Raw genomic sequence first — 288358 nt, 5'->3', positions numbered from 1 at the left:
GAGTTAATGCCCCTCCGGCAAACCCTCAGGCACCCTCCCCCCAGGCTACCCGCCCAAAAAAGGCAAAAATTCCGCCCATCACTGGGTATAAAATTAATGTTCCTCAATTCTTGAGGACATTAAAAGAGAAAGGGTTAAAAGCAACCCTAAAAAATACGAGGGCCGATAGGACCCTCATTTTTGCTCAAAGTCTTGAGGATCATGCAGCGATCTTTAACCTTATTAAGGAAAAGGGACTGCTTGCCATGACCAGTACCCCTCCGGCTTTAAGGACTCAGTCCTTGGTCATCCGTGGTCTTCATAGAGAGACTGAGCCGGCTGACATAATGCGCGAACTCAACGAAGAGTACCCGCACCTAAAGTTGAAAAGTGTTTCAAATCTAGTCACACGAGCCGACAAACTGGCCCACAGCCTGAACCCGGCGCTTCCATTGAAGTCGCAATCGGGGCTGTTCATGGCTACTTTCGAGCCAGAACAAGATCTAAACGAAGCATTTAAGGTGAAATATATACTTCACCAGAAAATTTCGCTTGAGAAAGTCAAGCCGTTTCAAGAAGTGCAGTGCTACAACTGCCAAAACTTCGGGCATATCGCCATCAATTGCTCCATCGTACACCGGTGCGTGAGGTGCACGAAAACCCATGTGCGAGGGGAATGCTCAAATCCCACCGCAGACAAACCAACTTGCTGCAATTGCGGCCAGGCCGGACACCCCGCCAACTACCGCGGATGCCCGGCATACAAGGACATGGTTGCCAGAAGGGAAGCTGGCAGGGCGAAAAAAAATGCCGAGACCATGAAAGCCAAACAGGCGGTGACTCAGATGTCACAAAGCTTGGCCAAACCGGGCGTTTCTTACGCTCAAGCAGCTAGGAATACTCTCCCTAGAGCTGCAGCCCCCCAAACTCCTCTTACCCAAACAACTAGGAACACTATTCCTAGAGCTACAGCCCCTCAAGTCCCTCAAGGCAACAAATTGGCCTTCCAAAACTTGGTCGAAACTCTCGCTTCGGCTCAAACAAATGAACAGCGACAATTAGCCGCTATCCAACTTTTGATGAGTTTATGGAGTTAAAAGTCGTCACATTTAACTCCGCGTCCTTGGTCTCACACGCCCAACGTGCCACCGCACAAGAGTTGGTCGATTCCCTGAAAGCAAACTTCTTCTGTGTTTCAGAGACACATTTAAAAAGCAGGCACAACGTTAATTTTAGCGGATATAACATTATCCGGGACGACACCAACAGCGGTTCCGCCCTTTTAATCAGAAAAGACTATGCATTTGAGGAAGTCTCCATCAAAAACCTGCAGACCTGTTCCGCGGCAGCGGCCTTAGTTAAAACTAACGACAATAGACGCATCTTAATAGCTGCAGTCTACATAAAATGTAACTCTCCCTCTGAACAACTGGGCCAAGACTCACAAATCTTGAGCGATTTCCAGTCTAAATCTAAACACCTAATTTTTGGTGGGGACTTTTACTCACGGCACACTTCCTGGGGCGATTTGGCAAAAAACCGAAATGGGGTTGCCCTCGAAAAATGGATCGATAATCAAAGTCCATTAAACCAGCTTGAGATGATCTTGCCAGACACACCCACAAGGCCTGCAAGTCAGTCAATACTTGACTATTTTCTAATGTCCGCAGACGCCACTCTTACACTGCATGTGTTAACGTGCAAAACTTTACCAGGGATGTCCGATCACTTCGCAGTTGAACTTATACTTTCCCTAAACTCTCAACTTCAAAAGCGAGTACCCAGCGCAATAAGATCATTCGCCCATACTAACTGGGATAAATTCAGGGCAGAATTAGCACCACAGCTAAACCTGAAAAAAATCACTGTCTCGCAAAACCTAACGGACAAAGAAATCGATGAGGCCATCTTGGCTACTGATGCCATCAACTCTGCTACACGCAGAAACACAAAGCTCCTCAAAATCGATGAGATTCAGTTCAATAAACTGCCGCACGAGATAATGAAACACCTGAAAGTCAAAAAAATCTGGCGCAGAAATCTCAAACGAAAATGGCAACAGAACTAACACGGAATATAAAGTGTTAATTTCGCGGATTAACTGCCTTAGTACATTAATCCGTCAAATGGTGGAACAATTCCGTAGCAAGGAACTCACTCGCAAGCTAGCAGATGTGAAACCCGGATCTAATATGTTTGTACATATAAATAGGCTGACAGGCCGCAACAGATCCAAAAACTTCGTTCTTACCAAGAACAATGAAAACATCGGCAGTGACGCTAGGAAAGCTCAAATACTCGCGGAGTCTTTCCTAAATCAACTAAACTCTCCTTTACCTAGTAACAACCGAGCCGTCATTTCGATTGTAGACACGACAATCAAAGACTTTCTTCATGAGCATTCACTCAAACTAACTACCTTCTCCACTTTTAACCCATCCTGCAAACCAAATGACCCAAAAACCTTTTTGAGCTTATCACAGCTCGCAGCCTTCACTAAAAGCCTTAACGGCAAAAAATCAACTGGACCAGATGACATAGCTAATATTGTCATCAAAAACCTCCCTAGGACATCAATGAAGTTCCTTCTTGCAGTCTTCAACAACTGCATCAATAATGGTTACTTTCCCACTACTTGGAAAGTAGCAAAGATAATCGCCATTAAAAAAAAAGGCGGCTCCCACGAACCACAAAACTTCAGACCCGTCTCTCTCGTCTCCAACTTGGGCAAGCTCTTCGAAAAAGTATGGACAGTGGGATTAGTCCAACATTGCGATCGGAAAAACATTATTCCGAACCATCAATTCGGGTTCCGGACAAAGCACGGGATCCAACACGCACTAAGCTACCTTCACGATTCAGTGAGTAGCAGACTTAACGTCAATAACAAGCCCACAGTAGTGTGTGCATTAGACCTCGAAAAGGCATTTGATTTCGTGTGGGTCAACGGACAACGGACTTATCAAATTAATCAGCCTTGATTTCCCTATCCCGGTGATCAGACTTATAATAAGTTTCTTCGAAGATAGGCATTTTTACGTCAGCGTGAGAAATGATTATTCCGATCTCCTACCGGTCACTTCTGGAGTACCGCAGGGATCCATTTCAGGACCTACACTCTACAACATTTTCACGGCCGACGCTCCAATCCCAGAGACCGGCACAGAACTATTACAGTTCGCTGACGACACGCTTATCTTCTCGTCGAGCCTCCGACCCGGTAAGGCAGCTAATGCTATAGAGAAATACTTAACAAATCTCTGCAAGTACTACCAGACCTGGGGGATAAAAATCAACGAGGCTAAAACACAGGTTATTACTCTTCGGAGAAAATCCAGATACTTGGGATCTAGATCTATCCACAGAAAAGCTAAACGCTTAAAGCTACGCATCGGGAATACCGTAGTAAACAGTTCACAACAAATGAAATACCTGGGAATGCTATTTCATGAACACCTACGATTCGACCCCCACCTTAATCTTGCTCTCAGCAGAGCACGCGGTGCACTAAGTAAAATCTACTCTATTCTTCGTAAAAGAGTAGGACTTTGCACTAAATCTAAACTGACCCTATACAAAGTCCTCATAAGACCGATTCTTTGCTACGGAGCCCCTACATGGATCTCTTGCTCGACCAAAGCTATGAAGAAGTGCGAGTCCTTCGAGCGCAAAATTTTGAGACACTGCGTCGGCCTGTCGTACAATTGAAAAACCAAGAAGTGCGGCCGCAACGCCGAAGTGTACAGGCGAGCAAAAGTTAAACCTCTTGGAGAGTTCACTCTCAACCTGTTAGAAAGATTCTTCGAAAGAACGGAGAATCACCCCAATCCACTCATGAGGCAACTTTATCTGGAGGGTAACTCCACCCCATTGGCCACATTCTTAAGGTTTGCCAAATTGTGAGCTCTGCATTAAAACCCGCCATTGTCTCTCTCTTCGACACTCCTTGCCTGGTAGGGGTGCACAGAGGTTAGGCGCGAAATTGTGAGCGCAATAAAAACATTAGTTATAAGAATTAGATTTAAGTATTATTTATTAGATTAGATTAAGTTAGAATAAGTAAGTAAATAAGCCTTCTCGCGCTCTAGGTGCAGGCGCAGTTTTCTTCAAATATATGTCCAGTTTTTTAATCATGAATTGTCAAGATCTATGTGTAAAGTAAATACACCGAAAAAATTAATGTCAGAGAAGGTCGGGCAGGCCAAACAATGTAATAGCCACCCGTTTTTTTTTTTAATTATGACACATAAGCTACATTTAGGCTAGTAATAAGAAACAAACGCTATGTATTTAACGTAAGTCACTGGTTTTTAAATAAATGATTTAAAAAAAAAAAACGGTATACAGGTTTGGTTTACCAGTTGTTGAAAAGCCACGCCTGCCGCTGGGTCTGCGGTATTAACGAACACGGCTAGGGGTGCATCTGGCCGAGGAAATGCCAATAGCGTAGCAGGAACAAGCTGTTATTTGACAGTTTCAAACGCCTGGACGGCCTCAGTAGAGCACGCAACCTTGCGGGAGTCTTTCGTTTTGGGCCCAGACAAGTAAACATTGAGGATCGCTTGGTTATGACCGGCCAGCAAATGACGATATAAGTTTAACATGGGAGAGAACCATCGCAGATCCTTCGCCGTGGTTGGCAGGGGAAAGTTTTTGATGGCTTCAACTTTATTTGGGTCTGGTTGAATTACGTCAGGGGTGATTATGTGGCCGAGAAATTTAACCTGCTTCTGTACAAATTAGAATTTTTTAACGTTTAGAACGAGCCCAGACTCAAGGAGACGTTGAAAAATGTAGAGGTGATCAAAACATCATAGACATAGATGAGACAAAAGTTTAAGTTTCGTAGTTTCTGAAATATCTGCGCAGCGTTGCGCAAGTCAAACGTCATTTTGATGAACGCAAAGATTCCGAAAGTGTGCAGACAGCCCGTTTTCAGTATGTCTTGCGGAGTCACAGGGATTTGGTGATACGTCTTGGCCCGATCCAAGATCGTGAAAACTCTTTACAAACCATTTTCGCGGTTTAGCTGAAGAAAATAGGAGTTAACACGACAAATTCGGCGAACCACTTCGCAAATATCATATTATTGTTTTTCAATAACGAGTTACATATTTCTGTGCAAATGGCGACGTCCGAACTCGCTGGTGATCGGAACAAGAACGCCTCCAGATTTTTCGGAGGCAGTTCAGTGCGACGGCGGAGGTGTTCTTACCGCCGGCAATGCAGTCGATGATTCTTGCCTCCGATGTACTACCACATCATAAAAGATAAATGGAACCAAGTCTGTTTTGTTAGGTGTAAAATGTTCTTACGATTCCAAAAAAACTTCCAAGACTATGGCCAGTAGTCTAATAGACCCATTTTAATTTTCTCTTGGCAAAAAAATAGTTTTCCAATCTGGGTAGAATTAAAATAACTTTATTAGGCTGTTTGCAATATGTGTGAAAGCACATTAAAATCCACATATTTTGATTCATGTCCAACAAGGCACATATGGTTAAATTTATCTTTTCTAGGATACTGAAAATCTATTGATTATTTTTCCAAAAGGCTATAGTCCGGGCCTAATAGTAGGCTTTTCTGGGCCTAATAGTAAGTTGTGAAAACTGTGTGAAAAGAAGATTTGTTCAGGTTAGAAGAATGATTTCAGCTTTGCCTGTGAACGTGTTAAGATTTGTTACCCTTGTGTGAGTAAACACGTCATTTATTAATGAGCACAATTTAACACATTCTGAATTTTGATGATGCTAAAAATTCGCATTTGCTGCCAGCGTGAAACTTTGAGAAAAAATTCATTTTTCGTGTTCATTTGTGTTATACCAATGAACATTTCGAAAAAAATTCATTCACCTCAAGTTAATTTCTCTATAATTGCTTATTAGTACAACGCGAGGCGAAAGAGTATTAAAAGCCGTCATAAACAGCTACTGTCTATTAAGCATCGATTCATTTATAAAGGATGCAACTGTGAAAGACACCAAAGGATGACTCTCTGTTATTTTATTATGAAGCATCATGGAGCCACCAAATAGCAGGCAGCTTGCTCGTTTGCCTATAAAGTTTTCGCATTTTTTATCATACAGCACAAAATATTTCTGCATGTAGACGAAGAGTAAATAATTTCTGGCCGTATGCCAATTTTATGTTCCCTGTGAAAATTTCCCAACCACACTTTTCGCCTCTTCCTCATACTATGTACAGGGGACGTATATAGATAAATAGTACAAATACTCTGTCGACCTTTATTACACTTCTTCGTCTATATGCTGAACGATAAAATTAATTTAGAGAGTCCTCGTTCGCCCGTTCGGATCAGAGACTACATCTATGGATACTGCATATTTGGAATCTAGAATATGCACCAGTTAAAGTGTTAGCTTTTCCGGGATAGAGTTTGTTATTGGAATAGGATTTTTTCAGAAGTGTGCAATTTACCATCAAATTAATCTTTCCTTTCATTTGAATTGATACAGTTAATGATAATTGGGTTTCATTCAGAATTTAAAGAGTTCCAAAGAAGTGCCAATGTTATCATACAATTTATACGCAACGCTTAACAAATCCATTACCAGGAGATTCTCTTTTGAATCGCACATACATACACAACTCCTTAAAAAATATTCCAGATAAATTTCAGGGTTTATTATCTAATTTCAACCAAATATTTAGACTCCTGCTAGTACCTAAACAAATTTCAAAGAAAGGATTTATTTCCTCCTACAAATTAAAGCCATACATGTTAATGATGAGTGGGTACCGCTAGCTTCACATGCCAAATGGAATAGGATTTTACTTTGTTAAGGAATTATGAAGAAGCTGCTTATAAATGATCGCAAAGCCAAATATAAGAATGCGCCTTCTTATATATAATACTCTTATACATGTATTACTTTCGTTGAAAGAACAGGGATTTGATATAAATATGCATTCAATACGAAAATACCTTTTCAAATAACACGTTGGCTTAAATTGCCTATCGAAGTGGGGATAAGACCACTCCAGAATTATAAGTAACATGTGAAAGTTTAGAAATTGAGTAATCCCAGTTTCAAAATTGCATAGAATCACCATGTTTAAGGATTTGCATAAAACAAAACCTTATTAAAATTGATTCACTGTCTGCATGTCACATGCACTTTTCTCCAAAGCGACTAAACGGATCCGAACGAAATTTGGTGGACATATGGGATCTACGAAGTTCCACGCATACGGTGAGTGACATAAATTTAAGTGGAGTTGAAGGCAAAGGTGAATTTAAATTTTTTTTACCATCGGATACATTCATGTTGGATATCAAATGAAAAGTCGCTATTATTACTTTCTGAAACTGATATTAGTTTTGGCATGAATTGTAAAGTGCGCGAGTAAGGAGTCAAAATGTGCGCACTTAAAGTGGGACAGACATTTTTGGAAGCTTCCCAACCCAAAAATCCGAAATAAAAAATCGATTTGGTGCGCTTATAAGAAATCTATTCCGATATCTCCTCAAATAAACTTTCTAATAGTATATTAACAGCTTTTAGAAATTGGCTGAACCCTTATGTACATCCTAGGAGTACCAAATTTTGCACCAGTAGAGAGGACAATGTCTGTAAACTTATCAACTCCGAGCGAATTTACTGCAACTGAAGACATGCAAATAAGATGCTGACGTCATAGTTAGCATATTCAGTTCAGTTGAGTTGTAGCAGCGGCCGCGTGCAAACGTGGCTCTCCGGATCTGAGAATTGAATTATCACGGACTGAGCACCGAGGAACCAGAGCCGACTCCGGTCGGCAGGAAGCCGCAAGCAACATTTGGACTTCTACGGAGTCCATCATTATCGGCCGACGTTAGTCGGACAGGTAACTATTCGTTAATCATTTTTTATTTTTTTTTTTCCCCAGGATGTCGACCTGGGTGAAGGTAAAGCGGAAGAAGCGCGCTACCACGCCGCTCGAAGACGACGCCACGGAGGACATCGACACCGTGGAGAACGAGGAACAAGCAACAGCAACCACTACGGACCGGAATGACCCGGCAGCGAGGATACAGTTCCTGATGGCGCACATTCAGCGCCTGAATATTATGATCCTGGAACTACGAAAAAAGGTGAACGAGGCGGAGTGTGCACGGACTACTCCATCCACTTCTCAGCCCGTCTCCAACGAACCGTGCACTTCGAAGGCTATGTCAGCCAGCACCGCCGCCGCGAGTACCGCCGACAACAGCACCGCCACGTCGAAGCCAGCAGCAGCCAACAATAGGAAAGTGCGAATTCCGCCGATCATCCTATGCGAGGACGAGGCAGCACTGCCCACCATCATTTCGGAGCACCTCGAGTCGCTCCCAGGCAAGTACACTTTAAAAAAGAATGGCGATAAAACCAAAGTGCTCTTGAACTGACTGAGCGACCTCAACGAGACACGGGATTACCTTGCAAGGAAGGAGAAGAGCTTCTTCTCCTACACCCCGAAGAGTTTGAAACCGGTTAACATGTTTATCCGGGGCTTGCATCGGTTCCATCCGAGAACCGACGTTATGATCGCCGTCGCGCAGGCCGGCTTATCTGAGGCCACAGACGTCAGGGAGTATGCGACGAGGCGCTCTCTACGAGAGAATCGATCGCTCGACCTCTGGCTCATAACATTCTCACCAGGGTTAAACACGGCGAAGCCCGCCGGTGTGAAAACACTTCTTAACACGCTCGTTAAATTCGAGCCTGTTAGGAACAAGGAGGTAATGCAGTGTAAGAACTGCCAGCGGATCGGCCACGCGGCGGTCAATTGCAGCATGCCCTACAGGTGTGTGAAGTGTGTCACTTCACACGCGCCAGGCAAATGCCTTAAAACGCAGGAGGAGAAACCCGCCTGCATCAATTGTGGTTCGGCAGAACATCCGGCGAACTATAGAAAATATTCCGCCTTCTTGAATTTCAAGAAGGGCGCTGGTCACCATCAATCCGCTAAAATAAGCCCTGGCGTCTCCTACGCCCAGCCTATCCAAGGCATCCCGTTGAGGAAAAGCCAGCAGACACCTGCTCAGACACCAGCCTCTAATGCACATGAGTTCATTAGCAGCAAGGCGCAGGAGCTTTTTAAGTGCAGCCTGCCGGAACTCAGTCGTCAACTAAAGGCCTTTTTACCAGCCCTGTCCAATTCCAAGGACATCTGGGAACAAAGGCTCCAAATGATTGCTTTTGTGGCGTCAATCTGCAAAGATTGAAGCTCCATTAGCAGTCCACTGACGGCTCCTGAAATGGAATTTAATTGCCTGGCCTTACCTTGGTAAGTCCAGCAAGTAGTTTTTAAGTACTTTTAGTCGTAAGAGGTTTTTAATTATCTTTCCTCTTTTTTCTTTCCTTTTATGTTTTAGGTAATATGTTCTCTTAATTAGTTAGTCTAGTCTGTAAACTTTTCTTCTTTAGATTATGATTTAGATAAGAGTTAGCTCGTTAAGTCTTCTTTCATGTTTTATTTAATCACCCTCTGTGTCTGTAATTCTGTTAGGCTAAGTTTTATATAAATAAAAAATTGTGTTTCTGGAAAATTGTGGTCATAGTTAGCAAAAATAATTGAGATTTGAGTGAAATATTTTAAAATTCCATTCATGAAGAGTCCACTTCTCACCAGCCTTTTTTAAGATTTTGTGTAAAATAATCTCTGGAAATGTCATGTATTAAGGAATATTTTGAATTGGAGGTATATGCGAATGGGAAAACGTACATAGAAAATTTCTCACACAGGATGAACACAAAACCTTTATATCTGAAGCGTCCAACTCCCGTTATTTCGACTTTTTTTCCTATATTTTACAAATCAACTAAGAAAGCGTATCTAAGATGGCAGATCCACAAGGACTCAAATTTCGTCTTATTACTATTACTATGAAACCAGAAAATCTGATCTTTTCTTAGGCGTAGCGTCCATAATTTTGAAACATCATGGATTGATAGCATTACATGAAAATAGACGTGCTAAAATGGACAGGAAAATACAATTTTCTGTTTTTATGATAAATCTCCTTTCACTTCTAATTTGCGTTACCCATGAAAATTAGGGAAAGTTTATTCACTAATAAGTAGGTGGTTCTTAGGGAATCACTCCAGGCGATTCATAGAATCATTAACGTATTTCGTAAAAAATTGGTTTAACTTTATGAAATGAACAACAACCATTTTATATTCATTCCTCGGAAGACATAGCCAGGCTGAAGAAGTGTTTCTGCACACGTCGTCAATTCCAAACTAATGAAATCTAATCAAAAGGCTATAAATATAGTTCTCACTCAATATTTTGGGAGAAACTATTCAAGTTCGATAAATTTGTGCACCAATCGGAAGCATCACCTAGGAAGGGATACCTTACTGATTAGAATCTAAAAGCGATGTGTGTCCCCCCCACCCAACTCACCTAGATTTTACTCTATCTAAACAACAACTCTATCTAAACAACAAAAGGGTACCATTTATTGTCAAGTCGATAGCCCTCCGATAAACTTAAAATTAAATGCTCCATTTCATTGAATAGTACATGTATCGCTCGGCTAGCTATGACCTCACTTTAGATTCCCTAAAATTTTAGGAAACCTTGAAAAAGGTAAGCACAAAATTCAATACATAGAGGGATTGGATGTACGTTTATCCTTTCCAGACTCCAATTTTACCTCTTTTGAAAGACTTTGTTACTTGTAATGGCTACATTAATTCTACACGTAAGACGAGTTCTCTCATGAGTTTTAACTCAGTCGATTTGAAGAGAATTCTGCCCATTTATTTTAAGGGGACACTATAATCAGAGGGTCTGAAAAGTTCGGCAGTGTATGCCGAGTGAATGAGACTTGAAATGGATTTATATTTGTTGATTTGTATAGTAGGCAGTCAAGAATTACTTTAACTCCGTGTTTAATGTAATGCACATATGTGGTTAAAATTTAACTTCACCTGATCTATGTTCTATGCCATCCCAGTAGTTTAGATAATTAGAAGAAAATGAAACCGATTCCCATTCCTTTTCAGCATAACTTTATTCACACAACTAAGCTATAGCTTTAAGGAATGCAAACGTATCTATACGTACATAATATATAGACTTTAGCCTACTACATATCTGTCAAGGGTAATGGTAGGAGGCTCTTCTCTATTGGTTGGAAGTGTGGAAATTATACGATACTTAAATGACCCATGAAAAACTTTTAACGACTTACATCACGTCTATAAAAGCTTAAGGATAAAAGTCATACAAACCGTTTTCGAGATCTGACTTATTTATAAGGGTTAAAGGATTCCGATAGTTGATATTGAGTGTTGGAAGCAATAAGGCGGGATAAGGGCGATAAAATTTAAAGGATGACTGTAAACATTTTCAGAGTATGTCAGACATCTTTCACGATGAACATTTATGATGCGTACACATGAATAGTACGCATACTAATATGTTTCCGCATATACAATATGTACGCAAAAATAGAAATATGAGCTCGCCATCAAAGGATTGTACAATATACAATGACTCTATCCGACGGCAGTTCATTATTCTAACTTCCAGAAAGAATCCCAAAAATGCTTTTCCGTCATATAAGTGAATTCCATCAACTTTCATTCCTGCCTCTTCCCCAAACCAACCGTTAAAATAGCGAGTAATAAGTTCACCATGACTCTCTATGGTAAATTTGAAACAGGTCTTAATGAGGTCCTTAATGATTGTGATAATGACACTGATGACGACTATAATGATGAATCCGGTGTGAAAGATATTGTCAAAAGATGTAGCCTGGCGGTCACACATTCATGTGTAGATCTGTAAATGGGCTCGGAATTTTATCATTTTCGCCACTAGAAAGCACTATCCGTGGTGAAATTAAATGTGAAGTTGGGAGGAAAACTGGGAATGTATTCATGGGGTAATAAGAATTCTGAAAGACTGAGAAATGTAAAGGATGTCGACATTAACCTACGAGCCATAAATTTTCTTTGCCATCGTGTCCTGGGTTCAGGTTGACAAAAGTTATGAGATAAATGTTTCTTGGAAATTGGTATGGGAACTGCTATGAAGACCGTTAAACATTTGGAAGATAATAAAAGAATTGATAATGGGACTTCTGACGCTCTGCTTTATAAGCATGAGTAAAAGGGAGAGGCTTGCTTCATTATTTTTGTTCAGATAAAATTTTTCACTATTCCTCTCTCATCAAGCAATGAAAATTGCCCTGTAATTTCAATTACCTGCAATTTTTTTCCGCTAAATAAACGATAACAACAAATCATATTGTACGGATACTAGCAAAATAATGAAGTGAACTAACGTAAAAATCACGTTAATAAAACAAGCTGCACGCTAATTTATACGGTTAAGAGCTAGTTTTCCACTCGTATTCGCAAATATAATCAAATTTAGGATAAGATTGTGATATTTTTCTTCATACAGGGGACAATGGCAGCCGACCCCGCTTGTGAACGGGACAAAGGCTGAAGAAAAAGAAGAAAGATACAGGGGACAATGGGCTAATTTGAAACAATCTTTAAAATCCAGCCGCCTCACTTTATAAATAACGAGAAGATTTCAATGAATCATAGACGATATTCATTGGTAATACCCAACAAACTTGTTGTAGTTTTTAATGAAGTTTAAGAACAACAGAGCATCTAATCGAACTCTGTGTTATATTTGCTCTTGGTCTCCATGGGGAGCATCCCCGATTGAGAAAAAAAAACTAAATTTGCTTGTAACCCGAATAGATTTCTAAAATCGGCAATACCCATAACTTCGTACATCAAACTAATAAGTGTGAACACACAAAAAAGATGGTAAATTCTCCCAAACACTACGTTCAAGTGTTTATAGTTTATGCAAGTATTGAGATACTATTATAGCTTCTGAACAGCTCAATTATCAGAACTACAAAATTTACCTGGAATACTTTCATGGGTACATAGAACTTTCAAACAATAGATGAGTGTCTCGATTCGTATAAGATTGCTTACGGGGAGATAACGCGCTACATGTCATCATAGACTCAAAGTACAAGATCAGAGTCAAGTATATAAAGATGTGTACACTTTTAAGATGAGTTAGTACTCTTTATTTTCGTTTGAGAAATGTTTATACATCTTTACATTTTAGCAGTCTCATTCATCTGCTTTTCTGAAGGTCTATATAAAAACTTCCCAATTATTGAAAACAATAAAAAAAGCATCTAATAATTATTTACAGGTTATGGCGTTGGAGGGAGTAACGGATATCATCCTTCGACCGGCACTGGAACAGGTATTCTTATTTAACCTCAGCAACAAATATATATTTGCTCCTCTAATATTTCTGTAGTGAGTTTGGGCCCGGGGATCACATTGGCTCAATTGATTAATGGAAATCCTATTCACAAGCCTGAAGATTACGATGACTACCATGAAGAACCTCAAGGAACAGGATTTGGCTTTGATGACAATCTTGGAAAGCTTCTCGACAAAATAAGAGATGGGTTCCAATTCAAAAATCCGCCAGTCAAAGTACATGCAGCTGGGCCACTGCCAGGTGGCAATTCGCCGGTTTTATTTGGTGGTCATTTTGGACATCCGTTTGGTTTTCCTATACCGTTCCTGCCACATGGAGGTCCAGCTCCCCAACAACCTTCGCATTATCCCCAAGTAGCTAACATACCTACCACAGAAAATCCAAATCATAAGCCACTAAATGGAAATTTGAACGATCATTACTCCAAGCGACCAGAGTTACAAAATCCAAAGAATCCTGCACTCAATAAACCAAATAGTGGAAGACAACCACAGTATCCTGCAGATTCAGATTTTCCTGATTATGGGAGTGAACAATCTGAGCCGCCATCTGGGGCCACACCTCGACCGAATCAACTTAACACGAAAAAACCGTATCAAAGTCAACAAAAATGCGCCCAAGGATCAGAATGTACACCTGTTGAAATCCCTCATCAAGAAAATCCCGAAGAAGAGTTACCTCTAGATGAAGATCGGATGGATGGACCCAATAATTTCGGACCTAATAATCACAGAAATCCACAAGGCAATCAACCAAAGGGTTATGGTCCGCAGAGACAACCAAACCATGAACATCCACAAAAGGACGGCCAAAGTCAGCCTAATTATAAACCGCATTCACAACCAACGGAATGGCATACACCAGATTATCAAACTGAAATCGAAAACACTGAACCAAATGGTGCCCATAAGTCTAGACTGGGCAATCAAAACAGACCACAAAATTACCAACCAAAACACCAACAGACAGGTAAAAAAAGGCCGCAATCACAAGAAAATTCTAACCATCCTGATCAACATCATGAACCACACAAACCTAATATTCACGGTGGACCACAAGGGGAAGAACTGATACCGCAAAATCTTTCACCGGAACCTCAAAAGCCCAACGATCATCAAAAGCAGCCAGGCCCAAGCCATTTCGATTATCCAGATGATTACGAAGAAAATGAGCCTGAAATTTATGACCCAAAACCACCGAGAAATCGTCCAAGTTCCCGGAAACCTTATGATCAAAAGCCTGGCTCAAATAATAACCCGAATTATCCCAGTCAACACGAAGAGGAAACACCTTATGGACCTGAAACCCAGGAGCCGAAATCTCCCAATAAACCTCATATTTCGGAACCACAACATTTTGGACCGCGCCCTCAGAGACCTTCCAATCTCAGCTTACATCCACAACCAAATGATCCCGATTACCCCGACGAACAAGACGAACAAACTCCAAAAGGCCAGGAATCGTATAACAGAAATCGCCCACAAAGCAAGAGGCCCAGTCTGCAAAGACCATATAATCAAAAGCCACTACCACCTCAAACTGCTTACGGCGATTTTGAGGAACCAGAGGAGAAATCGTCTGGATCATTTAACCCGAATAACCCACGACAGAACAGTCAGAAGCCTCAGGAACCTTATCATCAACAATTTAGCCCCAATCAAAGACAACCCGATCCCCCCGAAGAACCAAAGCAAAATGATCGCTACACACCTCATACTTCTCAGACAGATAATTCAAGAATACCTCAGCATCCGTTTGATCAACAGAAGTCCGAAGATTCTGATGAACCAGGAGAAAACGACTCATCTAAACATCAGACACATAATCAACCGATTCACAATATTCCAAATTCTCAGCAAACACAGAAACCATTGACTCAAAGGTATCCACAGCTGAGTATTCCTAATAGAGTTCGCAGCCATCCACAATTGCGATATCCAAATTCAAATCAACCATCTATTTCGGGAAGCTGTGGCCCTGAATGCAACTCGAATTCGAATGGCTCACCGCAATCTCAAAATTTTCCTGATATTCCAGGCCGAGATCAATCAGAAACTGAACCACATATTCCACAAGGTCACCCAAAGCTACATTCAGGCTCACAATATAATAAACCACAAGAAAATTACATGGGGAATAAAAAACCGGAAAATAGTCCACCCGGATGCGGTTTAAAATGTCAGTCGAAGCCGGAGTCTTCCTCAGCCCAACATTCTAAACCAAACTCTAATGTCAGCCCAGACTATGATCTTGAAACTTTGCCAGAACCCCAATACCAAGATAATTCTGCAGATGAAGCGGAAAACAAACAAAAACAGAATGATCAAGGTTATGGAGACCACCAGCCTGTTCAAAATTTTCCAGAACCCCAGTACCAAGATTATCCTGAAGAAGCAGGAAGCAAACCCAAACAGAATAATCAACCTTATGCAGATCACCAGCCTCTGCCTCTAAACCATCAAGAGAGACCACATCAACAACACCGTCAAAAAGACAAAAGACCTGGTAATGGACTACCTGATTGTGGATTTCAATGTACTTCGAATTCAAATCATCAAAAGCATCCACATGTTAATAGCAATCTGGGCGTTAACCGCGACAATGCTCCCCTTAAACCGCAAGGGCATCAGCCAAATTATTCTGATGATCAAACAAATAATCACGACAAAAATGATCCAACAGAACCAAACGAAAGTGTTGACGATCTTGTTCCACAAGAACCCACCGAGAAGTCTTCACTTCCGAGTCCAGCAGAGTGTGGTTCACAATGCCCAGATAAGAATGGCTTACCTAAACCTGGAGATGAACCGCATAATCAACAACCAATTCAGTCAGAAGATGATAAACCTAAACAACATCGGAGACGTCCGTCAAAGCATCGGAAAAATAAACATCGTTGCCACAAGCACAGTAGAAGGGCTCAGCGAAGGTGTCTTGAACGACATTCGCACAGAGAATTTGAAATGTCCGATAACAAAAGAAATGACAAGACAAAAAGCAAACCAGAGTCCAATCACCCACAACAAAGTGGACAACAACCAGACGATCAATTCAATAACAATTCGAAATGTAGCTCCACACAACCATGTAGATCAGTGCCAAATAATCCGGAAAGTGCAGATCAAAAAGCAAGTGTCAACCCAAGTTTAAGCCAGGTCCCAATAGAGGAAATGAATGAGAATAATAATAAAAATACGAAAGACAGTAAGCCTCCCCATGAAGAGGTTGCTGATCAATCCGAAGATGACTCATCAGAGGAAGATGAGGACACGTCCAATGAAAGTAAAGACGGTCAAGGCAATGAAGATTACGACGATTACGGGGAAATGAAAGGTCAAGAAAAGTTAGAGGACAAAAGTGAGAATGGGAATCCCGAAGAAAAAAATACGATGCAAACTCCATCTCCAAAGGGGAGAGCGCCATCTAATAAAGGATCTTATGCAGATAGCAGACCCTCCACAAATTATGGGAATAACGAGCCTCAAGTGGGTCAGTACGTATCTGGAAAAAGCAATCGGCATAACAAAGCCAATTTAAACAGTAATCGCCGTGGTTACTAAAGAAGAATTCAAAAGTAATGTTTCAATTATAGGAATTATTTTGTAATAAATTACCATTGAACACTAGAGTCGTTTCTTTATAAATTAATTGAAGCTTTCGTCATAAGACCGACCAATCGACAGTGTATACTGGTGGACTTTATTTTTATTATCATTGCACTAATAATAATAATAAAGTTCACCAGTATACACTGTCGATTGGTATATAGTTTAAATCAGGTCGTTAGTCGACCCGAGGAATTTCCACCCTGCCCCACTGCTTGGATTATCTGGCTTATCCCCAAAAAAGACACTTTGTAGGACCCCGTAGACACAAGATCGATTACCTGTTTACCGACCCTCTACAAATTCATAACGTCCATTCTTAGTGGAAGGATCAATGCGTACCTCGAGATCAACAACGCATTATTGACTCGGTAGTTGTAGGACAGGCAGAAGTAAAAGAAATCTCTTTAGTTGCTATTGTTGCCTCAGGGCTCACCTGCATATATTGAGTCTACTTTGGATTTGTATGGCACTGAACCCCCTCCTTTCGTGACTACTGAATGACGCTAGAGAGCATGATTTTGCAGTCAAATATGGCTTCCATGTTAGGTGCAAACTGACACATTTGATGTACTTATAATAATAAAAACCGTTGGATTATCAATTGGATCAGGCTCTTGAAGGGTCTTAGAGAATTTCATTCAATACAATACGCTACAGTCCACTGTAAGAGGCAATATGGTCAGCATTACCCTCGCCATGATTTGCCTCAGGTACTCATTCACAGCTGAATCGACTGCTAACTGATATCCAGTCACGATACAAATTCTTCAGTAAGACTTGAACTACAACCTTCCGCTACGACCGCCTAGCGCTCCAACCAGTGAGTAATCCGGCCATAAGATGTCCTTATGTTCTTAGATGACAAGTAGAACGCTAGTACTTATGATCACTTGAGGAGTCACTTGCGGATAGGAGACATGTTTAGCCGTGATATTCGGATGGAATTTAGATTAAAAAAGTGTCGAATCCACACCATCCGCAAAGGCACGACGCACATAGCTTTGGAGATCTTCACATCCAAGCTATGATCACGACAGACTTCTACAAATACTGGGAAATTCTGCAAGGAACCCATGCTCAAGTTGGTGGTCTGAAAGATGCCATGCTGTCCGAATTCCTGCGACATGTGAAGTCCTTCGGAGAAGAATAAAATAAGCGCACTAGATGCGTTCGCTATTCCTTCACTGGCATTCGGAATATTGGCGTGCACGAAAACCGATCTGGAAAGCGTCCAGAGGCGAATACGGACTATGTCTAAATTCCGAATGCGTCACCTAAATTCTGCCGTGGAAGGGATCATCTTGCCTCATGACAACGGAGGGCTGGAGGGTGATTGACATTGTGACACAAAATCACCGCCTAGTCGTCGTTGAGTATCTACTGAAAAGCAACAGTTATTTGTTTTAAGTTTCACTAAAGGGTATCAGTAAGTTATATCTTCCTTACTTCGCTATTTGACTAGTTCGTTAACATGAGATAAAAATGTGTAGACAAGCAGTTTGTGAATGTGTCGCTTTTCAAATATAAACGCCAACAACCGGACTCCCTTCTGCTTCCCTTCATTTCAAGCCGATAACAAAAAAGAATTGAAATTAAGTTACGCCTCAGTTGATTCTAAATAGAATTTTCCATGTAACTTTCAGTATTCAGTTATAACGGATATAGCATTGCTCTGAGGAAAATGTCTCACCGCATTCAGTCCCAACACCCGTTCCATGAAGTTTCTGGGTTTGAAACCGTGAAAGATTGTGGATTTCATGCTATATAACTTTTAGTATGATACCACCTAGAACACCCTTACGGACAATCCTGAATCCTTTCCACTGCATGCCCCGCCAACGTTGTATCGTCCCTGATTCAGGACTACTCTTAATACTGTTGCCAAGATTAAGTCCTTGCACGGTTTCTTCTTCTGTAAGAAATACTCTCAGGAGTTTATTGATTTAAAAAGGGCAAAAAATCTGAAAAAGAAAAAAAGGCGAAAATGTGATAGCCGTCAGTGGGGAAAATAAGCTGAACACGAAAGGAAATTTTCACTCCAGTTACCCATGATCGAATGTTAGGCCTTAGTAGATTCTTATTGAGGATAAAAAGCCACGGATTTCCTCTCGGACTCGGGGACGTAAGTTCTAATATGTTAAGGGTTACCACTCCTACTCCGAGACCAAACGAATCTCGACGAGACTTGATGAAATCTCTATTGCATTTCACATTTCCAGATTTTTTCCATGTACGAATCTCCTTTTTCCATTCTCAACTGTACGACCAAGTCTTCCCTTCGTGTAGTAAATTTATTTGGAACGGAATAACTTGTAGGATGAATTAAGTTAGATGGAAAAATACTTTTGAATTGACTTCAAAAGATATTCTCGACGAAACAAAAAAGAACTCCGAATAAACTTTCAAATTCAAAACGAAGGGAGGAATACAGATGTATCTATTTATGATATTTCAAATGATATTTGGTAAATCATGGAAATTTTATAATTCATTCAAATTTTACTTTTACTTCGTTGTTTTCATCAGATCTGCTTAGTCATCTTAATTTCTTGGAAATCATTTTTTTCGTATTCGGTTGTAAAATAGAGAATTTTTCGAAATGCGAAACTGTTTCGAGAACATAATGCATTTCCTGCTGCATATGTGGCAGTTATCCAAAACCTCATTATATGCATTAGATCGGATAAACTTTCGCGATGCTAAGTGCGCAAAAAAACTCCGACGTTAATCATTACAGGAATTTTTGGATTTAATTATTCTACTTTGTTATTTATTGAATCAGAATTCGGCAAAATTTAACACAAATGAAAATATAGGAAAAACGCTAATAAATATATTATAAATTATTTTGTGGTGAACGTTGTAAGCTTCACGCTCATAAATCACGACCTAATGTTAGTGTAAGTTTCCTAGCCAAAGAAATTCTCAAGAAAAGATGTGATAAGAAAAAACTTTGGAAACTTGATTTCTTTAGTGCTTCGTCACTTACTATCAATCTTGGTGTTGCACGCTTAAATTGAAGATAGCAAAAAAACCGATTTTTTGCTAGTTAAAAATTATGATTTCACCTTATGGAAATTGCGTCTTTAGCACGTACAGGTTGGCGCAGTGCCATGAGATGAAAAACGAAAAAATCAAATCGAACGGATACACTACCAGAACCATTAGAATGGTGTTCCCTAAGCCCCTAATAATACACCAACGTACTTGCATATATATAAATATAAATAACATGGCTTTCAAGAATGGATTCAATTTTCCCTTTTCACGATGAATATTTGATTTACAAGTTCAAATAGTGGAATTGCTTATTTCTAAATTTGATATGAATATCCAAACAGTCTCCCATTATTAAACACTTGATTGTGGTATATAATCGTTTACTTGACAACCATGAAGCCATGTAGTGAAACAATGGTTAACGGACGTGTTTAATTAATTAGTCTACTTTCGGGTTTATCAAAGAACAGCCATAATGTTAAATATCAACAAATATAGCAGGACATGCTCCGTCTAAGGTAAGGCTTTCATAATCCAAATGACACATTTAACTTCAGCAGTCACTTGAAAAGTGGTGACAGGGAGAGTACAGATTTCCCAAAAAGTGGGCGTGAACATGGATTTTCTTTATGATAGCAGCGGGATGTAATTTAGTTAGGACAAAGTTATAATTCGAAATATAACGAAGGAAAAATAAACAATAAAAGAATATTTCTCAAAATGATAATCTCTAAACCTAGATTTTATCAATATTCTCGAACCAGCGAACTCCTTGCCTCCTCTATGCTGCTCGTCGTATAAGCAACATACGCTATTTGTCTTCTTTAGCCTTTGTCCCATTCAAATGCGAATCAGCTTGTCTTGATCGATTGCGCTATTTTGCTCTGTCAAAGGGCTGATCAGGATGCAGTCGCGAGGATCTCAAATCGCCATCTAGCGTATCAAACTGCCGTTGTTTCGGCCAGCTTTTCGGTCATTTACCATCGACCATGGTTAGTGAATTTTTCCTACCGCGAATTACATGACAAGACCATAGAAAACGCCTCTCTAGCAATTTTTCCACGATCGGTGCCGCCCCTATATCGATCGAGGATATCCTTATTTTGAATGAGATCATGGCGTGTTATGCCACACTGACTGATAGTAATAGTTCCTGATTGATGGGGATCGGTCGTTTGTTTTATTTAGATTCAATTTGAGACCGTGTTGCATGAGGCGATCAATTAATTTTTTTCGCTATGAGACACCAGGAAAATATCATCTGCATAAAACAGTATATAGGGCGCTGGACGTTGGATGTTCGTGTGACAGTCTCCATCACAAGAACAAGGAAGAGTGGTGAGAAAACGCTGCCTTGATGAATTCCGACAGAGATACCAAGGGGTTTTGATATGCCCAACACACTTCGAACTTAACTTTTCAGATTCACAGTAATTTGGACGATGTCGCGAATACGGTTGCCTTCATGATATTGGATCGGTGGCTTGATTCGGAAGGCAGCAATTAATGGCCGATATTAAGATGCGATTGTTCCATAGGGAATGATTTTATAGTCAGTGATGGTGGTAAAATGTTGGCGTCTTATGAGAATACATATATGCGTTTTACTGTCCCCTGTGGATATCAACCACCAGGGGTTGTGTATAAACCTAACAAAGAGGACCAAAGCCTTTTGATTAAAATTTACATAACAAAGTAGCAACACTCTTAAATAACACAGTTCACGGCACATTCAAATTAGATCATCAACGTCTTCGACGAGTTCGAAGGTGATGTTCTTCCAGTGGATACTTTTACTTTTGAATAAATATCCTTCCCCGCTATAAGATGGAAGGTATAGGTCAACCATTTAACTGATTTTATGATCATTTATTCATTTGCCTTATGTGATGAAACCTATAGTAGCTAAAACTCAATGGTGATTTCTCTTAATCATAATTCTCTCTTTATTTCCAATTAAAAGGAATTATAATTTGGCCGCAAGGTATAATGCGACACTTCCTTTTCATTTGCGGTTGATATTGTATTCTTCGAAACGAATTCCTTGAATATTATAGCTCAAAAGTTACTTTGGCGAATATAAATGCATAACGAAACCAATAAACAAAATGTCATAGTTAAAAATCACGTTTATTCTTACATCATTCCATATTAGATAACAGTTAAATTTCTATGAATTTTGACTATTTGCCATATTTTCCAGCGCCAGCGTTTGCTGAAGCGGAAGCAGAAGCATGAGCTGATGCTCCACCGCCACCGCCACCAAAACCTCCTTTGCCGCCACCTCCATGATGACCACCACCACCAATGCCACCTCCTCCAAATCCTCCGCCACCACCACCACCGCCTCCGCCCAAATGTCCTCCTCCAAGACCACCGCCTCCAAGGCCACCGCCAAGGCCACCACCAAGGCCACCACCAAGACCACCACCAAGGCCACCGCCAAGGCCACCTCCGCCTCCTTTACCAAATCCACCACCAAGTTCGCCTCCACCGTAATGTCCACCTCCAAGACCACCACCCCCATGACCACCGCCTCCAAGACCGCCGCCTCCAAGACCACCACCTCCAAGACCACCGCCAAGGCCACCGCCAAGACCACCTCCACCTCCTTTGCCAAATCCACCGCCGCCACCACCTCCGCCACCAAATCCACCACCAAGTCCGCCACCACCGCCAAGTCCACCACCTCCAAATCCACCACCGCCGAGTCCACCACCGCCGAGTCCACCACCACCGTGGCCGCCTAAACCGCCGCCTCCATATCCACCTTTTCCGCCAAATCCACCTGGTCCACCGCCAAATCCACCTCCAAACGAACCGGCACTTGCACTAGCTGATGCGCTAGCCTTCGAACTAGCAAATCCTCCACCACCTATCGAAAAACATTTTAAGTAGCATTGATTCCATAATATTGTTCAACTACCAAACGGATTCGCATCCTTACCAGCTTGTGAAAAAGCTACCAAAGTAGACAATGCCCCTAAAACCACAAATGCTTTCATAGCTAGTGAGTTTAGATAACTATACTGAATGGATTACCATTTCAGTAAGCCTTATATACTAAACCACGACTTCAAACGTATTTTCTTATTAGTTTAAAGCGACTTACAAGTGAACCTCTAGAAACCTTCAATATATTATTACTCATCATAACCCACACATAGGAATTTTATCTTTCAAGTCTTCACAGAATACTTCTCAGGATGGTTCGAAGTGATCGTGCAATAAGTCGCAATTTTGCAAGTCATTGCAACAGACAATAAAAAAAAACACAACAAGAACAAGCAAAATATAAAATAAAATAGAAGCTTAGCTTCTAATAGAGAAAGTAACAGCCAGACCAGTCTGCCAGAAGATGAATTCTTAATCCAAGCATCAGTTCATTGTCTAACGACCAGTTCTTGCTGATTGATGTTTTTTTAACAGTATCGCTAAGTCTAATAAAATCGCTAAATTATATTACAGTTTCAAGCAACACTTTATCGAAAGCCGTGCAGGTTTCAATCCTTAATGAGATGCCAAGTGTTGTTGACTGTTTCTAATCAAACGACTAAGAGTGTTAGGATAGATGGTAAAACACAGTAAGAACTAAGCGTGTAATTCGCCAGTGTATACGGGAAATAAAAAGTAAAAGATTTTGTTCAGAGCGGGTATACTAAGTAAACTGATTTTGAATTAAATTTTTTGTTAAGGAACTAACTCGTTTAAGATTCACAAAAATCACCTGTTTTTCCTCTCACATTATCGGGGGTTTTTCATCAGCGTGAAATCACAGAATTTCTTTGATGCTTATTAGTATGCAAATTTTAAACTAAACAATTCATACATATAGTACATACGCTTAAATAACTTGTGACGTCTTTAAAATGATTTTCTGCAAAAAGAGCATTCCGTAATTAGTCTCCAGCCCGTCAATATTACGGATAAAAGCCATTACAGTTCAGATCGTTTGTCAAGGTTCTGAGTAGTTTACAGATGCATATTTTTAACTTCCAGTGAAAAAAAGGTTGTTATAATATTATGCTAAAATATTCTCCAGAAATCAATTGAGATTTGGTTTTATAATATTAACATTACGGAACTAGATGGGGTTTTTGTTGGAGTCTTTATTATAAAAATTAATGGATTCATCATTCAATTCTCTTCGCAAATTAATTGGGATTTTCACTTCGGAAAAACTTCAAGTTTATACCAATTTGATGGAATTCCACAAACAGCTACAATTCACTTCCTATTTCAATTTAGCTATGCCAACCTTACCCACAAAACACGCATATTGTAATAATGGTACTATAAAAGTAAAATATTCAGGAACAGGAATCGATATCGAGTAAAAGAAACGTAACGATGATAATGGCTTCTTGAAACACTTCAGTCGCTGTAGTAACAGTTCAAAATAATATTGCTTCCAGCACGATAAGGGCAGTTTTTCTGGAAGATATTGTAGTAGCAATTCAATTAAATTCATAAAATGAGTCCTTTAAGTATTGTATGTAATAATTGTAATTATCATCTTGTATATCTTGAAGACGATGTCCAAAGGAGTTGAATAATTACAATTAGAAAGTGAAAACATTAACTTAAGATAATAGCAGATATAGGCCGTTCTAGACACTGCTCTGAAAAATGACGTCGTTTTATTTGAAAGGCCAACTTCGATTTTTAGTTGATAGATTCCAAGTTGAAAACTGAAGCTGGATTTGATGTTGCTTGCGCATTGAGCGACATCGAGGTCGGTGCGACCAAAAGCAAAAATTGCTAAGCTGTTACTCGTTCGGTAATGGGATCGGTTTGTTTTCAGTCTGTACCAAGTTCGCTGCCTATCCTGGTCGTAAGTTTAATCCGGATGAAATCAAATGGTTTTCTTTCAAGATTTCCGTTAGTGTGTTATTCTGTAGCCATCTTGAGTGAACTTGTGTAATTTTCCATTGACTTGGAGGATGTCCTTATTGTCCATCGATTTGACCAATTACGTCGCTGATATGAACACGAAGCCACTTATTCAATAGCATTTACATTTCCCTCATCTATTCTCTTAGTTGGATGGATATTTCGCACCCTTTCATATCATAGGTACTCCTCCTATGTCTAGCTCAGTTATCAACTCTTATCCTTTGCAATTTTTTGTTCATTTTCATATTCCAAAATCTCTTCTGCAAATATGTATATCTAAGTTGCATGTTATGTCATTTTCAGCTTACTTCTAGTTAAAGGCCAAGACTCTCTTCTAAATCATTTAATTTTCCTTTTTTATATGTATCATTCGTCTAAAATTATACAGATATATAAAAGCGCTTTTACATAGCAGCATTCTGCTTCTTTTTCTTATCTCCAACGAACTATAATACATCCTTCAGCCACGAAAACTCCCGAAAAGTTGTATATTTTTCCACTGAATATTGCAATTTAAATTGCACATTTGAAAGTCAAGCAGTGCAAAGAAATTGATAAATATTAAATCGAAAGTTCAAAAGAATTCAGTAGACGAAAAACCAGTACCAGATCATATTTGAACAAAGTAATAAAAACGTGTCAATACCCAATATCTGCTCCTTCCGCCAGGCGGAAACTTCTATGAAGCTTCTGAAAACGAAAGACCGACTTTATCTTCAACTACCCCCTTCCCTCCCTTTCCATTTCTATCCTGCAACAGGATATAATAAATACAACGATGTTATAACTACAGGAAGAAGCAAATTACAGGTGAGGTCTGTGATATTCAAAACAAATCTCTGCTCTATTTTCAGTTCTCTTATCTCCTTCACTGTTGACTATTCGATATCCTATTTCCACATAGCTGTTGTTACTCCTATGCATTTCTATTTCTTGTTACGTTGTACGAAGTATAATGATTATGAACAACAAAGAGGGGGATAAAGCAGGAAGAATTCGTATTCTTTCAAAACAGATTTGATGTCGGTACTTCCCGTTCCGAGTAATCCTCAACGGGAAATATCAAATTCCTTTCTTTCCTGCACGATTTCATTGTTTGCGTTGGTTTACTATCTCCCTTTTCTGCTTCTCCGCGCTTTCTTCCGCATTTCTGCCTGATACACAATACAGAAGACTTTGGGAATGTGAATGCAGAAATTCACTATAGAAAATCAGTATGCAAAAGAGTGAAAATTGATCCTGGCTTGAACGGATGCAAACGAAAGTATCGGAATCACTTCGCACATTAAGTTTTGCTATTATATCGAGAACAACCGTATTCGTGTTTTTTGTAATATTCCTATCAACGTACATTTGAATATATGTAGTCAATTGCATATCCATGGTGAATATTATCCTACTAGGACAGGAGCAGCAGGTACTGTTTGGTAGATATGTACATTTTCATTCTTGTTTAAATCTTGTGCAACCACTTTGCAATAGTACTAAGTACGTTCGAGTGAAAGCCGAACCAATTCCTCAGGAAGTTACTATTTTTAATTTTTGGGATCTCGAAAAATTGCTTTCTTTTGTTTACTTGATTAAATGCAGAGAACTATCGATTACTTGCATTTATATGCAGAAAGGGAGAGAGAGTAAAAGGTGGATTCCCCTAAACTCCACCAAACGTGCAAAGCTAGAATTAAGAAAGTTGATTACTAGCCTGTGCTAGATGCAGGGTTAACATTCGTACTAGTCGATGCGATCTTAAGTTTTTACTGTTATTGGATAACCGCCACCAGTGGCATAATTTCACCGCAATTTTGGGTATCAACCAAAGCCAGCATATAGCACTTGCGCAAGACCAATTTCGAAAAAACCTACTTTCAAAGGGCTATTATGCGTCATCTAAATACACTCCAATAATACTTCCAGTCGGCACCAAATGAATCCCCTGTTACATGGATCCTCCAAACAGCATACCAAAGCAGTGAAATAGATACAATAGTGAAATAGATACATACACTTAGCAGAAAAAGCCCGCGTTCACCCACTAAATTTTTCTTAAATTGTGCATAATTTACTCAATTTTTGCAGAAATTGATTCCTGCTTTCTCATTTATTTTAATAAGTCGCCCACCAATATTAGCGAATAAAGAAAAACGTGATATCATCAGCCAGGTAAAAGTAAATCCAAGAGTAACAGCCTCCAAAATACCTGAAGATATTGCCGACAAATTTAAAAAAACAATATGTCCTGACACCGTACGAAAAAAAAAATTTGAAGAAAAGCAAATATCACAGCCGGATTGCTAGAGAGAAGCCATTCATATCTAGAGTAGATAGACTAAAAAGATTTAGCTTTGCAAGAGAGCATGTAAATAAACCTAGAACTTTAGAAAAGAGTTATTTCCTGCGAAGAAAGTTAATTCTGTGTATTTGGAATCAAGGGTAGAAAACTTGTTTGGACAAGAGCCTGTACCGCCTATGAAAAATAACACGTACAACCCCTTCTATGCTACGCGACGTGACCCGATGCTATTCATTCAGCTAAGCGACGCGAGACGACCAAGTTGCCGAACAGAGAATATTTTGCAACGTTATTATTATTATGCTGTTAACGGAAAATCGCACCGCGTCTTTAAAGAACTATTGTGCCTCTTTTACTGGTTATAGTGTACCTATTGATCATAGTATCTCAAGCAGGCCTATAACCGTCAGGAACCTTAGTATGTTCCCTACTTCCTGATCTTTCAGCTTTGCATCAGGTATTAAGTGTTCTCCCAGATGCCTCGACCTACTTTGCACAAGTGCCGGACACTGTCCCAGGACGTGTATAGAGGTTTCGTCATACCGTTTTCGAAGATATCCCTAGGTCTGATCTATCGACAATGACCAGGGAGAATTCCCACTATGATTCGGAGGTTCTTTTTGGTGAGGTTTGAGCAATCCTTTATGCGTATGGGTTCGTATCCCCCAATAAGCACCCTGGACTGCTCCGTTTCTGGTAAGCCCGCCCAGTATAATTCCCTCAACCATTCCTCTTCATTTCTTAGATTCATAGCCATGAAACCATTTCCGATTCCACAGAAGTGTTCTGGCTCGTGTAAAGGCGTCCCTGCTCCCTTCTTGGCTAGAACGTCCGTTGCCTCGTTGCCTTCCAACTCAGCATGGCCTGGAACCCAAAGTATCCAGACCTTGTTGGAAGAGCCAAGTGTATTTAGTCTCTCAAGGCATTTTCACACGAGTTTAGATTTCACCTGGTTGAAGCGCCTTGATCGCTGCTTGGCTGTCGGTGAGAATAGCTATGTTCTGCCCCCTGTAGTTCCTTTGCAGATTAAAGTAGGCACATTTGTCTATGTCGTATATTTCCGCCTGGAATATGCTAGTGTACCTGCCCATTGGCTCAAAGTACATTTTCCTTGGACCAATGACACCGGCACCCGCTTCCTCTGCTGTGAGGGATCCGTCAGTGTACCAAGTAATCAGTTGCTGGTTAAAGCCGTATGTCGCAGCCACGCTCTCTCAGTTTGCCTTGTTACTCCAACGTGTTTCAAACTTCTTATCGAAGTGAAACCTCGTTGTCATGTTATCCCTTGGTATCAGTAATTCGGGATACCGCCTAGAAAGAATATCAATTTTCCTTCGATTTAGGCAGCTCCCCGCCTCACTCATACTACCGGCCATCCTGAATATTGCCCTCCTTGCCTGCATCTGTATGTGCAGATGGAGACGATTTGCAGCGCTGCGTGTCATTTCCATATAGTGGATTTAGTTGACAGATACCACTTTTCAGTTTTGATTTGTATTCACCTATCGTTTGCAGTTGGACACCGTGATAGTGAAATATAGACATGGCGAATCGCAAGCCTGTACCGCCTTTGAAAAACAAAACTATAGATACGACCCCATCAACGCGACGCGACGCTACAAACTGCATTGTCTGTCCAAATACTTTTATAGGTGTTGCAGGCAACAACTCCATACAATGGACTCAATTTACTGCTACGATGGTTTTGGTTTAGTTTGTATCCACCTGTTTGTCATGTCAGAATATACAATTGCTTGTAGTTGGCTGCCGCGCTAGTGCAATATAGACATGTCGCGTCGCGGCAGTTGTGCTGAACATAGTGTCATGTCGCGTATATCCAGTCGTACTGTTAACACCCACCGTGAAACATGGTGGTAGAGATGTGACCGTTTGAAGGCGCATGGGTAGGGTCGGAAAACTTGAATTTATACAAGATACAATGGATAAATATGGGGACCTAAATATTCTAAAAGCAAATTTGAAAAAAAGTGATAGAATGTTAGAGCCTGTGGCTACCTTTTTGTTTCAGCAGAACCACGAACGCGGCCAAGAGTTCGCAAATTTTCTTGCTAAGAACCCAAGTTTCCGAGGAATACATGAGGACTGGCAAGATCATAGTCTTGTACAGTAAGAGCTTTGACCCTATGGTGAGACGTTTCGAGCGGAACAGTTCTATACGTCTATAGTATCATTTGAAAGAAATAATCATCAGCACACGATTTCTAGTAAAGAGATGTTGAAAAACGTTTTAAAGGAAGAGTAGGTTAAAATAAATGCACAGGATATTGCAACATTAGTTAAGTCCACGCAAAGAAGGCTCAAAGAGGTTATTAAACGCAGAAGTTATCCTACGAGCTATTAAATAATAGACTTTAATAAATTTAAATTAATTTAATTGAAAAACCAATTAGTTGTGTGCAATTTAAAAAAAATTTAGTGAGTGAACGCAGACTTTTTCTGCTAAATGAATTAAATAAGTTCATTTAAACCATTTACAGGTTCGACTCTAATAAGGCCTATTAAGTTTTACTTTACTCTGACATTATTATTTGGCAATTTTGCAATTGATAAGCAGTAAACGTGTTAAATACAAATAAGAACATCTCAAAATTTGAGAGATAAGGAGCAGTCTGAATTACTCCTGCATTGATCACATCAGTACCTCCCAATTATCCGGTATTTTTACATTTCATTATTCTGTGTTGCATATGTTCTGTGACGGCATTAACAAAGAAAGTCATATCTACAATATATGTATGTAAGTAATTCCAATTCTAAACTGTGATCTGTGCACTATTAAACTCTGTTTTGTCTAACCGGTAATACGAAGTTCATCTTTCCAGTAAGATAGGAAAATGATTCAGTCGCTTGCCATGCTACAAAACGAAAGCCACTTTACTTTTGTAGCGATACGGAGGAATTTAAATTTCTCGGGATTACCTCCCTAGATGGGTCTTTAATGATCTACATTTCACCTAGGTGCTCCAGCAGTCAGACATACATACATAAGTTCTCTAAAAAACAAATCGTCCCTCACAAATATATAATGCATATCAAAGTGCTTTGACAGGTTTTAGATGCTCAGCAATTTCAAAGTTAGGACCACCATCTTATTTATTACTTCTATATATATTCAAAACCTAATATAATTTTCCAATTTAACTAAAGACAAAACAATTCCCATCAAAATAAAGTTACCGTTTGTAAAATCGGAAGAAAAATTCGGCTGACACGTTTATTAGCTTTCCAGTCGCAATCTTATTATACTTTACTCTAGAGAAGCAATAAACATTCTTCTGTTACAGGTGCGCTATGGCTCTATTTCCTTTTCTGTAAATCAGAGTATATATCCCTTAAAATGACGTTTATCTAATTGAATAAAGCTCTCACTTTCCATTCCAGAACTACCTTCTTCTGTTATTCCCTACACGGAAGAAACACATAAACCTTTTAGTTCACATCTCAGCTCCCACCGACTGTGCCCCAAATGAAAAATTTCGCAGCTGCTTTCAAAATTGGTTCGTAACTTATCAGCCAATAACAAGGTCCAATCGAAGTTCGAGTGGTGCAATAACAAAGAATCACTGCAGCATTATATTACAACGTTCCTTATCGCACTTATCATCAACGTACCATTGGAACTGCTTTTACCAATTTGACACTAACAAATCGAAAGAAATCTGCATATAAATTTTCGAATTTCTCTCGCCAAAGTCTCAATGCCTACAAAAGGAGTCTTTTGTGAGACATAAACGCCCTTTTCCATTCTTCCTCGAAATAAAAAATATTCGTCTGGAAATAATCGAAAATTCCTATGAAATTTACTTTAAACGGTAGCGTCAAGACCTTACCACCAAAGCTAACCCCACCAAGCCCCGTCAAGCGCCCCACCAACAACGACTTTCTTTCGTTATTTATTTTCAGGGTCTTTCGCCTACTCGGTTTCGTTGTAGTCATCTCTGGGAAAATTCTTATTTCCTCGAAAATTTCATAGGAACCAAAATGACTCCTCCGTATTTGTTATCCCGTTGTCGAAGTACGAAACAAGTGGGGATGATGTCAAGAATAAACGTGAACGATGTTTCAGACTGAAAAAATGCCACCGACTCTTGTTTCTCACTCTCACGCCATCATGGTGAAAGTGGAAAAAATATCACCAGGGAGATGTTATAAATTGAGCGAACGTGTAAAAAATGTTAAGAAAAACAAACAAACAATAGCAATAATAGGTGTGTAGTAGTTAAAGCCGTAAGGCGGCAAATATTTTTTTCAGAAATTTCATAGCTTAGCGTACAACGAAGCTCCATTTTTCCTTACAGAACCTGAAGATGAAGCATGAGAATGATGCGTGTCCTTTTGTGCAAATATTTGCTACTATATTATCGATGAGTTGCTTCCCCCGTTCACATTGAAAGGGGTGACAATGCTCAACAGATCGAATCACGTTGAAATTTAATGCTTTTGCTGTGCACTCGTACTTGTACATACAGACGTTTCAACAAATTAGAGTGATGTATGTTATATGTAGTAGAGTGAGAATTCATATTGGGAAGTAATTGATATGGTTTCAATGTAATTGGATTTTGAAAGTTTTTTTTTGAAAATATTAAAAATGGTCTGTAGTTGCGATCTTATAAAATAATTTCTTTGAAAAAGCTACAACTATGCGCTTCCTGTACAGAGAAGGAGCTGCCAAGGAGCTAGCCGATTCCCTATCCCAATATAGGGCTGATGTAACAGCGTTGTAGGAAATGCTTTGTGCAATATGTTATAGTGGCCATCCGGTAAATCATGTACTCGGAGTAGGTTCCTTAGTCAGCCAAACAATGAAACCTGCTGTTATCAGCTTTGAAAGCATAAGCGAGCGGCTATGCACTATGCGCTTGCGAGTAAAATTTAGAAATATAAGCCTCATTAACGTTCACCCCCCTACAGAGGAGAGTCGGGGAAGGATACCTTCTAAAAGGTTACAACCTCGAAGCGTCGAAGCCGGAGCCCGTATTCAGGCGATGCCAACTGTAACGGACTGCGGATTATTCAATTGGCAGCCTCACACGCAGTGGTTGTTGGAGGTACCTGGTTTGCGCGGAAAGCGGCCCACAAACATATGTAAGGCTCTCCAGACGGGATCACTTTCAATCAAATTGACCACGTATTGATCGAACGCCGTCATCTCTCAGCATTAGTGAATGTTAGAACATATAGGGGAGCCAATATAGACTCGAATCACTATCTCGTTGGAATGGTCCTTCGGGCTAGAATAACAACACCACCTAGAACCCCCTCTGACAATCAGGTGAGAGTTAACACTGAAGCCATCCAAAGTACAGCCCTCCATAAAACCTATATAACAACATCTAATCGCATTGGTCAAACCAGAAAAATAAATATAGGAGACTATCACTTTGAGACGGTTGATAGTTTCTCCTATCTAGGGTCGAAAATAACAACCGATAACAGCCACGAAGATGAAATCCGCGCACGGTTGTTGACGGCCAACTGAACCCACTTCAGCTTGCAAAAACTGTTCGGCTCGAACCATTTCACCATAGGGTCAAAGCTCTTACTATACAAGACAATGATCTTGCTAGCCATTATGTATTCCTTGGAGACTTGGGTTCTTTGCAAGAAAAATTGCAAACCCTTGGCCGCGTTCGAGAGAAGAATCCTCCGAAGAATTTTTGGCCCCCTACATGAGAATGGACGATTCCGTAGATTATATAACGACAAAATCTATGAGCGCTAATATGACCGTCTGGTTGTGAATAAAATCCGGCTCAATAGGTGGCACAGTGCGGGACACCTAATCCGTATGGATGAGGATGATCCAGCCCGGAAAGTCTATAAGGGCAATATCTATGGTAGAAAAAGAAGACGAGGCAGACCCTGCCTGAGATGGAGCGATGGCGTAGGTCAGGACGCCAGACAGCTTTTAGGAATATCGAATTGGTGGACCTCGGCACAAACCCGGGATGTCTGGAGTTCCTTATTAAGGCAGGCCTAGACCGGATACCGGTTGTTGCGCCGTTGATGATGATACGCTTTACATAACAATTAAAAATGTATACCTCATCGATTCCAAAATTCCGAAATAAATTCATAAAACCATACAGGTTTTAGGGATTATTATATTTCTACTTATGATCTTTTAAACAAATTTTCCAAGTGTAATATAAAATTGACCAAATGCTATAGTTCACAGTTCAGATTTTGCGAATAAAGCATAATACAATGAAACTTCGAGCGGACCAAAATATGGTGGCGGTTCGAGCAAACCAGTGAATCACAATTCAATTTGTGTTCAAATTTCGCGTTAAAAATCCCCGTGTTAAAAAAAAAAACCCATTTCATCTGCAGTAGATACTTTCACGCCTAGACCAGATACCGGTTGTTACGCTGTTGATGAGGATGTAATTTTGGTATTGAATGTAGATGTGGGAGCTGTGGTAAATCACAAGAGACTCCAGAAACAGAAAATTAGCGAAGGTTATCTGTTAGCCATTTCGCTTTAGGGACTCTGAGATAGCTTTGCCTCCGCGATTTGCCAAAGACAATCCAGATGGTAATTTTGACCATCCCTAACATTTTTTCCAAATCCGGCGTTACACCGCCACGCGTTAATTCAAGCACCTAAGTAAGCAACTCATGATCCTCCGAAGGATCAATGAATAACTCAAATTTGATTAGTAATAATTTTGAGGTTTTAATTTTATGTAGGAAGCTCTAAGATCTAGAACGATTTATTGAGCAGGACATCTTTTTCTTAAAATTTGATGATATTGAACTCGATATATAGCATAAATGAAATTTAAAGCAGTGATTTCGCCATTAATGATAAAATGTATGGATAATGCTGTTCACCAGGATTCTGCATTTCATCTTCTATGTCAATGTCATCTTATTCTTGTGTATTGAAAGTAAAGCGTGTAAATTTGTAAAAAGGCAGATTGAATTTCAAGGAGTCTCAAATTTCACTCACGGGTAATAGGTGATATAATACACCGAGTACTAGATAAGATATATATATGTAAAAAACTTTTTCTTGTAATTTAATCATATATTTGAAAGTTATCTTCATTTCTTTGGTTAACGATCATAAAAGGAAAGAAAAGGGCGCACCCGATTATAGAGTTAAGAAAATGTCCTTTAAAACTATCAATTTACATTCAACAAATTTTATAGGGTACGATTTGAAAATGGAAAAACAGTATAAAATACAAGACATTCTGCATCTTTTCACCAATAAAGTTAAAACATATTCACTATTGCAAGTAGTTTTACCATAGCTTTTAGTCGCTCTAGTTTATCTCTTCTATTTTTTATTATCCTGCTATAAAAAGGGATCCTAAGCAGAAACCAAAGGATGTAATAAAAAATACTGCCAAGCTTATTACTCGTGAGACCAAGACCATGACTATGAGATGACGACAACGTCAAACAGTCATCTTCTTTCGAGATTTTGGCTTTTGCGAAGTACATTTGAGTGTGAACATACCGCAGTGCAAACAAGAGAAGACTTTTAAGATATAGTTGTGGTGTAAAAGCAAGTAAAAGAAAGTATTGGGTAAAGTGAGTCATACTATACGAATTGTTTTATATAAATTTATATGTCATGTTCTTATGTTTCATTTAATTTTTATTCCTTATTCATGGGTCTTCCGTCAACAGAGCGAAACTATAAATACATTTATATATTGTATATGTCACGTAGATTTACAAACAACAGACTTTTTGGTTCATTCCCTGAAATGAATTTTAAAAAATCTGAAGCCAACTATCAAAGTCTTTGCTTAACTTTATTTTCAGAAGAAATTTTTGTACTGAAAGGACATATCCTATGGTATAACATATGGGTTCACCTACATGTATATATACATACTTGTATTGTGATAATTTGTAGATTTCTTACTTTGAATTTCCCAGATTTCTATTAGACTTTCATCTGACTTCATTTATTGCACCAGAAGTCTTCCTTTCGTACTCTTCTCATGTTCCGTAGGCAAGAAGTTTTATCAGCAAAGGAAATATTCCAAGTACAAACTTTCCATTTTCTGCACTACGAGTTAACTTTTCATTTCTCACTTGCTATTACCCTTGCAGCACTTTCAAAATGGAATGCCATATGTTGAAAGTACGTATAAAATTCAAATTTTATCCTAAGTAACTAGAAGGTAAAGGGTAGCTCGTATATTCTTTGAGAGTAGTTTGGAAAATAAGTTTCCAAGAAGCTGTTAAGGCATTAAAAAAAATCAGTTCACGAATAATTCCTGTCGTTATTTATATATAAGAGATGTCATTTTCAAATATATAAATGAACATATATTCATCACGTAAACTGAAACAATGGTGGAGGCCCAAATAAGTTTATGACAAACTTCATGCAATGCTTTTTGCCGAGTGCTAACTCAAAAAAGTTAAAAATTTGCCATATATTTTCATTTTAGCTGAAAAAAAGGAAAAACCTTCAGGCAACTGAACAATAATACAGCAATTTTTGTGAACGTTTAAATTAAATAACCTGAGCAATATCGATTAATATCAATAACACAATTAACTGCACTGCATACATTTAATAAACTCTTATCTAAATAAAACTATTGATTTTAATGTACATACGAAAAATAATTCTAAATTCATAAATAATCATTAATCGTTATTAAATCCATCAATTCAATTGTGTACATTCTAATTTAATGTGTCGAATATTCCCCCGACATAAACGCAAGATGAGGCATTTCGATATCGATTGCTATAAGCTTACTTAAATTATCTGTTGTCAAATGTACTTCCTTAGAAGAAACGGATACCCTCGATGGTAGTTGACGTCTTCGATCTGTGATAGCGTAGGTAACAGCGCACACGATGAAAATACACGTACAGAAACTAGTGTAATAATGGATGTCATATTTGCTAATATGTATACAATAAGTCCTTGCTTAGTTGTGGCAAACGGTTTGTGGTGTAGTAAATCTGGTCAGTAGTAATAAGGCGATTGACGGTCAAATTGAAATATCACACGATAACGTCATTCTTCTGTATCATTGTTTGAAAAACTTTTGTCTGGTTCTGACACGTAGAAATGAAAATTTGGATGGTTGATGATAAATCCCTGAACAGCCGAAATACCCTTTTCCACAAAAGCGTTATGTACAAACTCTGTTCCCGGACCCTAACTTACAGGGAATTTCCTCACTCGTTGTGAATAGCCATCTTTCTCGTAGTGAATGCAATGGTCTGTTGCAACGAGTCCTTAGTTTAAGTGATTGTGACTGATCGCATCAAACCTTCTGAACCCGGCCCTTCGAAACAGGCAATCCAAAACCAATTTTGTCCATTTTGGGCGCTTCTGGAACCATCTACGAAACTTGCTTTGTCAAAAGCTACAACACCATTATAAGAAATATCACACTCTCTACATTGCTTTTCTTAATTTAGAAAGACGTTTGAGCGAGTGCCACATAAACCCATCCACTGCATTGAAAAGTCATACCGCAATCAAATGAGAAGAATCCGACCTTCAGCGCCCCCGAGGTTTTTTATGCAGAGGTTGTTTTCTACCATCTCACAAGATACATAGCTGATGCTAAGTTATTTGTCAAATATTAGAGTTATCGCCCCATCTGGCAAGACCTTTGATTCAATTTGTGTCCGGTTTCTCTGGATATTGGTACACCTGTGATGCATCAAGGCCCCAAAAAACTTCCCCTTTTTTTCGTACTGCCTTCCGGTTCTGTTGGCCGGTAAATTTCAAAGGTTCACGGTGTCAGTCCACCCGGATCCATTTCAGTTGCCTTTCTTCCGTTTTTCCTAGTAGGGGCAGAAGAGAAGGTCTTGACAGGTAAGATTGAGCCCGAGGTTAGATTTAATTCCCTTTTCGTAAATCGTATTACTCTACTTTTAGTATCAAAATATTTAAAATGCCTCTAGGTTTCCTGCAAAAGGGCTTGATTGCTACCCTGCAGTTTTCATCTGAACGATAGGTATAGCATCATTGTCAGTGACCAAAGTTCTACTTTCCACATACATGCATTTCACAGCATTGAAATTCCCCTTCTATAGGAATATGTCATACAATAAAATTATTACAAAAAATGTCATAATTCCAACACAACACCATTTATATATTTGTTTATCTATGTATATACATGTAGCCTTTTTGTACTATATAATAAATACCAATTCTACCATATTCAAAAAGATTCAGGCTTTAAATTGAATATTCCAACTAGAAGTGCCACAACTGAATCTTTGCTTTTGCGGACCAGGAAATTACTGAAAGTTTTTAAATTCCAACATCTCAGAGAAAACTTCAAGACCCTTAACTCTGAATGTACTTCATCTTATATATGTGGTTATATTATGAGAAAATTGAAATCCTCTTCTATTAAGGTGTACATCTGGAATACTAGAATTCTACTTAGAAGGGGTTGTGCGCCATGCAAGAATCGTCACGTCATATGAGTACGTACACTGAATAGTGTTCACTCTACAAAATCTTCTAAGGATAAGAATTAAATTCAAATAAAAATTGAGAAGACGATTTCTCTGGTTGCTAGCGTGATTCCATGTCGTCATGTCGCCAATCGGCAGTGATACGAGAGAAAATATTCCTAAAGTGACTGAGAGCTCGAGAGAATGGGCAATACAGTAGGATGGCATAAGTGGATATCTCTGCGTATGTAGAAAGAAGGATGAATCTCAATGTGAGTAATTTGTATCCTCGGAATGCTGATGTGATGATGAAGTTCCGCTTTCAGCATAACAAATTTGACGACGTGAAGTCTTTTATCATGGGAATGTTGTAATACATACTCTGCGTATATACATTCTCACCAGTAGACATATTACCTATAGCTTGCGCTTACTACCTCGCTTGTATCCTACTTTGATTGCGTGTATTTTATCATATTTTTTCGGGGATATGTAGTATCCTTTTATTTCGTACGTTCCACGAACGATAATACCATTACACTCGAGTATGTTATTGCTGGAATATAATCGTAACTGTAGACGACTGTACCAAGCAACAGTAAAAATCTCGATATTTCCTTTGATTCGCACAATCCCTAAACCTCGGAGGTTGACTAGCAAGAGTCCTCAACTAAGTATGATGGCGACCTTCTTCATTTCGCCCCTTTCCAAGGGAGATCTGCACGGATGAATGTTCGAGGTGAATGCCATAAATTTTATTTACATGAAACAGACAGTCAAACATACATTTTATCACATCTTCTTTGATTTGATTGATGAACTTGGATTCGTCGACTGAATCTGCTACTTGCTAGTTTTTTTTATTATTATTGTAATGCTTTATGCGGTCGCTTTCTGAATAATATTCTAAAATTATAATCGACATGGGGGGACATATCACAGACAGCATTTTCGTTATTCAGGCACGTACAAAGAAAAAGTGTCGGCTGTTAACCATGCTTTCATATGAAAATTGAATAATAATTTTATACATGGATAATCTTGTAATATTGGAGAACTAACAATAACCTAACAATTACGCCATAGCCGATCCTAAGCCCGGTTCTGAAAGGAGGAACCGCAGATTCTCAGGGAGTAAGTAAGGAAAGTCCAGGAGTTGTGTAGTCTTGCAGATTACTCACTGAGGAAGCTATCACCACACCTGTCAGTTAGAGATAAAATGTAAATCCATTAGATGGATACAAAGAAATCTAAGGTCCAGGGCGGATAGCCGGTGGGAGTTGTCTGACTTGACGATTGTGCTGGGCTCCGGTAATTGACAGCATGGCGAAGAAACCGCTCGACGTCTAAGCGCATTGCTTTTTCGACACAATTTGTGGCGAGCACAGGCAGCGGATTGAAGAAATGCACCTCTTTATCATCCGCTCCTACTAGGAAATAACGGCAGGGACAGGTACAACATCCTACCGCCCCTTGTTGCACAATAGATTCGTCGAGCGTTTCCCGTGAATGTGCAGCGAGTCGCGGACCAGTACCGCTTTATTACTTGCAGCGACACAATCCCGGCCATCATCAGTCGATACGGACAGAGGCGACGGTATCAACAACATCACGACGCACTGCAGGCAACAGTTTTAGTACTCGCCGAAGCACTCTTCATCACCGTCCAGCCGAAGTCTCCGTTGAGGTTCGGGATGTATTCCGAAGAGCATGTATAGAATCCTTGGAAATGGATCCTTTGCATGCGCCAGGTATTCCCACCCTCTATGCATCTCCAGCAACTCCGAGAATTCTACCTCAAATCAATGATCAGGTTGCATCTTGGCTGTGTACTGATATGTCGATGCTTTAACTCCAATCACTTGTGTACTGTGGTGCCGTTACGGCTGTCAGATTGCACTATCAGAAGATTCGCTTTCGCGTCATTAGTTTGAGTGACTGAAGATGCATTATAGAAAATTCGTGTGGAACATCGGCAGGACTCATTAAGGCAGGACAGCAGGCAGGCTAGGTTGATTCAAATCAGCTCTGTTAATGCTAGCAGACAGATGAAAAATAAAGTGCAGAGGTGAAATAATAAAGACTTGTTAGCACTGATGAAGGGAACAAATGGCTTCCGAAATAGCGGTATTTGCAAGAATAAATATCTACACCAACGAGAAAGAAACAACAATTTTTTTTATTATTTCAAATTATTAATCGTTGGAAACACCGCAAAATTACACTACAATTACACTCAGATAAAGTGCAGAGGGTTTAGTGCCACCCCCAGTAAAACACTCGTAGCTGAAATTCTAGACACACTAAAGCAGAAACTTTCTGTCACATGCAATCGTACGGCGAAAGTCACTACACAATGACGAAATCTATGAGCGAATGCATGACCGTCCGGTTGTGGATAAAATCCGGCTCAATAGGTTACGGTGGGCGAGTCACTTAATCCGTATGGATGAGGATGATCCCACCCGGAAAGTCTATAAGGGCAATATCTATGGTAGAAAAAAAAGACGAGGCAGACCCTGCCTAAGATGGAGCGATAGCGTAGGCCAGGACGCCAGACAGCTTGGATATCGAATTAGTGGACCTCGGCGCAAAACCGGGATGTCTGGAGTTCCTTATTAAGGCAGGCCTAGACCAGATACCGGTTCTTGCGCCGTTGATGATGATGATGATGATTCTTCCATTAAACTACCGTCGACCATCACCAACAGAACCCCTTTTACTTTTAAGTAGGTAAGATCGTCCGAGCCTAAATGCTTGGCACTTAGTGCTAGTATTAGGTAAAATCCGGGATCTGCCGAAATTGTGACAACTCGAAAAATAAAAATAATAACCTGCAATGTATGAAAATACTCAACGTAACCTATTTATTACAACAGTCAGTCGCCAATGACGACTTCAAACAATTTTTAGGAAAATTTACGAAACACGTAACTCCATAATATTGATTTTTATTTACATTCTACGGTCATACATATAATAACGACATTATGCGAAATGAACTTCTGGTTGTTAGTACTCTACCGCTACTAACCGACACCAACACTGATTTATGTCGGTCATTTTGTGCTTGCAAAAATTCCACAAATTTCACAAACAATAAATGTTGCCAAGCATACAATGAAAGGAATAATCATATAGACGACATCCTTACATTTTTATGATATCATTCGTCTCAATGTCTCCGGTCTTGATCCCAGCTCCCTGACTTGTTCAAAATAAATTTCGTAAACTTGTTGAATAATTCCCAGCTATAAAAATGTTGGCTTCGTACGTGCCTCCTCTTCACTAGAAAAGACACATCCAACTTCAACCCCCGTATCCTCTTTATTGAGCTTATATCTAAAATAAAACATAGGCCGGTTATCGTTTGCCCGTTCATGCTTCGCTTTTGGCACTGGTGGTTAAAGATATCTTCTTTACTCTACCATCTATTTTCAGTTTGTGGTTATTTTTCTACGCTTCTAGGACACTTCATTTTCCTGAGATAATGTCCACAGATAAGAAGAAACAAATGTCGGTTCATGAAACCTTTTTCATTCGGTAATAAATAGAAAGAAAAAGTTTCCACTGAATGCTAGAAGTCCCTTGGAGAGCCCGACTGTTTATGAAAGGGTGGACCATGTTAGCAGCGACATCTGAGACAATTTTTCTGACTTTATTTGTTCATCGAAAAAACTTCAAAGGGAAGACATTTCACGGATTTACAATTAATTCATTATTTGCTGAATTATTTATTAATTCCTGTATCTCACATTTTGACACCCAGAAGTGTGAAAGTAGATATGAAAGCTTCCAGTTCTTGCCCGGATATGTTAGATATTTTTATGTGATTGAAAGATTTGCTGATACCATTTTCATATATGCTTCAATGCATACATTGTAAGCTGAAACTTTCATCTGCACCAGTTTCGCAGCTCGTTCAGTTAGAAAGGCCTGTTCCCATTGGCATACTACGTATGTATTCCCGTTTTTAATGGGTATTTAAATATGGGCATTTTTAAGTGAAAGTTTTGGGGTTGAGTGAAGGCCAAGTAATCGCTTCTAGATGCCATGGTACATAACTACTTTAAAGCAATTTACGGTTGAGAGAAACAACGCAGAGTCCTTTTGAGCAGACACTTTCATCTGCATTGCTTTACTAAATTATGATACTTTTCAACCCAACCGAGCAGGCAGCCATATCGTCTGCAATCATAACTCATATATTGTTAATTTTCTGCCAAGTTTATAATGTATTAGGAGAACTCATTTGGAGTAGGTAGAGTGTAAATGAAATCATATCAGGGTCAGTGTCCCCCAAGAGAGAGTTTGCAATGTGTTTGAAATTCCGACTCTGTGTCCTCGGCATGCACAGAAATTATTTAAAAAATTTATGCACAGAAAGTTCTCCTTCTGGATTTAACTTCATTGGCCATCCAGTTGGAAGATTTTGGGAGAATAAATGCAATGAAGCAAATATTTAATCAGTATGCGTGTGTGTACAACTTTCAAAACTATTTCTGTATGAATAAGTTTGTTTGCCCAGAGTAGGTATTGCACGACCGATAGTCACTATATCAGTATGGAACTTGAGCAAATTTTATCTGATAGGTGCAAACATGAAACAGAAATGAAAGATGCTCACGACGTGCCTGTCTCGACATATTACCCTTCGACCTACAACGCCTAAAGAATGGAATAACACAATGTTTAGCACTATATTTTTAGTTTTCGGGATATTATAGGATAGCTTGTTAAGATTGCGACCACATCTTTTTCGAATTAGGTCCGGTTTTATTTTTTGCTAAACCAACTTTAAACAACCGTCCAAGCTGTTCAGTTCGTCGTTTCACTGAGTCATCAGTTTAGACCAAGTCACAACTGGTGGCAGCTTAACTGTCAGTTAAAATGGCTGTATTTCGCTTAGTAGTAATATCACACTTTATCCGCCGACAAGCCTCCCATATCGCCAGTATCTTCATTGGACTATGATTCAGATATATTTTGTGTATATGAGAAAATTCCGGCTCCAACACCGCAGCTCATTTTCGATCCATCGGTGAAAAACACGATATCATAACTTTACAATACATCGCCGGTCTTCTAGTCCCTCTGGTTTGGAATTCCATGGACCAGCAGTCGTGTAGCGCACTTTGTTGGATATACAGGCTCACTATGTCACTGTGATGTAGAGAAAAATGAAATCTCGGATGGTTGCAAAGTATATCCTGTCGAAAAGCAGGAAGACTTGCAGAACTATGGAGGACATGGTGACTGGTTATAATTGACTCTCTTGCGATATATAAACAAATCTTGGATATTCCATTAGATTGGAGAGTCATGTACAATAGACCAGTACGAGCTGGGTGCTTAGAGGCTACGCCTCTTCTCCACATCATACACACTTCCTAAATTCCGGGAGCCTGAAAAGGCGGTATAATGTATTTGATATGATGGTCAAGTAGAAGTATGTGCAGGAGTATGTGAAGAGCGTATATTAAGGAAGATCGCATCTCCCAAGCAATGTCCACATACGCGGCTATTTGCATCCTGTTAAGCTTGGGCCTATTGCCCTGTTCAACGCAGGCCGCTATACAACAGAATCATAGATAACGATCAGAAAAATTACATTGAACCTATTTGGACGAAGCCCACATCTTTCCATGCTTCAGCGAATAGCATCAATTTTCGATTTTTACCCATCACCATGTCGTCAGCGTTCGCGGAATTTGTTGGTTAAGTGGCTGCCCCACATATCTGATTTGATTATTCTTATTCTTAGCGTAGATACTATCAATTGCGTAAATCTGGATGCCTTTGGTGCTGACATTGTTGAATGCTCCTCCTATATCCAGAAAACAGCTAAGGTGTATTACTTTTGCATAATATCCACTCAATCATACGATTTACTTCCTGAACAGGAGTCTCCGTAAATTTTCCTTAAGATGTTGAGAATTGGAAAGAAGCTATCGTTCCACAATCATTCGCAAACGAAACAAGAAAAAAGTTAAACTTGGCTGCAAATCGGGAGTGGGGATACAGGACTCATTCTCAAAAATTACCCAATCGAAAAATTTGAAAAAAAAAATCCGTCAAGGTACCTCAATCTGAAATCTAAGCCTCAAAATATTTCTTATGCCGATCTCTGCTTTTCAATAAAATATATTACAGTAGAATCCCGATAAATTGTGTGGTCAAAGAATAGAAGATTTAGTACAAATTATCGAGATTACCAATAATCGGGTTAAGTTAACTCTGGGGATCACTGTATTGCCATTAGAGTAGTAGTACACCTTTACCTTATTTTCGAATTTTACTGGAAAACCCCCATTAAAATCATCTCAAAATTGCAAAAACATATGATACATACTTTCGGAAAATTTGAAGGAATAATATTATTGTTAACCAAAACAGCATAGAGTGCTACTCATCATCATCATCAACGGCGCAACAACCCGTATCCGGTCTAGGCCTGTCTTAATAAAGAACTCCAGACATCCCGGTTTTGCGCCGAGGTCCACCAATTCGATTCCAAGCTGTCTGGCGTCATGACCTACGCCATCGCTCCATCTTAGGCAGGGTCTGCATCGTCTTCTTTTTCTACCATAGATATTGCCCTTATAGACTTTCCGGGCTGGGTCACCTCATCCATACGGATTAAGTGACCAGCCCACCGTAACCTATTGAGTCGGATTTTATCCACAACCGTGTCATTGTGTAGGCTACGGAATCGTCCATCCTCATGTAAGGGGCCAAAAATTCTCCGGAGGATTCTTCTCTCGAACGTGGCCAAGAGTTCGCAATTTTTCTTGCTAAGAACCCAAGTTTCCGAGGAATACATGAGGACTGGCAAGATCATTGTCTTGTACAGTAAGAGCTTTGACCCTATGGTGAGACGTTTCGAACGAAACAATTTTTCTAAGCTGAAATAGGCTCTGTTGGCTGACAACAGCGGTGCGCGGATTTCATCATCGTAGCTGTTATCGGTTGTGATTTTCGACCCTTGATAGGAGAAATTATCAACGATCTCAAAGTTGTATTCTCCTATCTTTATTCTTCCCGTTTGACCAGTGCTGTTTGATGTTGGTATTATATTAAAGGTTAGGTGAATGCATTTACGCACAAAGTGTTGAACTCCGGGTTTGGAACGTCGTCACCTCCCAATCGTCAGAGAGCTAACCTGGAACCATTTGTCACATTACTTCGGGCTAGTCCCCGAACTCTCCCGCCTTGCGGAAGGGAAGAGGAGGAAGGTAACTTCCAGTTCAAGGAACTCCCTGCCATACGGCTCCTCCACCGGTCGAGCTCTACCTTCTTAACAACGAAAAAAACCCGAACGTTATGGGCAACACGACTCCACCTGTCAGCACTCCTCAGTATCGACAATGTTGTCTGTTGTCAAATAGAGCTGCTGGCGAATCCCATCGCACTTTCCACAAGAAATCTGTCTCTAGTTTCATTTTGCCAAGAGAGCTGCCACTCGTCTAGAGTGCGTTGCCATCTTCACGAGCAACCACCTCCTTTGCACTTGTATATGGCTTGAACCACATCAGCAAGAAGGGCAACGGGGAGCACTCCCGCGATCACCATCACGGCCGGTTCAGAGACAGTGTGGTACGCAAACGTCACCCGCAAAGCTCCCCATCTCAGTACTTGCGCGAGACGCTAATGATATACCTCCTTGCCAAGAGTGTCAGATCAGCGCCGCAGAGCAGGACAAACTGCGTTGAACTCATCAGGAGAGGTCGTCTGCTAGACCTAGGAACCCCAACATTTGCCATTAGCCTACTTAACGCCAAAACTACAACTGCAGCTTTGTTTGCTGCTGCTTTAATTTACTCAAAAAAGTTCATATTTAAGTCAAGAGTCAGCCCGAGGTACTTTACGGCTGGTTTTGACTCGATTATCGACTTGCCGAACGATATGGGACGGAGGGTGGGAGTTCTCTTTTTAGTCAGTATGACTACTTCGGGTTTTTTCCAGTGCAAGGTAGGTTGAACCCATGAGTAATCATCTATCCGCTTACCCGTCGCATCAATATGCCCAGTCTGTTTTGCGCTTGTTCGCAGTATGTCCAGCAGCTGGCGCCGTGACATCATCTGCATAACCGGCGCGACTCTTCTGGCATGTCGAGTTTAAGTAGACTATCATCGGTAGCATTCCAGAGGTCCGGCCCTAGGATGGATCCCTGTGCTACCCCCAATGTGACCTCCATACTCCTCTTTCCATCTTACGGAATTAAAGGCGTTTCTGACATTAAGCGTAACGAGGGGCACCACCCGTCGAGTTCGGCGGCTATGTGCCTCCGCTCGTCGAATGGCATCCACGACTTGCTTGACAGCATCGACTGCGGATCTGCCTGCTCTAAAAACAAACTGCCAGGGAGATAAATCTCCGACAGCGCGTATCGTCTCAGCGAGTCTACTTTTGATGAGCTTTTCGAGCGCTTTTCCACCAGTGTGAACCATACATAGTGGGCGGTATGAAGATGGCAACGATGGGTCGCCTTTCCCTTTGTTGTTCAGCGCAAGCCTCACCACCTTCCAACGAGCAAGGAAAATGCCCTCTTTCAGGCAAGCGTTGAATGCGCCGAGCAGTAGGTCTGGCTGGTGTTGGAATACCAGTTTGTATAACTCTTTTCATAGATGTTCCAACTCTTTTATAGAAAAAAGTGGACAGTCCTCCGCGCTCTCCGCACCGACGTCATCATCCCATACGGGGTGCGCAGGGAATAGTGCCCATACAACGTGGTCCATCTGCTCAGCCTTAAGTGGACAGGGATTCCGCAGAGCTCCGATTTTTCGGGTTATCAGTTTGTTACCGAGTCCCCCGGCTCCCCATTTACCTCGTGGACCAGATCCTGCCTGTGACACTCTTTCCGGAGCTCTGTGATTGCCACCGTCTACCAATGCATAGAAGGTTTCCCACGTTTCAATGCCCTCCTGGGCATGTAGGCTCCGCAGGCCATCATTATCAGATTCATAACTGAACTTACGACACGGTCAGCGCGGCCCCACCGGTTCCAAGAGTTTCGACAAACCTCCCAGTGTTCACTTCGCAACCTTCCTAACACAAAAAGAGTGCCGGGGGGTGGCGTACACCGAAAGTTGGTGTCCACCACTTCGAGGCGATGTATTAATGGTCGCTTACCGAGAAATCTTCCAGAACTTGCTACCCGTCACCAGCGATTTTGACGCGAAGCTTACGTCTGGAATGCTTCCCTCTCAACCCGGGCACCGGAACGTTGGGGTGGATCCGGTGTTTAGAACTACCAGTCCTGTTCTCGACGCCATTTCCAGAATTCGTTTCCCTCTGGAGTCTGTGGGGGCATGCCCCATTCAAGTGCCCTGGCATTGAAGTCATCCCCGACCAGGATCCGCCCATCTGTGTCTAAGATAACGTCCTCCGGAGCATCAAGCCTGCGTCGAAAGTCCGGCATCGTCTCATTCGGCGTAAGATAGACACTAAAAAACGTTATCCCTGAACACAGAATCCAAACAAAGCCTGTCCCTCGGCCTCGGGTAAGGAAAGTGAGCGGTTGCACTTTAGTGCACATTGATTTGTAGGATACGAATCTTGTTGACCGAGCCCTAGCTCTTTCCAATTCTGCTCTGAAGACCGGACACCGCCCCAAGCCTGCAGTGTGCACAACGTTCTCACCAGTCGCACCACGGTCCCTGCATAGGACGCAGCTTTCCTTTTCATTGCAGGTGTTCGCTTTATGGCCTGCCTGACCGCATTTGAATTGTTTAAACGCTTCGAAAGTGACGATTCGACATTAAGGACAAACAGTGCTCTGGTCAAGAGAAATCATTTGAAGACGAAGAATTGGAGACCCTCCTTACTGAAGACTCGTGCGGAATGCAAAACGAGCCCCAGAACTAGGTGTGACACAGGCAAACATTTCCAGGCGTTTGAAAACGCTGTGATTCATCCACAAGCTAGGAAATTGGGTTTTACACGAACTAACGCCAAGAGATGTGGAAAGATGAACGCTACAAAAGAAAGTCGCAGTTGCATCGAATCATTACAGGCGACGAAAAGTGAATACAATATGATAACCCGATGTGAAGCCCGGCCAAATAAGAACATCGATGGAAAAGCCGAATATACAAGGCTCTAAGGTAATGCTCTGTATTTGGAGGAATCAGAAGGGACCAATCCAGTACAGGTCGCTGAAATCAGGATAAACCATTACGGGGCAGCTATACCGACAACAGAAAATGGCTGAAATGTGCGACCAAACACGAGTCTGTCTGTCGACCACACGATGATATACCGGACAAAAATTATCGAATAGCGGTTAGGAAGTTTTACCTCTCCCGCCGTATTCACCAGACTATCATTTGTTTCGTTCGATGCAAAACGCACCTATTGGAACACGCTTTAGTTCTGCGCAACGTATTAAGAATTGGCTTGATTCTTTCTTAGTTTCAAAGGACGAATCTTTTTTCCAACGCGGAATTAATTTGCTACCAGAAGGGTGGGGAAAAGCGATCGCAAGCGATGGACAATATTTTTGATAAAATGTAAATTGATTGATCAATTAAAAACATTTATTTCATCCAAAAAGTTCGGTTTGCAATGCATACACTCGATACGTTAACCTTATTATGATACACATACAATAAAATATTAACAATCAAAACACCCATACTAATTTGTAGTAACAATTTTCCAATACGATTACGATTATCTCCCACTCCAGGGCTGTTTCATTAATGAAGATTTATATGTTAATAATTTCAATATACTTTTCTGCTCTATAGTCCGAACAATTTTTTACAATTGCACCTCTTTATAACGAAAGCGGACTAAAGCAAGCGAAAAAAATGCTTGTCACTCTCGGAATATGTTAGCGAGAAATAAGAAAATTCTTGGAAAATATGTATATGTGTAACTTTAGATATTTGGACCATTTATGCTAGACGATAGTGGAAAACCTTCCACAGCATGCAAGCTGAACGTTGAATAAAAATTCCTTCACATGCAAGTCATTTGTCAAGTTGTCAAGTCCTGTGCAAACTCATTTTTAATGGATGTTCAACGTTTTATTGTTGTTAGTTTTGTGTGGCTTCTTTACATTTGGATGCTTCGGCTTCCCTTTTTCTCCCGTTTTCATTTTTTAGAAAAGAACAGTTGTTCTTGCCAGAACGGAAGACTAGAATTTTTTTCTTTGCTTACGAAAGAACTTTATTATGATCCTTTTTCGTTTTTGCATGTTCTGTGAGTTCTGCGAGAGGCAAGGAGAAACGAGTCTAAGTCACAAGCGCAAAAAAGCGCAAATGCATTTTACACATAGAGGAACTCATCAACACGTCTCGAATATGCCGGGCTTCCTTATCTGTTGTACAATAAACATATTGTATAGATACGAAGGGAATGTAAAACGCCTGTTGAACATCGCTACAGTACCAAAGCTATCCTCCTTCTAGTTCCTTCGAGAATGTAACCCAGATGAAAACTGTGGGTTTCGTTATAGTTTTACAAAATACAAGGAGCGACATCTAGTCCAATAAGCACAGAACGAAAACGCGAAACGAATATTACGACGAAAAGTTATTATTTTCTCTCTAGGCGGTCTTTGTACTCTCGGTCCCAATTCGTCTACTTTCAGTTGCATGCAACAGGGACTTCCATAAGAGATAGACTTCATTACATCTTTTCTCATTACATATTTGCACCAAGTTGCTGCTTTTGACGTGGTTTCGGGCACAGGCGAATGTTGTGAACATTTCTCATTTTTACAATAGCAAGTAGTGGAATATAGTATATAAGCACCTCCCCATGCCTCGTTCATCGACATTATTAGGAAGTTTTTCTGATTTTGTAGAATGTTCCCATAGTTGAATTCCCTCTAAAGTTTTTTCTCCATGAATATGAAATCGAGTCTTCATTATCACAGCATGAAGGGAATTCCACGCCATATGGAATTTATGCAAAAACAATTAACTTGGCTCTCTAGCTGCCGTTTATTTTTTTATAATCGAAAATGTGCGCCTATTGAGAATGTGTTCACATTTTTAAATATGCAAAACCAGGGGCACAGGGGTGAGAAGACTTCAACACTCCAAGCTTTAGTTGTGCCAAAGTTTATAGAAGGTTCATTGCATTGGATTTTAATGCTTGCAGTATGAATGAGTTTCCACCAAATAGCTTGTAACATTGTCCAAAATTAGTACTCCAGGGAAATGATATATTATAAACTAAAACGCCTTTCTGTAAAAAACCAAAGACAACTTTCTTAGTCTAGATTGCTCCAGGCGTCAACAAAATCCTTAATAAAACTCGATATTAAGTTTGCACAGAAACGAAAGCAGAAACGTTACTCGTATTTTGGCACAATATCAATTTTTGCAACCATTCTGTGTCATTTCCATCAGTAAATGCCTCAACCTTTTTTATTCCGTGCATTTGTGTTCTTGGTCTACCAACTTCCTGGCCATAGTTAACCGTGAAAGAATCACCATTTCAAACGACATAAAAGGAAAGAGTCGGGAATGACAACGTTTCGAAAACTAAAGGCCAGGTCATGCCAAGACGGAAGAAAAGAAAACAAGCTTTCTTCTCCCACAAAAACAAAACGTCAAACAAAAACTTCAATTTGTTTGTTTACTCCTACTCAGGTCTCGTGTGGACTTAACTCATGTTGCTCTTACCAAGCGCACAGAAGTTGCATATCAACAGCTAGCTCATATAGATAGAAAAGATGAGCAACAAACCGAATGCAATGGTAAGAAACTTGCAGCCAAATGCAATTTCTTCAGCTTCGGGCTTTATTCAGGGTTCTGAATGTATATGCGACGGATGCTATCAAAATTCTACAGCGTAGGATGCTCTTGCTTTTGAGCATGAGGAGGCTTGTGCGGTTTTCTTGCCAAAAACATGAAATAAGAGAAACCTTATAAAGAAAATTATAAATTTGAGTAGAAATTGAAATTGGGTACGGCAACCATACTACATTATAATTTCGAATAAGGGCTCTCCTTTTGATTTCCCATTTGTTTGTTTCGGCAAGACTTTATAGAAGAGAAAATTTATTTCTGACTGTAATTTTTCCTTTCTTGCTCCATTGCGTGGGTATAAAAGTTGTACTGAAGAGTGTTTCCGATACACTTTGCAACGACTTTTTATGATATAAAGCCACATCATGTTTGCTTTCAAAAGGAAAGAAAGCTTTTAATTGATAATCAAATAGCTCTTTGCAGCTACAATATTATCAACTGGGGCGCTCTAATGCCACACATTTCATCAGGTTGGCTCATTTGCTCACAAGAAAGGCAAATTTGTTATTAGAATTTCATAATATTTGTATTATAGTTTAGAGAGTATATAGGCTCGGATCAATATCTTGCTGGCATGTTGCTCCGAGCTGGGATAACAATACCATCTCAAATTCCCTCTGACAATCAGGCGGAAGTGAATACTAAAGCCACCCATAACAGAATCCTCCGTGACATCTATAAAGGGGAAACGGTTGCCACGATAACCATAAAAAGGGCCTGGAAATGAAGCATTAACAAATGATCTTCGCAACCAGATGAAGGACGGTATTCTTGGCAAGATCACAAACATACTTGGCTCCAATCGCAAGAAAAGTTGGAACGACTGGTTCAATGATGAATGTAACCAAGCAAAGGAACCAAAGAATCTTGCATACTGGGCAGTGTGCACTCTCGATTAACATAGGTATGCGCGACTTCACAGACAGAAAAGGAAGCCTGGGAGAACCAACAAATCCCTCAATTCGAAGAATACAGGAGGGAGCCGCACCAGACGGAGGTTTTACCAACAAGTCAGCAGGACACATACAGGGAAATCTGATTTCCGACTGTACGGGCGTATTGGAGCGATGGGCTGCGGTGACCGGGTCACTAAATCCAGCCCGAAAAGTTTACAAGGGCAACATCTATGGTAGAAAAAAAACCGTGACAGACCCTCCCTCAGATGGAGACATGGCCTAGGCCAGGACGATGGATAGCTTTTAGGGATATCGAATTGGTGGACCTCTGGGGCAAAACCGAAATGTCTGGAGTTCTTTACTAAGTTGTTGTTGCAGCGTTGATGATAATGAAATCTGTTCAGTTTTTACCAAGTCCATAAAGATATGTGTGGTGCATTTGAACTTATTGGGTAAGGAATTGATTATTGGTAGTAAGATCAGAGTGATTCATTTGGCCAGGCTGGAGTAGCTCATAGTTGATTTGATTGTATGCGCAAATATGGCTGGGTATATTATAACACTTAACTCATGTCTTAGCCGATTATTGAACTTCTATCTCTAGACTACTTGCATAAGCATCAACTGTTTGCAGAAGCAATCTCAATAAAATATGGAAAAAGATAAAAATCACCATTTTCGATTGAAATTTTTGCAATCGTGCTTTGAACCAAAATTCAATTCCGCGCATTTAAGCGCCTAGAGCAACACCAAATCAAAAACCGCAAGTTCGGTCTTCTAAATATGAAAGACCAGCTTTGGAAAGTACTAATCTAAGCCTTTCATTTGATACACGAAACGAAAGTTGTTCAATTATCGATGAAAAAAGCTAATAATATGCAAATGGCTCTAGTAAACTTATTGCACTCTAAGACGTTATCATCATATAAAGTGAAATAAAGTAACGGCAGGGTACATGGGGACATTTAAGTTTTCCGTTTTTGACTTTTTTTAGTTGTTTGTATGCCAGTGTCAATTAATCGAGGTTGACATATGTATATATATGTATGTGCGAATCAAACTTGCCGGTATTAACCAATCCCATAGACATGTGTGTACGTTGATACCAACGGTTTTTAATGTAATGAAAGAAGATGCGTTAGATCAATTCAGAGACCTGGTTGCTACTGGAGCAATGAGTACTACGCCGCCTGCCCCACTTGAAGCTATCCTAAATTTACCTCCCATTCACTTGGAGGTGAAACGGAAAGCGGCCAACGACGCATATAGGCTCGATACCATTGGGGCGTGGAAAGACGGCCAATCAAACGGTCATGCGTCTAGCTGGAAATTCCTTGAAAAACATCCGGTAGCCCTGATGCCGACCGATCATATGGTTTCCAGATTCGTCTTTGAAAAGACACGCACTGTCGTAATTACCGAAAGAGAAGAATGGTCGACAAGTGGCCATGAGTCTTTTCAGATTACAGACCTAATAATCTTCACCGACGGGTCAGTTATGGAGGATGGATCGGGCGCAGGGGTGTTCTCGGAGAATGTCTGCGACAGAAATGGAGGGGTCGCACCATTCGAATCTGTTCCGACAGTCGGGCGGCATTATCAGCACTAAATGGCAACAACATATCAAGCCAGTTGGTATGGAGTTGTCATCAGATGCTGCTGAAACTTGGCCGACTGAACGAAACATTCCTGATGTGGGTGCTGGGACACTCTAACATCGCCGGTAATGAGGATGGCTGACAGACTGGCTCGCCGAGGGTCTGGATCCACAATGGTGTGGCCACAACCAGCTCTCTACTCTGAAGGGTGAAATTGCAAGGATTCACGCAACCGAGTGGAGAAATTTAGACTCTTGCCGGCAAGCAAAAATCCTTGTGAATAAGCCACTAGAGCGGCATTTTTGTTGTCCCCGATGGGCCTAACAATGGCCTGAGTGCTCGGAGCTGCGGCTCCCCCCGGTTAACTAAACTAACTAACTAACTAGATCAATTCAGATGCATACATATATATCTATGCATCGGCATGCGGTAACAGGCAATACTTGTTTATTTAGGATGAGCACAATATTTATGATAGGTATGTACATATGTGTATCTTGGAGTTTGGCAAAATATGAAGGCATATTTTGTATCAAATATGTACGAATGGAAAATCGTGCATAGAGTTTCTCACATAAGATGAACACAAAACCTTTATACCCGGATCGCCCAGCTTCTGGTGTCCCGAATTATTTTTATAAATGATGAACAAATTGTGCATCGTATTGCTTCATTGTGTTTAACCAATTGATTGTAAATTTTGTACTAGCATCATGAAGCGCTAGTTGTTATTTCAGTAAGGCAAATTGCAGACCCTTAAATCTCTCGAGCGAGATTTCATCACAAAACACAAAACCTTATTAAAATCGGTTTACTGTCTGTCTGTCTGTCTGTCCGTCACACGCATTTTTCTCGGAGACGGTTATAGCGATTGACACCAAATTTGGTAGAAAGGTGGGAACTGTGAACGCTCACGCATACAGTGAATTACATCCTTTTACGTCGAATTTAAGGGGAGGTCCCCATACATGCAAAAGGGGAGTGTAAAATTTTTTTTCACCAAATATAGTCATGTAGGGTACAAATTAAAGGTCTCAATTAGTACTTTTCAAAGCCGATCTTAGTTTTGACATTCGTTGAAAGGGTGGGGAGCGCGGGGGGTTGAAAGTGATCACTTCTTTAAGGGGGCCATTCTCAGAAACTACCCAACCCAAAAATCTGAAAAAAATCAGGAGGCTGCCACTATATGGTGCCTGGGCTCCGAAATACCTTCCATGCCGATATCTATTTAAATAAAGTTAATAATAGTATATTACTACATTTTTTTGTAATTGGTTAGAAACCCCCCTTAAGTTCATCCTAGTACCATGAAACTTTGTAGTGATATAGGCTATAATATAGAGCATGATCTTACCAAGCTTACCAAGTATTACTAACAAAGTTATAATACCTCCAATTTGTTGCTTCTTTGAAAATTGAAGACTATGCATGTCAATATTACCTGAAAGTGGATACTCTCACATAATATATGGATATACTACGTGCTACGTACTAAGAAATACACAAAACCTTTCGTACCTGAAGCGTCCAGCTTCCGGTTTCCCGACTTGTTTTTAATTAAAAGAATAATCAACTATTTTACATTTAAACTCCACATCTCTCCCAACCCTTATACGTTAATCATCTAACAAAAAGTTTATATGTTGAATACCGAATATTTTCCTCAATATTTTGCTAGGATAAAGAGTTGAAATCCCATTACTCAGGTAACGACCCAACAGTATAAAAATTTATAATGAAACGAAAATTAGTTTTATTTTCAGTGATATTATCAACGAACGGGGCAGCCAAAAGTGCTAGCTGTACATAGAGGAATGCATGTACTCGGGCTATATTTTTAATTTATATCGCTAAGCTAACCATATACATACATTCATAATGTATTGTAAAAAATAAAAGCAGCAATTATAAAAGTTCTTTGGTTCTACTCATTAATGTTCAACGCAAGCCGATCAAGTCTCACTAAATTTATTTATAAATAATGGAAAAGTTAATTTTCCTTCTCTGTAACAAACACTTCCAATTTGCGGTTTATTGAATATGACGTCTGGTACAATGGATCCCATTCAATAACACACCTGTATCAATAGCAAAAGAACGTAAAAAAATGTTTTATGTTGCACATGGTCGCGAGTGGGGTAGTACGCAATCAGATAGTAAAGTTACATACCACGTGTGCACCATCTGTATGGTGGGCATTTTGCTCTTGGAGGGTATCCTATAGTGGTTTTCAATTTATTGGATATGGGATAATTATTATAAAAAGCTGTGCCACCATCAGGAGTTGGTTTTTCATATTAAGAGCATATTACATTTATTAAATTGTCTTCATTTAACGAAATTAATTTATGACGGTGATCGTTTGGAAGGGATAAATGTTTGGGTTGGGTTTAGTTTATTTTCTTAGCATTGAGGATGGAGGAGTTGATACAACTGCACGTAAGTAAATTTATCCGTAGATTTAGGAGTTGCTTGTTGTATGTGCGTAACAAGAGGGGGACATCGGCCTCGAAAGGGATCACATTCGCTTGCGTGTTGCGTCCCCCACTTTTCGTACTAAATAATTAACTAACTAGATTCAACATCGACCGGATCTATGACCAACTGTCGCTCGACAGTGGGAGAGTTATCTTGCTGATCGAACGGCAAATAAATTAAATATAATAACTCGCCAGAGAATATCGATGGGCCGCATCAAAAGTATTCTTTTTTTCCCATGTGCTACACAAGTCTTCGACCACGTCCGGAAGGGTTCTACTCTCTAAGATCTGGCTGACTGCGGAATTGTGGAAGTAGGTCGATGAACGGAAGGGATGGAAAACTCTACTGATCGGTGCGAACGATGGCGGACGTGACAAAAGAGAATTTGCTATTGCGTTGGTCAGAGAAGCGGAAAATGCCGCTGATCGGAATGATTTCAGGAATATCGCATTGCAAAAGAGGTTGCATGTGGTCGCAAATCTTTCGGTGGGCCTGTGAAGGACGTCAATGGTCGACTTCTCATCCACGATGATGAACAACTGAAGAGGTGGCAAAGCATACTTCACCATGGTTTTTAGCCGTATCACATCCGGTGAAATTCCTCCTCTTGTGAATGAAATGACTAGTCACCGTAACATGCGGATACGGATTGTTCTTTCAAGCAAGAGAGAAATCATTTCGGCCATCAATGCACCCAAACGGAGTAAAGCCGCTGGGCTTGACGGTCTCCCCGCAGAGTTATTTATCGCCGCACCAGCAGTTACTGCTGTTCTGCTGCTTCCACTCATACAGAAATCTTGGAAATCCGAGAACTTTTCCAGAAAATGGAACAAGGGGGCGGGGCGTTTAGATCTCAAAGGAAGGAACTCGTTTTGAGTGTGGCAATTAGAGGGATATCTGCGTGCTCCCTGATGCTGCAAAGATAATAGCTAAACTAATTCTGGAACGCATCAAAGAGCACTTCGCAATATTACCCCTGATAGATGGAAAGAAGTTCAATTTCATTTTTTAAATCCCTGAAGTAAAATATTTTCAGTGCAGAACTCAGCCAAGTAGAAACAGCAGTTTTTTCAACTATTGCAGAAAAATTTGTGGCTCTCGTATGATAGTTCATGTGCACATATATATGTAATCCCCATGGGCAAGACTGTTCAAATATCACATTTGAGAACTTAAATACCAAATCATTTTAGGTATACCAACTCATTCGATATCCAAAACTTTCATAAAACTTTCTTCACCAAAGGACTATCTTCATCATCGGCATCACTTCTTTTCAATTCTCTACTTATTCGGATTTCCCGCAAGCGCTTCATGCCAGCCATTATTTATTATATACATATAGAAACGAAGAGGCAGCCGGAGAATTTTCCTACAAAACTTCTCGAAAAGTGAATTATGTAATAAATTTCTAGTAATTAATATTCTACAGCTTTTAGGAAAGCAGTTTAGAAGCTCCACTGACTGTCCTGGCATTTGGAAATGCATCAGAAATCACCATAATTCTATAATAGTTAAACTGCAGATATGGTATCTGCCTGATTTTAAATTCCATTTGTAGAGATTATTTCATCTTGGAATAATTTAAGTACGAAATTGAATAATGTCATTATATTGATATGCATATGCCCGTTCTATATGTCAAAATAGCTTAAATAGAAAGATATGTGGTTCGGTTAAAAAAAACCGAATTGGAAGTTCTTGCTGCAAACATTTAAAGTAGAGCTTTCGCCTTCTTTTCTGTTAAGAATTTTCGGAATGAAAAGTTTATAAATATTTGAGGGTACGATGTGCATTAAGTATGTCCGACTATTCACTCCAATATATCACTGAAGTTTTGTCTTAGGAGGCAGTCATTTCACGCGAAAGAAATTCAACCTATTTTATCTTTGTCAATAACAATAGGATGTCCACCAAACTTTCCAGTATGGTGCTTCGTAGTACTACTAGCTATATTACAATGTCTCTAGGATGAACTTTAAGGGTAAATTTATAAAACATATTAATATATTGTTATTAACTAGTAAATCCCCGATGGAGGATATTTTTAAGTGTGTGTGCCGCAAAGAAACAGGCAATAGATTGATTCTCATAAAGTTTGGTTTTCCACAAAACCTTAATAAAAATTATCAATACTTGCATTTGCCACATACTTTGGACACAAATCTTTGAGGAAATTACCAAGAAAATTCAGAAACAATTCCCCAGTACCATTGAGTGTATATGTATATATCGAACAGTTTTCCACCTTTCTCATCTTCTGAACAAAAAGGAGTATTTTACCCTCGAACCTGTTCCAACACAATTTAAATGATAACGCAAAATCTAGGGCGAAATCTTAAAGTGCCAATTATCTGATAAAATTCCTAAGAAAAAAGCTATACAATAAGTCGAGAATATACGACACTAATCCAAAATCTAAAGTCGAGTAGATCTCATATGAATACAGAAAGAAAATCCCTGTAAGATTTACCTTTAATGCTGTTAAGGATGTTCCTCTACAGTCAGCATTTATACGTGTTATCATCAGTATTGTCGAACCCACATTTTCCACCTGAAAGAGAAGATAGTAAGAGTCGCTGTACTTCCTCCGCTGGTTTATGCGAGCTTTTTCCAAAGTATTGTTGAATGTAAGGTGAACAGTGAAAAAAAAGTTTTGTGGGAAAATTTTAAGCTCAAAGCGCCTAGAGTTCATCTAAGAAATAAAGATTAAATGCAAGCAGCTCTCACGAATAAAAAGTTTAAGGAAAACAAAAATAAAGAAAGAAAAAGCAATTTCTGCAGCATCTTAAAATCAATAAATATATTTACAAAGTATATAATTATACCTGGCTTTAAAATGAATGAAATCATGGATAATAGAAATTTGACACTGCAAATCCAAGAACTAAATATATTCAAGACAGAGAGAGCATTCAGTGAATACCAAATATAATTTAACCTGTTGTTTCACGAATTTGTGTAAATTTTAAGCTCAGAACTACCATTCATCAGTAAATTGAAATTACTGCACTATCTAAAAGAACATTTTTTCCGAAGTCAGTTTGAAACGTATTCAGTCGTTCCGAACTCCTAACTGCATCTTTACGATTCAAATTTTATTTTGCCTGAATTAACCTTTTTTTTCTTCTTCTTTATATGTAATATTTCTTCAGTTACTCTTATTTGTTCTAAAATTTAGAACAGAATTATATATATATTTTACGCCTTGCTATTTCCATGATATTTGTATGAAAAAACGCCACGCTACATATGTGTGCATGCGTGTATATATTTGTATATATTTATGAATTGTGCCATACGAGAAGGAAAAACAGGAATACCTACAAATTGAATTTTATATGGCCTGAATATTTTTAGAGGGCTGGTGGTGAATATGTCATTTCATGCCAGAATAGAAATGAAATGTTTGCGATATTATTGAATGCGCGCGTTTCCATACGCTACGTATGGAAATTTCGTCCCTAATATGTCATGCTACATATGCATGAATGTTCGTAACTACCGACCTAAAGAGAATAAAAAATATTTCATATAAGAATTTGAAGGAATATGATGATTTTTTAGGAAACTGTTATTACCAAATCAACACCATTTGATTGTCAAAAACATGTTTAGGATTAAGTCTCTTCATAAAATTTACGTCCAGTGGACATCCTGCATCTCTTGGTCAAAAGAAATTCAACTTAAGAAGAAAAGCAATGTTAAGTTACTGAGGGTTTTAGGTACAAACAGTAGAGAAAAGTTATTATGAATTTTTTAACCAAAAATCTCCAGTGAAGTTTCCAAAATTTCAGGCTAATGAATAACTACATATATTACTCGAATAAATTTAAGAACGATTGCTTAGTTGGTTTTTAGAAAATATTATTAGGGTCATCTTAACAAACATAAGAAGAAGAATAAGATTCGATTATAAAGCCACATTGGATAGACGGGTTATTGTGTTTGTTATCGGAAATTTGTTGAACGTTAGAACGATGGCAAAAACCAGGGAAGCAGAGCATTCTAATATTAACTTCATCAAAGTTAAACTTAGTAACTATCTTTTGAGATTTAAATACAAAATAGATTTGTAGTCAGACATTTGAAAATTGCCAACTATTCACTGCTCTTCTACCACAAAACTAAAGAGGCAAGTTTTCTCCAAAAAGTGTCTACAAGCCTTGGGGGCCAATAAACAATTTACCGGACAAAAGACTAGTCCGAAAAGTTTCTCGTCCTGTGTACGTGATCTAAACGTAACGCAAGCATTAAACTTTTCCTTTTTTCCTTTGAAACAAAGTTAACAAGGGATTTGAGATGACATTACACTAAATGTGTTCCGCAATACATTTCAGTTTCCTCCCTTCGTTCTTGTCCTTGCAAATTTACTAAGTAATATATGTTTTGCCACCACGAATATATCCATATACCATAGGTAAGCAGCCACTTATCTAGGCTAGAAGTTTTTAGAGGCCCCTGGTCACCAATCTAGAGTATATCGTTTCACATGTTTGAAGTAACTAACTTAGTTAAACTGACAATTGTTATTTGCTGGACGTTAGCAATATATGTTACAAAATAAAAAATCCTTGTAACAAGTGTGCGTATGTTTACATACAAACTTCAATGCATTTTTGTATAAAAATCCAATAATTCCCAACGCAACTGTTAACAAAAAACAACAATTATAACATAATTTCTAAAATAAATGTCAATATAGATACATATTTTGTTGTTGTTGTTTCAAAGAAATTCAGTCGGAATGATTTTATTTGGTAATAAGAGTATGAAATCTAGTGTATTTATTTTTTCGAATGAATAACTTTGGGGAACATATTCAATATATTCTAGAATATGCGGCAAATAAACAATACAGACTTTGGATTTGGAAAAGCAAGCTATGGTGCTCAACTTGCAACAAATCATTATGATATCGAATCTTTTTAGAAGTGATAAAAAATTATCAAAAAAGAGTAAATGCACAAAAATATCAAAAAATATATATAATTCAGAAAGGAAATTGATTTAGGATTTCCAAGAAAAAATTGACTCGGAAAATAATAATGTTCCCAATGCGTGCAAACAGACATCAGGTAGACTGTGTCAAACAAATATCTGCCGTGGACAAATGTCTGCTCCAGACAAACCATTGTTTCAGAAAAACCTCTGTGCTTATGCCATACAAATGTCTGTCTGTTTCAAACACCAGACAAACAACTGCCTGTTTGAATTAGATGTTTGCTTCAGACAAAGTCGATAGCTTTATAAGACAAATGAATCTGTCTGCCAAAAGGCAGACATATGTCTGTACATAGTACGTACCTTTAAAAAATTCTGAATTGTGTATATGCCTACAAATTGAAAGCAATCGACCACATATCCAATTTCGGATCATCTATATGTGTACCATGGCTGACAGACTTTTGTCCGTCTGATGATGGAAAGAAACACCCATTTGTCTGACAGAAGAACAGATGTTTATTTGAGATAATTTAATAATAGTGTTTTCAATATGTATATCCTGCAAACACAGCAGCTAATATTCTGTCGTGTCGTCCCCAGTGGACGTTAGCAAATCTATGTGCCCAGGCAAAGTACCATCTATTTTAGGCAATGCAATTAAAAATGCGTTTCTAGCTAGTGCCATACTAGGTAAATTATCGAGCCAAGATTTCCAGGCGATATTTCTCGTTACATTTAATACCATGAGAAATAAATTAAATTAGACCATATTGCATTATTATTTGTACATATGTATATTACACAATCAAATTCTCGTTGGCAAAAACATTCCTTTAAGCCATTTTCTTTTCCCAAATTCGAAAGAAAAATCTACTTCTCGAAACTTTTTATTGTGAACTCATAACATTTTAATCTAAAATCATTTTCCGAAAATATTGCGTCACATACTCACGCGACAGTAAAACGCGGACTCGTATATGGACTTTGTGCAGTAAAAAGCTTGGCAAAGACATCATGCTTCTGATTTTGCCTTCTTCATAGGGATATCTTCTATAAGAATTTAAGTATACCCTTCTTGTATGTATCCACGAAAACCAGCAAATCGCTTATATCCCATCACATTGCGAATTATGACTTCCCAATTAACTTAAGGCGAATTTTATGGGAACTGTCATAAAAAAGTGAGGAGGCGGCAACGTTCCAGACACTCTCGTGTCAGACTTCAAAGAAAAGTTCCAAGAAGCTTTAAAAGCCGAAAAACGTTTTACCATAGGCACTCAATTTGTTTTTATGCATTTCCTTATAATGTTTTTTTATTTCGTTCGACTCGCATCCATACAATATTTGCTTGATCCATTCGTTTCCTTGGTCTATTCACTTTTACATATGTACATACTATATACATATGCGTGGACATACTCCCTCCATCAACATCGAGGAATTCAGTAAGTAACATTCATACAGGAACCGTTTATAGGCTGCCTTCGGCTTGGAACCTCCTCTGCTTGAGGATATCATACAATTTATGACCAGTTGAAGAACGATAACGAAAGCGAATGAAAATATTTTTATAGTTAACATACGATAATAAGAGCGTTTTGTTGATGCTTCAGACGTCGTTGGGACAAATGGATGATTTGTCCCCATACATACAGGAAGGACCATTAGCCCGCTCATTGAATCATTTTTCTGCAAAGACGCCATAAACTAGTTTAGAAAGTCTTTGCAGTGTCCTAAGCATGCATATATCGTATTTATCCAACCTTAGTAAGGACCTATGAAGATGCACACTTGTCTTGTTTAGTTCCGTCAATCAGGCAAAACCATAGAAATACATAACATTAAATTGATCCACTTTAAAATGATAGAAAATTCCTTATGTATTCCTCTAATATATGTATATGATCAGTAATTTTTTCCATGTTTTATACAGCGAATAACAGTATGGTAAAAAACACGCACAAATTGACTATGCCTTAAAAAAGCGAACACGTACCCTGTAGCATCAATTTTCGATACTCTCCTAGAGATATATTGGCGTGATGACGCACGCAGTTAACATTTGTTTCTCATTTATCTTTTTTACTGTCCTTAACGATGGAACATTAAAATAACGATAAGTTTCTATGGTATCTCTAACCGAAGATGATATCGGATAAGACGACCGCAGGGTTATTCCGACGTCTTTCATAAATTAACTTGTCGATTTTAACGCACTAACCCCAAGGGGAAAGACACACCCCATAGACATAAGTTATTATGAGATTTTAACATCTTTGAAAGAAAATCCTTCAGAATGAGATTCTCACAAATAAAGCATATTGAGCACAATACTAATAATGTCAATGGGTCGCAGTTCAGTTTCACGCGACCCAGAGAGTGTTTATAGTATGATGAGTACAATATTTGCTCCATCTAAAATTCTGTTACGAAATTATGAATGCGACAATTTATTTAATTTGTCAATGACGTTTGGTAGTTTTTAAAATTCAAAGTGAGTTCATTATATATAGCAAACGTACAGCCTTAAATGTCGAAATAATTATTCTTGGCTGCGAACTATCGCAATATAAGATTCAAGTGACTCGCTCTACTCCGTCCACATTCCAAGTTTAAATCAAAAATTGCTAATTAAAAAAGTTTTAGTGATTATTATTAAATATTATGAGCGAAGCCAAACAAAATAATTATCTTTTGAATGTTTCAGTACTTGTGTGTTTCTGAATGCATCCTCTGTTTCGTTTAATTCCGGTTAATGCTGCCACGAATAATAAGGCACAGTATTCATATTAAATTAATTTTCAGGAAAAACTTTTTCTCCCCCAAACCACATTCCAACTTTGCAATTTGCCATTAGGTTTCCATAAACTGCATAATTGTGTGGGATATGTGTGTCATTATGTTTCTAAACTTTTTAAAACTTAAAATCTGCTAATTGCAAACAATAAATTTTTATCTGATAATTTGTCGTTGCAATAGAAAAAGCTTCAAGTTGATTGAAATTTCTTCTTGCAATCATCGTAAATTCAAAATTAACGTTATAGGCAGTGATATACAGATATACATTTAATCCGTGAACGATTTTTCAGGAAATAAATTGCATGCCAACTAACACTGAAAATATTTACGCTTTTCTAATTGAATCTGACCTTAAACGTCATAAAGGAAAAGGATTTGGAGCGCGCAATAGGGTGGCGAGCATATATAATAGTTGATCTTACGGACACTTAACGCCTTGTACTTCTGAATACATGGTTAACCAGATGATTTTCCTACATTTTATTGTCAGAAAAGTAAATCGATTATCTTCTTATAAAACGCCCACATTTTACCACCGTTACGGACTGCAAAGCCCTTTTCTATGAGACCATCGCACCACAATATTGGCCGTTGATTGCTGTCTTGTGAATCAAGCCATCGTTAAAATAGCGTGAGGGATGCATTAGCCCTCCGCGTATTAAATAGTGGCGATTTTATGAGAAAAAGAGAAAAAACCATTACGAATCCCGAAGAATCGTTGAACCAAGTGCAAAACACGATTCACAAAGCGTCCTATGTAACCTTCCGGATCACGAAGCCAAACAAGCAGTTCGCCAACAGGGATACTTGGCTCTGGAATCACGATGTTCAAATCAAGGTCCGTGTAAAAAAACGCCTCTAGCATAAGTTTTTCGACGATAATACCCATGCCAATTGGCAAATTTACAAAAAATGACAATCAGAAAGCAAAGAAAGCGATCGCTGTTACCCCAGCTATCCATTACAAAAACCTTTACGATAAACTGGACACTCGGAATGGCGAGAGAGATCTGTATCAATCATGTCAAAAGCCGACACTCACAAATACAGGATATCGAACACTTTTGTTGCATTAATGACAAGGACGATATTTTGCTTACCAACCGGTGAGCCGCGATGATGACGAGAATATTTCGAGCAAATTTCAACGAAAGAATTTGTTCATCCTCCACTTACACATCACTCCGACATTTGGAGTCATCCCACCCATCAGCCCAACTGAAGTTGAGGAAGCAATAAAACGAATGAAATCGGGAAAACAATAGGACCTGACGACATCGCATTTGAGATCTGGGACCCAACGCTCTGCCTCAGTGAGTTCTTCAATCGAGTTATTGAGAAAGATAGAACACCATCTGACTAATAAGAAGGCACCACCGTTCCAATATGGAAAAAGGAAAGTAGTTCAGCAGAATGTTCGAATTATCGTCCGATCTGGTTACTTTCCCATACTTTGAAGAATTTTGAACGCATTCTTGACAACCGTATTCGCGAAATCGTTGAAATAGCTCATCAAGAATTGCGGAACTGCTGACGCAATGCACGCTGCATGCGAAAACATTTAACCGTGTGCTAGACGAATTCATCTGTATCGTAGAGCATACCAGATGAATTCGTGACCTTATGCCAGAAGAACTCGTTCACTGAGTTCAATTGCCCTACCATGACCCGAATATTAAAGTTTGAAGTGTGGCGGATCTCTGTCGGAATTTATCAAGGAACCGCCCTCTCACCACTCTTCCTTGTTCTTATTCTACACATTGTCACACGGGAGATCCAATCTCCAGCGCCCTAATTTTTGTCGACCGATCACCATAAGTCAGATACTCTCACTATCAGTGACCTAACTAGAACTGAACGACTTAAATATGTGTATCTCGGATCAATACTATCAGCCAATGGAGATAGTATTAATCCAGGTTGCTTCACGTATTAGCGCAACCTGGATGAAGCGGCCACGTATCAACGAACGTCTGAATATCGAAGTCGATGTGAAACGGACAAAAAGCCGGCCGAGACAATGGTGACCTGATACCCTGGATGGTAACTTGAAAACCTCGCAATTGCCTCCAGATCAGGCAAATGGCAGAACAAAATGGCGCAACTGATGACGACGAGCCGATCCACCTGTGAACGGGACAAAGGCTAAAGATGAATTTAGGCGCGCCTTAATAATGAAAGTTGTTTCTAAACCCAAATGTGATATAATTTGACCAGGAGTTAGAATTAAAAATCATTGGTAAACAGGTCGAAATATCAGAAGCTGGGCGCTTCGGGTTTAAAGACTTTCCGCTCATCGTATGTGAGGAACTTTTTATGCACGTTTTTCAATTGATACATAAGTAAGAATACAAAATATTCATATAATACCAAACTATTATTAGAAACATACATGTGTAAGTATTGTTCTCATCCTAAATGAACGCACATTGCCTGTTGCCGCATACTGATACATACATGCATCTTAATTGATCGAGAACATCTGAATATTTCCACTTTGCTCCATGTACAAAAGCATATTGTACATATATATGTACGTAAATTGAATTCCGCTGGCAGTAATTTTTTAATTGGGCACTACCCGAAAATCCATTAACATATCTAGTACACACGGACCCGAAAACGGAAGCGGTCTTAATAGCGAAACGCAGGAAAAATAATACTGTAAAAGTGGAGGTCGGTGGACATACGGTCGTATCAAAGCCGGCTATCAAATATCTGGGGGTAATAATTGATACAAAATTGAGTTTTAGGGAACACCTAGAGTATGCATGCCAAAAGGCAGCCAGTGCCACCACGGCGCTTGCAAAAATGTTGCCAAATAATGGTGGACCGAAACACTGCCGGAGGTTGGTGCTAGCCGGAGTGGTGCGTTCCATCCTGCTCTACTCGTCGCCTGTGTGGGCGGAGGCGCTTGCAAACTCTCAGAGACGGAAGCAGGTGAACTCGGTTTACCGGCGGATGGCTTTGAGGGTTTGCAGTGCTTTTAGAACCACATCAAATGAGGCAGTATCGGTGGTGGCAGGCATAATCCTGGTTGACATTCTGGCCAAAGAAATGAGTGTCCTATACAATGCAAGACATATGGAGGGACATGCACAGCGTAGAAATGCGGCAAGGTCAGAGTCGCTTGATCTCTGGCAACGCAGATGGGACGAGTCTACGAAAGGTCGGTGGACGCACAGGTTCATTCCCAACATTAGGGTGTGGCTTGAGCGAAAACATGGGGAGACCAACTACCACATTACCCAGTTCCTCACGGGGCACGGTGGTTGCTACAGGCAGTATCTGCACCGCTTTGGGTTGGATGATTCTCCGAACTGTCCCAGATGCGATGGCATACCGGAGGATCCAGAGCACGTGATGTTTCACTGCCAACGATTTGCGATGGAGAGAAGGAGCTTAAACCAGGTGCTGGGCAGGAGCGGGACCCCGGAGAGCTTGGTTACTGAGATGCTGGAGCCCGAGGAGAAGTGGCTTGCGGTTGGCTCCGCAATCATCCAAATGCATATGCATATATATATACTATCTGTCTCGAGTAATTGATGCTGACATATAAACAACTAATGTTTCCATGCGCCATTCATATGAGTTCATGATCGCAACTTCATACATGTCATATCATTTTGTTATTAATAGTTGGATCTCCTTAAAATTTGCCAGAATTATACTCTATATTATCTTTTATGCTCGCGCCGATGCACCACTTATTGTTTGCATATTTTTCGGTTGGATTGGTCCTAAGAACGAGATCTGTTTCACTTTCTTGGGCTAGCATTTTGAGCCCACATGCCCCTATGTTTCATCCTACAGGGCATTTCATTTCATACCCCATATGGCCATATTCTGGCTAGGGAAATATTTATATCTGAGCACGAAAAATATCTTCAAATAAGTAACAGTTGTTCGAAGCTTCCTAAAAGGCATTCATCATTAACAGGTGCAGCAAGCCGAAATGGAAAGTAACAGAGCATATAGAGCATCAAATCATTTGCTTCAGAGTGAGTAATGGGTAATTCGGCAGGTCCTCATTTAGTGTTAAAATCAAAAGCCATTCAAGTGCACATCACACAGCCATCCTCTTATCTTATAACACAGCAAAAACTCCAACTCCAAACTCCCACTATAATCGTGGTTTATATAAATTTCATGCCTTCACAAATCTCCAATTAAAACAATTTGTTTTGAGGTACAAAATAATAGCCAAATGGATTATCGCTCCAAGTGCTCAATCCTACAACCTGGTCTATATAATACTTTACCCTTAAAGTATATACATACATATGGCCTATTCACAATTTGAATAATTAACTTGTATTTCAAGTATTTATCCAACATTTTGTGTCGTTATTGAAATTTTCTGAACAATGTTGGATGTTCTGTGCCCTTTACCATCTCGGTCTTTTATCGTCCTTTCCTACACAGCTACTAGCTACATAATTTTTGACTTGTAAATTTTTCGTTTCAACGAGTTTTGGTTAACAATTCTAATGAAGATGATGATGTTTGAAAATGTTGAGACTCGACGACAAAGTTTAATTTATGCGGTTTCACCAATTCACATTTCCTCCGTCTCAACACTCCCCCATGAAAATTGATCTATCAGCATCGAAACTTTTCTTTCCGTAGACACTTTTACTCTAAACTACGACCGCAATCAGAAAAACACTTATCCTTAACAACTCCCTAGTTTTGTTCTGTTGTATTCTAGCAAACATTGAATTTGAGTTTGTTCTAATATCAATTATCAACAGACTTTGTTCGGGTGCTGATAGAGACTTCAAGTTTTTCCCTCTTGTCGTTAATTGAGTTTCTACATGTTCCTGGCCTCGTTAGCTGGTTCGCTGGCACGGAAAACAGTTATATAGTAGGCAAAGCGAAATTCGACAAGAAAGATACAAAGAACCAAGCTATCGAGTCTAATGAGCCTTGAAAATTTTACTATGTGGTAAGACTTTTCGGAAATGTTAATTGGCGACATTAATTTGCTTAATGTAAAACAGTATACAATTTTCATGAAATTATTCACTTGAAGAAGCACTACGAAGGGAGAGCACAAAATTTCCATTACCAAACTGATTGGGAGGAAATTATCGAGGAACCAACAACAACATCCAGAGCTGGAAAAGGTCAGAGTTAACTTACGCTGCCAGACAATTAGCAGGAAATCGTTTTTGTAAACGGCATTCATAATGCTAGCAACGATCGATACTACCAAAATGGTTGCCCGCAGGTTAGGCTAATTTACTTTGAATATTCGCAAATTAAAATATAAGACGAATTCGTTTATGATAATTGAATGCATTGATTTTTATACCAAAATAAAGTAAATATAGAATTAGCGAAGAAGAAGTCGTATTTAGACTATGCCGCAGGAATTTGAATTCATGGATCGGTAATTGACCTTGCAAATATCTGAAATTGATTTTCAGTCTTCTCGAAAGCAGTGCCTTTTTTTCACAGAATGCCCGACCAAAATGAAAGTAAACAACACTAGAAAACATCATAAACATCAAATTAGATTGACTCACCCTCAGTATCAAAACTAAGGGTTATTCGTTTTTTGGATGTGCATAACACAATTCTCGACGATGGACTTCTTCTTCAGAATACCTTCTTACAAGAAAGTAAATATTATATCTACCCAAAATTCAACAGGAAAGATTCCAGCGGACCAGTTGCAATTAAGAAAGAACTCTGGTTAACCGTCTGAATATGTCGATATCCTCAGAAGAGTAGAGATAGATCCAGAACTCGCCAATTTGTGCAAAAGTGCTAGCTGGATTGGACTGTCATAGAAATAAACTTTATGTTAGAGCTTAAGAAAGCCAAGGATGTAACTGCGGACGAGTTTTTGAACAATTGAAATTCGTTAGGGCGAGACGCAAACATAACGGCTAGCAGGCAAGAAATCACTATAGCTTGTAAGCACATAAAGAAGATCCTCACCAAGAAGAAGGTTCCTTAAAGAAAAAGTCAGAAAAAACGCGGTGAAGAGGCTACGAAAAGCCTATGGTAAGACGTAGAGCACTATCATCAGTCTAGCAAACTGTTAGGAGCAGGGAGAGTAAAAATGGGCTGGATTATGTGTCGACTTAGGAACCACTAAAGCATTTTAATGGTAGCCATAAAAAAATCAACCAGATTTCTCAACTGAAACATGCGATGCTACCATACTGGTGGAACTATGAATTCGCGATATCGCCAATGCATGTTTTCGGGCAAGGAAATTTTACCAAAGGCTTAGAGGAAAAAATTGGTGCTAATCTGTTTCCTCACTACCAAAACAGAACAAAACAAGCAACAAGGATGAGGATTCTTTGGTACAGGACAGACAGCGAGCCCAAAGACAGCAGCGGGGTACTGCAAGATTCAATACTGGGTCATCTGTTGCAGAATGTGATGTATGTTGAGTACTTCTGCTTTTCATCCCAGAAGGGTCTATAATTTTCGAATTTGCGGATGATATGGGTGTGGCTATTAATTATATGGCAAAGCACCTTGAGGATATGGAGGTTTACACAACGAAAACACTGGGAGTATTGACGTCCTGACTGGAAAAAGTTGAGCTGACGATGGCTGATGAAAATCATCGAAATCGGTAAGGACGAAGGTCGTCTTTAAAGAGGCTATCAAATGCGATCGATTCTGCTATACGCAACGCCCTTTCCAGCAGAGGTGCTTGCAGACGCTCAGGAACAAAAGCAAGTACGTTCCGTTCACCGTTTCAGGGCTCTGAGGGCAATGAAATGAGTGTCCTGTCTCATGCAAGATGAAAGCATGGTTGCGAAAAATGAAGGAATGCGCCAAGTGTGGAATCGCATGATTGGTAGTAGCACAATGGAACGAGGCCTCGGTTATTAGTTACATGGCAAAGCACCGAGAGGATATGGAGATCTACACGACGAAAACACTGGGAGTATTGACGTCCTGACTGAAAATAGTCGAGCTGACGCTGGCTGATGGAAATCATCGGAATCGGTAGGGACGAAGTTTGTCTTTAAAGAGGCTATCAAATGCGGTTGATTCTGCTATACGCAACGCCCTTTCCGGCAGAGGTGCTTGCAGGCGTTTAGGAACAAAGGCAAGTATCTTCCGTTCAGGGCTCTGAGGGCAATGGAATGAGGCAATGTCAAATGAGTGTCCTGTATCACGCAAGATGAAAGCATGGCTGCGAAAAATGAAGGAATGTGGCAAGTATAGAATCGCATGATTGCTAGTAGCGCAATGGGACAAACCCTCGAATGATCGGAAGGCCCATAAGCTCATTTGTAACAATTAAGGATATAGTTTCCATTCACCCTTGCCTACGTGCCATCATTCAAGACTCGCCGATATGCGTTTCAACTCCTCCTTAATGTATGACCACTTCACTTCCGCCTTCTGATCAATTCTTCCACGGGTAACTGGCCTGTTCGATTAAAAAATTCTTTGTTCGAAATAGTATCGGGCCTACCTACCCCAACTAAGTCTTGGAGTTTATGAGTAACAGTGGTGATTACTTTCCATATCCATATCCAGTTCCTCACGGGTTATAACGGTTGCTACGGATAGTAGCAACACCGCTTTGGACTGGATGATTCCCCGATTTTCCAAGATGTGGTAGTATGCAAGAAGATCTAAAGCATGTGTATTTCACTGCCCAAGATTTGGGAGCGAAAGAAGGAACTTGAACACAATCCTGAAAACTGATAATTGAGTCAAAGAAGAACGAACCGGTTTACAGTTGCCTTCGCGATTATAAAAATACGAGAAGAACTGCTGAAGGGGACAAAAAAGAGGAAAATCGAAAAAGGTAAAAGAGTTTGCAGATAAACCTACTCCATGAAGTAATACCCAAATGTGATCCTGCAGAATCTGGACTGGAGAGATCGGGATGGTTTTTAGTGCGTGCAAAGTCCTACGCGACCAGGCAGAAGTGGATGTGCCTTTTTAAGTTTAAAAACAATAAATAAGCCGCGAAATACTTACAACCCCATGCATCACGAAGCTTTTCTCAGCGAAGAAAATGGAAATTATTCCCAATTCAGAGAGTTATTGGAGGCTTGCTGTAAATAATCGGATTTACAGCGAGCAACACATCGCTTGAATACCAAAAGACACATTATTTCTATAATGCTTATCATTCACATCACATCACAACAAATTCTCATCAATTAACATACTAATCTCAATGAAATAATAAGTCAATATTTAGTATATTGATTAACACCAATTACTACGCGCCAATATATATTGTGTCCACAGCTACACACATATACATAGGCAACCAGGTTTGCCTAACAAATTTTCCCATTCAACAATCCTCTGACATGTTACCTTCATACAACACCCAGTCGGCTAATCTCCTTTCCTCAACGGTATTTTCAACAATAAGTACAGAAACCTAAATACATTACGTACATACACTATGCAGTCCATACCCTTTGTCACCATCTGGGATAAATCCACTCGAAGTACAAATTTTACCCCGAACAAAGAGGATATCGAAGTAACTCAGGTGTAACGATCTGATTCACAGGGACAATAATTAATTCTCCGAGACGACGATGACTATATTCCTGTGGTGCCTATTTTGAACAATGATGAAACATGAAAAGGAGACGGATAGACAATGCTAATAAACAAGTTTGTCGCTAGGGAAATTTCATGCTTCCATGCATTTTCCAATGGACTCAGATTACTCAGCACTCATGAAAATGGACAGAATTTCCGTCCTTGGTCAGCCAAGAGATACAAATGTAAATACAATTCGAAAATTGTCCTGCATAAATTCTCAATGTAAAAGTGATAATGGTTCTTCAGTAAATTGTCAACACAAAGGAAAATGAAACCCTGAAACTTTTTATAATGGGAGGCGATAAATGGGGACAAACTCCATACAAGTTTATCAATTACACCAACCTGTCGGGTTTTTGGGGTAAATAGAAGATTTAAGCTATAGCTTAGATATATTAGAGTAAAAATTACACAAATTGCGTGCTTCGGGCAGTTGGTAGTAATTTCGACATTAACCGCTGATTTCGCACTCTTTCTGTTACACAGATATTTCATAAAATTTTGTTTATTATGATGCCATTAATTGGAGGTTGAAACTATGAGATTTGGACTTTATGAAGCAATGTAAAATCCAAGAACAAATTTCTTTGTAATACTGATCATTTCCATTATATGCATGTTATATATATAGATTTGTTCGCTGCGGATGCAGAAGCAAAAACGATGCAACCAGTTTGACAATACCCTCATTTCCACCATTTTAAATTGCAAACAAATAACAAGACAAGTCGAAAACCGAAAATTCGGCGCTTGAGGTGTGAATTTGAATTTTGCATTAAAGAGGACCCTCCTCCCTTCAACTCAACGTAGAATGATGTTGTTCATTGTACACGTGGGCTTCATGCTTCCAATCTTCCCAGCAAATTGCGTATCAATAGGTATAACCGCTTCAAAAAAAAAAGTGCTTGTGACAACCAGAGAGACAAACAGACAGCCATCATCAGCCAGACATCTCCCAAGTATATTAACAAATTAACAAAAAGGACTGACGAAAAAACAACATTACAATAATTTTTTTTAAAAACAACAAAATGTTTTTCAAAACCCGGGTTCGAATTCCGGTTTCAGTTATGGATTTCGTCCTTGTCTCACAGATATAAGCATATACTTTACACAAAGATAAGTGGTGCATAGACTCATGGAAAATGACAACATAATAACAATATAGGAAATACTACGTCGATTCAATATGCTTTGCAAAGGTGCAATTAAAAACATATTCAGAATCCAAGAATTTATGATGGAACCTTACTGCTTTTACGGATAATGCAAATTGAAGTGCAAATTCATAATGCACATGCAAAACGGGATGAACGATGGGAGAAAAAATCAATGACTTTGCGTATACATATCAATAGCATAAAAATGCTCCGCTACTAATTCCTACTACATGCTACTAGTTCATTAGAAACATATGTTATACTGTAACATACAACAGCGATTAAAATCTCTTTAAAACAATAATTTAATATGAACAAAAGAGAGACTGTAAAATCATTAGTCTTGGTAGTTATGGTTTCTGACAGGATAATAGAAACTCTGAAGCTTAATTCTAGAACCATATAGAAAGGCCTTTCCATCATACTCACTTATTATAAGATTATGAGCCACCTTTGGTATTGTTTTCACTGTATAATGCGAACGATTAAAGACACGAATAATTACGAGCCCCGGACTTAAACAAAGATTACGGGACTGTGGTTTGGAATTATCCTGGAAAAATTATTCAGTAGAATGGTCTAGAAATTTGCATAAGATTACAGTGATATTTACATTTTATAGTTTGCCCGCCACTTTTATAGCATTCTTCTCTTTAGAAATGTAGAAAATCACAGAATGACAAAGTCTCAATGTACCCTTGATTAAAATTTTTAACGAAATCGTTTAAAGATTCAAATAATCATAGTGTCTCACGAAATGGGCAAGTGCTTATGCAAATTCAAGTAATGAATTATCCTGTTGTTACGGGATATTTAGCCTCCGGCGTCTATCTTGATAGCAATTAGTGTATGTTTCGTTGCTGAGGGGCACGAAGAGAACAAATCATCTCCCTCAAGTTATATAGTATGACTTAAGTGTAGCCAGTATACACAGCAAAAAAATAATTGGTTTTATTATTGAAAAGGTCAAAAAAGTTCACTAATTCCATGATTTTCTATTTAAATTGCAGTGGTCAGTTTTCACTGCAGAATAGCTCACGATGAACTATTGAATACACATTTTAAGTGATTAGATTTCTATATATTATATTTAGATTGCGGGTGGCCTTTCAGAGCGGCAATATGGGTTTCGGCGAGCCCGTTCTACGATCGATGCAGTAGCAAAGGTCGTGGAATTGGCTCGAAATGCAATGGCCATGGGCAAATGCTGTGCTCTGGTGACGCTGGACGTCAAAAATGCTCGGCAAGCTCAGCAGCAAAAAAACTCAGCCAACTGGGGCTGGATTAAGGGCGCTTTGGCCAAACTGGGTGTTCCTAGCTACTTGGCTCGGCTCATCGAGAGTTACTTTTCGGACAGACTTCTCTGGTACGAGACGGACGACGGGCCGAAGAAGTACATTGTGACAGCAGGTGTGCCTCAAGGTTCTGTATTGGGACCGCTGCTGTGGAACATAATGTACAACGGAGTGCTTGGCCTTCGCGTGCCAGAGGAGACAACGCTGATTGGTTTTGCGGACTACTTGGCGGTAGTTGCAATTGCAAAGCATCCCGAGGACGTGGAGCTTTATGCAAATAAAGCCATTCATACCATCAAGTTATGGTTACGAATAGCCAAGCTGGACCTGGCGGACGAAAAGACGGAGGCGGTCCTCATTACCAACCGTAGGAAGAACAACACGGTTACCATCCAGGTTGGTAATCGTGAGGTCGTCTCAAAATCGGTTGTCAAATACCTGGGGGTGATGATCGATGCCAAGCTGAGTTTCAAGGGACACTTGGATTATGCGCGAGAAAAGGCAGCAAATGCCAGCTCATCCCTTGCAAGGATGATGCCTAACGTGGGAGAGCCGAAGTATAGTCGCAGGCTACTCATCGCGGGAGTGGTGAGGTCGATCTTGCTATACGCGGCCCCTGTCTGGGCGGGAGCGTTGAACCACGCTGTCAACCGGAGCGGAGAGTATGTTCGGCATACCGGCCAATTGCGCTAAGGGTGTGCAGCGCATTTAGGACGGCGTCGACGGAGGCAGTGTGTGTTATCGCAGGAATGATCCCTATAGATCTTCTAGCGAGCGAGGCACACTGGCTCTACGAAAAACGGAGGGCAAATCCAGCCGAGGTGAATGCGGATTTCCGAAAAGCCATCAGGAGAGAGTTGTGTGGCAAGTGGCAACAACGATGGGATAACTCCGACAAGGGCAGGTGGACCCATACATTGATCCCGTGCATCGAGAAATGGGTCAACCGAAAGCACGGAGAATTGAATTACCACCTGACACAGTTCCTTACGGGACAGGGTGGCTATAGGAAGTGCTTGCATCGCTTCGAGTTGGACGAGTCTCCCAACTGTCCTGAATTCGGTGCTACACTCGAGGACCCGGAGCACGTTATGTTCCATTGTCCCAGATTCCTGCAGCAGAAAAGGAGGTTGAACAGCATCTTAGGGGCGGACATCGAGCCCTCCAACCTGGTGGAAGAGATGTTGAAGTCGGAGGAAAACTGGATGGCGGTAAATGAGGCAGTAGCCGTGGTGCAGACAAAACTCCTGGAGTTGGATCGAGCTCGGAAGGCGGCGCGACGGAGACGTGACATGGACGAGCTGGTATAGCGAACCAGAGCCTCCCCCGCGAAGTAATATTTCACGGTAGTCCCGCGGGGAGGGGCGGAAGAGTGGGGGTGGTTTTAGTGGGTGTGAATCCCACACACTGCTGCAACCTGGCGCAGTAGCGTCTTTCTAAGATTTCCACCTCCATCCATAAAAAAAAAAAAAAAATATATATATATATATTTAGATTGTGGTTTTGTTTTCCTTCAAGCGTTGATGTATTCAATTGTAGGGGGAAGCAGTTAAAGGGGTTAAACACATGTTGTATGTATGTATCCCACACTGAAAGTAACAGTGAACCAGTTTTGCAGTCAAAACACCATGTCATTCATTAATTAACGCAAGCCATTGAAAGAAAAGCCTCCAAAGTCAATCGGGACAAATTTATCAAATGAAAAAAAACAAAATGCAGAAAATCAAAACGAAAAGAAGTACAAATGGCGTGTACTGTCAACAAACTGTCATCACAGCGTGATTGCGAGCAAGTCAGGAGGTGAACGGTATTTTACATTGGGCCATGCAATCCTATAGTATGAAATTATAGTTTAGAGAAGCCGCCCGAATACTTGCTCGTTTCAATTGTGCTCCAGTGGCTGGACGACTTTTCGAACGTTAACTCTGTTAACTCATGTTTGTTGTCCATCCAGGCTCTCTGGGTGATTAACGTCGTACATGCCCTTGCCTGTCAGTGTTCGTATTGCACTTTTACCCCGATATAGAAACTATAGGTAGATTTCTCAAATCTTCAATTTTCTTCAATTGTTAATGTTTTGAATTCCGACTGATATCGTTAAAAAAAGTGATTTTTGTAACAAAACAATATATTGATTTGTGGAAAAACGGCGGAGTTATGGCACATAATTTCGGTAGGAGTTTTAAATGGGCGTACACTCTCCTACCTCGTGACCTTTGATCTGGACAAAATAAACTATGATAATTTATTTTAGAACACATATAGCTTATATATGACGTGGCGAATAAGGAAAAAAATGGCGGGAAATTTAACAAAAAGGTTGCAATTTTACGTCAAATTCTCATAATTTTTTATTTTTCGAAAGAGACAATTACCGTCATATAAAAGACATAAAAAAACACATTAATTAGGTGTGTACAAAGTTTCAAGTCTATCGGTTGAATAATTTTCACGCTATCGTGTACGCCGATTTTGAAAACGTTGTTTTGAGATCAACGCAATTTAAAGTTTGGGCTGACTATGGGAGGCAGGAACATCCTCCTGTACTGGGACCACGGCGAATACATAAATGGAGGAAACGTCACGTTAACATTTCACAGTGCGATGACCTTGATTGGATTATAGCAAAGAAGTAGTATGGTGAAAACTTGAAAATTGGGACTCGTAATTAGAACGCTATTCTCATATCTCTATATACAAATAATTATAATTCTGATGGGCAACAATATTCCCAGGCATATCCATTTCTTACTGAGAAACGTCATCAACACAGGTCCATTCTTCAAAGACATCCCATGGCTTACAAACTTTTAATTGTGTTTTTAAGAATCAATTTTCATACTGTTGTAGCGATTTTTCAATTCTTCGACTAACATAGCTTCAAGTGAAAACACATTTCGATTAATTATACAAAACTTTCTGATGGTGACCTAAAAAGTGGACTTTCATGCGCGTCACATTCGTAATTTTTGCACAAACTTTGCCCGAAATGAATAATTTAAAAGTTGCAACCAACTACGAACTGAGTTGAATTGAGTTGCTCGTCTCACAGACGATTCATAGACATTGGCCATCAAAGGGTATATTAGCATGTTCTATACTTCTAGCCTGAAATTGTGTAAGTTAATTAAATTTCATCAAACAGGACAAATCTTTGGAGGGAATGATGGTAAACCGCAAGAACGAAAATACATAAAAACGAGATGAGATTATCCTCGGGAAAAATATAGCTAAATGAGAGACGACTTGAAAGTTGCCGCGTCTAAATGATTAACCTTAGAGGGCAAGTGGTGAAAGTAGACATCCACGAAATTCTGTCATAATTTGTATTTGTTATATTTTTCAAAAAAATACTAGACAATATCGAACAAAAGGAATAATTTATACAAAGCCATTATTTTCAAAAAAAAAACAATAAATGTATTCAATTAGTTGCGATAAAGAAAGTTCTAAGCATAAAACTTCTTCCAGGATTTCGCCCATTCCTAGACAGAAATAACATCTCGACTGTGAGTAACAAATTCATAACGTACTCCAAGTCGTTGTGGCGGTCACGGTTCGCTTCATATCGTTAGGGACTTTTAAAAAGCCGAACACTCCCTCATTGAATGTCGGGGTTGACGGCAAGAGAAACAGTAGAATCCAATCTAGGGAGGAATTTGAGAAATACGATGAATTTTTTGAAATAAACTTTTCTTGGAATAAATTACTCAAGGAAAACGGATATCACCACAAAAGAACATGATGCCGACCATCCATGTTATTCTATCGCCCATATTCGTATAATACTGAAAAACTTAAGTTTTATCACAACTTTTCTATTTCTTTCTGAAGCAATAAATTTGCAATGCCTTGTTCGAATATAATAAGAATCGCTATGACAAAAGTCGTCCTGTCTGTTTTATTCCATTTTTATTCAAGAAGTAATCATTTATCAAAATCAAAATGGGCGAAAAAGCGATGACCGATGTTCTTGGGAAACTTTTATTCTCCTTTTTGTGCGAGGGGAACAATAAAAAAAAAACGTAATGCATGTTTCGAATGCTGGTGTTCACCAAGAGACGATATCCATGGTAGGATATTTTTCATAATTTCCATTTGATTCGATTTAACTATGAATGGCAAAGATGAAAAGTTTACAGAATTTTATATGTCCAAAATGAGGAACAATTCAAAGAACTAATGAACAACTTGAAACCTTCGTATACCAGCAAAAGGAGTGTCTCAGTATTTGATTGGTTAAACTTTACATCAGAAGAAGTTGAATCCTTAATGTTGATGAGTTGATTCTCCAAAGAGTTTTCCAAACCCTTGCCAATTTTCCTTAATTAATAATTTCTAATAATAAATACATTGGGGAATAATGGACCCGAATATTTGTTGTATCGATTTTTCAACGTTTCTTCTGAAAATGAGTAAACATTGAACAAAGTCAGCTAGTCCTAAATAAGTTTCCCTTTTGTAAGAACAGTTCGGTTTTGACCAGGATCCATCCTTGACCGTTATCCGAACTGTTCATTATCTACCTAATAATGTAAATAACGTCAATGATTTGATTACATAAGCCATTTTTCCTTTATTTGGGCTCTCACTTTTCCTTTGGGTCTTATAAATCATAAATCCCTTCATAAATAATGTACTCTTCGCAACACGGGAGGAATAAACCTTCGTTACGTTAATGTTACTTCTCTGCTTTACCGGTCATCTTTCCAAGATTTTCTTTAGTTGAAATGGGGGAAATATATTCAATAAGCCAAATTTCTTGCTCCTTTATCACAGATTCCCCACAATCTTCAGATATGTACAGATGGGGTACAATGTATCAAAGAAATAATCACTTCCACGGATTGCACTTAGGACGCGATTTGCGGAAAGAATTCCAAGGGTATAATTTACGTTACTGGATTTGCTGAGGGCCCATGGGTTGCCAGGGATAAAATACAGTTACATATATGAGAAAATTATGAACGACGTTAGCTGCGCGTTTATTTTTACCAGATCCGACCTTTTAATTTTGCTACATACACATATATATCTGTCTAAAGCTTCTCGTAAAGTATAATAGAGATGTACGGCACGAATTCACAGTCAACATAAAATGCCGTAACTCCCATAATTATAATTCCTGGCAGCATATTTGTAACAGTTAGTATACCCAAAATGTTTGTATGTTACTCATGATATTTCTTCGTTGATTAGCTTTCACCGCGCTTATTCGTTTCGTGGACACTAAAGGTAAAAGTAATGTTAATTAAACGAAAAAATAAGTAGCGATCCCTTCACTAATTAACTTGTTTACTGAAAATGGGTGCCTTGTGCTTTCAGCGTCATCATCATCTGCACGATATGATACTTATAGGACCAGGTCCCTCCATTACAAGCCTGAACGATTATTCCTCTTGATTGATCCATAAATTCGGAAAATGTCTGCGTGCTCGCGGTACAGCAGCACAAATATGTTATATACATATTTATCCACCCGTTTATATACACATTCAAGTAAATATGTAAATATCATAAGGAAAGTTACACTGGAAACAGTGGGGTAAAGCGAAATATATCCTTGAAATGATAAAATGAAAGAAAATGAGCACAATGAATAATCAAACTTGAAGTATCATTTTAAAGGAGTAATAAATGCACAAGTAGTTTTGTATAAATATATGATACATGTTGGCAAAAACAGTAAATTTGGCATTCGTAAGGTGCAATACAGTAGTATTTGATAAAAATATTGATATATATATGTTACTTTTGCCCTTATATGTAGGAGCAATGTTTAGTTTATAGGGTAGTTATTGGAAGCATCAAAAGCTTTTAATGTGTCAGCATAAATGCGAAATCAGTTATGGTTATTAATTTACTTTTATAATATACTTATGTGCATATGTAGGAAATTGACAAGCAGGACTTCGATGAGGCAGATACATGGTATTCTTGACATTAGTTGAAGGCCCTCAGAGAGTTGAAAAACTCTTAGAATCTCTTCCAGTCAGTCCTCTACAAAAAATGCACTTCAAGAGAAAGCCTTTCAATGTGAAGATTGTAATCAAAGCGTTATAGAAACGACGGCCTACTATTCTTTTTTAATAAACCGACTTCAGTGAGATGTATTCGGGACAGGCGGGGGGCATTGCTTATTGTAGTATAGAATTTCTCTATATAACAACTGGTTCTTTCCTCATGTTTCACACAGTTACGAAGGCATATTTGAATTTAGACGCACCTGCAATTATATCAAAGAAATATCTAACAATTTAACTGGAGATAAAGTTCGCAATGGAACTATCACCATTTCGGAACTGCATACATATATATAGTTCAAAAAGCCCATGGACCCTCTTCCGCTCAACCGAACCAAGGGGCAACCAACCTAAGGATGGGCTGAAGGCAACATCCAAAGGTCCGCATCACAGCGATAATGCGTTTCAATGCAAAATGTGTGCAACCATGCGACAATATATTGCTACACCCCGATTGTTGCAAACACTTCAAGCAATGACGCGGTGATTTGAAACTGCGGAGATATATAGATTTTAAATCGAAAATAGTGCGAATCAAGATTGGACGCCACTAGGCCAGACTGTCACCGGACAGGACTCTATAGAACAGGTTGAAAGGATGACCGCCTTTTGCATCTCCATGTATAGTTCAGCCCTAAAATCAAACGATTTCAGCGCTTTATGCATAATTTTGCGGGACTAATCCTGTCGCTGAAATCACGACTGAGACTACTTCGATCTTTTATAGTCTCCGTTTGCTTTATATCGTCCGCCAAGTGACCGTAGTTTCGGATTTTTTCGTGTTGTTTTTCAACAGTGTTCTGGTCTATGACCGTGCTGGTCGTTCTTCCTTGAGAAGCAGAACTAGATCGGGTCTGTTGTGATTATACACTGTGGTCGGTGGCAATAGTGTGATCCCACAGTAGTTTGAACCGATCATTTTCCAAGATTCTCTGCGGAGTATGCTTATAATAAAGATGGTAGGTTGCCACTAAGTTATACTTCAACGCAAAGTTTCGATGGCGAATCTTGCAGACGGAGTTATGACGATTGGTGTACTCGGCACTGCTCAACATCCTGCGCGCGGATGTTATGTGCTGGATGGTCTCCTCTTTGCAGTTGCATAACCTACAACTGAAGTTGATGATTGAGAAGTCGTGAAGGATATACCGTTTGTAATTTTTTGTTGGGAGCGGAGCATCCTGAATTAAAGTTAAGAATGCTTCGGTCTCATAAAAAAGTACACCATTTGTTGGAGGCTTCAATGTCAATGCCTGGCAACAACAAATTTTTAATATGACCTCCGTGAGTGGATTTTTCTTTCCACATGTCGATTTTCTGTTGGATTGAAGGAACATTCGACATGGGATCCCATTCTCTCCTTTTCAAGTTCAAAGGAGACAATTTATTATCTGCCATGACGGTAGGCTGATGTAATCGGCTAGAGGATTGCTTCTCGAAGAAAAACTCATGAAGAGAATGCACTGGATTATAGTGCAATGTTTTTAAATCAAATACCCCCCTTCCTCCCTGATGAGGTGGGATGGAGATCCTCATTTTAATTGAAGTAATAAAAACTTGTTGTTTCTTTTTCGTTGGTGTGGGTATTTATTCTTGCAAATACCGATATTTCAGGAACCACTTGTTCCCTTCATCAGTGCTAACAAGAACTTTATTTATATATTATTTATCAGAGTGAAATTATGCGGTGCTTCCAACGATTAATTAATTGAAGTAATAAAAACTTGTTGTTTCTTTTTCGTGTGTGTGGTTATTTATTCTTGCAAATACCGATATTTCGGGAACCACTTGTTCCCTTCATCAGTGCTAACAAGAACTTTATTTATATATTTAGAACTTATTAGCACTGATGAAGGGAACAAGTGGTTCCCGAAATATCGGTATTTGCAAGAATAAATACCCACACCAACGAAAAAGAAAGAAAAGAAAGTTTTTATTACTTCAATTAATTAATCGTTGGAAACACCGCATAATTTCACTCTGATCCTCATTTTTTCAGCAGCCCTATTGTGCATGTTGTTGTTTGCAAGAACTACTCTTACCCGTCTATTGACAGATTCTAAATCCGTATTACCCCACTGTATCACACCGAAAGTGTATAGAAAGTCGGGAATAACGAAGGTGTTGATCGCTATGATTTTATTTTTCCACAGCTCAGTTTTCGGGACAAGATTCAGACTCCGTTCAAATTTCCCATCAACTTAGACTTAATTATTGTCATAGCAGGTGCTGTTGCTTGCAATATGCCGAGGTATTTGTACACGTCGTCCGAATCCATACTCTCAATTCGGATGTTATTTTGGCTGTATCTTTCGTTGTCGATGTATTTTCTCCGAACAATTGTTTTGATGCGACATTTCTCCAATCCCAACTGCATGCCGACATCCCTGCTGAACTGGATGGTAATGTCCAGCAAGGAACGAAATTTATTCTCGTTTTTGACATACAATTTGATGTCGTCAATATACATTGAATGATTTAATGTACTTTTCGACAATATGCTATGCTTGACTTGGAACCCGTAGATACTTTCATGCAGAAGATGGGATAACGAATTCAAAGCCAGCAAATCCATAGTGGGCTTAGAGGGTCGCCTTGGAAGATGCCACGACTGATTGGTATCTCTCCTGATGTTTGTGAGGATACAGATCTTCGCTTCGTGCTCAAATTCTACATCAATGTGCTTAGGAGAAGACTGACATTCGGGTTGATTTCGTACAAGCGTAACACTTGTAGCAACCACGAATGTGATATAGAATCAAAGGCTGATTTATAATCGATATAGGCTGTCAAGATATGTCATTTTTGGTAGACAGCCTGCTTTACGGCCACCGTATCGATTGAAAGCTGTTCTTTACAGCCTCGGTAGCTTTTTGCACATCCTTTTTCCTCCTCAGCTATCAATCTATGAACATGAAGATGTTTTGAAATGTTCGCGCATAGAACTGAAGCGAAGATCTTGTAGATGGTAGGAAGACAGGTAATTGGTCGGTATTTTGAAAGGCAAGAGGCATCCTGTTCTTTGGGGATGAGAAAAGTTATCCCCTTAGTGAAAAATTGTAGAACTAATTTCGGATCGACAATCAAGGGCTGCTTCTACATCAGCTTCACTTATGTCAGGCATGGTCATTTCAAGGAGGGCCTCGAATGAACGCATAAGGTGTGGGAGCCACGCTGCTTCTAAATTGCAACGTCTAGGTTCGCTCCAAAAACTTCTCCAGAAGCCTTCTGCCTGATCCAGATCGAGGTTACTTTTCCGACTTCAGTTGGTGAGATTTGGTTGATTCTGGAAGAACAAGGTCTATCTTTCGCTGAAAGCTCTTTTGATACCTACGGATGCGATTGGAGCATACCGCAAGTTTCTGCTTCAGTACATGGAGGATTTCTTCGATTGGCACATCATTGGAAAGATGGTAGTTTCCAATGATGTTTGCAACGCATCTGTGCACTCTTGGTGATGGATTTTCAAGAAATGCTTGCGTGACACGGCCAATCTCCATTCTCAACTTTTCGACTTTTTTGTTAAGTCGAAATACCCAGAACGGTAAAGTCCTCTTACGCATACGGCATAGACTGAGCTCAAGCGAAACCTGTTGGAAGATTTGTTGCTTAGTTGGTATGGCAACTCGGTTATTATTAACTATCACCCGGTACTGGTTGACGACGTTCTGTTCCGGAACATGACTAATTCCGGAAAACGGGCTATGAACGTGCCATGTAGTCGGTGTCTGCACCCTGATGGATTCCGCTTCAAATCCGTGACACGGTAACAGGCGCGGACGATGAATTCATTGAGTTTATTCCTCCAAACCATACGACGCTTAGGCCTTCCGTCTCTGGTGGTTGACGGCATAAACGCCAAAACATCCAAGAGCGAAGAGCCGCTCAGATGTTGTTGAGCCACTCTCAACCGCTAAAAACCGCCTACAGCAGAGCTAAATTATTATAAATTATTCAGGAGAATGTGGACAAAAATCCAAAAATACCAAACAGGGGGATTCCCATTTAATAGAAATTCGGCCAGGTGACCGAAAACAATACCATACTGCAGTCATAAAAAAAAGACATTGGAATGGGTAGCTACAGAAATATGTGAAATATCTGCATATAAGCGTACTATACATACTTTGTTCACTTCTAAAGGGGATTTACTTCTTTTTACTCTTCATCAACGCGAGGTATAATGACTTTTCTTCGTCTGAACAATAGTAAATCACGCAGACGTTCCGAGGGCCAAGTGAAACGCGCCTCCTAAAATCAACTTAATCACTACACCTGGATTCAAATTTCACCCAAGATTTACACTTATTCAAAGCTAGTAACTTCCTAAGTATATGCAAATTGTAATAGTTTTTACCTATATTGCAAATTTAAACTTTCTTTATTTGTAAAAATATTCAAAGAGTCTGAAAAGTCTTGATTGCTGAAAAGATAGCGCCGGTTTAAAAGATAAGCAATTTGTTCGTGATTAAACATTCATGTCATATATGCATATTTCACAAAGAAAACGAAGAGAATTTCAACGAGAGAAAAATTTGGAAAATCAGAAGCTAAACGCTCCAGGTATGAAAAGTTTTGCAGTTTCATCACGATGGACGACCATTCTATTTACACTTAGTTAAAAATTCAAGTTTAGTATTTTTTAAAGCTCTAAGCTCGTATTATAAACGATTCGTAATGGAGTATAATGTATCCATGATAATCTACTTATGTCAATATTTTTAAGTATATTTTAAGAAGCATGAGAGAAAATCACAACTAGAAAATTATGGACCTTGTTCCTATTTGTGCATCTTTATATACATAGCAGTGTAATACAGATTTACAATTAAAAAAACATAACTGAAAAAGGAATTCATTGAATAATCATCATGTATCATTATTTATTTTGTATATCAGCCTATTTGATACTGATATCCTCGAAAAGGTACGAAAGATTTTATGGATATTGGTTACCAAGTGTTTCGTTTATATATATGTACATCAGAGTGTATATGTACTCAGTATGACAGACTATTCATTTTAATATGATACTGACATTCTATGTGCATACATGATCTCTTAGGGTACAGTGAATTTAAGGGAAATAGATAATTTTGACCTACAATAATTTTGATAATAATAGTGGGATTTATAATACTAATACTACGGAGTTTATAATACTAAAATGTGTATTCCTAAGGCGAGGTTACAGAACGTTTCAAACTGACCAGACAAACTGTATACCGGACGATTTCTCATGCAATTCTAGATAAACAATATGAAGATTTTTTTATTTATTAAAATGTTAAATATAACATGCGAAATCTCGGAAAACGTGATAAAAACGATTTTATTATTAAGCTAGTTAGGAAAGCAGGATCTGCCACAAATAGCTATGATTTCAGAATCGTATACCGCATCAACAAAAAAATGGCAGATAGTAGCAAATCTTTTGATGATCCGGTGGAGGCGTCAACGATAGGAAGATCTAAACTTCACTTCACTTGCTCTTCATTGACTTCAAGAAATCTCTTGACAACGTGAACAGTGTGTATAACATATTCTATGCTAAAGGGGTATTCTAGGGAAACTTAGCTATTATTAGAACAACATATGATGGCGCAAAATGTCATGCGTGGCATCGAGATAAAACTTCTGAGAAATCTGAAGTCTAAATCTTGTTGCTGATATTTTTTTCTTGTTCTCGACGCCTTTCTTTATGCCCTCTTGTCCGAAGGACGTGAAAGGCTACCATGGGCATGACATGACATGACATAACATTTTTCCTGAAACACCGCGACTAAGTTAATGATATCTGTTTGCTCCCTCACCGAGCCATGGACCCTTGTCAAATGGCTTAAGATGTTGGGAAACTCGAAGCCTTGTCAATACGGCACAGTGTCATCGGGTTACTTTAGTCCGATACAATTTTGAACGAAGAATTTCGTCAGGGCACCACCCAGATACCCATAAATTCCATTTGCGGATAACTGACAACCATTGTAATAACGCAAAAACTGATGCATTAAAATAAACGCCGAAACGTAAATAATCATCAACGGTGGCTCGGTACACTGGATGGAGATTTAAAAGCCTCGTAATTGCATTAAGATCAGGCTTTTGATAAAACAAAATGGTGAAACCGATCACGACGAGCCGACCCCGCTTATGAACGGAACAAAGGCTACATTTATACCTATAGTTGCTAAGAAGGCAAAGAGTTTTTCACTTAAATTCACAGTTTTTTCAAAGAATTTTTTACTTTTCCCAAACAAATCCCCTTCTCAAAATGCTTTAAGTATAATTTCTTTTTGAATTCAATCAACGATCTATTATGATATTAACATTGACAAAACCGTATAGCGACAATAAATTAATATTGCTAGAAGCAAATTTTGGTACTGTGTCCTTCATTCAAAAGTTCACGTAATTGCTTCGGAAGAGTACAAGTTTACCACCAACTAACCAGTTTTCTTACACCTTGTATAAATATACATAAGTTTAAATGGTTCAACAGAAAAACACACAGTGAAGTGAAGAAAAATATCTGAACGCTCTTCAAAATTAATGAAAAGACGAAAAAATGTCACCAAGCACCTTAAGGTGTCACTAATGAATCTCAATTTGAATAGACAACTTCACATTTGTTCCGGTTTCTCCCTCATATCTTGTGCAAAGTATTGAAATTCGATTCTTCCTGTAGATAACGGGTAATGTCAAACAATGATTATGACTCCATAATGTGTGATGTTTCTCCCCAATTCACCTAAAATAGCGTTTGTTCGCATTTCTACCCCCCAAAATGTTCCATAATAAAAAGTTTGTGCACGTTCTATTCACAACTGAGAAAGGACCAAAAACTGGTTCACGTCACCCTTCTTTTTCGAGCACTCCGACATTTGAATCGACACAATGCTCGCAATTCGCTACATTTTTGTAAACTCCCCCCACCCGAAAAAAGGATGAATCTAAATCTAAGGACATTAGGAAGTCTTCATTGTTACGGTTACGACTATGTGGACGAGCTTGGAGCATAATGTCGGGTGTGGAACGCCGAATGCCACAATCATCAGTTTTTACGAGACAGAACGAAGATTCAAGTAGATTTTTCCTTAGAATTTCCCTCTAGCTTCTAGGAGCCTAGCCCACAGATGATGCTTGTGAGAACAAGCCAGAACGTGTGTGACTTGGAATTGTAGAATTCCATTTCGGAACGAAGGATTCTCTACGAAAGATTATCGTCGTGTCGGAAAATAAAATTTTAAGAGCTTAAGAAAACACGAAGAATACGGCGACGATGGGAAAGTCCAATCATTAAAGGCAAATGTGTAAGAATTCGATTTTAGAGTGAAGCTAAGAATATTTTCGAGTGCGGAGAATGTATCTAATGATCGGGAAGGATGGGCAAATTGAAATATTCGCATGTGGCGGATGAGTACTTTCACGCAATTTCGACTGAAGCAATACGCGCTTCAATTCATAATTTAAGCTTTTAATAAAAAGTTGCTGATTCCTTTCCTTTGCGCCCTCACCTGAAAACCCTCTTCCACTATCATGAATTGCACACTTCGCCTCTATCTTCACCTCACATCAAATTCTGACAGTCTTTCTGTGGAGTCATGATTGGCTTGACCAGACACATCAGGTTAAACCGAGAAAAGACCATGCATTACGTACGCAAATTCTCGTTACATGTGGCTACGAACGAGCTACGAACAGTCCCTAAAACTGGCATTTTTTTCTTGCACGCAAATTTTGGACTTTTACCTTTACGCTAAATGAGGGAAACCAGCTACACACTAACTTTTTGCGCTACGGTCAAAAATCCATTGGTGAGCCATTTATTTTATGATGCAATTCTCTAAACGAACGTTCCACTTACTTCAGTATAATGCAAAATATAATAAAACCGCAAACAATAGTACATACACGGTTTAATTAAAATAAATAACAGAGGACGAGGAGGACATTACCTATATGGCCATTTGGATATGAAACGACAAGCCAGCAGTGGACACGTTGCTTTTGTTTTTGTTCACGAAATGGAGGGTCCAAATTGGTTGACCAGTGCAAGGGAACCGCAGTTCTTGTTCATAGGGCTACGGTGCAAAGGGAAAGGCATCTGAACGAGAAATTGCAGACCCTGTAGTAAAACGCTACAGATTCGACTACTGCAGTTGTATTAAGGCATTTACAATGCATGCAATACCTGGGCTTATTAAAGTTCATACGCGTGCTAATTACGCTGTAGTGTTATTTTGCACTCTGCACATGAGATGTTGATGGTGATGGGTGCTACTTAAAATGCAATGAGTGCGCTAATAATGTCCTTGTTTTTCTACATGATACCGTTTTTCACATTGACAATATGGGTCGTGGCAAGATACTGATTTCGTTTCAGAGCTTCAGAAGTGGAAAGGCTAGTACAATGCACATATGAAGGCAAACTGAACATAGGCTTTCAGTAGCGAGATGTATGCAATCATTTCAACAACGGAAAGGAACAACAGAATAATCTATGTATCTTCTATATATAAACTCATATCAATGTACCTTTAGACGTTTCATACACAAAGAAGCTCTAAATTGAGCGGTGAAAAGGCGAAAAAATAAAAACTGAATTGTTAGCATCATAAATATTGATCCAAGCTTGCATTCCATGATTACGGAAACCGCGTCGATTGAGAGAATCCTTCGTAATTTCCTTCTTTTAATTCAATCTACAAAGACGATCAGGCTAATTGAAAGTTGAAAACTAGACATATCAGGAAATAGGTGGGATGAAAACTAAAATATTATCAATAGTCGGTACTGCAAGTTCCAATACCACAGCCAACCTACCGAGATAATAACTAAAAGTCCACTAGGCTCCAAAGAATCATAATTTGGCGAATCACCAGTCAGATAAGGGTTCGACCATCCATTACATACAGTAAAATCGACTACATTGCGATTGGCACAGGTTTGGAAGAAATACGAACAAGGCTAAGATTCTCAATTTGATCAGTTGACCTTGTTTGCTAGTGGAGTCTAAAGAACATTCCGCCGAATCTTGGTCTCCTCACAATGTCATAGTCGAGGCGGCTATACCAGCCAAGATTTTTCTACCTATATCGGTGAACAGCCCATGAAAGTTCCCAATAATTTGTCTATATAGAATGCATAAGCAGTGGTAAAATCGCTGAACACTTGATAAAGACCTACTGAGTCACATGTCATGCAAGTTGATTAGATGATGTAAATTACGTTAGTCGAGAAGAAAGATGCTATGTTAGGAAAAGCAGTAGCAATGGGGCGTAAGGTTCACATACTCTTGTTTTTTAAAAAAAAATTACGGGTTCCTAAGTCCGCATCTACTTGACGTCGGACTGGACCAAATGGGGAGCAACTTACTCTCTCTTTTATTGGTCCACCCCTCATTTAGGGCTTAGCATCCAAATTTTCAAAATGTTAGGCGATGACGGCTTTACGGTTTTTTACCAGGACAGAGGCAAATCGTCAAACGCTGCCTCACCTCTGCCCTGGAAGCAGCGGGATCGAAGCGCCTCGCAGATGTTAAGTGCTCCTTTATATAATTAGCAGAACACAACATGGCTACGAATTATCATCATCAATGGCGCAACAACCGGTATCCGGTCTAGGCCTGCCTTAATAAGGAACTCCAGACACCCCGGTTTTGCACCGAGATCCACCAATTCGATATCCGTAAAAGCGGCCTAGCGTCCTGACCTACGCCATCGCCCCATCTCAGGCAGGGTCTGCCTGGTCTTCTTTTTCTACCATAGATATTGCCCTTATAGACTTTCCGGGCTGGATCATCCTCATCCATACGGATTAATAGACCCGCCCACCGCAACCTGTTGAGCCGGATTTTACCCACGATCAGACGGTCGTGATATCGCTCATAGATTTCGTCGTTATGTAGGGTACGGAATGGTTCATCCTCATGTAGGGGGCCAAAAATTCTTCGTAGGATTCTTCTCTCGAACGCGGCCAAGAGTTCGCACTCTTTTTTTGCTAATAACCCAAGTCTCCGAGGAATACATAAGTACAGTAAGAGCTCTGACCCTATGGTAAGACGTTTCGAGCGAAACAGTTTTTCTAAGCTGAAATAGGCTCTGTTGGCAGCCAACAACCATGCGCAGATTTCGTCGTCATAGCTGTTATCGGTTGTAATTTTCGACCCTAGATAGGGGATACAAATTACTATATATTGAGCGTAAATCAGCCCATACTTTGAACCAAAGCTTGGCCAGAGCTGAACATATTTTATATAAAGGAGCACTTAACATCTGTGAGCCGCTTCGGTCACGCTGCTCCCAGGGCAGAGGTGAAGCAGCGTCTGACGATTTGCCTTTGCCCTAGGAAGAAACCGTAAAGCCATCACCGCCTAAAATTTTCACATACTCTGCTTACCAAGGAGCTCACTTGCATTGTTGGAACTTTTATAAAACACTAGATATATTAGATGGCATTGTGCTAACCTTACCCAATAAATGGAGAAATTTTGTTTGCTGTGTACAATTTCTACCGTTACCATATTCGATTATGTTTTGTTCTATAACCCCCAACCATTTTAGTAATTGAGCCTGGCCAATATTGGCAAGCATTCATGTTTTCTTCTCAATTAATTCACTATTCAATTTCGTTGGAATGTACGTAAGCCTATTCACGCTCGATTGAGTAATATGCCACTGCTTTATGTTTCCCAGCTGTGAAAACAATAATTTAAACAGCCGCTAGTGGCGACAGCAAGTATATATATATATATTATATACACCAACTAGTCCAACGTTTTTTTAAATAAATACCTACCATTTATCGTGCGGAAGTGAATCTAGAGGTGTTGATTTCGAATTGCATTTCCAAGGCATTTCTTTACGAGGTTTTCAGGTTGAAAAAAATTGACATGTCGCTAGTTCAATTTGTCTGAACCGCCTTTTCGACTTACAGCACCACAGGCGACCACAAATTTTCATTGCTAGATTTTACCAGCGCGTCGTTACTATTTGGAAGACGTATTTTTATTAAGGGGATATTTGCAAAATTTTTGAATTAAAGTATTGAACTGAATGGTCCTATTTTTTATACACGTGGGAGGTGTGTATTTGTTTTCAAATGTAACGATTTTTCCATTTCATAGAAAAAGTGAAGATAACATTAGACGCACTTCAAATAGGAGAAACAGGATACGCTAAATAACAAGAGAATAAACTTTCAGAGAGAAAACCATTTAAAACCACCAAGCATCCAAATAGTCCGTGCATTTAATCGGCTTGGAAGCGAATTGGATAAAGCGGTTCATCAACTGATGCACAAGGTGTGAGACAGCGAATCAATGTCTGATGCCTGTTAAAGAGGCACTACCTGTTCCATAAAAAAGGAGGATTTCACGCAGTCTAACAATTGTAGAGGTATTGCGTTGCTGAGCTGAATAGCTCCGTACGCAAAGAGCATCTTCGGCCCATACCAAAGAGACTTGACTCTGCGGCAAGCGATGGGAAAACTGTTAGAATATGGCCATCAATTGCAAAATATTTTCATCTACTTCAAGGTCGCCTATGATAGACTGACTGACTAGCCTGACCCTAACAAATATGCGAGGCCAAATAAAAGCAGCAGGATCACTTTCGAGATCAATCAACATCACCAACGATCTAAGACATGTCGGATTGTGCATCCTTTTTAACCTGGCCATCGAAAAAGTGATCCGTGATGCTGAGGGTAAATGCGAGAGGCAATATCCTCTCTAAGTCCACATAACTACTGGCCTATGCCGATATCGGCGTCATAGGAAGAACAACCAGAGATACACAAATGGCCTTCATCCAGATCGGGCAGGCGGCAAATTAATGAAGACGAGACGAAGTACATGGTGGCAACCTCAGCGCCAAAAACCAAAAAAAAAAACTAACAGCATCAAATATCACTGGTCAAATAAGAACAATGAGGATAGTAGACTACAACTTTGAGACTGTTAACAATTTCTCTTATCCACGGTTAAAATCACAACCGATGACAACTACGACAATGAAATCCGCGCACGGTTGTTGGCTGCCAACAGAACCTACTTCAGCTTACAAAAACTGTTCCGGTCGAAACGTCTCACCGATATACCTAAAAGCTGTCTAGTGTCCTGACCTACGCCATCGCTCCATCTCAGACAGGATCTGCCGCATCTTCTTTTTATAAACTTTCCGGACCAGCGTTTATAGACTTTCCGGGCTGGATTGTCCTCATCCATACGGATTAAGTGACCCGCCCATCGTAACCGAATGAGCCCGATTCAACCCCAATCAGACGATGATATGATATCGCTCATAGATTTTGCCGTTATATATGATACGGAATCATCCACCCTCTTGAAGGGACCAAACATTTTTCGGAAGATTCTTCGCCCGAACGCGGCCAAGAGTTCGCATTTTTTTCTCTTTTTGCTAAGAACCCAGGTCTCCGAAGAATATATGAGGACTAGCAAGTAGCAAGATCATTGTCTTGTGCAGTAAGAACTTTGCCCCTATAGCGAGATGTTTCGAGGGGAAATTGGCAATTACACTACCACCATTAATTCGTTATCAAAGTGACACTATGAGAAACTGCCGAAAGCTAACTCACTGATTATTTGCTCCCATCGAATACAGATAATTAGCAATTTTGTATAGGTCTCTACAATATATTTCCAGTTGGCACAATCAAAATAAAACTATTTGTCTGTCAACTTGCCCTCCATTAAAATTGTCCGGACTACAGCGATGAGTTCGTTGAATTATGAACGGAAGTGTTATTCAAATTCGAAATTTCCTGGCAGAAAAATGGAAGCGTCCCTTTAAAGATATGATATGCTCTCTCACAACTATAGATCTGCTAGTGGAGATGACTGCTTGGAATTGACATCATTATCATCGCGAATTGGGCTGAATAGAGAGAAGCTCTCGATTAGAAATGATATATACGTAGGGAATTAGTCCAAATGGTACCATTCGTATATTTTTCTAACACCCGCTATTCATCGTTATATATTTTCTATGCGATTTAAGGATGAGTGCCAATTTTCCCTTTGAGCGGATTCCACTAGAATAGTAAAATCAGTTATAGAGTAGTGGCATGACCATTTATATAGGAGGGCGTACAAGGTGATTTGTGATTTTTATTGCACTGGAACTGAATTCGTTTAAAATGCTTATCCATTTAAGCCATGACAGAAAGGATTCCCAATAAGATATGGCTATGCCTTACAAAAGCTATCGCCTGAATGATTGTTTTTCGCGATTCGATTTCCTTACTTTAAACTGGAAAGGATCCAAAATAATTGGGAACGATAGAAGGAGCAATGTTACTCAACATTCTCGGCGACTAGCAGGAATGAGTCTTTCATGCCACGAAGAAGTTCCTTTTAAAGTGTTGAAGTAAGTAGTTAAATTGGGAGGAGCACTCTTATTATAATTACAATTATCGATTTTAGAGGTATAAATATTTTTAGCCAATTTGCCTGTATATTCAACTTATTGCATGCTATACGGTTCTACGACTTAATTTTGAATGTAATTCATCTTTCTCAAGGATGTACTATATAAATTCCCTTCTTCCCGTATCACAAATGCCGAATCTTCAAGTAATACCCTATCTGAAAATTCACAATTTTTACATACTCTTAAAACACTCACTTTGCTTAACTGGGCGCAAACAGTCAACTAGTTCAGTAATCCATTCCGAATTGCGGCCAACAGGGATTGCTACGATCAATTATGTAATCTGAAAACGTTGTGAAATCTCTTTTCCATAATTTTCAATCACAACTACAAGCAATTCTCTCGCGTTCTGTCTGACTCCTTTTTCTCTTCGTCCTCCAGGAATATTTTAACCCATACACTGTCACATGGCCTCCTAAAACGCTCCACGTTGTCACATCATGGCTTGCAGGGAGAATTAAGAGCTACCTACGTCTTTAATATTTCTTCCGGAAAGCGACTGCATGCTTGACTGTTTAGTATTCATCCCTAATAATGGCACCTTGGAATATGCCTTTGAGGATATGTACTATCTATTTAACCACGGCATAACCAGGATCTTGTAGTAGGTAGCGGCGGAAGATGGAATCGGGGATTAGGATATCGTAACTGAAATGCAGGGGGCACAGTGAAGAATTTAACGAGTCTTAACTCCCTGAATCATAATATGCTTAGTATAGAAATCGTAGTGTCCCACCTTCTCCCTTAAACCATTGCCTTCGTCACCAAGGAAGCCAAATCACGTACAACTACCCTAATTGGAATCTCACGAAAATTGAGTTAATTGTGTCGAAACAATCAGAAGATAGAATAGGATACTGTGTTAAAGCGTGCATTCTATGTTTAGAAAATGAAAAAGATTCTTGGAGAACTGGATTATTTCAACACCTCCTCCCTGGAGGGTACAGTAAATACATGTTGATTCAAAGTTTGTAAGGCATAAAATAGAGCGTTGATTGGTGTGTTTTTTGGTGGAACGGTGGTTAGAGGTTATTTTGTATCGAGTTTTGCCGAACGTGTAAAACTTGTGATATGATATATATTGCAAATATATTACAGTAAATGTTGTATAACAATTTAATAGCAATAAGTCATGGAGTTTTGTTGACATTCGGGCAGATGTGATCCAGCACTTACCAAGACCTAAGGTATCAAGTGCCAAAGCAATTCAACTACACTTTCCTTTCAATATTTTCTTTTGTTTCCTTAGACCATATTAACAACCATATATAAAATCATGTTAAGCAAGTTCAAAATCATCTTGAATGCAAATAGAAATACAGCACTCTCCTTAATAGTGTTTTCCTTCATAGAATAATAAACTTTGTGGAGAGGTGAAAGTATGAAATATAAGTAAACGTCCTTGCTCTCAGTCTGATTGTTGCCGTCGCCGTCTTGCCTTCTCTTAAGTGTCAGTAAACATTTGAATATCCTTTGAAAGTCCAAAGCCAAAGTACAAACACTTCAGAATTCTTCTTATTTGAATTTTAAGTTCCGACCTTACACGGTATACTGTCGGCGCGGAATCAAGTCGAAAATACTTTACGACAGACAAATTTATTCAGAGGTTTCCAGTTACATTGAATCAGAATTTTCAGTTCGCTCTCTTCCTTTTCACACTCGCTTGCACCGTGTAGTTACAACGAAGAATACCTCTGCACTCAACTCTCCCGCGCCTTTAACTTTTCAAGTTCCGTCTAATAAAATGTTGGACAAAGGCAGAGCTCTCGCGCTCTCGTGGACGATGAAACGAACAAGTTAAACATCATGAGGCGATGCAAAGGAGGCAGCAACCAGTGAAAAAATGAATTGTTGATAATATTATGTGACCTCAATGGTGCGCGAAATATGTAAGCAGATGTGAGGTATAAACTCTGATGAATGCTGTATTGTCTCTGAGATTCTTAGGGAAAACTTTACTTTCTACTGATGTTGTGCAATTTAACAAAATACAAGTTGCAATCGTAAAATTTTCCCGGAGTAAGGCAAAGGACACCTCCACAGGAGCAGTTTTCGTACTGCTGAAGTAAGTCCCCATTGTTCTAAACACCGTGTTTCACAGGTATGTATCTGGTGGGAAATAAAGGACTCTAGTTGAAGTTCTTCACGGAGTTGTTGAATTTCTTCGCCACCTACAACTACGAGTATAGAGACACTTTATTTGATGTAGAAAGTCTTCAGAATGAAGCCTTCGCCGCGCAAAGGTAAAACTATGGGAAAAAGAAATTTCGTAGAAATTTGCATTTAAATAGAAAAATTCATGCAAAATACGATACAGCAACATTAACTAGATGAAAGACAAAACCGGATAGTACAGGTCCAAAAAACATATCCATATGTTACCTTGATGATTATAAACATGTTAGAAAAGATTTAATCGAAATTTATGTGCTGCGAAATTTATTTGGAGAAAAACCAATAAAAAATCTCCTAAAAGAATTGAAAGAGCAGTAAAACAGCAGAACTTCTGTATGATTCTTATTCCTGACCAGACAGTTTGTAAGAAGGAAACAAATTTAGTCTTTACCAACTCCAACATTCGGTAGCTGTAAGTTCTAGGGATTTGCCCAGTGAGCCGATTAAAAGCACACTATCTCAGCCTGCTTTCTGTTGACAATTTGTAGTTTACAAACCCGGGTTCGCGGATATGTCTTATATATTTTTACAACTTAAACTTAGCCTTCGATTTGACTCGGTTGACATAGAACCTATACTTTAGTGTTAACAATTTCAAATTAAGGTCGCCTTTTTTTCCCTTATTGCCAAAAACAATGTCTAACAATAAAATAAAATCGAGCCAACATCAAGATGTCGAACTGTCTTTCTCTCTGTGTTTTCCCTAAATGATTCTAAATTCAGCGAACGGGAAACATTCCGATAAATGATCCAATACTTCGACAAAAAACTACTGAACTCAGTAAGCTTCTTAATGAGCCACATTTCCAATGATCTGCCTCTTGGATGGACCCTTTTCGTAAATGGCACCTCAGCCCTAATGTTTCAAAAAAACTCGCTGTAGCACGTTCGGAATAAAATCATGCAGATTGTGATATATTCAATGTTGATGAAAATGGATCGTTTTTTCGTTTAAAAAGGGAGTAACGTTTTGAAGGGGGACTTACCTACGATGAAAGTTTTTCAATGAAGCTTTCGCACTATGACGGATTCTGAAAAAAAAATCAGGTTATTGGAATGTATAAAATTCCGAGATAATTAAAAAATGTGAATCATTTGCCAGTTGCTACAAAAATAATAAAATATCCTGGATAACCCAGATGTTGTTCACAATGGCTGATATTGATTTCGCAAAAACGGAAATAGGTGGTATACCCATCGATAGTTGCTATGCGGTACCAAGTCTTAAGATGTGGGAATTCAAATCAATGGCTTATTACAGGCTAACGATGAATACAAATGAACATAACCCTACAACAATAGTTAGCGATTTCAGCGCATGAGGCAACCGAGAAACGAACCCAGGAGGATTTATATTACTTGAAGCTCTTTCTCGTTCGAATCGTATATTTACAAACACTGGATGTGTCAAAACTTTCCGAAGGAAGGAAATGGGGTCGGTGATAGATGTAATATTTGTTAGTGGCACTTTAGCTGAGGATCTCCAGTGACACATCAGACCATAATTTCAAAATCAGCCAATATACCAGAATTGACCAAGGAAAGCAGCTGTAAGACGCAATTAAAAAGTTCGACAAGGAGATTGCTTTCAACTGCGACGCTGGAAGGAAACAGATTGGACGGAAAGCATGTGACGCGTCCATGACGACTTGCATTGGTTCCCAGAAACGAGTACTGAATTTTTGGCGGAGCTCTAAAATCGAGAAATCCGCAAAGCGAGAAGATATAGTTACCGAAATAGAAAGAGCACGCTCTCCCCCAATTACTTGTCTTAATCCACTACACGAAATAATGGCGAACACTTTTCAACAAAATGTAGGTACCGCTAACCTTTACTGTCCAGATAGACTCCATCCAAGCTCAAAGGCAAGTGAAGAAGAAATCCTTGAAACTGCGAAGCAAAAACAATAAATGCTGAGCAATGATAACACTCAATATGAAGAATGCCAACAACACCACGAAATGGAACAAAATACTAAATGCCCTAATCAGATTAGGCGGGACGAAGTATCTGATGGATATCGTTGCCGACTTCTTAATCGATAAGCTTCTGTGCTGTGATTCAGATGAAGGACTGAAATCATATCAAGCAATATCCGGTGTTCCCCAAGGGAGCGTCCTAGACCCACTTTTGTCGATAATTATGTATAGTATAGCAGATTACTGACGACAAAAATCCCTCCTGGCGTAACCACCATTGGTTTTGCGAACGATATTGAGATGTCGGTTGATACACGACTCCTCGAAAAGATCGAAATTACGTGAAACATTGAACTCTGGCTGAAGAACGTTAGCCTATCACTCACAGAACATAAGACGGAGATAGTGCTTACCACTTAACGGAGAATATACACGTCTATGGAGATTGAAGTTGGAGCTCAAACCAGAGGCTAACTTTCAAATAATATATGGACTGCTGAAATTTTTGCCGTTTCTCAGGCCAGCAATGTAGCCTTCAGAATGGATGCACAGAAAGTTGCTATCATTACAGACTCTCTACATACCTGTAAATTACTTAAACAAACTTCGCTATCGCATCACCTAGTGCACTTGTTTCTAATACCCTTATTAAGTTACTGAAAATTCTACGGGGCCCAACTCGTTCGGGGTACCCACTAAACGAACTCACCCATGTTGAAGCTCGTAAGACTTTGGGGTCTGGTCCTGCCAGATTGGTCGAACAATCCCCTGGCAGAAAAATTACTGAATCGTCTTCAGGCCAATCACGCATACAATAAAGTTTTTTCTAAAGAGGTTTGGCAACATAGATTAGGATAAATGTAACACTTACAACGTTTGGGAAACCAACGAATACATAATTTTTTTATTTAAGGATTATGCCGGGTTTCGGTGGCCTGAAGTCGGCGCGGGGGGGTTTTCTCGAATACACACAGTGTAAGAGGTTAGATACTGTCTTCTATTTGTAGTTAAGCCTAAAATTGATAGACCAGTAGCTTACTCCAAACTACAATTGTTATTTTACAATGTATATATATTTCGGGAGCAACTTACCCCCTTCGTCAGTATAAAGCTACTGGTCTATCAATTTCACACAGTGTATCCAAATCGTATGGTCTCCCAGGTTTCGCCAAAATATTCCAAGCGGAAGTACTGGCGATATTGGAAATCTGTCGATGGATGGAGCGAGATTCGAGCCCCAAGCGTAACATAGCCATTCTGGCCGACAGCCAAGCGACCATCAAGTCCTTGTACTTAGCGACGACATCTTTTCGGCTGGTGGGGCAGTGCAGAGACGGCAGAGTCTGGGCGCTCAAGGTCACCTTCCTTTGGGTTCCCGGGCATAGGAACATAGAGAGAAATGAGCGGGCTGACGGATTGGCCAGGCGAGGCTCTGCTCTTGGCACCCCTTCTGTGTTTCGCTGGCGGCTGTCAGAGGCGGAGTGTACTCGTACTACCGAGCAGCTGGGGGCCTTAGATGGCGAAGGCTTGCGAGCAGTACCAAGTCAAGGAAAATTTGGCCCGCTTATAACATAGCCCGATCACGAGAGTTCTTGTGCCAGATGCGTGTAAATGCATTCAAGATTACGGCGGTCTGCACGGTTCACTCGTCCATAGGGGACCATGGCGCCAGGCTCGGCATACCCTACAATTCGCATTACCGACGCTGCGGGGAAGGAAGGGAAACCCTCATACACTTTCCCTGCAATTGCCCAGCTCTAGCTAGAGTCTACGGCTACGGACACTGGGTTGTTGTTTGGAGACCTCAGAGAGATTTCCAGCTGCAAGGTCGGAGAGTTGCTTTCCTTCGTGAATGCTAAGGGGTGGCTCTGAAGATCCGAGCCGGGTAGATTCTGCCTCCCTGCTCTCATAACAGCAGTGACCGCCTTAAGAGTTTATGGCATCAAAACGGCGCACCACAGCGCTAATTGGGCTCCTCGGAACGGCCACTGATACCTACCTACCTACCCATGCCCGGGTTAAATGTAAATGGTATAAAAAGTGTTTTAACCTTAAACAAAACTGCATCATGCATGATTGATTACCTTTTACATTTCTTTAAAGAGCCTAGGGTCAGATTAGATATGGGTTCTTTTACGTTTTAGCGGCACAGCATTACCTAGCCTCCCTAAACCCAACGCTTTGTTTACCGAAACCATGTCAGTGAATTTTTGACTTCCGAACAGCCTGTACGTGGCCGTGCGTCAAGTTTCTGCCGACTTCCTGTTTTGGACTGGAACCCGTTTCAATAGAAGTTGCTGCAAACCGGTTCTCAACACTTCGTATACTGAAACCTAAACACACCATGTTCATCATTATCAAACCACGATAATGACTTAACAAGTTCCCTGTCCCCGTACTAATCTGTAGGGTGTCCCTCCGCGCTCAAAATTTTTTCCATGAAAATAAATTTAGAATACGATGCTATAACAAATGTAATATACACAATTTAGAAAATTGTATTCTAAATTTGAAAATTTAAAATTTGAAATTTGAAAATTTAAAATATGAAATTTTATCTTATTGGACGCACTGGCATTGCATTTTATGGTGAAATGCAGTGTTGTTAAATGTAGATAGCGTTTATACCGTTATTCTTTTGTTTGAACACGATTACACATAACATTTGTGCATGCAAATGCAAAGGAACGTCAGTACAGAGATAAAAAGGCGAAAGTACGGGTATTTTAAAGAAAAAGTTGGTTGTGAGAGCTTCAAAATGAGTTCAGGAAAAAAGAAATTGACAGATAAAGAAGTTCGAGAAATGATAGAAGATAGTGATGATGAGGACTTCAGTGACGGAAGTGATGAAGAATTCGTACCGAGTGGAAAAGAGCTGGAAGACTCGGAAATGGAAGATGTCATCGAAGACATCGAATATGATAGAAACTATGTTTGCGAAAGCCAACCAAATGAAAACGATAGGAATCGAGCATCGTCTAGTCCTTCCGAATCAACCGACGAGGAAAGCGATCCTGTAAGAGGAAGCCCACGGTTAAGTGATGTATTAGCCTTAGGAAGAGAAAACTTTTCTGGCAATCCGGGGGTTCGAAATATTGAAGAAATATTAGACGAAGATCGAAAAGTCAATATTATAAAAATATTTGAATTCTTTTTGGATGATAGTCTGATTGAAGAAATGGTTACGCACACAAATAATTACGCCCAGACTTACCAAAATGTTCGAAGCGGACTACACAGCAGAATGAAACGATGGAAACCTGTGGACAAAGGCGATTTGAAAAATTTTTTCGGTATAATTATGTTCATGGGTGTAAAAATATTACCGTCAATAGAACATTATTGGAAGTTAGATATTTTGTACTATTGTCCACTTATGCATTCCATTCAGATGTCATACAACAGGTTCGTGACGATTCTTCGATGTTGGCATTTTGCGGATATGCAGGTAGACAACAGCAACATAACTCATAAAATTGATTCTCTCGTACAAAAACTTGTGGGAAAATTCCGAAGTTTATATGTTCCACCGGAAGTTATCGTTGTAGACGAGTCGATGATTAAATTTTACGGAAGATTACGAATAAAAACGTACAATCCTTCTAAAGCCAGCTCTTATGGTATAAAAGTATATAAGCTCTGTACAGTAAACAGCTATATATGGTCTTACGAAATTTATGCGGGTGCCTCTATTCAGTATGAGGGGCTAGATAAACCTGGAACTGTCGTTGCAAAATTATGCGAGCCACTTCTAGATCAAGGACGAGTACTTATTGCTGACAACTACTATACCAGTGTTCCTTTGGCAAAATACTTAAAAGATCGTAAAACTGACTTATGCGGAACCTTACGAAAAAATCGAGTGGGATTGCCATTGAACGTTACCAAATCGAAACTGAAAAAAGGACAATGTGTCGCTAGACAAAAAGATAACTATATTACCGTGTTGAAGTGGCATGATAAACGTGATGTTCTCATGATATCCACTTGTCATGGGGACGAGATGACCAGCGTGCGTACGAGATTGGGTGAAACATTGAAGCCAAATGCCGTCATCGATTACAACGATGCAAAGAAGGGCATAGATGTAGCAGACCAGCTTTCCTCATATCATTCTCCGTTGCACAAAAGTCTGACTTGGGTCAAAAAAGTTGCTGTTGACTTGCTTTTTAGAGTAGCGGTGGTTAATGCGAGATGCATATACAACGAGTATTCCACCGGGGCTCCACTTACCATGCTAGAAGTCCAGGAGCAAATTATTCGACATCTTCTTGGACCTTCTACAAACGTAACCACACCAGCTAGGCCTCCCTCCCAAGGGCTGTCGACACATAAGCTAACAGAAATTCCTCGACGAAACAACATGCTTATGCGAAAACGTTGTACAAGTTGCTACACAAAATTACGCAAGGAAGGAATGCCGGGTGCCTCGAAAGCCAAGCAAGTGCATACGGAATGTATTCAGTGCCAGAAAGCTTTTTGTTTAGACTGCTTCAATAACGTTCATTGTTGAATATTTCCTTTATACTTTCCTAATAGAAGTTATTTTTACATTTTTTTTTCTTTCTTTTTCCAAAGGAGTTTGTTATTTACTTTAAAAATAATCCTTAAGAATTTGACTATGCTCTACTTTTATTTCGTATTCGTTTTATTTCTTGTTTATGATGTATAACATTTTTTTAAAAAGTCATTGAATAAAAGTTACATACAAATTACCAAATGTTTTTACATTTTTTAAGACACTACGGCTTCATTAATGTAGCCAAGGTAAAACTTCTATTCTACTTTCTCAAATTCGAATTCTATAAAGTTTCAAACTTAAGGTATATTGTGAATCATATTTGATTCATGAGCGTGCCGCGACAGAGGACCATGAATCATATATGCTTCATTGGACAGTGAACCTGTTAAAGCGCTAACCTATATCAACCCTTTAATTAAATAGAAAAACGATGGTCAGTATCAGAATACCACCGACTAATGAGTTCCGCCAACTGAAGGCCACTAACAAATGCTGCATCAAGCATGGATGAAAGAGTCCCTGCAAGTTTCATTACAGGCGAATTGGTAAAACATGGAGACGACCAAATACATCACCTCATACTCAAGATCTGGGGCACAGTTAGATACTAGCCAGCTACCTCACTCCCCCTTCCACGAATCGGCAAGCCGCAAGATCATCGGTTTAACTTTGGACTTGGAAGAACTTGAGACGAGAATTTGAGATATTTTTGTGTGTGAGCATTTATCAAAAATGTTCATTAGTGGTAAAAATCCCCAGAAAATAATCGCTCACCCCCTAAAAAAAATATTAAATCCTCGCTCACAGCCTAAACAAACATATCTGGCCGGTTGACCGAATCATTTTTCATTCGATCAACGGCCGCCAGAACAGTCGAAACTGACAGGCAATTGCATTTCATCAACGTTACGGCCGCTGATCAAATGCGGACTATTCAGACGTAACTGACAGGCAATACTGTACGTGGATGGCGGACTTTAGTTGTACCATTTTTCATGAATTTTGAATCCAACAGCATAGCAAGGGGGTCATTTCCTAGTCTGTTCATCATTTCTAACGGTGAAGTTTGTACTTGCACTTATCAGGAGCGCTATCCCCTTCAGATTCACACAAATGCTGGCCTGAGTGCCGATATCGACAAAATAAATAAGCCATCTTCAGTCGGGCCGACCAAATGGCACTGGATAATTCGATAATTCTGGGATCTGGTTCGAAGCAAAATTATCCTTTTTGCAACGCAATTTCGCCACCCATTAACGGTACTCAATTGATGTTGGGTGGTTGTTTGTTAACTGGCATTAAGACAATTGACATGGGAAACATTTTGTTCTCAATGAGGAAATCGGGTTTTTTCGCTAGCTTACCCGTAATTTTGTATTAAACATTCATAAAAGAAGAAACAGGTAGTTGACAACCTCTTTCTGGAGGAGGGCAGGAGTAGGATTTTCCGTTATTCTATTCAAAATCCTTACAATTCTGACGAAAACAAGCTACAGGTTGAATTTTATGAGAAAGTGGGAAAAACATCAGTGGGCCCAGTTCAGAGAACAGGTGTATGTAGGTTTGTGTTCTGTATGGTAAATGTTACAGAGAAAAATTATGCAAAGTTGTAGTGGTGCCACTAAGCATTTAAGCTAAAAAGAATCCATTTTAGATGATTCTCGCCATTTTTAGTTTGCAATAAAATTACATTGGATAATCAATATTTGCATCCATATATACTTATGTACATACCTAGAATTGGAAAGGCTGTACTCGAACGTGAATTACTTGTGGTAATAAATTTCGAGGGCATTCACTAAAAACCGCACTGACTTGCACTTCGATTTACAGAAATCCGGCGGGAACGCGGCACACAACAAAACACCTTGCAACCTTACTTTAATGGTTCTCAAACTGTCTGTCCATCTCCGGTCCGAAAGTGTTATACGCGTGTAAAGGGACCATCTTGCAACATTCCCCACGCATGTTAAAATTTCCCCGAGTCGTTTGGGTAGCAGTTCGTGAACACAAAGCGGCACTCGCACTTGTGTCGTCTTGGAGAAGCCGTCGTGCGGGCGGGCGTCTCGTGACAATTCGTTTGGTATTTACCTTTAACTATACAAGTTTCGGCCAAACAGGTAAATCAATTAAAGCGACGATCGAAAAGTGATATCAATCGCAAGTTGACGCAGTCCACGGCAAAACGTCGAATCGACATCACCGGACGCCAGTCCAGAGTACATACTTCCTGTCGCGGCGGCATTCCGAGAGAAAGTTGATTGTGATTTGTTGCAAAAGAGGACTTGGGACGGTGAAAAGTAGTTTTGCTCCGGTTACGAGCGTGTTTCGATATTTTCGTCGGGCGTGTAGCAAAGTGGAAGTGCAATTTCAGTTGCGAACTTGTCGGTGAATCAGAGTCGTGTGTCGTGTCGCAGTGTGTGCAGTTGAAAAGTCAATCTACGCGTGTGTGAATCTCTCTCCATTCCAGTAAATGAAATCGAAAGTGGTTTGTGGAGCCCTGGGCTTGGCGTAGTACATTTCGCATTTTAGTTAATTTGGCGGGCCATTTGCGACTTCGCAGTCCACGGAGGATTTTAATTTTTTCCAAACACCAGGTGAGTTTGACAGTCAACTTGACAGATGAGCAATACTCGAAAATCGGGGGAAATTTCTGCGTTTCATGCTGGCTTGGGGATGAGTCTCGTATTACTCACACATTCTCATGTCGTCACCACGTGCTACCCACACTTATTGCAAATACACGGGCCCTTATTCCATTGTGTTTTTGTTTATTTTCGGAATCGTCACACGTTCATCAGCTGCTGTAACGAGCTCTCCCACGCGCCCTTTATGCCGAACTTTCCCGTCGGGATGTGTGAGTTGGCCTGCGCGGAGCTGCCATCAGTTCATGCAATGCCCAAAAGTTCCTCAATCAGCTGACAAGCGATGTGGGTGATATTCCCCAAGCAGGATCAGTGGGTAAATCCACTGCGCAAGGCCACACGACTTCAAGCAGCGAGTCACCGCTTGGGTTCAAATTTAATCTCAATACAACCAAGCAAACGTAAACAAAACAATGATTAATGAAAACGCTCGATCTTATCACGGCAATAATCCATGAATAGAATCTTGCTTTCATCTATTCATAATCGCAAATAAAAGTAATCTGCTTGGCGCATCAAAGCACTTTTCTTGCTGATAATGACGACTTAATAGTAAAGCCGACAATACAGTCCCAGTTCAATGCCACTCCTTATCAAAAGAATAAAACATCTGCATAAAAGGTTGGCCAGATAAAATTCGCGACATTTTTTTCATTCTCCTTTTTGGCGTCTGAATTTTTGCTGCAGCATATAAAAATACATGTGAACCATATGAACTTCTTATGAGTCACTTGCTTTGATAATTTCAAACTACCTCAAGCACATGCATTTTGACTTCGACAAGTTCATCATAGTTACTCCTATCAGCATCATCCAAGCACTAGAGAAGGTTATCATTATCTACAATTGACGGTACTTAACTGAGTTGTCGGCTTGTTTATCTACGGCTCCACAAAAGTGTTTTGTGTTCCTTCCTTAATTGTTTTGTTGAAAGTGTCTACTGCAGATGAAATGGGTTTTTTTTACCACGGGGATTTTTAACGCGAAATTTGAACGCAAATTGAATTGTGATTCACTGGTTTGCTCGAACCGCCATCATATTTTGGTCCGATCGAAGTTTCATTGTATCATGCTTTATTCGCAAAATCTGAACTATGAACTATAGCATTTGGTCAATTTTATATTACACTTGGAAAATTTGTTTAAAAGATCGTAAGTAAGAATATCCCTAAAATTTGTATGGTTTTATGAATTTATTTTGGAATTGTGTACATTTTAAATTGTTATGTACAGACCCTGTTCATTAAATTAGGACCGCACTACTTTTTTCCGAAATTTGGTTTTCTTTCTTCCAAAGCTTATTACAGAAAATAGAGATAAAATAGAAAATGCTAGTTTTAGATTCCCTATCTTATATATAATTCATTTAATCAAAAGGAATCTGACTTAAACATTAATACTTTGTGAAACTACCTCTAGTGTCAATAACTGCCCTTATTCTGTCAGGCATACTTTCATAGCATCGATCTATCATTTGCTTGATTTCATCGTCATTTTCCCAGAAATCGGCAATTTTTAATTTTAAAACATCTAAACTTGAATTAGGAGAGGCGTAAACCTTAGCTTTTAATAGGCTCCAAACGTTCTCGATGGGGTTGAGGTCCGGGGAATTACCAGGCCACGCTAGAATCGGAATGTCACATCTTTTCAACATATTAATTGTAGATTTAGCACGATGACAAGGTGCACCATCTTGCATAAAGGTTGTTGAATGTCGGCAGCATCGCAGGTAATTAAAATGAGGGCACAAAATGTCGTCAATCAAAAACTGGTATTGGCAGGCATCCATTGTTCCCTCTACAAAATATAGCGGTCCTGGTCCATCGGCTGAGATAAGGGACCATATCATCGCTGCTGGAGGGTGTTTGATAGTTCTTACGACGCAGTCTTCCTGATATCGCTCCGATGGTCTTCTGCGAACATACTGCAGCCTTTCTGTAACAGCTTCCAGCCTGCATTCGTCGCTAAAAGCTACCTAAGTGGGGAGAAAAATATGTTTTGTTTTTTAAAAATATGCTTTTGGGGGATTAGGCGATTATATATATTAAAATTATATCTTATTCACTTTTTTCCAGTCATCAACGGAATAGTGCCGAGAACGCTTTGCAAACTCTAGCCCGGCTTTCTTCATTCCAGCGGTCAGCTTAGGCTTCTTTGCAGGCCTTCTCGACCGAAGATTGGCTTCGTAATGTCTTCTCCTTAAAGTCATTTGCGAAACATGTATCCCTTCCTCTTGGAGATCCTGATGTAAGCTCCTCAAGGAAGAAAAACGCTTTTCGCAAGCTTGATTAACAATTCTGCGGTCCGTTCGAGGCGTTGTTTTCCTTTTACGACCGCAATTTTGTCGTTTGTTTTCGACTTGTCCTTTGTTAGCCAAATTCGCCTGATTGATTCTGCTAACAGTTTGGTGAGAAACTTTCTCCCTTCTAGCGATATCTCGAAAGCTAAACATTTTCATCTCCAATAATGAAGTTATTGAACTTATTTTTTCAGAATTAATGTCTTTACGTTTACCCATTTTCGAATTTATATATATAATCCAAAGCACTTCTAAATGTTTATTCTTATCCGACTAAAACCACTTTCTTTTCTTTTAATTCACTTAACTTACTCTTTTTCACTTTTAACACACTCTTCTGTGGTTGACTGGTAATAAACTTTTAAATATCTGCCAAATAATGGGGAATTTACGTCGTATAAATAAGTTTAAATATATTTGTGAACATTTTGGATGACAAGCGAAAAGGAAGTTGGATGAAAAAAAGAGTCTTCGAAAAAAGGAAAATCGATATTAGAGACACTTGATAATTTTCTACTGCTTACAATCGTCACCCAAATAAGATAAAATTACCATTATTAGAAAATCCCGTAATATTATAATGTCAGCGACAAAAATTTCGAAGAAATGTGAAAAAGTCGCTGTGGTCCTAATTTAATGAACAGGGGCTGTAAAGCGTATCATCATCAACGGCGCAACAACCGGTATCCGGTCTAGGCTGCCTTAATAAGGAACTCCAGACATCCCGGTTTTACGTCGAGGTCCACCAATTCGATATCCCTAAAAGCTGTTTGGCGTCCTGGCCTACGTCATCGCTCCATCTTAGGCAGGGTCTGCCTCGTCTTCTTTTTCCACCGTAGATATTGCCCTTATAGACTTTCCGGGTGGGATCATCCTCATCCATACGGATTAAGTGACCCGACCACCGCAACCTGTTGAGCCGGATTTTATCCACGATCAGAAGTTCATAGATTTCGTCATTATGTAGGGTACGAAATGGTTCATCCTCATGTAGGGGGCCAAAAATTCTTCGGAGGATTCTTCTCTCGAACGCGGCCAAGTGTTCGCACTTTTTTTTGCTAATAACCCAAGTCTCCGAGGAATACATAAGTACAGTAAGAGCTCTGACCCTATGGTAAGACGTTTCGAGCGAAACAGTTTTTCTAAGCTGAAATAGGCTCTATTAGCAGCCAACAACCCTGCGCGGATTTCATCGTCATAGCTGCTATCGGTTGTGATTTTCGACCCTAGATAGGGGATACGAATTACTATATATTGAGCGTAAATCGGCCCATACTTTGAACCAAAGCTTGGCCAGAGCTGAACATATTTTATATAAAGGAGCACTTAACATCTGCGAGCCGCTTCGGTCACTCTGCTCCCAGTGCAGAGGTGAAGTAGCATCTGACGATTTGTCTTTGCCCTAGTAAGAAACCGTAAAGCCAGCACTGCCTAAAATTTTCACATACTCTGCTTACCAAGGAACTCACTTGCATTGTTGGAACTTTTATAAAACACTAGATATATTAGATGGCATTGAACGAACGCGGCCAAGAGTTCGCAAATTCTTCTTGCTAGGAACCCAAGTCTCCGAGGAATACATGAGGACTTGCCAGATCATGGTCTTGTACAGTAAGAGCTTTGACCCTATGGTGAGACGTTTCGAGCGAAACAGTTTTTGTAAGCTGAGCATTTTTGTAAGTATAAGCGTATACTTTATCTAAAACGGTTATATCGTTTGAAATAAAATTTTATAGGCTTATGGGAACTATAAAATCCCAGGCATACAGTGAGTGACAGGAACTTGTGTGGAGTCTAAAGGACGTTTCCCTATACAATCTGTTACATAAGAGCGTGGTCACTGTTAAATAATAACAACAATTGATTTTTCGAAAATTCGCAAATTTATTGATAATTTGGTCGTCAATACTCAATGCAAATACCTCAGTAGCAAGTCCAATCTCCTGCATTGTCAATTATGGCCTGGCACCGTCGGGGCATACTTTTCACTAGTTTTTCTGCATATTCTACCGGAAAAGACCTCCAAATTTTCCGAATTTGTCGAGAAAGTTGATCTAAATTACATGGCTTGCGTCTGCGAAGCTGCATTTTCATCAGAGCCCACACATTTTCTATGGGATTTGCATCCGGTGACTGAGATGGCCAATCTAAAGTGACAATTCCATTTTGCGCCTTCCACTCGCTACACGCTCAACTCCGATGTTTCGGATCGTTGTCCTCTTGAAGGATCCAGCTTTCATTTTTCTTTATATACTATTGCTTAGCAGATGGTAACAAAGCCTTTTGATATATTTTATTCATTTTTTCGGCATTTAAATTCTCGGTAAATGAGAACAAAGTACCGAAACCTTTGTTTGAGAAGCACCTCCAAACATGGACCTTGACGGGGTGTTTAAAAGTCCGTTGAAGCATCCTACTGGTGGAGGTTGCCCAGGCGTGTTTGATGTTCGAAAATGCCCAGAAGGAGGATTCATCAGAAAAAATTACGTTGCTCCAATCGCGGTCCAAGTTTTCCTTCGCCCATTCCACTCGTTTTTCAACGTGTTTTGTACTCAACATTGGTTTTTCCAAAGTACTGCTATATTTCAGTTTATTGGCAAGCAAGTGCCTGCGAATCGTTCCGTAAGATATGTCAACACCTTTTCCTTTCAATTTCACAGCAGCTCCACGTAAAGTCAAAGTTGGATCTTTCGAGAACAAAGCGAGAATTTTTTTTCGTCTTTTTTTTTGAGACTTTGCTTGCACTTCCGCGATCAGGAAAATCATCAACGTTACCGACCTTTTTATAGCGATTTATCCACTTGCTAACGAACTGTTTCGACTTTCCCATATATTTTGCAGCAACAGTTTGCGTTAATTTGGGTCCTTTTTCATGCAAACATAGAAAAATTGCCTCAAAGCGAGAGGCGTAAACAGCACTCATTTCGAAAAACCACTCAATTGAAGACTAAATTTGACAGAGAGCTGACTTTTTACAAAAAGCATGAAGGACTGAGGTGCCCTCTATGTCATAGAAAAAGAAACAGGACGCTCAGATTTTTTATCTACGTGTAACAGTGACCACACACTTATGTAACAAACTGTATATACAAAAACGGGGTGTAAACTTTTTTCCTATATAGTTGAACCTTAATATTTCGAACTTATTTGAAAACTTAGACAATTCGAAGCTTTCTTTTGGTCCCTGGAATTTCACAAAGTGCTGTTGTTAAAAAAATCTTTTGGATAATTTCAAAAGTAAGGTTGCCTTGAAGGAATCTCTACTCCTGTTCGAGGAATTGATCACGACACACGAAAACTCATCCGGATGGAGGAAAAAGGCTAAACTATATAAGAAAGTGGCCTCCACATGCATGAATGTATCCTATTTCACACTCAGGAATAAATAATATAAATGTAAAACAACCTCCGGGGCAGCAATGAGCAACCCCCTCTCACAGCTGCTATGCTAGGTATTTATTGAGAACCTGGAGAACGAACTCGAGGAAGCTGAGGCACTCCCGAGATTCTGGATCAGATACATGGATGATGTATTAGCAATTATCAGAAGAAGGAACAATCCTCGAGAAACTCAACCGGGCACACATCAACATCGATGGAGATATATTAGCAATTATCAGAAGAAGGAACAATCCTCGAGAAACTCAACCGGGCACACATGAACATCGATTTCACCATGGAGATCGGAAAGGAAGGGGTGATACCGTTCCTAGACTTAAAAATAATCCGGGAAAGAGGAGATTTTGAATTTGACATCTACAGGAAACCGACCCAGACACAACCAACCATAATCTACACCATAAGATTGTAGCATACAATTACATGATTCACAGTATGGTCACAATACCGCTCAATGAGGAGAGAATAAATAAAGAAATGAACTACATCCTGGAAACAGCCAAGAAAAACGAATATAACAGGAACCTCATCGAAAATTGGATCAAAAAGAAACTACGCCAGGCCTCAAGACAGCAACTTTCAACACTCTTACAGGAGGTGAACACAAGACCTAACCAATGGATAACATTAACCATTTTTGTTGTATACATTTAACTTTCCGAACCATTCGTAAGTCATGCTTCGACAAATAACACAATGGCAACTGCATCAAACTCAATCCAGCCCAACTGACAGATTTTATTTAAAAATTTTAATATTCATCAATCCATCAGTTATTGCCATAAACTATCAGTTTTCCACAATTTCGTCATTTCGTCTCCCCAAGCATGTGAAAGGGGTATGTGAAATATGCTCAAATGAAATTCATATAACTACATAACTATATCTTAGAAATTAATCAAAAAACCCCTAAATTCATCCTAGGAACATTATCGTTGATTTCTCGGGATGCAAACGCTATTTTCTTGATTGATTCCCTCCAAATCGGTGAAACGATAAACTCAAATTATAATTGTATTTGTTTGTTTGGACCAGCTGGATGTAAAAATTCATGAGTACATATCTGGTATATGCAGAAAAAATAATCAAGAAAACCCAATTCATACAGCTGAGTCATGCGGGGTATAAAATTAAAGGTCCCGATTAGTACATTCTAAAGCTGGCCTCACTTTTGACATTTGATTCAACAAGGGAATCCAGGGATTGAAAAGTTATAATTTATTTCTCAGACACGTTTTCAGAAACTACTTAACTGACCCTCAATCTGAAAATATGGAACTATACGGTGTGTAGGCCCCAAAATATTCTCAATATCGATATCTGTTTAAATGAAGTTAATAATAGAATGTTATACATTTTTTAGAAATTTACTGATACCCCCCTACAAGTTCATCCTAAAATCATGAAATGCAATAGTGTAAGAAATAATACCCGCTGACCTTACACGATCCGTATTTCATTAGTCTGCCATAAGTCAATCCATCAAAAATGGATTGATTGAAAACTGATGGACTGACGTACTTGGTAAAAACAGGACGACAAAAAAACCATTTTTGTTACTTGTATTTAAAGATCCGAACTATTCGGAAGTCATGTTTCGATTAACAACGCAATGATAACCGCAATACACTCAGCTTGTCATCGGTCCAGCCAGACTTTTTTTTTTTATAGAACATTAAAACGCCCGATTGCTGTTATCGAGATTGTTCAGCTTTAATGTTCTCTCTGAATGGAAAATATAACGGCTAGTGACAACCCATTCTTTAGCGAAAACAAACGTGTTATTATTGCATATACCTTTCTGGATACAATATTGAAGACAAACGATTATTTTGGATAATTCGTTTATCTATCTGTCACGCCCAGAGAGCTATCGTCGTAAAATTTAGCTGCAAGGTTCTTTACAAGCAAAAATAGCACGATTTTACTTCTAAGAAGGGGCTCCCTATACATGCAAAAGTGGGGTGGAATCTTTCGTCTCGAGGTACGGTTATGCATTAAATTAAAAGGTTCAGTTAGTATTTATTTAGTTGAAAAATGGAAAAGTGAATTAAAATGTAAACCCCAAAGTAAAGCAGACGTACAAAAGGCTCATATAATACGAAAGTATTTTGACGGACTGTAAATTATTGAATGGTACTTAGTGCGCCGTGCTTCGTATATTTCGCAGTATCAATCATTATTTCCACTTCCACTGTTAGTTAATTTTTTATTACTATGAATAGATTCATAATTACTTGAAGGATTTGTGGAAATTCTACTACTATTAACAGAGTTACATCAGACCAAAATTGCTTTTTAGTCAAAATTTACTGCATCCCAAGCAATTATGGAATCTTAATATCACATTAAAGTGATTAATCCGATATACTGAAGGGTCACACCAGCTGTAAATTACTAGACAAGTGGTGTTATTTAATATATTTGGATTTTTTTCTTCACTTTATTGGCTTAAAATACCCTGAAACATTCCTAGATTCCTAATCAAGGACGATCTTGTATAAAGATATTTTCGAAATATTTTTAAAATTAGTTTCTCTGAAATAACTGCTAAGAAGAAAATCGGATTTAAGCCACAAAACACTCACTTTTCAATATGGCAAAGAGACTGGGTGCAACATTACAACACCCCGAAAAAAGCTGTAAGAGCAAAATATGGTTGTAAAATGACAATTGTATGATGTTGGCAAAGCAAAATAAAGTTAAACAAACAATTTATGAACCATATTATTATGATTTCGAAAAGTTATAGTGTTTCAAAATTTCAAACGTGTTTTTCTTGAGATCACGTTTCCGAAAACGGCGAGCAATAGAACACGAAATATTTTCATCCAATCAACGTGAAAATTTAATTGTAACTTCTCCATTTGATAATCTAGTGAAGTACACACGACTACAGCAATTGATGAAGAGAACTTTTTAAGGTTTTGTTTGAAAGTTAATAGAATTCTTGCGACCACCATCTAAGAACGAATTAGTAAAATTGATGACCATAGACCAGAATAATATATAATAATAATATCCCCCTTTCCGAAATTTGGGAGGATTTTAGTTGAGCACAGATTAACACAGTACTTACAAATACTGTCTTCAATCAAGTCATTCCAAAATATCCTTGACCTTTGTGCAAATAAATCAGTAAATGCAAAACTAACCATTAAAATAGTTTATATTTCGAAATAACATGATATGGACTTTAAAAATTCAACAATACCAGTAATAAAATGCGGTACAAACACATCTGGATTCAGTTCAGCGTAACTCCCCAGCTAACATGAAGTTCATTTTTCGGTTTGTGATTCATTACTTTCTGCTTATCGCGTCTTATCACTTGATTGCAGCCGTAGTAAAAGCCAAAGTAACATATTTTAACAACGGTGAAACCCCGATCCTTTATCATGTTTACTTGCGTTTATTTAACTAAAATAAACAGAGGTAAATCCCACATTCCGAAAAAAGAAATAAAAACGTATAATTACAAGTTATTCATTTCCAAAGAAAAAGCCTGACATATTTTTCACGCTATTTTGCATTGTCAAAGGCTTGATCTAGATGCAGTCACGATGCTTTCAAATCAATATGCAACGTACCATGCTACCGTTGCTTCGGCCGACTTTTTGGTCTTTTCCTATCGATTTCAATGTTCAGACCAATCTTGGCAAGAGAATTGTTGTTAGCACAAATTACATAGCAATACCATTTAGGACGCCTGTGACAATTTTCCCACGATGCAACCCCATATCGATCGCCGATAAAAGATAATTAAATTTGACTTGCTTCGAATTGATGTCAGTAAGCCTTTTAAAAATGTTAACAAAGAATACATCATATCTGTGCAAGGAAAGTTTTCAGATCACCAATCAGTGACAAATAGCATGATGCATTGAAGTAAAATGTCAGAAGAATCTCGAATCTAAGGCGAAATATTTCAATGATGTTACCATTTATCTTGGGGTGATTATAACGACAACGGCTAGTGAGGGACTATGGCATGCCGAAGTGATATATGAACTGTCATGCTGATATAAACCTTAAGCCAAGAACACGCATCTGTTGATGTATTTTTTGTCGTGCTCCTATAGTGCTCCTATTTGTGCGAATCCATGTAACAAGGCAACGGCATTGCCATATTATCCGAAACGCCGCCATTTACGATTGATTTTGGCATCAAACTGGAAGATTTCTATTCGAAATGTAGTCTCGTGCACTAACCCCATCGCACAAATAAGAACCAAAACCGATGAAGATGCGCAGAACACAAGTGTGATCTTGACTGCCCACCGGATGTCATCTTTTTTGCCCCGTAAAAATTCAAAGTTTGCCTAGGGAGTCTTACCTCCTGTGTATAGTCTTCTTGCCTTGAATGCTAACAAAATCTCACAGGTAGGGAATGACAACGCCATGTTGTCATAGCCCTCGTCGTAAATAAATTGATTACTACTTAGGGGCTCGCCAAACCGAAAGCGGACTTGCCGCGAGGAGTAAATAGCAACCGGTTTGCCGCGGCGGACCAGTCTTGTCCGCGAAGGACTGCGGACACGTTGTGGTAAATTACAGAGTTCGCGAAGGACAGGAAAAATGGATACCGAAAAAAAGTAGAAGTTCTTCTTCATCGGACATCATCTTGGGGAAAAAAATCGCGGCGGTATACATTCAAACTAGTCCGCTGTAAACAGTCTGCTTGGCATCACCTGTCCGCGACGCACTGCGCCACTGACAGTCCGCTTTCTGTTTGGCGAGTCCTCTAATCATTTGTTAGAATAGCGTTAGGAAGTCTTACAGAGCTGTGTCAAAGCGGAATATCCTATTCGAACAAAATTTTTCCTTTAATCTTTTTGCCAGCGAAAAATAACGGAATTTGGTAGTAGGTCGAAAACCATATGGATGGCCTATAATTTCATTCAGATCTCAATTGATCATTATAACTGGAATCGTGTTAATATGTTACGATAATTTAAACCTCGGATTCTGGCACACAGTGAAGGAAGAAGCATTGAAAAGCGTTTGTTATTTAGATGAAATTATGTCACCTTTCTATTGATTTGTGGCATCAACAAATAGAAGAACACATAGATTTCGGAAAAAGTGAAATATTCATGATTTTCAAGAAGAATTGCAAAATTCTTGAGATCACCGGTAAACCTTCATCGAAAAGGAAAAGTCCAGTTTCTATACCACTAATCAACTTCGAATCATACGAGTATATATGTTTTTGAATTATACTTTTGACCAACATTTCTGAATAGTTTGAACTCTTTTCAATATATTTCTATGTATGTACACATAAACTGTTGGATATCTCCTAAGCTTCCATGCATTTGTGTAGGTGCCAACGTGAGGATATTTGGAGACACATACTAAATAAAATCGACAGAAGTTAAATATTATGTCGGCAACAAAGGAAATGCTTCAACAGGACTTTCCAGGAAAGGAAGCCGACTGGACTGAGCGCTTGCGCACTTCTGATACCGGAATTTGCCCCTTAATTTAGGAGAAAGGCAAGCTCTGTGTTACACAATACTCCGAAAGCCCACTTAGCCTTGCCGGAAAAAGGCGACACTCTCTTCGTTTCTTTGTTTGATAAAGTGTTGCGCCGACTCGACACATGATAGAGAACTTTTCTGGCATCTTTGATGTTTTTGGTAAAATTATCCCTAGGAGAAACTGAATCATGCTTCCCCTGTACTCTGGAAATAGAATCTCTTAACAAATTTTGAAGTGTCTAAGTCTTCAAAATGGGTTTTGCGAATGTAGCTACAACCGTATCCCAGTACTATTTCCAGCTGGAAATAAGTAAGTTTGAACTTGATGTTCTGTTCTGTTATACCAACTTTTCGGGTGTGGGAAAACATTTCTCCAATATAGGAAACTTGTAGATTTCATATAATCCACATTCTTGGACTACTATCTGTATTCCTGAACAGAAGCCTAGTTAGGGTAAATTGTAGATTTTTACGGGTATATTCTGTCTAACATGGTGCGCTGGATTTTACCATGTGGCGGCGTTGATATGCTTTTTGGATGCAATGTCTGCTATGGAAATATGGAGTTGATTCTTCCATGAAGCGATGGAATCGAACACTTTAGACTTTTTAGAGCATATAGTATGGAGTAGAGCAGAGTGAAGCCGCAACGGCGTAAAGCCCGATTATGCTGACGGGCTTTTGGGCTCCTACTTACTCCGTGACGACTGGCTACACAAAGTCGATGTTCGCCATCAACTCAGTTACACTCGGTACGTGTTGAAGTTCAGTCCGTGTGCTGACGTATTTCCGAGATAGTTTCAAATTTAGATTTAAACATAAAGTCGAAAAAATAAGAGAAACGACGGAAATCGCAATTGGTTTCCTTAGAAATTACGGGAAAACGAAAAATGCCGCGCTGCTTATCAGGGAACCTTGGCGAAGTGAACAGAGCATAGTATATTCCAACCACGAGTACGTAAATGTGTTCCACTGTTTTGGGTGGATGGGCTAATTTTCTTAACGTAGATCCTTTGTTTGACAAGAACGTGAAAATAAATATAAAAGATCCTCAAATAGCTCGGATATCTCTTAGGTTGAATGATTGCTTCCAATATCAATTTCGTGATTATTTGATGACTTCAAAGTGTAAATTTGTAATTCATACATGACGTTAACTCCAATGAATTCAGGTTTCTGCAAGACTATCGAAAAAATCGCGAATGTGAAACTATTAAAGCGACTCGCGAAATGCTTACAAAAACGTGAAGAACAAAAAAATCGCTCGACATTTAAATGTTACATATATTTGCAAAAAGTGAAGGGAGCTTGGTAACGAAAATCAGATCGCACTATCAGAGATTGCGAATTGTGCTAGGTAAATGCTGAGCCGCGGTTTGACTGCATACTTGTTCAGTAGGCATTTCGAAGCCAAGAGTTCGGTAGACACTCGACGGAACTAGTCTACTAAAGAGTCACTGACTGCGACCACATTACTCACTAAGTGGGAAAACTGCAGTGAAGGCAAACTGCATTGTGATAGTGACAAAATCCTGTTTGAATTCCGTAATAAGTTGATTGAGAGGAGCATTCGAAGTTAGACACTTGCTTCTGTGCAAAGTTTAAACCCCAAAGTTATGTGGGAGTATTGAAGGAAGATACATTTCTTTCTGTAATTGTTCAATCGTTTCCTGGTTTCATTACCGCGGAATAGTTTCGCGTGTGTTCATAGTTTTTCCTATTCCGCTCGTATTTTTGAGCAGAAGTCAAACGAAGCAGTGTGTGGCTTCTTAAGTGATTGTGAAAGTTTTACTATTCGTTGCGTTTAATACTCGTCGATTCGTTTGTTTTGCCTCGACAACGTCTTACTGTAGTTGTTGCACCAATTTAACTGGTCGTTTTATTACGATTTTTCAAGAGATTTCCTCACTTGTTACGGGAGCTCTAACACTGCCACCGACAATTGGCCACGATAGCTTGAGAAACGAGAGCAATAGAAACGAACATCTCCGTTTTGACTTTTTCTGCATCGGCGACCAGCAATGGAATGAGAGGTAGCAGCAGCAGACGCTGATGTTGTGCAACACTTCATGCTCGGTTCACATTTGTACGTAACTTAATTACCAGACTAGCTGCATGTAAATTTTGAACGACCTTGTTTGTGCTTCTTCGTCTATTACCTATGCTAACATGCCATTCTTCACATAATCTTAACCCGTGATCTCCCAATGTACCCCATATTAGATTGGACCTGCCGCAAAGTGCGAAGTGCATACTAAATAAACATTTAGGTGAATGCATTGATAAAACTATTTTGTTGAAGAGATTTCGGGTTATGAAGATTTACTTCGTAACAAGTGCATCAACAGCAATAAATTATTTCATAATACTATCTGCTGCCGGTAGTATATCAACACAATGACCCTTCAAAAATTTGTATTATCATTTCACTAAAACATTGATGATCATATGGTCCTCGGGTTTTAACCATATTAAACACAGCTCTAATGACATACTTATCCATACTACCCCTTTCAAGAAGGGAAATGGTATTTTGTTGCCTACTTGAGTCAGCAAGAAGTTTTCAAAATTAGCAGTCTTCACTGTCGTCAGCAACTTAAGCTGAATATTTTCCTTTAAATTATCAGCTTCGGTAACAAGTGACTACTTGTTTAAATTCGTATTTAGCGAAAAATGCTGCTGGTATTGATCCAATGTTAAATGGCTGTTTAAGCAAATCGACAGTGGTCATTAGCCTCTACAAAAGTATATGTTAAATAAAACACGGACGGGTCAATACAGTCAACGAATTCAACGGTTTCCAATTCATGCGAAAATGCAAACCTTGAGGAATCAGGCTTAGACAGTATTCGAAGTTGATTGTTTGGCATACGTAGCAAAATTACTTATTAGCTTATAAAGGGTACCTAGAAAAATATTCTATTTAGATATTCACAAAATTTCACTTACTTTTTTTGCTTTTTCATGATTTCACAAAAAAATCGCACCACTAGTGCAACTTCATATGCATTTACGGAATTTCTTTTGAATAAGACTTACGTCCAAACTTAATTGGTACCATATTTCCTCACGTCTTCTTGGATAAATATCACTGAGTTTTCTTACATAAACTCGTTGAATTCTTTTTACTTCGTGCCCGCAATTCTTTTCAAGCAAACCAAGTGATAAAGAAATCAGAAAAAGCGGTCAAGGCGGTCACGAAGTTTCAGAAACCAAAATAACTGTAGCACTCTTTCAAGGCACTCTCGATTTCATATGTATTAAGCAAATATGGTTTGTAAGTTTTCATTGTTTCTAGACAACATCACCTTTCCATTCTCTAGTTTAGGAAACGTCTTTTAGCACGTTATATATATCTTGCGAATGAATAGCTGATCGAAGTTAGTGGTCTGAGTTGAAAGTAATTATTAACTTCTTGTCATCCCAGTTTCAAGCAAAATTGTTTTTATCATTTTTGCTACTTTCCAGCCAGTTTAAATATAATATTTAAAAATTTAAGAAATTTGGTCATCTGAATTTCATTTGTATCATTGTTGTACCCTTTTTAGTGATCTTTCAGTTATTTCATGTACGAATGAGTAGGCCATTTCTGTCATAATTGATTTGATCAATTAATATGTAATTTTGACGCCGACGGCAAAATTGAAATATAGGAACCTTTTCTGTAAGCCACTGCCAGAACTGGAAATTTAAAAATGAACTTTGGTGGGTTTTAACTGTTACAATTGGTTATCAATTGTTTATTCATGGTATAGGTTACTCGTGTGCGTCCTTCGCATTGCGGGAAATTCAATTGATTATAGAGTTAATAGAATGATTAATATTTGCCTCATTATCACTTTTTTGTTTGAGTTTTAAAGCAATTGGATTTACAATGGCAGTGACTGGATGTATGCTTACCATTAAAGCCAAAATTTATACTATCAATCCAGAAATACTTCTGGCAATGATGCAAGCATGAAAACTAGATTGACTGAATTTGCTGAAATAAAATTACTTTCGATAAATAATCGGAAGAAATGCTCTTCAATAAACCAAGTAGTTGTGGAGCATATTGAAAAGATTTTTTTATAATCTAAAATTTAGTTCTTGACCCATTTTCCGAATGTTGTCTTGTGGAAAAGTCACTGAGACAATATTAATCAGCCAAATTGAAAGTTGGGGATATCGAAAAAATAGCCCCCATATCACCAGGAAAATTGAAAAATAAATATTTGCGGCGGTTCAACATCCAGTGTCTTTTTTGTTGGGTTGATTCTAAATATAATTAAAATTGAGTACTGTATTCTCTGATCGATAAAATGTGGGATCATCATAATTCATATGAACTCATATATTGATCTTTCTAGTCATGCTACTCCTAGTAACTTCGTCGAATAATGTCTATCAAACAACGACAATCTTGTTTGCAAACACAGTGTCCTTTTGATATAACCATATGCCGTCCATTTCCACATAATTGATGAGGAATACAGTGTGATACACTGAATCATTAAAAATAGTACATATAAGTTAATCGCTTGATTTGATAAAAGTAAATGAATAGCAGTGAATATTACCGTATTCGACAATATATTGGAATGTAATTTATTGATCCATGTTTCTATTCAATGAAATTAAAACAAATATAGCTTTCATAACCCACAACTGCCCTCCATAAAGTCGAAATCTGCTTAATAATATGCTAATCCCCATAATTATCTCCGGTTTTCCATCTTACTAGGTCAATATAGCTTATTCCCAACATTTTTGTTATCCCGACTTGTCCACACTTTTCAGTCGGCCGACTTCGTTTAACGAATTTCATATCATATTTATATCAATTTTAATCCAATACTGTAAACGTTCATTTTTTCCTAATTTATTGTGTTTTTACTATATTTTAGAACTATTTCTGGAACTGAGCGGACTTCTGGATTCATCCTTCGTATTTCCAAATAAAGGTATTTCTTATTTTTTCACAATCTAGCTATCAATTTCAACTGTTTAATGCTTATACATAAACACAAAACAATTTACTGATGCCGAAAAAAAATTATGCTTTCACAGAGCAGAGGATTCTCACATCTCTTGAAATTCATAAACAAAGTATATTATTGACAATTTGAAACTACTTCAGAACTTCAAATTTGAAATTCACAATTCTACATGAAACCTAATTTGCCATATAATAGGTAAAGCTCTAGTCCCTTGAGCAACCGCAATATTCCACAAAACCGCAAATATATTCACTATGGAATTACAATAAATGAACACACTAAGCTCGACAAATATAGCAATAAAAACAATATGAATTTATATTAAATGGATTTTATCCACTGAAGTTTTAATCTCGCAAATTCCATAAGTACATTTATCTATTTAATGTTCTCCTTTGCCTCCGTATGTATGCAAGGTGGCATGATGTTAAAAAAAGATTAATGTAAACCGGATTTCACACGGAAAAGTTGCTTGTATTTCATCTGCAAATAGATATATAATGCCATAAACCTTGGGGTCGCCTAAAAGTTTTTCATTAGCTCTTGAGACGACTTGTCATTGGGAAAATGCCTAAATAGACTTGAAAAACGAAAAGTGAAAAGTGATCAAAATTATAATCCTCCAGATTAAAAGTTATGATTGTTGCCTCTTAATGATTCTCTGTAACTGGCTGATAATAATTGAAGTGCAAGGAGCACCATAGTGGCTTTAATCCACTTTCAATGGAATACAATTAACCTTATACACCTTTTTCTTAATTGAAATCTCCAAAATTTATGCATTTTGGGGATGCATTTCACGCCATCAGATATATTGTTGACCCCCTCTGGGACGGTTTATATTGTGCATGGCTACATGAAACAGATGAAAAAATGCACAACTTAATTTCTCTATGCATGACTGCATGCAATGGTGATTGCAGAATGGTATAGAATTTTGTTGTATAAAGTAAGTGGTTTTTATGTACTCCAATTACATTTGCATTGCGCTAATTCTTTTCGCTTTTCAGCTTGTAGAATTGTACTATTAGGTTTACCTTTATACTTACTCAGCAAAAGTCGTAAGGATTAGGTAGAGTAGGTTGACGTTCTTTGGAATAAACACACATTCGCAAAAATGCTGGCCACTCACAAACCGATTTCTCTCGCCCTAAAGAGACGAGCATGCAACAACAATACTTTTAATGTGTTGGTTTAAGGTTTTGAAGTACCCATTTGTTCTCAAAAACCCATTAACTTTATCCTACAAATCGGTAAAACTATTCTTCAATTTCGACTTTCCATAATTAATCTTCTTTGATATTTTATGAAACATATATATATATACATATATGGTTGCCACAACCCTCTGTGTAGTCACGCGTGGTGCCTATGCGTCATCGTTGTTGGACACTAGCCCAACAAATGTACGAAGAATGTGCTTCAACTCATTCCATGAAGCATGGGTACGCTTCTTTGAAATTTTCTTTCATTCGCGGAGAAGGATCTCAGAATTCCATAATTTATGGATGGAACTTTAGGGGTTAACGGGAAAATTCTGCGGGAAGGTTGTCAAGACCGTCCGCTTTACTCCACTTGAGCGCGTTGATGACAAAGATAATTTCGTTTCTATTTGGTGGAATACACCATATGATCCACAGAAGGAAGAACTTCATCGAATGTATTACGATCAAAATCAAGGTGAAAGGGTCCTTCCATCCCTTCAGTTGCTCATCACGGTGGAAACCTATGCTTCACCTCCCTCCTTCAAGAGCACCAACGATAGTCAGTTCTTTCGTGATGAGGTTGAAAAGCGAAATTGTAACTATTTATGGTAGCTTTTGTTTCTCCCACCAAAGCAATGATCGAATTTCTTTTGCTATGACTCACACTGCGTTGAATTTCTCCTAACTTCTACGGTATCAGGATTCTAGATCATTTTGCTCATCTGCCACTCGCAGCGATCAACAAAACTCTCAGTTCCTTAAGTTCATCCAACCTACAGGTTTCCGTAACCCCTCCTAACAAAAATGAAACTATTTTGGCCATAACACGCTCAAGCGGGCCTTTCCCGAGAAATGGAAAAAGGAGATGATCCCGAATAAGGTCAAAAGTCTTGAGTGTAATTATTGAAAAGGTTCGTGTTGCTTGCTGCCGCAAAAGTACTAGCTGAAATAACCCTAAAACGCATGAAAGAACATCTTAATACCTTGTTGACAAAGAGCTGACTGGTTTCCGCTTTGGATGCTTATGTACTGATCACATCAACGCCTTGTGGATCATTATCGAACAATGTGAAGAAATACCTGCTATACATGCTCTTTATTGATTTCCAGAAGAATTGCGTCAGTGTCAGCGGGTAGTGTATCTGGAAGGCTATATGCCGGAGAGGCAGTGAACTGCTTTCATTACGAAAAAAAATAATTTAAACAACGCTTTTTAACTTTAGTAATAAAATCTTGGTTATGTGATAAACTGAAGCACAGTTTCATTGAAAATGAAGTAAGGGTAAAAGATGTTAATAAGAAGGAAGAGACTGTACGAATTGCCTATATTCACAAAGGACTCTCCTGTTACATACTGTTTCGATCAAAAAATTCTAGGAATTACCACGGCTAGGTTCGGTTTTTGTTGCTGATATGTTGCCACTTATGTTATTGACATTTCCTCCAAATCGTAACTCGACAGTTGTGAAGTTGACACTATGTTAAACAATTCTGTCTTCATGCGTATTTTCAATTTTTTACCATTTGAAAAATTGAATTGAATTTTAAACAGCGAGTTTTCGCAGCAGACATAATTTCTACGGTTGAAAAAATGACGCACTCCAAATGAGTCATTACAGGAGTAGGTCAATATTTACAACACGTAATCTTGATATCAGGCGAACAAATGGCGTGCTACGAGACAAGTCGGAAACCGGCACTTCATTTGTATGTAAGAATATTTAGTTGTTCGATGGTTACATTTGGGTTTCTGTAGTATATATGTTCTAAGTATGTCGGGACTATTCACTTTAATGTGTTATTGACATTCTATATACATATGGTGTCTTATGGTGTAGTAAATTTACAGGCATTATTATTATTTTTTTCCGAATTGTCAGAATCTCGGCAGATGTCAAGAATTCAGGCTCGGACGATCCTACCTACTTAAAATATAAACGGGCGCTGGTGGTAGTGGCAGGTGGTAGGTTAATGGGAGAATCCGTCAAGAATTCCACGCAACATCGAGTGTGTATGCAGAATGGCATATTTCTGCATGACTGTGAGAGCAGGACATGAAGAGAGACCGTGTAAGGAATTTGGTACGATACCTGTAGCAATATTTTGGGAACTTTTACAGCCACTTACTCGAGACGGCATATTTCTCATAGTTCACCTTTTTTTCCATGTATTTTCGTTCAATGTTGCTATCATGGGGGATAGCAACGGAGCGACCCGTTTTCTCAACTAACAGCACGTCAGGCTTGTTGTGTGGTATATAGCGATCAGTTAGAACTTGCCAGTCCCTTTACATGTCGTAAATAGAACTATCAAGTACTACCTGCAACTCATATCGATAAACCGGACATATTCCCGTGATCAGCCCACGCTTGTATACAAGATTGTGATAAATCAGCTTACAACATTATGCCTGTTTGTTTATTGCACCGGTGTCATAACAGTGCGACCAAAAATAAAAAAAAAATCTACACTGGTCGTTCTCCACCCGCTCTTTCATTATGAGCTTTTATAAGCTCGTCTGGCGGCCAAGAACTCCTCAATGGCACACTTAAATCACTCCGTCACAGCAAAAAGCCATCTGTTCGACAAATGGCTGCCAAAGAAAATCTATTCGACAAATGGCTGCCAAAGAAAATTCACCTCTTTACCGTACATTGCCTTCGACTTCCATTCATCGATCCGCTCTTGATCTAACTTCACCACAATCAGAGGATTGAATTGATCCTTTAAGTTAAATGGAGTCAGTCTGTCTTAAAAACAGGTGCATGCAAGGGACTCGCCTGCTTTTTGCAGTAAAAATAAGCCCGTACAGAGTCGACTTGTCGATGATGCTGTGCCGTAATATCAACCATGCCTCTGCCTCCGATGTAACGAGGAAAGTTCATCCGCTACACGGCAGAGTTTGGATGGTGCATTCAAAATTTGGACATAGTAGCCCGTATCCGCCGCTGGACATTTCCCAGAGCGGCCTTCGTCCACGGCAATATTCCGAATGCATACCCCAGTGGAGGGATAGCGAATATGTTCAGGGCGCTTATTTTATTCTTCTCCGAGAGATGCGTTTTCAGTACTAGCTATACACGTCGAGCACGGGTTCTTTGCAGAATTTTCAGATATTTGTAGAAGTTTGCCTTGGTAACAGCTTGGATGTGAGAGTCTCTAATGCTATGTCCGGCATGCGACTCATGATGACCTTTGGGTCCAGATATCACGGCTAAACGTATCTACAATTCGCAAGGTGGTCATAAGTACCAAAATACAGCTTCATATCATTTAAGTACATCAAGTGTGTCAGCTCACACTTGCACGTAGGCCATATTTGATTGCGGAACCATACCCTCTGGCATCATTCACTAGCCATGAAAGGGAGTTCAGTACCATGCAAAACCAAAGGAGATTCAACGACTCCCCCAAGAAGATGCCCCTCCGTATACGGATGGGCTCTGAGGTATTGGCACCCTCAGATGAACGCACTGATAAGGTGGTATGTCACCCTTTACATGACTAAATATGTTATAGTACCATATCCTTAACTCATTTGATGTTATATATGGGAATATATATTTAAAATCTCGCTAATTTTTAATCGATTCCCTTTTATTCAATATAAAAAGGTAATGGGCTGTTGTTGACTCTAAACTCTACAAAACCTTTTTGGGGGGCGGTATAAAAGCCAAAATACGTAGGTTCATAATTCGTGGGTCAAATATTCGAATTTTATGAAAGTTCTAAAACTACTCCTCTTTTCGACTTTATTTTCGATAATTTGTTCTAAATTCCCAATACTAATGGGTAGCAAAAAATCCAAAATCAGTGGTGGCAGATACCATTGAATACCAGTTTTATTTCTTGTTGAAAGTTGTTCTTGATGAAGCAATAAAATTTACATTTTCCCGAGAATGAAAATGATAACATTTTTCCCTTTAAAATTATGTCATGTTCCTACTGAAATGTTAAAGCTAAGTTATCCTCATATCCGCCCTATAGCAACACGTTTCACTGTTAAATCTCTATCACGAAAATATACCGTTAAAAACTCCACCGGTAAACTTCGGCGTGGCATTATAGGAAACACATACAACTTCATCTAGAGTTCACATCTCTCATCAGATGTAATCTGATTAGAAGTTTTCCCAGAAGAGGATGCTTCATGAACTCAGTCATAATAAATGCCCAAACTCGTTTCATTCTTTCGGTGTCTGTATGGTCCTGGGTTAATCTGAGATGAGCTTTCATCCGCTTTCCAGAATCTAGCATTTTTGGGAGCAAACTTTTTTATTACCATAATCATATATTAACCACCATACATAAAATATGACACTCCTTACGCGCGTCAACTTCATAAAAATAACGTTGTTCCAGTAATGTGAATAATACACATGTCCAATTTAAAAGTCGTCATGGCGTGTACGAAGGAGGCGAATATAAACATACATAAATGGGAACTTTTCTGGCCAGGAGAAGGCTATAGAGGATGTACAAAGGAGAATATTATATATCATCCAAACTACGGCGTCATATGTTCCAACAAGCATACTTCATATTTCAATATATATTTAAACTGCTTACTCGAGTTCGTATGATATTTGAGAAAAGTCGCGGGAGACTGGTTGGGGTAGGAAACACGAAAAAGCTGGAAAAATGGGTTATACAAAATACCTTCCATTGGTCGAGGACATAATAGGTCCTGTTACATATCATTATGGAAACCCCATAATTATTGAGATGGGGACTAAGCGAGGAAAATTGGCTGTTAACTTGACTAATTAATACAATGTGGTTTTGTCTTCTCTGAAGTCACTTGATGACTTATATTCAATCTAAATTGTCATATACGACTATGCCGTGGTGTATAATTTTCCAAGGAACTAATTGGCTTATAACCATGGCAGACTCCCTTGAGAAATGCCAATTATCAACAAAGTGAGGCTGTGAGTATAAAATTAGGGGAAAAGGCGACGAAATCGCTTGTGAATAGTAGTAGAAGAATAAATTTAAAATGTTCTAGGCAGAATGCTGTGCTACTTTGTTTTATAATCAAAACGTAACGTGAGCGTGAGTGGAAAGTTGGAAGCTAGGAATCCTATCGTGTATTTCAAATTTATTTGGGAGTCGAAACCTGAAAGGATGGTTCTTATTCAAAGAACGAAACGTTCAACTCGATCTAGTTTCTAATGTTAGATGTTTGGTTCGTTAGATTGACGATTGCCAAAGAAAGCCGTTTTGACAACACATATGTAGATAACCAAGAGTTTAATGTCGGAATCAATAAGGAGGAAAGTAGCGAAAATATCTTTCTTACAACGTTATATATGTAGTCAGAATCAGTGTACGTGGCATGGTGGCGATACCACAAAAGCGTAGTCGTACTGTCTCCATAAAATCCATAAATTTTCTTTTATGTAATTATGTTGCAAACTTGCTTTAACTGCGGGCGTATATTTTTTCCTAACTTGGACTACAAATCCCCAGCCCCAACAATTTTTACGCGTTGCTTAAGTGATAGTGGCGTGGAAAATGCGGCGAAAATAACTTCTTGTTACTGCCGAGAGCTAACATCACTGTCTTTTCCATCTCTGAACCAAGTAGAAAATCTTTTGGTAAAACTGGTAAGGCGAAAGTAGCTTATAGTCATAGAATGCTATACACGTAGCAATTCCCCCTTTCCAGTTTCGCTTCTTTCCTTTGTGTTGCTGAACGTATAGATACAAATATGTGTACTTATTGACTTTCTGCCGGCCAAGGACAATCTTCCACGACTTTTAAACTTTCTTATTTACAACTCGTTCAGTTGTACTTCTGTGTTAGCTCTTGGCCGCCATTCCATCCAATTTCAGTCCTTATGAGCTTGAAAGCGTTTGCAAAACTTAAACCAGTCATCCTTATTATTATATGCATTTCGCCATAGAAGATTTAATGGAATTATAGTAAGGGCAATTGGTTCGTTGTCTGTTCCATCAATTGCCACTGTTCAGTTCGGTAGAGGAGTTTGTCCGGAAAGAAAGGCTGGAAAACTAGATTGATTAGGCAATTTAAGGGATGCTTCATTTCATGATTTCCACTCCGAGCCCGATTTTTCTATCCTAAAACCCTACCCTTGGTATCTCCGCATAGGTCGCTAAAAGTATTATTTTTCATGATAGAAGCAAATGAGAATGGTATGCCCTGTGACAATCGCATTCCTATTTGAACATTATACAATAGAGACTCACAAAAGTTAAATATACGAAAAAATAAGCTTCCGCCACCAGTAAACTCTAAAAGGTTTAGTTTTTCGTTAACTTTTCAAAGTTCTTTATTCAATTTGATTTTGTGTCGATTGTAACTGGATGTTCACAAGAAACAATAAAACAGTAATGCAATCGGCATTAACCGTTATGGAATATATGCATACATGCTTGTAAAAACATTCACATTATTTTAGTATGTCGAAAATTGCTTCAAATTAAAAAAACTAAAACAAGGCTTTCGGCAATTTAGTTAAAAATAACAAAAAAAAACTCTCAAAATACGTCATATCCTTTCACATCTTTTTTTGAAAACTTGGTCGTCGACAGTAAGCAGCAAAGTAAGCACCAAAATTTTAAAATTTTTAAAGTCGGATACAAAGGTTTGTGGGGCGTAAGTATATTAGGGGACCACAACTTCTGTATTTTAGAAGAGTCCGATCAAGAAAATCATAAAAAAAGAGTAAAATCAATACAGAATTTTTTATATTCTTTTTCATGCTTTTGTACTATTTAAAATATGTTTTTAAAATTAGACCTGGTGGGTTTTTCCTAATATTTTTCCCGTATTCAGTGGATTAGAATCTATTAAAAAAAACACATTTTGGCGGAAGTATATAAACCGTATAAACCAGTGTCACTTTCCATAGTTACTAATATCACCTTGTTCGATGGAGAACGATTCTCAAAAAATAATTTTGTTTTAAATTTTCCCATCAGATTAAAAATATTCTACACTTTTCAAATCTAGTTGGGTTGCTATGTGAAATAAATTAAGATCAAAATAGGAGGAGGAACTTGTTTTTTGGTTCTTTCCTTTCATTTCAACTGTAGCTGAGAATGGTAGACTTTTTTTTGAATATAATTAATTTATTATTGATTTGAATTAAACAATTTCTTGGGTAAGCTTATCAAATACTTTGGTTTTATTGATTAATGAGGTACTGTCTTAAAACTTGTCTCTCAAAAGTTTCCTAGTAGTAGTAGGGCTTTACAATAGCCCTCTGCCCTCTCAAAAGAAACTTGTTTTCTGAAATCTTTAACATAAAACCTGAATTTGGAACGTCTGTTGCTACGGTTTATTATTTTTTTCTGTAATGAATATGAGTTTTTTTGAATTCTGATACATATTATTAATAATATTGCAGAGTTGCTGAACTAAATTTATTTGCACGCCAGTAAGTGGAGCACGCAGGGAAATAGGCTTAATTTGCTCGTTTTTAAGGTTTTGTATAAAACCCATATATTTAACCACGTATTTATGATTAGGGTAATATTTAAGTTAGACTACACTGTTTTAAAGCGTTTAGTTTGTCCTCTACCTTTTAAATGAAATGGTCTACCCCGTATCACGTAACAATATTTACTAACTCCCTAGCATGTCTAACGTTGCCGATGTTCCAACAAACACCATTTAAATATATTTAGATTTGTATTTACTATTTCATCTTTTTGCTTTGTTTTTCCCCTAACCCTATTCATTAGAAATATGAATGCTAAAATAAGCCGTTGCGGCTCGAAGCTCATCTAACTTGTAGACATGTTCTGTCCTCGGAATACTTGGAAAAATCCAAACATGTCTCATTTCTGGATGTAGTCATGCTCTCAGGAAAACAAGTTATCATGGAATGATGTGGTAATCAATGCAAATGAAATGCAGAGTTTGCTGTGAATCATTGTTCGATATTTATAGTGCTGTGCAAAATATATATGTAAATAATTAGCGTAAGCATCAGATGACAACGAGCGATTATGTAATTCTCGGTAAACACATTGATTGCAAAATCAGCCAACTTCACGTGGCACAGGTGACTGGTTTTTATCATAATTGACCACTTGAATCTTTTTTCTCTCAATCCTAAGCACATCGTTTGTCTGTATAACAAAACAACAATAATTGTTTTAATACGCACGGAAGCTGCAGCAATCGCGACAATGTGAAATACAAGTTTTCTGACTGTTGGGAAAAAACTTTGTTAACAAAAGTCATTACGACGACAATACATTGCACTCTCATGTCTGACCCTGAGCTATTTTGAATTGTATTCTGACCATCAAAGATAATTTTCTTAGTTTGGATTTTATAAAGTAGCGCGATCTGCTCGCCGTCAGTAAAAAAAAGAAGGTTTCACTAAACACAAAGACCTATCCAAAATTTTAAGCATATTATTCTAGTTAAGTGATATCGACATTGAACTTCAAGTTCAGGTAAATGAATCAATTAATTTCAAACGAAGCACTCCTCCAATCTATGTTCAGGATATAATTCCATAAAATAACTGGACTTGTTAAAAGGCCTAGAAGTATAAGTACAAAAAGTCACTACTCCTTTTTCTGGAGTGGGATTATCAGATTTGATATGCGCAAAGTTGATCAACTTGTTAAGTCGATTTTTCGGTTTCTCGTGCGACAAATTTTCTTCCATAAAGACGACACTCTGATAGGAGGGGGCCGCGTGTAATTTCTATTTTGGTAATTGACTTCACCTTGTCTCAATATGAACGCTCGAGCATTGAATAAATGATAATTTAAACAACCTCGGTTTATAAGATGTCTACAAATAAACACCCGGTAGTCGAGGTTGGAGGTTGATATATTTGATAAAAGCACATTAAATGCATTAAATTGGAACGGTGCAGTAAAGGGTGAATTGATTTAATCTTATGGTTTTTGATGTATTGTCCTCTGCGCATGCCAATTCCAGTTATGAGAAACGTTTGCTTAATCTAAACCGCAGAGTTATTATCTTCGTAATCTAGTTATCGCCGATGCGGCAAGCGACTGACACATTTCTTCATCTCTAAGTAAGCGACTTAACAAGGAGATCTTTCGTTTGGCCAATACTTTCAAAATGTCGCTTTTTTATTATGTCTATTAAGCAAATTGCGAAAGTAAATATTTCGTGAAAATGCATAAATTATTTCAGAGAAGGAAGGCTAACGAATCTCGCGCGAACATAAGAAAACTTAACCATTACGAAATAAAACATTGTTAAAACAACATTCATAGAGCTTACCTAGCAAAAACAAGGAAGCCGTGACATTGAAACTTTCCGCGATTTGCGATTAAGCAGAAGAGGTTGCTCGTCGAGCAACTTTTACTCGTAGTAGAGTTAGCAAAAAGCATATTATCAAGGTTGACTTAAAAGCGTCAGGCATTTGCATATGCCATCTAAAGCCAAGTTTTTTATATTTAGATCAGCAATTGATGGTAATTTCCTCTATGCACATAGTAGTACTTTGAAATTGAAATTGTCTCCATATATATTGATAGCTGGGAAATTTATGTGCGAATGAGGCTATCATTGGTCTTTATACTAAGTATTATGCAGGCCGATCACGTACTTGAAAGAATATATAAAACACTCAACCTATCAATTCGTCGCAATCTGACGAGGGGAATGATCGAGGACGGCCAAACAGTTTTTCAATGTTACCGATGGAGATTTAAAAATCACTCAATGTTGACTTCAAATAAAACGCATAATATATGATAATCAAAAATATATTTCAAAGTCACAATATTGCTTTCCAAGAACACGACTACTACGAAAAAGCACCATTCTGCATAACATCTCAATTTTAAACTTAAAGTCACAGCCATATTTATATGTGCTGATTTTATGAGTGCAGTCATTTTTTCGGTAATGATTACGATAGCACTCTTTCCATGATTGTGTCTGTGATAAAGTAAAAGCAACATTAAAAATTAAAATACATATCAGCACAGGAAATACAATTCCGACATTCTGTTTTCCCTCAGCAGAATTTAATGTTTTATTTGCAATTTATTAATATTTTTCTGTTCCCTTTTTTACAACCCGTTCCGAAAGATTGTTCCGGTGTGCAGAAATTTATTTTTCGAATATTCGCAACTTTTACAGTATGCGCCTCTACAACATCACGAAAAAAATACCATTTGCATAAATGCTGGATTATTGAAGCAAAGCAGGTGTGTCCAAAGCGTGGTGAAATTAATATTAAAGTTTTCATTTGGAAGATGTCAAACATAGTGCTGAAATTCAGTCTAACGAATTTGTATTGGTTGAGTAGCCAGATAAGTGTAGAAAAAGTATTTCGATTATGCTTAGAAATGGCTTACTTACACACATCACAAGCATGACGGATTGCAAATCGTTTTGCACACCTTTCTAAAGCATAAGTTCCCACCTCATCCGTCCATATCGAAAAATTAGACAATGATAAATTCTGCCTTCATATCCATAACAATAAACGAATGTTTATTTAGCATCCGTACTATCCTCTCCATTCCAAATAAAACAGGGCAAAGGCATCGAGCTGAGCAAATAAAGGACACAGTCCACAAGTGGGGATGGAACACAATCATCTAAGCTAACACTATTTTCTTCACATCTCCTAAGAGGCTTAATTTATGAAATGGATCTTTGTTTAATATTGAATCTATTTTTCATCACAATGGAGAGAAGAGCGAAGGACCCCTATTTAGAATGGGTGATTGCTGTTGGTTGAATAACATATCACGTCCCTTCTTCTTGGCTCCTTTATCGATAGTAGATAATCTACCACGTATGCGGGACGAGAATGTTTCGACTTACGTAAACTCAATTAGTAAAGTCATTATTTGTTTTTCTCGCTACATTAACGAAGAGGGCAAGTCTCGTTTTTTGGTAAGTCGAAAATCTGTAGATTAACGAATTATTCACTTTATGAAATAGCAGAAGACAAATGGAAATGTCAAAATCGTCTAGAGACGAAAAAATTGAATATCTTGTAAAGAAATTCAATTGAAAAATATGTCTCTCCTTCTAGGCTCTTACGCGAAGGAAATAGGAAGACGTTGGAGTCGCAAATAAAATGCCATCATCTCGATATCCACCTTACTTTGGTAGAGTGCCATTTGAAAATGAGCAGGCCAGATTCCTTTCTGCTTTTCACACAACTGGAGTTCTTCTTTTTGTCATTTTTTAAAGTGTCTTGTGACTATCCTATTTGGAAAATTTATCATTCCAAAGTGTTCTAAACGAAACCATTTTATATATTGAGATTAAGGAATGTGTACTTAAATGAAAACAATCTGTTTAATAGATTTCTGGGTCAACAACGGGATCAGGAATGACACCTTGGGAGGGGTTTTACAATCTGTCTCGTCTAAATTTGTAGTTAATGTACACAACTATGGTTTTGTTCGTAAAAAGATACGACCATATAATGGTGGGTATATTGTCAAAGATCCCTTCTTTTGATGATTGAATACAGAACTGAGTGTGTATTGTAAAGATACTGATGAAAACTTGCATAACTAGTTTGCGGTTTATCTTAATATTTAGCGGCCTTTCTCTACTCTCCACTAATAACAACTTAACCTCCCTGAAGCGGCCCACTGAATAGCAGCATTTTTGCTAATAAAACATGTTGCAAGTCTGTGAGCAAGTTAGAGTTTACAGTTTAAGTTACATGAACGGTTATAAAAAAAATCCAAAAAGTAGATATTTTGGACTAGTAGCCTAATGGCAAGAATCATATTACAGTGCCTGCAGTGTGGCTTGAATGCTACAACGGGTTGTGCAGTTAACACGAGGAAATTTATATCTGTGGAACTGCAAAAAATCGACCACATCTAATCTGAAAAATATATGTTATTTAGTAAAAACAAAAATTACATGAAATATAAAATGAAAAAAAAATCTGTTCTTATAATTTTCTTGAGTTATCGTCTCAAAAACACTTTTCCCCTATCTTCAAAAATTTTAAGGTCTTGATGGGAACACTCAATCTGCTTGCCACTGGTGGAATATCTAGAATAATTTTATGTAAATATTTTAAAGCAGCATGGCTCTGAAGAAATTTTTTATCAGACCCAATTTAATTTTATTTCGGACAGGCCAATCTTCTTACATGTAACAATGCTCTTTACCTCTACTGTTCCCTGTTTTAGAGGTTTTTTTGTTGTTTAAGGGAGGCTTCTCATATATGCAATAGGAGGGTGTAACAATTTGCTATCACAGAATAAAGGCATGTAACAAATGTAGCTCAATTAGTACTTTTCGCAAATGTTTTCTCACATTGAAACGAGGGCTCAAACTATGTGTCTCAAAAATTACACTCAGTGAAATTTGAACCGGGAGCTTCCATTGGAACTGCCTAATGCTCTGACTGCTAAGACATATGGACACGGTTTATTTAGCTACTTAATAATGTTGCTAGTTAAACTGTATGGTCTGTGATGGACGAAATAATGCTGGAAATCTAAGCTCCGTTTTCCATCAACAATGAAAGTTGGCCATTACTGCCGTTTTCTTTTAGTCATTACAACGGTTTAATTGTGATATCGGTTGATTGGTAATTGACTTGCGAAAACTCGGGCTGAGAACTTAATTGGAAATTTTGATGGTACGGATATATTGGGAATACTACTTTTTGATACAGATGTGATCTTAGTTAGTATTGATATATCAGATTGATACTTTTATGTAATTTTATGATTTCCATAAACAAAGACTTCATAAGTAGCGGGAGGATTTGAACCAAATTTTCCAGTATAATTGTTTAACTATCGTTACTCTGGTAAAATATTATACAACTGAATTTCACATATAGATTGCTAAAGTCCATGGTTTTTGCTCTGGTAAATTATTACTATTTTAGATAAATTTTGTACAGAGGCATCTGTACCTGTTTCTCTCCCAAATAATGAACGGCTACCGAACGAATTAAATGAAGATATGTTAAATTTTTATCACTATTATTAGTGTGTCTATATCTGGTCCTTCTTGTATCATTTCTATAAGCAAGAGAGACATTCAATTTGAACTACTTAAAAGAGTCATCTAAGCACCTGCTCAAGAAAAATAGGATACATCAAGGCCAGGAAATATGGAGATATTTAATTGTCTTTTCGAGTTTGAATTCAATATCCGTACGTGTTTATGAAATTGATCGATTAGCAGCAGTCACACTCCAGGTTCTACGTCAATTTTTCCAAATAATCCATGAGAAAAGTGGATGGGATATATTTGTTGTTTCAAACTTCCCCCTATAAACGATACACCCTTCTTTGTGTATTACACGCAAAACATTTCGGTTTTTGGTAACGGGGCGGTTAATTCCCACTTGCTGAAAACGTACTACAATGACTTTTACCATTCACCTACAAACAAATTATAACTGTCTAAAATTTATGACGCACTAACAATGAAATAGCATGATTTCCGCTTGCGTTTAAACCCTCTAGTAAAACTGGGAGCTAGTTACTATCAAATTCACGAAATGTCTTATTTCGCTATGTAATAACATAAAAATTTTCATAGGGCATAATTTGCAATATTCTAGCAGAAAAAGTAAGTCAGAATGAGGGGGCGAACTAGGCTCAGTTCACAGCATAACACCAGGAAAAATTAGATGCGACCTTATTTCCTTGTTAAGGAAATATGTCTCCAAGGGATTTATTGTATTAGCCTGTACATGCTTCTCCACTAGTGGGGAAAACACTACACACAATTATTATAGCTTTCACAGCTAGGAAGCTAGAATCATCCTATTATCTGGAACAAAACGGAATCAGTGTAACAACAGTAACGAAACTTCAATCAAAGTGACTGATGGAAAACGTTTAGCCCGAGGGAAGAAGATTAAATGAAATTACATTTCATTTCAGGGAAATGTTGGTGTTTGTGTGTATATATATGTATTGGATCAACGGTTACCAATTGAAATTAGTATGATGTTATTCGGCCTTATATTTGGCATTCTGGGATTGCTAACCTGCAGAAATGCCTGCATTGCATAGTGAATATGAACCTTGCCGCTGGCTGGTCACACGCAATGACAAATAAATTAGCTCCCGAAGGGTTACTCATTTGTAATAAACATTTATACATACATATGTATATATAAATACATACATCAGAGGTAGAGAATGAAGCATTGCGACCCGTGAGCTTCCATTGTGGTAAGCATTTTTTTGTTTATATACAATGTTCTTTTCTGAATTCATCTGAACCTTCCCACTTCAATGAAAGAATTTATGAAACGTAAAACTGAGAAATATTGGAAATTTTTTGTCGGATGCGCTCATGTTACGCCTGATTTCGCATCAGATATACCTTGGAGAAAGTAGGAAAAACACCTAGGCTTGAAAATAAATATGTACTAAGTTCTTGCTCCGTGCTGCGAAAGAATGTTATTTTTCATGAATTTTTGGTTCAGTGAATTCTCTCTATGCACCATTGAATTCGGATATATTCTAAATGTTATGAACTTAATACGTATCTTCTTTTTGTTTTTACTACACTTAGCAAGGATGCTCATGATTTGTAAAAACGGTCGTGTGTTGTGTGGAGGAAAACGCCGCGTTTATGCTAATTCGAGGAAAGCATTACATCACATTTGTAGGATGCACTCCGAAGGGACAAATGTTCATTTTCTCTTTCTTGCTTATGTTATGTAATGGTATAGTATTAAATCCACTTAAACTGTTGAACGAAATTTCAAATAAATTTCAAATTTTTCCAATTTTCAATTTATCGTTTCTGATTTACATGTTACCCTACATAGTGCTCCTATTACCATATATCCTATCTACGGGAATGAGGACTATTGTATTTCGCACTAAATCTCGCCAAATGTGTAGGATAAGATGACTGTGGATGCTTCGAATGTGGCTCGGTTGAATGTGTTGCTCAAATTCATTACTGCTCGTCACCGACCCTGTATCCCGATCCCGTTGCGCGATCCGGCATAGTGCTTTATCTATTTATAGGGCATAGAATAATACAAGACGATTCGTCGTGTGGAAGCAAAATTTATTTGAAAAGGAATTCCGCAAAATCACGTATCTGGCGGCGGTGGACGTCAGGGATGAATAATATTTAAGAGTTGTTGGTCTTTACATATTCAACTACAAATCACACTGGGAATTCGTGTGTAGAAGATATCGTTTTCCATATTCACAAAGCGAAGGAGATAGTATGGAGAATGTTGCTAGGATTTAAGACCAGTATGTACAGTTATTACTGCCTAATTTCAAATTCCGTTCTCGTTGTCTACAACTCGCCGTTACCATTAACCGAAAATTTTGAAGCTAATAATTTATTTAGGGTTATAATAGAGGCCAGCAGAGCGAACGTATTTTGTACGAGTATGATGTAAGTGGGAAACTGTTCTGATATCGCGAATAGGGATAATACGAAAAACATATTTTCCATGTTAGCTCATATATACATGTTCAGCCGAAAACAGCAGGCAGATCAGTTCAGTTTCGAATTATTGCATTCTAATTCCGATGGACGGTGCTCTTTGTATTGCCCAAAGGAGATAATACCTTGGTAAATGGAAACACGATGCCATAGAAAGCTAAGAGTACAGAAAACGGACAATCGAATCGATGGCTTTCTAATATTCTATATATAATATTCACTTATGTGTTGCTCGTATTTGCATAGTAGGCGTTTTATTGCTTGGGAAAATTAGCAATTCGGATACGCTAATTGGGCATTAAGTACCCGACAGAAGGTATTTGTGGATTGAACAAAACCGTGTAAATGCCACCGTTTTATTTCACTGTTGGATACGTGGCTTTGTTTAGCAATGAAAAAATTAATGAATTTCAATAGTATATTCACACCATGCACTCGGTGAAATAAACACGCAAATTATGGAATCAAATGTGATTTTAGCTTACATATAGTTACTGTTGGATTTAGTCGAATCAATTCATTTTATCGCAATTTAATCTAATTATTATAGGAATCGTACGAATGCTATGTGCATACGCATTTGTTCGTATTAATTGCTGAAAAGGAAACTTCAATTCAAATTGTTAAACTTGTCGACTGAAAGAAAATTTCAATTTAAGAGTATCGCGAAGAATGGGGAAGATACTATGTATCCTCTCACAATAAGATGTACCAAAATGTATTTAGGAAGTGTATGCTATGTCTAACCTCTTCTATACCAAAAGTTGTTCACCAGTTATGTCGATGAGTTCATGTCCAATATTCTGAATTTTCAAAAGTACTTTCTACTCCCAATAATATTCTTACAAACATACAATGATGTAGGAACAAAACGACATAATATTTTAAAATTGCAATAAAAGTTATTATTGTCAATATACTAATGTGCCTCCTTTAATCTGCAAAGAAACTACAGCGGGCAGAACATAGCTATTCTCACCGATAGTCAAGCAACGATCAAGGTACTTAGGTCCAACCAGGTGAACTATAACTAAGAAGTATAAAAAAAATTGGAACTTTACTGGAAGTGATCGCTTTTAGACTTGATACAAGCTTCGAGACGAGCAGACCAGTCATCTACCATGATACGCACTCCTCGTTCTAATGCTTTCTTGAGTGAATCGATATTTGGATGTCTTTTTGAGCACAACATGCCCTCTAACACTAACCATAATTTGTAGGCCAATGGATTAAGATCCGGATTACCAGAAGGCCAATTGTCTGAAGAAATTAAAACTGCTGACGTTATTTTGGAACCAGATTTGTGTTGAGCCAGTCTTGTGCGCTGGCACAGGATGCTATTGAATCGCCCAATGATAATTGTTGAAATGGGGTCGACTGTGAAGTTTTGCAATGGCTTTCAAAATATCTGCTGATGACACCATCGTTGCTAACATCCTACCAAACCATTATTGAGGCAAGGTATTGATTTGTTTGAATCCTTGAAACTTGTTTTGAAACTCTTTTTGATCATCGCACTTAAACTCTGTCATTCTGTTTATTAAATGACTGCTCTATGGTGAATTTTGTTTCGTCCGAAAAGAGGATCATTCTTTTGCCTTTTTAAGGTTTTGTTTGCCAAACAAAACCTTATTCAAACTGTTAGTCTTATTTCTCCATTGGTTATGCCAGAATTTTTGGATGTTCCCAATTCACGAGACATGATTTTTTGTTTACGGTTCGGGTTTCGTTGGATACAATCATTGATCGCTTTTATGGCCTGCCGTGTCCTTACAGTATATGGTCTGCTCGATGTTTGACGGTCTTTTACGTTACCAGATAGGCAAACATACGGCTTATATCAAGTAACTTTAGTGTTTTGAATATTTGTCCTTTTCCATTCCGCACTTATTTATGTACCGCTATTACTGTGATTCTATTTGCTCGATTGGTCCACAAACAAAAAGAAATTGGAAAAGCAATGCACTAGTACAAATATTACTAGATTTTTTAAGATTGCACTATTGTGATTTTCTTCAAAATTTTAGGGTGAATATGTCCTGAGAATGAGATCAATTTCACTTTGTAGGGAACAAATTTTGAGCCTTCATTTCCCTATATTTCACTTGATATTATAAATAAGATCAGTTTCGGAAATTATTAATTGAACCCTTTTATTTGATATTCGACATGGCCAAATTTTCAGAAGAAAAAAAATTACATACCCCTTGTATATAAATGAAGTTTCCCCATTAACTCAACCTAAAACGATGCCACTCGCTGCATGTAAAGCGTTTCAAAAACTACACGTTCTCATCAAATTTCGTGACAATAGTAAACCGAACGTGAGACAGGCAAGTTTTGCTTCAAACAAAAGAAAACGTCCTACCATTATTTCTTTGGCAATTGGATCTACTGTCGTCTGAATTCGGTTTAGGGGATCAGGGGGGAGGGGGACTTCTTAAATAAGTAACTCAAATAGAGGAGATTTTGATGCTGGGTAGGTTTGGATATCAGCTGTCCGCGGAGAAAGGCTTGATATTGCTATTAACAATTTCAATATACAAAACATACGATTAGAAATGACATTGCAAGAGACACACTCATAGCTAAATTTTTATTGCAACTGTATCAATACACACATATATCTCCAGTGAAAGATTAAATTCAAAAGAGATTGTATTTACCATATATTAAATCTTCTTCATACGAACTCAATTAGAAGTCCCTATCCTATCTTTCCCAATATTTCAGATGTAACGAAAGTTTCCCTGTCTTACTTTACTTTGATTATAGTAGTCGAAATTATATTTATAATGAAGCTTGGACATTTTAGGAACAAACATTTCCATTTTCGACGAAAGTAAGTTTTATGTCTTGAGGGTATCCTCTTAGTCGCACAGTTGCCTATACTTCTTGCTTCCGGATTAACCATCCGACAATTTTTGAGTGTTCACGCTACGCTATGAAATTATTTCTGAACAAATTTACAAGCTATAGGGAGTTGAGGTAATAACGCATTTGAAATTTGAATTAAAGGAGCATGAAAAAAAGTGGTTATAATTTCTTAAAAGAAAGCTTGCAATAATCCAACTCAACCTTCTTAGCAGAACCTTAACATGCTATCGATATAGTGTAAATATCACATTTCAATGAAGGCATACTTCTCATCAATTCCACCACTCCCGCATTACCCTACATGGGCCATAAGATTTGCTATAAAATGTCTGAAGAACACAGAAATCATTCCTAAAATTAAAAAAGTTTTATTGAATTTCATTCGGAGCAAGCCTGTTGTTGAATATTTGGCATGGACGCTTATCCTCAGCTATTTCGTTTTTTCATTCCCTTTCTCTTGAATTTAAGTCCGGCATTTCCTTTCGCACGAATTATCAGGGAGCTTTTTCAGTCTTATGAAATATATCTCAGTCAAATTTTCAGTATTTTCAATTCTACTCGAGTCACCCTATTTGCCCTCGCCTATCTGTCTCGTATTGTTTTTTTTTGTCCTGATCGAAATAAATCTACGTGAGTGAATTTATCTTCATTTCTACTTGTATCTATCAACTATAAATGTAGAAAGGATCGACTAACTCTCACAGGCCATCATTATTCTTGATTTGTCCAGGCTGACCTTTTGTCGTTTTATCTACAGATTCCTACGTTAGATTTTAGCTACAAAATTCTCGTAGATTCAATGTGAACTTTTTTAAGGATTAAACTTTGGATACTTCTTGATATTATGCAAAGGATTCCATAGAAAGAAACAAAGATTTGTTTGCAGAAAAGACTTGATCTACTCCAGGCTCATTCGTACGACAGAACATTGATTTTCGCTATCCTTCTTCACATACTTTTTTGCTTTTGCTCCCATAAAGGTAACGAAAATAAATTGTAGGAGCTTTAGAAAAATTTCAAGCAATTTCCGCAAAGTATCAAATCTATGTTCAGGTCAGATTAGCATTAATGTTTTCAGCCATTGGTTGCCGATGTTGAAATTGAGAATAAGTTATTTGAAGTGCCCCTGAATTAATTTGTTTTTCTTGGTGTAACGGCAAACTGGAATTCTGAATTTTATTTTTATGGGAAACGATAATTGATCTTTAGAATCTTTCAAATTATAATATTTGAATAAATCAAATTAAAAAAATATACTCATACATATGTACATAGGTAAGCTTAAATTTCTACAAAAAAGAATCTGCGGGCATTAAAATATTCAAGGATAGTAGCGAATTATGGGATATCTGAATTTTATGTGCTTTTATACGACCTATTTTGCAAGCAAAATGCACTAGTAATTTCCATAGAAACCTCCGTATGTACCGCATATGTTAATAAATAATACGCCTAAAATTTTATCATTGAGCAATGAAGATGACTTTGATGCTTTTTTTTTGTTATGTTCATATTTACTGCAAAATATTGCAGCGAATAACGTAACATTCCGAAATGCACTAAATGAAAATACAAATTCCAGGCACCATCAGTGACCAAAGCTTCTCCTCAGATTGACAACAAATGGAGGTGAAAGGTAATCCATCAAAAGTACTCTTACCTGACAGCCGAGTTCAACTTGGTAAGGCGTCATTTATCATTGAATGGAAAGAACACCACGTCTGCGAACGTTCAAGCTGCTTCGACGAAATGTACAATACGTTTCAACTCGGAAATAAAATGAGAAAAAGATATATCAATTCAGGGTTTTGTATTAAATTTAGTAAAGTGGCAAAGCAACTAAAGCAAAAAATTTCATAAATAAACTGAACATTCATACTATTTTCCAAAAAAATATTGCTCTATTTTGAAGTATTATCGGCAAATATGTTCCACTAGAACAATCATAAAAGATACCGTATTTGTATCGGGTTGACTATTCAAAATTTATACCCCTTCATTTACATAAGGTATTTTAACGTTGGAAACAGCCCTACTAACATTCTACGTATCAACAATTACAAAGTTTCTTGTGTGTTGAGTTATAAGTTTAATGCAAAACCCTGAAGAGGCAGCACGGAGTGTTACATTCTTTGGCTTGTTGGGATTGTCCTTGCCGCTATCGTGACTGAATGGTAGGTGACCAGCATAAGGTCGATTTATCGCAATTTACCTTACAGGTTTTCTTGCTCTACTTGGTCATTTTGGGAATTTTCTTTCTTGCCTTGTTAGCTTTTCATTTATTTTCTCGTTATTTTTGCTTTTGGGAAATCAAATAAATTTATTTAGGTGAACAGGAGTGACTAGGGAACATATGCTGTTGCTGTCAGAATAAAAATTACCAAAGAAAATATGTTCATTTCGCATTGAATTCTAATGTAAATAGAAGCAATAAATTATAGAGCAAAAAAGGACATATTTCAATTAACATTTGGCTTAGGCATTTGAGTATGTCTCGCACAACGATTATTTGAACATTAGGGAGCCATGTTTATCCAAATAGCTTTTGTACATCCAATGAATGAAAGTTGTTGGGACTAAATAGTCCTACGTTGAATAGATATTAACGTTGGTATGAACACATGTGAACGGATCTACCGAATGGTGTCGTAGCTTTCAACAGTTAACCTCTTAATACATTCCATTCTTTCACATCGATAGAGAAAATGAAAAGGAAAGTAACGAAGCATTGCATAAATCTTAGCAAGCAGTTCTCCACTTAATAGTGTACAATAATATGTTCATAATTGGTTTCGTTTTTTATTCTGTTTCATTCAACTAGAATATTTGAAAATTGTGTCTTATCCAGTATGGAACGAAGCTTCAAAGGCTTCCTTGTTTCCCACTCCAATTTATGCATTTCATCTTCTTTCTGTTTGTTGTTATTATGTATGCTTATAGTAGATTTAATACTTTTAAGTTAAAGTAGAGTAATACAAAAATTGCAGCACGTATACTTTTTTACGGGGTGGTTTTTCTTTTAACAAAGTAAATTTTTCCTTAGAAATTATAATTGAACACAATTACTGTCACAATAAGTACGAAACAGGTCGGGAAACCGAGAGCTGGACGCTTCAGACATGGAGAGTTTTGCATTTCTTTATGTGAGGATCCTTGTGCATAGTTGAAAATACAAATAACACACAAATAATTTGCTCTAGAAAGTACACTTGGTCGATAATAATCAACATTATTAGCAAGTGTGCAGATACAAAAAATAACTGGGGAGAGTGACTTCTGCCTATATGGGACCTTAGAATTTCACTCATATGTCAATTATTTTTGTTAATTATCATGTCAGCATTTTATTTAAAACTGATAATTTTCAATTGCTATAACTTTGACTTTCAGAGTATATAATTGTATTTCATTGTGTACCATATCGATTGCGGAGTTTACCTTTGTTAGTCAATTTATCGTGAGGTTTGTTTAAGAAAACTGCCAAATTGAGTGTGTATTTCCTGTAGATGCACTTCAAAAATTTAAAAGAAATAATTTTTGCTTTTAATATTTTTTTATTTCTAACAATTTATTACTGCACCATTATTCTGAATCACATTAAAAATTCGCTCTGACATTGACGAAACACTATTGCGGGACTCTTCAATCTCTGTTACCATTCACTTTGCGAAGATTTCCTGTTTGAGCTCGGACACTGCGGCAGACTGTCGGTATGATAAACAATGAAATATAGTTTTGAGAAGATACTGTGAAAGTGGAATTAAGATCTGTTTAGGATTCTAGGAATTAGGGCGTTTTAAAGTAAAATTAGGGGCATTGCACCTGAGTCTAATATTGCTCTTCATTACTTCATCGGCTTTCATCTGCTTCTAGGATTTTGTTGATTCTGTATAGATAGAACAATTATCTCCATGCAGATACATATTTACGGTATTTCAAAATAACCTGTCGTAAGATTATTTTTGTTAAGGAAAAATAAAGGTCACACTTTGGCCAATTTATTGGAAGTGAGTAACGCGTCTGTCGCCATCAAACATTACTACATCACCCTACCTGAGTGTGAAATTCCCTTCGTATTACAAATTATAGTCATAAATTTCCTGCAGTCATATCAGAAATATGTACCGTCCTGCATAGCATACCTTGCGGTAACCTGTCGGTACAACACCAAACCTGGAAAGCTTTTGGAGCACTGCCTAAGAGCCGAAGCGCCATTATCGGCAACCGTAACATGGAGAATGAAATTAAAGTGCCCGAGATGAAATATGATTTTAAATATGCATATGAATTACAGTTTGCTGGGAGAATACCATGATAATATAAAGGACCCGAAAAAGAAAACAGTCAATAGGCTAGAAGGCATGAGAAACTCGATTCGTTAGGGTAAAAAAGTGAAAAAAAAATTTAAGGACTTCAGTGAGAATAATTGCTCTGAATGCAAGTTAACTAAATAATGTTCTATTTGAATGCGTTGGGCAAATTCTCCAAATGTCTCAAGTTAAGATAATACTTAACAAAAATAGACTTCCTTTAATCAAGTGACGATATTATGAAAAAAAACAATTTTTTTGTTTGACACACAATTTCCCACTCCTTCAATCCTTTAATCCCAGATTTGATACCATTATCGGAAACTACATAAACTTTCTTATAAATGGATATTTTTTTCAATTCAACTTTCTAGAAATTTCAAATCAATTTTTTATCTAAATTTCAATATGCATTGTTATAACGGTACTTTAAACTTACAAATATGCCAGAACAAGCCAGATACGCTGTCGAAAGTCTTCTAGATATCAATGAAAATGAATAGATCGATATCGGTGAAGGGAGGTGATGAGCAGATGATATGGTCAATGCAGGAGGATCCGGAGTGGAAAATAACCTACTGTCTGTCAATCAAATTTTCCAGGTGTTCCTTGATGCATTATTGGATTATTTTAGGTATTATCTTCACGTCGGCAGACAGGGGAGAGGATTGTCACACTCAGGGTGAGTGTCCTCCTTTGGATTCTAATGATCATCCTCTTTTTCTATTCTCTGGGAAAAGTTTCGGTTTCCCACAATTTCCATACGAGTAGAAGTAGTGGATGTGCAGAAACTGCAGGTGCAGGGATGAATAACTTTGCGGGGAGGCCGCTATGATTTCTTTTCTGTTTGGAGAGGCGATCTGTACCCGTAGGTTGCGGCGACTAGCCATTTCATCCACTAGAGACTGAACTTTATAGGATGTGATACAATTAAGAACCGTGGTAAAATGTTTCTTCCATCTGTTCAGCTTCTCGTCATCGCTGATGAAGGGTGGAACTTTAACATCCCTCTTAGTTCTTCGTGATGGGGTGTACAGTTTTTAAATCATTGCGATTCGCTGTTTCCGTTTCCCTGATCAGCGCAATAACAAATTTCGTTTTGTTATCGAACACACTACGCTGAACTTTATGGAATCTCGTACGGTATCGGAGTACGAGGGCGTGACGCTCGCCATCGCTCGCAACGCATACATTAGGTACTAGCACTGAGGAAGGAGGCACGTGGTCTCCGAAACGATTGTATGCGGGAAAAAATAAAAATCTTTACAGGATAAGGAAAAAAACCTATCTTTATATTTGGCATCCCTTCATGGTGCGACATGACTCATACCAAAGATAAAAACACTTTTGTATTGATCAATATTTTCTTGCGTACGGTTCAATATATGTTCTCCAAAGGGTCCTCCTTTCATATGAATGAAAGAAACCACAATTTGTGAAAAATGGAAATTTTACGTTTATTATAATTACTCGTTGTTTTGATTGACTCTTGTTCGGCGTAATCTACGTAACTACACCCTACAATCTGAACATGCATGTAATATATTGTTTTCATTCAATTTCCATTAGATTATGATTTGAATTACATCAGAAATGGGCGAAAGTTTACGACGTCTGTTTCGACGTAATATGTGTAAGACACTGGGGTTTCCTTTTGCCCCATTTAGACACTTATTCTGAGATTTTGTTACCTTACATCCTTAAAAATAAACTTGAGGAAAAGGGTTTAACACATCACGACTGGTGGATATAAAATGAACCCTTTTCAACAACCGCACTCTATTGGGAGTTTATTATATTTAGTTGTGGGAAAAGAAAACTTTACAAGGACCACCGCAAATTATTCCCAAAATATACATATGTTCGCGGCCACTTGTTACTACATAACTTGGAAGTTTTTGTATCAAGAATTCGCTTTAGTTACTGATATATTTCGCAAATTGAATTGTTCGTAGCTAGCGATTAATTCAAAGTTGTATATCATCAACACTAGTAACATTCTTATGCACATCATCGTGGTAAAAGGTTGTTATTTAAGGTAGATGATATTTCATAACATTAGCACATCCTGCTATCATAGTCCTGTTTTGAAAGAGAGTGAAAAGGAATTGTGCGGAGTGTGGGAATCACGTTTACCAAGCAACTAGGAAGCAAATGCCAGATTCTACAGAAATCTAATACTTTGGATAACAACTCAGAGAACATCTAAGTGACGCCACGCTTCCAACACTGAGCCTTTTGCAAAGTAAATGAAAGAGGGACATGAAAACACCATTGAACATAAAACGACCCTACGAGCGTTCTCCTATATCGACGACAAAATCATTAACAGGCATGCTAGCGGTAATGATAGATAACTTTGTACCAACCTGATACCATAGTCGCCTCCTTAAAGCGGGCATATACTGTGAAGTGCGTCAATTTTCAAAGTAATACAAAACCGAATAATGTTAACGAAGGAAATTAGATGGTATCTGAGAAAGTTGGTTGTACCATACATTGAAGCTATTCGGATGCTATTTTGCATCAGGAACATTTTGTACTGAATATGCTTTGATCAAATTAACATTGAAAAATAAATCTCTATGTGCGTCAAAGTTCTAATGAAAACTACATTCCGAATTTTCACTTTCCTTATTTACTTTATACATGTCTTATTTGGAAATAAAGAACATCTCCCTAGCTATTTGGTGTATTTGCTTCATTTTTTCTATAAACATTTCATTTGAGACTTTGTATCTATAGAAATGATGACCAGCTATGGGATATGCTCGAATTCATCATTTAAAGTTTTATTATTGACTCAATTTTTGGGACATGCCCAGGCTTCTAACGGACAAAATATGTAGTCAAGCGCTTTAGGCTATTTTTCTCATACGACACATTATTTGTGAACTCCAGCACTTATGAAAGCAATTGCCAAATCTTCGTAGGACAAACGCTGACATCGCCTACAGCCTTATGAATGGTTCCTGTCGATAGCCTAACATATTGTACAGACGATACGCAGAATTATTGTTGAGAATTTTAGAACATTCCATTTTACTTTCCCATGCCTAAAAATACCAGAAATTCTAAAAAAAATACTCGTTGAAAGATAATAAATATATATACGTTATGATTCTAATATCTCTGGAGGAAGGTAGAAAATAAAAATCAATCAAAAGAACAAATTGGAGTAGTAAGTTATTATAATCTCCGCATATATAAGGCTAGAACTTTATAGATTAGATTGGTTAAAATACTAAAGTAGTGAGAAAAGAGTAGTGAAACAAGTGAATTTTTTTTTGTTTTTTACATATTATCAATCATATATCAAGAAAGAATCCTACGTAGTGCCGAAAAAGTCATATTAGTCGGTCAAATATCAGTCAAAATATGTTGTTTTCGGAAAAAGTGTTTTAAGTTCTAAGTAGCGAAAAACTTCGGATAAGTTCGTCTTAGCCAGAAATTGTGCATCTTACCAACTCCCTGCGCCTTCGAAAGGTTACTTCAATATAATTTTCAGAAATATCCGGCGTGATAATTTCGGGGAAGGCCTCGCATGAACCCCTGGGTGTATGTGAGTCACGCTGCTTCCAAATTGCAGTGGTTGGTTTAACTGCAAACGCTTCACTAAAAGTCTGCTGGCTGATCAAGATTGAGGCTGCTATTCTGTTTGAAATTATATTAGAAAATTTTCTTTGGTTTTCTGAAGTCTTTCACTGAAAACTTTTTTGATAGCTGCCGATGCGACTAGAACATACCATAAATCTCATCTTTATCACCTCGACAATTTAAGCGATGGCGGATCATTGATGACCCCAAGTTATCTATGCTCCCTTGGTGATGGATTTCCAAAATGTGCTTGTGTTATGCGACCAATCTCTGGTCTCAGCTTTTCTACCCTTTTGTTAAGTCGAAACACCCAACATAAAAAGACGCAATTTTCCTGCGTGGAATTTGATAGTTTCAACATCTTTATCAAATTTCATGCCAGTAGGTACCACTTTGCCGGATAAATTACGTATAACAGACAGACAGTAATCCAACTTTTATTTTATACGGTTCTATTTTGGATAAAACGCTAGAAGCCATTGCATTCAACTTACTGGACTTACTGAGCATTCTAAGTATTGAGTTTTCATTAATTAATATTTAATTCATCTAAATCCTAGCTAAGTATTTATTCAGATTATTTTAGAGGTTGTCCGAATAAAGAGTGGACATTAAAGCATTTCAATGAAATATTCACCAATTTCACCAATATTCAAAACGATAAACATTTCCTGTATTGATTCGATGAACTACAATAGAATGAATAATCCATCAATGAAGTTTCCAGCATTTAATACAACACACTGTGCATATACATACTCGTATATAGTGTTACTTTTACCATAATATCTCTACATTTTATACCATGGTTTTCTATCGACAAAAACGCCTCAACTTAACAATCATCCCAACCTTCTTTGTGCAAAATAGATGAGAAGATAATGGGCAAAGTAAAAACATACAGAAGTGGGGAATTTAGGGAGACAACATGAAACTCTTGGCTAAACGACGGATCGTACGCCGTACAGCTGCGTTTAAGCTTCACTGGATTTTATAGCATGCCCGCTTTTCAAACTTCTCGCAACGTTCGCGGTCCTATTGACAAAGGACTGTACTTTAGGAGGGAAATGACGTAACTACCACACTTAAACGAAAGCGAGTCTAAATTTCGATAAGAAAAGCGGGAATGACGATGACCACCACCATAGGCTACCTCCTTATATGAAAAATCTCCCTCCTAATCTCTCACTGAACCCATCGCTCGTTGCACAGTACACCTCCTGGATATTTTGACAATTTCAAAAGATTGGCTTGTAACTCGTCGGTCGGGACGCGAAAGCAAAAATTGGTTAGACAAGAGGATAAAGTTGAGAAAATGAGGAGGTCGGGATTGGAAAAGCTTTGATCGAACTATAGGCTCTGTAATTTTCATTATATTGAAGAAATCATTCTGTTAATAGTTTTCATGGAAATGAAGTTGACAGTACATGGATTTGTGAGCGATAATAGGTATTCAATTCCATTTTCACAACCTTTTATAAAAATATTTGATATCTGACCAACGTTGTTAATTTTTCAAGAAGTTTGGTACGCAATGAGGTCGCATTCAATGCCCTGGAGATGCTCGTATCCATCGTTTGAAATGAAATATATGAATAGGTGATTATTTTTCATTTCGTAATCCATATAAGCTAAGACTCAGGCCATTTTCAATTGCGTAAATTGTATTCATATAAATTCATATACAGATACATACATATTTCACATTGATTTTATCATCCTCACTCCCAAAGCCTTAATTTTCATCAAACTTCTACTTCTGCTGCGCGAAAAAAGTACTCGCAAGATTGCGATTAAGAGTTCCTAAATGTTGTCCAGCCCAAAATGTGATAGTTTAGTTGAATAGTTTTGCTAAGCACGAATTTAAACAAGTTTTTGTAGTATCAATACTACGAAATAACCTTCATCATTCATTTACATCACATTTTGCGCATAAAATTTAAATGAATGAACTTTCCAAGAATCTATCGATTACTACAGAATCTTACATTCTTTTATATTTTAATTTCATATGTAATCAAGAAACATATAGATACATGTATCTTTTTTGTCCAATATCCAAATTCAACGTTTTTCCAATAAATTCTCAACTTTTTTTAAAATGTAAATTTATCAGTGGTTTCTGGTTATGGACAGCTCCGCATAAAGCTTGCTTGAGTCCAAAATAAGTAATAAGTGCTGTTAAGCGAAACGTTATACAAGTAATAATAATGGCCATTTGGTCGGTGATATTATGCTTAAAGCTAAAAGACACTTAATGTTCTGGGAAGAACAGGCGGGTGTAGGCTGAAAAGTGTATAATAACTTCCTTTTACATAATTTATTCGAAACGAGTAGCACTCTGCTAAAACGATGTTAGACAATAGTCTATCGCACACATTGTAACATAATGTACCCAAGGTAAAACCCATGGAATGTTTAAAATATAAGACAAGACAACGCGACAATGTTGGAAATTTAAAATAAACGGTATGGAGCAGCTGATATTGCTATAACGAAAATTTTGCTAAAATAACGTCTTTTTAAGGTTATGAAGGTTATTAAAATTGATTCAATATCGGTCTGTATGTCTGTCACACCCGATTTACTCCGAAAAACTGAACTTACTGTCTCGAAATTTGATGAGAACGTGTGTTCTGTGAACCCTTTACAAGAGGTGCCATTTTCCGTTCAGTCTAGACGGGGCTCCCCATACATGGAAAACACGGATACACATTGTTTTTTCACAGAATATGGTCATGTGTGGCATCGAATGAATGAATGGAACGAAAACCCCCTCAAGTTCATTCTGGAATTACTAAATATGGCACTACTATACGTGGATAATATAGGGCATAATTCTGGGAAGTTTCAAAAAATCTACCATATTATTAACAAAGTTATAAAAGGTAAAAGTTTTGTATTTCATTTGAATTTATTGCACACTGAGGTTTATATGACATCATCACAATATAAAGTGTATGGACGGCGGGACGCATGGAAACATTTAGTTTTGTTGAAAACAAAACCTTATTTAAATCGGTTTGCTGTCTTCTGCCACGCCCACTTTTCTGATAAATGGTTACACTTTTTGACATGAAATTTGCTGGAAAGGTGGCAACGGTGAACGCCCGCGTGTGCCATGAAATAGATTATTTAATAATGAATTTTAGGGGTTTTTTTTTTCACCGAATATACTCATGTATTATGTGGTATCAGATGAAGGGTCTCGGTTAGTACTTTCCGGATCAGGTATTAGTTTTGAAGCCGGTTGCGAAACGGGGGAGTGAGTGGGTATTGAAGGGGTCACTTGAATTACGAGCCATTTTTAGAAAGTACCCACCAGAAAAAATCTGAAAAAAACATGATGCTGCCCCTAAATGAGTGTTTTTTAAATCGCTTTTCTGAAACTTGCTATTTTTGAAGTCCGTATACGCCATAACACATATACTACTGTACCAATCGTTTTAAAATTGAGCACAATGCTTCTTCACTTAATTCTCCAAGTATCCCTGGGAGTATTTTCTTTTGTTTTGTTTAATATTTACTAAGTTTAAATTTGTTTAAAATGTTGGCTTCCAAGTGATACAAAAATTTGAAATGTGTTTCAGATGATTCTGTCGCCAGATATCGTGTACACAGCAAAACAAACTTTTTCCCAAGTGCTTCCGGAAATTCACCAACACTCGTTAAATTTTAAATTTTTTGTAATAGAAATTTCGGGAAATATTGTTTGATTGTTTGATTATTATATAAAAATTTACCAAATAAGCTGGCACTTTCTGAATCCGCAAAAAAAATCTTAAAAACATGCTATTTTTCCACCGAATTAGAAAGTTTCTCAAGTAAGATGAACACAAAAACTTTATACCCAAAGCACGCCTCTTCCAGTATTCTGATTTGTTTATTTCTCGTCCCCTTACCCCTTACTCTTAATTTTTTTATTTCTTATTGAAGTATAACTTCGTCGATTGCAAGATCAAGAGGAAATCTGAACACAAGGTGGAATAATTGACGCTTGTTGATATACAAATATTTTCCAAATTTTTTCTGTTATGCATAAAAAAATTTTCATAAAGTCCTCGGAGATAAGGCATATATGTATCATAAGTGTCTCAGTATGTAGAAATATTTCGCACTCTTGCAAGTGCCGCTGTGGCCTATTTGTTTACCAATTATAATTCCCCGATCATTTGTTATTTTGTTTTTATTATATTTTTCTCCTTTACATCTATGTTCGTCATGTCTTTTATTTAAAATGTCAGGTTTGTCTAAAGTAGTTTTGAATATTTGGTCACTACCTGCAAGTACTCCATTTTGTCGGGTCTAACTGCAGGCAATATTTTTGCTGAGTTTAGGTTGCCTTTTTCGCGGAATTTCCTTTCTGCACGCATATCATAATGGCAATGGCGTCGATATAAATTGTAGGAAATTGAATAAACGCGATGGTATACTGCTTATACAAGAAATAGTTAACACTCTTACAGTCAACGGTGCACACAAATGAGAGCAAAGTTTAGCTAAAAAAACAAGTTTGCAGGTTCGATATATATTGGCACCTTCACAATGATGAAACGGCGTATGCAATAAAGAGTAAAATACATCACACCCGTTTTTATATGCTCTATGAGTATGTGAATGTGCCTTTTTTCAAATAATTTTTCGATGTGCTTTCCACCCCAACTTCTATTTTATCTTAAAACAGCACTTTACGAAACTGCCTGTAACTAAAAACCTTAAAAACGATTATGATATACTCCTCCCTAAACCCCAATGACGGCAAAACGGAAATTGTAGGACGTTGGGATGAAATGTTTATGGGGGAGAAAGGAATTAAAATTTCACTAGAGCATTTCATGACAATTACGCTGATTACAAAGAAGGCTCGAGGCGTATTAAGTAAATTTAACAGTTGAGCAGCTTCTAGAGACCTTTAGTAAAGCAATACAGACACCAAGTAAAAAGCGAAATGCAGTGTAGCATTTAAAGCTTACAATTCACCAACAACACACAACATATAAAAGGACATTTCATGTAGCACCGTAGCCTGTAGTAGAGAAATTACCCTTCCACTTGACTATTATGAAAGTCGTCGCATACATATTTCTACTGCGCTTTGCTCAGCACTCATACACTGCTACTAAATATCGGGAAAGAAAGAATATTTCGAGAAAGTTTTGTTGCTGGTTATGCTGCTAGCACTGTAAATTGCATTCCCCAAAATCTACTGGTAAGGCTAGATGCACATGCACCACACGTACTTACGAGATATTGTGTGTGGGATATAGACGTGGGGAGTGAAGAAGCTTTTCTTTCACGTCCTCATTTTACTGTAAAGCTAACGCTCAAGTATATATAGGTCACGATGTGCGGGATTTTTTCTATTCTGTTCAGTTACTGGGGCCTAGGGAAAATGAAAACTATGAAGAATGTTTTTAGCACTAGTAGTATAGTTCCATTTTATCCGCTCCCTTTTGTAAATATAAAATGCAGTGCACTTTTTTCATCTAGTAGAAAGTAGCAAGCATATGTGGAAAATGTCGTCGTTTTTCAACATATATCTACAAGCTAAGTTGCTACTCCTACACGCTAAGTTATCTGTTTCGGAAAAATGTCTACAGGAAAATTACTTTTGCATATTATAGTGTCGGATTGTTTCCAGCGTACATTAGAAGGATATTCTCTTGAAATAAATATGACGATTATTGCAAACGAAATTCTCAAATGTAAAGTTATCATTTTATGCTTTATTTTAGCTATTTTAGAAATTTGAATTTGAAATTACATTTTTAAATACTCCTGCGATCTTTCTATACACATATTCGTATGTAGATATAAGCAAAGTACAAGTACAGTAACAAATTGAATAGTAAAATTCTAATATAACTCCTCGTTCAAATCGATAACAAGTCGAGAAAGCAGAAGCTGAACGCTTCGATTATAAAAGGTATCTTTTATGTCAAGAACTTTGAACTGATTGAGGGCTTTTAATAGATATCCGATATGACCATATTCTGATAAAAATACTGCAACCCCTTTCACATGTAAGAGAAGGCCCTCTTAAACTTAACGTAAACTCGTGCTACTGATTGCATGTAAAGGTATTCGCAGCCCACGTGTTCATGACTAAACCTACCCTGCTTCTATCACGAATTATCGCACCCCTTCGTATTGGAAATGAGACTGGAGCATTTTTTGGCCAATAGTGAATCATGTACTCTAGTCCTTAATAACCCGTTGAAAGAATTTGCTGGGTTATTTTTTTGGAACTAAGCAAACATATGCGTGTAATACAAGAAGAATTATTTCTAATTGCCAAGAAAGGTGGATTTTGTTTGCATGTCTGCTCATTTATATAACAATTTATATTCCCAGTAATGTCTTAGTCACAGCCACGGCTGAAACAGATGTTGGAAAATGTTCACATCCAATGTGTTAGAAAATTGCAGATACTTAACGAATGTGCAAAATGAATTAATTTAATCCCAAAGCCAACCTATTGTCTAACACCCATACAACTACAAAGAAAAAGTTTGTGCTGCAGCTGAGTCGATTCATTATTATTTGCGATATGTTACCGCATCACAATCCAATAGCACGCGGATATATACGAATAAAAAACAAAATAATATGGTAAATATGTTCGTATCAAATGTCTAGCTTGAATGCCGATTAAGTAACGATGAAAACCGGATCGTTAGTGTTTCCAAGCTTTCTTTTACGATTCCGACCAGTCTTAAAACGGCTTGATAAGCAACAAGATGTGAAACAGAAGCTTCATATCTATGTATGTATGTATATCGTTAATACGATAAGTTTAAGATATTGTATTCCAGAGTGATCATACTAGTTTTTCTTTCCATGCGGTAGTTCCGAAAATAAAATAACGTTTTTCGTATTTTCTCGTTCATTTCAGGTTGAAATTGTTTTCAGTCAGTGCGTTGCTCGATTTCGAGGCGACGATAAAAGTGACCGTTGCGTGGCGTGCAGGCTCCCGGTTAAGTTCCCACTAAAGCAATGCCGATCAAATCCTTTTAAGAAACGCGTTATAAGGAACAAATGCAACAAATTGACGGGTGTATTCCTACTTGACGTAACTTAAAAATAATACGTATGTTTGTTAGGGGGAAGTCCGTTTCAAAAAAAATCCTAACGTCATTGGCTGTAATTTCGAAGTACATCCCGACTTAGTGAATTCTACCTGCCGGAGTCGACTTATCAGATTCATTTAAATTATTAACCCCCAAGGCTTGATAATGAATTTACGGAACTGTACGAAACGACATGACTTTGGATGTAATAACAAATCAGCAAGAAAAGCAGTACGAGAACAATTATCGCTATCATCAGCATCTGCAGGCACATCAGCAAAAAAAATGTCGACCACGTGTCAAGATAAAATCTTCATTAATAACTTCCGGACTAAACCACGAGGCGAGAAAAGATGGTTCCTAGGGGATTTTAATAAATTGTATAGTATTTTTTTATTCGTAATATTATTTGTCAGTTACCAATATGTGGAAGTTGTGCAGTGCGCTGGAAATAATTCCAACAATATTGACGTTGCTGAGAATGTGGTAACACTGCACAGTGTTATGCCCGAAAGTGAAAACATAAGTAACAGCAACAAAGATAACAACGAATTTTTAAACAAACCACACGTTCTTGATGTGAATAATTTTCATGACGTGACATTCAGTGATGTGAACTTAAATGACGAAAATTATAATATCGAAAGTAATAGTGTTAAGCGCTACTCTAATAGTACAGTAAAAATCAACACGAATAGTATACGTAAGCCTGCAATTTATTTAAATGAATTTGCTGTCTATATACCGGCTGGCCAAGATGTAGCTGATAGCATCGCATCGAAACATGGATTTGTAAATATGGGACAGGTAAGTGATGGCAAATTATTTTCCTTGAAGTTATTATGTACATAGATATGAATCTGACATTATCCAGTTTTATTCTTGAATTAAAAAAAGATAGAATCATTCTAAACGCTTCATATCATCCAGCAACCAGTTTGCCTCTAGGTAATTCAAATGTGTTGCATTGTTTGTTTAAATTTAATCTGAACCTTTGTTGAAGGAGTGCTCACATAAATGATGGGAGACGGGCAGTCTGATTGCCAACCAAGTTGCAAGTTGCACGTCTGTCAAAAAATGTTGTACCTTGTGAGCGGAGCCTGAAATTGGCTACCAAGTTGCACTGTTTGCAATGTAGTTTACATCTTGATTTTCAACTGCAGTATAGTAAAGCAGCAACAACAGCGTTTCATCGCCCAATCTCTATTCTTGAAAATCTTAGAACCTAATTAAGTTGCTTGGCTTCCAAATAAATCCCAACTTGGTTGGTCGCCTATTAAAAGTCTCGGGATATTAGGATGTTCAAAAGTTGTTCACGAAGATTTCCATCTAAATTCTTCTAGAGGTTTCTACCTTTCTGCAGATAGTATCCTTTTTAATTTTTATTTATGGTATCTCTTTTTCGTCATGAAAGGAGAAAAGGTTAGATAAGTAATCAGCTTTTACTAAAGTTTTATACCTGGAATTCTTGGTCGTTACTCACACTCTGTCAAGTAAAGAAAATTTTTTTTTCAATTTCCTTCTGCTTTGCTATATTTCCGCAACTGTTTTTACATGCATTTCTCTAATGATACAAGGAAATTAAACTCTCACTGTACATTGATTAGGCAAATTCAAGTAAGAAAAATATTAGAGGACAAATGAAACAATTTCTCGAATCATCAAGTACAGCCGTGGGAAGGAAAACTAACGCTTTGGAAGGCGAAGGTCTTGCAATTGAACTGCCATAAAAGAAGACAATCATATCTGTTATTGTCCATAAGCTTTTTTGCTGAATGCTGATGCATTTCAATCCAACTTATATATTAATGAAACTATAACATACACCCACTTATTTATATGTGGAGTCAATGCTGTGCTAAAATGAACCGCGTAATCTTTATTACTTCCGAGTAACCTTAAATTTTTTGGTTAGTATAAAATGTTCATTTTACAAGAAATCTTGAAAATTGCACCAATTTGCTTTGGCAACATATCCGTTCAATAAATCGATGCTTCATTTTTAAAACAGTTTTCCAAATTCTTCGCATATCCGAAGCGGAAAAGTGCACTATCTAAAACGGAAAGACTAGGGATAATAAATCAAATTCCATTTGAGTTCAAACTCCTATAATGCCTCCAGCTACTCCTGAGTATCCCCGTCTATCCTATCGTTTTGGCAGCATTTTAAAGGATAGCCCAATTTAACAAATTTGACATCTTGCTGAATTTCTAAGTATTGGATAAGGGGTGGAAACAGGGCAGCAACGAATCATTAATCTAAAACAGGCCTTTATTTCATTAGTTGGTTTAAGATTAGTGCGGAATTTTCCTTTACTCGAAAAAAATTCTTTCCCTCTTAACGCTCTACTTCCGATACTGTAATCTTTTCGTCTTAGGGGCTATATTATATATATATGTATCCCGCGGTACTTAGTTTGAGAATAAATTTTCAGGGTGGCTGATTTTTCGTTTTTATTATGACAATTTTTCACGTTTAATTAAAAACAAATTTTCTTTGGATACAAATAATGGTTAAATTGTCCTAATACCCTCTATGGATGAAAATTGTCCGATGGAAAAGTGGGACTTGTGGCAGCAAGTGAGAAAACGTTTAAGAATGTATTTATTTTCGTAATGTAATAATTATCGAACGCCCTCTTAATAATTTGCAGAACCAAAGCAAATGGTATTACGCTGACTTTACAGAAAATGAAATTCAAGCAGTCCTCGATCAACCATAAAATGATAGAAGCTTTGTTCAAATTAATCCACATAAAAGTGAATAGGGAGTGAAAAAACTAACATTTTAAATACATAGATAAATTATATCTTGACTTGCATAAAGATGTGCTTAACTCGGTAATGAACTGGAACAGATATGAAAAACCCAATATTTCACGTATCCTATTATCTCCTATCTTAACAATATCCTTGTATTAAATAGTTTTGAAATGAATGAGTTAGAGGTTTTACAAGTAACATTTTTTGCCATCGCGGTTGAGGTAAAAAACCGGATCAATATGGTGGAACATATCTCACTTACCTTGAAATATTTTTTTGTTGGGTTACAGTTTGAGTCGTTTAAAAGAATCGATGATGATGTCTTGCAAATTGTCTATAATTAAATGCCTTTCAAATGATTTATGTTTAAGAGCAAATGAAAACTAAAAGTGAGAGCACTTCAAAATAAAACAATGTTTAAATTCATAAGGTCAAAGTTATTAAAAGATAATTAGATTTAATCTTAGTTCTTGTGAATATGACCAGAAAATCAGAATTATGTTCTTTGACCTTGAGGCAGAAATAATTCAGTGTTTAATTTCCGAATTTATTTATGGTATAGCAATTTTTCAAATGTTTTTTTCTTCTGCTAACCAAACAGTGACCTTCGAAATTTCGTCAAAATACTCGTTTGTTTTTGCACCTGTTTCTGCACACTCTAAGCAATGTAGAGGCAATGAACGGTCTTTACATCTAGTCGCAATTATTCAAAACGAGAAATGAAAGAATATTATCATAAATATTTCGCTTAGTACGATTCCATAATACAAAAAAAAACAGACTTTATATATTTATTGATGTCAAAGCATAATTTTTCGATCAGAAGTGGCTTTGCGGGCTGTGAAGTTATGATTTTAAATTATTTAAATTCCTTAATAAAATCTCTTCGAGATATCACACAAAATCAAAGAATATTGAAGAATTAGAGACATTCAACAGTTTTACGGGAGACACTGTCACAGATGGTCCACAATCCACTGAATCCATCAATCTGTTAATCTAAAGGAATGAATGATACTGACGAATTACATTGCTTTACAAAACAAACAATGAAACATTCGCTTCTGGGATATTCAGAGTAAATCATATCTAATAAATATTCCAAAATCAGAAACAGGGTCGAAATCGGCTGATGAATGTGTTTAATAGAAGCATTAAATACAGATCAAAATAAGACAATAGGAAACGAAAAGATATTGTATTGTCCTCATTAAAAAGCCGTAAAATTCATCTAATTTTTTTTTGTCTTATTACCCCTCACTTTTTGTGAATCTTATCAAGAGCTTATTCCTTCTTTCCTTCTATCAACGTTACACAAATGCTCCGGCACATCCAGCCTCCCACATATTGTATAATTAGGAGACAACCCCATTAAATAATTGCCTTCTCCATTGCCACCGTGATATTATATCATACTCAATCTACGCTACTTGACACGACCGGAGCAGCATTGGTCACAAACCATACAAGAGAATCGAAACGTACGAGTATCGTTTACTCAGTGTTACCGGCAATTATCCCTGAATTAACAGCAACTGTTTAGGAAGAAGTTTCAGCATTGACTAACTGGCTTGATTTCAAATTATTATTATATTGATATGATATCATACATAAGAATTGGTTGAATTTCCATCGTGATGATAACATAAAAATAGGATGGAGAGCGGAAATGAGATGCCTATGACAGATATTGGGGAAAATATTAATAAACAACAAAATTGTGTATATTTATCTTAATCTATACCAAACTAAAACTTGAATATTTGTGATTAATCTTTAATTCTATGCAACACAAACTATGTTTACATGTAAAAATAATTTAACATATTGATATTAGTGCTCTGATTTAAAGTTGCCCCCATAGGAAATAGCTCTAACTCTATAGTTGTTGGCATAACAACAGAATGATTTAAATAGGAATTGTCAACAAGGCCCCAAGTAGAGCAACACTGTTCTGTCAAAACATTCATGGAGTACAATTTTGTACGCAAATTATCGGTGAGAGTTTGATGTCAACTAATTAGCATTATCATGAGAAATTAACATGTTAGCAGCACTACGTTACAATCACAGTCCTGTTAATATTTCAAAAATAAATTGCTGACAAAAAGTGAAAACTCTTCGCAATTTACTGATGTTTAGAAATAATTCTCAACTAAACTGTTAAATGCTTGGTAGTATCAAACAATTGCCGAATCTAATTGCACTAGCATATTAATAACACAGACCGTCCCCTAACTGCCCTCGATTACTACTTCATTTTTAACTTCACTGAATAGTAAGGAAGCAAATGCCACAAAATTGTACGCTGTTTTCCAACTGTCAATATTCACCTCCCATAAAACCTTATTTGGTAGCAAAAAATGGATTTGACAAACAAACCTTCTTCCCTCGTTGCGGCCGACCTACGGCTTACAATTTAACTATTTCCCTATTCCCATCTGATTGTCTCCTTCAGACATTATATTGTACGTAATTATTGAAGTCATGCGAAAACAGGTGTTGTATCATATTATCTCTGTTCGCTTCATGCTCCACTTTCTTGTTAACAATTATGTAGTACCCATGCCTGCTTCCCTCATATCATCTTTGTTGGATATGGATAAATAGTCAATACTATTTGAACATAAAAGCGATACGGTGTACATAGACACAAGAAGCAATAGAAATTTTACTCTCCCATTGTCTATTCGTTCATCTGTAATAAATCCAGAAATTTAAATCTTCTCCAACTCGGTTCATTTATGGCACCCACTACACGCAATAAGCATGTTTCACATCTTAGATCCTAAATTCCATAGGTGATATATGTTAGAGATTGTAAGGCGAGCAAGCGAGCCCAATAAACTTGTTAACAATACTATTCAGATGTAATTTTTACTAATATTCAATATATATAATTTGCTATCCGCCAAATAAGCATAGTGGAGTAAAATAGAGAATTTTCCGATGGACCAAACCGTTCATATTTGATCAGCAATAAAAGGGATTTGAGTAAAGAAGGGGAAAATTTTTCGCATGAGAAAACTTCTCAGGGAGTTTGTTGACGTTGTCCTTCTGAGGATGTAATTAAGTGTAACTCAAAACTTATTTTTGTTCTGTCTTCAATATATCCAAGTAAATTTTTCCTATCCTGTTGCTTGGGGAAAGCAATGTCTTATAATTAGAGCCAAAGCACAAATACTTAAGCCATCAGTAAGATTAGTGAATCAGTAAGAGTGTAACTTTTTAGATTACACCATGAATAACCTATGCCTAATGTTCCGTTTGATAAACTTTTGATGCGTAAATATCAGAATTATATTCTGCTATGTAATACGTGGCTGTGGGCGAGAAAGTTCATCTGTGTTGATAAAGAAGTTGATTCGAAGGCCAAATTGCTACTCAGCTGGATATCGATAATTGCAAAGCTTCTGAAGTAAGGTAGAGTAAATAAAGAAGTAATCCATTAATGGCCATAGCTTTTCACTGAGGCAGTAAAGATAACGCTACGCAAATTAACTTACAAATACAAGAAGAAAACATGGGTTTATCTATATATTTATACGAAGGAGTAGATTTCTGAAGTATCGTATTTTGTTATATAATACTTCTGTTCCTGGTGGAAAGAATACTTTCGAAAACAGAGCCAGTTTTGGAAAAATATGGTGCATTTGTTGTATTTTATTAAATTGGTTTGATAAATAGAACAAATCGAGAAACTGAAGCTTACAGTCACGAAAACCTACTTCTTTAATTTTCTTATGCAAACTACTTTTAGTGAACGACTGTTTCACTTTAATATAATACTGCCAATCTATGATGTCTTTCCTGATAGAAATTCGTCCTAGTCAAGTAGACTGTATAAAGGAGATTCAACTCTCAGCGTATTGTTCGAAATTTTACAGCAGAGAAAAATCACTGCGCATTTTCGACCGCGCACAATTTTTATGGCTTGTCACATGGGGGAAGTCATTGACAAGAAAACCATCTAAGTGTCATCGACACATCAACACGCCAATGAATTAACCACATTTGTCGCGGACCAGTTAGCTGTCTCGACCCGATCATATGGTTTCCAGATTCGTCTTTGAAAGGACATACACTGTCGTAATCACCGAAAGAGAAGAATGGTCGACAAATGGCCATGAGTCTTTTCAGATTACTGACTTAATAATTTTCACCGACGGGTCAGTCATGGATGGCGGATCGGGCGCAGGGGTGTTCTCGGGGAATCCGATTATAGAACTGGCCTGACCCCTCGGGAAAATGACGACCATATTCCAGGCGGAGATATATGCCATTTCATTGGCAGCAGAAGAATGTTTGCGACAAAAATGGAGGGGTCGCACGATTCGAATCTGTTTCAACAGTCGAGCGGCATTATCAGCACTAAATAGCAACGACATATCAAGCTAGTTGGTGTGTAGTTGACATCAGCTGCTGATGAAACTTGGCCTATTGAACGAAACATTCCTAATGTGGGTGCCGGAGCAGTCTAACATCGCTGGTAATGAGGAGGCTGACAGACTGGCTCGCCGAGGATCTAGATCCACAATGGTGGGGCCAGAACCAACTCTTGGAATCCGACCATCTACTGTCAAGTCTACTCTGAAGGGTGAAATTGCAAGGATTCACGCAACCGAGTGAAGAAATTTGGACTCTTGCCGACAGCGAAAATCCTTGTCAAAAGACCCTAGGGCCACTAGAGCGGCATTTTTGTTGTCCCTTAAGAAGTGGGACATCAAAACGGGGCTTTTGACGGAATACTGCTCCTTAAACTACCATATGGAAAAGATTGGGCTAGTGGTTTCGGCTATATGCGGCCAATGTTAGGAGGAGGAGGAGACGACCCTGCACTTTTTATGCAGCTGCCCGGCCTCCTCAGACCTCAGACATCTTGGCAAAGTTTTCTTCAATGGAGAATCTGCACACTCTCTGCCTCTGGAGAATGTCATCAGTTTCGCTAAAGCCTGCGAACTCCGTAGTTCCCAAAATGTACTTCCCCGAAACTTCAAGGAGTTCTGTTTATATAAGAACTGGTATATTTCATCTATAAATGTTAAGTAGCTTTATTTCCTCTTTTTCTTCAACCTTTGTCCCATTAACAAGCGGCGTCGTGATCGCTTTCGCCATTTGATTCTATCAAATGCCTGATCTGGATGCAATCTCAAGGCTTTTAAATTCCGATCCAGCGTATCAAGTCACCTTTGTCTCAGCCTGTCTTTTGGTCGTTTACCATCGACTTCGATGTTCAGACCAATCTTGGCAAGTGAATTCTCGTTAACGTGAATCGCGTGACCATACCATTGAAGACGCCTGTCTCGCAATTTTTCCACGATCGGTGCAACCCCATAACGATCGCGGATATCCTCATTTCGGATGTGATCAAAGTCTGTCACGCCACTAGACCAACGCAACATCTTCGTCTCCATTACCGCAAGACTTCGTTTATTGTCTTTTATAGTCGGCCAACACTCAGAACTATAGAGGGCGACAGGACAGACGATATTTAAATTTTAGGTAGGTAAATTTTAGATTTGAGACGTTCGTTGGTCCGTCGATCACAAAGAACACCAGCTGTGGAACGCCACTTCATCCAGGTTGCGTTAATGCGTGAAGCAATTTCATAATGCAATTCTCCATTGGCGGATAGCGTTGACCCGAGGTATTTAAATTGCTGGGAAAAAATGAGAAGGAAAAATGTAGGTGAGGTCCTTCGCACTTGTTTTGCATTCAAATTATATCATATAACATCTGCAATCGACCCCCTGCGAACGACAATATATTTACATAAAATATTTATGAGATATTGCAGCTACTATAAATTAAAATTTTATATAGAAAAATACAATACAATATGTTAAAGCTGAATTGTATTGTGGTTTAAACATTCCGATTGAAAATAAGTTAGCGTATCAAGGGCATAATGCATGTTGGACTGCTAAACAAAAATGGAAACATATTGTCACTTCCCATTGCGGCAGGCGCACTTCCACCCAACGGTTTAAATCGAAATAGATAGGGCAAGTTCGTGAAAATAGCAGTGTGAAATAAAACATTAATTAGATTTCCATTAGTGAAATTACATTTCGGTGGCATTCCATTCAAATATAGCGTTCAGTGTAAAATTACATAAATACTCTCAACTGCTCTATGTGAAAATGAATTTCAGTTCTGAATTCTGAGGCCCCTTGAAAATAATTTGTTATGAAATTAAAGTAGAACGGAGGTGCTTAAAATGGTCAACTTTAATGTAATTAATTCAATTGAAGACTTATAAAACAATAAGGAAAAAGTCATATGTTCATATCTAATAATGTTAAAAGTTCTCTTAATTTGAAATCTAAATTTTTATTCATCTTTTAATTACAGATCGGAAGTTTGAAAGGCTACTACCTTCTCCACCACAATCATGTATCAAAGCGTTCGTTGAGCAGAAGTGATACTCACCACAACGCCTTAAATTCCGAACCTGAGGTAAGTTTTCTTGCATTTTTCCACTAGATTTCTCTAAAAACGTTTTCTTGAAACTTTTTTCTGTTTAATTGGATTGTAGTCGCCTTCGTTATTCTATTCTTTATCCGTCTCTTCGATTAATATACTTATATACTCTGCGGATTAAGGGAAGAAAATATTTAAAATTCCTGCGAAAGTTTGCAGGAAAATCCAATTACTTATTCAGACATGTTAGGCTTAACTTTCATCCCTTCCAATAAAAATGTAAAAGTTTTATTGATGTTTTTCTTCTATGCTGATTGCGATATCTCCCAAAATAATTCCTAGTCGCAAATTGGAAGTTTGAGTTTCTGCGTTACCATAATTTGCCACCCAATTGAGGATCATGCTAAAAATTTATATCTATAATTAAGTTGCAAAAACTTCTATAAAGTGTCTCAACATTTTTTAGAACTTAATTTGCTAACCATACATTAAGTGTCCGGAGGGCTCAATGGTTAGAGCGGTAAGCTGTCGTAGCGGAAGGGCGCGATTAAAATCTCACTGTTGGGAGACGGGTTTGTATCCTGACTCCAGTCCAGTCGACTTAGCTGTGAATTAGTACCTGAATCGAAATAGGGTTATAATTACGGGCGAGTGCAATGTTGCTCACAATGCCTCCTACAGAGTACCATCATCAACAGGCATGTATCAAACAAAAAATAAAAGATGCAATATGGAGAACTAAGGACGTAGGAGCTGAAATAGCTACTGGTGAGAGATCAATCTGCTAGAATCCAGATACTACAGTAAAGCAAGAAATATGTATATGCACTTATAAAGCAAGCAAAGAATGTTGAAATGATTTTTTAGTATTTCATCTCAATTCGGATCATTTCAGACTAGATTATTTTGCTGAGGTATCGTTAGCAAGAATTGGAAACTTACGTACTTTTCAACATACTGCCTTTTAAGGTTTTGTGTGCAACGAAGCCTTAATAAAATCAGTTTACTGTGTGCATTTTCTCAGAAACGATTACTCCTATTGACATGAAATTTAGTGGGAACTATGAAGTCCCATGCATGCCGTAACGTCTTTCTACGTGTAGTTTAAAGGGGGAATATAGTTATGTAGAATATCAAATGAAAGGCCTGGGTTAGTACTTTCTGGCATTTGATGCAAAGGGCGGGAGTGCGGGGGCTAAAAATGGTCATTTTCCTCATAGAACCATTCTCCGAAAGATATGGAAAAAATCACAAAGATGCCACTTTATGGTGTCTAGTTTCCGAAATACCCTACATACTTATATCTGGCCAAAGAAAATTCTACTAATTGACTGTAAAGCCCTTACGTTCGTCCCAAAATTATATATAATATAAAGTATGATTCGATCAAGTTTTGGTGGAAATCGCATTATTCCTAACAAATTACTGTTCTGTGCAACTTTGCTGCAATTTAAGGCTTTTAATATCAAAATCACGCTAAAATGAATAGTCTGATATAATATATGCATATGCATTGCAAGCTAGGTACAAATAAGCTGAAGAAAGAAATATGAAGCATATACAAATCGTTATTTTCCTGGTGCTACTGTATCCAGAGTAGTTGAGAAAAAATCATACATTATACAACATTTAACCCCGTATTCTTTCAAAAATTAAGTCGAGTAAACATTTGCCTCAATAGGAACTTGTTTAACGCTGATGCTTAATTTTTAATTTTTTAAGCTTTAAATTTGAATTTCTATTTGTCGAATTTTTTCCGAATTTTGTCTATTTTCCTCCTCCAAGTCCATAATTAAAAGTCTCTCATACGGTAGTCGCCCATTTTTTTAATATATGCCGCTTATAATACTCTGTCTAGAGACTGAGAAACTGGAATATATACACACTTTACAACTGGGATGTCGATGGGACATTACGTTACTCTTTGGCCGAGATCGGAGGTTTCCAGGACGTTTTCGGAGATTTTCAAATTTACGTACTTCGGTATTGATTTTCATCTTTAAAAAACAATTTTAAAATTCTGAAAAAAATAAAATAATTAATAGGAGGCTAGCATTCAGACATGGAAGGCACGGCAAAAAAAATCTGAGAACGATCAAACGACTTACGAATTCCAAATATATCTGGAAATTTGAATAATATTGTATTAGGGATACGACCGGAAAAAAATCTGGAAATTTTCAAACAAGTTATGAATTGCTTATTTCCATGGAAATTTGAATAATATTTTAAAGGAATAATTTATAGGAAATATAGCTCCTCGGCAATTTTACAATTTCTTTCGAGATACTTTTCAACGGGTAATCTACAGTTCATTCCTTTTGTACTGAAAACGAATATAAACTACGGAAGGAAACCAACTATGGCTTATCCGTTTAATTTCCTGCCATGAAATTTGTTTGTTCCTTGTCCTCTATCATAAGCTCAACAGGTTCATTTTATGCATGTATAGAGCCTGGCTAGCTGCAGAATGTCGCTAACAGTTGATACATATGCACATATGTATAAATATGAGTGTACATATACATGTTTATGATGCAGCTTAACTCAGCGAAGTGGTAAAGAAGATTACGATGGAGGCTTTTGATGAAATTGGAACACATTTAATTTGGTGCTTGAGAGCACTCTTTCTATCATCAGATTTTCACTGGCTATAATCTATATGCAAATTAATTTTCCTATAAATATATGAAATGTTACAATTTACTTTTCTTTTTCTCTCCCTTTCGCATTGTTGTAGGTACGATGGATGCAGCAACAGAATGAAAAAGTTCGCAAAAAACGTGATTACAATCCCGGTATACGATTTCCAGGACTCTCATTCACGCCGAGCCCGACTACAGGATTGGGTCTAGGTAGTCTTTTGAAGGGAATCGCTCCTCAATCGCGACTAGAATATCGTGATGCAACGCCGCATACGATATTCCCAGATCCACTATTCAAAGAACAATGGTACCTGGTGAGTAGAGTATGTGCATTCTTTTCTTTTTACTTTATTAATTTTGACTAACATAAAGTTTTTATTTTATTCGAGCATTGCGATTACAATGCATTTAACATGAGTTTTCATTATCGGCTAATCACAAAGCAACAGTTATGATCTTTTTGTGTCGTCTATTTTTCCAATTTGGAATTGAACGTAGAACATGAATGCATTCCTCAGTGAGCTGAAATATTGAAGTGTAAAGCGAGGGTAAGCTAGCTAACACCGCTGTAAGCTTGGCCCCAATTCTCATTACGTCCATCTTTGCAAACTTACAACGTAAGAGAATATCTTACTTTGCTGATAAAACATTCAATCACGAAAAGGACGGGTGTGGTGGCACAGCATGTGTTAAGTTTTACAAGAAAAGTAAAATTATTTTAGAAGTAGATACAATTTTTTCAACTACATAGTATTACGAAAGCCTAACGCAGTAGTTTTACTAGTAAGTTATTAATTTGGTAGCAGAATATTTGAACTTTTATAATCAAGACAACTTATTTTGCTGAAAAACTTTCCCCATTACGTTCTACTTTTTCACGATTTAGCAGAAGCACTAAAGGAAATATTTTCTGTACGTACTATATTAAGAGAGAAAATGAAGGAAATTCGAAATCATGTTAAAGGCGAAAATGCGGTGGTAGTAATGCTGCATTAACCTTTTATATACGCTCACAAATAAACGGATTTATGTGGCAAGAACCATAATAATAGTTTAAATGTGGCAAAGTCCTAAAAGGAGAACAATAAGTAATATCTTTGTCCCTTGGTGCTATGTATAATCCCTTCTAAGAATGCATCTGCGCTCCTCGCCAAAGATTGGAAGCATATCGAGAACCGCAGAGAATGTAGGGTGCAGGATGCATGATGTCTTGCTGTTTGTTACCCTTGTAGTCTCTAAAGTAGTGGCTGGTTGGACTTTTAACAATGACAAACACAATGTGCAGAAACGTCACCGAAGCATACAAAGAGATGGATGGAGGGTGAATAATCGGTGTTTCTACAGTTTATAGACATTAGAATGGTTCAAAGTAGTTGGATGATTGTAATGGAGGTAAAAGGATTAAGATGTATGTATGTATTATATAGGTTATTACCCGTATTCGATTATTAAGTTTGGATGGACTGGGAAATAAGATTCAGCGGATTTATATTTACATTTAATGCATAAGTGAATGCAGTTTATAAGAGCGTAACTGCCGTACTTGTTGACTATTAACGGATAATGAAAATTCATATTTCTTGCTTTATCCATCGTGTTCATCATGCAATGCCAATATGGACACTTTTATATTTTAGGATGGTTTTTTAGAATAAGTTGCACTTACATTACAATATCTAAAACTATTGATGCTAAATTTGGAATTGCGAAAATTGTTATCATAAAACATCATATTCCCCTTGAATTATTTTCATATTAACTCTTCCTCATCCACTTTTCTCAATATGTATATTTACATGTTCTCTCTACACTACAATGTTCGCTGCTATTGTGTTCATACTACCACGGCTAACAAAATGGAAAATTGGATAAAAAACCCAACCAAAAACGAAATTCCATTCTAACGGAATGAATGAATGTGAACGTGAAAAAATTGAACGGGGGAAAACTCAACAGAATGGTGGCGCCAAAGATGGCCTTGATATGAACATAGGACCAGCCTGGCAGAAAGGATATACAGGAAAAGGCGTTGTCGTATCCATCCTTGATGATGGCATTCAGACAAATCATCCTGATCTCGCGCAAAATTATGTGAGTATTATTATAATGAAATTGTAATAACAATAATGTTAACCATACAAGTTTTTCTATAGCGTAATGTACGTTCTATGTTAGTTGAAAAGTTTATGGTCTGCTAAAAATTCAGAAAGATACAAGGGCAGATAGAATCATTAATACTGAAAGTTTTCTCTTATTTCACATAATCAAAAAGGTCAAATTTCCATAAAATTCATACACTCTCCGAAGTTTCTAATGGTAGGAACATGCAAAAGTAATATGAAATTTGGGATAATCTTAGAAATGGAAATCCACATTGTTTGCTGTAATCAAGAAAATATATGTTTCCGTCCAAGTTCTAGTAATAATATTTTGCATTCCGCAATATTGCTTCCGATATACATGTATATAGATTTTTTTTCATAATTTTATTATCTATTCCTTACGAGTAACAGACTTTTTCCTGAAAACACAATTTTTGTTAGAAGACGTAGAAATTAGTATCAGTAGAATGTCCATAGAAAGTTCCCCTGTATTATATTGAATAATAGTATGAGCACCACTTTCAGTGCAAGATTGTTCTAACAATTACGTTAGAATAATCTTCGTATTACAGCGGAGTGTGAGTAGAATATTGAGGCCGTACTTCTAGGTAGCGTTGTTTTTACAGACGGTGGCACCGAACTTGATGGCAATCGACGCATTCATCATCATCATCAACGGCGCAACAACCGGTATCCGGTCTAGGTCTGCCTTAATAAGGAACTCCAGACATTCCGGTTTTGCGCGGCCAAAAGATAGATGGTGAAGTGTAGACCCTCTCGACTCCATCCAGATCACACCCATGGCAAAGGCAAATGGCACAATCCATCAAGACGAGTAAACCTCATTTTTAAGCGGGACAAAGTTTCCATCACAGTTCTTACGAGAACTATAACGTTCAGGTTGATTTGTAGAAATATAAGACTCTTAGCAGCTAGGAATGTGACATTTTGTCAACGGCCAATTTTTAATCAGCACTTGGACCCTTTTGTGCATCATTACTGCTATTCAGCTGTAAATTAAAGAATTCGTTTTCAGAAACTCGCACAAAAAACAGAAGTAGTTCAGATAGTGCGAAACAAGTAATTGAAAGACGTTTCAAACGGCAAGAATAACCCCATTAAGAATAAGGTGTCTTCTTGGTGAAAAATTGGTCCACTAGATCTGGATTAACAGTTATTCAGTTAAAATGATCAGCATGCATCTGATTTAAATAATTTGTCAATTTTTTGTGGGTGCTCTTGCTTCGCGGAAGTATGTCGTCATTTTCCTTCACTTGGTCATATATTCTTATGCATTGCTCGCGTCAATATTGCCAATAATGAAAGTTATCACAATATAAACGCATATACTCAATGGGGCTTTACGTTTATATGTATATCTTCAAAACAGGTACGACAGATAGAACTAGCAAATGGTATTAGCAATAGTTTCCTTATTCCGATTTCCTTCGCAGCAATTGGTGAAATATACAGAACGACTAACTCCACATATTTCGAAACATTGAATTTCGATCATGGCTCCAATAATTCATTATCGTATATGAGTATCTTATCGTAAACCACGCTTATAAAAACCTTCACCTGTAAAATTCATTTAATATGGTATACAATCTAACATTATATACTAGCTCCAAAGAGAGAGATACCATATACAAATAATAAAACAGTTGGCATAATATCAAAGTTTATCTTCCTTTTCTAGCATATTGTCTATTGATTGAAAAAAATTATAAAAGAGCAAGACTGAATGTCTCACTTCCGATTATTTCTGCTATTTAAAAAATCTTCCTACTCAAATTTATAGAGAATACTGAAAATTTAGATGAAAGGAGTATTTATACGAATAGCAGTCATTAATATTTTTTCAGATGTTGACCCTTTCTAACCCTTAGGTTATCGTAACAGATTGATACTTGCAAATAAAGCGCTTGTAACAACATCGTTGAATCTATTGGAAATCTCATTACAAATAGTAGTCGCCTTGATTTTCAAACGATAAAATCGATTTCAGTCGTAAATTTAACCACCACTTTTCACTTTTCTCCTGGAATCTACGTTTAGGAATCATGGCATGGATAAATGGAAGGCCGGGTCGAGAACTAAGGGTTTGCCAATGGGAAAAGGATGAGCCAAAGAGAGGATATTTAGAGTCTATATCGTAACAAACGTTTCAAACCATTTTGACCCATCATCAATTCGCTGATTTGAAATTCTATTACAAACCCTTAAATATTTATTATAAACGGCAACGTATGTTACACAAGCTTTATCGTAAACATCACAGGTAGCACACCGCTTCAGAATTGAGAAAGTTGATTGAGAAAAAAGAACATTGTAGGTCAAGCGGAATAACGGTTGGCGGTGAATTAGTGAAACCATTAAAAATACATTTGATCTCGCAGAAAGATGAGGGTAAAAGACGTGTGAGGCGTGATGCGAATCATTACCGTATGAAGGATTACACCAAATCAGTTTACATACAAAAGGGGTTTTGTAAACCATTCTGCGGCTGGGAAAGTTTGCTATGTAGTCCTATAAGTGGATATTATTAATTTGCTACACGAGTGAATTTGATCTCTCTAAAATGACTTCCATCACGAAAAGAATGATTAATTGGAGCTTTTTCGTTTAATATATATATAGTATAAGCCAAATGAAATTCAGCTTACAAATTATAAGGCAACTGCTTTCATTTTACCGAATTCAATTTCGAAATTATAAGACCTTTGTTACTTATTGACGTAAAAAACAGTGAACTAATAGCGTTTTCTATCTAAATCCCAGTACCAAAGATGGCAAGTTGGTAGCATATTAACCTTGAAAATGTTTCCCCTTGTATATTCTGAACATCTGTTCCACCACCTTTGAATATTCTCAAGCTCAAAATAAATTCGAAGAAAACACACAACTCTCTAACTGCAATATATAGTTTTTCGCATCAGACAGCAATGTGCATCTTCTAAGGTGTCGAGATGAATTACGTTAATTTAAGAATAGGAAAAGACTCTTAGCGTCATCAAACAGCTATTTTAGCTTCCACGTAAAGCAAATTCGCATAGGAATTCACCTATCGACTAGGAGTTATCACCCCCTTTATGTGAGTATAATGATGTGTTTCGAGTCGATCAATTTTTGCAGTGTCGTGCATCAATTCCAGCTGAGATAGCCTTACCTTTCCTTCAAAAGCACACTATTTTCACTTTGCAATTTGTTTCCAACTTTCAACTTATTTATAGGGATATACAACAGGAACTTAGATTGGCTTTGGGTTAGGCCCCCACTGGTTACTATTTCATTTCCGCTCCTAGTTGTTGAAAATACGTTACGAGTGGAAATAACATATCAAATGACGAACAAAAAGTCAGAGTGAACGGAAGCAGAAAGAAAAGAATTACTGCTGAATTTCAGACTTCAATCATACCTCTTTCATCGTTCGTAAACAGAAAATGTCTCTAGAGTATCTTAAAAATTTATTGAAACAATATTTGCCGGAAAATATTTCGCCAAAAGCAGGGTAAAAAGTATGAAATACAATCTATCAATGAAGTATATAGTCTTCGAATTTTCGGGTAATCCCACGTGTATTCCCCATGTTCACTTCTACTATTTGTTTTTTGAACATCACGGAAGAAATCGTCCAGAAGTCATAAGTAAAACAAACATATGTGTATAGTCGAACATTGCTGATAAGCTGGATCTCCATTCCGCCAATTGAGGACTTTATATAAGTCAACGGTACCAATAGATTCGGGTAATGGTAAATTTTAATTTAAATTTAATTACTGGAATAAATGCCGCTTAGTTAGGATTATATGTGTAATATATAAAATATTATCAAAGCAATCCATCATCCTAAATGAACATGGCATCAGTTTCGAAAATTAACTCTCTCAGAACTATTGATATATGTTCATTGTTAAGGTTAGTTTGAGAGAAAGTTTGGTGCCTGTTTATGTCTGTCACACACAAGCATATTTGTCGAAAACGGCTACATCGGTTTGAATTTTGGTGGACATGTGGATACAAGGAGGAATGAATTCACTTGGAGATAAAGAGAAGCCTCTCATGTACGCATATAAACATTTTTTCCCCTAATGTATCCATGTGGGATATCAAATGCAAGGTCCCAATAAGAACTTTCAGAAATAGACCTTATATTAGCTTCGTCATCCGTCACAAAATAGGGGAAAAAGTTATTCCCTTACTTCACCGTATAAATTTCAAGTGAGACACAGACTCATTTTCGGAAACTACTCAATCTACTACCTATATGAAATCTAGGCCTCCCAATACATCCCATCCCGATATTTACTCAAATAAACTTAATAGAAACCGCCAGTAGCATAAAGAGTAATAGGACACATAATACTAGAAAGTTTCGCACAAATCCTGCCATTAAGAACAATATCCGATAGTAGATCAAAGTTATGAATTTCGTGCGAAATATGATGCTGACGTCATAATTAATGAGAATGCTTAACATATACTACCAAAGACCCACATATGAAGTAGCTATTTTTTACATCTCCTTTTTGAATCTATTTTAAGGGGTTGTTTTAGTGTCTGGATGGCTCAAGTGATTAGAGCGCTTAGCTGTCGTAGCGGAAGGTCGCGGTTCAAATCTCACTAGTGGCAGAGGGATTTGTCATCGTGACTAGATGTCGGATACCAGTCGACTCCGCTGCGAATGAGTACCTGAGTCAAATCAGGGTAATAATCTCAGGCGAGCGCAATGCTGACTACATTGCTTCCTACAATCTACTGTAGTGTACCATTGCGGCCTTGATTGAAGTGCTCTAACACACTTGAAGGCCATGGTCCAATTGGATTGTTGCGTCAACGATTATTATTATTTAGTGTTAAATGCGTAAAAAGAGGTATCACCGTTATTGAGCTCTTAAAATAATTTCGTTGTTACCAAAAATAAAAAAACAAAATGCGGCCGCAGTGTTTCGGGATGACAGTACCCTGATTTTCAAAGTGACCGGCAATCAATTTCACAGCTTTCTCAGTACGCACTAGAAGCTTCAATATTTTTAACAGTCTTGAGATTATCAAAATCTTTCCAGATTTTCATAATTGATAATTGTCGATTTTTACCCAATGTAATGGAGGTTTTATAAAAAAGGAAGACTTAATTTTTCTTGAGGAAATTTTTTCAAACATATATTTTTTGATATACATATAAACAGAAGAAAGTGTGTTGTAACCACGTCGTACAAAACTGTAGGAAATGTCTTGGTACTGATCGTATTGAAGGTTACAATTTAATTTCGGTCTATGGGTTATAACAAAGAAGTGGTATTTGGCGAACGAAGAAAAGCGTCCCGGAAGATTTCAAACTTATATTTTCTAACAGAAAGATTATGGGGGTCATGTACATTACATATTACACGCCTGTAATTTTTAATACTTGTGGATTGTATACAATTTTGAAAATCAATAACGCCAATGCATCCACAGGATAGGAACTCGAAATTTACTAATTGTTTTGATTTAATAAGTTTAGATTAAATTATTACGCTATCTGCAAAGAAATTAATTTTCTTTTATTTAAAAAGGATCCAGATGCATCATATGATATTAACGGGAACGATTCCGATCCGATGCCCCAAGATAATGGAGATAACAAACATGGAACTAGATGTGCTGGAGAAGTTGCCTCTGTTGCTTTCAACAATTATTGTGGAGTTGGTGTAGCGTATAATGCTAGCATTGGTGGTAAGTTCAACGGTTCACTATAACATTTTCTATAAATCAGTATATTTAATATTACAAAAAAAATGGAAACCGGATCTATCTAAGTGTAATTTCGCGGTGTTTCTAGTAATTAAATTATTTGAAATAATTAAGGCTTACTTTTTTCTATTCTTTATTCTAACAACTCCTGGTGAATGGAACAAGTGGTTCCCGAAATATCGGTTTTTGCAAAATCAATGAATATCAGTAGCGGATAGAAAAAGAAAAAAGAAAAAAAAAGTCTTATTTATTTCAAAAATCGGATCTAGCTGCTTCAAGTATGAAAGATTTTGTGTGGTTTTCTCGCTAGGGTAGGAAAGGTTTTGCAATTTTCTTTAATGGGGGAGTTCATAATGCAAAGTTTTCCATTTCCTCACATCAGAATATTTTCACCTCAAGCCATTGATGAGTCGCCGCCGAAATTGCGTTCTGAGAAGTATTTGCCCTTCTGTCTTTGATTTGCCCGGTACCAATTGAAACCGTCTGGATTAGATTCAACTTCTTTTTTCGTTTGAAAGTATAACCTGCAAAACAAAATCGATATTTTTGTTGAAAGTTGTTTGCCTGGCCGTTTCCAATAAAGGATCTAAATACATAAACCTTACTCTCCATCCATTTTTTTTTAACTCGCACCGTCTTTTGATGTGAACTACTTTTGGGCACTGTGTCGTCGTGATTCTGGCTCTTATAATATTTGGAGAAGTGTAAATCATCCTCCAGATAATAATTTCAGATTTAATTATAATTTTTTGTTTAAGGACATTAATCTTTCTCTCTCAGCTTCATTTGAGATTTTCCAGGATCTATTTCCAAAAACATGACCATTTAATCAAAATATCCTTCATCATCATCAATGGTGCAACTACCGGTATCCGGTCTACGCCTGCCTTAATAAGGAACTGCAGACACTCCAGTTTTGCGCCGAGGTCCACCAATTCGATGTTCCTAAAAGCTGTCTGGCGTGTCAGAGCACTTCATTTCTAGATCGTAATGGTACACTAAGAGGCAATGTGGCCAACATTGTGCTCATTCAATTGAGTTGGTGGATGTCCGACGTCTAGCCTACAATACAGATCGCTTCGACACTAACGCAATTTGAACCGCGAGAGCTCTAACCACTAAACCTCTGGGTTTTGGAAGGCTTATATCTGATTTTAAGCGAAAAGCAGAATTGCATTTTAGTTTATTATTTATCGATTCAAAATTTACATTGATATGGACAAGGCTAGTGGCAAATTTGGAATCGTTTTTTGTTTATGGCTTATATTTCCTTTTACGATCATTTCAGTTCATTTGTTCTGTTTTTTATGGCATTCAATTTAGAATAACATGTCAGAATGCTACTCGCAAGGTAGAATTTCGAATGTGTTGCGTTTCAACATATTGGATGCTGCCAGAGTGCTTCTTCTGTCTTATTATTGTTTTAAAACGCGAATAGAAATGGGGGAGCCCATGCACACAGTATACTTGAATATATAGGTACTAGACACAGTTATGGAGAATATTTCGTGTGAATAACTGCGTATATTAAATGTTATAGCAGGACATTGTAAAATAACATAACAGTAATATCTTCTTCAATATTTACCCCTTCATATTGCGATGTTTATGAGGGTATTGTTACAGGCATATGTTCTTCTTAAAGATACGGCCATGTATCATTTTAACAGATGGCTTTGTAATATATTCGACTATATGAATTTTTCTCTGAAGCGAAAACCATTAGTAACAGATTGTGGATATATTTATAATTTATAAGTCTGAAACAATGATTTTTTCAAATATGTAACTCTCAAAATGATTACGCTTCATTTATGCAACATTTTTTGGGACATTTGTTTTATTTATTTGATCCTTTAAATATAAGTATAAACTAACTTATACTACATTTCATTCCATTTTCATTATCAGCCGGAGCCCAAAAATTAAATAAAATTATCAAAAATTAACGTGATCGAGTTTGTGACTGTAACCATTTGTGAGCTTATTCGCCATCAATACCTTCTGTATCCACCTTCGCGTCCAGTGCGGCCTTAATTGTTCCTGGCATACTATCAAGAAAACACCTGCACACATTTTACACAAATATACAAGAATGTCCTGCCATGCAGGATGCACTTTTGTCCACGGCGCGTTTTTACTTCTCGTCTCTCCAATAACTGACCTATTCAAAGCCCTCCGCAGGTGCTCTATGGGATTAAGGTCTGGACACTGTTGGGGCCACTAAAGAAATGTCTCAATGTCATTATTTTTAAACCATGATTTTATTGATTTAGGAGTATATCTAGGATGTTTTGCTGGAAGATAATGTCCGAAGCACTCACATCAATCTTTTCTGCATATTCGGCTCTCAAAATATCAATATAAGATGTTGCAATCTTTTTTTCGAGGATTCTTTGAATTGCTCTAACGCCTCTGGCCATCATACATTCCACCCCACACCATTATGAAACTTCCACCAAATTAGGGGGTTGGCTTTACATGCGATGGCTGTAATAAAATTTCCTTCAAAATCTTAATTTTTCACAGATTTTTGTGATCTATTGGCTTGATTGCTCACTTCCACTTCATCCCTAACATATTCATTTCCATTGTGATTTACTTCTTTTTATTTTTCAAACAACCCTACTTATTAATTACCTCCTTTTAATTACCAGAAATTAATATTAGTCAAACTTTTCCAAGTACTTTATGTTTTTGTTCACTTCCGCTCGCAACTCACAAAACCGATCACGCTTGCTGTCGATACAAATCAGTAATGCAAAAATGAATTAATTGAAAGAATATCATGATGCGCCATTAATATGTTAGTTCGATATCTCTACCATATACCATACATTTTGAGTGATTTCAGCCATACATTTCCATACAATGCAGATAGAATTCTACACTCGGCAGAAGCGTGATTGAGTTTGAGAGTTACTGTATGTATTGATTTATCACAATAACGCTGCATAGCATTGCTATGAATTTCGATTTCATCTAAATATCAGAAACCATGCCATGCGATAATGGCACAGCTAAAGACTAGGGTAAAAGTGAGAAAAGTCCTCAAGTAGTTTCGAAATAATTACGAACACTACTGCAAAGTTTTAAATTTTTAAACTTGATTTGGTTCTTTTGAAATCAATAAGATTGGTGGCAACGTCAGCACCGAAGACGAATCAACCAACAACATCAAACCGCACTGGTCAAACACAAGCACGAACAAGAATAAGGATAGGGGAATACAACTTTGAGACCGTTGACAATTTCTCCTATCTAGGGTCGAAAATCACAACCGATAACAACTACGATGAGGAAATCCGCGCACGGTTGTTGTCAGCCAACAGAGCCTATTTCAGCTTACAAAGACTGTTCCGCTCGAAACGTCTCACCATAGGGTCAAAGCTCTTACTGTACAAGACTATGATCTTGCCAGTCCTCATGTATTCCTCGGAAACTTGGGTTCTTAGCAAGAAAAATTGCGAACTCTTGGCCGCGTTCGAGAGAAGAATCCTCCGAAGAATTTTTGGCCCCCTACATGAGGATGGACGATTCCGTAGCCTACACAATGACGAAATCTATGAGCGATACCATGACCATACGGTTGTGGATAAAATCCGGCTCAATAGGTTACGGTGGGCGGGTCACTTAATCCGTATGGATGAAGATGATCCCACCCGGAAAGTCTATAAGGGCAATATCTATGGTAGGAAAAGAAGACGAGGCAGACCCTGCCTAAGATGGAGCGATGGCGTGGGCCAGGACGCCAGACAGCTTTTAGGGATATCGAATTGGTGGACCTCGGCGCAAAACCGGGATGTCTGGAGTTCCTTATTAAGGCAGGCCTAGACCGGATACCGGTTGTTGCGCCGTTGATGATGATGATGAAGATTTCCGTCCCTAAGTTGAATGAGCGAATCATCCTCTAAGAAGTTTCTTCAACAGAATAATTACATAATCGTTTTTCAATGATCCTTTATTCAAATTAAATTTCATTAATGGCCTCTCTCTTGGTCAAATTTCAACTTTCATTGTCTTTTCAACGAATATGGTTTCAACCAATCAATATATAATTTTTCATATTACCATAGTTACATGTCCACAAATCAGCATTCGAATAATTTCGACTTATATAGCATTGGTGCCTATTCTTGAACCTCTTGCATATAATCAAATTAAAAATGGTTTGACTTTAACAATTAATATTGTATATTCCGCTAACTTTGAAGGTGTAGTCATCGATTCTTGTTCTTTCATCAATTCAGGTGTTCGAATGCTTGATGGCAGTGTAAACGATGCGGTTGAAGCAAAGGCGTTAAGCTTAAATCCACAACATATCGACATTTATAGTGCCTCCTGGGGACCTGAAGATGATGGATCAACTGTAGACGGTCCGGGTCCATTGGCTAGACGTGCCTTCATCTACGGCGTGACAAGTGGACGTCATGGCAAAGGATCAATATTTGTATGGGCATCGGGTAATGGAGGACGTTATACAGACTCGTGTAACTGCGACGGATACACTAATTCAATTTTCACGCTGTCAATTTCAAGCGCAACACAAGGAGGGTAAGTACTTGCTGAACGAAATATTTATTTTGTATTTTCCGTCTTCCGTCTTCAATGTTAGATAAGTTTGGGGTAACGTGACAATTCAACTGCGTTATCAATGTTTGCACCAAGTACTTATTATATTATATACGTTCTGGTCACACGTTTAGAAACGCTACCAACAAATAATAAATCAGCGCTCGTTCTTCCACTGGGCTCAATTTTAAATTGTGCTTGCATAATATATTTTATCAATGCAGGGACCATATGCCTTTTCAATAAATGTGTCTATTCCCCCTTGGAAATATTAAAATCTATAATTATCATTCACATCTCAGTCACTTTTTCCTTTGACAGAAGATTGGAATATTTAGCTTTTCTTCCATTGCATTTTACTCAATCTATTCACATTTTTTTACATGGATAGTTTCAAACCATGGTATTTGGAAGAATGTTCCTCCACACTGGCTACTACTTATAGTTCGGGAACTCCTGGTCACGATAAAAGCGTGGCAACCGTCGACATGGACGGAAGACTTCGACCAGATCATATATGCACCGTAGAACACACAGGAACGTCGGCTTCTGCTCCGCTTGCTGCAGGGATATGCGCTTTAGCCCTTGAAGCCAATCCTTACCTTACGTGGCGAGATATGCAATATTTAGTTGTGATGACGTCGCGGCCAGAACCTTTGGAAAAAGAGGCAGGTTGGCTTTTAAATGGCGTTAAAAGGAAATATAGCCACAAATTCGGTTATGGTTTAATGGATGCCGGAGCTATGGTTAGCTTGGCAGAACAGTGGACTTCTGTACCAAATCAGCACATTTGTAAATCTCGCGAAAATAACGAAGATCGGCAAATAGAAGGAACCTACGGATATACACTTCAAATTCATATGGACGTAAATGGATGCGCGGGAACTTTGAATGAAGTTCGTTATCTAGAACATGTTCAATGTAAAATCACATTAAGATTTTTCCCAAGAGGGAATTTACGAATACTACTCACTTCACCGATGGGAACAACAAGTACCTTGCTATTTGAACGTCCAAGGGACATTGTAAAGTCGAATTTCGACGATTGGCCATTCCTAAGTGTTCATTTCTGGGGGGAACGAGCTGAAGGCAGATGGACACTGCAAATCATTAATGGCGGAAGACGACGTGTAAATCAGCCCGGAATTTTATCAAAATGGCAACTGATTTTCTATGGGACTCAAGTGAATCCGATTCGTCTGAAGAATGGCGGGCAGGATCCATCGAATGTACGAAGAGTAACTGGATTAAACCCTTTTGTTTTCCCCACTGATACTGATTTGGGACAAACACAGAGTGGAAACGCTTATTACAATTCTGATCCTTATGGGTATTTGAATTATCAGAATTTATTTACGGGAGCTGGAAGCAGTCCAGAAAAATCTGTTGCCACCGTGGATGGTCACAATATTCCAACTCCACAAAGACAAAATGTTATGGCTGATTCGAACAATAAAATCGTCTTACATGATTGCGATCCAGAATGTGATTCTCAAGGATGCTATGGGCGTGGACCCACACAGTGTGTAGCTTGCAAACATTATCGATTAGATAAGTAAGTGAATACCTTCTTTTAAGATATGTTCTAAAATTTTTACAAACATGAGGCTAAGCGTATTCCATTCACAGCACATGCGTAAGTCGTTGTCCTCCACGAAGTTTCCCCAATCAGGGTGGAGTTTGTTGGCCTTGCCATGAGTCTTGTGAGACTTGCGCTGGTGCAGGCCAGGATAGTTGCCTTACATGTGCACCAGCTCATCTCCACGTTACCGACTTAGCAGTGTGCTTGCAAATTTGCCCTGAAGGATATTATGAAAGTAAGTGATTTCAATTCAAAGGCTACTAGGCTTTATTCTATTTATTTTCTCTACGTTAAATTAATTACAGACTATGATAATAAAACATGTGTCCCGTGTGAAGCCAACTGTGCGTCGTGCCAAGACCGTCCTGATTACTGTACAAGTTGTGACCATCACTTAGTTATGCATGACCACAAATGCTATTCGGCCTGTCCAGAACATACCTTTGAGACAGAAGACTACAAGTAAGTAAATTGAAATTGGTCATTTGTTCTTTAAATTATATGCATCACACATGCTTGTATAAATATATGTATATGGCTGTCGAAATACTGCAAACGAAGGGGAGAGTGAATTAATGGGTATACATAATTTGCATCAATAAAGTTTAAAATCGAAATACGGTTTCCTCCTTCATTTCTAAAGCTGAACTTCTATTCTCTGCTTAAACTCACAAGTCTTGATTTTCAAATCTTAATCATCAACAGAGAAAAATGTAATGATGAGAAAATCTACTTGTCCTTAATATAAGAAAGTGTTGTTATTTGTAATATCTCGTACAATGAAAAAATACCTCATCATTAAGAAATCAGATCCGTGAATTGTGCTTCCTTCAAAACGGAATTCGAAAAGAAGAGTTTAGCGTTGCTACATAATCAACTCTCCTTACCACAAACCATTTTAGTCGTATAAATCGGACACACATGCACGCTATAACGAATGAGGAGATTTTATTTGATTAAGTTTCAATATCCCGCATCTATTTGGTAGACAAACGTCGCCAATTTCTTGTATTTTCATTAAAAGAAATCAACAGATTTGTTCCAATGTAGAATTTTTGAAGAACTTTTGGAATTATCATAAATCAGAATAAATTAAAAAAAAAGTTATTCAAGAATTAGGAAAGTTCATTATGTTTAATTTATCTTTACAGCTGCGCTTCTTGTCATCTATCCTGTTCAACATGTAATGGCTCTTCAGAATCTCAGTGCATCACTTGTCGCTCCGGACGTTTCGCTTTGGACGGCAAATGCCTAAACAGTTGCCCAGCCGGATATTATGGCGACAAGAAACGCCAGGAATGTGTCCCATGCCCAATCGGATGCGCAACATGTAGCAGTAATGGAATCTGTCTGACATGCAAGGACAATTGGGTTCTAAATAAGAAAAATAAATGTATCGTGAAGGGAAGTGATGCTTGTGATGACTGTAAGTGATTTTTGTCATCAACATTAGTCCTTAGTTTCAAAACAATATGGTAAAAATGTAGTCTTTATGTTTATATAAATACACTCTTGGGTGGACCAACTATCGTCCTGGGGACCATCTCGTTAGAGATATCGATTCCATTTTCTCTATGTAGAGTTCCGATAGCAGTTATGGGACGGTCACGGGACAACATTCACAAACATGATAGGGTAGTAATGGAATGGAATGGAAGAACCATAGTTGCTGAACCGTAAGGTTTTTATCGACGCTTGAGACAATGAAGGATTCTTGAACTGCCCTGATTCATTCTATGGTGATGATTGTGATAGAAGTGAAGGGACACGCCACAAACAGCACGGGAAAAAGATTTCACATGTTTCAATTTCAAGCCTACATTCATAAATGGCAAGCAAATCGCCGTGGCTATATTATTATATTCTTCGCTTTAGCTAACTCGTGTTTCATTTAGAATCGGAACTACAGCGAGGGGCGTACAACAAGGGCCAAAAAACCGAACCAACTCATATAAAACTAAAGGGAAGCTAAACATCTGTACATTAAATCTTTGCGATAAAAGGGAATAGTAAAAACGCGTTTACAATAGCTCAATAATTCCGCTAAAATGAACGGTCTTATAAGGGTTGTGTTCCTTAATATTTCTAGGCAACGACTTCACTTGCTACATTCACTTCAGGTTTGATGCTTTTCACAAGACTATGATGTTTATTTGATTCAGAATCACAAACGTAAAGTAGAGTAACACTCATAGATTCATATAATTAAAAGGATGAAACCCCAATTTTGCTGTACTAAGACTATCATAAAATATTACCTCAATTTACTATAGCAATTCAATTTTATCGAAAAAGTGTACTGAAAACATCGTGAGTATGAACACTTTCTACGAAGGCTATATTTAATCCCTTTCCGGTGGAGGACGTAACTAACTTGTGAATTATTCACTTAGTAATGACGCAATATCCTAGATAATTGCTTATATTGCGGGAATGTGTACAATACTTAATGAGTTCTTGGATGTGTTCTTCCAAACTGCTATTGCCATATATTTATAATCTGCCTCTACTCCCTTCATGTCGAATAAAACCTTAGTCGCCACAATCAATTTTTGTATTTTCTAGCTGAATATTTTGATAACGGTCACTGCCATCCATGCCACTCAACGTGTGAAACCTGCGATGGGCCAACAGAGACAAATTGCCTAAAATGTCCACCGAGTCTACTATTACAATCAAATCGATGTGTAAGCACCTGTGACGATGGATATTACATGGAAGCTGGAGTATGTGCCAAATGTCTACATACGTGTACACAATGCGTGTCACGTATGAATTGCACAGCATGTGCCAAAGGTCTTCAATTACAAAGTGGCGAATGTAGGACTACGTGCGCTGACGGGTAATTACATTTTTTGTTCATTTTATTATTATACGTCACAAAGCTGACCTAAAATCAAGATTAGTCTTCCTGCGGAATAAAACAAATAGATTTCGCTTCATCTCCAGTAAGACGAGACATGGAATGAAAATTCCACTTTGATAGCGTCGACTAGCTAGTTTCGGGGAGGACATAGAAGGGACAATCGCACATAGTGTCGTTTCAATTAATGTTAGAGAACGTCGAAATGAATGACTAAGGCAATGCAAGAGAAGTCAAAATCTATACGCTATCTTCCCCGAATTCTTTTCAAGTTGCTATATTAAATTGAATCCTCTTTGTCCTTGCTTACTTTCTTATTTCCGTTTGCTTGGTTTCCTTGAACAGATATTACAGTGACCGTGGCACGTGTGCGAAATGTTATTTGAGTTGCCGGACATGCAGTGGACCTCGTCGTGATCAGTGTGTGGAGTGTCCGCCGGGTTGGCAACTAGCAGGCGGGGAGTGTCATCCAGAATGTCCGGAAGGATTCTATAAGTCGGAATTCGGGTGCCAAAAATGCCACCACTACTGCAAAACGTGCAACGGTGAGTCAAATAGCGTTTTACGATTCATTCGAAATTTATACACAGATTAGAGGGTTGTATCCGTTTTGGATTTTCGACAGCATAAATAAGAAAAAAGAAAGCATAAATTAAAGATAAGAAGACACCATAAACTGTGACTGTTTTCGCTTTTATTTGTTTGTTATATTTTTATTACAATAATATTTTTTTAAATGTCGACTGTATTTCTAAGATTGAAGATTCGGTAAATGGATTAGTTAACGATTTACGAAAATTTGAGAAAGCTAAATGGTAATGAGTGCATGGAAATGTGGATTATTTTACTGTGAAGTTTACATATTCGTTAACGCTTGACAGAAATTAAACTGCTAGTGGAAAATTTTATATAAGATAATTTCTTCTTAAAGCGCAAATATCACGTATACACACTTCAACTTGTTGAATCCTATATTCGATTAGAAAAATATAGAAGATCATGGAATAAGTATCTTGAAGAATCTCCTTGTAAAACAACGCCAAGGGAATATTTAGCAGACAGACTCTCCATATTTTGAAGAAGAACTTCAGACCCAATCAACATAATTTTCAGGAACGATTTCCTAGCTATGATAACGTTGCAAGTACTTTCATCGTCGTCGTTCTGACACGGCGGGCTGGTACATTTTCAAGAGAAATCGTTATTTTCTGTATATTCAGCGATATTAAATGCATCTGATGATGTTGCCCACATACATTGCAAATACACATATCTACTGATAGCTGAATGCTATATGTTTTTAGGCTGCATTTTTCCCAACAATTGAAATCATTATATGCTGTGATGGATCGAATCATATTACGATATTTAAAATCAACGTGTTGGTGCTAATTATCTAAGAAGAGTGCCTAGTAAAATTTTACTTAATTATGCATATCAATATAAAAATTAGATATATATAACATGCAGCTCATGAATTGACGCAAGTAAAATTCTCCAAATTCTGAAAAATTTACTATTTTATCCCTATGCGGCTTAAACTCTAATAAATAATTAATCTTTGTCTTCTTAACATCCAGGTGCTGGACCATTAGCTTGCAGCTCCTGCCCGTTTCATTTCATGTTGGATGGTGGACTTTGCATGGAATGCCTTGGTTCGCAATATTACGATTCCCCAACACAGAAATGTAAAAGTTGCCATGAATCATGTCGGTCGTGTACTGGCCCGGGTCAATATTCTTGCAAGACATGTGCTTTCCCACTTCACTTAGATCGGCTTAATAACCAATGTGTGCCTTGTTGTCCAACAGACGCTTCACCTGATGATCAGTCCTGCTGTCATTGCGATAAAGACACCGGTAAGTACGGGGTCACGAAATAGCCCCATTCTATGTATTAATGCTATGATTTGACTCAATGGTAAACATCTTTGAACAAAGAGAGTATGGGCCATACTCAATTTTAACGGAGTGATATTTGACACCGAACTTTCTCTCTGTGCATGTTCTAGGTCAATGTATAAACGCCTCGCCGGCCGGCAAGAGAAGAATTGCAGCTGGAGCTGAGCAGCAATTTGGAAATAACGATGGTTATAATATGGGATTGTCAGATGGTGAGCCAACAGGTGTTCTATCACAGGTGGTATCACCATTTACAACAATTACTGCCATCGCAGTTGCGGGATGCCTAATGATTGTGACCATATTTGCAATTATTTTCGCCATTCTCCAGGTCAGTATAATTTTTTTTAATAAAACTAAAAAAATATATGATGTATACATTGAAACGGAATGCAGTGTTTTTACTCCAAATTGCTTGCAAAATACCATTAGAGGTCGGCGCTTCAAGCTATCCTTCAAAATTTATTAATCATTTTTCTAATTCACCGTCACTCTTAAATTGTTATTTGCATTCAAAAATTGTTAATTAAAAAAGGAGTAGCATTGGCTTATGATATAATAGATCAATTTGATAATTTTTATCCTCTTATAATTGAATTAAAAAGATATCACTAGCTTTTACTGAAATCATCATTTCGGCCTTTATTTATCTACACTGGTAGGAGGCATCATGTCTCAAAACCGCTAATAACATAAACAAATTTAACTTGCCCTTGTGTGGATCCACAAAAAGGTCAACAAAGAACACATCTCTCCGAAAATACAACAGAGTTTCGGTTGGAATATCAAAAGTAGATGTATGAAATGATTTGGAAGCTTAGAGATTGCTGCAAAGAATATATGAGGTTCTTTTTACAACAGATTCTCAAGACAATCACCACAACGTGCTTTAATTAAAACTCGAATTTTCTAAATTATCTGAACCATAAATTAATCACCTAATGGGATCCGAATGACATACATTCGTGCGGAAATTAGAGATGTAGCCAGAGCGTCTAATCTGACACATTGGTAACAGTTCGCATTGAGCTAGGAAATTTCAAATTGCACGTATATGTAGTATTCGTTGCCCGGTAATGAATAAAGCCAAGTATAAAATCTACATTGCGTTCGTTTAAAACAATAATTTCACAATCACGGCATTTATAATGGTGAATAATTGCAATTAGTGTGCTGCAAATTTAATTAGCAATTAGCACGAATTTGCACAAAGCATAGGCAAAATAACACGGCACATTTGAATCATTTCTCGCATTCTACGAGCGGTCAATCTCTGGCAATTATATATATTAGGAGAATGATGATAATCGCATTACAGGTGAACAACTCCAATTCGTGCTTTCGGGTGTATTTATATCTCGCCTATGCATTATGTATGCAGTTCTAATCACAGCACGTGAGCTGTCCATGACTCCTGGGATGCTGGACACAGGGAATACAGAATAAACTAAATTTATAACCAAATTTTTCAAAATTAGCTTAGGCCATGATTTATTAGAAACAAAAATAGCGGCCCTAATCCAATGCAATTCTTCGAGATCATTGACTCTATTGAAATGAAATATAATCACTTCTTGAATGAAACATGTTGGCAGAAATTAAGATTGAATTTATATGTAGGGTACACTGAAACTTCATCTCTTTTCATAATTGCCTTTCCGTTCAGTATTAAGCAAATCAAATAATGCATCACCTTCATCATCTTGCTCTATCAAAAATGTAATAAAAATTTATATAAGAGAATCATCCCATTGAGGCTGTTCGTACTTTTTAATATAAATAGCAAGTCACCTTTCATTTTGGCGCGGATAACGAATTTGTAATTTTGCTCGATTTTGGCGTTCATATTTTTGTAGTTATAATAACTTTTCGAATTTATTTTTTTCCTTCATCATACAGAGAAACAGCTATAGCCCAAAAGGTGCCTCGAAACGTACCCACACAGGCGTGAGATACAACAAATTACCCACAAAATCTAAAAAGTCACTATCACCGTCAACGACAACTTTGCAAATAAATTTAAATGAGGTTGATGAAGATGTTGACTACTATGATGATGATGAGTCGGGTGACGAAGATGAGCACAGCACTGGCACGGAACGCCAATACCGTGACAATGCGAATAGCCGTGGCTTGGAATATAAGGACTCTGAAGATGTAAGGTGTACGGAAATACCATTCAAGACGGGTGTAATTAGCAAGCTTTCTCCAAATTTAAATGGTGCAATGATCGACAGCCACCGGACAGTCTCTTTGGAATATAGTAATATATGTGCGTCGAGCGATGGGAGTACGAGGAGTCGTGAGGAATATAGGCAGCTATCAGATGGAAACACCTCTAAACTATATACTAGTAAAAATGATTTTAATGTGTCCAGTAATAATAGAAAAGACTGTGCAGATAACCTAAAGTCACGAAAAGTATCAGATGAATTTGAAGCCAGCATCCGCGGAATGTCGAGGAGAAATCACAATGCAATCAACTTGAGAACTAGTGATGACCAGGGCAGTGAGAGTAGCAACTACAACAGTAATAGAGAAGAAATGTCTCTTTTCACTGAAACCTAGGAGTAAACGTGTTTCAATTTCCTCACAACCTCTTTAAATTTTTTTCTTGATTTTGTATCTGTTACTTAGTATTTTGTCCTTCCCTATCCAGTTTCGTTTAAAAAACTTGATTGAAAAAAGCGATGCCTTGGTTAGACATAATTTAATGAAAGTTTTCCTTCTACCTTTATTTTGCTTTACTAGCATATATTTTATTATTTTCCCATTGTTAAGTGAGTTTTAGAGACTTTTTGAAAATAAGAAATCTGCAAACGAATAAACAATATTTGAAGTAAGCCTATATTATTTGTTTTCATCATTGACCATTTTATTCTATTTTATTGTTGTCTGTGTCTATGTTGAGCTAGAGATTCGTTGGACGTGAGTTGCATTTCTTGAACATTAGGTTAGTTTGCTTTTGTTAGTTAAACAAATTATGGTAAAAGGAATTGAGTGATATTTACAATTATGACACAAAAAACAAGAGGAATATACAAATTAAGTGCCACTTGGGAATATAGAAAATCAAAGAAAACTTTTAACACACTTTGCATCTCCAGAAAACAAACTGAATTCCAGAGTGAAAAAATTAACCACATAGATTTAGGTATAGAAATCCGAAGAACTAACACAGTAAAAATATGTAAATAAAAGAAAACAAAAAGCTACTCTTAAATATTACAACGACGATGCAGGAAATTGGTGCAGATGAATATATATATTGAAATATGTATGTATTCTGAATAAACTTTGTTTTGTTACGAATAGTGTTATTATATAGCCAATTTTGTATCTTTTAGAAGTATAACTTTTTAATACGGACAGAAGGTGAATAAGGCAACCCAGGCAAATGAATACTAGATACTTATAAATATTAACGTAGTTAGGCGAAAAGAAATAATCAAAATCCCCTAAGTTGTTTTAATAACAATGCATTTCAAATAACAGTCGACCAATATACCGGTTCATATTTAGTCTCTATCGCCCCATTCCAAATTTGTGTTTTTATGGGGAAAATGAGCACATATTCATCTAAAAAATACGTTCCGAATTTAAATTAGTATCGAAAATAAGAGTAAGTATAAAATAAATATTCAGAACCGAACTGATGAAAGTAAAGTTAATTACACTAGAATACAACGGTAAAAATAAGATATACAAATCTAGCGGGTTGAGCGCTCTGTATTTATGTGAATTAATGTTGACTACAATTAAAAACACAATTGTAAAATTAGGACTATTCATACTGACCATGAGTTTCCTAATCGTTACTTTATTTTGATTTTCTTCAAAATCACCTATTATTCTGGAAAGCAGTTATTGCATGAAATGTGTCTAAAGTTAAAACAATGCTATGTTGGAAAGATTGTAAAACGGCCGAAATTTAATATTATAATTTTGAAATTCATATATGAATAAAGATTTTTCATGTTACAAACCCTAAAATGTTTAAAAGAAATCACTTGATTTGGTAAGTATCCAGTATATCCAGAATTCGTTTACAGCTTCAACAACTTTCGAAGGCCAATTGTTATGACTTTGTCTAAAAAAATCTGGTGAATACTTTTAGGCCTTCATTTAAATAAAATTCTGGGCTCGGCTTGTGCCTACGAAATTAGCAATCTTATCCACTACATGTGGTGAATGCCACAAATACATCCAGTTGAATAATAATAATTATAATCGCTGGCACAACAATCCATATTGGATCATGGCCTTGAAGTGTGTTAGAGCAATTCACTCAGGACCGTAACGGTACACGACAGAACACTGAGAGGCAATGTGGTCAGCATTGCACTCGTCCGAGATTATAAGCCTGATTTGACTCAAGTACTGCGACTGGTATGCAACATCCAGCCACTAAACAAATTCCTCTGCCCGCAGCGACCTTCCGATATGACAGTCCAGCGCTCTAACCACTTGAGCCATCCGGCCTCCACATTCAGTTGAATACTGGTTGTTAATCAGTTCATTTGGAAGATCTAAAACTTAATCTCAATTTCATCGCCACCATGAACACCATAGCTTCGTGAGGCACAAACTTTATTGGAAAAATATAATATATAAAGTACCTACATTTAATCTGAATGCAATCGTAAAGTAGCTGGCAAACCCCTCTGCAGCATATTACCCTATTTCCAACGATTCGGCAGAAGAATAACACAGGAAATACTTGACTAATCAACGAACTTTGCATGTGGTCATGATGTCGATGGCACATGCCTTGCCGAACAAAAAAAAAAGCCATTGAAGTACTCCTCAGGAATAAAATCATACTAATGAGCTTTTTTGCTACTTGCATTGAAAATCTATTTCCAAGATGGAATTTTAATTAACGCAGTATCCACTTGCCGTTTTTGATGCTTTTCTAGCTCTTCCCAGCATTTTAGTCGCATTTACTCACGATTGAACCTCTTCATTAAACTTTCTCTAGCAGCTGAAACATAAATTTATGTACATTTTCACAGTCTACCGGGGCTCATAGAGAACGAGAGCAAGTCTAAGCTATAACATCGCTATGAATTTATAAAAAAAAATTCCTCTCTAGTCGCTAATTAAAAGATGTGATTACAACCCAAGAAACTTCACCATGGACGCACACAGTTCAACCGCCTCCTTTGAAAAGGGATAACTTCTGAAGTTTTTTTTATCATTTCATTGAGAGTTATATCGTTCATTTCGCTATATTTTATCTTTTTATTACAATGAATAATGAAAAGCAATTTTGATGTTTCTTCTCATAACTTCATAGATTTGATATTTATTCACAGTAATGCAAAAATCCATATTCAGGATTTTTCAGTTAATTTTTTTGCATGTGCATGGAACATCTCGAGACTATAGTAACTACCTCATTTAATGGGTTCGGGGTAAAATAAAGAAATCTTCTTCACAGATAGTTTGGCAGACTTTGCAAATTTGAACTCTTCAGCTTCTTGAAATATGCTTGAAAACGACGTAAAACTTCCTTAGAACATGCCGATCAATGAAGTTATAATTAACTAATAAGGAAAATGAACCACAACGAATCAATCAGATTTAAAGCAAAATTAAAATGGTTCATTGAAAGGATTATTAGCATTCTTTGGTCGTAGAAGACATTGTTCAATAATTCGTAATAATTAGCACAGAAAACGTTCAATATTTGAACTAATTGTGATTTACCCACATGCGAACTCTTGCATGTGTACCCAAATTGAAATGAAGATAACCAGAACATCATAAATTTTCATTAGCTATGATGCTCCAATCGGTAGTAACTGCGTTGAAATTGTTCCCTATATATACGACAAAGCAACATTCGATCTTATAGATCGTAGATATCGTAGATCGCAACAAAACTCTTTTCCCAGTGCAAATGCCACACATAGACTGAATTTAAGAACTGACATGTTCGATTTTAAATTACGTATAAATACGTATGTATGTGTATGCCGTCTGAAATTCCCTGTGGGTAAATCCCTGTTTAGGAAATGGGATGAAAACTTCTAAATAATACAGCTAATCTGCGCCTCAACTGCAAAGTTTTTGAATATTTAAATGTAAACTTCAGTCGCAAATTCATTCAGATTGTCCTTTAGAAATCAGCTTCCCGAACCTGAATGCTTCTGATATGAAAGGTTTTATTATCTTATTAGCAAATGATATCCTATATCCCCCGCAATAGTATGCCATCCCACCCACTTTAACGTAAAGTTCTCATTCTAAGTTGTTTTCGACTCTCTACAGACTACTATACGTCATTGCAATACCTTATTAAATTAATACATTGGATGTACACTCTAAACATATTTACGTACATTTACTTTCATTGTGATGATTTATGATGGTGATTTAGCACCTTGTGTGCTGAGGAAGAGAGTAAGTAGCCCGCGAAATACGTATATACTAACTATTAAAATATATTGTAGTAGGAGAAAGCTACCTAGTTTTATTTTTATTTAGAAAAACTACAAGCATCGGAACGATAACTATTTTATCAATCCAACTCCCACCGAATTGTTACATTCTCATATGATATATGACGCTGAGATTGCTGAGAGTCTTTCCAGCGCTGTCTTTTATAACGAGAGGAGTTCAAACTCTTTTTTCACCTAATTCGACAGAAACTATACACTCTGGATTACTTCGTACATATGTAAATTTAAAAGCAAGTACGGAAAAACTAAGTAGCCCCTAAGGATTTCAAATCAGGTGTCAAGGAATCAGTGAGATATTCGAACCATAATTTGCCTATTTTGAAAGAAATCCACATGGTACTCGAATTTGTATAGAAATTGTTTTCAAAAAATCTCTTCATAAATTGTAAAAATGTGTACTTCCCTAGAGAATTGGATAAAGAAATTATAGTTAAAGAGTTTTACTGATCGCCGATTGTAAAAACGTTTTTTTTTTTTCCGAAAAGCACGTTTGAAGTTTAAAAACGCTATAACTTGTCAAAATCATAATTGTATGGTTCAAAAGTTTTTTTTTTTAATTTCACTCTTCTATCCCGGCATTATACAATTGTCCTTCCGCATCCACATTTCGCTCTTATAGCTCTTTTCTGAGTGCTATAATGATGCGCACAGTCTCTTTGCCTGATTAAAAAGTGAGTGTTTTGTGGCTTAAATGCGGTTGTCTTCTTAGAATTTACTCCAGAGAAACTAATTTTAAAAATATTTTTAGGTGGTTTTTATGCAAGCTTATTTTAAGCCAAAAAGATGGAGAAAAAAAATTTGAAACAGATATAGCCTCTTAAATATGCAAATGGAAATTAGAATCGATTCATTTTAGGAAGGTAGGCGGTTTTTGCAATTATGCCTATTTCTTGTGACAAAATTAATAATCATGTTCGTCTATTCTTAAATTGACCAGGAACCTATATAACTACTGATTTAATTACACTGAAATCTGAACAAAAGCGATAACCGCAAAATCTTGTTACTGTCAACATTACAATCCATTTCTTTACCCACTTCACCATCTAATCGTATCAAATAGAAGCAGATTATCCAATTTTCTGATATATCTGTCAAATAATGTGCCAACAAAAGATTCCACTGTTCGAATCGATTCGTTTCTATGCGAGAAATCTAAAGGTTTTTCCTTAACCAATTGAAAATGCTTTTCCATTCACTGACTTCAAGTACGAGTGAGCTGCGGCGCAGAGTAGTCATAGAATGTAGGAGTAGTCGTAGTCTTTTCGTTCAACGAATGCGAATTTTCCCTTTGACGTTAACTCGTTCGGAATCGATTGAGTGTGCTAAGACAGCAACTAAATGCACTAACCACCCATCTGGATGGAACGTTTGCTGAAGCAGAAAATAGCAAGGAATGGAATTCAAAGCGAATTTGATCCGATCCAAAAAGTCCTAGTCTTGGTTGTAACAGGCAAAGGAAAAATACTGCACGCTTTTGAAATTAGAGAAAAATCATCGGAGGAGAATAAAACTCAAGATGAAATCGATTTACACTACATCGACGCTTCCTAACTGCAGGGAGCTCACAACATGCCCACAATCTACGGAGCAACCACACGTTAATTGACATGATTATGTAATGCTAAAAGATTAAACTCTAAGCTCATTAGACCTGGAGCTACTACTCCCACGTCGTTTCGACTCAAGTCCTGAGATATGAGTTACTCTATGAGTACGATAAGAATATACGGGTAAACATGGCAATCACATTGCTTGAGATATATTGAGGTCTGTGATGCTCCGTATTTATGTATTCACCACACATCCTCGTTGGGGAACTTGGGCGCATTTATCAAAATCTGACACGGCTTATGGGGATGCGCTAATCCATCGGATTATAGCCACTGCGGTTAAAACTTATTTGCTGACAAGTCAGAAGTCAAAGATAGTACCACTCTTCGTCTTATTTGAAATGTGGAAATATTAAGCAAATCCACTTTTAATTCTTTCATTTAGGAAATCATAACAGCCGTGGCCATTTTCTGCTTTATGAAAATTAAGACGCTCTTATGTGCAACTTTATGTGTTACGCGGAGGAAAATGTTATTTCAAAACACCTGTGATAGCTGAACATTCGAAGAAAAGATAAATTAATATGCAATGAAGTCGAAATCATGTGTCTGCTTGGAATATTGTAAACAGCCAGAAGGGCATAATTGCCCGTTCCCGACAGTTCCTTGGATTTCAAATCAAATGAAAATAATTAATACCAAATTGTTTGAAAATTAAATCTACAGATTTTTTAAAACTCCAAATAAAGGCATTCAAATATATAGCAATTATTTTCGAGGGCTCTTTATGTATTCAAATTCGAGGTCCCCTGATGTATTCAAATATATGCAAGTGAAAGCGTTTGAAAATAACTATGCACGTTAAATTTAGTTCGTAAAAAAAACTAGAAAAACAATTCATTCGCCATTGTGCAACACGTTTGTTCAAATTTCAACGCTTTCTAAGCATGCATGCATCTCCCTTCCAATACTCCACCTATTTGTTGCTAACTGTAGTTTCTTTTCTTTTACAAATTCGCATATCAAACTCAAAGGCTCCGTACAAAACTTCAAAAGGGATGAGGAAGCCGCCGAGTGATTTATACCTTGGAAAGCAATTCATCTTAGCAAGGTTTTACCAACAGAGCTAAACATGAGAATCCGGAAATCCTCCAAGCATTCCACAATAAATTTAATGGACTTGTTGAATAATTTCAGCAAGGGAAAAGATACTTTCCTAAACGCTTTCAGCTGGATAAAAAGTCAAGGTATATACCCATTTGTACGTACATGCCTTATATGTATACAAATATGGGCCAACATACGACACAGATAAGCGTTTTATTTAAAAATGTGGAATGTTGTGAAATAAATGATGATTTCCTCTAGAAAGGTCGACAAGAACAGGAACTAGTTTGGATGCTTGACTATATATGGTTACCATAAACCCTTATGTTGGAAATAGCGCGTCAATTACACGCAATATGCCCCAGTTTCCCCCGGAACTTTTCAAGATGCATGAATTCTTCCTCCACTCGGCCTTTATAATGAACAAAATACTCTGATATTATTATAAGTGGATACCGCGGGCTGATATTTGGAACGTGCCTATATTTGTATTAGGTAGTACTAAAGCGGGTGTTCTCGAAACAGTCCTAAAATTTGCTGATGTTGACCTAAAAACAGTACCTTGCTGCTGCTAAATTCCTTAAATATGTTGTGCTGTTGATTTGCTGTTTAATAGGCAAAAATATAGGCGTGCTATCAAAAATCAAACCCAGGAAGCAATAATGGGAGAGGCACAATCTACTGAGGCTGAGTGAAATAGTGATGCCTAGCGTTCTAGTGGTCAGATGTCTATTGTTTGCAGGTGGAACACACGTTGAAGCTGTTGTGATGCTTAATACGTTATGGATTTCGTAGTTGAAGTCGAAGAAAGTGATGTGTACATGAGAAAAAGTTGTGTAAATTTCAAATATCAAATACTAAAAAACTAATAGAAACTGAAATATAAAAATAAACAATCTTTAGAAGTCTGTTGCGAATAGTAGATATGTTCAGCTGTGATATTCGAATGTAATTTGGTTTAGGCAAGTGTTGAATCCAAGCCATCTGCAAAGGTCATCATGAGCGGCATACCGGACATAGTATTGCTGACCTCCTCATCCAAGCTATGACCGAAACAGATTTCTACAAATATCTAGGAATTCTGCAAAGAACCCATGTTCGAGTTGTTCGCCTGAATCCCGGCAAGTTCTAATTGATCGCCATATTCCACACAACAAGCGGGACGTGCTATTAGTTGACAAGACGGGTTAATAATAATAAACAAGAGGGGTTGCTCTGCGGATATTATTGATGTTGCTATAGTTGTCTGGTTATCGGCCAAAATAGCAATGTTCTGCCCCCTGTAGTTCGTTTGTAGGTTGAAGAAGGTACGCTTATCTATGGTGTGTATTTCCGCCTGAACTATACTAGTATACCACATTTATTCAAAGTACGTTTTCCTTTGACGAATGACCCGTGCACTCGCTCCTTCTGTTGTGAAAGACCCGTCAGTGTACCAGGTAATCAGTTGCTCGTTAGGCCGTAGGTCAGTTGCATGAGATAAAAGTGGCGTAAATTGCAAGTATCAAATACTGAAAGGCTAACATAAATCAAAATTCAGAAAGATATAAAAACAAACTAAAAGAGCAGCAGCCTTTTACCCCTGTGACAAGGACACAGCATTCACCATCAACTACCTGTACAACCAAGCATTCTAGGATTATCGCACTTAAAAGTACGCTTATCATGCCTGATTTTCACCTTATTTATTCAATTTAGTTATTTCAGTTAATCAGCCAAATTATTGCAAAAACAATTTCAACAATCCTAATAATAATATGCTTCCCGGGGAGCAAATTTTTAAAGGTGTTGCGAACACTTTTCAATACCAGAAACAGCATTCCTTTCCCGTTTCTAACATTTTCCAATTATATTCATTAAAAGGGAACACCCACTTGTCTAACAGTAACTTATCTACTTCACTTTCGCGTTTTTTTGCTTTCTAATCCTTCGGTGCATTCTACCTGCAGACTCCCATTATTGTTAATTCCAAGTTTCCATTAAAGAAGACAAATTGTCTGAAGTTTTCATTTAAACTATGACGAGTATGTTCTTCGCATTTTTGTTCCTTGAACCATTTCACCTTTAACATAAAGGAAGAAAAGAATGCTAAACGCGACGACAAAATAGAATAAGAACACGAATAACAAAGGCTTTACTGAAAGTGTGTTTTTTCGTTTACCTTAGTAGTAAGAATACCTGTTGCTTCTGAGTTTTTCGACCGACAACTGTTTTTCCTGGATCGTGCAGTAGTTTTTAATTTTTCTAAGAAACTTAAATACACCCTCAATGTTATTTGCTGTCAAATTGATATTATACAATTTTATTAGCTAGTAAGAAACTATTTTTGAATATATACAGAAATATACCATACATACTCTTTCTTTCGCTTCTGACCGCTTTCCAAAACAAACCATTTCCAGGAAAAAAGTTTCATTTGCGTGATTAGCAGAATACCCTTTGTTAAAACGTAGAAAGAAAATTTGAAAGCAGAGACACTATTAAAAAGTCGCCTTTTCCATGATATCAGAGGAAATTTCTCCCTTATTTTCTGTACACACTCACGAATGGGTAACCGTATTCATGTCATTCGTGCCACTAATCTAATGCGGTTCGTTAGAAAGTACAATTCCAAATCCATGGAATAAATAAAATTAAAGTGGGTTCGTCAAGGCTGTAGCTTCGCTCTGATCCCCATGAAAAGTGTACCCTTGTTTATATAGGGAAGACCCCGAACGGCTTTCCGTTAGATAATATGGTTGAAATCCTGAAATTTAGTTAAAATATACCGAAGATAGAATACAGGACAAAGTGAATTCATGCTTCTTAATCTTGAAAATAGGATTGATTGCAAAAAAAAATTATTTTCATGTAATTTTACGGGTCAGACTACTAACAATTAAATACTTCTGTTTTTATAACAATTATATGTTTATTTTTGCTCCAACAAGACCTTTCTGTCGGTTGCTTTTCAGTCAAGTGGAAAAAGGGTTAGTATTTCCCCCTTTAGGTTCTGGAATAACAAATCTTACACGGATTAAATTTTTATGGGATCATTTCCCTTATATTTCTCTGAAGCGCTTGATTTTTAAAATAAGGTGTATCCTTCGGTAACATTTACTTTAAAATGTGGATAACTTGAAAAATACAAATTACTTTTACAAATCCTAGGCCGACAACATTACATGTAAAATTAATTTAAGGCGGTAAGTACAGCAGCTGGGAAGTAAAGCTCGACACGTGTTCTTGAATTTCTCTTTGCAGAAGTGTATGTTTCGTTGGTTAAGTAAAGGTGCTTTGTTTTACAAAATGCCAAAAACAAGTAAGCTTTCAATGGCAAAACAAACACAAGGCAATTTTTGCAGGGAAAATGGAAGTCTCATGTTGAAATATTAATGTTAGGGAAATGTTCGCGGTAAGCAGTGCAGTTTACTATTAACAAATTTAGTAAGGTTAGCTTCCAGACTAATAATTTGCCCACAACACGCCAGGATAGGAAAATTATCCGCGATTCTGTTAAGGATCCTAATAAAACATCATCTTAGTCGATCTATCGAAAGAAGACGAAAACAAACAACAACAAAATATTTATATTGTTTGAATTCTATATGTTATTATACAATCTTCAAAATCACTAGAAGAGTTTCATTTTATATATTAAACAAGAAAAAAACAAAAAGTATAGCTATATATTCTTCAGTATCAAATAATTTTCACTTTCCGATTAACGTCCACTATTGCAAACCATGCCCATTTAAACTTATTGTTATGCACATCTAAATTCCTGCAAAATCCTTGGTGAACACGAATGGAGATTGGGAGTTACGAAATGGTTACAAGGGAAATTGAATTAAATAAATAACCAATACCGTCTAGATACTGACATTTGATACTTAACTTTCGAGTATTTACAAAAATTCTCGTTAAGCTTTTCAATTTATAATTCTGCTTTGTAAGAACCTCAGCCTCCCCCCCCCCCCCCCTCATAATCCAAGGATGTCTTATTTCGATAATGACCATACATGTAATTCGGGATTTTATTGCTAAGCAGGCAGGATTAACAACTTTGTATTGAGTCTTTCATGAAACATAATGCACCCCTCAAATATCCGAATGTAAGTGAGAATACATTCAATAACTTCGACTTGTGCATATCAAAATGCTTACGTTCATATTTAAACAATTACTATTAATGAACCATTAGAAAATTCTTTCCAAATTAAAGCGAAAACTCAGCCCCTTGTACAACGAAAAAGGCAGAATAAGGGTAGGGATACATTTTATTATCTAAAAAGTCAGCTAAATAAAGCCAAATTAAGTTTCTAATGGGCCATTCTGGCTCGTCATCAATCTGAATATGGCCTCTTCTGGGCTCACCACTTATCGAATTTATCTTCATTCCGGGAGCAAATAGAAAAGAATTAAGCGATACCCGGCAGCAAATAAAAGTGTCAAGCAAAAGGCAACGACTGATTAATGATAGGCATGTTGTATTCATGCGAAGCTCCCTTACTTATCTCTTTTTCTGTTTACAAATAACGACGACAGTACGAATTTCGTGAAGTTATTTGGCAGTTCATTCAAATTTAACTTCTTATTTCAAAACGTTTCATAAAGTATGGTAAATATTCAGCTAAAGACGAAACTTCCACCTTTATTCGTATGTAAAACCAAAGGTGGCTGGGGGGACAAATTTTGGTTTCTTATCAAATAATTAATTTTTAAATTTAAATAAGCCATTTCAGCCATTATATCGTTGGAATATCATTCAATTGGTAATTATTTCACAAAGCGGCCTATCCTTTGACTTTAATAAATTTTACATTGGCATGTTGTACTTGTCATCGCCCACATCATTCATTTACAGTAAGCAAAGTTAAAATCCGGACACCATCGTAAGAAATACATAAGTGTTCAAAAACTGGGTAAAAGTAAACTGGGTTGTATGTTTTTTTTTTGCAAGTACTTAAGGTATTAAGGTGTTGTATTTGGATTTTGGAAGCATTGTTTGACTAGATGGAAACGACTTGTTCCCTTTATCAGTGCTACAAGTCCTTGAAATATTGATATTTGCATTATAGATTAAATAACACTAGCGGTAAAGCAAAAACAGTCTTAATTATTTCAAATAATTTAATCGCAAGGTTACACTTAGATATCTTAAATGCTTGAAAAATACTCAAATTGTCTGCGTTAGCATGCGGATTTTTTTAAAATATCGATGTGCATACTCGCATCCATGTTCCCCTCCACGAATAACACATTCCCATGTTGTCCGCTCCGCAACAGCCACACAGTCATTTTGCTCAATTTTTAAAGTCATTATGATGATTTTTTGGCTCTGTCTGGATTTCAATTTTTTGCCTACGTAAATAGAGTTTCTTTTGTTATTCGTCCTCATGAAGGGTTTTATTTTATCATTTTTCATTAATTTTCTTTGCATTGTATCCAATAGACTGTGCGCTACGTTCTTGTAAAAAAAAACAAAACACAACAACAAACAACCTCCTAATTCAAACCAAAAACACACCTTTTACCCCCTTTCTATACACTTTGGTCAATTAGGTGTCATATGTATAATCTAGACCCAGCAACTCAATGAATTTATTGTCCGTGCTATCACTGCAGGACTCCACAGGGTACACACATCGGCTCCATGAAGCGTTCATCATCCGTTTCCTGGAAACCAATCATGTTTCTAAATAGCAGGTTGTCAGCCAGTGCGGAGGGTAAACGGTTTCTACCCTACGAAACGTCTTATGAATCCATTTCTTTTTATTCACGAAGGTTCCGGGAATAACCCACAACTTCTCATCGTCAGAATTTAAAGAAAGTGCAGACATGCAATACACTTGGCATTGAATCGACTTTGTGCTTTAAAGTAAATATTCATTTACATGTTCTAGTTCGCCACTATTGCAGAAGGAATAGATATACAGATAGACATACAACAATTTATTATTTTACACACATCCTAAAATTTCCTGCTGCTGTTTGCTAATATTTTTTTACTACTTTTTGTTTGTTTTTTTCAACACTCATATTTCAACAAATTAATTTACAGAGATAACTTTGTCCTTTCTCAGCTTTCAACTATCCATCCTTTGATAGCTTTTGTTCGGATTTTTGCGTTTACGGAAAGAAATATGATAGCATGGGCGGGACGTTCCTGTAGTCAATTTTTGGTGTGTTCCTTGTTTGGAATTTTGCCAGAGTTGATGGAACCTGCGAAAATCATGACAAATATTTAAACTTTCGCCATAAATTTAAAATTTGATATGAGAAATGGCAATGGATTGTTCACATTGGCTGTACGTATGCTTTTTACACCCACTAATGTAATGACGATTTTTAGATAAAGTGGACCTTCGGACGTTCGGTTATAATGGCTGACTTTGTCTTCATTTTAATACCAGAAATATGTAATCATATATAGACATCTTCAATCCCGCTGTTCAGCATATTAGGCTAGCAATCAAATTACTCACTCAAGAAATCCATTTCAATTTCAAGCTATGCTAATGAAATAGGTGTCGTAAAGAGTTTATCACGAAACCTGAAACGAAACTTATACCTACGCAGAGTTGGAATAGTAAGGATATGTTGTAAATGCCATGGAAATCAAGTCACCACCAAGGAATTAAATCTATAAATATAGCACCCAGATGATAATAAGGATTTCCTAAAAGCTAAGTTCCAACTAATAACTTGATTTCAATAATTTATGAAACGATCAATCATCATTATAAAAGTTGTCCTTCCTTAGAAGCCAAAATAGTAACAAAATTACAAAAAATTTACCTATCATATCTATTCTTATCTCACTGGTAGAGGATATTCTTTATACCTATACCGTAACATAATAGCTACATATGAGTAAGCCAAATGCAAATCAGGGGTAAAGTAATGTTTTCAATCGAACAAATATCGTAAACGTGGTTCATATATATATGTAGTATTTGGCCCACTCACATGTTTTCCTAATCTCATTAAAACGCACGCCAATCTTATTTCTCATTTCTACAAATTGGCATTAATTTCAATTCATTAACATTTATACCTTTAACGAGATCACATTTTCAGTATGGAAATAGTTTTTGGAACGAATTTAGATCACGTTGTGACATTCAACTTCAACAATTTCCAAATTCCAACACTAAGAGACTTTAAATATCAATTATTTTAATAAACCTCTGAGGTTAAGACCTTCAAATTCACATATAGGCAGCAACAAGTAGAATAGATAAGCAACCATCATTCAAAAATGGGAGAAATGAGGAGCACAAAAGTATATAGGAGAGATCATATCTATTGTATATAATTGACTTCTCCTAATATCGTCTGGTTTGGGGAATCACTAGGTACTCCGTGAAATTATAATACTTCAAAGTTCACATTATAATCGAATTGACAACATTATATATTTATACGCATTTAGGTACATTCTCCATAATCGAATTGATTAAGCAGTCGTTAGGAAGGTTTTAAACGAGAGGTGTAGCGGAGTGTACTGCGTCAAAAGTTCCACAGTTCGCGAAAAATCTGGTCTTTTTCACAGTGATTTGAACGATATCAAAAATTCATTGAAAAATCTTCAAATTGTAGAATAACAACCGGATCGAACAGTAGTTTTCATTGAAGAACTCACTCGCTGAGTTACAGTGCTGTGTCCCAGCTCCATGCTTTCCAGAACTCAGATACAATGTCATCAGGTCCGGTTGCTTTTCAGTATTTCATTCATTTGATTGCTTCCTCGACTTCAATGATGCTGACAGGTGGAAATTCTTCAAATGTTGGCATTCTATTCACAGACTGTCGTTATTCCAAAGTTAAGTGGTTGATGATCTTTCTCGGTATCGGGCAGACCTGTCGGTGCTGTATAAACGGTGAAGCAATGAATTTGAAGTCACGAGAACCGTCAGAGATGGCAAAGCCAACACCATATTGAATGCGTAGGCTACCAAAACAGAGAATTCTATAGCCATATTTGCCGCGTTTCGCGTTTTATGTCACAGCTTTCGGCACCGCATCGTCGAGTTTCTTGTAAAGCGCCAATATCAATCGGCGGATTCGCCTTGCTTGGACTAACTTACTTACATCCTGGCGGCCTCCATGCTTCAAAAACCCTTTTTTATTTTCCGCAGAATAGGGACTCGCCCTGATCCGTCGACTGAGGTAAACGCCCTAGCATTGCTCTGAGGCTTCTTTTTTATTGCGATAATTTTCCTTTCACGATATTAAAAGCGTTTTCTTGGTCGGCCTGATCTGATCTGAAATTAGGTAGTATGATATTTAGCATAATGGAGTAACACCAACTATACTTTACTTATGTCTTTCCCTGATCTCAGCATTTTATTTTTATTTTACTGAGGATAGTACAAAGTATGTTGACTTAAACCCTCCTCCTTGATCTGTGCTTGGAACAAACATGCTATACAAATTATATAGCGATGTTTTCTTTTGCAATCATTCCATTGATTAATCGGTTCCGAGTAAATGCTTAAATGCATATATAAAGGCAACTTGGTTGAACTGGTGATAGGATCCTTATTTCAGTTACTCAGTACTGATAAGCAACGTCGTTAGTTCTTACTCACCTTTAAGAAAATTATAGTAAAATATTGTAAACAAATTAATAAAGCTCATTTATTATATTTTGTTAGAACTTCTACTTTAGTTAGACATTCGTAATGTAAATTATTTCTGCCCATTTCGGTCGAAAGTGAGAGCATATTGGGGAGTCGAGTTGATATGTAACTGGCCATGCATTTTAACAAAACTCCAATGGAACTAAATTATGAACATAAAGTGGACAACATTCGGAAGCAGCTATCCTTAATGCTCTTGCTGTCGAAAACAAAAGCTTCTATAAGCTCTATGTTATGGATGCCTCAGATTTTATATTGCAGAAGAAACCGTTCTTCGATTAAAATTATTAGACTTCTGGGAAATCTAACTCATAGAAAAATGTACTATAAGTGGAGAAACATGACCGCATTTGATAAATAATAACTTTAAGAGCAATATGATATTATTACACCGACCCTGCTTGTGAACGGGACAAAGGCTAAAGAAAAAGAAGAAGTAATATATTATCAGCAAGTATGTCAAATGAAACAAAGGATAAAAAAAAATCAGCAACCGCGATACATTGATCTTCATGGATGAATAATTACTTTAGAGATATTGAATGTGAATTTGTACAAGAGTAAGGAAAGTAACAATTTGTAATGTAGGGCTTTACAGAAATATTTAATTTGTTGTATTCATTAGAGCCAATTTCCTACATAGAAACATAATAAACAGAAAATTAATTTAGTCTGAACGGCTGTACAACATGGATAATATTTCCTGACGAATGGGAATAATTGAAGAGAAAGCCTTTTGCAATACTATACACCACTCCATTGAGGTAGTGACGCCCTGTAAACAGCGTATTCAGGATTCCTTGATGGTATGCCGCGTAACGACACCCGCAAGTGTGCTCTTATGGCCTGGCATCCATTTTTAAAGGGGACAGGCGGGAAGATATGGAAGTGTGATTTGAATGTCAAGATGGGCCGATCCTAAAGGCAATATGTGATGAGTCTTTGTAATAATAACAACGGTAGCAACGAATTCGCTGTGTTCCTTATCATCTAACGACTCGTCTTCCACGATGCATTTTTCAACTGCAGTCATGTATAATAGTTAGTTGAGAGAAGGGGAAATAACCACCAAGGCGTATCCCTCTTAAGTCGGAAATTAAATGTGAAATGCATATCAATCCTAGGCAAATTTTCTTAAGGGATAAAAAAATACCACTCTAGCAGTCTCAGGTTCCTTCACAGGGATTTTTCCATGCCCGTAGAACCAATTCCATACCAACTGACTTGACATGGTGTTCTCGTTCAATATTGTTAATACCTCTGAACTGGCAGGATAGATTAGAAATTTTTCTGTTCCTAATAGAATGGCGTATATCTCTGTCTGCAATATTTTTAATAGCACTTTTCATTCAGTGCACAATCAAAAGATTTCCCTTCAAGCACCAAAGTTTTAACATACGGATTTTCAATTGCTGATAGTATTTTACGAAATCGCAGCCTGGCGAAATTTCCTCATCGAACGTAAGTTTGATGCCTCCTCAAATTAGGTTACCATCAGCATATTCCTAGGTAAGAGCTAGTCACTGCTATTGAAATTATAATTTGTGTTTGAGCAGCATTAAACTTCAACACGCTTTGAGTGTCCCGCAAGTCCTCCATCAAAGTTTTCCACTTAAAATTGTTTCAGCTAAACACCCGTTGAAATGCATTTATGATAAAGTATGAAAAAGTACAACAAGTGTGAAGCTTAACGCTTAAAATGAACTATAAACCAGCCTAATCTGAGTGCCTATATTGAAATATATAAAGGGAAATTATGATTGAAGATAGCAAGGAGGGTGATAATTCGGAATACGTATGAAATTTATTTAAGACAAGTAACCTAGCTTAAAGTAGTTGAGTGACAATTACGAACAAATTGAAATTATTGCGCTACGGTCAAATACAATCCTAACATTTTTGATTTGATTAGTGAATCCTCAGTACTTTTGCTCATGCTATAAAATTTCACGCTGAGAAATAAAACCTGTATTTCGCCGTTTGTAGCCTCTAAATTTGCCTTTGAATTTCTTAAACTTCAAAGCAAATAGACGGGGATGTACATTGAAATGATTCTAATTAAATTTAATATCCACTCTAAAGGCCTTGAACCTAAATAATTGGGCGATTAGGAAATGGTTATGTGGTTGGTGATAAATTAAACTAAGAACTTTTCTGCTCCTGTTTGTATGCGGCTGAAAACATAAGAAACAGAAACTTCTCATCTTCACCCAAGACCAAAAGAAGTATATGCTTATCCTTCAAGTAATGATTATCATTTGAATTTCCATGGGTATAAATTTGCATTCTTATTTGAATTTTTCCGTGTCATTTACCAATTATATTAGATGAAAGTAAAAGTTAATTTAACATGAAAAAACAATTAAAACTAATTAGATGATTACCGTTTAAAGCAAGCAATATTTTCATATATTATTCGAGTTAGCATTTTAAAGTAAAACTCATATCAGATGTAATTCGCAAACAAATTTTCAGGAAAATTTGCAGAATCTTCTTCTGGGGGTGTGGTAATTGAGGAGGTAGAGCGCTAGCCTCTCAAACTCATTACCTGGGTTCGAATCCAGTCGCCATGCATGTTCGTGTTCGTCTTGTGTTTCTCACTACTGTAAGCTTATCACTTGCAGAGCATTAAGTGTGATGATAATGGAACTGAAGCACAATTTCAGAATTTCAGAACAAAATAAAAAAGAAGAAACAATAAAGAAAAAGCTAATCAGCATCAACACGAAATAGCATACCCTTCACTTGAAAATATCTAGTGTACATATATGAGTGTTAAGTCTTCTGGCTAGTTTGTAGTAATGTAGTGATCGACACACAAGCGCTTTCAAGAGTTATTCTTAAATTAAAAATCTTGATTCCTTTTTAAAACGGCGAAGAATAGAAAAATCTAGGATCTTGATCGTAAGCCAAATTCATAATATTCACAGGTATTGATGTGTCTCTATATAGTGCATTCCCTTTCTATATAACAACTCCACAGAATTTCTTACAGAACGCAGATATCGATTGAAGGTCTCTTACGAGTTCCTCCGTCTAACCGTTGATTGGAAATGTGCGGACACGAATTTGCATGGTCCAGACTGGTTTACTTATGTCCTGACACCGTCGATACCTTAAGAACCTGCTTTTATTCCTCCACAAGAGCGGGACACGGCCTGTCCCGTCGAGTGAGGTGGTCGCCCTAGAATTTTTCCGTAGCTTGTTATTGTTAATTGGCATTATCTGCATTCTTGACGACATTCAATACGTTTTCCTAATTGCAGAGGAGAGATGAAATAAGATTTCGCATAACGAAGTAAATCCAAGTAAAGTTTGTTATCTCTTTTCCTCATCTCAGTATTTAATTTTTATTTACTTAGGCATTTAGGTAGTACTGAGTACATTACCTCAAATCTTCCTGCTTTATCTGGGCTTGAGACTAATGTGAATAACATGGCAGATTTAATCATGAGATAAACGCATTATACAAAGATAACGCTTTTCGAAAAATTAAAAATAGAAACCAAACGTTACCGTTACAATTCACTTTTCATCCATATAATACAACCGCTTTTGTATATCTATACCCAAAGCTATCTTCCGCCAAAACCAATATAGTTCCAAGACCACGTACTTTTACACTAATATCATTCAAAGAAATTTGAATACTCTTCACTATTTTTTATCTTTTTTTTTTATATTTTGGAATGGCCACTTCACATATGCATTTCTCGTGACCTTGCAAAATTTCCTATGAATACAAAACTTGTGAGGTAACTTCTTGTCGATTAAAAGGTGAATGAATTTTTGTGATTAGATTGGATGTGGTTTCTTTCTGCTTGCAAGAAAAGTATAATGGATGTACATCAGAAGTATCGCATTTTGACAATGGAGAGAAATATCATTATTCAAACTGAACCCAAAATTATGAAATTCTATGCAACTGCCAATAAGAAACATGTTTTCGGATTCCAAATTGATTTTCTGCGCTTATTATTTGTTATACATTCAAATCGGAGTAATTAGATGGCATGTGGTTAATGCGAAAATATTGTATCCCGGGAATCACAAACAATGTACTGACAGTTTTTTGATAACTATTTGACATTCAAATCTAAAATAATTTTCTTTTCATTTGCGGAAATATTTCTACTACTGAAATTGTTTACTATTTTAATTTTCTTTGATACACATTTCCGGCCCTGGAAGCCAACATTGGCAAGGTCATTAATTAAATTCAAATCATATTCGTAGACAAAAAGCCAACATTTTATGATTTGGATCCGAAAGTAGTTTGACCAATTTCAAAATGATCATCATAGACAACTTTGTAAAGAGGCAAATAAACTAAACTAATTTACTCATCATACTCTTTTCTGGTTACCTTTCTCGATTGCGTATGTATAGGTATGTTGCGCTACAAAAAAAACTCCACATGGGTGAAAAACACCCTGACATTCTTACCAGTTTGTCTAAATAAAGATGAACGAATCGCAAAATTTACAAAAAAAAATTAACACAAATATTGTGAAGCTATCTGTTCAGTCTTCGAATGCCAAAATACTCCAAGTTTTGAACTTTGAGACTTCTCCGTATTTGGTAAATTAAAATAGAGACAAAATACAATTCATAACATCTGATACAATACGCTCGATTAAACGCAGAAATCACTCACACGCAAACCCAGTCATACTTTACAAGGTGTGAATGGCATTAGTTTATGAAGAATTTCAAGAGTGCTCCCAACAAAGCCAAAAAACAAATGTAAAAGTTTTTTTCCAAATATAGGAGGGAAGGTATCAAATGAAAGGTCTCAATTAATTCGATTAGTTCTAGTGTTTGTTGTTAAGGAGGTAAATCTGAAAAGAATCACGATGATGCCCCTATATGATACCTAGGCTTCAAAATCTCTCATTCTCATTCCGAAATATAACAATAGAACATTATTACATTTTGAAAATTTGCAAGAAAACCCCCCAATTTTGTGGTAGGTCATCATTGGTTGATAGCATTGATCCGAGGTGTATAAATCGCCCAGTTCTCGGCAGATCACTACCTCCTCAAAACCTCCTCCCCTTTCTGAAACCCCTCCCACATGCTCCCCATGCCATCCCACATCCTAGCTCCTTCTCCCGTCGACCCATTTTTGTATAAAATTTACCGAGTGGAGGTTTTTTTCGACTTTTCCTCCAAATTATATTATCAATTCGATACAATTCTTCATTAGTGATAAGTTAGTTAAGTAAGGTAGTCCATAAGTTAGGTTAATTTAAATTTGTAGTAATATAGGTAAATAAAAATGTTGTTTCGCAGTTGATAGTGTGGTCGTCAAAAATTCTGTTTCATCATTCCATTTTTAAACAAGTTGCTCGAGATCAGCTTTACTATGAGACGCTAGGAAAACAGCATGTGTATAAAGCAGTGCATAACGCACTGGATGTTGGATGTCGCAAGTGACAGTGTCCATAACAAGAACAAAGAAGAGTTGTGAGAGAGTGCTTCCCTGATGACAGCGACACGAAACGGTTTTGATAAACTCGCTACACTTCGAATTTTACTTTTCGGATCGTGATACGGCAATTTAACCTAGCGCACGTGTTCTTCTGGTACTGGGTGTTGCCGCAAAGCATACCAGGTGAGTTCGTGTGACACACGATCAAAAGCCTTCTCCAGATCCAGAAATGCAATGTAAAGAGCACGATGCTTATCACAGTATTTTTCCAGCCACGCAATGTGCATTGCGTCAATACTTCAACAGTTTTTGGCAAACTCGATTTGATTCATTGTTGTTTGAACGATGCCGCGAATACGGTTATCAAGAATGCGTCTAAAAATCATCATGGTATGAACATTCTTTTGAATTACCTCTCTTTTTCCATATGGGCACCGTGGTGTTTTCTTGCCAGTCAGATAACGTTCCACTCTCATCCATATGACTGTTAAAGTTGCCAGTAATGACGATGTAGTCATCTCGGCAGGCCCGTTACAGGAATTTGTATAGAGAAGTTGTGAAAAACTGAATAGTGGGATCAGCTGATATAATGATAAGCTTCAACACCCCACTTGTTTAATGTAATTACGGAAACCCCCTGAGGTGACAATTCCAACACTATATGGAGTGTGTGGGCTAAGAAAATAGAGAAATTTATAGCCACATCACACTATCTAGTTTTTTGTAGCGCGCAAATATCATTGCGCTTTCCGTCCTTCCAGCAAGAGTACCAACGACGTATTTGTTTTGCTCGAACTAACACCATCCATCCAGAGTAACAACACGATCATTATTGCTTTTAACGACATCGGATGTATTTTCTTGATTGACTAGCGTGGAATCTGTCACCAAGAAAAATCAGGTAGAATTTAGCATAGTAGAGTAACTACAACCATACTTTATTCATCTCTTTCCCTGATCTCAGCACTTTAACTATTTTTTACTGAGAGTATTATGAAGTACGTTGTCTCAAACCCTCCTCCTTTATCTGGGCTTGGAACTAATGTGAATAAAATGGCAGCTTGGGACCAACATGCTATGTAAATAACATGGCGCAGTTTATGTCAAGACATAAGAGGGTCAATATAGATTCAGATCACTAATTATACCAAACGGATCATCAACTTATGCTCAAAGTCTGGAACAGCGAATCAATGCTTGATGACTGGCAACGAGGCATTACCGCGTTCAAGTATCCCCGAAAGAATGTTTGACCCCTCTAGGAGGATGAATAATTCCGTAGCCTATATATTGACGAAATTTATGAACAATGCCACGACTGCCTGGTTGTGGATAAAATCCGGCTGAATAGGTTGCAGTAGGACGATCACTTAATCTATATAGATGAGAATAATGGAGCCCAGAAAGCCTATGGATGCAACATCTATGGTAAAAAAGGTATTTATAAAATAGGAGCTAGCTATATATAAAAGAAACTATCATGCGTCCATATATTTTTACATAAGAAATTCTCAAAGCGTTTCATAACTGAAGTGCAGAGCTTGCGGTTTCCTATTTGTTTGCTTGACTCATTTTGGCTTATCTAGCTTTTTACACTTCTTTCATTCAAGCAAAAGTAGAAAATTTGCATCTCTAATCTAAGCCATTGATCGAAATTGTAGTGCTATTAAAAATTTAAAATGTTTCGTACATTCCGACATTTAATTCTAAAACTAATCATTTTTACATGTTGTATTAGAAAAAAGTTTCCAAGTAAGTTTCACAACCGCCCATATTATCGATTATATTCTATAATTGCAAAGCAACAGCCACCAGAAATGTATGACGATAAAGGGTGATGTTTTCCTAAAATCGACACCATCGTGATCAGAGTTGTCCTTGGGTATATCCATAATAAAAGCAAAAAAATAACTACTTCGACAGAGACCATCAACCGATGGCTACATATCATCTCCCTGCTTCACTGGAGTCGTCCAAGTTTATTTTGGTTGAAAGTATGCGAATTGTTACTGTCTTTGATATGCATCCAGTCAATGAATTGACTGTAACGGGGTTAACCTCCTCCTTACATTCATTGTTAAATTACATTGATGATTTCAGCATGTTGCCAGAATTTGTTTGTCTCCGATGAATTCCGAGCATACACATAGCGATGTCAACTAGATAACATTGGCTAAGGTCAAGAACATCTATGCTTGCATAAGATCCAGCTGCTAAGATTTCATTCAACTCAACAAACCACAGAGTTCTAGATGCAGGTATATATATTCCAAACATTTTAACAGTTTAAAAAATGTCAATATCTAGCAACAACCAGAGAACGCATATAATTTAAAGAAGTACTAAGTATTGGGCAACTGAAGAATACTAGCGATAGTAATAAACACCAAAGGCCATACGATATCTAGATCATTTTTGTTATAAAGTTTACACTTTTAATAAATATTAGAAAAATTATACAATTTAGACTGATCCTAAAACGGGCATTCCTGAAGTGAATAATATAGTTTAGCTAGTAACTTATGAATATTTTGCAAGTGTTAATAACACCCAAATCCAAAGTTATTCCCACAAATGTTCATCCCCATTTCGATCAGCAAACCATTATTATATTCGAAAACTTATAGTATATAAAATTCACTACTACTTGGATAAAACCAATGCTCCGTAAAACATTTATATCAAAACGTTTTACCGTTCAGATATCTAGCCTCCAAAAAATATTTTTCCCAACTAATTTGCGATCAGTGAATAATCTGACTATAGTGTTAAAAAATCCACGCCATCGTTCACTTGTTTGTAATTCACCTTACTGGCTAGACGGTTGTGATTAAATAGCACTTTTATATCATTAGGATCGTACAAACATACCTTCATCTTTGTATCTTAAATCAATTCACCAAATTAACTAGCTTAGTCGAAAAAACTAGTTCAATATTACTCATTTTAGTTTAGCATCTTGAAGTGACCGCACATCTTCGTAACTTTTTTGTTATGTGATGTAGAGTCCATTGATTTTTAATAAGAGCACGGCAACGCCTTTAGTGAGTGTATAAAAGCTTTGATGACACTAATTTACAATCACACCAACTTAAGTCAGTCTACGTAAAAGTCATGAGGACAACAATCGTGGTGATAGGGTTGTGCTTCGTCATAAGCATAACGTTCACTGTAGTTCGATGTCAACCGGTTGAATATCAAATTGATACAAGTGCAGGTATAATATTGTGAATTTTTTTAAGGTCCATAGACATTCCATCATTTATTTATCACAGTGGAAAATCCTGCTTCTGAACTGTTTCGACCGAAACGGACTTTGTTCTTTTTGTTCCATCCCGAAGGGTTATTGGCGAAGTTAGCACAATTCAGTGGCTATCAATTAACAAAAACAGTGGCAACTAGAAAACCTAGACCTAAAACAACAAGACCCAAAACAACAAGACCCAGTTTCACTACAGTCAAACCGAAAACGACGACAGAAAGCATAATTGGATTTGTTTTTAAGAAAACTCTGAAAGGGAATACATTTAAAATAGAAAAACAATGGATAACACCGCGAACAACTACTACTCAGCTCCCACTTCAGAATACCGATAATACCACTCCTTCAAGCGGCGAAAATACGGAAAGTAACACCGAAGCTCTAAAAGAGCCGCAAACTGAACCAGAAGAATCAACCCCGGAGCCAGAACAACCTTTGCCTCCCGAGCCAGAGCAACCTTTACCTCTCGAAGCTGACCAAACTTCACCGCCCGAGGGTGACAATAAAACAGAAGACGATTTTGAACAGCCAACTGCTCCACAGAGTCCAGAAGACTCAAACCAAACTGAAGTTTCTGAACCTGACCAAGAACCAACACAAAGTCCTGGACTTGAACCAAATCAATCAAGCGAACCTGTACCACTTAATGCTCAAGAAAACTATCCAGGAGATTCACAATTCCAGCAAGCACCCCCACAAGGATATCCTACGATGCCGGGTCAGCAAGAACCTCCACAAGGAGCCCCTACCGGGCCGGCACAGCTGCAAGGTTCACCCCAAGGTCCTGGTTCCGAGCAAGCCCAAGGTGATCCAACAGGGCAACAGCCACAAATACCTTCACAGGGTTATTCATATATGCAAGGTCCAGATCCCAACTTTCCTCCGGAAGGGCAATATTTACCAACAGATGTGCAACCTCAAAATCCGCAAGCGGGTCCAGGTCAAGATCAACCACCGCAAAGTCAGCCTTCGCCCTCTGAAGCCCAAGGTCAACCGCCACAGGACCAAAATAACGCTCTGGAACAAGGTTTACCGCAAGGCTATTCAACCGCGCAACTAAAACCTGAGCCAGATACTGAAGTTTCGAACTTACCCTCTAATTCACAAACACCTCCCCCACAAGGTATACCAAACACCCCTCAACAGGTTCAAAGTCCGCAAGGGGAATACTACCCATCAGGTCCCCCGGGAGGGGCACCTCAAGGTCAAGATCAAACAACAGGTTATCAAAATTCCCAAGGACCACCACCAGAAAGCTTTCCGGATTTTCCTACACAGAGTCAAGGCTTACCGGCAGAAGGTGAGCAGTCAGCTCCGCAGAGTGAAAACCCTCAGACAGAACCCCAGGGTGAGGTACCTCCAGATCAAAGTTTCCAAAGCCCATCGCAGGATCAATTCCAAGACATTTCCTCCCAGGGACAAGGATTACCTCCACAAGGTTCACAAGCACTAAACTCACAGCAGCAAGGACAACCTCCTTCAGACCTACAAATTCCCTCAGGTCCGCAGCAACAAAGCGCTGGACAAGCGTTTGATGGATTGCCACCGCAAACATTGAATTCTGAACAGGGCACCGAAGGACAACCTCCACAAGGTCAGCAAAACGAACCATATCCATCAGAAGAACAAGTCCCACAGGGTCAGCAAGCATCAGGAACACCGGCACAAGGTGAGCAGCCAGCTCTGCAGAGTGAAAACCCTCAGACAGAACCCCAGGGAGAGGTACCTCCAGATCAAAGTTTCCAAAGCCCATCGCAGGATCAATTCCAAGATATTTCCTCCCAGGGACAAGAATTACCTCCACAAGGTTCACAACCACTAAATTCACAGCAGCAAGAACAACCCCCTTCAGACCTACAAATCCCCTCAGGCCCGCAGCAACAAAGCGCTGGGCAAGCGTTTGATGGACTGCCACCGCGAACATTGAATACTGAACAGGGCACCGAAGGACAACCTCCACAAGGCCAGCAAAACGAACCATATCCACCAGAAGAACAAGTCCCACAGGGTCAGCAAGCATCAGGAACACCGGCAGCGCCTTCCATGCCAGATACAAATGAAGAAACAAGCGGACAAATCGACCCATTCCAGCAACCTGGACCAAATCAAAATAATTTCTTATCTGATGCAACAGATGCAAATGGGAAAACATCTGCTGACACTGATATTGTTCAATTAACTAACCCATCAGGCAATGGCGAGTTTAATAATATCAACGATCCGAGACCACCTTTTGACCTTCAAAAAGTTGATGAAAAAGATAATGAAGTGAATGGTGCTGAGAAATCCATTGGTCTAGATAATATCGCAAGAGTTAGTGGGCCAGCCGAAGAAGCTCAATTTTTAGGCGATATAAGACGTGCAACACTAAATACTGGTGAATTGGCTCCAGCGAACGTTGTAGGTGCCGCTGCAGCTCCAAGCCAACAGCAGCGATCACGAAAACGTGCTCGAAACACTCCACGGAACGCGCTCGAATTGATTCGAAGAGATAATAAAAACCGTCGTAGATTTGTAGCACGAGCTAGTAAAACAGCCTAATATCATTTTAGCACATTGTATTGAATTTTCTCCATTTAAGTTTGATATTTAAATATCATTATTTATTCAATCGAAAAAATAAACAAAACTAATCTTTATCTCCTAGTTATGATTTTTGGAAGAATTATTCCAATGGTTGTATACCATTGACCATTGATGAGGTAATTTTATGCAATTATCGTATGAACCTAGATATTAAACATGTTACACAAGTAAGTAACCAATGGAGATTCATTTACTTTCAGTTTCCTACTAATATGAAAAATGTCGGGAAAGGTTTAGTGTTTTTCCTATATGAGGAATTTTTAACCTACGTTTTTTCATTCGAATATAAATTAAAATTCAACATGTACATATTTCGAAACTTCAAGATGCTCATACAGTGGCGGTCATGAAAATGTTAACACTTGGAAAACATCATATTTTCTGATAGTTCTCTGTAATTTCTCAAACAAAAGCATTGTTTATATGAAAATTAGTGAAAATTTATAATTACCATGTACACACATATAAACACATTCTTAACAGAAAGGGACTTAATAGGCATCGAATATAGGAAAATGGGATTTCTTCACTAATTTCCTAGTCATTATTTATTTTATTGCATCTATATTTACTCCAGTAATAATTTTTATGAAAATATTTCTTATTATATAGAAAATAATGACTCTTAATCTAGCTTTTTAATATTTTGTGAGACTTTCTTTTTAATGACTGCTTCAACCCCCAAAGTGGTGGTGTAATTTCATTATACTACACCTCTTCGTTCACTTTGTTCAACTCAGCATGACCTTTGGGTATCTACTTCATTTTATGCACCTTCATAATAATTTCAGGCCAGTTTAGAGGTGAAAATCTTAACTTCTGCTACCAATGCAAATAATAAAAGAAGTTAGATATTTTTGGTGACCTAATAGATTTTGGAAAAATAATCTAAAAACACTATCTAGTTGGCAACGATAACACGGCCCAGGATCATCTTGAAAAATAGGTAATCTGAGATTGAGGGTAGAACCTTTCTAGTGATGGAACTAGATGCTACTTCAGATTGTTTTTGTAAGTATTCCCTTTTAGCTATATCTATCAGTGCCAATTGTCCAACACCATGTTAGGTATAATATCCCTAAATCATTCAGCTGCCACCTTGCTTAGCGGTTCTTCTAAGGCAAACTCTTCGATTCTTCTATTGGTCCCAAACAAATTGAATTTGGATTCATCTGAAGACATTATCATTCTGAAGTCCTTTTCGCCCATCCTGAACGCTTTTTGTGCAATTTTTCGGTCAAAAGTGGCTTTTTGCCAGGACTTTGAGCCCATCCAACCACTGATTTGCTTAATTCTCTTCCACCTTCTTCCACAAATATCCTTCTAACATTCTCTTTACCAGCAGTGGTTTATCGCATTCTTCTAATCTCCCTTTCCCGTTCAATAGATGCAAAGCGTCTTAATATTTGCTTATAGTCTACTAAACACACATTCGACAAGGCTTTCGACAGCGTCAAAAGGGACTGTATTTGAGTGCTCTACGCAAGAGGGACATCCCGCACAAAGTAATAGTTATTATCAGAATGATATATGATGGCGCAAAATGTCAACTTGACCCGCCCTGTCGCGTCGATTGAGGTGAACGCCCTAGCATTTTTCCGAGGTTTTGAGTTCAGCACGATCATTTTTGTTTTTAACGACATTGAATGCATTTTCTTGGGCGCCCTATCACACGACCTATTTTTTTAGGGATATGAAGGAGTCCTAATTCTACAATCCACTTGATAGTGGACCGGACCGGCTTAGGCCTGAAATTACGATTTCCAACTTCAATATAATTCATACCCATGTCGTGTTATAAATTACAATAGAGGGCAATAAGAGGGCAAATGACTCCCAGTAACCACCCAGGACAGAGGCAGAGGCAGCATCTGATAAGTTGCGTCTGCCCTGAACGAAATCACAAGTTCTCTACATTTTTTTGAATTTGGGTTCTAGCCCATAATAGAGGGGCCTTGGATCAGAGACTGAGAAAGATAGTTTCTTTCCATTAAGTGAATGGCGGACTCAGGATTCCCTCATATTCATACAAAAAAAAATTAGATCAGCCTTGGCATATGACGTGTAATGAATTAATATAGGAGGGCAAATAATACCCAGCAACCACTTCGGTCACGCTGCTCCCAGGGAAGAGGCAACGTCTGATGAGATGTCTCTACCCTGGACGTGACTTGCGGTTCCGTCCAGCAGTCTATAGTTTACTAAAGTAGAATCCGATAATTTGCATGGTTAAGGTATTGACGATTTGGTACAAAATATCGGGATTACCAATTATCGAGAGAGCAAAATAAAGAAAATCAACTCTTGGGATCGGCAAATTCGTATGAGTTAATCGCAAATACAAATTATCGATGTACGAATTATCGGGATTCGGGAACTCACTATTTTTTACACATGTAGGGGCTTCTGCCCCGTTTTGTTTAATTCAGAAACCCCAGGGATCAACTACAACTTTAACTACCATCCTTTTGAAATATTTTGTGGGCTCGCAATCCATTTTTTGCCAGCGTTAGATGTTTCCTCTTAGGCACATTTTAAGTGGTCAATAACTTATTACATTCCAGTAGAAAACATTCTCCTATCAACACACAATTTCTTCAATTTTGAAAGACATTCATTATATACCATAAAAACTGATACGTATGCATAATAATAAGCGATTGCAAGATCGAATCAGTTGGTTAACAAATTGGTAGCCATTCAGTTATGGAAAAAAATCGGAAAGACCTTTATTATGTGTAGAATTGAATATTGTAAATGGAATATTCAGTTGTGAACCTTTGGATTTTTCACTTTTTCTACGAAAATTTATTTTATCCCTAAAGAATTCATACTGAAGATCGTGGGCGACAAACTCGTTCAATTTTATTTCTTATTAGTAAATAACCCTAAAAACTAAATTTTCGGCTGAAAATAATGTGCTATATGGAATATATTTACTTGCGTCTGTAAATTGTTGGCTGACAGATTGTAAAAATGTTGAATGTAGCAAGGATATATCATCTTGTTACCACGAATCCTGGATAATATTACAGCACGGTAAATCAATTTCATTGTGATTAAATTTATTATTCTATACATGTGAAGCTCTCCCGACATTCGTTTTATCTTATTAAGGAAGATACACGGTAGAGAAAATATTCTTAGGGTATTTTTCTGGTCATTGCTTGTTTGTCATTCCAGTAGAGTATTTCAATAACTACAATATTTATTATATTACTATATTTATTATATTAAGGAACCTTTGGAACTCTGAGATCTTAATATCAAATCCAATGAGGAAAGCATTTAGAAGGTTCTTTGTGTTACAGAATAATTTCAATAAAATTGATGGACTCTAAAACATTTCACAATAAAAAATTCAAATACAAATTACAAAATGCTGAAAATAAATCGCTATTTGCCATATGCTGGGTTCCTCTTTAGTACTACGAAACCTTCCAAATGTTTGCATATTGGAATGTACTCGTCTGTGGCTAACTCAGCTCTTTCACCGGCTCCAAGCAAAATTGGCGTAGTATTCGTTTGAAACCCTGTAATTGTTTTTGGCTTTCCTGCCTGTGCCACTGTATCAACTGCTATCCCTACACGCACAGGTACTGGAAGATGGTTTAATTTCTCATCGAACGTCATCAGGCAACGTGGTTCTATAGCCGGCACAAATGTATAAATTAAGTAATGATACGGTCCAAATATTACTGAAATTTTTTTGCAGAAATCGGATATTACCTTCAAACCATTTCATCTACTTTATCAATTATTTTGTTGAGTACAACAAAACAAATACAAACTAAATCCACTAATTAATAATACTTACAATTCTTCATATCTATGGCCGAGAACAGAACACAAAGGATTGCAGCAACCGCCACTGGCTTCATGATTTGTTTATCGCTATGATAAGGGCTCAAACTCATCGTGCCTTTGCCAAGATGAGTCAATCCTTGGGCGATTCTAACTAGAAACAAATTATTCACATCCTTAGCGTAATACTGTGCTAATTGCCGTAACAACAACGCTAGCCTCGCATTATTTGTTCCCGCACCAACTAAACCAAGCGAAAAAATTGCAGCATGAGCCACTTCCATATCATTGTCATGTGAAAACTTATTCAGCATCTCCAGGATTCCCATCTTTGGATTTGACACACTACTTAAAGCAATTGCAAGTGGCACACTTTTCCTTATGCAGGGTTCTCCATAAAGCATTAGATGCCCGAAAGACCTGAAAGCCATCTCGGTTCCAATATCTTCGCCCATTGAAATGAGCGCTACACCTAGAACTGCAACTGTTTGAATATCCGATAAATCTATTTTCTTAAACTTCCAATCTGTTTTTTCTTCATCAGTTTTTTCAGATCTCTTTCTTTGTTCACTATGTTCAGAGCAAAGATGAAGCAATTTTTGTACTTTAAGAACGTTTCCCGTTCCTGCAAATGCACACATTTCAACAATTATTTTTGTGTAAGTCTGGTAGGGCTCTTCTAGAATTTGCAAACTCTCTAAAAGAGTTTCACTTTCGCACTGCCGACCTAGATACAGGAGCCCCAACGCTAAATATAGGAAACGCGAATGGCTACCGAAACTTTTCCGCATTGAACAAGTAACTACTTGCTGCAACAATAGCTCTGTATCTTCTGAATTACAAGTGCCTGCAGCAATCAGACCAATACTAATCGCCAGAACTCCCAAAACCTCAATATCGTCGCTATTAAGCAGAGGCCGCAGAGAACCCAAAGCCAAGGAACTATTCGATCCCGAGTACGCAATTCCTATTCCTAAAATCGAACATATTTTAAATAAATTGTTTGAGCTTCCAAGGTAATCGGAAAGGAGAGCATGAGCTGGCTCCACCTCGTCTCTGACTCCGCAGTTCAATATACCACAAGCTAACAATGATCCCGACTTGACATAGTCATCTACCGAATACAAATATTTGTCGATTATCGCTAAACCTCCATCAATGTCCCATAACCTTAAAAGCCCAATAGAAGCTGTCGCACTAATTATCCCATGATCTTTGTTCTTATAGAGCCACTTGTTTCCAAAATCTACAAAAATTTTGTCGATGCCAAATCCAGCATTTATCATTCCATTCACAAAGCTGGCGGCCAGATTATTTCTTGCAGAGTCCGCTTGAGTTTGGCTCATTGTCACACGAGCGGGATCCAAATGAGACTTATAAACGTCTTCTGGTGTCTTGCCTTCTAGGATATCCAACTCTCGGGCCAAAATCATAAAATAAACATTAAGCCGAGAGTTCGTCAGAATTTCAGCTACTTCTTCCGAAAGATCGCTTGAATTCTCGATAATACTGAAACTTATCCGTTGTCGACTTACAAGAAATCCCATTTGGAGTTTAACTAGATAGTCGTCGCAAGAGTGGAAAACTTTTCGGATGATCTAGGAGAAAATGTATAAGGAAATCAAGGTAAGAGTACAAAGCCCATTTTGTGATTTTTGAAACGTTGATACCTTTGAATCGTTCAGAATAAGAGCAACTCGCATTGCTTCATAATTCTCTCCAAAACGCAATGCTAAATCGAGAATAATATGGAGGATGTTCACATTTTCTGGTTCAGGAACGAAAGGAACACAATGTTGCAAATAAAGTGTGATTTTCGGGTAAGACTCTATGTCAATGAATTCGTCGAGTAAATTTAGCTTATCAACTTCCATCAAAAGATCACACGCTTCCGCCTCGGCATTATGGGCTATAGTATAGGGAACAATTTGTTTAACAAGACAAAGTAGTCGCTCTTGATATGATCGACATGCAGATGGCCAAGAAGATGCGATTTCAGATGCCAAATGCCTAATGTATTCATGTCCCCAATCACTAACGTTGACATCAGGATCTCCATGTAAACGATAGAATACGCATTCATTAGAAGAACCCATTGTCATTGCAAGTACAGAAATGATATCCGCACAACTCTGTTTGCACTTCTCATCATGGAACTTCTCATAAATTTTCTTCATGTTCTCATAATGCGAAACCATATATTTTAACGGTTTTGGAACTGAAGTAATGCTGGTAGTTGAGGATTTGATGAGGTCACGAATCGTCTCCAAAGCAGGAAGATACAATTCAGAATTTGATTCGGAAAGCCGTCCTACAAGCATGTCAAGTTCCTCTTGCAAAAGTTGATCCTCGTCGCTCTTCAAATCACGTGATAGTTAATATAGATTTGGGCGCACATGAATGAACAAGTACTTACAGGTGGCTTACCGTCTGTTGATTCTGGCGCTTTAGCAGATATTGGCGACTTCTTGCTTTGCATTTCTTCAGAATTCATTGCGAAAACTTGAATTTTTAAATCCGAACAAAAATCCAATTACAGCACTTCATTCAATAAATATTTTGACAATAATATCAGTCGCTACTGCAACCTTCTTTCACTCTTCGATAAATCATGACATGGACAGGCCAACTAGAGATTGTCTTGTTATCGATATTATGTATTTACGTAATCATCGTATTTACGATTTAGTGTGATGCAGACTATTTATCCGGAAACGGTTCCACCCACAGACTCTAAAGGTGGTGCGGATGTTGATGTTATGAATTCCCAGATGTGTCTAACTGTTCCAAGCGTACAAATTCAATAATTCCTATCAATTGAGAAACGTTCGCTCCACAATTATTATCATTGTTAGTCTTGTCACTTAAGTAGATTTGAATTTGCCCACACCACATAAACGAGAAATACTTCGTTACCGTTAAACATAACTCCCTTTGCCGCTCTGCTTTCCTCTTAGTAATGACTTATGAATTTACAAATCAAAAATGAAAGTAAACAACAGGGAAAACTATTTTGACATTTCAAGTTTTAAATGTCTCTTTCCACTTTACAAATTCTTCAATGAAATTCCTGCACCGATGAAAATACATACTTGGACTAGACTAGTCCTCTCCCTCAAAACAAACCCCATTCAATTCCTCCCTGCGTAGTTGTTGATTGCTTCATGGGGTAACCGCAACCTTGCATTTGTCATTCGGCTCCCTCGACATTCTGAGGGTTCCTCGTCGTCATTGTGAAATGAAGCTTAGTTAGAAACTGTTACTAACTAAAGTCAAAAACTTTTCCCAATTCTTGAAACGAGTTTTACTTCGAAAATGATAACTTGAGACAACCACACCACATTAGATAGCATGACTACAATCCAAAGTTTGAAACAAATAGACGATTATTAGAGACTTCATTGATAATGGTCGTTTTGTGTTGACTGCTTTAAGCTTCGTTGTACAGAATATAAGACAGTCAGTTGTGAGGATATTTTCAGATTATCCTTAAACTAATGCAATATTGCGGGATTCAATCATAAAAAAACGAAGGAATTATTCGGAGTGTTTAAGATGTTTATTATTACTTGATTTTGGTGTATTTATTATATTTTATAACGTGCTTTAAAAACAATTGGCATTATTCGCTAGATTTTCACAATACATGCATTTTCATTGCTGGGATGTGCTAACTCGTACAGATAGTACCGAACCCATATGCTGTTTTCTCAGAGAAGTTAAATTAGTTTGAAAAGCGGCACGGATTTTTTTTATTTTCCATATGTTGTGCAGGTCGTATAAAATACATACATATCACCAAGGAGATACCTAATCTCATTTCTTCTTGCCATTAAAAATATCGACCAATTTCTTCCCATCAAGATTTCTCACTTCAAAAATCGAAATATCTCGACAGCGTGGCTGGTACATACATACATTTGTATCTTCACAAACATTAAGAGAGGTATAAATTCGGCGTAGAATAAACCGAAAACCGTCATCCACGTTCAGTGCAGCCTGTCAGTTACGTGTGAACAGTCCGCATTTGACTGACGACCAGAACGTGGATGGTGGGCATAAGGGGAATTTCTAAACCCGCTGTTGCCATCTAGAAATAATAAACGGTACATTCTGCATGAGTTCTCAATTACCAGCTTCAGTCCAAGGTTTTATAAATGTGAAGAAGAACCTTACGTTAAAGTATGACTTAATGGTTCCCTAATCTCTAAGATTGAAGCTTTTATTATTGAAAACTGATCACCATTATTTGACTTACATTTTTGTAATTGTGAGAAAGGCCAAAATTGATACCCTGAAGCACCGAAAGTATCTGCCAGCAGGCGTGATGGCTCGGTTGTTTTTATATTCCTAATTTTAATACGTCAGGAGCGCGTTCGGAATCCTATCTGGGGACATCAAGTATAATCCACAGGGAATCTTGTAAAATTATCGGATCAAACTATTACAGTATTTTGCAACCACCTAATTCACGCCGCTCCCCACGCTAAGATAAGGCAGCATCTGATGAGTTATGGTGACTTCCTCAGTACCGAAAATAAAACAAGTCGGAATACCGGAAGCTGGATGCTTCGGGTGTGAACGTTTTCAGTTCATCTTGTGTGAGAAATTTCCTATTCATATTTTTCCATTCGTACACAGCTGAAAATATAATATATTCCTCGATTTATTCATCTCCGCCGTTCACATGAATTTACTTTATTTAGTGATAATGTTACATACGTTTTAAAGTGCTTTATTAATAATAGTTGCATTTCCTTCAAACTTTCTCAAACGGTGTATTATATTATTACTTATAATGGTGTTGTGGTACTTCTAGGATGAACTTAAGGAGATTTCGGGTAAATTTAAAAAATGCGGTAATATGCTATTATTAACTTTATTCGGACAGGTATAGAAATAGGATGTACTTTGAGGCCTTTTTATATAAGTGCACCTTTGTGAATTTTTCTGTTGGGTAGGTTCTGAGATCACTTATTTTCGGGCCATACATTTTGACCCCTCACTCTATCATGGTTCAACTAATGTCAACAGAAGTCAGTTTCGTAAAGTGCTAATCGAGTCCTTGCATTTGATACCCCACTTCGTCCTCTTTCATATGCATGCGGAGCCCCTCTTCTAAATTTAACAGAAAATGGCGTCATATTCCTACCGAATTTCAAGATAATAGCCTCAACGGTTTCCGAAAAATTTGGGTGTGACAGACAGATGGATAGACAGACATTGAATCAATTCTATTAAGGTTTTTTTTACACAAAACCTTAAAATGTGCCCTACACTACCGAAACAGTATGCGACTGGCCAGTCAGCAAACAAATCGAATCATTTTTTTCTCAAGCGTTGATGGTAACCTATTTCTATGTCTAGAAAAAAATGATTATTTGTAAGATGTTCACAGTTTAGATGACCCTATCTCATCAACTATACAAATGGCTTTACTGCCAAACAACAACAAAGGCTGTAGTATATTGTAGTGGAAGCACAAATTTGATGCTCTTATTTTAGTAAGAATACATATTTTGAAGGTAGTCTACTCTAACACCAATCTGCAAAGAAATATCTAGTATATCTGCTAGCTCTACAAATTTGCCTACAGATGAATAATCATGTGTTCAAATCAATAGCTTATTTCTAAATGCACTGCTAACCATATACCCTACAAATTACTCTTTATTCAAATTCCTCTCAAATTACTCTTTACATTCATCCCAAAACTCAGATAAAAGTTTTTGAAAACTCTTAGCACCCAAAGTTACAATACGTTAATTTTTCCTAAGATTGCCAAAGATTTTGTTTTCATATTACATAAATGAAGACTTGCTGTAATTCTCTGCGGTAAATAGCGAAATGAAAATGCCAAAAATGCAATGAAATCGCGCCTTTGAATTAATTTGTTCTAGCCTCAGCGAAATAAACACCAACTTGGAATTCCCCTTCTGTAGGATATTGAATTTTTCGCTCTATAAAACCAAGCCATTTCAATGAAATCCGGGTACTTCGGAAATGTTAATGTGCTCCCTTTTTCGGCATTTCGAAACCTGCCATTACCATAAAGTAACTTTGAAAACCGCATACATACTCTTGCGAGTGGAAACGATTGTTGTGTACATAAACTCAATTATTCCGTTCTATGATTTTGAAAGTGTCACATCTTTTAATTCATCGGTAGAAGACTGGTATTATACTAAATCAAGAGTCCACAATTAATTAATACTCGTATATCATTATTACATATACATATATCATGAAATTTATCGCATTTCTACAACTCTGAAAATATTATCTACATCCGATAACATGTTATATAATTTCATTCCGCCAATATATTTTCTCAACTTTAGCAATTTTCATCTAAAGCTTAATCAACATTAACTATAAACAGCTTAATCTACTTCTTTTCTGGGGAATTTTTCAACAAATCTGAACTTTTTCCCACTGTACTTTTCTTCCCTTCCCGCAAACTTCTTTATCCATCCGGAAACAATCATGTTGCCACCAATCCCCTCCAACGCAACTTCCCGGCAACTTCCAATAAACGGGATGTGATCAAATTAGTCATTCATATCACGTTTGGGAAGATCCAATGAAAAAAATTGTCACTTTTATTATCTTTTAATGCATTCATTTAATTGAAGAGTTAGTCTCAAATATTAGAGAAGGACAATACACCTACATGGGTTCATATGTATTCAAAATAAGAACTTAGAAAATAATTAGTGCATAATTAGCGATAAATGGTACACATCTTCTTGCTTAATAGTATATACATACATACATACATACATATATACAATTCAATTTTTGTTCATCTGTGAAATTTTTCCCAGTTCATTCGTGAAATATTCTCCAAAACTTCGAATAGAAAGTTCTCAGCTCACCATAAATTTTCTTCGCCACCAGAATGTCCTTTCGATCAAGAGTTCTTCCCAAGCAGAGACTATGTAGCAACCCCTTAGGGGCTTCACAATTTACATTACATCGACCGAATACTACCATACCAAACTAAATTTTCTCTCCTAGCTGCAGCAAGATGATTCTTCATTCGTTCGCCAGTTCTCAAATTTTATTAGATAAGTTTGAATTTTTTGATTTTGACACATCACCAGGGAAATACAGGAAAATAATGCAAGACTAAAAGCTTGCGGGGATATACGGGTATAGTTTAAATTTTACAAAAAGATATTACACAGGAGGAATATCTTAAAAGGAAGGTCCAGGAAAAGATGAGATATCCTTCGACATAAATCGCACATAAAATCGTGTTTGTGGAAACTGAAATTGAGATTGTGGTCCAAATTGATTTGTCTCCATATCTACATGCATATGTATGTATCATATAAATAATTGAAGGATGGGAGTGTTGTTAAAATAGATTCATTATACCATCCCAAGTTTATTCTTCGATACCGAAACAAAAGATGAGAGAAAAGGTTTAAATGGTAAAGATTGCTCAGAAAGTCGATTTCTCCATTTACGGATCTGTAAACTTCAACCTTTTTGTAAATTTGAATTAGAAAATTCCAGTTTCACAAGAAGGCCACAAGGTGATCTATGGCAAGAACTACCTATATTCAGGGCAAAACCGCCAAAAAAAATTCAGGCCTAAAGTCGGCCGAGGCTAAATTAAATTTTATTTAGGAATTGTGGGGTTCATGGACCACAACCGCAGAAGCAAGTTGCTTCCCAACTGGTCCGGTTTGCCATCAAGTGGGTGACAGACTTAGGACTCCCTCAACCTCTAAACAAAATGCCGTTTTCACTGTTTTGTAGGAAATCTGGAAATGCCGAAACCGGAAACGGAAACGATTACCGTTGAGAGCTACCTTATGTCCTGCGTGACTTCGAAGAAATAGGGACGGATGAACATCACTTCTATAAAGCACAACGAACAGTTATTTTCTGTGGATGCAGTAGTAGCTCATGAAACTCTACTCTTGACAGGTTGATACGACTCACGCGAGATTTGTAAAAAAAAAACCGCTGGAAAAAGGTTCCAAAGGAACCCTCAATACAAGTAACTATTTTTCTAGCATCATTTCGAAAACAATTTGCTTAACCTAACTTCAATAATAAATATTTTCTAGTCATGGTCAATTAGATTATTCTCTAGGAAATGTTTGCGCTTCTACCTGAAAGTAGACATTCCAGAAGGCTCTTCGAACTTCACTCTTAACTCGCCAATTACTCTAAACCGTACCTGTAAAGTACATAATGAAAAGTATACGATATTTTAAAAATTCCAACTATTTAAAAGAAATACTTCTGCAATATAAAAAAATCAACAAAAAAATTGTTAAAAGACTTAATTGTACAAATACAAGCTGCTAGTTTCGATTTGCTAGTCAACCGAGCAATCAATCAATGTCAATGTGCCAATGTGTGAGAAGCAAGAATAAAAGCAAGCAATATCAGTCGGTTAGTATCCTGATTGCCGACTACACCAAATTCAACTGCGAATATTCCGACATGTAACAATGTATGCCAGTATATTGTAGTCCCCATCTAAAAGGGCCATTTTCATGTGCTATTTAAATTTATTGAATGCCTTCCAAATCGAAAACGCTATACAACAAATGTAATTGTCACCTGGAAGAGCAAAAGAACGAAAGAGGGGACCTTGATCAAATTGTGAAAAAGCTATCTCCTATTACTTCATGGTGATGATACTTATATTTTATTGTTTAGCCAACTTTCAACGAAAAATTAAACTTCAAATCTTGATTCGTTCAGTTCTCAACCAACAGTGTTATTAACAGCATTAACGCCATCACAATTATTATAACATGCATACTGTACGTACCTTTGTATAAATAAACGATTCATTAGGTCCATCTGTATCCCAGTCATAAATACAGCGCAGTTTGCTTTCACTTCAATAACCATTCCAATCATTGAATAACTTTCCTGCACCAAGCGACCCACTCCTTACGCTGGCTGTATTCATACAATAGTTCAGTAAATGGCTAAATGGCTTTTACATGTGAGCAATAGGTTCAGAAGGCATCTGCTAAACGCTTAATAAAACGTAATGGAACGCCAGGCAGGAATAATGATGGAGGGAAAAATTAACTATTAGAAATGGTGTGGTGCGTACAAGCATGGCGATCCAGAGCACTAGAAATGTAAAACATCCTTCGCAATATCCCTGTAGGTATCACAGAGCCATACTTTAATGGACGCAAAATATCCTAAACTAGTGGAATGTAATGACCGATAACAATAACCGACGGTCCAATTTTCCAACAATTTATTGGAATATGTGTGTCCATTGTTCTACGCAGAAGGCAAGTAGGGTTATGAATGCAAGTGAAAATTTTAGATGGTTGTAGAAAAGAGCACTTGAACTCAATTGCACAACAATCGGGAACAATATGTATGATTCTTGCAATTGAAATAATTTGTAACTACATTTTCATAAATTTAAATAAAGAACTATGGGCATATAATCCCCACGTTGGGATCAGATTTTTCTTCAACCTTTTCTCCGATTGTTAAAATTTAGATTCTATTCTTGACCATCTCAAGATTCTTGGTCAAATCACATTCCCTCATGTGGCTCCAATTCTCAATCTTGATGAGCATGTACTCCAGGGTCTCTAACATGTAATTGGTGTATAAAAGTTTTATACAGAGTCAGCTTGGCTTTGGTACTTAGACCTACCAGATTTTTTATAGCCTGGGTTTTTTCTGAAGAATATACTTCATCTTACTGACCCCATTATACTCTTAAGAGGGCTCGAACACGGTTGAGAAAAATGATAAAATGCTATTTACTCGGGAATGTGAACCTCACAAAGTTTGTAACCGAACCTATTTTCAATTGCTCCATAGTGCAGAAGGGTATTTGCAATAATGTTAAGCCCTTGCCCCGTGAGACTAAAATATTTTCTCCTAGTCCTCTATGGACTCTGCGTATATGAGAATCCTGTCTACCCTGCTGATTTTAAGGGTAATTTCCAATCCTCCTCAGAAAATGCCTGTAAGCCTGTAAAATTAAACGTAAGATTGTAAACTTAGTTAGCGTTAAGTAAAAATTGCTAATTCCATTCTTAAAAAAAATATTTTCTTCTACTAATACTTCACAATTTTTAAATTCAGCTAGAATACACTGGTATACAGACGAAGTGTGGAACATTTTAGCGAGTTAAAAAGGTATTTTTTTGAGTTGTCTTCCATAACAACCTGAAAATTATTGCTTTGAGAAAAATGCGTGTCCTTGCCCTTGCCGGGTAGCCAAAAACTAATTCCGTTGTCCTTTTCTTAACTCTCGGAAAGAAAAATGTCTCACCAATTTTGGGGCACACTGGACTACCGATTTGGAATTATACTTCCTTTGATTTTTGTTTTGTTTCCCCGTCACCTTTGGTTTTTCTCTCCTTATTTATTTTTTCTAAATTTAATGTATCGCGTCGTGTACTTTCCACACTGTGTATGCAAATCTAATCGCGTCGACTCTCCGATGCAAACTCGACTTTGTTTCATACTAATTTTATCTGGTTCATGGTGAACACATATGGTCCTAGATTAGCATACGCTGGCGACTTGCAGCCGGTCGCTAGTTAGGAGCGGAACCAGCTCAATCTGATATTGCGATGTATTCCTATACAGTAACTCCTTTTTACAGAATATGACATTACATTATTTAATTTAATGCACTGCAATTCGATTTTACGTAATGCAAATCTAATGCAATTCATTGCAACAATTAAATGTTTAATAAATTCAAATTCAAACTAAATTTACTTCATTCAACTTTAATTAATTAAAGAGTACTCCTAATATCACCAAATCGAGTAAAAATCACTTGGTTTTTCATGGAAACTATTTCCCATCCCATCCAATAATGACCATTCAACCGTTTCTAGAACATCATTGAATTGAATTTGACGCTAACTGGTGCATAGATATTTTGTGTGCAGAAGCCTACAATAGAATACTTGCCTGCTAAAATTATTCAATCCATTATTCATATTGACATTAATCAGTTTCACATATACAAACATTTGTCAATTTGGCTAACAGATTATGGAGTGGTTATAATGTGTCAAGGTAGTATCGAAACGCTTGCAATCATCCTACAGGTATACACAAATGATCTTCAAAAGGTATTGCTGCAATTTTCGCATGTTGAATGTACAAAGTAATATTACACAGATAGTTGTTAAGAAGACATCTAATACGCTTTTTACGCTCAAATAGAAAATATATTTATTTAAATTTATCTGCATACAATGCAAATTAAAGAACGAAGTCCACGAACTTGTCCACAAAATATGAATACGCTATTATCCCCAATCATACTCATTATGTGTCTACTACATATATATATGAATCATATGTATTCAAGTTTGAAGTTTTGGAAGTTTTTTGGTGAAAGGAATTTTCATTACATCTAATCAAGCAAAAAATAGATAACGATCTCCTTTTTGTTAAATGTGCCTAATAAACGAGATTACTTAACAAATTAATGAAATCATTAATCAGAGCAAGGCTACCTCATACTCTGTAGTGACGACTAAAGGACAACAATAAATCTACTTCCGTGCAGAAAGCTTCTTCCATCCGCAATCTCTAACATTCACGGACATTGTGCGTACCAGAAAGGCAAAAATACAAATTATAGACTTGCTGTACACATACCCCAATGTCAGCAACGGAATAGTCATCATTATATAATGATGCCTTAGCGAAAATTCTGACTTGTGAAAATTATATAGGAAACCTGTTAAATAGGCGAAAAAACTATCAATTAATCTAAGATGCATGGCAGATCAAACATAATTTTCAATCTTTTTCAAGGAACTAGAAGCTTAGGTAAGTCTCGATTGCGGACATGTTCAAGTTCTGTTTAACGGATTGCTAATTCTTTCAATGGCAGATTTAGAAAAGTAAACAGTACGTCTAGATGTCTACATCTGTATGTAGTCTTCTTGCATATGCTCGCAAATATATGAAAGACCTTAAGAAAAATAAATCAAATTAGAGTAAGAATCGAAAATCGAAATGCAATACCTAGACATCAAAAACGCCTTTAACAAAAGGCCCTCATGCCGCTTTCTCTCATTCTGAATTTTTTATTTTGGAATGATTAACTAGGTACTATTCTGTAAAGTCGTTCTCTCTTTCTTTAACTTCTTCGCTATAAAATAATTACCAAATTAACTAAATCAGCTGGAGAATTCTGCCATCCAAGTATTCAAAACTTTATAAAAATTACAAGGGTTGCGAACTTTGCAAATATGAATTTGTATGCATGACAGGCTCGCGAAAGGTGGCATACATCCTTTTCACAATCCTTTCATTTTCTTTCCTCAGTATTCTACTCCACAAACTGACTTCCACTCTTTCTTCTTATTTTCATATATCAGGCAGACAATTTTATGTGTACCTCTCTTCATACTGAATACAACTATACATATAATGAATGCAAAGCAACAAGAAGTAAAAATTCCTTTTCCTTTATGGGAATGAATTTTCTTATCGTCGGGGCATTAAAGTAAGAAGTTCCATTTGAAATAATTTTCATACATTCATGGTGAATACTAATAGATCACGAAGAGGAGGTTCACGCGGAGCCTAAAGTAATTTTAGTGGCAACGGAAAGTATCAATTCAAAACTTCATATTTTTTCTTTTCCGTTTGATTGCTTCCTCGATTTCAATGACGACAGGTAGGATTGTTTCAAATGTGGGCAATACTTGTGGAAGCGGAGAATAAATAAATTCTTCCATTGAAAACCGTTCGAAATATTCCCCCCATCGATCGGATTTGAAAAGTCGATTTCTTTCGCCGTCCGGAGTATCCAGTTTATCATGAAGATCTTTGTAATAGCAGCGAGCTTTTTCTTTGCCTCCTGGTTGGCATTTTTGTAAATTTGCCAATTGGCCGATGCTTTGTCGTCGGAAAACTTATAATAGAGGCGTTTCTTTTTACGGACCATCCTTTGGACGTCGTCATTCCAAAGCCAAGCATCTCGGTTGATGAACCCCTTGGCTTGGTGGCAAGGCTTGCATAGGCCGCTTTGTGGATCGTATTTTTAATTTGATTCCACGATTCTTCGACAGTTATAATGATTGGCAATCTTTTACACGAGAGCATTTCTTCTTTTTTTCTCACGAAATTACCACCATCACGGCGGGCCAGTTTCTCACGCTATTTTAACGGTGGCTTGGTTCGCAAGACAGCAATCAACGACCAATAGTTAGGTGCAATGCTCTCATAGGGAACGACCTTGCAGTCAGTGGCAGCGATAAAATGTCGGCATCTTATGAGAAAATACTCCCACTATAAAATGTAGAAGAATCGTTTGATGAACCATATATTTACAAGTACAAAAGTGTCCGCAAAATCGACTATACGCTCGCCGCCCTCATTGCACACTCCAATCCCTTTTCCCCATGGCACCTGTTGCCATTTACCTTTTTATCCACATGACCTTTAAGGTCGCCAGCAGTATAGAGACAACATTGACCTGGAATAGTCTCATCTTGATGTTAATATTATGATGGTTGCATTTCCCCTTTCGTGCAAAATAACGAAGATAGATTTAGCATTGTTGGTGCATTGTCATTTGCACACTTCAATGCACCTGAAATGGTTGGCATCTACCCAGCGATGCTAAAGGAGGGTATATAGCACTTAGAGCAACTTCTAAAAAATAACGCGGAGGTTGCTGTGCACCGAAGTGGGTGTTGATCACTACCTAACAACGGAAGCGACGCAAGGCTGCCCTCAAGGAGGCGTACTATCGCCACTTCTGTAGAGTATGTTCATCGACTCACTACTATGCGAACTGCAAAATCTGCCAACACACGCTCAAGCTTATACGGATGATGTGGCTATGCTAGCTGTTGGTCGAGATTTCGGAACGGTGTGTGGAAATACACAACGCGCCGTTCATTTGATTCGCAGCTGGTACCTCAGGCATGGACTTTCAGTAAATCCAAATAAAACTACAACAAGTCGGAATACCGGAAGCTCGCGCTTCGGGTATAAAGGTTTTGTGTTCATCTTATGTAAGAAATTTCAACGCACATTTTTCTATCCGTATATAGCTACAAATCCAACATAATCCTTCATATTTTTCTAAACGACGAGACATACGTACATATTACAGCCATAGATACTACGCTCACCCTAAACAAACAAACTGCCTATTTCCGAATACTGTACACATATATGCACGTATATAAATTGATCGTACCCATATTTCCGATTTACTTCTTATATCTATCTGAATAGGCACTACCCACAAAGTTCATTAGCACGCATATACTATATACCTACATACACAATTGATATTCATATACAAATGACTAAAAAACTAAAACAAAATAATTCTTCGGGACCCCATTCATAAGAACTCATTTGGTTGTGGTATTGACGAATTGATATGTGATGATGACGTCATGCAATCATGCATGAAGAGTGCACGAAATTCACAAAAAATGGTAAAGTATTACCCCCTATAACTTTGTCAATAATAGTTCGATTTTCTTCAAACTTGACTAGCTTGTGCGTTATGTTCTTCACTATACGCATGCCAAATTTTGTACTTCTGGGATAAATATAAGGGGGGTTGCCGGGTAAATTTCTAAAATGTGGAAATATACTATTATTAACTTTATTTGTGCAGATATCGGAACCGGATATATTTTGAGGCCTAGATTTCGTAGAGATGCACTACTGTGATTTTTTTCAGATTTTTAGGTTGGATAGGTTCTGAGAACGAGACCTGTTACACTTTTTGGGGGTCATATTTTGAGCCCTCACTCCCCTATGTTTCACCCAATATCAAATATGGAACCAGTTTCGAAAAGTACTAATTGAGACCTTTCATTTGATATCCCACATAGCAACATTCTATGAAAAAAAAAAATTGCACCCTCAATTCACATGTATAGGGAGCCCCCCCTTAAACGTAACAAAAGATGGCGCCACTTACTGCATGTAAAGGGAACACCAGATTACATATTCTCACCAATTTTCGTGATAATCGGTCCAGCCGTTTCCGAATAAATCGGGTGTGACAGACAGACAGAAAAACAAACGGACAGACGGACAGACAGACACCGTCTCGATTCTAATAAGGTTTTGTTTCACACAAAACCTTAAAAATTAGGAAACTGAATCGTCTTTCCCTTCCAGATTTTGAGGGGTACAACCCTTCAACTCTTCGAAGAAGTCAAATATCTAGGAGTTGGAAACAATGGACATGGGGAGCACAGAGCATTGGAAGAGTTATTGGGAGGACTGAATCCAGTTTTCGCAATGCCTTATGATTCTCGGATCCTTATACATCTGTTTAGTAGAAGATATGAAGTTATCTTGAAACGGATATAAAACTGGGAGGAACCAGAAGAATGCGTGTCAGGATATACAGACATCGAGGGCTCAAAAACAGAACTGGGTTCTGGAGCAGGAGTGTACCTCTCGAATAAAAACGAGAAGTGGACATTTCCATTGGGGAAAATATGCAACGGTCTTTCAGGCTGAACTGAAATGTATGCGATCCTGTAGCGATAGTCAAGTTGCATTGAGGGCGTTGAGCAGTCCTTTGACCACTTCAAAAATCGTTCAAGAATATAGAAATCAATTGAACTTTGTTTCTAGATTCAATACGATGAAACTAATTTGGGTACCCGGTCAATGTGGTGTAGAGGGAAATAAAATCTCGGATGCTTTAGCAAAGAGGGTTCAATTTCCCCCATTCCCGGACCAGCAATGGAGGTGTCAGTAGTATTGACTAATGCTATTATCAAAAACTGGGAACAAGCTTCCCATAATGAGAAGTGGCTGACCCTTAATCCTGCTAAACAAGGAGTTTGAGGAAATCATGAATGCAGGTAGGGAAAGTTTTACTATCAACTAAACTTTTTGCCATACCCAGATCAATTTGATCAAGGTCCTTTCTAATTAATTGAGCAAGCAAGTATCATTATCTATTGCACTTCTCAAACAAGGCAGAACATAATACTCCAGCGATCACGAGAATAGTGTAACAGATTTTATTAAGGACAGCAAATGCTTTTGAGAATTTAACTGATTTGTCTAATGCTGCAGGTGAAGCTCAGAATGTCCAGCCAGTTTAATGGAATTCTTGAATAAACATACATTTCAGGTAGCATCGAAATCATAATTAAATAGCATGTACCCATTCCAAAAGCCCTCATATTTTTTTCTTTATACGCCAGTTGGGATGCATAACCAAAAATTCCCATTTCCAACCGAAATTAAAACTTCATAAGAAAGAACACCTCCGAAATTTGCACATTGTTGGTCCATAAATATCAACTACAGCAGTAGTTTAGAAGAAAATCCCGATAAGCAGAAATACTATGATCAAATAATCGAACATCAGAAAGCATGCACCTGAACAAGAAAATGTCTGCCAAAAGACTTGAGCCAGGAAACTTGTTAGGCAGAAGCGTTTCCTTTACCCGGCTTTTGAAGCGCTTCTGGAATGTTTCTTTATTGCAGCGAGTGGCAAGCATTTCGTCGTTTTCGCGCTTAGTTCACAGTCGCAAACAAAATTGCATACATATTATATTTTGCAAATTTGAGCTTAGGAACAATTTGTTTTTTCTGTGCAATTTTCTGATGAAGTTCCAAGAAAACCTAATCCACCTCCTGATAATCCGAAGTTATAGCAGAGTTGTCAACCCGCTTACTCCTGAGCCATCTTAACATCCAGTTCAGGAAGGCCGACAGATAGTCCCAATCCAGCCCCAGGCGGTTCAGGCATGTCTGGCAAAAAAAGCATATGTATAAAGCAAAGTTTCATTGCAAAGTAGATTTATTTAGCCAGAATTTGAACAACATAAGTGAAATGAATTGCTGGAGTGGAAGCATGCACAATCGATGTAGAAGCTAACCACTTCTCGCCGCTTTCCGCTCGTAGTATCTTCGAAGTGCTGCATCAAAAACATCACCAACCGTTCGCTTTTTCCATATATCTTTCTTCTCTTTCTTTACCGGCTTCAATGCAACTTTCTCCTTCTCTTCATCGTTGCTTGAAATTTCTCCGCATTCTTCTTTGATTGCCCCATTTGATAGTTCTTTTATTGTTTCTATTTCCTCAACGTCCCGGTTAGAAATAGCAGAAGCAACCGCGTTCTTTGAAGAAGGAAGTGTTTCCGTGGGTTGCTCTTTCGATGGACCACACTCATCATCCGTCGAAGACTCGTCAATGCTGAAATCTGAATCGGCGTCTATATTCGATTGAATATGCGCCTTTTTAGAAATTGAATCTTTAATAATCGCTTCTCCATTATCTTCATTATCATCTGAGGAATGGCGTTTGCGGTATGTTCTAGGTTTGATGGAGGACTTTTCTTTTTCAACGCACCCTGGAGTACTTCCCGAAGGATCCTTAATTTCTTCCACGTCTTCTATTCCTTCCTTGATTTTCAACTTTTGCTCATACAAATGTCGGTAAAATCCACCCAGATCCTGTTGTTTGGTTACATCCCCGATCGCTTCTAGATAATCTTCACGCTGTTCCCGTTCCTCTGCTTTTCTAAGTTCTTCCAGCTTCTTTCGATAGGCACCCGTTACGAAAGATTCCTTGTCCGCAAATTGTTCACCCTCTTTCTCCCTTTCTTTTTGCACCATACGTTCAAGTCTACGTTCGTTCTCCAGTTTTCTCCGCTCCGCGCACTCAAGCAGACGGTTTATATACTTTGGTTTGCGAGTCTCCTTATTCTTCGATTTTTCTTCTGTTCTTTTCAATTCGATGTCGTCATACAGCTCGTCATATTGAAAAATAGTGGGATCTTCCTCAAGTGCTTTCTCCTGAAGACGTCGAGCCTGCGAATTCCGTTTTTGCTTTGTAATACTGTAATTGTATGCATACTAAGAATGTACCTGGCGTTTCTCGTTCGCACCGGGACTTGTAGGAACTGGTTTCGCTGGTCCTTCTTCGGAGTCGTCATCGCTTCCAAACACTGACTTTTTCGTGAAATCTGCTTTTGGTGGCTCAGCACCTTTCTTACGACCAGACAGAATTAATCCATATCTACAAAAAAAAATTTGTCTCTGTGAAAGTTCGGTTATTTGCGATAAAACCTGGCAACCAACTTCTTCGACATCCTGGAAATGTTGTTGACAGCCGACAACCCTTAGTTAATTGTAAACAATAAACTGTCATCTACCCCAAAAAGATGAAATTTTGCTACTTTAACGATTACGACGCCATCTATCCCCAGATTTTTCATAAGAGTCAATTAGGTTGCAGTATAAGATGCGAACAGTAATCGATTGTCTGAAAAAATCTCCAGAACACTATTTGGTGAGCCAATAAAAAAGTAGATATATACATACATATATCTATAACTACAATACAGAAGCCATTGTTTCCATTTTCTTGTCGAAAAGTGATGACTGTGCTATGATTTCAGGAATAGAAATATCTTCACCTAAAGTGCGAATAAAAGATAAAGAATATGGTAAGTGTACACTTTATTTTAACTTCAGATATATAATAATATTTGTTTTAATGTACCTCTGCTGAAAATACATCGTATGTATTTCTAAAGTCTGCAAGGTTGGCTTCAAGGGGTTTCTAAACATAGGCATTTGAGCTTCAAAAACCATACAATCGCAGTAAATTTATGACTGCGTTTTCTCCCATTTAATATGTTATATTCCTAAATTTTCTATAATTAGGCCCATCATTTTTACATGTCATTTGTAGATTCAGGCAATTTTTATTAACTTTGCATATGATGGCAGCTTCTGGCCTTTCTGATTAGGTCAAATAAAAAATACGAGCGTCATTTTATTCGTGAAACTCTACAGGAAATTAAAATAAAGTTGCGATTCCAAAAAATCCATCCAAAAAATATTGTAGGCTTTAGAAAAAAATGTGATTTTTCGCACTTTTATGGAGCCTACATAGCTGAGTAAAAAAAATTTATGAAGCAATCTTAATTATTTTACTTCAACTTATAGTTATATATATACTACAGATGCCGTATAATTTCGCCAGCATCAATCAAGTAATTTTTGAGATATCAGCGCAGCAGTTTGAAAAAATTGTGTTTTGAGAAAAACACATTTGAAACTTGCTAGATATAACGCGCACTCCATACATTTCCTCCAATTTACGGCTTTAACTTTTAAACCTCTTCGAACCTCGAAAAATCTACGTTTTCCATGCATGTTTTAGACGTGATATATGGAAATACGAGAAATTCGTTGCACAGTAGACGACCCCTTTAATGGCTCAACTGGTAGCAAGCGGTGCAAGTCTTACTTAGGTATAAAAGAATATTTTTCAAGTACAGATTTATCATTTGCATACTACTACTTCGTCTGTATATTGGTACATCGATTCCATTCGCAATAAAAACAGGGCAATGGATACGAATCATCATCAAAATGCTCAAATTGTTGCACTTATTGTATCTGGTGACAATCAAAGTGAAGGTTCCCGAAATCTGAATTTCGGCGTGTATACCAAAATATCAACAGAGGAAGGCTACTCAAGGTGACGTGGGCCTGGGCGAAAAAGCTCTCCATCTCAACGAGACACCACTTCATTGAGAAATCTGTATCTAAATGCAGCTCAACTGGTACAACATTTACAAGAATTTCGGAGGGTCAATATCAGTAGGTGGACAGTAAGATGTCTATTTGAAGGCAGGCTGACAACCCATAGGTCTACAAAGCAACCCTAACTTTACAGAAGTCTACCGTAAGGTGTCTTGAAGTGATTCGTTTTTGGGCTTCCGAAATAGTACCACAATCAATTGAAAAAAACGTGTTTTCTCAGTTTAATGTATCAATTTATAGACAAAAACATGATACCTCCCCGCAATATCTAATGCTATACATAGTCAGATAGCCACTTAGCATTTTAGAAGATAGCTTATTTCGTCAAGAAAACTCACTTTCCCAAGCAATCCTAACTCAATCATTACTAAGGGAACAGTTCTGTCTCTTACATTAGTACGGAATTTGAAGTGATCCTACAATTTCAACACTAATACTGTATTCTCTCTTGGAGCCAATGCAAAAATTATGTAAATGGAGCGAATTTCACCTACTACCTTCATGATGGACGAGTATGTCGATTAAATCCGTTTGGAAGTTAAACATTTGCTTGCCTTGTATACTGCTTTATTACTTTCTGTTATTTTACACTTTATGCGATGGTTTGTATTTTCCTATATTTGGTATACTAACAAGTAGGAATTATTTTCTTGGATATTTTCACATATTATATGTGACAAAGTATTTGTAACTAGATGTATGGCCTTAAACACGATTTGGATTCCTTGTTGCTACATCACCTGGTATTCTAGTGTATCCAAAATAAAAATGTTCTTATTTACATGAAACCTACGCTATCATGTGGTTTTGTAACAATTTATTCATACAATTATTACTCGCTGCTGAAGAACAACACATGTTGATCAAATTCATGAACAGAATGTCAATGGAGCAAAAGTATATATAGAATAAAATGTTGATAATTCGTAATTTGGATTATTCTGAATTGAATATTACCTGCATACTTGCTAATTAAGAACGTGTAATATAATATTGTGCGCATAGATACCGCTACTTGCAACAAACTTAAAGTTTACTTCTCAGCATTGAAGTTGTCGCTTGCACATATTATCGACAGGAAAAAAAGTTGATCTGGAGTAACTCGGTCTTGTTTCTTAAAAATCGTATTGGTTGGTATACTTGCCATAGGGCCAATCTATATTATTAAGTGAATCGTCCTTAAATGTTACAGTTTGAAGTTATCTTTACTTAATAATGTGAGTAAAATTAACAGATTAATTTCACATGTAAAGATATATTGATTATTGCACTAAAAATCGTTTGTGATTACCCTACATAGAAAAATTATCACTTGTGGCCTCTAACATTCTAAATTCTCACATGGTTTCTTTCGGATAATACAGCTTTTACCACTATCGTAATAATTTAACATTTTTTGAGTCTTATACTACGTCCTAGTCGACTACTGAAAACTATAAAACAGAATCCTCTTAGAGTGCTTTGAAAGCGTTTCGCATTTATTGGTAGTTATGGCTATTATAATAACGTATTTTAATGGAAGTATTGTCTATTATTACAGTTTTTGCAGAGTTTGTATAAAATCTGGGATAGATGAAATTCCGGAAATCATACATTTCATTAATGCCTTCCGGTCCTGATTCTCCATTTACAGTTTTCACTCAAGAAATGATACTAATATAGACTTTTGGCTTTAAAACTTAAAAGAAATTTTGCCTAAACAAAACCGTTTAGCAGAAAATATTTCAAAATATTTCAGGCGGCATCTAAATTACTGTTGGTGATAAGAATACATTTTACTTAAATGAAAATGTTCATTAGAGATATAAACCAATCCAAACTTTATAAAAGGGAGAAGAATACATTATGGTTAACAAATAATGCAATGATCAGAGTCTACGAGTGGAAGAATTTTAATGATCGTTAGCTATTAACTTACTTTAAACATTGTTTATCATTTTCCTGTGTATTAAGTTTGCTTTAAAAGAATATGATATATCGGAACATCACAGCTATATACTATAGAACTCCCTTCACTAACCTAGTATATGTAAGAAATAAATGACAACCTAAAGATGAAATTCAGTAAGGAGAAGTTTTCCACACTTTCGCATCATGTAATCCGATAAAGGTTCGAGTTCCTAATGGTTGTATCTATTAGTTTGTGAATACTGCTATACTTTATCTTGCAACGTAAGGTTTCAAATTTCTAAAGTAGCTGGGCTATAACAGGATCTAAGAGACACATATGTTCTGCACCTCGCACTGGAAGCCTATTCAAGCAGAAATGTCGAATCATTTCAGGTATCGATTCAAAGGGTCTACTGAATTGACCCAATATATATAATCCAGTTTCATTGCGCTGTATCCGCATATGCATGAAACCTTTCGCGCTCCTTCAATAAGAAATAAGAAATATGTATTTACTTATTCTTTCCAATGCATTAAAGATATACTTACTTCAAGGACAATGAATAATCCTGCTTCGTTGACTCACAGTTCCTAACCAAAAAGCTACCTTCGCCCAATGGCCTGAGAGTATTTTCAGCTTCAACACGAGTAATTGCTCCATGATACCAGCTAAAGTATTTAGTTTATTGGTTTCTTTCAATTGATTTTTCGTGCAAAAATATAAAAATTACCCTTGTCTCTCTAATGGAACTGTGACATCAATCAAATCAACAACCGCAGAAAATACAGAACTTCCTATATTAAGGTTCAACCCTCTTGTTCCAGCACCTTTGAGATCCAAGCTTCCAAATTTATTTACCGGTTTAGTTTCGTTCAAATTTAACGTCAAATTTTGGCGGAAGATCACTGTATCTAAAATAAGTTGAGAACACAATATTTAAGAAAACCAACATCATGGCCATGGCAATACCAGAAATTTAGGATAATAATATTAATATTTTTTGAAAGGGTTTTAAGCATCCATTAACAGATTGCATAAAAGTTTATTTTGTCGAAATATTTGTAACTACGGTGCAATTGATTCACATTGGACATCCTAGTCACAAGCATGCGTCAGATCAGATCAGGATACCATCAAAAATCGCTAACCTATACTAGGCTTACATATAAGCGACTGAATGGAAATTTTGTCTCCCATGTAAATTTACCTAAGCCAAGATGTTTCTGATCATCCCGCACAGAGTGGCTTGAAGATGCTTGAGAAATTCCACTTGATTCTGTACTGTGGGCAATCAAATTTGTCACTTGTGGTTGATTCATTCGTAATCTTCTTCTAAGCTTTGGCATATCAAATGGAAGGTCTCCTAAATCAACAGACGTCGCACTGCCCGACGTGCAATTATCCTAAAATAAATTCATTTCTAAATTTCCCTTAATTTTCAGTTAAATTATAGAAAGTACCTGCTGCAAAAAAAATTTCCGACGACGTAGCTTTGGCATGTCGAAAGGAAGATCGTGCAAGTCTTGAGGTAATCCGCTGCTAGTCTGTGAATTCATAACCATTTTCTCCACAGGAATGTTCAATATTGGCGTTGTAAATTTATGTAAAGCACTTTGGGTAGACTTGCCATCTTCTCGGGAGTGTAATGATATTCCACTGTCTGAACCAATTATCTCCTCCGTCAAGTGCATTAGAGTTTTATTTGGAAAAGTTTTTCGTTTTTGCTGCTTAAAATTATTATCAATTGTTGGTTTATCTTCATCTGGACGGCTTGGATCTCCGGAATTTATATCATCATTGGAAGGAAGGGGTTTCTGTGAACTATTATGCCTGCTTTGATTTACTTCAGATGTTTCGGAAGCCGGTTCCTGTGACGATTTATCTGATATTGGACTCAAAATATGAAGCTTCGAATGAAGCACAACCGGTGCACGAAGCGGCAAGGAGACATTATGACCCGAATCTGAACTATGGGAACTGAGTGATGTTGATTGCCTCGACTCTGAACTCGTTGTACTGCGATTGCCTTCACTTGTGCTCGATTTAATTGATTCCATACTTCCCCCGCTACTCGAAGTAGCCATACTCTCCGTCGAAGAGTAGTTCCTGCCACGTCGGTGGCGACTATGATGAGACTTCCTGAGTTCTAGCACCCGTCCCGATTCCAGAACTACTGAACGCGGACGATTATGACTACTTCGGGTTGGCGGATCATGCGATGCACCTATGATGCTGCCATCACTTCCTATTGGTGTGTCATGTTTATGTCGAATTGGCTCAATTGGAAGACGTAAGTCTTTAAATCGCAAATGGGAGGGATTTGATGCAGGAAGATTTGGCGCACTTCTTATACTATTCATGAAGAACCGATCTCTATCATGTTTCCCGGGAAATTTAACTGGTAAAGGAGCGGTGGATGGTGGAGATGGTGTGTACATATGAACCGGAGTTTGTGAAGATGTGGGTGCATTAGCATTATTCATGTTGTCAATACTGTCGTCGATTTGAACTCTTTCTAAATTCTGCGATAGGCTTGTTAAAGTGCTGATATTTTCCTGCGCCACTTGACTTTTACTAGTTTTCATACGTTTCATTTCTAATCGTGTCTTATTTGATTTTGATCTATCAAGATTGCTTGATTTTTCAGCCCCATTCCCATTATCTGCTTGTAGCATAACAGAATGATTTGTCAAACGATCGACATCGTCAAGATCATCATCTGAACGTGCAATTTTACAATCGAATGCAGTCTCGTATATTTGGCGTATTCTCCCACCCGACATTTCGTCTTCCGGAAGATCTGTATTTGTGGACTTGCCACTCCCTATATTCACTGCACAGTCAGCACATTCATGCACTCCTTTCTGATGTACATAGAATATACTACGTGGTCTGAAAAATTCATCGACATCATCTCCGATGGCTGGTGCAGTACATGCACAAACAGCTGGCCCTAAAAGTCTATGAGGTGGCATCGAAGGATCTATTTGCGAATTTATACTATTATCAACTGTAGATGTTGCACTTTGATTCTGTTCCGATTTTTCTACTGAGATAGGGCACGTTTCCCTAACTAATGCCAGCGCTTTTGCATGCCATTCACGTCGTTTTTGACATTCGCTGCAGTCAGAGTCTTCTGAAGTTGTAGTTGATGGCGAATTACATCGAATTATGCGCACACCATCTTCCGTAATTGAGTATCTTTTAGGTGTTGGAACTTCACGCTCTATTTCCGGCACATCCAAACTAATACTTTTCTTATATGCTCCAAGATTCAAGTTACTTGATGTTGATTGTGGAGGTTCAGAAGCGGTTGACTGCCTCGGACCAAAGCTATCTATTTTGTTCTCTGTAAAGCAAAATATATATTGGAAAACTACTAAAAATATTTCAAACAAACCTTCTTTGGCCTTTAAAAGATCCGAGTAATAATACGGCGATGGATTACGTTTAGATATATCTGATACTGGCACTCTTTTTGGGCTTTTATGTGGATGTAGCGGTCGTACCAAATCCTCTGAAATGCTATCTGGTGAGTTAAGTTCAGGAATTTTCATAGATAAATTGTCATCCTCTGCCGACGATTTGGGTATAGATGAATCTAGATGAAAATGAAACATTAACATATATACTTATTATTGCGCAAAGCAAATAACTACGACAAAGAAGACATGTGAATCTAATTAGATTCATGTACTGAACATCATAAGAAATGCTTATGCATTCGGTAGTTCAATCGCTAGGGAATTAAGTTAATCTTATATTCCTCTACTCATGAATGTACATTTCATATACCTGAACTATAGTTGCTTCGCTTATCCTGTCTACTTTTCCGATGAACGTGTCTGAATAGTTTTCGTGAATCTTTGGGGTCTGAATATCCTTCAATAATTTTAATAGGCTGGGGAGGATGTGTTATAATAGTTGGCGGATCTAAAAATGACACCTAAAGCAAAAGAAAGCCAGTTAAAGATTAGAAACAAAACATATTTATCGGAAAGAATTGGTCCTTAAAAGTCAATCCTCAACTTTTCTTATCAAACTCGTGAGGTATACCTTTCGTGAAGACATTAAGATTTTGAGAAAACCAAAATTAACAATTCAAAAATCGAGAAATGGGCGCTTCAAGAATGAAAATGTTTGTAGTTTCCTTATGTAACAACTTTAAGCATACAACGTTTTGATATAAACATAGCCAGAAATGCATGTCTGTACTATTTTTAAATACAATCATTTACAAAACTTCAAAAATGGATAACATTTATAAACCTGAAAAGTGGTAGTGACATGACTTCTTTCCAATAATGTTGACCCATGTTGTACCATTTACTTACATGATCCGAAAGAGGACTTGGAGCAGCCCAGTTATCAGGAAGATTGTCTGCCAAACATGGATCAAAGCTGGACGGTCGTTTCTTCACGAAATCGATAGGCAGGCTGTAGTCATCACAGACGGATATCTAAAAAGCAGAATTGAGAAAGTGTAGATTATCCGCTTCTTAATAGTGAATTCACTGATATAGAAAGTAAATATTTATATATATATATATATATTAATATGTATAGGTGTGTACATATTTATTCCAATCTAAATTTGACTGATGAATACTCGAAATTATTGGGTTGAATCGCAAGTTTTCTTTTTGATTTTGTTCGATTTTTTAAAAAGATTTTTGAAACTTTCGTGCCAGGTAACCAAGCGGTTTTATCAGGTTAACGCTTTAACTATAAACAGCATACAGCAATTCCGGAGGTTTATTACCCCATGAGATATGTTTGTGAAAACATTGCAATAACGTAGTGGGCTTGAGCGACCATCTGAAAGGGTTGAAGTCGACCAAGAGGACAGAGCTGTGTCAAGAACCAAAAAAGATGGCGAAACTCGCCATGAAGATCCACTTACAAATCCTGTAGTTTCACTGAAGCGTCCCTCGACACGCACTTGCACGTGGGAGACCCGCGTGTCGCGATCAAGAAGGAACGTTCATGACAGATCATATCCTTACTCGATGCTTCCCCTACCTCAAATATTCAGGAGGCCCGAGCTTTGGGGTTCACATCCTTCCTTGCCATAATCAATTCACAAAAATGGAGGAAGCCCCTATTTTGTGTGAGTTCTATGGTGGTAGTTAGTTAGGGAACAGAAGCGAAAGAGGAAGTTCCCGAATTAAAAATTTGGTGCATAAACCATACTAAACGTATCAGCAAAATAAAACTTCGAACACCCGCTACTCGAAATTTTCGAATACAAAATCAATCCATTTTAACATCAAAATTTATGTGAAACCTGCACACAATGCATAGTCAAAAGGAAAAGTACCCCCTGAATTGTTCCCCGTCGCAGGGTATAGGGTAACCTGAGCCAAACAAACAGAAAACACGAGAGTTAAGTTTTCCTTATTTCAAATCCGAGAACAAAGTGAGAATGAAACATTAAAGAAGGGATGGCACAGCTTAGGCGACTGCCTCCGAATTCCATAAAAAATTCATCTCTCCGGTCGCTTTATTCCGGCGGAAAAGAAAGGATGTGAGATTGCTGCTTCAGAAGTTCGGTTGGCAATACCTTCCAACAGGAAGGAAGGAAAGCACTTACAAGACGATACCGAACGCAAGAAACAACAAACTCTTAACATTTGCTAAGAAAGGGAAAGATAAGAAACTCTACTCTAAAAGATGGGATGGGAAAATGAGGTGGTAAAAAGCACATGTCCTAAAACATAGTAATGAAGTGAAATTGAGAAAGTTTTTCGCTCACTGAAGTATCACAGATTAAGAAATACTGTTACTAACTTTCTTTAAACATATATTGGAGCAGTATGTATTTCGAGTTTTTTCTTATTTTTCAAGAACTGTGTGAGACCGGCAAACAGGGGGTTTTTTAAAATTTTTTAAGTGTTCTAAATTGAGCACGACCAAGGAGACATGTACACTATCCGGACGGCTTAATGGTTAGAGCACTAGGCTGCCGGAATAGAAGCTTGCTGTTAAAATCCCACTGGTGACAGAAAGATTTATATTGTGATCGTCGACTCAACTGTGACTGAGTAAGTAGAGTCATATTAGGGTAATAATCACGGGCGGGTGCAATGCTGACCACATTGAATGAAGTGTTTCAAAAAGCTTCACTTTCGACGAAAAATTATGCACCCAATGTCTTCATGCATGTCCTATTCATTGAACATTGGGCCAAGTTGAAAAAGCAGCATATTAACGATATTAACGATAAACAGTTAATATGCAAATTGCATTTTGTAATTTAGTTTTAAATAGGGCACTTGTCATACCCTTCGTTAATCTAGGATGAATGATTTTATTATCATCCTATGAACCACCCCATAAAGTTACACATTGTGACATATACACTTCAGATAATATAATAATTACAAGTATAAAAGGCTTATGGATCTGTACTTACATACCAGAAAAAACAAATTTGATCGTGAAAGCTTGCAACAGCTTTCGCAGAACCAGTCACAATTTCGTAGTTTTGTTATGGCGTAATATAGTTTCTTGCACATTTCAACACACTCCGAGTGAAATATTAACCCGCAAGGACCAGAGCAAGTAACAACATCTACATTTTTTCCCAAATCCCTTCGACATTTTGCGCAAACCAATGACGAATACATGATCATTATAAGAAAAAACTCGCACTTCAGGCGCCTCTCACATTTCATTTACGACTGGAATCAATTGCGGTTGCCAGTTGTATTTATCCCTTCCTAGTGCTTCAACAGCATTTTCCCAGGCAATATTATGACCAAGAATTCAAAAGAAAAATATAGTCAGGATTATGCATTTTTCTTCTGCCCCCAAGCGTTACAATCTTGTAACATTCAACCAGCTTTATTCTTATTTACAGTGCTAGGCGTGCTTCATTCATTTTTCTGCCGTTTTTCCCTCATAAGATACATTAATAAGTAATAACTGCTCTAGATAAATTTACTTCTACTTTCTCAAACCCAAATCTCACCCCATTTTCGTTTCGGATGAAAGTCTTATGTACAATGATAAGAATGTACCATTTTCAAAGTACAGGTGCTCCATTTCTAATATCGTCAAGGTAGAGTGATTGAATATATACGAGTAGATTCCTTGTTATGTGACCCACTTATTATTATAGGATCAAGAAAACTCAGATGCAAACTCTATAAATTCATATGTATATATATATATCATTGTATCTAAAATTAATGAAAAATGATGAGGCACATCATCTTTTTCTCACATAACATTTCATTGTGGTAATATGGTTCAACGAACTCTTATTATTACATTTATTAAGATTTGTTGGAAAACTAAAAAATATCTAGGTAATGTTATTTCTGCTGACAGTACTACCGACCTTGATTTGGTCCAAAAGACTCACGCCTTCTACCACTAGACTTTCCAGAGTACAAAAAAAACAACTGTGCAAGTGGGAGAGGAGTATTTCACAGAGCACCATAATAATTATAGTGCTGTAATGAAGAAAAAAACAAGTTGGAGAAAGGAACCGTTCTGGTACCCCGATACCCTTGCTGAGAAGCGTGCGCACGTTTCAGAAACCAGTCAACCGTTTTCGATAGTCAATAATCGCAGCCAGAAGTGAATTCCGATCCGGGGCATTATTAACATTTCAGTAGCAATGCAGTTTCCTAATTTGCAGGTTGTTCTTTCTAACGAACAATCGAGTGAATCCAATCAACTTGCTGTGCTCAATTCACCGCCATATTAGATTTTGATTTTGTAACCGAATCGAAAATTTAACGTAATTGTGATTACCCTGAGATAAGTTTGTGAAATATGTTTCATTTAAATACATATTCGAAAATCCATATATATCTGCATCCGTACATCCATATCTTTTTGGGGACTTAATGGAGTTTGAGGTTGGAAGCTGAGCAGATACATGTATAATATTTAAACGAAATATATTTGACAAACTGATTTCAATGTAATCACAATTACTTTAAGCATTCAATTCGATTTACAAATTCAAAATCTAATATGGCAGTGAAATATTTGGTTAGTTCCTTGCAGGTCTTCGCTCGTTGCCGGTAGCTCGAGATGGAACTGAGGAAGAATCGGCTTCATAAAGTACTTCCTCCACCAATATTGACTTCAATTAAAGCAAAGTAACTAGCAAATTTGCTATTTCGACATTGATTGCACCATCACTAAACTTAGTACACGAAAATATCGAATACAACAGCATAACATCATTTGTATCATATTTTCTATTTTGTGTAAAGTTAAACCTTTATTGAAAACCAGTGCTTTTCTTATCTCCACTCTGCAAGGTTTCTGAAAAAATGTCTACTGCGGTGATTTTTGTAAGAAATATTTATACCTTTACGGTTTGCATTTATACCTAACAGTAATATTATTTGTGTATCAATTCATACCAAAAATTCATCTTTTTAAATAAAAAGAGCAATTTATAATAAAATTATCTGAATATTAATATAACTTTCATAAAACTCCCCATATGTATGTATATTCCTTCTAGAGAAACCTATCAACCGCTTGCCTGCGACTGAACTTGAAAGGTGTATAGTTGCATAACTGCAACGTGAGATATTGCGTCTCTAATAATGAGAGAGTCAACAAATTTTATAAAACAACAAGTCAGTTGACATTTTCTAATCGGAAGGGTGTCTATTCAACAACATAATATTCTCGTTCACAGCTCCTTGCCAATACTTTTTTATTGTTTGGTAAATACATGTATGCGATGAGTCATGAAGGTCATGTCAACGTTTTATATAGCAAAATGTTATTTCATTCCTTCGAAAAATTACCTTAATGGGCAGGCTTAGATTATTTCACCACTCATGTAAAAGCTCATATTATCGTGGGGTATTCCCGTATTATAGCAAACTTTCGACGCAATTCTGCTTCAACGAGAGGCTGTCAAGAAAATCAGCCAGTGCGGTGATTTCAATTCTCACTCAGTGTTAGACACTTTTAACATTTTCAGTAACCAGGCATTCTTAAATTTCACACACAATTACTGTAACTTGCAATTTTCCACAATTTGCATTTCAAATCACCACGTTAGTCCTCCTGTGGAGCGATGACAACAATGTCACAAAACAGCCCTCGGAAAGAAACAGCACATACATAAAAGCAAATATAATAATATTTCGGACGAAACACTTGTAAAGCCTCCTTAATACTTTAAGGAATTTTCGCAAAATATGCACACTGTCAGCTACGCGATAAGTCGTCCTTCATTGTTTTCTTCTATTATCGATATCGTTAGATTTATCCTCTTAGTTTGCCAGGATTTTCGGCTGAATTTCATATGAATCACATCACTACACACAAACAGCTCCTCAAATACTGCGGAGTTACAGCGGCTACCCTTGTTTTCAATGATGTCATCTAAACAGTCACCCAGTACACAGTTCCCCGTTCTTTCGCGATTGCGTAGAGGAAGTTGAGGGATGGCACCTCCCCTAATGTGTTTTATGGAAAACAAGGAAATTATACTATGGATAACACTTCGCGAAAAGCAAACAATTTTACGAATATTTCTGCACTTTCGTTTTGGGACCGCGCGGTCAATGTTATTATTGCCACCTTTCACTTTTCCTCGTAAAAGGATCTATCGTCTCTGTAACTGGCCATAATGTTAGTTTATCTCTCCTCTTGTCCTATGCTCAAGATCCACTTAAATCTCCCCTTATATGTAAAGTTGCGAATTGTGGTGAAAATTAAGCTTTCATTTTCCCCGTTGTGCTTTACGAAGAGGAATAGAAAATAAGCAAGACAAAGGCAACGAGAAAAATCAAAATTATCAGCATTGTCAGAATTTTGACAAATAATATACATATGTATTAATAATAGTGGATGAAGGAAGAAGAAAACGTTTTGATTAGTTTTTAATTTATCCCTTATATGAGAAGTCAAACTACCTACAACCCAAAAATAAATCCCCATCGGTTCCAACATCAAACAGGGTTGTTCCGTCCTTTCGAAAAGTAAAAAAGCACACTACTTTCATTCAAAAACCGTTTTGAAATACCTCAACATTTCATACAAATTACGTTTAAAGTTTGAAATATGAAATTCATATTTATGGCAATGTCCTAAAATCATTCATAATATAACACCATTAAGCATTAAACTTCACAAGCGAACTAGTCTATTACACATATCATATTTAGATACATGAACTCAATTATTAAATTCATCCGTTACTTTCAAATATAATAGCCTTGAACTTAGTAAATAGAAACTCTATGATGTGCTCTTAAAAGCCAGTCTTTTCACCGTTATAGCATTAGTAAAAAATTCCTTAATGATGCAGCAACTGCTAAAGACACATTCGCATCAATATGTACCAATGTCTGCAATGATGAAGAACCAAATACTTCATTCAATTCGACCTTAACCCTAAAGTTAGACGACTATTATGAATCTCTCCTTCCGCATCTTCAGAGCAACTGAGTTGACTTACTTTGAAAATTATCAATTACGAATTTATGTATTATACCAAAATGGACTGGAAATATGCTTATTATCCAAAAATACCATTCCAAGGTTACACCACCGACAATGTTTCAACGATCTGAACATGAAAATATAATAGATAAAATCTAAAGGTCAAAGTTACCTGCTCTATCATCTTCAAACCTATGCACTTTCCAGTTATGAAATATTGCAAATTTGATCATTAATGTTGGTACAATTTGACGGGCTTCATACAAAAAGCATGCATATACCTATACTTATACATCGCATTTCACCATAAGTTCAATCTCATCGTCTTCCGGAAATAATGTCGCACTTTTCAATATCTAAATTAAGTGAGTATTCAAGTAAAGATCTGTCTTAATCATACTTAATTTCTATCCACCAGGACGCAAAGTCGACTACAGACGAACATCCAATACTATATATTGTCTTTTGCCCGCCAATACTATATTTTTTCACGAGTATATAATGAATGCTTACGAAATTATACGTGTACATACGTACATAATTTCATTCATTCTTAAAAAATATTGTGAACACCCAATAAACAGTTATTAAGCTTAATGAGCTAATATTTCGCAAAATAACTACAGGTGATTACCAATTAATTTCCGCAAAGGCACAAGAAAATTTTAAATCAATTAGCCAATATTTTGAATTTTGGAATTGTTCAGTTTAGAACCCATATATGTATATTCAAATGCTTGGAACGCAGGTATTCTAGCCGTTTCAGCGCTTGTTGTTAATTGCTTTTTCATTCTTATATTAAAATGTACAACAGAATACTTCATAAATACATGCAATCATTAATTAAAAATTATAACTTTAATGAAAGGTAGTATTCCTGCTAATAAAAACGAATACGGAAATCGTTTAGATCAAAATTGTATGAACACTGAGTGATTCAATCAATCTGTTCAATGTATTTCAATTCAAAATATAAAGGCCTGATTCGATATGGTTTGAATTAAACCTAACGCAAAAGATTTATTATACATTAATTTTCAAATTGCAACCATGTGATTTTCTACTCTTCATTTAGGTATGTGTGAGTTCAAATATTACAAGTGTGACTCATAAACTTCAGTTACATATGTATTCGGCCAATTTGTCTATAGCAAAATATTCTGGCAAAAATCCAAAAATCAATCTTTTTACCACGAGTAGTATTTAATTACACATCCGCCAGCTAATTACAAATGCTTTTTGTTGTCATGCCTTTATTACCATCATTACGAAAATTTCCGAGCGTTAAAAATGAATACTTACCACTTCTATGATGCTGACGCAGAATCTCAAACTCGAAGCACTGATAATGGTGTTATTCAAATTATTAAGCGGAATAAATAATGTTGTTTAATCTTAACTGTAATTAATTGACTAGAAAACAAATATTTCTCGAAGGATCAGAAAACGATGCCTCTAAAAATGTTTTTGATATGACTAAATTAACCCGGATTAGAGGCCTATATCGGAACAACTGAATTTTGGAAAACAGCTTCACAATATGATGCTCAGTTATGAAAAAGTAAAAATTAGTCATTCGTAGCTTTTGCAAATCTCATTCAGAATTTCCAAACAATTTCATTTAAATTTCAAATTCGGACTTTTCCATTCCTAAATCAGAATTTTCCATTCCAAATTCGGATTTTTTTCAAAGCTTACCCAGTGAAAAGAAATCTGAACTGTCCATCAATTTTCTATCATTGCTTGTTTTCATGGTCTGGGGAAAAATTTGATCTCCTCACTTGTGTCGTTTTTGCATGGCTTCTAGATATAAAATCGTATACTTATTCCGCTGTTTCGTTTGGAACCTCATTAATGTTGTGTAATGGATTTAGTTGCGGGCAGTATGGAGGGAAGTACTTAAAATTAAAGCCGAGTTCATCAATTTTTTTTCCGCCAAAAATTATTCTCCTCCAGGACGCTATCAGCCTTTCCATACTTTTTAAGAATGCCACATACGATTTTCCTATTCAACTCTAAAATTACACTGCTTCCTTGAGACTACGTTCATCTTCGTAAAGCCTGAGGAAAATTTCTTTTCTTGAAATTTTGTTGAAAACGAAAGATGTAAAAGATGGGTGAATTTTTTTTTCAAATGCAAGGTCTCGATTAGTATTTTGCGAAGCAGATTAGTTTTGGCATTGGAGGAGAAACGGGTCAGTTACTTTAAGAACCCGTTCTCAGAAACTACTTTCGCGAAAAATATGAAAAAAATGTGGCGATTCATGCACATGGTATCTGGGCCTCAATATATTCTTCATTGCGACATCTGCTCAAATAAAATTATGAATAGTATATTATTGTATTTTGAAAATTTACTACGAACCTCCCTTAAATGAAAATCCTACTATTATCAACAAAGTTATAATATGCCAAAGTTGCCTCTCTTGCTTCAAATCCTAACACTAAATGTTAATAAATAAAATTTCATTATCACATCGAATTGAATATCGGATATATTCAACGTATGTACACTACGGGCTAGGTATAACTGGCACCAACGCGTACCCAATTATTCTTCTAGAGGTTCTACACGAAATGGCGGAATCAATTGCAGTCACAAATGCATGATTTTATATCTAGGAGGCATGAAAAAACAACAAATATTGAGGAGATTAAATTTTTTTCTAAGTTCGATTGAAAAAGAAGAGTAAGTATCACATTTTGAGTACTTAACTATAAACTAAAGCAGGACATTGTGAATGGGATTTCGCTTCCTGCTGTTCTTCTTTGTTAAAAAACCACAAAGAAAAGAAATACTTGAGCCAGCCACTCGTATATTTCCATATATTTTGAGTGAAGCATCGTTATTTATTCCATTTCTCGTTCTGCATTCCATTTCTCATTATCCTTAAAGGCTTTCTGAATCAAGGTCGCTTTTGTCAACTTGGTTCACCATTGCAGAGTTACAGGAAATACATTCTGGAAATTAGCGATCAGTAGACTTAAGAGAGGTGGCTGATAAATTCATGCCTTAAGGAACTTAATGAATGAAAAGTAGGATTTTATATTTTTGTGCTAAAAAGGAACGAAACTTTATTCAAATTGGTGTACTGTCTCTCTGTCTGTCTGTTCTCAAAAACGGCTGCACCTATTGACACGAAATTTGGTGGGAACTATGAACCCCTACGCATGCAATGATTAACATCGTTCTACATTGAATTTATATGTACATTTTTTCTCATCGAATATAATCATTTGGGATAACTGTTAATAAACCATATAAAAAACAACTCCCGCAAGGTGCAGGTTTCTATCCTGAGAATTCCTCTCTGCGGAACTGTGTTTTTATACTCTAGAAGGCCTAGGAGTAGCAAACGCGAATTTGGTGTCAGGTTGCATCAACCTTGATACAGAGTGAACAGGCTGGTTTCTTTCTGTTCTGGATCTTCCCGTATTGATCACACTAACAGCCACCTCGGATTATTGTGGAGCTGTCTGCCGAGTTTAGATCAGCGCTCCACCTGTCCTTCATTGGTTTCGAAGAAGTTTTAGACAGTGTGAACACGGTTCCAGGGTATCTGGAACGCTCAATGCAGGAAGGACATTTCGGTGATATTAATAGCTATTACCAGAACAATATAAAATGGTGCGAAATGGCACGTGGTACGAAGAAATCCAATCTCAGAGAAATTTGAAGCCGAAAGAAAGTCTATCTGGGTTGCACCTTGTCTCCGATGTCTTTTCTTTTTTCTTTTCTTCATTCACCGCTAACTATCGGTGACGTTCTTTATGTTGCCTCGGAGGAGGACGTGCAGAGGTTCAATGGATGTTTACATCTTTTCTCAAACACCTCGGTTACACCATCTGCTTGCTCTCTTACCCAGCCATGGAAACGGCAATACCGAACCTGATATCGCCCGACGTATTAAAAGCCCTGAATCCGGCTTCGCTGTTCATAAATTAATCGCCAATAATACACTGGGCAATTGGCAAATTAACAAGAATGCCAACAGGGTAGTGAAGAAACCGATCGCCGTAACCCAAACACAAAGATCTTTGTGATAAACTGAACACTCGGGAGGGTGAGATAGATCTGCATCGACATGGCAAAAACCGGCACCAACGCTCCCACACACTGTTGATCGACGAGCCGCAAAAGACGGATGATGAAAATGCTTCAAATAAATTCAAACAGAAAAATTTTCTCAACGGCAACTGCCCATGTTTGCAGTTATTTTATCTGTCAGTACCACACCAGTTAAAAAGGCTGGGACCCAATAATCTAGCTCAGTGAGTTCTCCAATCTCGTTGTTGAGGAAGGAAAAACATCATCTGACTAGCAAGAAAGCACAACCCTTTCAATATGGAAAAGTAAAGATAGTCCGGGGAATGTTCAAATTACCGTCCGATTCGGTTTTTGTCCTGTAACATGAACATTTTCAAGTGCATTCTTGACAGCCGAATCCGTGACATCGTTCAAATGGACCAAGCCGAGTTTGTCAAAAACTGCCGAACTATTGGCAAAATACATACTGTGCGGTTGCTCACGGAAAAATACTGGGGAAAATATCGTCCTCTCTACATTGTTTGAGAGGTAGAATGAATACTTCATGTTCAACAATTAGAGCAGTATTTTGAGATTCTTGCAAGGATGACGGAAATAGCAAAATTGCAACCGATAAGGCAAGCTTAATTAACAAAGAAATGGCTGATTGACACTTGGTTGGCCTGTTGTACTGACCACGGCAACAGGTTATGGATGAAAATGAAATAATGAGTGAAATCTAGATCCCCGGGCCACCTGCTATTCACTATTTTCGAAAAAAATTCTATTCAATTCTAATGAAAGAGTGTCAGTATAAATGATTGGGGCCCTATACATGCAAAAATGGGAGTGTAAATTTTTTTTGCACCGTATATCTCGTAAGATGTCGATTTCCGAAGCAGGTTTTAACTTTGAGATTAGTTATAAAATAGGGAAGTGAGGGAATAGAAGAGGATCGCATAAATTAAGGGATCATTCTCAGAAACTACCCTCCCGAAAGGTTTGAAAACAATCACTATATCACTATATCATATCTCCTCAAGTAAACTTAATAATAGTGAATTGTTATTTGTTTGAACACTGACTGGAAGCCTCCCTCAACTTCATACTAGAAATACAAAATTCTGTTCTGTTCTGCCTGTTAAATTTACTGCGCCCTAAGATAATATATGTATAATATATAGAATGTTAGTGGCATATTAAAATGATCCCCTATTGTTTTTAGGATTACAGTAGTTATAATAAGCCAAAGTTATCTCTTTTATGTAATTTTACTGCAGTCCAAGACATTGAATGTCGACATCATACAAAGTCTATAATGTTACTACGAGCATGTATATGCAAATGCTACGTACAAATGGAACAGCTGTGCAGTCAAATATTTTTACATAAACCAAGCGCCGAGCTTCAGTCTTTCGACTTGCTTGTATCTATTTTAAGTGAACTTCTGCATACTTCCAAAAAAATGTTCAACTCCTACTCTGAAGTCAGATAGAAAGGAAAGTGCATCGTATTGATACACAACTTCCCAGAACAGACTAGCTGTGTAAAATAATCTTGAAAAATAGTGTACAATTGAATTTTTAACTATACACAAGAGGAACTGTCGTGCACTTCAAGCACCTCTCATAAGAAAGCACGAAACCTTTTATACCTGCTGCTTCCAGCTTCCGCTTTACCGACTTCTTTACATTTCGAACCATATTGCGGCCATTTTGTATGTAAATTTCTCATGGCTGGCTTTACGACTTTTTATAAAGAACTTATTGTAAATTATGCAATATTATTAAATACACCACTTCTGAACCTTTTCAATGTTCTCCTTAGAGCTTTCATTTCTCATAGTATTACGCTCTTTTTTTGGAAACACCTGTTTCAATGTTTCAGATAGGTGAAAAATGAAAAGCAAATTCTATAAAATGTCATGCACTGCCAATTTCATTTTTCTCATTTCCGAGCTTTCTCCAAAAAAGATAAAAACTAAATGACAATCTGGTTGTTTGATTTTTTAATTAACTTTGAAATTATTGATGTTACTCGTGTACATACATATTATTTTTCATTGTATTCCCAACTTAGACCAACCAAACCAAATTATTTAAATAAGTTTTCACTTTTATATTATGGTGATTTAAGTATATAATATGGAAATTCAGTATTTAAAAATTTCCAAATTCTTCTTTTTATAAAGGGAGTGCAAGAACCAAAGTAGGGGCAAAATAATAATAGTGCAACCGAAACGGCTTAATCATTGCAAAATACCAATATATCAATATCCAATACCAGTTTCCTGTAAGTTATTGCTTCTTAATATAATCTTATACACAGTTGATGATAATCGGCTTCGGAATATAAATGAGCAAATGGATAATATTGCATTTAAAAAATACATTGCATCCAATAGACAATGTTGTGCGCAACGGCTTATTGTGTAAAATTAAGTAACCGATAAAGCAAGTAGTCGCTTTGCTGATGTAAAAAATATTAGAAACATTGATCTTATGCTCAAGGTCACGATGAAAGCACCCGTTTCAATCCAAAGCAGAAATAGATAAATACTCTACATTGTACAGTACTAACTATAATTAATTGTAATATATGCATATATATGTTTTAGTTAATGAATATATAAGTTCATTTCTAGGACACGATAAAGTTCTTACTTGCAATTCATGTTTGGCATAACTTTGATAGCGCAAAGCAAAGTAGTTTACCAAAGCTATGTGGCAAAATTAGCGAGAAATTAATTTTGCTAACAGTAGCAAATTGATTTTTTGCTAAAGGACCCATAATGGTTTTCTTATTGATTGAATGTAAACGTCGTAAATTCTGTTGAAGTACTATGCATAGATATTACACTCAAAAATGCTAACCAGGAATCTCATATTTTCGCCATTACTTCGTCCCTACCGAAAAAAAAAAAACGAAAATATCCAAACTGTAATATTTTTTGTATATCATTAAGTTACATATGAATGTATTTACTTAAATTTTCGAATGTGATGTGGCGTGTACTTTCAAATCATCATAGCTTATTATACTATTTGAAAAATTTGGCAAAGGTCAAGATCACGAGAAAATTGTTAAGCAGACATATGTGTATACGTATGTAAATAAAAATACCTCATCAGCGCAATCATGCACCTTGCTAAAGAAAAGAGTAATGGCCTAACAAAATGAGAAAAAATACTTCTGTAATTTTAAAATGCTGGATACGAAAATGAATGAAATTTTTCAATTACATGAACATGCCCAAAAGTCCACACATCATTACTTTATCACCACCATTAACCAATTTAAATTTTTTTCCCATTTCTTCCGTTTTCAACCAATGGAGTCAAAAATAAAACAAAGAGCAGAACATTTTCCAGAAATCGTGACACATAATAATAAGAATTTTGCAATTTATTCCCAAAGCACTACTAGCTTCAAACCAAATTCACGAAATTTCTTTCTTTGCCTGGCATTTAACAATGCCATTTGGACAATATTATTTGCAACAAATACTGTATTGAATTCAGGTAACGGCCAAATATCTTACAAAATACCTCCAAAATTCTCAACATTGGTTGCGAAATGCCCCTCAGTAGGTATGCGCCAAACTACCAAAAAGAGAATACATACCTACATGCACACATGAAGTGAGCATAACGCAAAAAAACTGTAATACAAAAGCCACCATTAATTTGTTTCTCCACCACGAGCTGCTGTGAATTCAACCTGACTTAAAAAATTGAAAGTGAACATCAGGTGTTTTGACCATTATAATAATATGAAGTGAACAGAAAGCGAATCACTAGAATATAGTTCACTGTAGGGCAGGCAGCTTGTTGTCAAGTTCAATGATTCCAGTCATGAATTGGACGTGTAACAATCGACGAACTCACGTTTCAGGTGCCTCGAATGGATACTGAAAAGTGGAAACATTTGACGGCATCCAATGTCAAGTTGTTAATGTTGCGCTTTCATCGTCATGTGTAGGTGCATTGCTTTTGTAATATACAATATTGTCTTTTTGATAAATGAATGGTGGTAAATTTAATTCAAAAAAAATAATGTTACTAAACCAGACTTGATAAGATGCAAGATATACCCGCAGACCCTATCAGCACAGTGCAAGTATTTTTAACTGCAATGCACATTTCTTACTTTGAGAGAAAAATTCGGATAAAATTGAATCATAATTGAAAACAATTGACATTTGCCCCCATCTTTGAATGCAGTTTTTCCCGATCCCATCATTTTACCAGAATTGTTCTTGCAAAAAGAATGTATTCATCATGGGATCAGAAAAAAATCAAATGCCCTACTCAAAGCATTCTTGCAGAAGAAATAACAAGAGAACTTTGATATCATATACTTAACTGGAATATCTTCCAGTATAATAAATATCTGTGCGAAAATATCAAGTACCGAGTATTCCGTTCTGGTAGCCTGACAAAGTAAAAAACTCAGGATTCCACATTTTCGAACTAATTGAAACACACAAATAAAAATTCCAATAAAACGAATTTCACGCCACCAAACACATTTATATTTTTGAAGCATTGACTACTTGAAAGATGTACGACCTCGGGTCAGTTTTGATGCGTTTAATAAGTAGCGGTTAAGAAATTCAAATCATTCAAAACAAAAACGCATCGCTTTATTCATTTATACTCATAATTACTGTTTATATGCTATATACGCAAGCATGAATTATTTGTACTTCTATCAGCATTTTTATACTCGCTAGGATAATCTTCAAGTGAGTCTTACTTTCATTTTCATAGCTAGAAACTGCTCAATTAATTACAGTACCCGTGACCAAAAAGTATAGAAGATTATTGAGTAGCTTTTAGATCGCTTAGTGATTCGCTTCTCATATGATGTATACCTGTTATTGAAATAGATGATCGCCACTGATCATTGATTTTTGATGTAGGTATTTAATGACCATCTTCCATACATTGCTCCTTGGATTTAGATGAGGAAAAGTCAAAGTCAAAATGTTTCATGCCAAATTGAAAAAATAAGCTTTCAAGGACTCTAGGAATGTAAATTACAAAATATTTTCCAAAGATAAATGTATTATTGTTAGTTACTTCATGAGTGTTATTTATATCGATAATGGTAGATATGTAGTGCAACGAGATGCTTATTTCAGTCTCAACGCTTATGCAGGTACCTTGCTCTTCTAATAGTGTTTTAGTTTCAATACCATTTTCGATGATCATTAGCCAGGGTTTCTTCAGAAAGTGTAGTATCAAATTAAAATTGACTGATAAAGATGGTATGTCCATTAGTTCCACTCAATCGTCTTTTAATGGAAATCATTTGTTAGACTTAGATGCTATGCATAGAGTTAAAATGAAAGTCCTCTAGGTTGGAAATTGAATTTGAGACAGTTAGATCTTAACTTTCCACTTTTTTCACACAAAACATCGTATTTGATATTTACTTCACAATTTACCTCGCCAGAACTTAAAATGATGTCGACTTATTTCGATAATATGTTTCAATCTTTTGTACGTAAATCTGGTTATCTCTTTATTTCCTCTAGTAAACGAATCGTTTACAATGCTTATGTTGACGGAAATCCAAACCCAACATGTTTTCAGAAAAATTCCAAGAAAATTGTTCATTTAAATGTAAGAACTTTTAAAATCGTTCTGAAGCACTTTTACATGACAAAGAAGTTCTATATATGTACAATTTACAAAGTTAAACAGTACAAAGTTACACTTGTAAATGATCTGAAACCTTAATTATCAGGTGACAGTACTTTCTTAATTAATCCCTTTTAAATTTTTTTATTTTGGGTCTGGTCTTATTGAGGCATTATCTTTCAAGCCATAGTCCTACAGTAAAATAAATCCAATCGCATATTTGAACCTCAGTTATTTCTACAAGGTCTACGTCTCACATCCCGGATATCTCAGGTATTTCTCATTATTTGGCATTAATTAGGTTCAATTCTAATGAAATCAACTTTAAGCCGAAAAAATAGCGGAGGTTGAATCATCTCAACTAACCTTTTTTTAAACAATTATAACAATTACTACTTGTTCGAATGTTCGGTCTAGAACTTTGCTTAAGAAGAAAACGATCAACATGTAGATCAGTTAAATATCATCGTTTTGTATGTCAAAAGATCAAATGCAGAATATTTTCAATAAGATGGCTCTACAAACAATGCAGAAATCTGCAACCATATTCCAGATAGCTTACATCATGCCATACCAAAATCTTTGTTAAGAGATCACGTTCAATTATATTCAAATACAAGTGCATCATTATAATGACAATAATTATGAAAAGAATGTAATATATAGCGAACGGCAGCATTAGTCTTTCAGGAGATGGTAATTATTTGAAGACCATTTTAAGTTGTATATTCTATGTAAAACGATAAAATTATTCACTGAATTTAAACTCAAATCAGATACCGATTTCAGCAGACTCTTTATTAGACGAACAACTTGAAATGTAATAATATAAGTCACCTATCTACTTATTTACATGATAATGCAAAATTCAACAGATATGTTGCTCCGTTACACACTATCCAAACAATACTTTTTGGATTTAATGACACCTTACAAATTTGATGAATGCGTGTATATATACAAATACCGATGTACTTCTCATATAGTAAAACGAGCAAAATGTAAAACAAACGACCACCGGGAGGCATATATCCATACGAATATACACGCTACCCTAAACCTAAGAGGTATAAACCAAGATTGGCGGCATCTCATTTGAAGATTCTTTAATCACGGCCGCATATATAAAATCCGAGATCATCTTGGATTGAGCATCAGTTCATTTCTTGTATTCCAACAAGTAGTATAGTATCATTATCTGTAAACAACTGGCAGGTGATCCGCGAAAAACTATTATATATCAAAGATGAAGCTGGTGAGATTTGTTTTGGAAATTATAAAGAGTCGAATATAAAAAATGATTTGTTTAGTTCTTGGCCACATTATTTATTGGGTTCGCCACTGCTGCGCAATTGCAAAACACCTATCTTCCACCTGGCAGCGCAGCCTCAGCAGGTGGTCATGGAAATTTCTTGCAAGGACCTAATTCCGGTGGCACCTCCGGAAACTACCTAGCTCCCAAAACTACATTCAATAATGCTGGGCAACCTAACGCTTTCAGTCATGGTGCTCAGAGTGGATTTGGTTCACTAAGTGGTGGAGCTTTTGGAGCACAAGGAGGTCATACGCAGCAAAGTGCTACCTATAGTGGAGCAGGCGGGTTTGGCGGTGGTCGTCAGGGTCCTTCTGGGCCGCAAATTCCCATCTTGAGTTATAATAATATCAACAACGGAGATGGCAGCTATCATTTTGAGTATTTGGGTACAGCATTTGATTTATTTCATTTTCATAACCAGAAACATTTTGCAGTTATGCAACTGGTAACGGTATTCAACAAAATGAAGATGGACATTTGAATAATCCAGGAAGTGAATACGCCGAACAAGTTGTGCAAGGATCATATTCATACACAGGTGATGACGGACAAACCTATACTGTTCATTATAAGGCCGATGGAAATGGATTCCAAGCCAGCGGAGATCATTTGCCAACCCCACCACCAATCCCTGAAGCTATTCAAAGGTTATTTAAAATCAATCAGTGAAATAATAACGTGCCATAACTTTTCATAATAAAGGTCTCTTGAATATAATGCTGCCCATCCAGAAGAAAATAACGCAGGAGCCTATAACTCAGCTGCAGGTCAAAGTGGATCATACGGAGGGGCACAGGGTAGTTTTGCAGCGGGATCTCAAGGTGGATTTAGTGCCGGTGCAGGCAGGCCTGGTGGATCATTCAGTGGTGCTGGTACATCTCATGGTGGATCATTTGGTAGAAGGCCACAACAACAATACCTTCCTCCTCAACAACATCAATCCGGTGGTCCAGGCGGCGCTGCTGGATACCATTATTGAGCCATATTGAATCATTCATAAACATGAATATTAGAACTAATTTGTTTGCTCAGAATTCGTGCATTGAATGTGATGTGTTAACTTGATATCCAGTATATTATTATTTATTGTTTTACTGCGAATAGCACAGAGTAAAGAAAATCACCAAAATAACTAACAGTCTTCCTTAATTGTAATGTAGATGCCACTCCAGATATTTCCTCCAAATATACTCCACTGCATTTGATCTTTGAATTAGACTACACTACGTTTTTAGTTACGGCCCCGAATATGTTTTCATCGAAAATAGCTAAAATAATCCTGGAATGTATAAAGAAGAATACCTTATCCACGAAAGCAAGATTATTTCTGCTCTGGATCCTCCAGTATCCAACATATTAATATTATTCGGATCATCGTGAAGCAATGTGAAATTCATCAGCAACCAATTTGTTGCTCCACAGACAAACGTTTTCTATTGACTGTAACTATTCTTAAGAAACAAACTTTGAGCTGTGTTATAAGCATTCTCTGTTGATGTTCTGCTCTTGTATCGTCAAACTGATGTTAAGAAACAACACTTTGAACTGTTATGATTTTTTACAGAAATGTCTTGTTTTCCATACTGAATTTTATTTAATTAAGCAATACGTTCCTTGCTTCGCCACACTTCTTACGGTACAATGGAAGAATCCTTCACCTTCCTTCGACCATGTACATTCCATTTCTGACTTTGGCTTTTTATAATTGCCCCATTTTGAGTCCAAAATTTTAGTGTAGCAAATTACCTAGTGAAAACCTTGCAGCTGGAGGCACTCATAAGTATAGACCTAGGTCAAATCTCTAACAGTATGTTGGAGGAATCCTTTACCTTCCTTATACCATGCACATTCCACTGCTGTGGGCAGCTCTTCTCTGAAAACAATTCGTAATCGACATTGGGACCCACCGCAATTCTTTTATGCACCCATTTCCTTGAAGGCGAAGGTTTTCTTCACTACTTTTACGAACCACTTTATTTTCAAGAAATTGATGGATTGTTGCATTCAGACATGCGTCCACACCACGTTCTCACAGAATACCTCCAGCTCGCCCCAATTCCATCTGATTATTTTTCAAACGCAACCTGACTATCAACATCTAATCGTTTTGCCTTCACTTCCGTCCGTACCATCTTTTCCATCAACATTACATGTCTTCTCAAATCTAACATACTAGTCGGGTGATAAAAGTTCTTGTTACGACAAAATTTTTGTGTGTCGTTGCAGTCACTTATTTGATCCTTTTGGATTTTCGATCACAAAGTAAGCTTCGAACTATCTTTTGAATATAATTCACATACTTTTTCGTCTTTTAACAAATACATTATAAAAGAGATTAGGATAAATATTTCTCGTCAAACTTTCAAATCAAACCCCTTTACCAGACATGTTAAAATTACCTACAATATGATTAATTATAATTTTCACGCTATATGTAACGCATATGCTGATCAATACAACAAGGCTTCTGTCTTCTGAAGCTGTAGTGTTTTAAGATACTTACATAGTATTGTACATGTACTTCTTGCACGTTCTTTCTCAAATTATCCGTTCGACTGATGCTTATTAGTAATATCTTCTTCGCCCTCCGATCAATTCGGCGGAGTCTCAAATAATAGGTAGAGCCAAAACCCGATATATTAAGCCTCCTATCAAGTAATCATGTGAAGTATTCAACAAGTACACAAAAGGATAAAATTGATAAACCAGTAGCTTACTCCAAACTACAATTTTATTTTATAGTGTATATATATATTTCGGGAGCAACTTACTCCCTTCATCAATTAAAAAGCTACTGAAAAAGTAGTAGTGTATATATATACAATATAAAATAAAATAGTAGTTTGCGGTAATGGAGACGAAGATGCTACGTTGGACTAGTGGCGTCACACATTTAGATCACATCCGAAATGAGGATATCCGCGATCGTTATGGGGTTACACCGATCGTGGAAAAGTTGCGAAAGAGGCGTCTTCGATTTTATGGTCACGCAATTCGTGCAAACGAGAATTCACTTGCCAAAATTGGTCTGAACATCGAAGTCGATGGTAAACGACCAAAAGGCAGACCTAAGCAACGGTGGCTTGATGCGCTGGATAGGGATTTGAAAGCCTCGAGATTGCACCCAGATCAGGCATTCGATAGAGCCAAATGGCGAAGCCGATCACGACGAGCCGACTCCGCTTGTGAACGGGACAAAGGCTGAAGAAAAAGAAGAAGAAGAAGTAAGCTACTGGTCTATCAATTTTAGACTTAATTACAAATAAAAGACAATATCTAACGTCTTACGAAAGAATAAGTTTACTAAATTTGTATATTTTGAATGCCTAGATGGTTTGTTTTCACCAGAGCATGAAGGGAAAACTATTTTCTCTTCATACTTTATTTGATTGCATCCACCAGCGCTTCAGAAGCCAGTTCCAATGTTTTCGATTGTTAAAGTCACGGATAATGAAATAACTAATTTCCAAAATACTTGTATTGATATATGCAATCGTAAGACGCAAACATTACATATTTCTAATATATATACATATGTATGTATACATATATTATATTGAAATTGTACGAAATGAAAACACCCGATTTAAGGACCGGATATACATAGAGATGCAAAAAGCCATCATTGTCGCAACCTATAATATAGTCCGAAAAGTATTGTCCGGTAACAGACCGACCTAGTTGGTTCTACTCTAGATTTGTACTGCTTTAGATTTACGATCAATATACTCTGTAGTTTAAAACCACCACGTCACTGCTTAAAGCATTTGCGACAATCGGGGATGTAGCAATACATTTTCGCATGATCGCACACATTTTGTGTTAAACGCATAATCGGTGTCATGCGTACCTTTGGATGCTGCCACTCTAATTTGTAACAAACCGCCACCTTTGGCATGGAACAATCGTTTGTCTTTCAGGAGGTAACGACTACAAATACACTTCCTTCTTGGCGCGAAAATGGTTACTGTATAATGTCCTACTCCGACTGTATATGCCTTGCCAATCGATAAACCTTAATCTGGGTGAACATCTGTAGCGTTTTTCAACCACCTCTCTCCTAAAACAATTTTTCGCAGTGTACTAACAATTTGCTTTCTGATTAAAATTTATACTTCAATGAAACTAGATTATTGTAAAAACAAATCGAAACACCGGAAGCTGGGTGCATCGGATATATGTCCATTTTATATGAGAAACTTTCTATGCAGGTTTTTCAATTAATATATAGCTAAGAATACAAAGTATTCCTTCATATATGGTCTAACTCTAACTCGTATATATGTACCTGTGTACATATTAAAGATATAAATATTGTGCTCCTTCTGAACAAACAAACATTGCCTATTACGGCGTACTGGTGCATCCAGGTATGTACGCATCTGCATAAATCGAACGCATCTGAATATTTCCGCTTTACACCATGCACGAAAGTCTACATGCATATATTGTATTATGTGTGTAAATTGAACAACACCGATACTGACATACATACATATCTATCGTGATTGAGCACTACTTTGTTAATAATAGTTGGAATTTGTTGCAAATTCTCAGAATTGTATCTTCTAGAATGAACTTAAGAGGGTTTTCAGATAAATTTCTAGAATATGGTAACATATTATTATAAATTTTATTTGATATCGGAATGGGATGTATTTTGAGTTCTAAATTTCGTGTAGATATATATCTATGACTTTTACCAACTTTTTCGATTGAATAGGTTCTGAGAAAAAGACCTGTTTCACTGTTGGGGGCGCACACTTTCAGTCCTCATTTCCGCATGTTTCAATCAGTATAAGATCAATTTCGAAAAGTGTTAATCGAGTGTTTCTTTTGATATCCCACATGAGCATATTCTGAGAAAAAAATCACACCTTCCTTCGCATATATGGGGAGTGGACTTTCATTAATCTTATAATTATAATGTCAACATTCCCTGGATACTCTGAATTTTTCTACATAAATATACAATTATAGTTTTACAATTTTTCGAGATTTCATGAAAACGATGAGATAAGTTATTCTGATCTGATTCTTCGCGACAACATATAAAGCTCCATAAAAATGTATGTATATCGATAAAAAAAAAGTGCATCTGCCCCAAGCATTAAAATTTTGATTTTGGCGGAAAACAAGCCCAAATAGACTTTTATAATTGGTAGGAACAGAAATGAAAAGGTATAATTTGAACCTGTGTTACATATTCAGCACTTCCAGAGAAATTGATTCCGCCTTTTATATCGTCAGACAATGATAAATGATAATAATCTGTGGCAGCGCTGTGAACAATAATTGAAACCGAGTAGTTTATAGCTACGTATGTGGAGAATGACATCCATTATAATCCCCTGCATAGACTGCACACTAAGCAGAACTTTCGAGGGGAAAAAGTAATTTACAGTAAGTGGTTTTATTACAAGTGAAAAGAGGGAGTTCATGTATGAAGGTTGGTAGTTGATTCAATACCACATAGTTTATGTGATTAATATGTATTTAACCCGAGATGCTGGTCCATGTCTTAACGGCAGCTAAAATTGATATGACGAATATTTTTTAAACTGAATTTTCTATCTGCGTTTCGGTAGTGCATACAATCTTGTTATGTGGCGTGCTCGACTATTTTACTTTAACCAATAAGTAGGCGATACCTCCACCAGATGGATAAAGTATAAATGTCCATGAGGATATTCAAAACAAGGGCTAAAGGAAAAAACTCGTTGAGAAAATGTCATCGACGAGAACAGTGTGAAAATCCATTGCTAGACTGTACTGAAAGCCAAGAATTCGTCCAAGCTATAACTTTGTGCAAATACTCTCTGAAAGATGCGATTCCAGCAAGACTTTATATTATTCACCATATGTATTGTGAAGCAGACACTTTCAAATTAAAGATGCGCGAAACATTACTTTACTGAGTCATTCGGTATACATCACTTTTTGAGAAAAGTAATATTACACTGAAATACCGCAAACATCTCCTTTCATTACCCTAACCGTACATATGATCCTATATCACCAACATCAAATATTACACTAGGCAACAGATGTTATCAAATACTACTCATCACTGTTGCACTATCCTGCATCTATTACATTCACAGAATAAAATGCAAGCCAGTGCCAAATAGGAATGAATGAGGAATGGATGAACTTTCATCTAAGAGAAGAAAAATGGCAAAATCTCCCATATATGTACTATAGTAAGATATTTTCACATGCAAAAAAAACCGGGGAGTCATGATTCCTACGAACGAGTATTACTTAGAGAAGTATATGCATTTTCTAACATATTGCCTTGCTCATCATTGTGAAATGAAGAATCCCCATAGTTAAAAGTTATTCACACGCAAACTAGAAGAGCAGTCGTCGATCCGGATCAAAGTCTTAAAATCTGGCTGGCTGCAGAATCTTTGAAGCAGATCGATGAAAGCAATTGAAGGCTCTATTGACCGCTGCGAGTGTTACGAAAGCCATCATGATGCGCTTGGATTCCGTAACCACGCGAAATCTCGGAAAGTTCAATGTAATGTGTGCCGTGACAAAAGGGAATTTGTTATTACGCTGGTCAGGGACGCAGAAGATACCGTAGAACGCAATCATTTCCAAAGTGTATCCCGTGAACTTGCATGTGGTCACAGTCCTTTCGGTGAAGTTCTGCCTCCTGTGGATGAAATGCTAGTCACTGTAACATGCGAATACGGACTGTTCCTCCAAGCAAAAGAGAATTCGTTTCAGTTATAAATGCATGGAAATGGATCCTTTTGGAACAGTGCGCGGAATTTAGATCTTCACTCCACTTGCTGTTCACTGATTCCGAAAATGATTTGACATCGTACTGTATGCAGGAAGGGCATTCCGGAGAAATTAATAGCTATCATCAGAGCGACATATGATGAGAGCAAAATGTCAGGTGTTGGACCGAAGTAAAATCTCAGAGGAATTTGAAGTTCAATACGGAGTCCATCGATTAATTTGTATATTTAGGAAGCGTGGTTTCTGCTGACGGTGGCACCGAGCTCGATGTTGTCTGGCGCATTAACAACGCTAGATCCGCTTTCGCTACTTTGAACAATGGCACTTTGGTGTGGTTGATACGCTATATCCCATCAAGGGGGAAATAACAACCATATATATATTGCAATTAGTGGTAGATTTAAGAATTATCTTTCGAATGGGACGAAGAAATCGGCCTTGAAAGAGTCCATCACTTGGTGCTTACCTTTGCTTACGCCTTACAGTTACGTGTACTTACAGAGCGAAAAGCTGCGACTACCCAGCTATCAGCGGGTTCATGACCCACAGATTATTCGATAGTCGACTCAGCGATCTGATCGGACGGCAAATACGCTGACCAGTTTGTCAGAAAATATTGATAAGCTGAGTCGCCATCAGAAGTACTTACAAAAGGTCCTAAGGCCTTCCCATGATCCGGTGAAGGACGTCAAAGGTAGGGTTCGCATTCACAACAAATGAAAGCTTATGAAGTAATAATTCTCGTAATGAAGTGACTAAACTACATAGTTTGTGAACACATCCAGATAGAAGGGAAATCATCTCGGCAATTAATGTGATCGAACCAGTTAAAGTTGCCTACAACGCCACATCTACATCATCGATGCCCGAGTTTCAGATGGACATTTTACCTCACCGACCTTGAGGAAGTTTTCAGTACCGTTAACAGGAAATGTATCTGGTGTGCTCTAGGCAAAAGAGGCATTTCGGGGAAACTAGTAACGATAGTGTGACATTTTGTGGAGCAAAATTTCACGTACTGCATTGGGGGCCTTTTTTGCTCTAGGCAAAAGAGGCATTTCGGGGAAACTAGTAACGATAGTGTGACATTTCGTGGAGCAAAATTTCACGTACTGCAATGGGGTACAATTTCGGAGGAATTTGAAGTACAAACGAAATCCGCGAGTGTTGCATCCTGTCGCAGATATGTAGTATGTTTTCTATTATATCGATTATAAACTATTTTTATCGACTACGAAGCCTTTTCCACATCCTTTTTCCTTCTAGACTCTCAATTTACATGGATCAATTTTCAGAAACATCGGGCGTGATCACTTCAGATAGGACCTCGCAATAACCAATAAGATTTGCGGGTAATACTGCTTCTAAATTCTAGGGACTAGGCTGGCTAAGGTACCAATGACGTAATGACATTGTTGATTACCGAAGTAAACTTTACTTTTGACGTCTTTCGACTACAAGATGGACTACGATGAAAACCTCAATCAACTGGGTCGACATTCCCAGCTACTAAGCTGATACTCACTAATGGGCTCATGCTTTACAGGTGGAGCATTCGAATTACTCTTTCCATGAACCAGATTAAGAGAGCCCAAGTGAAACTTCTTAGAAACTTAGTTGCCTACTTGGAAGGGCAATTAAATTATTTTTACAGTCGTTTTGTATTCGCAGTCAACGTTCTATTCCAGAACATGACTTGCACCCAGGGAACGAATATGAAGACGTCATGGAGTCAATGTATATACCTTGCGGCCTGTAGGGTTACGCTCTAGGGCTATACTAACAGTATTCGCGAAATCATTGTGAATCAAGCCGGGTTTATCAAAAACTGCGGAACTACTGATGCAATACACGCTGCGCGGTTACCCCTGGAGAAACTCTGCGAGAAGCAGTGCCCTCTTTACATTACATTTCCTGATCTAGGGGAAGCGTTTGACCGTGTGCCACACGAACGACAACACTTAGTGTCAGAAGACCTCGTGTAAGGGGTTCAATTGCTCTACAACTATCCGAAAAGTAATGTTCGAAGTGTGGTGGCTGTATCAAAACCGCTTCCTGTCTCTGTTGATGTTCATCAAGAAGCGCCTTCATACCACTCCTCTTTGTTCTTGTTATCGACACTGTCACACGGAACAGTACAGTAGGCGAATGCTCCAAAGGTCTAATCAGGGCGATCACACCCGAGTCTGCACGGGGACTCATCTGAAGTGGCAAATTGGTCACGAAACCTTACCAGGGGTATACTGGTACCATGGGAACCGGGAAAGCTCCTGGACTCACATACTTCGGGTGAACTCCTGTTGTATGTGAGGACAGCTCGGTTATTTGCGGTTGGCCCCCCTAGTGGGAGTTTCATGGTGGTTGTGGTTATGCTCAAGCGAGAAGAGACCTTCGGGCCTCGACGTGGTGTTGCGTATCAACACAGGTGCCGTACTACATAGTTCGGTAGAGATTTAGGTAATTCTTGCATCCACCAGTATGAATGCTAAGCCATGCACTTGGAATAGACTGGTACCGTTGTTGCTTGTCTCAGCGTGGCTCTGATTGTTGTCACAAAATCAATCCGTGTCTGAAGAGGACTGTAGGATTAAGTCTCACGACAGGTGCCTACGTAAAACACCATGGGCCTCACATCCCAAATGAGGATATCCACGACCAATATGGGGTTGCACCAATCGTGGAAAAATGGCGAGGGAGGCGTCTTCGATGCTAAGATTGGTCTGAACATCGAACTCGATGGTAAGCGACTAAAATAATAATAGTCATTGACGCAACAATCCAATGGGATTAGGACTTTGAAGTGTGTTAGAGCACTCAAGAGCATTCAAGACCGTAGCGGTACGCTACAGTACACTGTAGGAGGCAATGTGGTCAGCATTGCGCTCGCCCGAGATTATTACCCTGATTTGACTCAGGTACTCATTCACAGCTGAGTCGACGGGTATCTGACGTCAACTCACGATACAAATTCCACTGCCACTAGTGAGATTTGAACTGCGACTTTCCGTACGACAGCCTTGTGCTCTAACAACTCAGCTATCCTGACACAAATCACACAGGTCAGCCGACAAAATAGTGGATTGATAGGCTGGATGGCCATTTGAAAACAAAATGGCGCAACCGGTCTTTAGAAGCCGACCACGCTTGTCAACGGAACAAAATCTGAAGAAAATTAAAAATTGCAGAACTATTAATTTCATAATGTTTGGACTTGGATTTTTTTATTTTGCCGCTTTTCCAGGATTTAACCTGATGCAGACACCAAGACCAGCAAGTTAACCAAATCAAATAATGATGAACACTAGCGAATCAATCATGACATCATTCTGTATCATTGTAGTTATCGCCCTAAGTGATGACCGCTCTCTATACAAAAACTAGTTCCAAACTACTTTGGAAAAATCAGACAATAATGTATTAGATTGAAAACTATGAAACATGAGTTTTTGGTTAGCCTATGTCCAACTGCGACTGAGATAGGTTTATTACAACATGCTTGATACGCTGGATGGGGATTTGAAAGCCTCGAGATTGCACCCGGATCAGGCATTCGATAGAGCCAAATGGCGAAGCCGATCACGACGAGCCGACCCCGCTTGTGAACGGGACAAAGGCTGAAGAAAAAGAAGAAGTTCGATATTTTCATTTATAAATTTTGAAGATATTGTTCTTACTCATTTTGTAAAATGTTTGCATGTTTGTGTTCTATTTGGATTATATATTTCACCGAAGCCAGACGGAATCAAAATGCGATTTACATCTACTTTTTTGTATGAATGTAAATTGAATCATTGTTCAGCTCAAACTTCGAAAAACATTAATCAAGCTCTCGGAGATAGATTCACCGATAAAAAAAAATCTCGATATTGTTTACAAAAATTTTGTTCTGGCAATTTGAGCATCTTCAATTAGCCTCAAGGGACTACTCTGGAATCCGATCTAGACATAACTATTCGTAAACTTAGAAGTAAGCTAGTATGTCTAATACGGCTGTGTTTAAACATCTGTGTGTAATATACAAAGGGAAAAATGTGTACTCATATGTATGGCACGAACTGACGGAACTACGGATGGTCGACCCCAAGAGTAAGTACGCATCTTTGTTGATTTGCAATATAGGATTGCCGTTTTTACACCAAATCATCATTTGTAATGGAAGGTGGATTTTGAATGACAATCGAAAACGATCAAGCAAATGGGTAGGTGAGAATACACCGCCAGAACATACCCCTGAGCTGAAATTATAGTTAGCATTTGGTCGTATGCCAAAGGAGTGATCCATAGTTCCTTCATACAGCCAAGACCCATAATAGCGGAGTCCTACTGCCGTGAAATTAATACCATGCGTGAGCAACTTGTAAAAAAAACAACCAGCATTGTTCAATCGGCACGACATAATATTACTGCAAGAAAACGCAAGACTACATAAATCTTCATATTCACCAGGCATCTCAACTACCGATTATTACCTTTTCCGCAATTATGTATTATTTTTAAGAATACAAAATACAATAACCAAAACAATATTATAGACTTTGAATGGTTTAATAACTCTGATTATGAAAATATTATTTAAAAAGGCGTTTTTGGCTTACCGAATCGTGGGCAGAAAGCCGTAGATGCCAATGAAAATTATTTTGAATGTAAATAAAAAATAATGTGCGCTTGTTTCACCGTTTCCAATCTAATAAAAATATGTTCAGCAAATCAAAGAAATAATATTTTATCGGCACAACAGAAAATTGAAAAGAATCAAAATTATTTCTTGGAGCTTATAATGAAGTATTTTCGTGTAAAACTAACAGCTGGAGATGATGAATATTCCTTAATTGGAGCAATCTCTTTTTAATAATGGATCTTAAAATGTTGACCACCCATCTATTGCAGTTATTATATATTACTTGCTTTTGTATTTAACTAAGGCCCACGAAAAAGTTTTCATTCCGGAAAGCAATAGCTTAAATATAGTTTATTATAGTGGTGAAATCAATATTTGTATTTCTAATGAAATTAATCATCGAGTAGTGCAAAACTTACATTTTTGAAGTTATACCATCATTTCATTAAACTTTAGCATATTTGAAGTATGGGAACTCAAATTGGAAAAGCTTTAGATGGTCTGATTAGTAATAACACTTACTTGCTTTTTCAGAGTCTCTACGCTATCGTTACCATCTCTTCGGTCAAACCTCTCAAATTTGAAACTGTTTGAACGATAGAGTTCGTTGTCATCTCGTCGCCGATTGCGACACAACCGCCTTGTGAGAATGTTCCCACTTGACCGTGGTCTGCAAAACCGTCACAAGATCATTATTTTCTTCTATAGACATATTAGTGACTATTAAGGATTACATTAAGCGACAAACATTTTTTTTGTTTCTCAATATATACATAACTTACGGGACTAGAAATGCAATAGATTCAAAATGTAAACATACGTACCCACATGGCTTACATTGGGTCATGTGTAGATCCCAATTCAAATGAAAATTGAATAAGCGCAGTTTAGCTACCGCGCGTTGTCTTAGCGATGGATCGCTAGACACTCCAGATGCCCCGGCTGTTGCAGTCGGCAATGGCGGTAAAGGGGGCATGAAGCTTTCACCTGTCCTTCCTATAGACATTTTCCCGGCATGTTCAGGTTCTATCAACTGTGATGTTGTTCGTGATGCGCTGTTTTGGGATTGATTACCGTTTCTGCAACAAATATATATTAAGACCAATAAAATGAACCAAAGCAAATTTTGATCAAAGAATAAGCAAATTGACGATCTGCTAATTCAGAATTGGTTTAACAAAAAATACCATTAAAAAAATAATACACTAGTTTTCATACGTTTCCAAGCTGTTACCGTCTAAATAAATAATTTTCATCCAATTTAGATAAATTACTGAATCTTATTACGATTACCGTATCGACTCGAATTTTTATTGTTCCAATGCCTACCTCTCTCGGCTTCGACGAGGACGGCTTTTTCGTCGTCTTTTTCTGCGGCGCTCTGACGATGCCGTTGTTGTAACATGTTGACTAAAGGAAATTGTTTGAACTTGAATCGATTTCTGACCACTAGCAGCCAATCGCCTTCCAGTCGGGGTACTAGTACCCATCATCACAGTAGAGCCTCCTCCAACCACAGCAGCAACGTTTTGCATTTCTCCGAAGCCGGCAGAACTGACTGTGTCAGTAGATTGGGTTAGTCCTGCAGTCGCCTTGGATTTACTTGATAAACCTTGGTTAACTTTGCGCCAAACGCGTTCCATTTTAAAGAAATTTTGCCTCAGAGTTTGCGAAGTTTCGGATCTTTAAACTCGATTTACTCTAACTATATATCGAACATATATATGTACGCATCAATTTTGGGTACAAAGAACGTTTCTTTTTTAAAAATCGAGTCTCTATTAAGGTCATAAATAAACTGTAGAACACTTTATAAATAAAAATATCACCAGAGACAGTCACTCCCAACCGAAATACCGGAACATCTACATCAGTAGACAAATCTAAAATATATCGATTTTATCGTGAAGACAACCCCCAAGAATATCAAATAATCTTATCATACGGCACAATAATAAAGCCTGAACCTCATTGACGGGAAAATACCATACTTCTAGAGAAATCAAGTTTGCTTCAACACTCTTTATATTTAATTATAGAACGGTGAACATAAAATTTATGAATGGACACCAAAAGAGAGTCGGAAAAAGTACACACTGCGATAATAATAAAACTACAATATTTGCAGCTATCTATTAATTATATGGGAAACATGTTAACGATAAATTGCACAAGAATTAATATAATTGATAGTCATTTCCTACGATTTACACTCTTTCAAGTATCTAGAATTGATAGAACACAAATGTCACTCTTTTGGTAAACTGCGGCACTTTTCGGAATATAACACACCGTACGCTTAAAAGTGGCGAATTCTCATCGGGATAAAATCCGAAATTTAAAACTAATCCTGTTAACACAACGTAATCATTGTGATGAATAAATTTGCATCAAACCATTTATTGACGGAGTCTCAGTCACCAATTTCAATAACTGAAAGCTTTGTCTGCCTCTGTGTCATTAGTTCCACAGAGCACATGGGCAACATCTATGCGGTTAATCAGCGAACAAGCAACTCCTTTCTTCGTGGGGGAATACCCAAACGGGAACCTCCCTCCTTGTTCCTCACTAGCCTTCGAATCCCTAAAGCTATTCCCTCTTTCAGAATGCGATAGTACACTTTCATTCATATCAGCTGTGAATGTCTGCTCATAGTGCAAGGACCCATTACTGTTAAGAGGATCCCGACATTGTGGAGCTTTTACAGCTTATTTCACCACAGGCACCATCAGCCATGCGCATTCAATAACAAAACGTCACCTACAGGAATCCTGTTGTCTGTTAGAAGCAGGAGCTTGTAAACGATTTTTCTCTTTATTTCGCCCAAACTATTTTAACTAGGTATTTTACTCCAACCTAATTCATGATTCCATCCAATTAGCTTTTCGAAGCGACAAAATATGAAACTAGCTGAAATAGTTGCTATATAATATTTCGATGCTGTGATCCCAATATGCAAATATATAATTGGAGCCGCATGCCAAATGTATTCACCTCCATCAAATAGTTTGAAAGTTGCTACAAAGTGAAAACCCGACCATCTACGGCAGACATTTAAATAAAATTATTTACTTAAATTTCGACAGTGCAACAGGTAAAGAACTTGCCTTATTTGTTCCAATCAATGTATACTTACATGAAAATCTGTATAAATGTAAATAAAACGATATAGGGAAGTTGCTCCAACAAAAAGAAACAAGCACGCACGTTTTGAAGAAGGTATATTTTACGATACATCTAAACTTCGCTAAATTATTTTTGCCTAACCTTTTCTTTACAAATAAATTCAATCTTAAGTCTTGATAATTATGAACATCTTCTGAGCTCATCTATGTGTTTATTCTGCATAGGACTTCTTTCTGAAGTTTACACACTGTTCAACACGGGAATAGTAAAACCGGTATTTACATAAATAACATTTCGGCGGACTAACAAACAAAATATCAGTCATTTCAGTTTGCACCTTGAGAAATTCTAATGCAATTGTTCGATTTTGATATACTAATCACTGCTTGGCTTCCAAGTAGATTTTATCACTTTTTTCATCAAATCCATTAAAAAAACATATGGAATTCAATAAATAGATATGGACACGTTGCATTTATGTGCCATATTGAAATAAATACTATACACTCTAACTTTGCTAGAATAAATATTAACTAAATATTTTGAATGATGAGTTTGAATCGAAAATAACATACAAAAATAATTTTGCAACTGGTTTGTTTCATTGAAACTAAGTAAACATTTTTCTGCAGAGAGAAAAAATACTCTTCAAAAATAATTTCTTAGAGATATAATCGTTTCCTTGACATCTATTAATATAAACTAAGTGTTATTTTAAAAAGTATCACCCGTATACCATGGATGTATCCACGGCGCTGATGGTGGCGGAGTAGGAGGGTAAATCGTTGGAGATGGTAGTCCATGTCCTGGTAAGTGGTATGAAGGACCCCCGGCAACTGCTGCTGCTACCGCAGCCACTGCACTCCCAACAGATCCTGTCGGGGCAGTAGTCGGCGTGAAATGAGAGTTATATACGGCATTGTTACCATTTCCAAATGAAAGATGATGATGTTGTAGGAGATTTGTTGTTGATTCCACAATATTTGAAGCTACTCGACTTAATACGGCCGTTTCGTTTCCGAATCCACTATTAAATAGTGAAACAACATTATCAGTGTTACCTCCAACAGTTGGCAGATTCATCAGTCCTTGTTGATACCGACATGAAGATAATCCTTTCTTATCAACTGAATTACTAGCTAAAGGTGACAAAGTCGAACCACGCGTATTTCGTTTTTCATTTGCGGGAGGCGATATTGTTTTGGGTGGTGATAGCCAATCGTAATTTACCCCCGGTGAACTAAACGGATTGATGCAGCTACTGCTGGTGGCTGTAGGTGGGGGGCTCAAAACCGATCCAATGTCACTCAAACTATTACTGCTCGAAACTACCCTCCCAACCAAATCACTTTCTACACCATTATTAAATGCATCTATGGAACTTAAACCTCTCGTTAAATTAGCAGGTAACGTATGATTACTGTGTATGTTCTGTTGAGGTAAAAGCGATGTTGTTACTAAAGGTTCGACACTGGTAGCAGATTGGCTCTGGGAGCACACAGTCGGCACTCCCCACCCCGTTTCCTAGCTTATTCTTGTACGTTTGTTCGGAGGCTGCTCTTGTCCCATTGGGCTGCTACGCATCATATAGCGAAGTTGCGGCATATATTTGATCACGTCACGTACTTGAATCAATGGAATACTTTCGTTGTGGTTTTTCCCACTTTCAATGAGAGCCAAAGTCTGACGCCTGCAAATAAAGGAAATCTTTCAGTACTTAATTCATTGTTGTTCTTAAAACAAAAGATTTCTATAATAGGCACCAGATAGCTCACTGACCTGTTTCCCTTATACATTTCGACACCAAGAGCTTCAATTAAACGTTTGCAATGATTCCACGGTACGCTAGGAAAAAAGCATTCGCGGAAATCCGTCAGAGTCATCAATGGCTCCGAATCATTATATGCTTTCATATTGATGCACGGAACTAACGTGTCTTCAAAGACGAAAACCTTTTGCACTTTATATGGAACAGTATTCGACTGGGTTGTAATTTCTGGGATGATACGTAAATTTGTGTCGAGAACATCTGCTACGCTCGCCGCGGGTGTATTTGATGTATGTCTTTGCATTGTATTCGAAGCTGTTGATTGACTGCTTCTGCCATTTTGCATTGTGTTCAATCTCTGCAATTGTTGCTGCTGCTGCTGAATTTGCTGCTGTCGCTGTTGCTGCTGCTGCTGCAGGACAACATTAGCTGCTGTATTTGACCTTAAATCAAAAGAGAAATTGTATAGTTATAGAGAGGCTGGAATACTAAAAAGCATATATAATGGCTCGCCTGCAATACTTTTTCCCACCAGTTGCAAATATAATATATGTTCCCACTTTTATATTATCGAGGGTCTCGCTCCTCTTTTTCCCGCCATTTGTATAATATCACCGACTTATCGATGTGGATATAAGACGAAGTATTGCATCCAAGCAAAAATTGGGAATGATTTAGTGTTCAGTGCTATTCAACTTTGGAGTTAAAGACAATACTTCGAAATTTGTACTAATGTAAACACAATTACAAGGCAGAGCTATTTATAAAGCATTTCTAACAATCTATAACCCTACTCGGAGGTGAAAAATTAGTGCCCCTGCATCTATAGTAAGTTGGATAGCATATTACTCATGTAACGAATGAAAATATAGATTAGAGACCTTCCCGTTTATGTCCAAAACAACTATACCCGGTGCAACAAATTTTGCACACCTCTTTTGCATGTATGGGAACCTTAAACTCATCATAGAACGATGTTACTCACTGCATGCAGGGGAATTCACATTTCCCACATTTCGTATCATTGCGAGTAACCGTTTTTGAGGAAATGAGTGTGACAGGCAAACACACACACCAAACCTAGGAAAAGAGCTTCAATACAATGTGAAAAAACAGACAAATGGACGGGCAGACAGACAGACAGTGAACCAGGGATTTTACTTTCAAAAAAACATTAAAAACCAGTAAATCCCTCGAACATGTGATAAGGTGTAAGATTGTGTAAATTGGTTAGAAACCTTCGTCAAATTCATAATAATCAGAAAAGGAAATTACGACACGATTCTAAAGTTATCTTTCCATATATCCAAAATTCCTTGCTCTAACATTCATCTAATTGTGCCTTTAGCAAACCTAAGAATTTTAAAAGCAGAGCTGCATCCCACATGTTATTAGAAGCTAGTCCAGGTTTTTCAATTTTCCCAATTACTGTTTATGCACTTACATGTGTGTCTGATTCTGTCCAGCTGACCGCACTAACGGTGGAGGCTGAGGAGACTGGGCACAATTATTCATCGTTGGTATCGCCATTCCTCGAGTATTATAATTGTATTGTTGCCGCGCTGTCATTAAACTTTGCAGGTTTTGTATGTTCTGTGCTGCGTTGGCATTGTGAGCTGTGTAACCTCTTTGAACTTGTTGCTGGGCCTAAAACAATGTAATAAAAAAAAAAAACATGAAATTTCTCATAAGTCGGTCTCACAATAATATTAGTAATGTCACAACAACAAGTGGAAAACTTCGGGATGCGTCGAACGGTAACTTTGATCGCGCAAACAGTAAGTTTTTAATTTCAGTCATTTATAATGCTTTTCTATGCCAGGGCAATGCTGATCACATTGTTATACTTTGAAATGAGGTATTCCTACACGCCTAAGTCCCTTAAAAGCCACCTAATTTGATCTAATTACTCTTTATCGAATAAAGCTGCCGACGCAATACCACAAACCTTTCGCCGAAATATTGAAACGGAACCGTAATTAGCTTAAGAGCAATTATCGATTTTCCCATAGAAGCTGCCTGTCTTTTCGTCAATAGATAAAATCTTTCTCAATTCACAACAATCTTGCGTTCTTGGAAAATAAGAGTTTGGAAGTAACCTACGATCCGTTTTGGGTTCTTTCCTATTGTAATCAATTTATATACACTATCATTCGAATTTAATATTCTATAAAAAACCCTTGTTTCATGAAATTTTTAGAAGACATTTTCAAACAGGACCGAAAATATATATTTTTCTCAAATTACCTGAAATATACGTACATCGTTTTGTGCAAGAGTCTCACCAGCGCGTAAGGCTCCCTGAGCATATGCCAAAGACCATGCCTGTGAATATTGAAACAATTATTAGAAAAGAAAACATTTAAAGTCTGCAAACCATACTTGTACAGCAGCAGATGAAAGGCCGGTTTGCGGTATCGCCATTGATGCTGCTGCCGCCGCCTGGTGCATCCGCTGGACGTTTTGGTTTGCAACCCCGGTTTGGTACGCGTTTTTACGGATTTGCTGTTGTTGTTGCTGACTATTTTTCGGTGCAGCATTTAAAATCTTCGGTGTTACAGGTGGGGCGGTAGGCTGTCGAGTCCAATGTACCGAATTATTTATGTTTTTCGAAGCTATTAGCAAATTTGAATCGACCACTTTGCTTGGCCAGTAATCTTCGAATTCAGTACCAGTAGGAAAGTAACTTTTTATATCAGTAAGGCTAATTACTGCCACTGATTCACTGGAAAATAGTTCGTTGCGAATGCCTTGCACCTTGCAGCAGAACTTCAAATAGGCGAGATCCCATCCCGACAAAAGTTCTGCTTTTTGACGAAGATTCTCAGTTTCTCCTTCGAAGTAGAATAGCGGCACCACCTGTTCATTAGCCCGAACCGTGTAAGGTACCACAGACTCCTTATTAATTCTTATAAATCCGCATTTATCAGATGGGCTTTTGCTGCCAGTTACAAGCTTCCTGTAGCATATATCCAAAAATTGGTAAAATTTATTTGCATCACTTAGTCGCACAACAAGGTCTTTAAGAGTAAACATTTCCCGCCCGAATTGTGCGTCACAGTGTTTATGATTAATTTCGTTAAGGAGGCGACTCTCCGCTTCTGTTATATAGTAGCTACGAACACACGTGCAACTACTGTAGATATCAGGATGCAAGTAGCTTAAGTATTTATTAAGTAATTTCATTTCAACCATTCGAACTGCACAATATTTTTCATTCTGACGAACAATGTATGGAATGTATATTTTGCCGAAAGTCACCCAACCAAAGTGACCCTTCTGACTTTCTTCGTCGCAAGTTTTCTTGTCCGTATTATTATCCACTGAATTAGCTGTTGAGGACACGGCAGTTGTTACCACCGTGCCGGAGGACTTCCCATTTGTAGCTGAATTCACACCATGAACCTGTCCATTTGTAGATATTGAAGGCGTGGAAACTGATCCAGCTGCTCCAATAACAGTCTGTGGGCTCCTACGGGTTAAATAGTTTAATATGTTCGTTTGTCCATTTGGCTGCGATGCCATCGGGTTCGTCGTACTTGCAGGAATATTCCTTCCGCCAATCAATTGCTGCTGTTGAGATTGTTTAGCCAATGCTGCTTTCTGTGCCTCTCGAAATTTATTAGCCATTTCCTGGATTTCTGCTTCATCATGTCGTTCCTGTTTAACACTCACGGGGTTTACATCGAACCTTCTCCCGGCACCTTGTTGTTGTGGTTGCAGCTGCAATTGTGCAGGAACATTAACCGACGACATTGGCGCCAATGTGCCCGCGGAAGACACAGAAGTTATAGTTAGAGCTGGCGGAGCTACTGTAGAAGACATGCTCCAGCAAAGGTGAAAGCACAGTGAAACACGGAATCGGATTACTACTATACACTACACATTGCCTCCCGTAGTAAGTCTCTACAAACTGTACACAACTTTTTCCATTATATTTCTTTGCCACTAATTCCAATAGAATCAAGTAAATGCACACCAATTGTAAGACTTCCAAAGTTTCCAATACTAATTTTTTGTTGGCACGTTACAATCGTTACTTAAACCGAACTACGATAAACTCCTCACTCGTCCTGATTAGGCAAAACGAATTATTCCACAAGGCATGGAGCCCTTGACAGGCTCGTTGGACGACATACACAGCGGTCCCTGCTGACCACTTTCGGGTAGATTTCGCCCCGATGAAAATATATTATCCGAAAGCCGAGACTAGGGAATCGGACTCAATTCAACTTTTTATCAAACTTTCAACTAAATACGGTTCTACGAATCCCGGCGTTTCAATGTGGTGATTAAATGCAAACACAGAAGATTTCGCCTCGTTTTCCTCGAAATCCAAAGAATTCAACTTTGCACAGCAGTGCGCGACGTACATCTGTGATCACCGCCTCTACCCTCAGCGCCACACACGAGAAAAACCCCAAGTACTTGTTCGGAAATATTGGTTTGTCATGCTCTGACCCCGTCTCGCTCCCCGCTTCTATTAGTGCTTATTTACCTTTCTTTGTGTGCGATTGTTGTTGCTTTTTTGTTCACTACGTCGCAGTTATACATACACGCCACTTTTCCCTGTGTGCACATACAACCAAGTAAATAGAGCCATAGTCTCTTGAAAGGCCCCATTTAAATTGCCCTCGATTTCCTTCACCTGTGAGTCACAACCACACTACTGCATAACCTCGTGCATGTACACACCAAAGTATATATTCGCTGCCCAATACATTGCGTACAACTGGGATCTATTAATGACGACAAGCATGAATGTTGCGACGGGAATGTACAATATTTATGTATATATATACTCGCATCTCCATTCCCCACACCGCGTAAGTGAATGAATGTTTCAAATGTACTTATGTACACTACCATATATAATTAAGGGAGGCAAATGCAAAAGCTGCTTATTTCGCAGAAATACATTCCTAAACGAAATAGAAATTTGGTAAAAAAACGGTGGAGAAAGGGTCCAGTTCTGGGCGGGGGTGCGAAACCATGTGAACAGCTGATAATATTTTTCTTATAAAGCTGGATTCTAATTAGACTATCATACCAATGGATATCGAGATATAATTGGGTTTGTACATAATTGCACTCGCAATTGATTTACCACTAGATAGTCGTGAATATCAGTAGGAGTAATATATCATCCATGTATTTATTGTAAATAAAAATCTAAGTGTGAATGGACAGTATGCATTGATTGCAATTAACGATTTTACTTACACCCCCATCATATACCGAAATTCTTATGAAATTCATTATTTGAGTCTTTTAAACATTAATATTTCCAGCTTATGTCTGCAGAATTTAGTTCTTCATAAAAATAGAAGCTATCCTATTTAAAAAAAAGATTAATTAATTAATTAGCATCCCGATGCACATTATCAGTATCGCTATATCGACACTAATAAGACTGAAAAATGAGATATGAAGTAAATAATTTAAAAGATTTGGTGGTAATAAATATGTACTTATACCGCTATTATGTTGAAGCATATTTGTAGGAAAGAAATATGTGCTTGAGCATGTCTAATGGTAATACAAAAAAGTAATTTATTAGTTAATATTTATCTAATGGAATCCCTTTTGATAAGTATTACGTTGGTAGATTTATTTTAAAAACAATCTATATATGTGTATCATAACTCTTTAAATGGGGTATAGTGTGTCAAGCAAATCTACGCCGCATCGCTATCGGTTCGCTGAAATGTATATCAACTCTTTTTTTGTTCTTCTCGAAAAATGTCCACTGTTTCTCTTTCGAGCTTGCATCTGTCATCTCTGATCTTATTCTGTCATATTTTAGCAGAAGACCCGAATAAAGTTTGCGAACTGGTATATATGCTCTTTCCATCCTTCCTTCTAATAAACGTGCCTACTCATACCTGGCTGTACGCCGACGTGCTTCTTCTTTCAAGATTTTGTTGGGTCAAAGTAACCCGACAGCATGACAGAGATAGTTGTTAACGAAGGATTGGAGCCTTCGAGTAACAGTGGCTTCCATTTTCCATGTGCTGCTCCTAAACAGGTATGACCATCTTGTATTCAATTGAATGGATAAGACACATGACGCGCCTATCTAATAGAGACACTAAAGCTCAAGTGATTACAAGAATAGAAAAAGCACGGTTGATTAACCGCAAAAAGAATATTGTTATATAGTATATTATATTAATAAAGAGCTCACAGATAACTGCTCCGGATTTTTCAATATGATCACATTAACGATTTCCATATAACAATTTAAACCGCTGTTTTATTTATCATTCATTGCTGCTGATAAAGCTGTTGCTAATATTAACAAAAAGTTTGCCTGCAAATTAATGCCCAGGAAAAAGCGGCACTGATCATCAAAATGACATTTGTACTCATATTTCAAAACGGAATCTGGAGCTTTAAACAGTCAGTAAAACTATTTGTTGTTAATGGGCCAGAAAACATGATGAAATTTAATGGAGAGTAACTCCTTCTCTTAAGTATATACATAGCTTTCTCGTATGATAAATTCCTACTCATAACCATTTTATTGTATACATATTAATAAGTATGTTCATGAAGGTGCATGTTTATACAACATTAAGTTTATTATCCTTTTCAATATACTTTAAACATCATCTGAGGGAAAAGTAGAACATTTTTCCAAATACCATTTATTTGTCTATATGGACAATATTTGTACATTTCAAAATATGTAAAAACTCCATAAGATTCCGTAACAAAAGAACTATATACTTAGAAAGACTCAATGTCAAAAATGGCACATAATCAAAAATGTTGCAATTTCCATGGTAAACTCAAACTGTTAATATGTTTATACATACATATGTACATAAGTACGTACATTTGCACATACGAGTTATCAAGAAAGTAAAAAAAGCTAAACAGCCAGAAAAGTAAAAAGAAAATTCAATCTCCCTCGCACATACAATGGTATATATAACAAGGTAAATAAGTAATAAAATGGAATAAAAACATTAAGTCACGCCATGCTGTGCGGGGCATAAACTTTGTTTGGTTTTAACTAGCGCCTGGCAAGAGACTATTGCACACGATGGTAACAGCAGCACGATGCTAGAATTTTCCATAAGAAACTACTTCCCGGCCCTGCACCCGCACTCCCTTTTTCCATAAGCACGCAATGTACATAAATGTGCTCCGTTAGAGAGGATATCAAAAAAATCAACGCGGTTTCAGGATATGCAAATATTAAGAGTAATTTTAATTCATTGTCACTGGCGATCAGCGTAAACGAATGCGTATGCATATTTATATAGATGCATACATATGTGGGCAATTCATCATTTTCCCCGCAAATGTGGCACCGACTGTAAATAGCGCAGATAGGAGCAAAGCACTTCCGAAAACTGGTTTAATGCCTGATGTTGTTGTTGTAATTTCAGCAGTTTATTCTTGCTTTGCTAGAATTAATCGGGGCCTGCCTAGTGACGCAACTCTTATATACTAAGGAAGGGTATAGTAGCTGTGTCACTATTTGGGAAATATTTTTTTTCGTAATGAAACAATATAACTTTACATGACTCAACGACAGATTGCAAGTGGGAGCGAACAGTATCGATAATCAACAAAAAATTCCGAGTGAACTTCTCAAATGGAAAGTAAACATGTATTCATACACGTATGTACTTACTTTCCATCTGAGAAGTTTGTTTCGAATATACATACTTATGTATAGAAATATGATGTTTGTTAGTCCGATCTAGATGCTGCTGTCCAAATTATTCTGATACATAATGCATAGATAACAATTAAAGTGATGGGTTTCTAGGAATAGATATGATCGTTTGAAAAAGAACTAAGGATTTACTTACAAACGTATGTTTGGTTGTCCTAAATCTTTCGTATATAAGGTGACTTCAATATTTGACCCCGTATTAAGTGGAGTTCGAAGTAAAGTAAAATGAAATTAGGCAAGTAAAGTAAAATAAAATTAGGCAATTAAAACTATTTGAAAGTAATTAAAAGGAGATATTGTAATACCTAATAATGAATATAAAAACAACAAAACATTTACTTAAGTACTAAATTTAAATGATATATGGTACAATAGCAGACCAGGCTATAATATAATATCTGCTGGAAAACTAATGTTAATTCAGTACAAATCTAAAAAGTTAGTTGAGCTCATTTATGTCAGAGGTACGATGTTTCGTTCTTACAGATTTATTTAATCTTTCTTTTTTAAGGCACATAACACATGTCTACTTTGTAATATGTCTTCTTACCGATATCGTTGTGCATAGGCTTCCAGGAGACTTTTGAAAACATTTTTCAATTCTATTGCGCAGCTCTCTAGAAATCCTTTTAATTGTGTCTTGTGTTCAGGTGTTTTGATAACTTATGAACCGCATCACCCTATAGAATGTTACACAGTTTTTTGCTGGCTTTCGGCTTCAGAATTAATTTCTTTGCAATGACCCTAGCCTCGGTGCGTAGCATAAAATTGAACAATTTTTTGAAACTCTCACTTGACAATTTTGCTTGAAGACAGGTGGAACGTAAGTTCTCACTGTACTTGGAATTTAATGAAGATATCGAAATGTTATAACATTATGAAACACATCGATCAATCATGATCGATCAAACTTAGAGAGCAATAGTCATAATTGACATACAGAAGTCAGTTTCGTATATCTCCATTTTACGGTTCTCAATTAAATATTGTTTTTCACCTTCAAATATATGTCAGTTTTATGTAACTTGCTTTCTACCTTCAAACATGTTTAGAACATGAAGTTAAAAATACATATAAATAATTCTAAAGTAAGTAAAATTATATATTTAACTAGTTATTATACACAAGTCTCATTATCCATTGGAACAAAAATATATGTTTATGAAGATAAATAGATATGTACATGTGGATTCAATCATTTCCATAGAATAAGGGTGGGTTTGGGGGTGAGGTGTTTTTAGTTAGCATATCAGCAACTCTTTTTTAATTGCAAGTGGAATTGCCGTAAATATGTGCCTAAATGAATTTTCTCCACGATATATGTACATATGTGTGCAGTTTGCATAATTAGCTCATATGCGATTGAATTGTATACTTTGGGTATACATATATATGAAGTGTGAAGAAGTGTACGGTCTGATTAAAAAAAAAATGTTTTTCCCATTAGTTTACATGCTATATAAATAAACGTTAAATGTGGATTTCACCTTACGTAATGGCTGCAAGAACTACGGTATGTATGAGGAAACTTGGGAAGGTGGATACGGCTAGCAGCTTTTTCCTTCTATTGATACTCTTGTGATGGGTACTAACGCATATAATTAAAATGCTTTTCCTTGAACAGCTTTTATCTATGATATCGAGTTTATAAGCATATACGCTGAGCATAATGCTCCAATATACCCTAATACGTGTTAAGTATTCATGCGGGCGAAGAAACGACATGTACAAATGCTTTATTCTAGCCGCGACAAACTGTTCACCAGCGTGAATTCGCGGGCTTATGAGCTTTACATACAGGTACACACACATACGCAAACGTATATAGCACGATTTAAAAACTTTCTATACACAGGAATCGCGACCTACCATTCCAGATTTAAATGACGCCTGCCTTGAGACTATTGCCTCGAACGCGATTTATCTGGGCTTTCTACAGCTTTGGTAAGAATCATGGAAGGAAATAGCGACTGATGTTTGGAAGGTGTCTCCGATTCTTTCTGTTTTTGTTAGGGGTAGTTTAGGTAGACTAGGCATTGCTGATCCCTGGAATACATCAGTTGTATTCTATATATTTAAAATCATATGCTCAAGCGAAGTCTGTTCAGCTATAATTTTTTCGCGTGAAATCGTGAAAAAAATGAATTCTGTCGGAAGGAGATATTTACATAATTTTAATTGATATTGTTTTAGTCCTAGGGTTGAGAATATGTATGGCAGGTGAGATGCAGATTAGGCTCTCAGATCCTCATAAGTGGAATTCAGACTCTTTAGTGAAAACAATTAGTTTCCAGAAGTCCCACGCCAAACCACACCATTCCACTTCTGTCTTTTTTTGGAAGCGGTTCATGGACAGTTGTTTTTCAGTTAGTTTTTGGACTTTAAGGCCCCTATAATTTATCTGTCGATGAAACGTTCTTACTCTAAATGAAATCACTCGTACCAGAAGCTCTGTTTGTAATTATTATAAAATTTTAATTTGATTCATTTTTCCCATCCTACAAAGCAACAGTAAGGCCCTTTTCATGAATTAGCTTTTTTATACACACCATTATCTCAGTCAGAAAAAAAGATCCTATTTTTGGAACTTTCAAATTTTCCGATGATATGAAACTAAACTAAATAAAAATACGACAAGCCGTTTATAATTCCAGTGTTTAGTCTTAAATCTCCAACGGATATCATTAAACGAAATTAAGTCTCATTACAGAAATACAACAATAAACGACTAAATTGCAAATATTGCACTGTCGGGTAGTGTTTCTG

At 37.5% G+C, this 288358-nt stretch overlaps 10 protein-coding genes and 1 long non-coding RNA gene across 16 annotated transcripts; 5 read left to right on the top strand and 6 right to left on the bottom strand.

Annotated features, from left to right (window-relative positions):
- The first annotated feature begins 13020 nt into the window (after positions 1 to 13020).
- Positions 13021 to 16877, top strand: LOC119655512 (RNA polymerase II degradation factor 1-like). Its single transcript, XM_038061419.1, has 3 exons — positions 13021 to 13110; positions 13174 to 13227; positions 13285 to 16877. Exons 1-3 carry the CDS (start codon positions 13059 to 13061, stop codon positions 16809 to 16811), a joined length of 3633 nt encoding a protein of 1210 aa, XP_037917347.1. The 5' UTR covers positions 13021 to 13058; the 3' UTR covers positions 16812 to 16877.
- A 5093-nt stretch (positions 16878 to 21970) lies between these two features.
- On the bottom strand, positions 21971 to 22967 carry LOC119654952 (acanthoscurrin-2-like). The gene is made up of 2 exons (XM_038060608.1): positions 22807 to 22967; positions 21971 to 22734 (listed from the first exon to the last, which is right to left on the bottom strand). The coding sequence occupies exons 1-2, from the start codon at positions 22862 to 22864 to the stop codon at positions 22043 to 22045; spliced, it is 750 nt and encodes a 249-aa protein (XP_037916536.1). The 5' UTR covers positions 22865 to 22967; the 3' UTR covers positions 21971 to 22042.
- A 77338-nt stretch (positions 22968 to 100305) lies between these two features.
- Positions 100306 to 102060, top strand: LOC119656181 (piggyBac transposable element-derived protein 4-like). Its single transcript, XM_038062531.1, has one exon. The coding sequence runs from the start codon at positions 100306 to 100308 to the stop codon at positions 102058 to 102060; it is 1755 nt and encodes a 584-aa protein (XP_037918459.1).
- Positions 102061 to 104077: 2017 nt separating this feature from the next.
- LOC119654731 (furin-like protease 2) lies at positions 104078 to 189125 on the top strand. 5 transcript variants are annotated; one of them, XM_038060259.1, is made up of 17 exons: positions 104078 to 104666; positions 120782 to 120838; positions 155161 to 156142; positions 164453 to 164557; positions 167262 to 167489; positions 169123 to 169257; positions 174830 to 174989; positions 179258 to 179561; positions 179971 to 181134; positions 181209 to 181396; positions 181467 to 181623; positions 182313 to 182587; positions 183727 to 184003; positions 184370 to 184569; positions 185605 to 185883; positions 186036 to 186256; positions 187825 to 189125. In XM_038060259.1, exons 3-17 carry the CDS (start codon positions 155501 to 155503, stop codon positions 188491 to 188493), a joined length of 5004 nt encoding a protein of 1667 aa, XP_037916187.1. In that variant the 5' UTR covers positions 104078 to 104666; positions 120782 to 120838; positions 155161 to 155500; the 3' UTR covers positions 188494 to 189125. The 5 variants fall into 5 exon arrangements, with proteins under 5 accessions (XP_037916187.1, XP_037916191.1, XP_037916188.1 ...); XM_038060263.1 differs by having other exon boundaries at positions 104079 to 104666; positions 167262 to 167480; XM_038060260.1 differs by lacking the exon at positions 104078 to 104666 and adding an exon at positions 116888 to 117981.
- An 11949-nt stretch (positions 189126 to 201074) lies between these two features.
- Positions 201075 to 212120, bottom strand: LOC119655892. Its single transcript, XR_005249965.1, has 2 exons — positions 211985 to 212120; positions 201075 to 201256 (listed from the first exon to the last, which is right to left on the bottom strand). It is a non-coding gene; the product is annotated as an uncharacterized LOC119655892 (long non-coding RNA).
- On the top strand, positions 211930 to 215014 carry LOC119655891 (glutenin, high molecular weight subunit DX5-like). Its single transcript, XM_038062038.1, has 2 exons — positions 211930 to 212330; positions 212389 to 215014. Exons 1-2 carry the CDS (start codon positions 212228 to 212230, stop codon positions 214914 to 214916), a joined length of 2631 nt encoding a protein of 876 aa, XP_037917966.1. The 5' UTR covers positions 211930 to 212227; the 3' UTR covers positions 214917 to 215014.
- Positions 215015 to 218116: 3102 nt separating this feature from the next.
- Positions 218117 to 221313, bottom strand: LOC119654843 (26S proteasome non-ATPase regulatory subunit 2-like). The gene is made up of 4 exons (XM_038060422.1): positions 221182 to 221313; positions 220436 to 221122; positions 218779 to 220363; positions 218117 to 218659 (listed from the first exon to the last, which is right to left on the bottom strand). The coding sequence occupies exons 1-4, from the start codon at positions 221257 to 221259 to the stop codon at positions 218358 to 218360; spliced, it is 2652 nt and encodes an 883-aa protein (XP_037916350.1). The 5' UTR covers positions 221260 to 221313; the 3' UTR covers positions 218117 to 218357.
- A 14217-nt stretch (positions 221314 to 235530) lies between these two features.
- LOC119656216 (nuclear speckle splicing regulatory protein 1) lies at positions 235531 to 236915 on the bottom strand. The gene is made up of 3 exons (XM_038062615.1): positions 236844 to 236915; positions 236631 to 236781; positions 235531 to 236573 (listed from the first exon to the last, which is right to left on the bottom strand). The coding sequence occupies exons 1-3, from the start codon at positions 236852 to 236854 to the stop codon at positions 235635 to 235637; spliced, it is 1101 nt and encodes a 366-aa protein (XP_037918543.1). The 5' UTR covers positions 236855 to 236915; the 3' UTR covers positions 235531 to 235634.
- A 1954-nt stretch (positions 236916 to 238869) lies between these two features.
- Positions 238870 to 275452, bottom strand: LOC119656212. The gene is made up of 11 exons (XM_038062604.1): positions 274335 to 275452; positions 273830 to 274084; positions 273528 to 273675; positions 244545 to 244670; positions 244006 to 244156; positions 243611 to 243811; positions 241671 to 243559; positions 241418 to 241613; positions 240941 to 241121; positions 240759 to 240878; positions 238870 to 240694 (listed from the first exon to the last, which is right to left on the bottom strand). Exons 1-11 carry the CDS (start codon positions 274646 to 274648, stop codon positions 240508 to 240510), a joined length of 3768 nt encoding a protein of 1255 aa, XP_037918532.1. The 5' UTR covers positions 274649 to 275452; the 3' UTR covers positions 238870 to 240507.
- Positions 261392 to 262763, top strand: LOC119656217 (pupal cuticle protein 20-like). The gene is made up of 4 exons (XM_038062616.1): positions 261392 to 261571; positions 261627 to 262009; positions 262066 to 262278; positions 262334 to 262763. Exons 1-4 carry the CDS (start codon positions 261563 to 261565, stop codon positions 262608 to 262610), a joined length of 882 nt encoding a protein of 293 aa, XP_037918544.1. The 5' UTR covers positions 261392 to 261562; the 3' UTR covers positions 262611 to 262763.
- A 757-nt stretch (positions 275453 to 276209) lies between the features above and the next one.
- LOC119656214 lies at positions 276210 to 282906 on the bottom strand. 2 transcript variants are annotated; one of them, XM_038062610.1, is made up of 5 exons: positions 280282 to 282906; positions 280147 to 280224; positions 279344 to 279546; positions 277911 to 278342; positions 276210 to 277821 (listed from the first exon to the last, which is right to left on the bottom strand). In XM_038062610.1, exons 1-5 carry the CDS (start codon positions 281722 to 281724, stop codon positions 277656 to 277658), a joined length of 2322 nt encoding a protein of 773 aa, XP_037918538.1. In that variant the 5' UTR covers positions 281725 to 282906; the 3' UTR covers positions 276210 to 277655. The 2 variants fall into 2 exon arrangements, with proteins under 2 accessions (XP_037918538.1, XP_037918540.1); XM_038062612.1 differs by having other exon boundaries at positions 280162 to 280224.
- Between the last annotated feature and the right edge of the window lie 5452 nt (positions 282907 to 288358).

The sequence above is a fragment of the Hermetia illucens genome, chromosome 4 (assembly GCF_905115235.1).
Source record: "Hermetia illucens chromosome 4, iHerIll2.2.curated.20191125, whole genome shotgun sequence".
Taxonomy (NCBI): Eukaryota; Metazoa; Arthropoda; class Insecta; order Diptera; family Stratiomyidae; genus Hermetia; species Hermetia illucens.
Note: the sequence above shows the minus strand (reverse complement) of the source record. Positions and strands in the feature narration are given on the sequence as shown.

Coding starts and splice junctions, on each gene's coding strand:
- LOC119654731 (XM_038060259.1), top strand. CDS start 155,501: ATGAATTTACGGAACTGTACGAAACGACATGACTTTGGATGTAATAAC. Junction 182,588..183,726: donor AAGTGATGCTTGTGATGACT/GTAAGTGATTTT, acceptor TGTATTTTCTAG/CTGAATATTTTGATAACGGT. Junction 185,884..186,035: donor TCATTGCGATAAAGACACCG/GTAAGTACGGGG, acceptor TGCATGTTCTAG/GTCAATGTATAAACGCCTCG.
- LOC119656217 (XM_038062616.1), top strand. Junction 262,010..262,065: donor GATGGCAGCTATCATTTTGA/GTATTTGGGTAC, acceptor AACATTTTGCAG/TTATGCAACTGGTAACGGTA. Junction 262,279..262,333: donor ATCCCTGAAGCTATTCAAAG/GTTATTTAAAAT, acceptor TTCATAATAAAG/GTCTCTTGAATATAATGCTG.
- LOC119656214 (XM_038062610.1), bottom strand. CDS start 281,724: ATGTCTTCTACAGTAGCTCCGCCAGCTCTAACTATAACTTCTGTGTCT. Junction 280,225..280,281: donor TTTCATCTGCTGCTGTACAA/GTATGGTTTGCA, acceptor CAATATTCACAG/GCATGGTCTTTGGCATATGC. Junction 278,343..279,343: donor GGACAGAATCAGACACACAT/GTAAGTGCATAA, acceptor TTTTGATTTAAG/GTCAAATACAGCAGCTAATG.
- LOC119656212 (XM_038062604.1), bottom strand. CDS start 274,648: ATGGAACGCGTTTGGCGCAAAGTTAACCAAGGTTTATCAAGTAAATCC. Junction 243,560..243,610: donor TCTTTTAAAGGCCAAAGAAG/GTTTGTTTGAAA, acceptor TTTGCTTTACAG/AGAACAAAATAGATAGCTTT. Junction 241,122..241,417: donor TCAGAAACATCTTGGCTTAG/GTAAATTTACAT, acceptor AACTTATTTTAG/ATACAGTGATCTTCCGCCAA.
- LOC119656216 (XM_038062615.1), bottom strand. Junction 236,574..236,630: donor GTGCGAACGAGAAACGCCAG/GTACATTCTTAG, acceptor CGGAATTCGCAG/GCTCGACGTCTTCAGGAGAA.
- LOC119654843 (XM_038060422.1), bottom strand. CDS start 221,259: ATGAATTCTGAAGAAATGCAAAGCAAGAAGTCGCCAATATCTGCTAAA. Junction 221,123..221,181: donor CAACAGACGGTAAGCCACCT/GTAAGTACTTGT, acceptor CGTGATTTGAAG/AGCGACGAGGATCAACTTTT. Junction 218,660..218,778: donor GGCCATAGATATGAAGAATT/GTAAGTATTATT, acceptor AAAAAATTTCAG/TAATATTTGGACCGTATCAT.
- LOC119654952 (XM_038060608.1), bottom strand. CDS start 22,864: ATGAAAGCATTTGTGGTTTTAGGGGCATTGTCTACTTTGGTAGCTTTT. Junction 22,735..22,806: donor GGTAGCTTTTTCACAAGCTG/GTAAGGATGCGA, acceptor GTTTTTCGATAG/GTGGTGGAGGATTTGCTAGT.
- LOC119655891 (XM_038062038.1), top strand. CDS start 212,228: ATGAGGACAACAATCGTGGTGATAGGGTTGTGCTTCGTCATAAGCATA. Junction 212,331..212,388: donor TCAAATTGATACAAGTGCAG/GTATAATATTGT, acceptor TATTTATCACAG/TGGAAAATCCTGCTTCTGAA.
- LOC119655512 (XM_038061419.1), top strand. CDS start 13,059: ATGTTTATACATCTTTACATTTTAGCAGTCTCATTCATCTGCTTTTCT. Junction 13,111..13,173: donor ATTCATCTGCTTTTCTGAAG/GTCTATATAAAA, acceptor AATTATTTACAG/GTTATGGCGTTGGAGGGAGT. Junction 13,228..13,284: donor TTCGACCGGCACTGGAACAG/GTATTCTTATTT, acceptor ATATTTCTGTAG/TGAGTTTGGGCCCGGGGATC.
- LOC119656181 (XM_038062531.1), top strand. CDS start 100,306: ATGAGTTCAGGAAAAAAGAAATTGACAGATAAAGAAGTTCGAGAAATG.